We start from the raw sequence: 288358 nt of genomic DNA on the forward strand, positions 1-288358 counted from the left end.
TATTTGTGTATGATTCTGTGATTTTGGATGTTTTGTCTCATTGAACAATTTACCTCACTGCCTGATTAGTGGTTGGCTCCATTACGTGAATGTGTTAAGACTTAAGCAGGAGTACTTGGGGTTTATGAAAATATAGAACTATTCTGGAAAAAAAAATCTGCAGTACTACAGAAACAATGATTTAGGATCTGCACTAAAACCTTCAGCTGCCAAGCAGGCTCCTGTGGTCGTAAAAATTCTCCATTATACAGATGTTTCCCACGCCAGAGCAAAAACACTGTTGCAAGATGTCACCAATATAAAACATGTCTGTCAAAATTTTGTATCTCAGCTTGTCCCATGTGGGGGGAAAAAAATTTGCTTCCTGTGAAATGGGCTTTAGAAAGACCATGACAACACGGTCTGTGTTATAGCACTTACACTATAGCTTCCTACAGTGATCCAGGCAAGCCTTGAAATATTTCTTCTTCAGCCAGACCTTTTGACATGGAGCGAAAGAAAAGAGGTGTCTTCCTGGCTGTGCATCTGACCTCTGGAAAAATGAGTTTTAGTGTTGTGCTAAGGTGCTTGTCCATTCTGATTGTCCTGGCTTCTTTGGATCATCTCCCTGTATCTTCCTAAGCTGGCAATATTTTTATCTTGAGGTATTGGATTCTATCTTTTAAGAAGATTGAAGGGAATTAAGTCTCCAGGCTCAACTCTCTTCTCTTCCAAGCAACTGACAAATTTTAGTATGTTCTGTGTGGCAGTTACTGGAAATAGCTGAAGTCTTCAGAGGATGAACCGGGATCCATAAAAATGTCCTTCCTACTTAAGATGACAATTTATAATTTAGTGGCAGCTCCCAAATTAATGATGGCAGATTTACACAAGGTGTCATCCAACTCTGCCTTGCTTTATAACAGAGTAGCTTCCCTGAATTGGTACTGGACATCTGAACAATGGAAAAAAAGTGGAAATAATGCAGAAAATCTAGCAACATCAAAGAAAACCTCACCACACTCCTAGTACACATTTTCTTAATTAACTAGGATATTTAAAAGTAATTAAAGTGAGTATGGTTTAGGAAATGAAAGATGATGCTTATTTGGGAGTTTTGCGGTTTTTTTCCTCTGTGAAAGCTAGGAGCAGAAGAAATTAATACAGAAAGAAATTCAGTTGGTATTGAAATTTACAGGTGAAATAGTAGGTCTTGATGATGAGAAGTAGCCGTAAGGAGGGTGGGTAGGTAAGAAGAAATGGAGGGGAAACAGTCTACAGTATAGCAAGGAAGAAGGCCTTTTAGGAGGAGAGAAAATGACAAATATCTAAGACAGAAAACTTTCTCCTTAAATAAAAAATTCATGAGCCCTGTGTATCTGTATAATAAACAAATATAAGTGAAGACTATTTCAATACATGTTTTTATTTTCTGGTATAAAATGCCCTTGCTTCAGTTCATACTGTTTTTTATTGCCAGGTGCAGTACAGAAATCTCATGTAACAGTAGATGTGATAACTCTCAGTGACTTGCTAGGCTTTTGATCTCCTTCCCAACTCTGTGGAGCAGATCAGAGGGCCCCCTCACAGAAGGGGATCCACCTTCAGTCCATGGAATTAGACATGAGCATTAAGTAACCGCTCTGGTGACTTTTACATCTGGATACTGTATGGGAGGTAATCACTCAATAACAAAGATACAGGCTGCCAAACATAGCCAAGGCACTAAATGTGAGACCTCTTAAATCATGAATTTGTGGTGTGCTGTTTCAAATGTGCCTTGGGCTGCTGGTTCCCTGCCTACCAATGAGCCTGAGCAATAGTAAGTTTGGCTTTGGATCTCAATCTGAACGTCTCTCCAGCTACGTAGTGCATGGGGAATTTCATATCAATAAAATCACTGTGTTACTTCATTCCCTAGTCATCATGGGGTACCTGAAAGGTGATTTTTGTCCCATTTTTTTTTTTTAAACCCAGATTGCTTAAGAAATTTTAAACACTTCACATTGCAGAACAATTTTTCTTTGCTTACTTGGTGTGATTACACAAAGCTCTGCAGGAAGATGTGCTGTAACTACAATGTCGTTAAATAACATTTTCTGTTGGTGGGTTTATTCTCTCCTTCATGAGAATATTTAATTGTCATTGATGCTAATGGGAATTGTGTGTCTTTGGAGGGCATGCAGATTAATACTGAGATGATCTCCTGGCCAAGGCAAACCAGTGAAACAAAAACATAATAACGAAAAATTCTATAAATAAGTATCTTCCTCAGAGTAAGTCCTGTAAAAACTCATTTCCTCATATATCCAGCTCTTTCTTGTAGTTCAGATCATACAATGAAGGGAAGTTAAATTACCCAATAGGGAATGTGTCTTACAGATAAGTTCTTGCAAGACGGCAGAGCATACACCAGTTAGAAAAGTAGCAAGTACAAAGTCAGTTGAATGGCATGCAGTTATCTTCCAATTTATAAAGCGCATTTTTCAACCCCCATAGCATTTTATGGAATTGCAAGTTATATTAAGGAATCCCACTCCACCCACTGCTGACCTTCCTCTGGCTGAAAATAACCTCTGAAAAGAATCAGGATGATTCTAGCTACCAGCTCATAAAGCTAGTTGACCTTCTGTGATGAAAACAGATTTATGTATTAACATGTCACATTCCTATTCAGAAAGAAATAGGAGTACTATAAAACTAGTTCATGTTTGCTTAGAGTTAGATGCATCAGGACAAACGGCTTTGTAAACCCGAAGTGGCAGATACGGGTTTATTTGGATATTTTAAATGTTTTTCTCCCCACTCAACAGCTGCAGCTAACTGAAATGCAAATATCAATCTGGTTTCCCTAGGATGTCTTTAACTCTTCATGAATGGAAGTATAAGTCACATGTAGAACTCATTTCTGTAATTCTATAAATCAATTTCTAACTGGAGTTTGGATATTTACATGCATGAAAAAGTGGTCTTCCTCTAATAAACTGCATATAGAAAATGCCATTTTTACAAACGGATGAGCTCAGAAATTTATTTAGTGCTTCCAGGTTTCCAGTGGTCTGGGAGGGAAGAGTCTGATTCCAGAAGCTAGAAGGGAAAATACAAACCTTAATGAATTTAATAGAAGCGGTAAATTTTTGGAGAACTCGGCTATATTTTTACTAAATAAGGCTCAGGCAGGAAACTCAACTGAGCCTGGAAAGATTTCTGGTTTAGGCAAATATCATTCAGGTTCACTGGCAGGTTTCAGCCTCAATTTCCACATGGTTTCCTTTCCCACCCAGGGAATACAAAGGAAATACAAGAGGTGGCCAAGAAAGGACAGGGATCTGTGAATGACAGGAAAAAACTGGCTACATAGATTTTTTTTTTTTTTCGGTAATGTCTTCATTTAGATGTATAAAGGCATTTGGGATCCAAAGCAGCAGACAGGCAAATGTCTGTGAGGGCTTTTAAAAGTGCCTAACTGTCTGACTCAATTGATAACAAATAATGATGATAGAAAGCTGATTGCATTTTAGTTTCAAAGGGCCTACAAATATATTTTTTTAAAAAACACACTTAAAGTCCTAAAATATTTTGAAAATTTTACCTAATATATCTCCCTTATCTGAAAGCATCAAGCAGATCTGGAAAGAAGCCAAAACTGGTATTAAGATGTCTGTAATGTCATTTCTAATTTGCTTAATGATAAAAGCTCTAGTGAGGCGTAATTTGCTATTCTGTAAGGTTTGTACTAAGAATCCCTGACTTTGATATGATTTAACCTCATTCTGACATAGATCTGTAAGACAAATGAATATTTTATAATAAAAAGTAGAAGCATCATGATATTTTAGGGGGAAAAAAAAATCAGTAGCTTGTAATTCTGAGCGCATGGTTTGAGCCATCTTCCAGGCAATTTGCATCAGCTGAAATCAGGTCCTTTTAAGATTCCTCAAACAGACCAGAGGAAAAAACCTGGTGTGATAATTAGAGAAAGAGCTTACATGGGACTGTCCAAATCCCCACACCTCTCATTGAGTGCAGGCAGGTAATGCTTTTGAAAGGCAGGCCCATAAAGGCATGTTATGCCACATAACAAACCTATAGGTGTCAGACTTGCCTGAATTAATGTTCCCTGCCCAGGAGGTGGGGGAGAAGGGAGGCAGAGGATGAGGTCAATGGCACTCCCAGCACTGGTGCAGCTGGAGTGGTAGATCCTATGGCATCAGGGCAGTTGTGTCGAGGATGGTGGAAAGCCTCGAGGAGTTGCTGAGGCAGGAGAGGGTGAGTCAGTGCACAACTTGAAATACATGGCAGAGGTTATTGAAGAGCAGATTTTGGCTCCCTTTGGAAGGGGGATTTAAGGAAAGAAGAAAAGCACTCTCTATAATACATCATCAGAAGTGTTTATTCTGTGCAGTGAGAAGAACCAATAATAAGGTGTGTGCACATCAATTTTTTTAAAACAATTCCAGCAAATACAGACTTTGACCTCCCTCACCACCCTCCCAACAAAAATACTTTGAGTGATCAAAATTTATTTTGATTCCTTTTTCTTCAACACCAAGTATTTGTTCAACTGGATTTGCTGTTGTCATGTAGGAGGGGAAAGAATGAAAAAAAAAAAAAAAAAAAAAAAAAGAGCTTGGGCAAGACTGTGAAGTTTTTCCTCAGCTCTATAAAGAAGATGTCTTGTTCTGAAATACTACAGAAATGACAATAAGTCTTATAAAAGTTATCCAGTCACTGGAGCACTGAACACTTCAGAATCTGTGTCACTTGCAAATCCTTATTTATTTTTGGTAGCTTTTCTAGATAGGATAGTAGTGAAGGAATCGTATCCATAGACAGGTCCACACCTTTGCAGTCACACTAAAAGGATGAACTGGAAAGAAAAAAGAGAAAAGAAAGACAATGTAAGAAATGTTGTCTGACAGGGAAATTCCTATCCCAAGAACATACGCTTATATAAAAATAGTCTCTGAAGCAACAATTCCTGGCAGATATATGCAGAGATGTATGAACTAATATAGTGATGGACAGACTAACTGTTAAAGCTAAGTTTCATGATCTGATATTGATGAGGATACATACAGTGAGGTGTTCATATGAGATTTCAGCTCTTTAAGAAAGAGAGTATCTACTGGTAAGAGGGAGATGGCACTGCAGTCCGAGAGATAAAAGGGCAAAGTTAAATTGCATGTGCAAAGAGAGCTTCTCCTGACACTAGAGGCGAAATTAATCTTACTTAACTACAATAAAATTAGACAGTCTCTGCTGATTTATGTACCTACGTTGTACCTGTTTTACACAGCCGTCACATGCTCACACAGCTATTACAAACATCAATTTTAAACCTATTATAAGCATAATTTGCTACTGATGGAAACTAAATTACTAGTTTGGACTTGATGTCTAACTTTAAGGTGGTCCATTTTAAGGGAAATATGCACCCTGCACCCAGATTATTCTCGGCCAGTCATTCTGGAGATGAACGATGTTCCCCCATCTCACGGGCTCTGCCCATTGCATGCTTTTCAGATGCACTATGCTGGCTCAAAATTTAACATGAATGGGAAGGGAAAGGATGAGGGGGAAGGAAGAGGAGGAAACGTTCAGCTTCTGCTTTTCTATTCAGGACATGTCCCCACTGCCTTATTATCACATCAGAGAGTCTGGACCCATGAGCACTTTCATTACACAACATTTTCTTCCCCCAAGAATTTATAATTCCACCATCTTAATTTGTTTTGGGGACACTCAGCAGTCTGATTCCCTATCAAAGAGAAAATTTGTTTTATTAGAAAACATCTATGAGCAGTTAATCTGGCAACTTTATTTTAGACCTTGAGACGTCAATGCATAATTTAGAAGGTTTTGGATTCCATTCTGATTGCTTCTCGCTCAAAGACAACCTCAGTTATACAAACTTAGTTTTCTGAGGGCTGAAGTCCTGCCTTAATCATCAAATGTGCTGCCATAGATGCCTATGTCTGGCCCATAGGGTTTTCTGTTTTTTCTAGCCAGTGAGGTGGGAGGTTGGAGCAGAGACCAGAAGCGGTGCAGCTCCATGGGATGCTGGAGATGGGGGACAGCTTGTAGCTCCAACCATGGCAGAATACTGACAGAGAGGTGGGGGGAAGAAATCACCACTCGGTAACAGAAATCAAACTAGTGATGGATTTCCAGCAGTGATACAGCTATGTGATGCTTGAACCACACAGATTATGCCTTGTGAAACTGGCTCTTGGAGGCCAAATGGGTCTGTTGGAATTAATAGGAAGACTCCCACTGGTCTCCATGGGCAGTAGGTCAGGTCTTCAGTGTGGCAAGGCACCTTCAAACCGCTGCAGAAATCCATAGTTCCAGGGGAATGGGAGCAAACTGCAGCTGCAGCCCTCCAGTATGTAAAACTCCTATTGATTTATAGCCTGCACCATATGGAGGTATTGTGGAGATGTATCCTGTAGCTTATGAATAGCGAAGAAGGGCCAGCATTATCTTTCCCAGCTACAGCCCCCTTGCCATGAATAAATGTTTCATTTTTATTGCATTTGTTTTGCTGGTCTTTAAGAATCCAAACAATTACATGGTCAGCAATATGAAAGGCATAAAGGAAATCGAGATCATTTACAGCTAGTTCACAAAGGCTCCTCTATAATACGGTGGTCCAGAGAAATTCTGTGTTGATGGGTCGTATTACAAGTGGAAGGAATGAAACTTTGAAATACTGTTATTTCATCTTTATATGACACATAATGAAATCAATTCAAATGTCAGTTTTCAATGGAACATGAGATCTCTTGGAAATGTGATGCCCATTCAAACTTGAAAAATAACAAGAAGGTATAAAAATATTCAGTGTGTTTTAAGGACACGATGATATTACACAGCTGAGAGTTGGAAAGACTTAACTCTTTTTTTCTTCTAAATGAAAAATTAAGAACAAGAAATAATTTTCCAGATTTTATGGTATTTGTCTCATTTCCTTGAAAAACTTCTGAAACCAAACTAATGTTTATTTAGCTTTTAATCAAGAACTTATGAAATCATCTTTTAATTAATGATGAGCCAATTCTAATGCATCTTAAGAGATAAAATTTTATCAGATATTTGACTTAGGTATTATTCTCTGACCAAGACTCGTTTATCAAAAACTCTCATCAGACTAGTCATCTTTGGCATTATCAGTGCTAAAAATTAAAAGAGTGTGAATTTGCAACAAAGTACATAACTGACTTCCTGCCCGCTCCCCCTCCAAAAAATCCCACATAAAATTCTTTTTATTTGTCATTTAGTTTGCCCTAGCACATTTTGAAGAGTCCTCCTGGTTGAAATATAAGAACTAGAAAAATTACTTCAGCAAAACAAAACAAAATCAAAACCTTCCCTCAGACCCTTGCAGCTCCCTCTCATCTTCAACAATCTGAGCTGTAAGATAAAATACCATCTCCTTTTCAGCTCACCTAATTTTAGATCTATACAGCTGAGCTCTTCCTCTGAATGTGTTGTCTATTGTCCTTTTACAATCAATAGAGAGGAAGAGGCAAGATTAATCTCACTCATTTAAGAAGTCTGCTTTGTGAGGAGATGAATAGTGTCCTAGAAGCGCTATTTCCCTTCATTGCTATAAAATAAAGTAGATGTCTCACTTATGGGAGATGAATCCCATTTCAATATTTAAAAGCAAGCCTGAGACTGCGCAATACTTGTCTTTTGGGCTTTCCTGTATGTTCATGTACACCCTTGTGTGAATAGGCTGGTGCAGCACTGGTAGGGTTGGGCATGTCATAATACTGCAGCAGCCAGCAGTGTCTGGGCAGGGGGTACCTGCCCTTGTCCTATTCCCACCTTTGCTGTGGGTCATCTTGAAGAAGGAGCAAGGGCTAACGTGAAGAGTAGGAGCACAAGGGGCCATGCAGGGACTTGGTGCTGGTTGTACCTAGGCCTCTCCTCTGTGTAACCCTGTGGGTTGTGTGTGCTGGACCAAGGAGGGCAGTGCTGGATCCTAGCATGGATGACGGACCTGGACCAGAGCACTGCTGGGACTGAGAAAAGGGCTGGAACGGTGTGGAGAGAGGAAGCAGCCAGGCACGTTCAGATTGGTAGTGGTGGAGAAAAGTGATAGAGGCCTGGTGAGGGGAAACACTGTGCAGGGAGGTGGGTCCAGAGGATGCTCACTGGCAAGTGCCACCGTTGCTGAGCTGGGAGTAGGATGGGTGGCACCAGGATAGCTCTGGGAAGCACTGGGCTTGTCAATCCAAAATAAGCTGCTGTCATGGTCCTGGTGGACAATGTCATGATTTAGGAGTTTCTAAGATAGATATCTACATGTATCAACTAGTTTGAAGCCTAAAATAATTTAAGAGCTCTTGAATACCACAGTCTACGATGTGCACTGATTTGTGCTCCCTGAGGCTAGTCTGTGCTCCCTGAGCTCCACTCTCACTAGTCTGAATTCATGGTGCAACCCCATCATCCAGTTCTGTCTCCTGAGCTAGGAGGTAATGATCAAACTCATGGGGAGGGGAAAGCACAAAGCCTCTGCAGCACCTGACATGGCTTGTGCCTAGGAAGTAACATGAGGAAGTTTGAAAGCTAAAATCTACTCCATTTTATGCTGCATAAAGAACATGTAGAAAATCTTTGCCGGTTATAATTTTCTTGAGAAAGTGTTACAAGGCTAAAATGCTTAAATGGTATTTGTGCCCTCAGCTTAAATTTCCCAGCGAGTTTCTGCCCAGTCTTGTCAACCTTGCCTACACAGACCTGAGAAGAACGCATGGTTCATAATATCATATTTTTGGTAAACCACCCTTTCATTTACCTATGGGCACAAAAAGCAGATATTTAAAACTAAGTGTATGACTGATCTAGATATACAGTAGGTAGATATGCAGGCATAAAAAAAATATGCATCATATATGTAATATGTGATATATAGTGGATATGCTTGTCCTTTCAACTCCATTAATGTCTATAAAAAGAGTTTATTCTTCAACAGATTGTAGGGTTTTTTTAAAAACCTTAACAAATACCTTTGGTCATTAAAGTTTTTTTCTGTAATAGCTTGCAGACAGAGACCCTAAATGACTAATTCAATCTCTTACTTTGAAGGCTTCAGAGCAAAAACATTGTTTTCCAGATAGAAAGAAAATCATGGATACTAGGTTATTGTCAGTATGCTTCTTGCATGGCCTGCTTAGATTTTAAAAGGTTTTGATAGTATTTTAAGGAGTCCTATGGCATTAAGACAAAATATTTGATATGATTTCACATCTCAGAGTTCTGTCCCAGCTGGTGTAGGAACCCAAGAGATGCAATGAAAAACCTTATCAGGGTAGCAGTGTAGCCATGTCCAAAAGACAGGCAATGGATTTCACTGAGATCTGGAAGGAGGAGGGCCACCTCGCTGCTTGCACCTCAACAGCCCACACAACTCCAGTAAATCAGGATATATCTTGTTGTGAAGGGAAAAAAAAACCACCAACAACAGAAGAAAGAACACAGGCTGTCATCAGTTATTACAAGAATCCCAGGGAAGCAGGTTAGGTGAGAATTTAGTTCACCTCTTTCTATGGAGAAAACAGTGATGGTGCATTAACACTACATATATCTTAACCATTAGGGATCTGACTGCAAAGTGCTGAATATTCCCCTATAAAATGTTAGGAAAACTTGCAGAGTTGGGGGAAAAAACAGCAAAAACAAACTTGGAAAAACCCCGGTGGATGACCAACCTCACAGTCCAGCGAGAGATGTTCCCATCCTTGGCTCGTGTCCTGACAGACTGCAACTTGCCATGTACACTGAAGTCAATCCGTCTTACACACAGTTTCTGGTACTTCCTGGTGAACAGAGGAACTAGGCTATGCACAAATCCTGGTCTGGATAAAAAGTAATGCCGTGTAGCTCTGTTTTATTTCCTGGAAGCTGACAAAAGGGGTCGATGCTAATAACTGTCAGCACGTGCATATAAACAGTTATCGGGATTGTTTTGGGGTTTTTTTATTCTTTTGTGGTTTTGGTTGGTTGTTTTTTTTTTTTTCAACAGAAAGAGTGTTATTCATGAGGTCCTCTACTGACGATCACAAGTGAGTCGGAGAAGCAAGGGGTTTGAAGGTGAAGGAAATTGTTCTTATTTGGGTCCCCCGCCCTTGCGTGCTACCTGACCTTCTGCAGCTCCTGTCTCAGCCAGGAGGGCAGGGGCTGTCCCAGCCTGTGCAGCAGCTTGGACAACTCCACGTTGTGGTCTCTGTAGTAGCTTGACAGAAACGCTCGAGACTGAGAAGGGGGAAGAAAACCACAACAACAGTCAAAAAAGTAAACCCATGTGATGGCAGATTTCAGCAGATGCTCCCGCCTGGGAGCTAAGCACTGCTCCCAGAGAGGGGCTCTCAAGAGGGGGCAATTAATCTCCTGTCATTCAAAGCTCATTAAAAGTTTCTGATTTTTAAAAATATCAACCCAGTGAAAATTAAAAAAAAAAAAAAAAAATCAGTGTGTTTATTTTACAAATCAAACACAGGGTCAATATGAAAAAATATTACCTTAAATCTCTACTTTACAAATCAAACACAGAGTCATTATTAAAAAATATGACCTTAAATCTCTGGAAAGTCCTTACCTCTTGGTCCATTGGTGGGTATTTTCGACCTTTGCTTTTTCCTAGGCACTTTGTTTTCCCTCCTTCCAATAACTGGCACCAAAAGCCTTTCTGAGGGTCAAACCTATAGAGGATTATATTTTTTGAAAAATCTCACTGCAGAAGAATCTCTCAGCGACTAAGACATCAGTGTTAGCCAACAATTACTGCTGCATACGTTTCTCTAGATGACTGAAATACTGAGAACAGAGTGGGAAACAACTTTCCTCTCTTGTGAAAGCTCTGGGAATTTATTTTTTCCACAAACTTGCCTTGGGAGTGGCCCAAGGCAAGAAATTTTTCACGTTGTGCTTTATCTACACTAGCTAATTTTTATTCTACTTGTCCAGCATGTAAGGTCCAAGTTTTAAACACTGATCTATAGGATGCCAGTCAAGGTCCTGAGCCTCAGCCTCAAGAATCTTACACAGCCCCATCCAGACTGTGACTCATATTTTATTGTCTCATATTGGTTTTGGTCAGAGATTTTGTTCATGTCATACTGCTCCATGTATCCCTGTGGGATGCTAAAGTTTTGATCAATTCACACTAGAACAAGGAACATTTTGTGGAAAAAATTACTGATCAACTCTTTTCCTGGAATTAGATGTGCTATATTCTCAAGGACATTATCAGCTGTGCTCAAGGAATGCTCTCCATGTGACCAGTTGGAGCTCTTGCTGTTGTAGGTCAGCACTGTCAAGGTGAGAGGGGATAAAAAGGGCAAGTGGATCTACCTGCTGACTTCAACAGGCATAGACTCAATCCCTAAGTCCATTTATACAGACTTATTGCTTGACTATGAAACGATGAGAAATATAATATTGAAATGTTTTATGTTGATTTTTGAGTGAAATAAGTAGCATTCAGCTCTACTGAAAGAACTACTGGTTGGTTGTTGATAATTTAACTGTATCTGAGAAGCTGGTTGTTCCATATCATTAGATCTAAATACCATTTTCATTCCAAAGATGGCATTATAGCATAAACACTGTCTTAGCATTCTTATCTGAAATATGCAATTTGATTTTGATGTCTAAAATTTGAAGATATAGGAATTTTAAATTAAGGCTTTAAAACATGTACTCACTAAGGAATGAACAACATGCAGCGTTAAGTTTTGAATTTATTGCTATGGGACTTGCAGCATGCATAAAACATTGAAAAGGTTCACATTTCTGCTATTCAGCAGATGTTTGAAAAGGATGAAGTATAATTGGCTGGAACACAGAGTTAATTAGTTACAGACTACCTTTTTGCCCTGGGTCTATCTATATGACACAGGTGCACCTGCAATTTGCTTCTGTACATAAGTGAACTAATTTCTGGAGAAGGGTGAAGCTTCTTTGCATTTTTTTTTCCTTGCCCAGTCTTTTATTGCAGGTCTGACCCTTGTTTCCTGAATTGCCTCAGTAGCTGTACCAATTAAAAATAAATAAATCATTGATTAAATGGATATATCGATGATAGATTAATTCCTACTTTGGCCTTTTCCATCTGCTCATTGCATGGTGAAGTACTTCAGCTGGCTTGCACTAATTTCCCAAGAGAAGCAGCAATATAGTGTGCTGGGTAAAAAGAAACCCGAAAACAATATTTCTGCCTCAAAAGGAGCATATTGAACATTATTAAGAGAATGTGCAAATTTGGGTAGGGGAAAAGAGGGTAAGACAGCTCAGGCTGAATTCAACTCGTTGCGTTCAGGTATTACGAAACTCTCAGGACTCCTGAAAACGTAACTGGGCACAATGGAAGTAGCTATTTAAAAATAGTGATAGCCGTAAGGCTAAAGTTACAAGGGAGCTTTTTAAAGCACTCGGAAGAAACCTTTCCTCCAGGATGGGTTATCTTTTCTTCCTTTGCAGAGTAGGCCTGTGGGAGATGCAGGGTTGAACCTGGACACCTGTACACCCACCCCACCTCTCATGAAGTCTGTACCCTCTGCTAGACGTGGGGAGGGTGCCTGCAAGGGCAGGGCTAAACAATGCCACCACGAGGATCTTTCTCTTGCTCTCTGACAAAATGTAGCAGCACTCCAAGAGAAAACATTTACTTAAGCATGCTCCCCTAACCCTGTCTTTTCCTTTCCCTCCTGCTGTTCACATGAGGGAAAATGGGGGAAATCTGCCCTGGGAGGCTGGATGTGGAGCTGCCTCTCTAAGCAGAGCATGGTGTGATGAGCCGGGCTGGAGGTAGCGGCGTTTTAGCTGCCCTTTGCCAAAGCCAAGCTCCATCCTGGCTCTCTCCTTTGCTGTCTGCTGAAAAAAACAAAGGAAGAAATGAACCACTGGCCCACTCTACCCCAGACCTGAGTCATCTGAGGATGTTGGGCATGAAATGCATCTTCCTAGCAGTCAGTAGAGCTTCGGTAGGGCTATCCTGTGATTAAAAGGAAAAGTCTTCTATAACTTTAGTCCCTTGTGTCCTAGGTTTCTGTTCATTAAGTTCAGATACTTAAAAAATTTTAGCCTCTCAGTCACTCCTTGTGAAAACTAGTGGGTGGAGGAGAGGTGGGAGATATCTTTCCAGTGCCGTAGTGGGAATTCATGAAGACCACTGACTAGTTTCCCTCTCCTAGCACTTTGTGTGGGAATCCCAATGTCTTTCTATTGATGGCACTATGTGTAAAAGCTTTGCAACATTAGTTAATTTTCCCCTTTTGTTTTCACTACTCTAATAAAAAGTGCAGATCATAGAATCATAGAATCACAGAATAGTTTGGAGGAGAAGGGACCGTTAGAGGTCATCTAGTCCAACCCTGCTGCAATGAGCAGGGACATCTGCAACTGCTCAGAGCCCCATCCAACCTGGCCTTGAATGTTTCCAGGGAGGGGCATCTACCACTTCTCTGGGCAGCCTGGGCCAGTGCTTCACCACCCTCATGGTAAAAAAATTCTTCCTTATATCTAGTTTGAATCCAGGTTCTCTTTAGTAGTGTGTGCAAGAAGTGACAACCTAGTTGCCTGTCTCAGCTGTGGCTCTGTACTAACCTGGCATGATGTACACTTCTCTCCAGATGCCCGAGCCCTGCCTCTGTCCCCCCTCTGCTCTCTTTCCATGGCTCTGATTAGTACCGTCCTGCCTGGGTTGATTTTACTCTCCTATAAGACATTCATGTAATTACTCAGGGTGATGAACCTGTTGCTCACTAGTGTTTGCAGGACTGAGTCCTTAGGCTGCTTTGTGACAACTTTAAAAATGTGTGCTATACAGTTATTAAGCAGTAATGACTAGGATCAATCCTATGCAATCTTTTTTACTTTGACAGTCCTACCATAAAGCAACTACATTGTTTAATGCATTTTTCTCTTCCATCCTAAATTTGTACAGAAGTGTGTACTTATACAGAACATTTGCATTCTTGATGCCTCTAAACAGTGATTGCATAATTTTATAGATCTGTTTACAATCCATTTTTCCTGTCCAAACAAATATGAGAGGCCAAATTTTTTCCTGGTGTATGACTCCACTGACTTTAATTTAGTTACAGAAAGGAAGATATATGTATGTGGGTGTGTATTTTTAAAAACCTAGCAGAAGGCACTGCAGATGTGCGGCAGAAGTTGTTCAAACATCAGTAGTTCAGCTGTGTATTCAAACTCCTCCTCTATTTCATCTGCTTTGGAAACCAATGACTTAAAAAATGACATTCTGAAATCCAAAATTTTTCATCTAGAAAAAGATGTTGGCAGAGCAGCATTCTTAAGATCCAAGGAGCAGCAAGCACTCAACTTTCACTTTATGCCTATTATATAAATAACCATAACCCTCCCAGAGGAGTAAACATAAAATAATAATCATAAGCAGAGAGGAGGCAGCATGGTGTAGATGGAAAGTCTGTGGTCTCATTTTCCCACAGATTTCCTGGTACCAGCCTGCAGGGAAGGTGAGATATGGGCTTTTCTACTTCCCACCCCATGTGCGGGCTTGTGCTCTCTGCTTGCATGTTTTCTTGGAAGAACCTCCGCTGCAGTGCCAGGCTTCTCGGCCCACGGATGTCCCAAGGCTTGCCCAGCCCAGAGCTTCTGGCTGTAATGAGATGGTGCTCCTCATACGGAGAGGCTCAGTGCAAAAGCTTCTTACAATTTTCTGCCGGACTAAGAGAAATTCAGCCCACTCCCGCCCCTGTAGATACTCTGCCTTCCTGCAGGGAATTGAGAAATGTCAAAGGGAGAGTGCCACACAGGCCAGTAATCCCCTTTTGTGGGGAAAGCTTCACCCTCTGGGTAGTGATGATGAGAAATGTGATCTGGGCTCACCACAGCTGCCTTTGCTAGATCCGAAACAAAGGCTGTGGGAAGTCAGTTCAAGGGCTTTCCCTAAGTTCACGGGACCTTGATTTGGGCTCCTGCAGAGCACCTGCAGTTTTGGTACTGAAACCCCAGGCTGCTCAGTCTGAGGATTTTGTGCTTCATATGCAAATATGAGTTTCTCCCCATGCTCCAGGTGCTGTGCTTGAGCCCAGCACTTCCAGGTTAGGAATCTGCTATTAGTAGCTGATGATTTTACCAAACTTTAAGTGTACAGACCAACTTTTTCTGTGCCATGTGTCTGGCTACTACCAGGTAAAAGGTCGGCAGAATTGTCTCAACCATATTTGAAAATGAGATTAGAGAATGATATATTTGGTCCACGTTAAAAGCAATCAAAGAAACCCTGTGACCAGATGAATCTTATCATACTGAGTGCAGTATCTAACCCAATCTCTGTCATTAGACTCCTATATGAAAGTGATAAAAACATTTAAGCCAAACTTTTCACACCTGACACTAGTGGTCTTCAGCTTCTGGAGACTGTCATAAGGTTCAACAGTCTGATGTGCAAATGTGTGCTGAGCTCTTACATGCACAACTCACATCAACTGAATATACATTTTAAACAGTGCAGCAATGAAAGAAAAACTAGGTACTCCAAGAAAACAATTCCTGGGCATCTCTGATTGAACACTCAAACTTAGCAGACATTTTTTACACGAATCCGGGCCTTTGTTCTGCATCTCATACAAAATACTGAGCAGTCATTTGTTTTGTATGTTGAGCAAAGTAGTCTGCATGCAGAAATGTATGCAATCATGCAATTAAATTCTGCAATGTATTATATGTATGCAAGTTATCATTATCGTTGTATTGTGCTTTTTGTTTGTTTGCTTGTAATTAATGATCAAGTGATCTTGGTAAGAGGGGATGTACACTGTGATCCCATAGGGCACATAAAAACGGAGAAGACTCACGTTAGAGCTTCGGAGTAATTATAATGAGGAGAGACTCCAAGAAACTTCTGCACTTCATCCATCACAGTAGCTGGGTCACTTCTTAGCTGCTGTCCATCAATAATAAGCAACTGTAGGGGTAAATATGCTAGCTATTTAGAAACAGGACTAAGATTAACGAAAGAATTATATTATTTCCCTTCTGTGACAACATGGATTTAAGTTAGCATGTGACTTTGTACAGTGCTAATAACAATCATATGGATGAATTTATTTTTAGATTTACATTTATTATGTTGAATTTGTATAGGTGAGCACCTTGTAACTTTGCGTGTGCACATTGTTCAAATGCAAGAGTTAAATCTTACAAGCCAAACCCGAGCATCAGAACATTCTGAGAAAAAGAAAAGGAAGGAAAATAAAAATACTATTGAGGTTTACAATGTGTCCATAGAAAATCTCGTATGGAATAAGAAAAATAACAAAAAGATCATATATATCTTAGAATTAAATGTTCAGAAACTAAACAATTACATGTTCAAAAGTGATATTGTGGCAATTTATTTGAAACTTACCACCAGCCTATCAACCGCATAGGCTTGCAAAATTGTCAGCAAAGGGTTTTTTTTGTTTTGTTTTTAATTAAAGATTGATGTGATGTAAAGGTACATTGACCTCCACAAGCAAATGTTAAGACAATGTATCAAAAGTCTACTGGAGTACCAAGCATATTACTAATAACTATTCTGGGCAGACGTGCTTTATATTTATTGTGAAGGCTTATTATGAATTATTAAGTTTTTGAGTGCACAGGCTGAGTGAATGCACATTACTGAGTGCCCATTAGTAAGCACTGTGAGTGCACTCTCTGTGTGCACCTTATTAAGAATGAGTGCATTTTGTTGTGTATCTTGTAAAATTAATCACTGTAACTATGAAACATGAGTGGTTACCGGTTTTACAAGAAATATGTCAATGTGCCCCTGAATGTTTAATAAGAGGGCTGCACTCACTTTCTGCTATGGCAGGAGGAGAGAAATCTCGCTGAGAGGGGGCAGCAGCCCTGGGTGAGGGCAGAGAAGGAGCACAGGTAAAGGGGCACGAAATGTTTGGCACCCTTTGCACGCTCCAAATTTGCCAGGATGGCCCCTTCTCCTTTGGAGAAATAAGTTGGGACGTGGTAGCCAATGAAGAGATGTGCCCTGTTTGCTCCTAGGGCAGTACTGCCTGGGGATGGCCCTTGCTGCAAGCTCAGCTGCTTTGTGCAGTATCCCTTCCCCATTTATGAAAGAGTAGAAAGGCCAGAGATGAAATCAGAAAGTAAATGACTAACTGAGACTTTCTCCTTTCTCCTGGAAATGGGTTTGACCTGCTTCTCCTCTTTGTAGTACAGCTAAGACTGTATAAAAAAGAAAAGTGAGGATTGCAAAAAGACAGAGCTTCTACTTCTTTTTGTTTTTTCAGGTCCCTGACTAAATAGACAACACTCAGTTCTACCTCCTTTCAGCAAAATTCTGTCCCATATAGAACAATCTCTGGAGATACTTGTTCATTATACTTGCTCATTAAATACACTTTTACAACTTTTTCTTGCACTAGGTAGACATATGAACTGAGCTATGGACCACTGTGAAGAGTGCCCATGCATATATTTTGTAGTACTAAAAAGTTTACTTGAGGTTTATGTCTGTAAACAATTTTTGGGAATATTCTTTAGATCTATGTGTTTACATATATTTTTCATGGGAAAGATTATAAAAGACAATTCAATAAAACATCTGAAGGAAGATGGGGCAAAAGAAGGAATTTCTGCTCTAGCGCTGAGAAAGACTAATTCCATATCAGGATCAAACAAATGTGAAATTTTCTATGAAAGGAAGTGAGTGGGAAGTGGAATGAAATTACTTTTTAGAAAAAGCCCTGGCATTTTCTAAATTAATTTGTCATACCTTCCCACAATGTCTCATGCTGCAGCTGCTTGTTTCTTGGGACCCAGAAGCTGAGTATGGACACAGTTCATAACATTTTCCTGTTGCATCTTTTCCATCAGAAGACAGAAAAATCAACATGCTTCTGCCAGATATCCTGCTCTTTTCAAATCTGCATTTCCTAACAGCTCAGAGTTGCAGTGGGAAATATACCATCACCTCTAATGATGAAGCCATACTCATTTTGAGACTTTCCAAGTTGATGAGCTTAGTGAAACAACAGACTGGAAATTACCTGTGAAGCAGGGTAATGAGATAACCATCTTTCAATATGGACAGCGTACCATCCAGGTGTCAGGCATCTCTTCTGGAGAGTCCTTATCTCCAAGGGCGCCCAATGGCTGGACGTAATGACTTCATAAAAGTTGAATTTCAGGGCAGCGGGGTCCTCATGGGATCGCTGATGCTACCGGGAGATATTTAGACACATATCACAAGGATGTTGAAGATTAAGCTGTAAGCCTCCTGAGGGCTGCCAGGAGGGCTGTGCTGGCACAGCCAGATCGGCTGTAGCCCACAGGAGTCCCTCGGCTCCCCACCAGTGCCACTTCTGCCAGGGAGGAGCAGGGCAGGTGGCAAGGAAGCAGGATGGGGGCACCATTCAGTCAAGGGCCCTCCTGGGACAGCCAAATTCTGCCAAAGTAGGCACAATTTTTTTTTACTGCTTTGCATCTCACATTGGCAGTTGTAAAGGTGCAAATGAGATATCAAAAATGGTGTAAACTGCAGTCCTGGACCATGTTTTATTCCTTGCAGAACTCATAATAACAGTACCAGAAATGCTGTATTTTATGCTTATTGCAACATTATTAATTTGTGTCTGTTTTAACACTGCTTTTAGTATTTCCTTTATCTGTAGGACTACACCATATTTTTACATGTATGCTTAAACATCTCTTTAAAAATAGGTGTTTTTAAATAGTGCAGACATTATGGAAAGGTGTGGGCTCAGTAAAAGGCAAGAAAGAGCATTCTAGTTTCCTCAGAAAAACAGCAGGCTTTCTTTTGTTTCCAAGGAGAGAAAAAAAAAAAAAAAACCAGCTCTCCAGACACAGCTTTTTTTAACTCCTTGGAAACTTTAAAAGATGCTGCATACATTTGTACACCACTGCATATTGCTCAGCTTACATGTTGAAGGATGGGATGAGGTACCAGATTCTCAGCATCAAGAGCTCTGATTTTCTAGCTAGGCCATGCTCATTTTCCCCCGTGTATCTCTCTGGGCGAGGAGCACTGTTTTTCCTCTATGCAGTGTCAGCTGTAATTGAGATTAAACTGTTTGTTTACAGCTGGTGGCAGCTCTGTGCTGAGAAGTTTCATCATTTATGACACTGGTGTCACAGATGCCAACTGCAAAACCTGGCATTCAGCATCCTTCCACTTCTACATGGTGAAAATGCTTTGCAATAAATCCCATTTTTGCTCAAGGACACAAATTCCCACTGATGCTGGCCATCATCCCCTGCCATTGATTTCATTGGCTGTTTCTCAAAGGCAAGGTTCATACCTGGTACCAGGAATACGCCCGATCGGATGGGTCAATAAGGATGGTGATGATCTTGGCCTTGGGGATGAGGGAAGCAGCTCGTTTAGGGGCTTCCTCAGAATGGAAATAGTTGGCACTTTTCTCAAAGAGGAGGTCAGTGGTGATGTTGGAAGGAGTGGGGAAGAAATCCATGTACCTATGAGGTGAAGAAACTTGTTAGAATTAACAGTATCACAAAAGGGTCATACCTCTGTGCTTCCCATTTCATGGTAGGTGAAAAGGTGAAGTTTCAGACATAATTCTCAAGAAGCAAAATTGAATTTCTCAGCTCACTCCAGAACTGGAAAAGGGGAAACACATCTTGGCTCTTACATGGTACTGGTAATAGCTAAAGCCTCCATGAAGTCAGGTAATTAGGTTTTTCCTTTGATGGGTGGTATTTTTGCTAATAAGTTCAATGTCAAAAGGATATCTTTCACCACTTTGGAGTGACTTCAGTTTTAGCTGCAGAAAAAAAATGGGAAAACCTTCAAAATGTCAACTATTTAATTTTAATATTGTTGAAATATTTCATTTTGGAACTGACAAATCTTTTCTTTTAGATGTTTTCACAATGTAAGATTTGAATTTTGGTTTTGAATGGTCTTTTCCGCTTAAAACTGATTGGAAGTAAAAGTAAGTAAAACAGAAGGTTCAGCTGAAAGGGTGAAGAATTCAAATGAAGCAAATGATGAAATTGCTTTGGAGGCATTTTTTGGTCCCTTTAGTTTTGCTGAGCACGCCAGGAACTTCCAGTTTTGGTGGGACTAACTTTTTCTTGTGTTCTTTCTATGGAAAGGAAGTATGCGGGGCCTCACCCTGCACACAGGACCCTACTGACATTTGAACCTGCAGGCCAATTTTAGTGAAACATAGCAGAAATCATCTCTGAGAGGGCAGCCTCTTCCTCTACATGTTGTGCAAAGGGCTGCAGAGGAGAAACCCACCCCCATCACTGCTCCTTCTTCTCTGAGAGTATTACACCACATACTCTACAATAGCCACGCGTGACCTTGTTCTTTATGCAGTATGGAAAAACAAATGCCAATCATTTCTTTCCATTTATTTTTCATGACACCTTGAACTGAGAAGATCACCTCATAGTTGTGGGGACAACCTGCTTTTATCAGGCAGCCTTGTTTGCTCCGCACTCTCTCCATGCTGTACACAAGCAAAGAAAACCGCTAAAGATTAATGTGTTTCTGTGTAGTGTAATGTTTGTCTTATATTTCAGTTTTCACACAAGGATGAGAACTGCTGTTCCCTGTGGAAATTAAAGCCTTACAAAAATGCTTTTCTTAAGCAAAAATAGTAAAAGCAGTATTTAAAATTGTGATAGGAACACCAGCTGAAATGCTCTACAGTGTGTTTTTTTTCTCATGAAGAGACAAATTGAATCCTACTTCTTGAAAAGCTGCTTTTGAAGAAAAAGAGTATAATTCAGTATGGATGCAGTTATGAAAAGACAGAGATGCTATTCAGCATGAAGACAGACATCATAAATGAGCCGGCTATTACATTCATTTGTGAAAAAAATAAGAAAATTGTTACTGTAATATCTAAACAAAATTAAGGACTTGATTAAATGTCCCATCATTACAAATTAGTTTCTCTTTCTGTCTGATAATGCCAAGCATAACAAATTTATCCAGTAATTATATCAATGTCATACATGCTTCTGTAATTGTTCCATTGTGATTTACCATGTATTAGTAATGAACACTACTTTTTTGTTATTCTTCTTACCAGTCAATTCCCTTGTGATAGTTGTTTCCGTTGAAGAACTGAACTTCTTCAAAAGTTTTTGGACTTGGGAGATTACTGATAATGGAAGGATGCATCAGAAGAAATAAATAAAGCGCTGTTGTTCCTACAACAGCGAAAAGAGATGCCATTAGGAAACAGAAAAAAACCCCTTTGACTTCATTCAAGAAAGTACTTTAAATCAATGCACGCTGAGATATACAGGAAAATTAGATTACCTTTTATAAGAAAGTTGCCTATTGATGAAAGGCCTGTGTAAGCACAGGGGGCTTTCAGAGGGAGGGGGGAATACGTGCAGACTTCTCTGTTCATCAGAATTTTTCTCATTTCCAAACTCTGAAATCTGCTCTCTGATGCAAGCACGATATTATTGTCAATGACATTGCTTGCTTGACTCTGTTTTCAAACTATTGATGTTGCACAGAACTTTTCAAAAGCACTAATCGTGGAATTATACTTCTCTTGCTTCCAGAACTGCACTTTTGTCCTCTGTGTATTTTTCCTGGGGGTCTGTTATTGAGGAATAAATCATCTATTTCAATAAGTAACCTGTTTGTGGTAAGTATGCTTTAAAATACCAGTAACAGTATTTTCTTGTTATTTGTTTGGCAAAAACAACTGGAAATGATATACAGTGGTAAACTAAATTTTGGAAAATATATCTTTAAACTTGCTATTCAGTGATTTCATGCTATGCAAGCTATCATTGGATTATGAATCAAGACCTGCTGTCTCTGTCACTGTTGCAGAAATTCTATATGATCTTGGATTACTCATTTATTTCCCTGCCTCAGCATCCACTTTCTGTAATATGTCCACAACAGTAATAGCTATCTTGAGAGTGGGAATATATGGCTTCATTCAAATAATGCCCTGAGATCCTCAGAGGCCTGTAAGGTGGTAAATACATTTATTGTCAATTAGGGTCTCAAATGATGTTGAAATAATTTGTCAAAGAAAATAATAACAATCTTAACACAGGGCAGCTTGACAGCATGTGGGTTTTTTTTATGGTGAATGAATGTGATTTTACTATACAAACAGTTGTCCTCTTCTGTTGACAGGGAAGGAGTTACTATCTGAATCCCATAGGGATTGGGAATGCACCATCCCTATAGCAGGGAGTTGGGTTCTGTTTACAGGACACAAATACACAGATACAAAACCAGGAGGCTAGCTTCTGTTACAAATTCATTACTTCTTACCTGTTTTCTGGGGTCCTATGACAAGAAATTTGGGTAGGTGGTCACAAGTTTTGCCTCTGGACCAAATATCCCTGTGTCGTTTATCATCACATGGATTCTGAAGAAGAAAAGGTTGTTGTGTACATTGTGCTGGGGGTATCCTAAATGTTTGCATGCATGTGAGTCTTTTCAGGATCTAATGCCAGAGCCTTACACTAAGTAGTAAAATCCTACATTTCCTCATAAGAGTTTACACTTGACAGATATTTAGCACTCTGGTATGGATCCTTGGAAGAATTTGGGTACACAGGAACCAAACTCCTGGGTGTCCTTCAGGATGAATCCTTTCAGGGGTTCCAGTTAAGTCAGTAACGCTACACAGCTGTGCAAATCCTGGAAGGATTGGTGTCAAAATCCACACCCTGTGAGACTACTGTATTTCCTTCTCTCTGTTAGTCAGGCTCATTTAATAAACTCAGAGTCCATAAGCACATAGTTAGGCATGTATTTGGTCCCTTTGACTAAAATTCAATATTTATATAATAGTTTTGCATGGGGATTAAGTTCAGTCATTAGAAAAAAAAAAGAAAAGAAAAAGAAGAAAAAAAAGATTAAAACATTGATTTAATCAAGTTTCATATGAGGTTAAAATGGAAATCTCTGTTTGAATATCTTCAAGGCATTACTTTCTTAGGTGACAAAATGGTTTCAGATGCATAAGACTTAAGGCCAATTTTAATTTACATAAGAGCCCAAAAGGAAGGACAAAATAGAAATGTGGGATATTATTCATCTCCTTATCTTTCTACTACCTATGAATGCACAATAAAAACATGTGATCAGAAGACCCTGCAGAAAAGGTTAGGACTGAGGGTTCTTTAAAGCAGTTGTCATATAGATACTGCTTTTGCATAATATTGGCTGGTAATAGAAGATACAGTTTGCTAGTGAATAAAGTTAACAAAATATAATGGAGAAAATCATTAACTGGTGTGAATCACTGCAGCTCCACTAAACTCATTGAAATATTATAGATTTATACTTCTTCTGCATCTGGGCCAAAAATAATAGGGAAATTTTCTGCTCCTTTTTGCCCGTGTAAGCCCAAAATAACTGCACAGATCTCCATGGTGTCACTCTGGATTTATGCCTGCATAGCCAAAAGCACAGCGTGGCACATCATATTCTGAATAAGAGAAGAGCCAGATATCTGTAACAATGATTAGGAAATTACAGTGTAGAGATTACAGGCAGCACTGTTGTGCATTTGAAACAGAGATAGAAAATAGTCAGCCTGTGAAAAAACCCTTTTCCATTCTTAAAATAGCTGCCCGTTCTGTGTTTGCTGCAGTGACCCCTCCTGTCCTCCCTTTTCCTTGATGTTTCATTGAAGGGGGTTCAGATGGTGGGAAATCCTCCTTGTAACTTCAGTGATCCAACATTAGTGATTCCCCATTAAGGGGTGCAATGAATCTGCATCATTTATTTTGAGAGAGCTCTCGCTACCAGCTGGCTGTGGGCATCTTACTGATAGTGCAACACGATTAGTTAACACAACGTGATGCATCAGCAAAACTACAGGCAGGAGGGACAGGAAGGGAAGCTTTCTCTTGCATAAATAGCAATTAGGTGCTTTTACCATGCCTGATTTGGAGTGAGTGGAAGCTAATCCATTTCTAATCAAAAGTGGTGGTGTCTCAAGAAAATTTAAATAATCTAAGAAGGCATGCAGGAAGAAATAACATATCTGAATATGAAGTGGGATTTTTTTTTTTTTTTTAAACAGGAAAAGATTCTTATTTCAACAAGTGGATTGTAATTGGAGGAGGAAGAAGATGTGACATTACCTGCCAAAGAGGGTCCATCTGCTCCGGGAAGAGTTCAAAGTACTTCTGAGCCAGCTGAACTGGGGGCAGTGTCTGCAGTTTCAGGTTAGTCGAGCTCTTAACAAAGTTGGCCAGGTTCGCAAAGGTGTATAAGCCCAGGCGGTCGTTCCCATAATTAGACAAATGGGTCATGAAGATGCTGATCTGGGAGGCAAGAGAAACCTTTCAGTTGCCAGACATCAGGAGATAGCATCAGGAGATGGCTGGAAGGACAGGCACAGGGGCTCCCAGGAGCTTTGCCAAACCCTTTCTTCCTCACCCAAAACCAAAAGAAGATGATTAAAATGTTAAACTAGTTGCACTTCCTAGCCCCTCTGTGAGGGTCAAATCTCCAAACTTGTCACGTATGCGCCATTTCTTTAAAATCCCCCTTCTTATCTGAAGGGATGTATCACTCACAGGCTCCCCATGCACTGGCATTCAAGAGATGCTTTCAGAGATTTTTTTTAATCTTCTGGTTTGACTTTTTTTTACAAACAACATAAAATTTGTTTCTTGCATGACTCCTGTTTACTTCATTGTTCTTCATCCCTGGGCAGGTGTCTGGGAGGCACTGACAGACGTGACCCTTGATTAGGAGTCCCCAGCACCCTGACACCTCTGTGGGAGATAGCTTTCCGCTCCTTGGACATGTAGGCAAAGCTTAATTTCAGGGCTGCTATTTATGGAATTAACACAAAAATCTGGCTAATACGCTGTCTCCTCCAAATGCAGGGTTGGCTAGTTTGTTTAAAGTGGCATGGCTGTTAAGTAGGTGAATAAATTCTGAAATACAAAAATTTCAAGCGTTGGTGAATGATGATATCTCAGCTAAATATCACTGACATTGTTTCCTCCTTAAAGCCGATATAAATTCTGCCTTTTTATCAGCCTTACTATGGTTCTCCTTTACATGGCCACTGCTTTGTAGATCTCGTAATTTCTTTCAGAGAGATAAAGAGAATTTGTAAGCATAATGTGAAGAATATATTTCCCAGTATTTTCTTTACATGAGGTGATTAAACTCAGTTTCATGGCTGCAAAGGCCTGGTTTATCTGTAGATTATCAATATTTAGTATTATGAAGATTCTGTCAAACTGAGTACTGGTACTTGACTGTTTTAGTACATTGTCCTAAGATAGGATGCACAATGACCGTGGAATTTAATTATACTATTATCAAGAAATAACATACTAATGGTAACTGAACAGTGTATATTTTTCTTCTTTTTCAGCACCATCTCTGAAGTTGACAATCAATAATATCCAGCAGATCCCAAAAAATACAAATTAACTGACACGACCATAGCAATTAAACAGAACAGCATGTCAGGCAGTGCACTTCTTAATAATGATATCATGCTTCAAGGAGGCCTTGACGTAAAGTAAAAAATTAGAAGTATAAAGTTGGTTAGTTACAGTGAACTCCAGAATATGGTGGTGTGAAGTTTAGCAGTTTGCTGTCCTGCCTTAACGCAGGAAACTTCTGGAAAAGGAAAATAAAGCATCGGCTTTGTGAAGACCATGGACAATAATCCATTCACCTTCAGGTTGGACCAGGTTCAGAAAAAGAACATAGGCTCAGCACTCTATCTTCTAGCCTTTTTGTGCCTGGTTTCAGTTAGGCAGGTGGTTTGTAAAGCCTCAGGAGGGTTTGGTGCTTGAAGACTGGCATGAGCAATAGCCAGTCTGCTCAGCTACTTGTGTGCCTGCATTACCCTGCTTGGGCACGGGTCTGCAGGCAGGGGTGGGGGTATAAGCAATGCATATTTTGGGGTCTGAAGCACCTGACTCTGAAGAGATTAGTCATTAGCAGTGAGGACACCTGATTCACAGGTAAATTGCTTGCTTTGCAGATACCTATATCCAGGTGAGTCTCTTTTTGGATGATTAGGAATGGGAACTGACAGAACAGCTCAGGTCTGGGTGTGAGTTCATAAAGTCATGTGCAGACAGGAGAGAGGAGACAGCATGTGCACCTTCCTCCTGAGAGTTATAGCAAGAAGCCTGTGTCTCCAGCACCTTGGGAGTGTGCTCAGGTCAGTAAGCTTTTTCTGCCCTGCCCCATGTGTCTCGAGGGAAGCTGGATGTAGTTTGAGTGATGCCTTGCACAACCCAGGGATAATGTTTAGGCTGCAGTCCTTTGAATCCTGAAGTATACATTGGAGATGTCAAGGTTTATGCTGTCCTTGCCAGGGGTAGGCTGTGGCTAGGAAACTAGGGGGGCTGTCCTGGCACTCTAGTCCCTGAGTTAGACCCCTGGAAACAAGTGTTTCATCTGGGTGGCAACCAGGCTTCCCAGCAGTTAAACTGATGGGAAGTGCTGAGTCTCAAAACTCAGGACCTTCAAAACTAAAATAGGTGCAAAATTCTCAGGTGTGTCTCAAGAAGGTTGTTATCACTGAGCCATGTGGCTTGATCCTGCTGACTGTGAAAAGCTTTCCAAAACAAACTGCTGCTACCACCTGAAGATGAAGTTTGTCCTTCAGTATGTTGCTGCTTTGCAGTCCCAGGCTTGAGGTCTAGCAGAAGAAGGTGCTGCTGACAAAAATACTGTGTCTGTAGCATACCATACTGTCCTGACTTTCAAAATAACCTCAGAATAAAAAGCCACAAGCTTTCCCTTTTCACTATCTTGCTCTGCCAACATGGTTCTTCTTTAAGCCTCAGCCCACAATGTTTAAAAACATATCCATTAGCTTATTAAATTATTGATAAGGCTTTTAGTGCTTCTATAAGGTGAAGATGGATGTAACTTAGGAGAAAGTGTCCCTTATGGCCCATGTGCAGTGTTTTTGCACTGTGCCCACTTTATTCCACAAAAGGTAATTTATTCTTCACTTTTATTCTGGTCTGAGCAGCAAAGATTGGAAACTGTACAAGAACTTTTTCGGTTGTCTTGACTTTGCAGACTTCAGTGCCTATACGTTTTATGACTGAAAGTGTATGAAATAACTGGAGTGAACACTAAAATTGCCCTGAACTTTGTGCATGTCTGTAGTAGTACCCCAGAAACTTATAAGCAAGGTAATGAATCTTCTTCCCTGGGTTTCCAGTCTACTGACCTTCTTCCTCCTGCCCCTCCCCACCCCCCAATCCAACCAAACACATAACACAAACATATCCTTTCTACTTTAGAGTTCAAATTCTCAAAATATGACAAGTATTTCCTGCAAACTATTTTGAAATGATGAAAAGGAAAACACTTACAGGTAATGTTGATAGAGAATATCATCTTGTCTCTAAAGTGTTTTTTGATAAGTGCTAGAGGGTCTGTCAATGACATTTAATAATATTGCAGTGGTTTAATATTATTGCAGCAAATAAAGTATGCAAGTAAATCTACTTGCTTTTTTTGCTTTTTTTTTATACTTGAATTTGAATGAGATTTTTTTAATGTAAAATGATACTTATAGGAGATGGATATTAGCTTATTTTGAGAGTTTAATTAGGCTGTAGTCCAATCCAAAAGATCCAATTGATCACACTTTATGGAGTCAAAAGATCTTGGACATCTCTCTTGACTTCTTTTGTTCCATTGATCTTTTCTGAAGGGAAAGAGCCCCAAATATGATGCATTACACATGGGATAAAACCATATCTAATTATTTGTTGTCTACCTCCAAATCAGTTGAGACAAAGGGAGGTGGGTATTAACTGTTCATATGTACATCATGGATGGACACACAAGTTTGTTTCCATGCTATTGCATCAATACACAGAAAATGCAATAGTCTAGAAATGTGCTGAGCTAGCATAATGCTGCTGTGTGACTTGAGGCTGGTCCTGGGATACACAATTCTGTCTCACCGCTTTGCTGTGCTGTTTTCGTGGACCCAAAAATGCTTCAGAACCAGCTTTTAGGGCAGGAGTGAGGAAACTAGTGAAAATCAAGGACCATGGCCTCCTGCAGTGCTCTGAGCAAAATTGGTGAATAAAAGAGAAAGATAATAGTTTTCATACTCTGTATAACAAAAAATAAGCTGCAGCACACAGACTGATGCTAACCAGCAGGCAGCACTTCATCAAGGTAGGGAAAATGCTTTTAGGAGGGAGGCAGGATGCCACTCTGCGCAATGGTGCGATACAAAGGCAATAAATTGTTTCAAATTCCTGAAGCTGGGGAAAGGCTTCTGGCTACATTGCATCACTCTTAAGGTTAAACTAGCATAAGTGATGTGTGTTACACAAATGTGTAGGAGACACTGAGTAAAACCCATTGCTGTCACTATACAATCTGTAGCCAACACGCTATGGGAAATGAGGTTGGTTGTGTGTTACTTTGGCGCTGGTCATGTTCTGCCATTGGTGCCAGAACAGACACTTCACAGGACAGCAGTGTTCAAATGATGCTGTAGGTTGTACTGATGCAGTATCTTATTAGCTTTGGCAATTTATCTCTTCTTCTGTCCCTATTGCTGTGATCGCTCATATTTTGAAAAGCGCAAAGGGGAAAGAATGCTGAAGGAGTAGGTAGGAAAGCTTTCTTTTTGCTTTCTTCTCTCTTTCTGCCATCCACCCTCTGATCCAGATCTCAGTCACTGTCTCCCTCTCACACCCCGTAATGTTTTTTGCAAAACCTCTTTCCCTTTTCTGCAGCCAGGTTCCTTTTGTTACAGAAACACTGGTTTTAATTATTTTTTTACCCCTCATTTTATTGTAAGAAATATCTACAGATTTTATCTATGACTTTCAAAGGCTTGCACAAAAAGAGAATTCAGAGATCTACATTTTTCTGGTGACAAAACTGAGGCACAGAGGAATGGTGTGATTTGTAAAGAATTAATCTCCCCAGCCTGCTGCTGGGCTGGTCTACTCTCTCTAGGGTGACCTATGCAGTGCTTCCAGGAGCATCTTATTTGTATCTATAATAAATGGGAATGAATGGAGAGCTGTGGCCCACAGACTGTGGAAATTATGATTTTACTATTGTAATGGGCTTTTTCCTCCTGGTTTCTGTTGCCTGCTCTGTATTAACATTTCAGAGATGTCCACAATGGTCTGAAATTTCTCTTTTCAAAAGAAAGTGTGTGGGGAAAACAGTGGTCCTAAATTTCTCATACCACCTGTGCAGTTAATATGCCATTCTGATTGATAAATCCTATTATGTCCATTAGGCTGGATGGGAAGGGAGAAAGAATCCAACAGAAGCTATATCCTGCATCCGACTATTTACCAACTCACAGAATCACAGAATCGTCTAGGTTGGAAAAGACCTTGAAGATCATCCAGTCCAACCATCAACCAACATTGACAGTTCCCAACTACACCATATCCCTCAGCGCTAAGTCAACCCTACTCTTAAACACCTCCAAGGATGGGGACTCCACCACCTCCCTGGGCAGCCCATTCCAATGCCTAACAACCCGTTCTGGAAAGAAATGCTTCCTAATATCTAGTCTAAACCTTCCCTGGCGTAACTGGAGGCCATTACCTCTTGTCCTATCGCTTATTACTTGGTTAAAGAGACTCATCCCCAGTTCTCTGCAACCTCCTTTCAGGTAGTTGTAGAGGGCGATGAGGTCTCCCCTCAGCCTCCTCTTCTCCAGACTAAACAACCCCAGTTCCCTCAGCCGCTCCTCGTACGACATGTGCTCCAGACCCTTCACCAGCTTTGTTGCCATTCTCTGGACACGCTCGAGTAATTCAATGTCCTTTTTGTAGTGAGGGGCCCAAAACTGAACACAGGAATTGAGGTGCGGCCTCACCAGTGCCGAGTACAGGGGTAAGATCACTTCCCTGTCCCTGCTGGCCACGCTATTTGTGATACAAGCCAGGATACCATTGGCCTTCTTGGCCACCTGGGCACACTGCTGGCTCATGTTCAGCTGGCTGTCAATCAACACCCCCAGGTCCCTCTCTGACTGGCAGCTCTCCAGCCACTCCTCCCCAAGCCTGTAGCACTGCTGGGGGTTGTTGTGGCCCAAGTGCAGCACCCGGCATTTGGCCTTATTGAAACTCCTACAGTTGGCCTTAGCCCATCGCTCCAGCCTGTCCAGGTCTCTCTGCAGAGCCTCCCTACCCTCGAGCAGATCAACACTCCCACCCAACTTGGTGTCATCTGCAAACTTACTGAGGGTGCACTCGATCCCCTCATCTAGATCATCAATAAAGACATTAAACAGGAGTGGCCCCAAAACCGAGCCCTGGAGGACACCACTCATGACCGGCCACCAACTGGATTTAACTCCGTTCACCACCACTCTTTGGGCCCGGCCATCCAGCCAGTTTTTTACCCAGCAAAGCGTGTGCCCATCCAAGCCGTGAGCAGCCAGTTTTGCCAGGAGAATGCTGTGGGAAACGGTGTCAAAGGCCTTATTAAAGTCAACTCCTCTGCTCCTAAACCATAATATTTAGTTAGTGACTTATTAACAAACCTGAACTGATCACACCTATGATATGAGATTGTTTGCAAACTAATAACAGCATCACCACACCGTTTTACTATGATTCTTGTTTCCAGGGCTTTTTAAAATCAGTTATATCCAGAAATTATAGATATACAGCATATTCTCTGTATGTAATGTTTGTATATATGTGCTTGTGTTGTATACATAAAATGAAATCTAGATTAGCTAGTAGATAAAAATAAAAGGGCTTGTTTCAAAATTATTGGAATATGAACCATACTAGATCTGCCTGAAGTCCCCAAAACTGCATTCTGTACTCAGAGTTAGTGCACTTTCTCAAGATGCACAGCACTATGTACCTATTAATGCAGAATATAGAGGTTTATTTTCTCCTGTAAGTGCCAAACTCAGTACAGTTTTAACTAAAGCACTCATTTTCGGATGAAGGTTAGCTACCTGTCTGTGGAGAGCACTAGGATGCTAGTCTACTCTAAGACTTGAAATCTTATTTGTCTTTTTTTGGGAGGATCATCCCAGAGAACTGCAAACCGCTGTAGATTCTGCAGTGTGGACACAGATTTAAAGAGAAGTTTGCAAAAAGTGTTGAATTCTAGTGGGATTATCAGACTGGCTGGGTGACTCACATTGTGCTAGCAGTGGCCAGGTAGCTATGAAGATCCCATTAGCCAGTTAGCTATGCTTTCAGAAGCTTAAATTCCTCACTATATGTAATCACCAGGAATGCAAATATCCTGAAGGTCAAAGGGTAAAGTGACTTCCAAAACCAGGACATATTTGCTTTTAAAATTCTATCCTTTGTGTGCGTGCATTTGTTTACTGCAGGATTTAGTTTATGCTATACATGCAGCTTTGAGTGCAGGACTGTTTGATGCTTTACTTCAAATATATGCTTTTGGATGACTGAGAGTAAGTCCCACCCTCAGCTGGTGCGAATCCCTCCAGCCTGAGCAAAATCTGCAGTTGTGTTGATTTGTACAGAAGCTGATATTAAATAAGGCTGCTTTCTCTGTGTTCCCCAGGAGCCCATGCTTCATAGCCACCAATGCCACTGCCTTCTATCCCAGTGAATTAAAACAATTCTGAAATCAGCAAAAAGCTTCTGTTTTTTTCTTGAGAATAGCATATGCCTACATGTTAGAACAGAAATTCCTGGAAAATGGACTGTTAGTGCTCCAGCTTCCAGTTGAAGTGTAACCCATCCAATCTCACTGGTGTACCTGGCCAGTGTCAAGGAGGGCTATCCAATACTGGGAATCAAATATTGGCTGATACCTTTGTGTTGATATTTGAAACTATGCTTATCCATCGATCTAGCACTTGCAATGAAAAAATGAATTACAAAACTTATGTATAAATGTGCTCCACCTCGTCCTCTCAGCCATTCCATAATTAAATAGGATCAATATTCCCTTTTAGGTCCTTTCCTCCTGCTCATCATTTGTCCTGGCCCCATTGCTGGAAAGCCCAGGAACAGAGATAGGTCTTGTGTGTGAATCCTGCTCCTCTAAGAGGAACTTGTTGTTCACTGTTTTAACAACTTGTTTCCCAGCTTCTGCAGCTCTTAAATAAAATTTGCAAGAAGGGAGGAATTAATGCATGCAAAATAAACCAGGGGTATAGCTCAACCTTGTGCAAAACAAAGACGTGTTGGGAAATATATAGTGCAGGCATCCTGCTGTAGAAATGTGGTAGCATATTTACTGCTCTTCTCTGCTCCTCTCTTGCATGAATGTTTCCCAGAAAAAATGAATTTTGCTATTCCATTTTTTTCCATTGTGTTCAGAAAATGCTGTACAGTTGCTCCAAGAGCAAACTCTCATAATTGGATCTAGATGGCAGCATGTTGTATTTCTGAATGTGTAAATGGGATGTCATGGCTGAGAAATGTAAAACTGTCAAGTGTCCATTTACTAATACCAAGTAGCTCTATGCTAGGCTGACCACAGAAATACCTCTTTCAGTTTCAAGTGTTTAATATATTTCACATCCTGACAGCCTCCTATTATGGATTACAGACTTTTCTTGTACCTTATGAGCCAGAGCCCCATTCACTGATAATGAATCCCAGAACACTCGGGCCCTTAATGCAGCTGTTTGTGCAGCAGCACGAAAAGGAAGCTGGGAGTGAGATTTGTGTTGACAAAGCACTAATTTTAATAATGACAAATTGTTTCTCTAGAATTCAGCACTATTCGTATTCATGATCCTTCTGCTACTGAAGCAAAATCATTTATAGGCCTGAAAAAAGCTTTTTTTATTTTTACGCTATTTCCACTCTGCACATCTCTTTATATTTTAGCATTCTTGACAGGATAATCAAATGTTTTCCAAACATGATATCTTTAAAGCAAGCAACAAAGGCAGTGTTTGGAAAGACACATTTTTTTCTTTGATTGAAGGGGAAACAAAAACATTGAATGGCGTTTTATTTCCCATGCTTATATTCATTACAGTGTCTGTATTCCACCCAAAGTGCTCCCAGAGATGGGAGGGGACGCTGCTGTTGATCAGTGGTGGTACATGGCCTTGGGACACCTATACAAATGCTGTGATGTATCTATGTTGTTTTAACATTTCCTATTCAAAGAGCAACCGTTTCTCATTTACCCAGGAACGCTTTTGACTTTTCCATTATTTAGTTGGTATGATTAAATGAATTCTTTATTATTGACAGAAAAATCCTGTATGTTGTTCCCTTCCCTATGAGAATAAAGTTGTTACTTTTGGTTTTTATTTTTATTTTCTAGTATCTACCTGTCTCACTTCTAAAATAAAGGCTAAATCATAACCACATTCCAACAAACAACTGTTTCCTATGTTATATATATATCTTTGATACTCCTGATGCATGGGGTCCTAGAAGAAGAAAACTAGTTAGAAGGTTCCACTCCATTAGTTATATATTTTATTTTTTTTTAAAGCCTGCAATTAAAAAAAGTGGGTTGTTTTTACTGTTAGGGCATGCTTTCAGAGCCTGCAGAAAAATAACTGTTGCTGTTGATGATTTTATGAAATCAATGCATAGCTGCATTAGGGTGGAAAAACTAAATGGATTTTTTAATGTCTGTTCATTTGTCACACTTGTATAAATGATCAACAGTACATCTAATTGTGGCCAAAGTTTAATGAATTCTGCACAAATGTGGTGCTACCAGTTACATCTGTGGGCCCCATGAAGTTTTTGCAGAAGTCTAGAGCAATTCAATCCTTCTGTTATAAGCAAATATTTGAATTTTTAAGTGAAATTCATGATATAGGAATTTGTTTTGGTGCCATCTCTGTTTTCGCATTGAAAAGACTTCCTTAGACTATAAACTTCATCTAAAAAAAATAATTATTTGGTTCAGACTCAAGAATAAACCCAATTTCAAATTACACAAATGAACCAGATGAAAATGGATTTGGGTACTGTTGTCTTTTCAGATTTGTACACCAACCATTTCTGACAGAATAATAAAGTATCATCAAAGAAATAGCTCTGAGAAGTCTCAGATGGTTTTGGTCTTCAGTTTTCAAAGATGATCAAAGAAGTTTGTATAAGGAGATAGCTATCAATGACCCATTTCCTTGACAGTATATGTTGCATGCTCTTTGTTAACTTCTGTCAAGTAATTACAAAATACTGGTTGAGGCTGTCAACCTCTTTAGTCGTAATCCTCTGTAGATATAAATCAGTTCAGCTTCAGTTATTTTGTGCCAATGAATAATTTGAGTATTCCTTGGCATTGGTTTATGATACCAAATTACATCCCACTCTGGCTGCATCTACAGAAAATTGTGAAGCTTTTTCTAATACTGCACTGAAATAATGATAGCTTTCCCTTACTGTTCTTAATATTGCAAATATTGTTCTGACAGTACTGCCATTGCAGCAAGGAGGGCTGGCTTGAGCTGACAGGTGAATGACCACCACGAGTCAGTGTTAGTCCAAGGTCCTCTGCAGTGCCTTTGAGTGGTGCACCATAGGCAGTGCCTATGTAGTGCTGTCTTACAAGCCTTGTATTTATCACAGCATGTAAAAATGCAAAAATAATTCTAAATAATACCCTGTACCTCTCCTGTATACATGGGTAAAGTAAAATTTTTGCATTTGGGTCTGTGGGAGTGAAATAACAGCACTGATCATTTGGGCCCCTCACTACAAGAAGGACATTGAATTACTCAAGTGTGTCCAAAGAAAAGCAATGAAGCTGGTGAAGGGTCTAGAGCACAAGTCCTGTGAGAAGCAGCTGAGGGAACTGGGGTTGTTTAGTCTGGAGAAAAGCAGGCTGAGGGGAGACCTCATTGCCCTCTACAGCTACCTGAAAGGAGGTTGTATTGAGGTGAGTATCAGTCTCTTCTCCCAAGTGACAAGTGATAGGACAAGAGGAAATGGCCTCAAGTTGCACCAAGGGAGGTTTAGACTGGATATTAGGAAAAATTTCTTCACTGGAAGGGTTGTCATATACTGGAACAGGGTGCCCAGGGAAGTGACTGAGTCACCATCCCTGGAAGTATTTAAGACATGTAGACGTGGCGCTTAGGGACATGGTTTAGTGGTCAACTTGACAGTGTTAGGTTTATGGTTGGACTTGGTGATCTTAAAGGTCTTTTTCAACCTAAATGATTCTATGGAAATATGTTACTCTAAAATATAGTTTCTAAGATCCAAGAAGGAACAGATACACCACCTGGAAGAGAGGGGGGACACTGGGAACTTACAAGAAATATTATGGCTGTCTCCTCTTTAGGACCAGTATGTTCAGTGCAGCAGACTGATTCTTGGCACTGCATCTTTTTGCAGGTGAACACTGGATGTAAACCTCTCCATGGGGATCACAGAGGGATGGTGCTAGTTAGTGTTGCTGAGCAGCCACGAGGAGCGGGAGAAAAAGCCACAGGTCACCTCTGTTCTTCATGCAGGGGAGCAGACTCCCATGGGCTTGGGATGGAGGTCAGCCCCACATTTGAGGGTTGAATGTTGCAGCTTAAGAAAGAAACTGCCATCAGCTTATATACCTTGATTTATCTTCAGCAGCCCCAGCCGAGAGTTGTTTGGGCAGGAGGTGGGGACAGCCCTACCTAGCCCTGTGGAGACAGGGGGGTGGACAGTTCCTTGCCCCCGGCTATTGCCCACTCGTCTGCATGAAGTTGTCTCTGCAAAGGTAGGTAGCTGACTGCATCTGTGGAGTTCCTGCTTTTATTTCTTAGCTGGTGTTGCCCAGGTGAGAGGGACTGTGCACAGCCAGATATGTCACAAACTCTTCTCTGCAACATGAAGCAGGGCTATAGAAGACCAGGGACATCCAGGCAAGGGTTGTGAGTGACATTAAAACCCACTGGTTAAATAAAGTGCTGGACTGGATGTGGATGAAAATATTTTGCTCAGCATTGAACATACACATCCATATGGGGAGAAGACAGACGATATCTGAGTGTTCAGGCTGGAGCCATGACCATCAACCAGCCTGCAGGCTTTGCTGCTTCCATCCTCACCAAGTTTTCCCACTGCTTGATCTTATTTCTAGGGCAGGGTCAGCTTTGCTCCCTTATTTGTGCATGCTTATTCCTAAATGTCTGATATCTAATTAAATAATGACATGTTTTAGTAGCATGTAGATATCACAGATAATCCAGGAGGGATCACTTTTTAGTGTAGACAAAATATCTGTACAGAAAAACTAATTACTTTTCCAGAATTTCCAGATTATCTTATGGGGCCTCTTACTTGTGTGAGTGGGAAATAGAAAATTTCTTCCTGTTTGACTTTTGTTTTAATGGAAGTAAACAGCGCTCTCATTACTCTGAAGAAATCTAAATACAATGCTTATTTTTTAAGCAACATTAAAGCTCAGTTATGTAGACTGCAGAGGATATGATGAGATAAAATTAAGAGAGGGTTTGCGCTACGCATGTAGTACCTGCATGGCTGTGATTCCTGGATGAGAGGAGACTCTGCCACTCAGGAATCTGTGCAAACAGCTAGACAGTATTCAACCAGGGCAGCCAGCAGTGGCCAGGCTGCCAAACGGCTAATAACAGTGGTCATGAATATTTATGAATGCTGTATTTGAGCCAAGCTGTGTGCTTGACTTGAGTCTCTGTGTACACACTGTGGGTCACCTGGGAATGCTCTGTCAAATTTCTTTTACCTGCAACGACCTGGGGTTAAATTTTGTCATCTCACAGCTTGGCGATGTCCCCTGGCTACTCTGGCAGATTCTAGGGAAGACAATCTTTCTAGGCAGGATGAAACTAGTCCTGAAGTAAACACGGGCTTTAAGGTTGGCAGACTGACCACCTTAAGAAATGAAGCATTTGCTTTAGCACTGCAGGTGTCTAACATATTGCTTGGGGGCCTGCCGGTGTTAATGCCCATAGAGGAAGCACCATATTTCACAGATCGTAGTTCAGTACAACAGGCAAAGATGGAAGCTGACCTATTCCCTTCAACAGGACTTCAGTAAGTTCAATAGTAGCCTGATCTAGTGACAGTGCTTTTTTTTTTTTTTTTTTTGAAACTGGATCATCAGTCATTTTTCTCTCTATTTACCCTTCTAATCAATGAGTTTAAAAAATAATCCTCTGAGCCACCTGAACTTTGGGAGAAATGTGGCTAATGGCAAATAATGGTTAAAATGAGTATTAGTTTGGATAAGCATCCATAAATGACTGTTTCTCTGACATTTCTCTTTATAGATGTGCTTAAAGAAGATCTGGTTCTAACTGTGTTTTGAATGACGGAATGAATTATGTCTATTATCATTAACGTGGCACTTCATAGTCTCCAGGTAGAGGAAAGTAAACTCTCTCAGAGCAATACTGACATTCCCTACGGAAATTACTGCCCAGGACCTTGCACAGCACAGAGTTGTAGAACAACCGTAAATCATTCCGTTTAAAATGAGCCCTCTTATAAACACTGAATAAGAGTTTTCACCAGGATGCTTTCTTGCAAACTGCAAAGAAAGAAATGCCAAGCAAGTTGATATAGATTGGAGATGCAGGAAATTCATCATTCGTTTTTATAACTGTTCTACTGTCATGTTGCTATTTTAGCAGTTTTATGAAGAGCTGACTGCTCTGTGTTATAGGGTATTCATAAATGATGATTAATTAATCCATTTTGGTGGCCTACTCTGAACAAACAAACCTTAGAGTTAATTTAATTCTCCACTCTTGGTTTCAGAGGAAAAAAAATACACCATTTTCAGTTCACTAGAGGATATAATATTCTCAAATCAGCCACTTTCCAATTAATTTTGAATGGCGAACACAGCAAGGAAATTTTGTTCTTGTCCATTTACTTCCATTAAGGATTCATTTTCAATAATCAGAGAATTCTGAGTCAGCTCATTTTTACCTTAAAGGCTTGCTCCTGACACTTTAATAAATTATCGTATGGTGTGTGCTTGAAGGTAACAGATTCTTTTTCTCTTTACCCAATAACCCTCTTGTTGACACACAGCCATTTATTACTATTTCTGCCATCACCTAACTTGCTGGGAAGTAATTCTGATAAAGTACCACAACGCATGGTATGGAGTATCAGCTTTCATAAAGAAGGAAAATGTCATGAAAGAAAGAAAGGAGATGTGTTATCCTTGAAATACTTTCTTCATGCTCTGAGATTCAAGCTAATTATTTTCTAAATATGCTGCTGAAGGCTTGAGTTTCCATGGGATAATATTTTCATATACCAGCTCTTTGCAGCTGGGGTAGCCATGTGGGATGAAGGAAAAAATAATGATTTACAAAGGGGAAAAAAAGATTCAAAAGTCTGAACAAGGTTGGAGTGGATTTAATCATATACCTGGAGTTGGAAGATAAAAGTGGATTCAACTTTTATGTTGGTGTTATAATAATTCTATCATGTTATCAGTGCTTACAGGACTTCTAGTTGCAAAAGGAAATATCTTTAGGGGAAGGGCCGATCGTGCTGTAGATACAGGCACTTTTGTAGTGTGCTATCTTTCAAAACAAATGTACGCTGGTTGTATTGAACCTTAATACGTGCTGTGGCAGGAAGAAAACAGAAGTGTTTACGATGTTGAACGTGTATGGGATGTAAGTATTTTTCTGAATAAAGAAGAGATACTACCCTCTTCCTCAGGCAAAAGCTAATGACTACATCATGTGGTTTTACTGCCTGCCCAGGCAGGTCTGGCTGGGGTGCCTCTGGGATGGCAACCCCATGGTCCTCTCTACAGGGACGAGCAGCTGGCCCCTCTCTTGTGCTTCACTGTAACATTCACTTAATGCAGTGAAATGGTTCTTAACATTGTCCTGGCAGGTTAATGGGCCCCTGTACTTAGAAGAATAGGCCCAAGTCTCTCTATTTTTCATTTGATTTGGTATGTTTGTGACCATTAAGACAGATTTTGATGTAGCTAGTTAATAACAAATCTCCTTTTAACAAACATATCCCTCTTGTCATGTTGGAGAGGGACACGCTTGTCCCTATGGACAGTAGCCTGCTAATTATGGGTCAAGTATTGACATTTTTGTAGTTGGGAGGTTGCTTGCTTTCTTCTTCCTGTTCTTGAAATATGCAGAGATGCTCTATTCACAGGGCCCTTAGTAGAACTGCATTATGAATTACTTCTGAATTGCAGCGTATTTCCTACAATGCCCAAGGTTACTTTTATTCTTTGTACAGATATGCTCAGAGAAACAAAGCAAATAAAAAGAAAAACATTATTAACACTCCAGATGTTTCATAATAACACTTCCAAATCTCTTGTGGAAGGTATAAATTAACCCCTCTCTGCAATTACTTTTAATATTCTGAAACAATAACGTGTGATTCTCATCTGTTTTTATGATGAGTGAGAGCAGGAAACAAGAACAAAATGTTCGAAGTATGGCACATGCGAGACATGCAGAATCTAGATCTAAGAGATTGGAAATTAACAATAACCCTTTAGTTATGGTGAAAGTTTAAAAATGTAAATGCCTTTTAGTGGCCTTCAAAATTAAAAGCGTCCCATGACACTTAAAAAGAATTTGCCTATCTCTGCAACATGGGATCACACCTTGTTCAAAGTTAGAATAATAATGCTCCTTATTATGAACTGTCTGTAGCTTCTCCTGAGTTGAGTTCAAAGTTACCTTTCAATCATGAGTCTGATTTCTCTCTTGACAACCAAATTCCTGCAAAAGAAGCTAATCTTCCTGAAATTCATATGCCACATTTCATGTCAAGTTAAAGCTTCTTAGGGATGTTTGATTGAAGCAGGAAGAGGAGTTTAAAAAAGTGTTTAACTTTTCCCTTTTTCTGCTACTTTTTTTTTTTTTTTTTTTAACTTTAAAAATGGCTTGATCTGTCACTTGCAAATATGTCTTATTTTGTTGGCTCTGCAGACAAAAAATACTTTGGACAGGGTATGCATGTGTCTCTAGATACTATGTGGTGATTCAGGTATAAATCTAGGGTAAAGATATATATATATATATATAAAAATGCAGGAATAGCCTATGCAAGTTCTTTATGGTGGAACTATGAAAAGGAGACAGTGAGAGACTGAATTAAAACACCCTGCAAGAAGAAGGGGAAAGGAAGAGTTAGCACAGCCAAGTTCATGTGTCTATCAAGGAGGAAAAGGAAGGAAAAATAGGAAAAGAGACTCATCTTGTGCATTAAGATACTGGCTATAAGTAACAATCTGATCCTTGGTAGAGATCTTCAATTTAACCACGTCTCTAGGAATAGCTGACCTTCTTGGTTCAGGCTGCAAAATATCTTAATTCACTGTGTTCAGCTGTGACCAGGACAGAGATGGGAATGTCTTGAGATAGTGGGGGGTCTAATATTAGGTTTCATTTTCTGCAAGCTTTTCCACTGTTTGAATGTGGCCAAAGATTGGGTCATACTTCGTAAGAAATTTTGCCCTTGCGTACACAACAAGGTCTATAACTACTCCGGTTTCAGCATTCAGCTGTATCTCAGAAGGGGCTTGGTGGCTGCAGACGTGAAATGGGGCTAGAGCAGAGCAGAAAATAGGAAGCGCTCTGCAGGAAAGGGGGTGGCAGTATTAAGGGTTATCCATTAGCTTTTCAAGGTGAACAGATAATGAGAAAACCATACACCAGACTGGTAAGTAAATCCAATTAACTGGCTACTCAACTGAAGTGGGTCTTGCTGGTTCTTCTCAAAGCCTGGTGCACTTATTTTTGCTTTAGTGTTCTACTGAGGTGTCTTTTGTGCTGTCACTTGCTGGCTTAATAAAAAGCTTTCTGGTTTAAAGAGATTTTTTTTTTTGTAGGAGAAATGACTCTCTCGCTCTTGTTTGTAGGGGCGATAATATTTAGGGCTGTATTTATTAGCTTATCTTGGCTGTTAAACGTTTATGACTGTTCTTTATCGTCTGTGAAGCAGGGGAGTAAAGGAGACGAACTAGAAAACAGATACTGGAAGACCTTGCAGATGCTGAAGATGTGATATATAGAACAATTTGTAAAGGCATGCTTTAAATATGTCAGAGCATTTCTCAGGAGACTGAATGAAGGGCAACGGTCAGAGAACATGGACTGAACCCACTTAGTTTTGAGCCTGACATTTGGATGTGGAAAATCCTCCTTAAATTTGAACTCCCATGGAGTTCGCTAACTTTTCTTATGAGAAACCTGCTTTTTGCTGCTGAAAGTATTTTAGTTTGGGAACTGTACGATATGAATGTTCTTTTTAATTATAAATTTTCATGGTTTATGTTTTGAAGCAAAGCAAGGGATTTCCTCAGTTCATCCCATTTGCTCACTCCACTTCATGCTCCATGTTTGTTCATGAGAGCAGATGATGTGACCATGATTGTGCCTTAGAAAATATGTTGCTCTGATTGGCACATCACAGATTTCATACCAAAGCTCTGTTTCAAAAGAAAGAAGGTACCTTAACGCAGCTTGATTTTAATGCCAGTTAACTTGTCTTTCTCTACCAAGTATGTCAAAGACAGAAGTGCATGTAAAGTTGGTTAACGTTTGATGGGAAAGTATTTAAAAAATAAAACAAAAGGACAAAGAAAAGGGATATGGTGCTGCATTGGTGAAGTGAACAAAGAGGAAGGGGGATTTTACAAATATATTCTGGGACTGGATAAACTTATTCTGAAGGGCAGTTAAGCTGAGTAAATAATGAGAAGTGGAATTAAAAAAATGCTGAAAATAACTGAAAAGTCGAACTCCTTGAAATGCCTTAAATTTTTTTATAGTTGTGTAACCCAATGAAGCAAACATTTAAAAAAAAAAAAAATCTTTCTAAGCATGTTAAAGCATGACAAAAGTTGTAAAGAATTGACAAGGTTTAGGAAGAAAGAAAAGGAAATAATGATATTTGAAAGAGTTTTAAAAGTAAATACATTTTAAAAATTCTTAAGTTGACTTTGTTTTTTCTGTCGAAGCAGTGGAATGCTGTACACCTACAGAAAACCTGAATATTTTTCATGAGGGATTGGGTTGCTACAATGCTGGTCAGAGCCAGAGAATTTCCTATCACATTTATGTGGTTGGGTAAGGTTATACTCAGAATAAGGACATGGTATTCTTCTTGTCTGATGTTCTTTGGCATTAAATGTCTGGCTTTGAAGATATGTCTTGAGTAGTAAGGTACTTTCTTGTTTTAAGATCTAACTACAATTAATACAGACAGACGTGCTGTTGCAGCACAGTGGTAAGTCTTGTGAAAAGTTTTACTTTATTATCAATTAGATTTGTCACAAAATCAGTTTTGTAAACCTTTTTTACATTTTTGATCAGTTGAAGTTTTAGATGTCTTTTTCTTTTTTTCTCTTCCTTTATTTCTACTGATTGTGGTGGTTTTGCTGCTTTATTTTCACCACTGGCATGGAAGTTCTGATGCTACAACTTTTTGGAGTTCTGTCGTAATTAGGATTTAGTGAATAACTGATTTTTGATGTTGTTTGTCAAACCACAAAGTAAATAACCTTGATGATGATAATATAACACTGATTAAAGATCTAGCTTTGGTCTGGCAAGGGAGAAAAAAATATTTCAGTTGAATGTTTCATTGCTTTTATTGTATCAAATAGTAAAGAAAAACTCCAAGAGCACAGTAATGTCTCATTTTCTATCCCAAACTGTATGTGTATTTCTTATTTTTAAATACATCTGATGCTCCTTGTTATTGTTCTAACCCTCCAAATGAATGAAACCCTTCAGAGAGGAGCTAGATGGATAGCTTTTGGAGTCGCACTATTTAGGTTTATTTCAAATGCAGTCTGATCGCTGAGACTTTTTCCTCTAACTTTAATGAGCTTTGCTTTGAAGTGTTTATGCAAAGAATAAGTACCCCAAACTCTAGACTGGAGCAGCCTTCTGCATTAGCTGGATCCTGGAAAGGTCTGGCTCGGATTCTTGTAACACTCATTAAAACTCAAAGGAAAGTTGGTTTGATTTCTGTCTGTCTTGGTGGAATTTATCCCTCCTCTGCATACTACTAAATCATCTCTGCCAGACATGACTCATCTTTAGGATTCATAAATTAGAAAGTGAAAATATCTCTCTGAGCCACAGAGTATTCAGTAGAAGCCATTTAAAAAAAAAAAAAATCCATTGGAAGATCCCCTTGACAATCTCTCTGCAAACTCTTTATCCTAATGCAATGTCACTTGAGCATTTTCTAATTTAACCATCTACGTGGTATTGTTTCATGAAAGTGAAACATTTTAGTATATGAGCTTAGTATTTATTTGTAATACATTTGCTGAAATTGCTAACTCCAAACTGAGTAATGGGTATGGTTTCTGTAAACCCCTTGCTTTTCAAGGCTGAGGAGGGGAAAAAAGAGAATTTGCCAGTAGCCTTCATTGGTGGCATTTTTTAAAGTTAGGAAAGGCTAGCAGATATTCAGTCCTTGTCTTTTTCAAGGTTTAGTAGCAGGTACCTTACCTCATGAAAAAACTTAATTATCTCCCACCTGCTCCCTGCTGAGGCCACTTTGTGAACTTCTCACATGTGAAGTATGTGGAATATATGCTCACAGATGAAATAGCATTGCAGTCAGTGTACTGCAATGTCAATGTTACTGCTCGCTGTTATCATTAAGAGTTGCAGTGTGACCCTAAATTAGTTATAAATAAATTCTTATTTGCTACATTAATCCTATTTAGTAAATTTGCTTCCCCACTTTTAATTATTCTTGAAATGTGCTTCAGTAATCAAACTAATTGAAAAAATGTTTAATCAAAACTTGATTATTTAAGTTGTGTTCCTACTTGTGCTTGTTTAAGGGCATGGGATAAAAGATTATAAATGGATGTCATAACAGCCTAAGGAGACACAAACTTCTGTGTGCTATCTTTTACAACCCATCTTCACTGCTGAAATGCCATTAAAAACACAACTACAAATCAAGTCATTGCTTTGTGCCTGGAAACCCTGGTCTACATCACCCAGGCAAGACATTTTCTTCAACAAAGCAGGATCGTAGTGCAGATGCCATGTCCATGCAATGAAAAAATCATGATCTATTACTTGTTTTTTAACTCTGCTGAGGGCTGTTTCAGTTAGATGTGATAGACCTGTTCAATGTATCGATGTCAATGCAGAGAGAGCATTGGGTTGGTGGTTATAGGGTTGAAAAGCAGGCAGTAGTCCTCCTGGAAGTTGGCATTGATATTGACTTTGGTTCTGTTATGCTTGGGCTGCTATTCACGCTAAAGTTTATTCATCCACTTGTGCATCTGCGTCTCTTCAGAACAGCTTGTGTCACCACTTGCAGACTTTCAGGTTTCTGTTTCTTTGCCCCTGACGTCTTAAGCTAGAAGGCCAGAAATAGCTGACTTTTAGTTTGTTTTTAGACAGCTAAATAGCTGTAATTCACAGCAAAAGGTGGTGGTGTGCTGTGATTATTTCTAAAATTTGAAACAGTCTGAAAAACACTGTCTTAAAGTGTGTGTGTGGGAAACCTATAATAATTCTATTTACCTGAGAGTAAAGCATGGCTTTTCACTTCTGGAAGACTTGCCTCAAAATAACTGTGGATATGAACTGAACTATTCTCAGCTGTACTCCTGTCTTCCCTAACTAGTGAATATATATGGTATGTAAAGGGGCAAGTGTTGGACTAGTAAGATGAAGCAAGGAAGCTGGTGAATTGAGCAAGGAAGCTGGTGCTGGATGGTGAAGGGAAAGAGGGGCCAAACTGTGCAGCACCTCTTTGCGCTTTTTTAGTTAATGTTGTTAGTCTACTTTTTAATAAGCAATAGATGCACCTACATGTCTCTTCAACAAGGCAAACTGAAAGTGAGAGAATTTTTTTGGCTTTAGTGCTCCAACAGCTTTGGTCATTTCCATACGGTGGTAGGAGATGCCTTACAGCAGCGATGCTTTGTCTGTAGGTGGAGGTATGAGATGTGAAGTGTGCTGTCCCTCTGTATCCACTCAGGGAGTAAGCTCATGCCTACATTGCTCCCACCACATAGCATTTCTGCACATATGGCTCAAAAATATAACAATTATTTTATACATCTGCTTTTTAAGTGTCTGAAATAATGCAAGAACTATGTTGTTGCTTTAGAGGGATGTTTTTATGCATGACACCAAATGTGTGTTGCACACTCAAGGACATGGAGCAAAAGAGTGGGAAGATGTGAGAGGATTGAAAGCCTGCTGGGAATGGTGTTGGGGGTCTGCAGAGAGCCAAAGCCAAAGCATCTCTCTCCGGACTGGCTTTTGGGAACAGTCCCTAAAGTAAACCATCCTCAAAACTCATGTCCAGAGTATTGATTTGGAGGAAACTAGTAGCTGCCTCCAAAAGAGAAGCCAGGAGCAAACAGATATTTGTGCAATGTGTGGGAGACTAGCCCTTACTGCAGCTGCTTTGGGAAGATGTCATTGAACTGCACAGCTCACTTTATTTTTGGTTTAAAAGTTATATTAGCAATTATTTATAGGTTAGTTTGTTTTTATAGGGAAAGCACCTAGATTTTTCAAGCATCTAAAGTCAGAAAATGTTGTTATATATCACATCTAACTTGGAATTGTTGCCCAACTCTTGTTAGGCTCATCTACAGAAACATACCAATGTAAAAACTGAGAAAGGGAACAAAAGAACCCCACAGAAATGAGACAGACAGGTAATGACCACAAACAAACTTGCTCAGAAACCCTCATCTAACTCCTAGCTTACTTGATGATCAAGAAGGGACGTCATAAAATGATAACAAAATTATCATCTGCTGTAGCTTTAGAAATGGCTCTGCAAAACCAGCTATTCCTTTGTTGTTGTTGTTGTTGTTGTTGCCCCTGTGGTTTTTGAACCAGGTAAGGGTAGTGAATGACACTGTGCACCACAGCTAACTAGCTGCATAAGGAGATTTCTAACCCAATCTTGGACTCTGGAATATGATCTTTTATGGTAATAACACACATAATTAGTATGTAACTTCAGTTGTCATGGTAGCCTGGCAGTGTTGTGGGAGCACACATGCATTCGTTCTCTCTCTGCAAGCAGAAATAGTTTTAGACCATCTTCACCCTCCAGAAGAGTGCATTACCCATGTGGAGGGGTTCCCCTTTCCCCTGTATGCACATAACTCACACTAATGCTGGTGGTAATTGCACACACCTGCTTGAGACCTGAGCCTGCTAAGCAGGAGACTTGTGCAACTCCGTGACAATAGAATTAATCAGAGCTACTCTCTTTCTGTGAATCTCTTCCACACCAGGAAAGAGTCTGGCTGGTGTTTTTAAAGAGTAAATGAAAAATATTTTTAAGCAACATCAATAATGCAAAAATAAACAATGGTACAGGCAATCCCTTTCCTGCAAAACTTGAAGTAGGATAACTGCAACAATGTGTAAAGCAGCCTACGTGCTAGGTAGGTGGGGGCACAGTGCATTCTAGTTAAGATTTTATTTTATGGATATGGTTTCTATCCATGGACTACATTAGGTATCTCATTCAATATGATTCAACAACAAAATTTTAAATTATGGTTTTGGAAAAGCCGTTACATTCTCAGTTGTTCTTTTCCATAATCCATTTGGAGAGCACAAGCTGGTTTCTGCTCATGGTAAACCCCTGAACTGTGCTCTTGGTAAAACCCTGAACTGCACAGGTTGATATCCAAATACTAAGGAAGCTTATTAATGAGCGGAGGTGTGTGAAAATCTTCTAGGATATAAGATGGGAAGTCTCTTGTTGCTATTCCAGTATGCACTGCTGCCAGATTGGAGAACATATCACAATCAAAACCTGTTTTTTATTCAACTGAATTTGTGATTGGCCAGTGGAATAGGCACTCCATTGATCCTTTTCAGAAGACACAATACATTTTAGGTGTTAATCTGTAAACTTTTTCAAATCAACCACCAAAACACTACACCTTCTCTTACACTGAATAAAAGAAAGGTCTTACCATTTGTTCATTTGTGTGCTGTCCAAACTTGGTATTTAAAAAAAAAAAGAAAAAGGTTATATGAATACAGGTGATTTTGTTTCCTACTCACATCAGTTTCCTTCTGAGATAATCTAGGATTTTGCTTTTACTGTTGTCAGTCAGTGCATATTTCATAGGGTAGTGTACCAACCTGACTTGAATGATGGTGGGTTTTGTGGTATATCTTACTTCAGCTCACACATGATTAAATTATATTTCTTCCTGTCTGAATAAGCACTTGTATTGGAACAGATTCATACTTAAGTCAGAGTTAGGGAAGTGCATGTCAATATTTCACTTGTGTCACAGCTCAGTAAAATATCAGTTTTGATGAGGTAAAAATAGAAAATCATAAAAGTGGGAGGGGGAAATCAAACATTAACAGTATAGAAAAGCTGTTCTTTTCAAATATCACACAATAATGTATAGGATTATTTGATTTCATTCAGATTTCAATAGTAGCCTTTAAAATAATTTCCAGACTAACTGAAGAGCTACCCTTCCCCATAACCTCAGCCTGAAAGAACATTTGGATGCAATAGTTTAAAAGATCCAAAGTCTAATAAGCAACTGTGAGCTTGTGCCTTCCTGCTTATTTGCAGTCAGTAAGCAAGAAAAACCTGAAAATAGGGAAAAGGTGAGTTGCAGAGGAGGAAGTCGGGGTGGCCTGACTGTGAGCAGGTGGCCTGCTCACAGGCTCAGACTTGGTGATTGACTGAGGAATTGGGACACTGCCTAAAGCTGAGGAAATCTTCAGATAAGTGAACGATGCACATGTATTGATCAAAGCATGATAAAGCTAAGGATAAATTCCAGCAGCATCTCAAGACAGTGATGAGCCAAGTTACACTTAAGGAAACTATGGGAAGAAAAGCCAGGCTGAGGGAACTGCAGGTAATGGAGAGACAGGAAAAGAACAGGGATATTTTTTATTCTCAAATTAGCTGTAACTTGTATGGTACAGAAAAATTCCTAATAGAAATGTCCCATTTCTTTAAGCCCACTGAATCTTCGACTCAGATGCCAACTTAGCTTCCCAGCCAAAATTTTCACCTAATTGTATAATACTGCAATCTATATTTAGGTCTCTAAATAAAAGTGACCTGGATTTGAGAGTTAGCTCCCCCTGAAGTTTCTTTAACTCTGCAGAGAAGTCAATGAGTACTGCAATTTAAAACCACTGAAAATTAGGCCACCTGGCAAGACACGAGACATTTATCTTGTGAGTGGCATAACTTGTTTGGGTGGAACAGAAAGAAGGGAGGACAATGGCAAAAAAATAATTGGTATATGATTTGTTTTGCTCTTGTCCTTCCTCCTTCCACCTCTAGGCTGCTGTCTTAAATGGCACCAGACTGTTCACAGGCAAGAGAACTGTGACTTCAAAACATAGCATTTGCAGTCAGGTAGCTTTCCTCCTTGATCCTTGGCCATCCCAATCACATCTATGCACCCACCTACGTCGTGTTGTCATGTGTTTGACTATGTGTATTAGCACAACGCAGTTCAGATTGCTTTGTTAGTTGAGAGACTAAATTGCATGAGACCTCTACAAAGCATCCTTAAAGTCTGTGGCATTTTTCATTAAACCATACATATGTGTGTGTTTATACATATGTAGGTTGTTTATATGCACACACATACATATATGTATAGTTTATGATTCATGTAATGTTGACAGAGAAAAGAAATGCAGCACTGAGCAAAGCAAAAATGTTCATTAGAAGGATATGTCCTGCTTGGGGTATTAGCTGCACAAAGCCTACTTTTAAGAGCCAGTGGGGGGGGAATAATATCAGGCCTAAGCCCTTTGGTTTCCATCGAGCTATATCAGGAGTGCCTGAGGAGCTGATCTTATGGAAAAAAAAGAAAAGTGGAATAAGATCACACAGTTTTCTCTACCCTCAGTGGTTTTTTTCAGTCTCAGTTAGACAAGTCAGTGTGCTTTTCTCTCACAGGGACCTGGCTTCAGGTTGGGAAACAGTCTGGAGCTGAAATTAATGCATTTTCCAGTAATTTGTTGCATATAGTTATAGTTAGAAATTAGCAGAAGACATTTTGCTCCTTTCCTCTTAAACTGCTTGTTACCTCTGAGCAAGTGGTCTTGATTTTTATTTCCCAAACAAGATCAAAGGAAACTGATGTCCTTCCCTTCCTCCCTCTCTCCTCCCCGTTAGTCAGTGTGTCCAAAAAATAGCAAAAGAAGGTACCTACGGGATTCAGGAGAATGGTGAGAAAGAGTTCACCTCCTCGGATACTTTTGTCCAGCTCCTGAGGACCCCCAGGATATTCCTTGTAAAAAATAGTATGAGTGAAAAGGCCACAGGTCTGTCGAGGGAGCACCTGAGAACAAAATAACAGTGCCATTGTGACATTAACTTCTTTCTGCAAACCTACCCTGGCACAGCCACCCGAATCCCTCCAGCAACTGAAAGAAACAAAACTGCAATCCTTTCTGCCTCTGCACTCTGGCGTGTTTATTTATGGGCTCCTTTGTGCCTTCTGTACTCTCATGGTAAACAAGTGCGGTCCTGCAGATGTGGAGATTTCCAGATGCCAGCTCTGGAAAGCTGACACATATGCGCTGAGCTTTCATGCAGACCATTTTATTCATCTCATACACTCATAATAAGTGTTTGTTTCCTGGCACTTGGAAGAGGAAGAAAACAAAAAGCCAAACCTCTCTTCCCTTAGCAAGGTTAGTTTATTAGCAGATAAATAGTGCTTCCTGGCTGCCTTTGCTATCTCAGGCAATTAATCTTACTGTTCTTGAGACACTGAACTGAATTTGTATTCAAGGCTATGGACCACAAAAGACCTGTTGCTTCATACTTTCCTCAGTCCTGAAAATCATGCTGAGCCCCTCGTTCCTGTTTGTGAAACATGTATGGGACTGGTGGGATGCTCGCATGAGACCAGCCTGAGGTCAGCTCCTCGTCCTCTTATAAATTAAGAGGTTGCATATCAGAAACAGGCCAGCTAGCAGGCTTGGGAAAACAAACTCATCTTGGAGAACTAGATAGTTTAGTTACGTTATTAGCTAGGTACTATCAAAAGGCTCTGGTAAAATAAACACAAGTGTCAGGGTTTATAGGTATTGCCTAATCCATGCAGAGACATAATTCACCTGGGAAAGGCCTTTGTTTCCCTCCAGTCAGTGTTTTTGCTTCTCTACTCAGTTAAAACAACAAATAAAACCTACATTCAGCAGAGAATTTTAATATACCTGTAAATGCACTGCTGAATTTGAGTTTATTCCAATAGTAATTGGACTCTGTGCAGTAACTTCTTGGTTTTAAGATGTTCCTTTTGTCTTGTTTAGGGGATCACAATTTTGACTTTATGTGCATAGGCAATATTCAAGTCAGCTGGGTCTTTAAAGCAATACAGGATCTGCCCTTGAAATATTTCTAACTTCACTTATGCATATTTAGTTTTTGTGTTTTACCTACCTATAGGATTGCAGCTGGCTGGTAAGACAGGCCAAATAATTTTATACATTTTCCTGCCCTTCATGTAGTGGAAGTGTGTATGTGAGGAACCTTCTCCCTCCTTGCACAAATGCATGGTCTGGAAGAGTCGGGCACGTGTCCAGTCCTTGGCTCTGGGAGTTTCAGAAGCAAAGCTCGGAATGAAACCTTGGCCTCAGAGAAGTGTCATACTTGCTGGAGGAGATTACTTACACCTGCTCACCTTCCCAGGTGGCAGATTTCTAATCCTTTCATGCATAAAGATGTACCAGAGCTTGAAACATAGGTCTTAGGCAGTTTAATGAATTTCAAAGTACGCATGCATAACTTGGTTGATAGTTGATGGGACTACAAGTACATTTAGTTTCTGAGGATTACATTTCAGTTGTCTGAGTTTGTGTGACTTTTTTTTTTTTTTTTTTTAAACTGGCTGCATAACAAATGCACTATTTTGGCATCCTTACAAATCCTCGATCACAGAGAATTTTAATGATTTCTGTAAAACTTGAAGCATTTGGTAAAAATAGCATACTTTTGAATCACTTAAAGTACTATTGCTATGAAGCATGGAAATGCAGTGTACCATGATGCCATTGTGGATGAAGCCCCGTCTGTACCGTGCGGGCTTCAGGTGTGGATATTCTTCTGTGCTGGTCACTCGGATGTGCCAGACCTTCTTCCAGGCCTCATACAGCTGGATGTGAACCGGGTAGACCCCAGAGTGGTGCGGAGCCACTGCGTACCCCATGCCAGTCGGTATGCCATGCTCCTGCAACACAGCAGAGGGAGGAATATATTTAGGAACAGAAAAAGATCATGTAATTATTCAAAGCTTATTTTTCCTGCAGACAGCAGCTTTGGAGAAGCTGTTGTCCTTGGACAGTCTTGTATCTATTTGTATGTAGCACAAGCTAAAAATGGGGAGAGATGAGGGGAACTGGAATTACAGTCTGATAACTGCAGAGTGATAAATAATCCTTTTGGATTATGCTGTGTTACAGTTACATGGAATAGATTTGCCTGCCAGTTTGTTACATACTGAGTGTATTTTAATATGCATCCTACCTGTTTGGTTCTTTTTAAAGGTAAGCAGATGCTACTTATTTACGAAGCTATAAAACAGCATTAAAGCAGTAAACAGATGGAAAAAAATTGTTTCAGCAACATATGTGGGATTTTTGTTTCCTATTTCTGGAATAAGAGCAAGATTCCTTCCTGATTTAAAAAATAAAAAAATAAATATCCCCCATAGCTTCTGAATCTGCTTATATTTTCCATGGTATTAAGGTAGTAGCAAAAAAAGCTGGACTTTGACAGACAGCTTTTTCGTTTCATAAATATTTATTCAGCTCCGTCTCTATGAGGAAATACATGCATTTTTGTGAATATAATCTATAGGTTATCTTGAAAATGTCTTCCAATAGCACAATGAGGTAGTTAATGTGCAGCCAGAAGGAATTAAGGAAGAAGCTTAACTGCAAGCGTGCTGGGCACGTTCCTTTCACTCCTTGATGCTCTCCTGTCTTTGTTCTGCTCCCCATCCCTCCCGCTCCCGACTTAGCGTGGGCTGTCTGAAAACCCCATCTGATGATGAGGCCTGATAACCACATCTATAGACTAGGATATATTTAAAAGAGAGAAAATTATTGGACGTGTAAGCTATACATGTGAAAATGAGGTAATTAGTTTCATTGGTCTGAGTGACTATTCAGACATGCATCCAGCATTTATCATCAGCTACTGGCAGAAAGAAAGGCTGTGCTCTGCCTCCTCTCCTGGCGAGGCTCGTTTCTATCAGGTCCAGAAAAAGCCCTTTTCAACTCCTCTGCAGCATCTCCAGGTTTCAGGGTGTCCTACCACTGTGGCTCTCACCGGATCCCTTCCCACGCTCTGGGTGTTTACTGAATTCATTTTACTCCTGGTACTACAGGATACATTAGCTGTTTTCTGGTGATATAAAATTGATGTTCAGAGGGAAATGACTAAAATGTGAGATGATGATTTTTTATGGTTTTTTGTGCTTCCTCTTCCCTACATTATCTGAGAACTGTTGATTACTTTAATTCCAGGAATAGCAGGTTCTGCTGGGCATCTTCAAGTACTTTGCTAAGAAACGTTTTTGGTTCATTGACAGAAATTAAGTTAAATCTGTAGGGAACACTTGTTCGTACATCACATAATGTGACCACTTAAAATTATCCATTCCTTATTAGTAAAGATATTAGGTTACTGGCTGATCTTGAAAAAAAGAAAGCCAAACTCACTATTTCATGATTTACTGAGAGCAAAATGTAATTTCTGCTTATTAATGTTGTTACCTACCTGAAAAGCATGAGTCAGTTTAAAGGTGAAATGAAAAATAGCTCTATAATGAGAAGTGTTAAATCACACTTTTCTCTATTTTTTTGCCATGAACACGTATAAAGGAAAAAGCTATATCTAAAAGTTTCTGAAAAATCTGGCCATTTATTACTCTGTTAACTTAAATGTACTGTATCAACTTGAATCTACAAACCTTCACCAAACCTGTGTTAGGGAGTATAGATACACATAAATGTAAGGCAAATGTGTCCTGAGCTAGATAATGAACACTGCTCTGAATGGTATGTCCAAAAGTAAGTATCTGGATGAATACATATAAAATCCTATTTATCTACTTACTATTTGCTGCTGGCATTACCATAGCAACCAAATGGTGAAATGGTAATATGCCATTCACAAATAAGGCAGTTTTTCGTAAGTTCTCGGTATAAAAAGCTAATTAGACTCTGAATAAAACCTGCACACTACGTAGTTCATCACACAAATACATCAGTCACTCAGATACCCAATGACTTTAAGAAGAAACAACTAACAAATAATCAGATTTTCTTTGATCAGTTTCATGTTCAGTTTACTTGGGTAAATTAAATATTGTACGTCCTCTTTTAGTGATTTTTGTTACTCTGCTTCCTTTTTTCCTCTCATTTTGTTATCAAATTTTGTTTGGGATTGAGAACTAATGTGTTAAAGGAGGAGTATATATTTGAATGCAAGCTATTGGGCAAAATGGGAGATGCCTGTAGTGACTATATTTTCTTACATATTCTAAGGAACAATATCTTACAAGATTTTATTAGGTTATTTTTACATTCAAGACTTGCATTGATTTTTTAATTTCAAAATTTGTTCAAAAATTTTGTGCATGTTTTTGTCTGGTTTTCAAAATTTTGGCCCTTTCTGGCACTGCGAACAGCAGCATTACATTCCTTTGCACGCTTAAGCTGGGACCCCAGAGCCATTATTTTGGACAGGTTAAATTTGTATTCCTATTTTACTTGTGCATTGGGAGATTTTCAATTCTAATTCAAATGACAGCATAAGCTCAAGCTGCAGTGGTGGGTGAGTCCAATATTAAGGGAGAACCACTTTTAGAACCTGTGAGGTGGGGGGAAGATGATTAAAACAGTTGTTGCATTTTTGGCAGAAAATTCCCTGAATTGTTGCTACATCCCATACATTGGTTTGCATCATGGAGCGGTCTGGGACCACGCGACCTGCCCAGTTATAAGGGCTTAGCCAGACTAGCGGATGCTCTCCAGGAGCACACCTTGTGTCCTTCTGGCACCAGTGAACATGTGGTATTCAGATCAGACTACCACCAGCTCAAAATAACCCTTCCTCTGATGCCTGCATGTGGCCAGTGCATCTGGCCAGCAGCAGCCACTTCATATGGCAGAGCCCAGAGAGTTACTGTCTCATGCTCATGCTGATACACCCAAGCCAGAGCAATGGGAATTGGAAACTCATAGTTCTGCCAATGCAGCCTGTCTCATCTTTGCACCCTCCAAAGTTACCTTGCCCAGAGCCCACACGTAGGACAGATACTTTTACCAGTGATCTGAAAGTCTGAAGCAATCTGCCAAGGCTGTTTATCTCTCTCAATTATCAGCTTCGTTCAAGCAAGTGCCAATTTCCTTGAAACTCCTAACCTCTTTTGACCTTCCCATTTGTACAGAAATGAGCTGTGTTTGCCACGAGTCAGCATGTTCTGGGTGTACTTATTCTGCATTTGCAAAAAAACCTATATATTGAAAAAAAACCTGCTATAGGAAGGGCAGGTAATGCCAGTAAGCACTCTCTCCAGAAGGAGGTATATTCTCAACAAGTAAGTTTGCATTCCTATAGCAGATTTTCTATGAGCAGATGTTGAAAATTTCAATAAAAAACATTGTATGGAAGATTGACTATTTATATTAGCAGGATATTGTCTGGCAGAAAAAAAAACCAGTTTTTGATTTTTTGATTGCAGCAAATATTACATGTCCTTGTTAAAATGCAGTAAGAAATAAAATGAAACAAAACCTGAAACTGTTATAACACAACTGTCATTCTGGTTCTTAAAAATCACTGGTGATTTGTTTTACAGAAACATCTAGTATTGGCTATTGTCAGAGAAAGAATAAAAAGGCAACCTTTTATTTTAATTTGTTAAATCTTATGTCTATGAAAAGGTCTTTTCACACAGTCAGTTGAACTGCAGGATTCCCTTTGGTGTAAAGACTTTTCTTAGATAAAAAGTTAACAATACAACTTCAGATAATTTTAATAAACCTTTTAACTTTGTCCAACTGTAGGTGACAGAGTAAATGCAGTACTTTTTAAGATGTTACCTTTCAAAGTTAAAAGATTTATATAAGCTTTGCATATTTTTAGTACTGGGATGTATTTCTAATATTGCTGAACATGTGTGAGATTTCCTATAAAAAATTATGTATTACTATGTCAGTTTAAAATACTTAGTAAACTTTCTCCTATTTGGTAAATGAATTTGCTACTTTCTTGCTTCTCAGCACTCACAAAAATGTTATGCTGTATTTTACCCTTTACAGACATGTGAATTTTGTTCTCAAGGGTTACATTTATTCCATAAAAATTAGCAAGAGATATTTCAGCCTTCAATTACTTTTAGTTCAATTCTAAACTTTAAAAATCTGTTTAAAAGCTCTCTAGCTAGACAAGATGGCTCAGCAAATGAGAGGTGATGGTTGTTGAGACATAGAGGCTCTGTGTGTTGGTATTTGCTTTCACCGTCATTTTTTCATGTCCATGGTGTGCTTCCTTGCACAGGTGCTTCCTTGCACCCCTTGTACAAGAGGGCTTAATGAAGCAGGTTTTCTGGTGTTGGTGTCAGATCCAGGATTGGCAGGGACAGGGGAAAAGCCAGCTTTCAACCAGACTTACATAGCAGCCTCCCAGATATCACCACGACTCCTGTCCTAGGCATGCTTCACACTGTAGCAGACTACTAAGAGGCAGAGAAGATGTTGGGATTTAAGATCTTAGGTTTCTGAGGATGTGAAACAAAGAAAGGCAGTCCAACACTGAGGAAGATGTACATGACTAGGAAACGTGTAGACTCTGCATATGTGTGGTACCAAATAAAGCTGAGAAAGTAGAGGCAGTCTTAGAGATGTGCTGTCAAAGCATGCTCCTGATATGGACAAAAGCCCTGATGAAGATAGACCGTTTCAGAAGGACCTTAAGGTCAGGCAGATTAAATCATCCTGTCTGCACAGGACAATGTTATCCTATATATGCAGACCATTTACAGAACATTTTTAGAGGCAATCTCTAGTGGGCATCTCTCCTACCCCACATTAACTACAGATATTAGTAATGGGACGTATTAAACTCTTTTCACAACATGCAGATACTTTGCCTTTGATATGTGGTCACTGGTCTTCACATTCTTGGTATTTAATCGGTATATTAAAAGCCCATGATTTCTTTGTGGTTTGGGCAGCTCAAAAGTTTTAGGCAGAGGAAGTGCTAATGTGCATCTGTAGTTGGATTATAAACAGGAGACTGAAGCCAAGGAGTGTTACTAGACAGCCTCTGAATAGATTTACTTGTTTTGTATATGTGTATCTCTGAATTGATTTGTTTGTTTTGTATACGTCTCTCACTTCTTCATATCAGATCACAGCTACCTTTTTACAGTCGATGATTGTTTCTGCCCTATCTCTACCGTGCTTTTGGCACATGTGCTCGCAAATGAGCACTGAAGATAATCACTGAGCAAACAAATTGTGGGACAAAATAAAGAGCTACAGGCTTTGGATTAAATATATCCTACTTGTTTTTATCAGATAAGGATGTACAAAATGGGGGAGGAAGGATGTCTTGTGATTAAAGGATGGCAATGAAAACTTGGTTTATTTTATTTTTGGAATATGTACTTTCAGAGATTTCTGCTTGTGCAATTTGTTTACCTCTTTGTGTATCAATTACATTGCCTATAAACAAGAAGAATAATACTTGAGATACTATCAGTTTGCAAAATTTAATCTAGGTCTTAATAAATTAGTGTCTTTAAAGGATTTGGGGATGTTCTGATAAAAAACCCCCACAAAATATGATTAAGTGAAACCCAGCTGATAATCAAAATAAATGCCATTTGCCATTTCCTTAGCCAGGCTCTGAAGCATATCATCCGTATTTATGTAAACAAGATGACACTGGGATAGCAAAGTTCTGGGTAATCTGCAACTTACTTTACCAATGTTAATATCTCTGGCTTTTGTTCTTCTGATGCTGAGGATACTGTGAGTGCTTGAGAAGAGATTTAGCAACGAGGGCTGTGGGGATGGGGCTATGGATGGGGGCAGCTGTGGGGCCCATCACTCAGACATGCATGGGCAAGGATTTTGCCAGGCAAGACTTCCCACATTGACTGCTGGATCCAGAGCAGTGGGGCAATAACATTTATGAAAGACATGAGAAAGTCTCTTCCTCTCACCAACTAGTCATGAAACAGTAGAAATTATAAATATTTAAGTGACACATAAAATATAATAATTTGGAGGACTTGTTAAAGGAAGTCTCCTGATTCACAAGCAATTCATGTGCGAGGGAATCCTTTGAAGACTGTTGATTCTACTAAGGCCTGGATACAGGGGTATATGTCTGCACTGAACTCAAGGCAATTAGATACCTAATTAGCAATAGTTGTATGTGTACAAAACCATATAGATATCCAATGTCTACATGTATTTTGTGATACAGCTGTTTGAGGCAGGCTGCAGTTGTAAGCCCCCATTTTATAGAGCATCATTATGAGGTATGGATATATCTGTGTAAAACTGAACAAGGTCTTTTATCTAGTTGCCAGCTGTAATACCTGTATTTCTCGCCTGTGTTCAGCAGACTGTATGTATACTTGAGCTCCTGCAAACCAAAGATTATGCATACAGTGTAAATACAAGAGCCAATAAAAATTATGTTTATGTACTTTTCTAGCTCCATGTGATAATATCCATGAAATACTGTTTCAGTTGCACTGCCTTGTGTTTATTAAGCTTGACCTTAATCCACAGTACTCAAGAGAAGAACATTCCTTTCATGAAACCTTTACCCCCAGTGAACAGCATCAATCCCAAGCCTGATACTCTCTTGCATGGAGAAACTGATGACTGTGATGGGATTTGAGTGCAGGTTTCTGGACAGTGTGATCTGTTTTAGCTTTCTTCTAAATGAAAACTAACAGGTCTTAATGAACAGAATTTTTGTTGTGGTATTTGGGGTCTTAGAGCAACCTTGACTGTTCTTCTCAGGTATAACGATGTGCTCTCCCATCCTGAAGACCCTGTTACCTTCTTACCCATATTTGAAAAAATGAATGAAGAAATACCACATTAGGTGAAGAATAAATGTGATCATACTTCCAAGTAATTATTGAGGCTTTTCTTGCAGAAACTGACACAAAGTGTCATTTCTACTTGCAGCTTAAAATGGGAAACGCAAGAGAAAATGTCATCAGCATCAAGCTGTGTTCCCCTGAGTATAATACTAAAGTTATCATATATACTTATATATATAAATAAAACATGTATAACATCAAGCAGATTTTCTATGTATTGTTCTAGACATCTAAATTTGGATCTACACTGTGAAGTCAAGGAGTAATGAAAAACGATTTGCTTTAACTTTAGAGGACTTATAGAAGTGCAGCTGTGGAACAGGGAGTTCCTTTCTGAAATAAGACATGATGTTGAGGATGGGAAAGCAGGGGAAGATACAAAACTGCTCTGAAGTCATGGCTGGGACCTCTCTGATAGCTATCAGGAAGGCTGTGTCATATCAGGAAGATAAATTTCTCCCACAGAGAGAATTTCACAGGAAGCCTTTTGAAAAGAAATGTTCTCATAAGTAAATTGTACAGCTCATATAGATTCAAGGTTAAGAGGTTGGTACAACCCCTGTCCAAATGTTAGCAGGAAATAAAACTGTAATAACAGCAGCCTTTCACTGACATCAGCTCCTTATTTATAGGCACCCTAAGGAGTCTCTACCCTTCAGTGATGATAGGGACATGGGCTTTATCTTTCTGTAGTTGAAGTTACAAACAGATTGTATTACAAGCCCTGTTTTCAGGCTATGCTATAGATTTTACTCCTAAAGGTGGCTTGACCTAGAGGACTTCATGTTTACTGAAAATGCTAGGAGAATTTCCCAATAGGTTTAAAGATGAACAGACCATGTATTTTTGAGATACAGATTATTTAAAAAATTACTCTTGTATTTAAAATCTCAACTATAATTGGGTCTCTGGGCCAGGCTACACAGAAGGCATGAAACGCTGTGCCAGGAATGAAGGCTGACAGTAAAGCAAAACTGTAGAAAGGAAAAGAAATCACCCAAAATACCTCTGTACTAACACCCTGCCAGCGGGAGATGGGAAGGGGGGAAGTCTGGCAAGAAGAGTAAACAGTTAAGCCATTTTTAATGAATATTTTTTAAAGGTTGTTAGGAAAATATTTTTGTAAACAAGGGAATAAATTGCTTCCAATGGCTTGTTTGGGCATCTGCCTCTGCTGGTTTCCTGATGTGCCTTGGCTGATGTGAGGGATGGGAGGAAGGGGCAGCTGCTGGCTGGCCTTTCTGAGCAGCGAAGGGCTGTGATTTGTGTTCCCAGAGCAGCAGAGAAAGCCCCACTGTGTCACTCTGCTCTTTTGAGTGGCTCTGGTTGCTTGGCATTTCTACACTTTGTCAAAGAACACACAGTGTCTTTTCCAAAGCAAGCATTTATAGATTTCAGGTTTTCTTTGTCATGCTCAATAAGCAAGTAGAATTACCCTGAAAGGACTCTAAATGGTTTCCACCTAACCTGAGTACAAGTACTCTGAGCTCTGGGCAATGCTAGGGGGATAGCTCTTGGAAGTTAACAACACAAATGAACAAAAATGAAACATCATTATCTATAAATATTAGCAACAGGTTAGCTATGTAAAAAACATATTTTCAAGCAGGTCATCTAAAAAAAGCACAGTGAAATCCAGCAGCTTCACTTATTTGCTTCATTAGCTGCAAGATTTCTCACAAATCATACACAACATTTAGGGTTCACAGCACCTTTCTCCCTCCCTTACTGAGGATGTTTGCACCAGGCTTCAGGAAGCTGATAACCTGTGTATAAACCCCTTCCTAAAGCTTAAAAAGACAGCTGATATCTGCTGACATTTCTCTGCTTCTGGTCCCTGCGGTCTCACAAGTTTGCTTGGGTGAAGGGCTGCTACCTCTCCAAGGAAGCCCATGTCAGTGAAAAAGGCTAAGGCAAAATTCAGCCCAAGCTTGAGTCACAGAAAGGTTTTTTTGGGGGCTTGGTTTCCAATCTTGCTACCTTATTTGCATACAAATGTGAATATATATACGTATAATATAGATAAACATGAAACCAGCTTGGAAAGCTTAGCTATAATATGCAAAGGGATCATACTGAAGTTTTTGGTAACTTTTACTCACTATTGCAAATTCTTTGTTGAGGATCATCTGCTCCACCAGTGATGACTCATTGTGGAAGAGATGAGGCTGCATGTGACTCCACATATGGGGAAACCACCAAAACTCATCCACAGATCTCAACAGCAGGTCATCACCTTCATCTTCCTCTTCAGTCCCTGTAAAAGAAAGAAAGAAAAAAAGAAGGGTAATAGAAAAGCAACAGCAGAAAGTGCCCATAATTGTTTTCTAGACACAGAAGAGGCTGCCATAAAACCTAATGTCTTTGGACTGGATATCTCACTGTGCTGCAGACAGGCTCTATCATGTCACAAAATGACTGAGGTCAATTACCATGGACGGTAGCTATCCCTTTCTATTCCTAGCATGGTGTTAACTGACAGTAATACTAACAAGAATTAGTTTTCAAGGGCTGATTTCTGTGCTATGTAATGCACTAGGAGTATTTAGAAGTTCAGGCTCCCCATGGCAGTGGAGACTGGATTGACTTGTACCCACCTGGTTGGTCCTGCCAGACACTACACAATTGTAGCTGGCCACAGTGGCATCACAGAGAGCTGTGTGCCAGAGTCTTGCCACAGATATCCCCTGACTCATATCTATTTCATTATTAGCCTTGGTAAACTGAAATCTGATAATTTCTGGTAAAATGTGAAACAAGTTTGCAATAGGTTCAAAATATAATTAGGTGGAAAATATAAAGCTGTAATGGCAGGGGTATTCTAAATGTTGTTTCCAGTGATTTGGTATTCAATTTTTGCCAGATTTAATCTTGAAGTAAAACCAATAAAAACTCCTGTGTTAGTGAAGAGTATCTGCTGCAGGCAGAAGCAAGCATGTGTGGTTATAACAAAGGAAACCTTCCATTTGAGAAATTATACAATGCTGCTTCCACTATGTGCAGACATATGTCTGCAGTGCTCTTCCGAATTGGAAAGGCAAAGTTACATTTTAGTAACTTCACCCTCAAATTACTCAATAATATTCAGTTTATTAGCAGTGTTCCTCCTTGTTCCTTTAGCATTTAAGTGCTTTTATTTAACTTCAGTGAAAGAAATAATTGTCAAAATCAATCTGCTGATGCAAACATAGATATCTTCTTACAAGCCTTTCTATGTTTTGCAAAACTCATTGGAAGAAAATGCTCCATGGATGTCACTGTTTACTTTTGTGGCATGAGGCAGGAACATACAGAGATGGCTGTTTAGTGCATGCACTTCAGCTCTTTATTTTTATTTTTCACTTCTGCAGTGTTTTTTGAAGAACGCTACTACACAAGGAGAACATTACTTTGAAACTTTCTCCTCATGTCACTGAATCACTTCACTCCCCTCTTTGCAGTGCTCTGCAAGTTCTAAGAAAGTTGCTCCCGCTGATGGGAGTGCTGCTGGAGAAAGAAAACAACCTTGTTTCCTAGGTAATTCCTTATTGAAAAGAAAGGACTGATGGTTGCTCCTTCTGTGAATGTCTGCTCCTTTGTGCAAAACTTCTGTATACTGCATCTGTTGAATGACCGTTCTCTTGTTTTTTGGGGTATGTGGTTCACTTGCAGTCACCCAGGCACATGGAAGGGAAATGTGACTGGAGGAAGAAACTTAACATAGGCTTACAAAATAGGACAGAAGAGAAAGGGGTAGAAGTTTGTGAAGCCATTGAAGATCTCTTTGGTAACCCAAAGGTAGAAAACTGAAGGTAGAGATGAAGTGGAAAAAAGTGGATATTTGACATATATAAAGAACGACAATAATTCAACATAAGATTTAGGTAAAAGTATAATTTAGAGCCTTATTAACATTTGAAATAGAGTATGGTTCTTGAAATAATGTTATTATTACAAACTATATTTTAAAATCCTATGATTTTTTTATCCAGTTTAGTACTACTTTTTCCTACTAATTTCTTTGTAAATTTAGATACAGCTAATTTTTTACCATAACAAAAATCAAACAAGATAAAGCATAACACTTTCCACTTTAAACAAAACCAACCCCACCTTGTAATGGCAGAGCTGAAACAGGAAGGTTGGAAGTTTAACATTTGGTGGTGGTGGTGCTTATGAGGATAATTTTCTTTACAAACTTTTAAAAAGAGTGTTATTTGATTTTATTATTCTTAAGTAGTGTTATTTCCAAAAAATCTTATGCAATGATTTAATGGAGCACTTGATGAGTGTTTATATTGTTTAAACATTTTTGTCCAAGTCTTATTCAGAGTACTGGAGGCAAAACAAGGGATTTTGAGGTTTTCATTTATTGTACAATCAACATTCTTTATGTAACTTTCTATCTTCATTTTAATGTGAAATCTGAAAAATGCACTAGACCTACAATCAAGGAGGTGAACATATATATCTGCTCTGAGATGCAATATGCACTTTACACAGGTGGGTAATCAAAGTTTGTTTGTGCATAATAAATAATCTCATAGTTTAAAACTACAATGATAATTTAGGGGTCTCTCTTGAGCTTAAAATTTAAACAAAGTTTGAAGTGGCCATCAATAATCTCATAAATCTTAAATGCAAATCCTGAGAACATCTTAATTTCTATTGCCACAACATGAACAAGTAGAAAGTGTTTGCTAAAACTGCATAACTAATATGGATCTACTCAGGTTTTTGCTAACAATCTGTCTACAGTACATAGTTTACCAGTGCCACAGAAGGGAATGGTGGTGGCGGTGATGGTGAGATGATGAGCAGTGAGGCCGTGTTGTACTATTGTACTTGTGTGCAGGCATACCAACTAGAATTGGCATTTGTAGTACAGATGTCGGCAACATCTTTTGATGAAAATTTATAACCATTTAATCTGCCAACACATTCCCACGCTCATCTCCCTCCTGTAGTTTTAAAATGATCCAAGTTTTGTAAAGGAGAGCAAAATCACACATTAGGGAAGTCAACAAGGCACAGCACAGTGCGCTAAAAACCCATGTTGAATATCTGATACTAAAAGCCTGTCGTGGTAAACAAGCCATATTTACAGTAATTAAAGAATGTATTTCCATGTTTTATTTATAGTGAGTCAATAAAGTGTATATTGCATGGAGAATATCTGAAACCCTTCCACTAAGCTGATATGACAGAACGTCACCACCAACCTGTAAATGAAATGTTCACTTAAAAACTCAGATACATCACTGAGTACAGGCAGCAGCAAGTCCCTTAATGGAGGCAATGATATCCTTCAACTCATTAAGTAGTTCTGTGCTATTTTTGTAAGCCTTTAGACCCTTAGAAGAACAGGCACACATGGACATTCTCCTATTTTTCTCTCTCTACAGCAGTAGCAAATCTGAAATTGCTCAGCATTATATCAGCTGGGCAAGAAAACTTGTGACAGCAATGGAGGTCGTTACGATGAACGAAGAAGAAATGTATTGGCACGTCAGGGGTTTGATTTTGTAGAAAGGCTGCATGTTTTATGCCAGCCACTGTTCAGTACGTCATAGTATTTATAATAAATTATCTCTTTCTCCACCTCCTCCCCTCCTTGAATTCCGTTTCTCTGCAGTGGACACTGTAATGACTGTACCAGCTTTACTCTGTAGATGGCCACAACCAAGCAGCATCCTACCTTAGAGCAGCTCAGAGCCTTGGGCGAGTTTTCTTTATTTTGCTGTATTACGTGTGTGTCCAATTAATCTCCAGAAGGAATAACGACACAGGCAGGTCAAGATGAAGTGAGGAGAATACTGAAGTTCTGTCTCCAAAGTTGCTCTCTAATCACAGGTCTGCCACTGGCTTGTTATATGACTCCAGGCAAGTAATTCCATCTCTCTCTACCTCTCATTTTTCTCAAGCTTTCCAGCCTGTATCTTTAGTCTGTAAGGTTTCCTGGGCAGCAGTTGCTTAGCATTATGTGCTAGCGTAAAGGGAAAATAGCCTGGACTTTGAAAGTGACAGTGATACAAATACATAATTTGGGTTTCCTTCTCTCTACTCATCCCTCAAATGCTTCCTCATGTCCCCTTCTCCCAGGGACCTCTGTACTCTCCTAACGAGTGGTGAAACAGAGACATAAGAGCTGGGTAAGCTCATCTGTTTGGTGTTCAAATACTGTCAATGAAAAGGGGAGTAGTGCTACACCTACACTTGAAGGGGTGACCTGACTTACTCCACAGCTACCTCATGGCCCGTGACAGCTGGGACTGCATCTTTCCTAGCTTTTAAACTTACCCTCTTGCTGCTGCAATGCCTCCTCCTATGCTCCAGATAAGCTTCTCAGCTTTCCCTGGCATCACTCAGTGATTGTCACCAGGTGTGGCCGAATAGGTTGACAGCTGAGGATTTTGGAGCTGGTCTTCAAAGGTGGGAACGTTATGGAGTTTGGAAAGGAGAAGGACAGGAGTTGTCTGCTTTGAAGTGGGTTGCTGAATATGTCTTTTTTTGCCTTAGCAATACTAGGGAGCAGCATGGCTCAGTGGCAGCAGAGGGAAGCCTGAGTGGAGGTGCAACAAAGTGTTAAGGAGAAGACAAAGGAGGAGGGAGGAAAAAAAAAAGAGGGGGGGGAGGCATTGTTCTGTGGAGAAATGGAGCTGAAGAGAGAAAAGAGTCATGAGGAGGAGATGTAAAAGTCCCTAATCTTCCACAGAAACACGGTGCAAGTGTGCAACTTGTTACCGCATAGAGTGTGAAAGGAGCAGGGTTTCAATACAAATTTCTTTTCATCTTGTTTTCCTTTTATTATCCCTCCTGATTTGCAGACCACTGAGATAGATAGTCGTAAGAAAATCTCGTGCATCCCATTCAATCAATTCTGTCTCTTCAGTGGTTACAAGACATGATTTTTCCAATCTTTTATATTTCATCATACCTATCATGCTGGAAAAACCTTAGTATGCCTTTTGTGGAATTATAGAGATATTAGCAGCTGCTTTGCCTCCTTTATAACCCTAAGATTCACTACCACAGATCTTTCAGAAAAGCACCAAGGGCATCTACGTGTTCCTGAGAAGCTCATCAATGGTGTACCTTTGCCTCTTTGGACACTGAATTAGACACTGGATCCTAAAACGGTGGAGCATGTATTTCCCACTGTTTCACTGAGTCCACGTGTTATTTTAAAAGGGCATGTTTAAAGCTAGCTTTAAAATCCTGTCACCTATTTAACTGCAGCTACCTGAGAGCATGAAGTTCCTTCTTACCTGTGTGGTAAAATTTTCCTGAAAATCCAAGGTTGAAGGTAAAATTTGCAACCTGAGTGCGCAGTAAATTTTGAGTCTCTAGTAAAGCCTGAAATAAATAAGAAATTAACATGCATTTAGAAAAATGAATATTAATTTTTGGAATGCCTCATTTTAAATGTTGTGTCCAACTGAGGAGATACAAAAAAAAAAAAAAAAAGATCCTGTTAAATGTTTCACATTTTATTTTGGGCTCATTCTTTTTTGTAGGACTATTACAGTGAGCTTAATTTGTTCCATCAGAGTTTGATGGTCTAGCAATGCTAGTGATAAGTGACTAAGTACCAAAGTAGGTTATGGTTCTGTAACTTGGACCAAGATACTATACATTGTTTGTGGTGATCTATGGCAGGACTTGAATCCAGCCATTCAGAGGCAGCAATATACTAAATCACTACGACACCCATGCTTTGGGTTATTAACGAAGCTTGATAAAATGTGTTTAAAACCCAACATAATATTAGGAACACTACTTGCCATCCAGATGTGGAGGTGTTGGGATTTACTTACCTGCAGAAACGTTTTTGATTGTGTCTGAATATCAAATTCAAGCTTAAGTGTGAGTGAGCTAAACTCCAGTTTTGACCTATGGTGGAAGTAGTGTCCATGTCAGAAATTAAATCCCTGTTTATTTTCATTCTCTCCTCCAAGCAAAAGATAAGACCAATCTAAATGAAATAGAGGAAAAGAGTATTGCTTATAGAAGAAATAAGTGTAGTCTTGGTCACCTATCAATTATTTCTTGTACATATTTCCAGCCACTAGAGAAAGAGAAAAGATGGTTCAGACTATGTGAGCTATCTACATTTACTGTTAGTTGTCAGCTCTGCACTGCTTCTAAAGATAGTCCTTGCTGCACAGATATCTGTCCGCTTTCAATCACCAGCCCACATAATTTGGACGTGCTACATATGTGAGATGGATAGTGCATTTATCTCCCTATTGGTCTTGCCAATGTTGAATGGGTTATAAGCTCTATTTTCATCAATTTTCCGTGTCTCCATTATGTGGCTCTTGAGAACTTTTCCCATTATCTATTAATAACATTTCTATTGATTGAATGTTCATATTCTTGCACAGTTCAAAGACAAAATGAATGCAGTAGTTTACACACAGTCCGAGTCCAGCTAATGTTTCCTTTCATTTGAAAAAATTACATTTTGTATGGTCATTAGTAATTTCACTTAACATTACAGGAAAATAGTTTTACCTTTTTGCTCAACCCACTGGTCTAATTTAAATGACAACAACAAACTCTACTTGTGACCATAAACCAAAAGTATTGTCAGTCCACTGTAGATGAAACTGGGGTTTAAGCAGCTGAGATGGAGATTGATGGCCCGTGCAATCCTAGTCCAGAGCAAAGCTGAACTAAGCAGGACAGGTTTCTGTGGTCTCATGATTTATCATATTTCCTTTGCACTGCAATCGGTTGGGAGGTGCTGTCAGCTTCTGTCAGCATTTGCTGTAGGACATCAACTTCTTAAAGTTACTGACTCCCTCCTAATTATGCAGATATTTGGGCACCATGCATGTTGGAGAACAAGCCTCTTCTAAAGCATCATTTGCTAACAGCCGCCTTCTAAAGAGGCATCATTTGGGTGCCAAGCAGCTTGGGAGTGTAATACAAAAGATTGTCAGACAGTGTGCATCTGCCTTCATTTTTAAATAGAAACATTTATTGGGTGTTAAGGAAGATGTAAAACAAAGATAGTGGTTATCAGCTACAACAGTCACCAAGCAAATTCCTTTCCTTGCTAAAGGAAATAAAGTAATGACAGTAAATCTTGTGCTTTAGCATTAAATATTAAGACAGCAGTAAGGTTTCCAGCCTATCTTGCCAGACATTTAATAAGTTGATTATTCCAATCCTGGGACAATTTCACATGTGGGACTATATTTACATAATATATAATAACTTAAATGTTCACAAAAGTATAAAACATTAGAGATCAACACCACTGTTAGCTAAGACATTGAGGCAAATCCTCAGTTGGTAAGATCTGGCACTAAAATGAAACCATTAAAATTACAAGCATAGAATCTGAGGCATTATATTTTAGAACATAATTTTCCGAGCTATCTAGAGCATTTTATATATGTTGAGAAAGACTGATGGGCTGAGCAAAATCAATTCAATTTTCCTTTGAGGAAAGAACATCTTGAGAAATTTTCATCACTTGAATATAGTATAAGAAGGTACATGAAACAAACATCATTATATCACTTCGTTTTTTCTCTCTGATTTCCCTCACACTCACATCTCAGTAAGATGACAGAACTGTGGGATAGGCAGAAGCCTTCCAGCCCAGTAAGGTCTCATTAAAAACAGAGTGAGGATTAAGATGTAAATCCTGTAACCTGCAGTGTGTCAAGCATTTTTCTCTGTCTAAAGGGCAAATCTGTCACTCAAACTGGATTTGGCTTGGTCTTAAAGATTTTTTTTATTGCAATTTCCATATATGCATATTAATTTATGGAATATGCAGTTAAACTTCATTTTCATGATCTCACCTAATTTTAATACTAAGAAGATACTGTCAGCTAAGTCAGTCCAAACTTATTTTGTCACTACTTGCCCATTTGTAGAGCAGAGGTTAATGTCTTCCACACGCTTAATATAAAAAAACCAATCTCTGTTTAGGTGATTTAGGGTCTGCCTTCCTTATTTTTAAAACATATATATTCAAACAAAATTGCTAATGACTCATACTGCCTTCACTGGTAATTTTGCACAGTAAATAGTGAGAACTTTTATCTCCTCTAGGCAGAGACTTTAATGGCATGCAGCATAGAAAAGTGCCATGTCAGGAGAAGAGCAGACAACTTTCTTGCATCCCCCTTCTCTCACTTTCCCAGGTGGGTGTATACCTGCTTGTTTGCCTGTTTATGAGGCAAGCTGCAACCACTGCTGCTCCATCAGTCCTCCAGCTCCTGGGTGGTGCAGGATAGAAGAGCTACCCATCCCTGGCAACCAGTGTCAGAAATGTTTCTGGGACTTGTGCAGCCTTCACGTGAGGCAGAAGGTATTTATTTGATCCTGAAGGGTTTTGCAGGGTGGAGAAGGGCTACTGAATTTTAACAGCTGGAAATCCTGCCCAACACCAGGTGCAAACACAGCTCTTCACACTCTGCCAGGTGGTGCTGTGCTGTCCCCAGCTCCCCTTGGCAGCCCTCTTTCCCTGGGGGCTCCCCCATTCCTGTCCTATCCCCATTGAGTGCTGGCCTCAGGACTTTGCTGTCTTCACTGAGGCAGAAATGGTAGGTGCTGCCCCCAGCTTCAGCAGAAGGGAAATTCATGTGGAGGAATGTGGATTTTAAAAACAGAAAAGCATGACAAATCTTGTTTTGAGGAGAAGATTTTTGTTTTGGATCTTTCATCTGACTACAATATTTGAGTTCTATCTGCTAGTGTGTGTCTTTTCCTCACAGTCAGTGGGATTACTTTTTTTTCTCTAAGTACTGGGGCTTAAAAGAGCTGTAAGTGAGGGAAAGCTACTTGCATGTGGAAAAACAGTTAGCATTCCCCATTGAACTCATGAGGGTGTGTTAAAGCAACAGCTGGAACTCACTGTTGTTTTAGTTTTGGACAGTTAAATCATGCTAAATAATTGTCCTTCTCCAAGGAAAGAACCATGGAGCACACCTGCACATGGACAAACAAGCATGTCTTGGTGTCGGGCTAAGTAAAATGAAGGTTTTTTTAAGGTAGCCCAGGCTGTTCTTTCAAATACAAAACCTTAATTGCCTGGAATCTCTCAAAACTCATAGGTTTCAGTGTATTAATTGATTCTTTGCTTTGTCAATGTGGCTTCTCTCTGTGACATCCACAAGATATGGTTTCTTCTTTATATTGCATTTACATTCAGCAGTCTTTTTACATTAATCCATATAATTACCTTTTGTAGATTTGAAGTTGCTGTGTCTTTATTCTTTATAATTGGTGCATCTATTAAGAAGTGGTGATATTTTCCCACTATGTCCTTGTTAATTATAACTCTATCCTTCATTTACATAATAAACTTTTTTTGGCAATTTCTGCAGTAACATTTCATGCCTAATAGGAAGCAATTTGCTTTCCTTTATTAAGTACATTAAAACTTCATGCCCCAGACATCATTGACTGTAAACATTTGATTCTGCTTAAATTTAATGCACCAAGGCATTTTGCTCTGCCATATTAGGTTTATTTATGTGCTATGTTCTGGATTGTTAGCTGCTAATGAGACTTCGGCTCTTATTGCTCTAAGGCCTGAACACTAACCTCATTTTAATGAGTTCATTATTTGCTGCCTTCTGAATGGAAGACAACAAATTTTCCTTTTAATTAAAGGTCAAAACACCTCTGGCTAAGGAAAGTGTAGAGGTTATCAAATCCTTAGAGAAGGTAAAAGAATGACTTTTTCTGATTTTGATGCCAAGCATGGGCAGGCCAGGCTGAGGTAGAAGGTGTTCCTCTGGGGACCAAAACTCCAAATCTAAGCTAAGTGATAACAACGCTAAAACGTGGTACTAGTCTTCCCAAGACATTGTAAAAAAAAAAAAAACAACCAACCAACCAAACCCTGAAAGTCAGCCAAAGTAATTAAAGAGGCTTTACTCCTAACCCAAAGGTCTAGGTGGATCAATACTACTGCTAAAGCATGAGCCCTTCTTTGCATGTGCAATGATTCATAGGGTACAGAGGACAGATTAATTGAACCAACAAAAACAAATCTCATATTTCTTATAGGGGAAAGTGAGGCAAATGTGATCAATATTGGGGGCTGTTTGTAGTGAGACAGAGGTATATGTCTCAACTGTGTGTTTGTGTATGTGCAAATGCACATAAAGGGGATTGGTGATTCCTTTCTTTGAAAATTCAGAGTGGAAATTTTAGTCAAACCAAAAAAGGATTAATTACAGGAATTAATACATAGATCCTTGTCCTTTGTCTAGCATTTTATACCTTGTCACCATCTTAAAGGCAGGCTAACAAACATTGGTTCATGTGCCTCTCATTTGAGAAGCTGCTCACATGGCAGACAATAGTGGTAGAGACAGGAAGGATATTTGGGAAAGAAGGGACCAGTGCCTGTGAGAACAGTTGGTGAAAACTTGAAATCTGTTTTTGGAGGCAAATCCTAACAGTTTGTGAAAAATAGACATTGTTGAGCATGAAAAATGAAATTGTCAAAATGTCCTTGTAACAGCTCTAAACTTTATTTCTGCAAAACTGAACTAAATTCCTGACTCCTGCAGGTGTTTCAGGGACCTTCCCAGAAGTCACTGAACATGTCTGAGAGCATCAGGAGAAGGCTAGGAGAGACCCAAGACTTGCAGGACTCAACACTACCCCAGTGTGGAGCAGGAATCCCAATGTTTTCTCTGGGCTCCTGGTCATACATGTGGCTTTCCAGAGGCAGTATTGTGAATGTGAATTCTGGAACCAACAAAAGTTCAAGACCTTGGAGGCTGCTGTTTCTGTGGCATGGATCTCTGTGATCATGGTGCCCAGGGTCCCCTGCCTTTGTGGGACTCCACTAGGTAGAGCTGCCCAAGGAAACCTGATCCCAATTTACTACCTAGCCTGTCCATGTGGAGGGCAGATGAGAAAGGATATGGTTCTTCATGCAGTTTGGAAGGAGATCAAGGGAAGGAGGGGAAGTTAGATATTTCTGATTTTCAGTGTATCTATAATTTTCTGTCATCATGAATTATTCTATTTCCACAGATTCATTCTAGGAAGCGCTTCTGGTGTGGAAGGATGTGCCAGCATCTGGCATCCCAGGGTTACATAGCCAAGGTTACGCTGCCCCTTCACCATCTGAGGGATATGACTGAGAATCTTGTCAAAAATGGGCTAACTTGCCATTACTCAAAGTCATCATTCATTTGGGAATAGATCCTAGTGCTGGGTAGTGATTTCACTGCTACAGTTTGTTTGTTTGTTTGTTTGTTTGTTTCTTTCTTTCTTTCTTTCTTTTTCTTTCTTTCTTTCTTTCTTTCTTTCTCTTCTCTCTCTCTTTCTCTCTTTCTTTCTTTCTCTCTCTTCTCTCTCTTTCTCTCTGTGCTTAAAAAAATATAGATATATGCACTATATGCACATTACTATTTATTTATATGTACTGTAGCTATAAAACACATGCAAATATATAAATGTAGATATTTTTTCCAGTAAATCTTTTTATACATGATGTTTATATACAGTGCTTAGTAAACAGGATTTTTGCCTGGGACAGGTTGTGCAGACAGCCTGGAGAATCTTCTGTCTTTTGGGATATGATCTGGTCTAACTCTGAAGTTGTCTGCTTTGAGCAGGGGCTTAGACTATATCACCTCCAGAAATCCCTTCCAACCAAAATTATTTTAAGATTTGATGAAAATTTTCCCTGTATTTTCCACTTCAAGACACTTTTCTCAGGCTTCTATGCTACATGCTTGTTATTAATACCAAGAAGCCTTTTAATGCATTTATTCATTTTTGTTTCTAACATCTGTCCTTAATGTTTTTGCAGTTATATAGCCCTGAGGTTCATTCCCAAGCTGTTCTGTGCAGCAATTTGCTGGTGGTCTGTGGAAAGTTGGAGTTTTGCTCTTGATTTCCTGCTGAAAATTTGCAGAGAAAAAAAGCAAAGAATACTTTCAGCAATGTTTCTTTCCACTGTAAGCAGCTGCTGCCAGGGTGTGATTTTTGATTGCCTCTTCCTGCTCTTGCTCCCTCCCTGAAATCTATGCTAGGAAAAAATCTGACAATGCCTGATGTGGTCTTGACAATCTTCAAAGCCAATGCAATCTTCATAGGACTACCATGAAATAGTAATAATCACAGTAACCATCATGAGGATGGTGTGAAATAGCTAGTCACTGTTTTTCTGATAGGAAAACTGAATTAAATGAGAAAAAAAAAAAAGCGGTGACAGGGTCACTGCAAAAGCAGGACTCCAGGTTCCTTAGTTTCAGCACAAATTTCTTTCATAAGTGGGTCAATCAAACCAGCTGTATCTGCACTTCTTAAAACACAAACCAGTGAGGAATTTATAAACCCAATGAAGCTGAGTCATTGATTTCTGTGTGGTGAGGATTTCAGCCCACTTCACATGCTTATAATGGAATTTTAATAGAAAACTCTTTAATACTGTAATGTAGGAATTATAAAGAATTCACATTATTGACTTACTGGCTAGATTTTGAAAGGAGTTTAGGGGTTAAAGTTAGACAAATCCTTAATGGGATTTTGAGATCATTCGTACTATTTACCCTATGCCAAAACTGACTTGAATATCAGTTAACCAGGCCTGGGATCAATGGGCAACTGTCAGCCTTCACAGATTTACATTCCCTCTTAAGATACTTTTCACCTAGGACATTATACAAATGGTATAATTCCCAGTGTAGTCCACTGGCCGTACCCAGTAAGGCGAGCAGGGCTTTGGCCATTGCCCTGCCTTCCTGAGATATGGGATTTCACTTCTTTTTGTATTTATTTCTGTGAAGTACTATGCTAATCTATAGTGCCATATAAATAATTAATAGGAAGGTCTCTGATGGTGCTGAACACAGCCAGCTCTGTCTGAAGATCTATTTTTTATTACACAGCTATTACTTGAGTCTGTTCAGCATATCCCTTGAGTAGCTTAGTGTGAGGTCTGAGAGGATATGTGGGTTTATTTGAAGCAAGAAAAAAGTCATGTTTTGAGCTTATATGCAATATGTTTATTGCAAACAGAAGAATTATTCTTCCTTTATGAGTGGAATACCCAATTTATCAGATCTACTTCTGCTGCTATTTTGTAACTCCATCCTAAAGTCGGAAAACTGTGAGGGATCTAATTACATTTAATTCAGCACAGAGGAATGCATCTTCCAGTAAAAGTACAGCTAGTTTTAGCTGAATGAGATGAACAGGATGATACTGCACCAAAGTTACTAGCTACTAATGACTAACTGGCTAATAACATTATTGAGAACTCAGAAGGTGGCGTTTGGGTAAATATTATAGGAGAGATGATGCTACAACAGTGACAGAGATACCACAGCAGTAAGGGAGCACCCTGGCCAGCTGCACATGTGTGAGTGCAGGCAAGTAAATAGCCATGGCAATTGTTCAGTCTCTCTCTTGGAAAAGGAATTCATAGCCAAACATCTTGTACTTGTTAGAAAATCTAGCAGCAAAAAGCTCAAATTAAGTGCAAGGGGACAGTCTAACAAGGCAAAAAGTATAAATTAAAAATAAAAAGCATTAATAGAAAGCAGAGTTTATTTTAACCAGGGCCACATAGATGAGTAAATGCAATTGCTTCCAATTCTCCAGCAGTATCTGGCTGGGGAAGATCAAAGGCATTAGGCATGGCGGTGAACAGCCACGGGACCTGCTGCTGATACCATGGGAGCAGTGTATGGCTGTGGTGGTCACCTGCTAACAGTGATTGCTGTTCTGTGTCAGCGTTATCCACTGAAAAGATTTACAGCCTATTTGGGAAATCACTGAGGCTCTTTAATATAAATCACTACTTATTCTGAAGGATTTTTTAGGAATACTAACCAAATCTGCTGACAAATCCTGGAAGGGGAAAAACCAGCACATGCCCAAACAGCAGGGACAGGAGCCGGTGGCACTTTCAGCAGGGCAGTGAAGGGGCTTAGAGCTTATTTCTTATCAATTCTGATTTTTCAAAAGCTTAAGCATTTTCAGCAAAAGAAATCTCTTGAAGAAAGGCTATTCAGCCTTGGGAATCAGGAGAAGGTAATCTGCCAGCTGTAGGTGAAGGATTTTTGGTCCAGTTTTTAAAACAAACAAGAAGATCAGGAATGCATAGTCTAATTTAAATAGCTCTCCCATCTTCTCCCAGGCCACCTGCCCACTCAACTGTGGTAAGTATTTTGCTCTCTGAATGAGATCACAAGCCAGGTACAGGGTCCTTGCAAGGGCATGGACCCTTCTTCCTTGTTTGTAATGTGACAGCAACATCAACATTAACAACGTTGCAACTGTTTACCATTTGAGCCAGAATTTCATAGCTGTAGTAATAGCTCAGCTTTCTGGGAAGGAACGGAAGAATCTATGTGACGTCTATCAACCTTTCCTCCTGTTGTTGTTGCAGACCGCGGTGGAAAATATGCTCAAATGTGAAATTTCACCACTATCTTTCTCTTTTAATCTGTTCAGCTGCAATGGTTTGGTTGCCACCAAGCGATTCAGTAAGGGCAGCCCTTCATTAAGAGTTGCTTGTCTGAAAAACAGGTCAAGTCTGCAACTTATTCTGCTGGATCCTTCTCCTTTTGGACATAAGGGTCTATTTGCCTTGTGCCTGGATCGACCTCTGGACTGAGCTCCCATACTTTCCCACCTTAGACTTTGAGTTCATGGCAGATCTCAGCGGCAGGATGCTGCCCCGTTGCTAAGCTGGTTTCTCCTGCCTGTAGCCTGCACCCAATGCAGGCTTAGAATGAGATTTTGGAGGAGGAACTGGTCCCCAGTGTGGAGGCAGCCAACCCCACTGCATGGTGTGCAGTGACAGCCTTTCCCCTGCCCAGATTAATGTCCCAACCCTTCATGGAAATGAAGGCTGTTTCTTTTTGCAGTCTGATAATTTTGCTGCCTGGGGAGGACTGAGTACAGCCTTACACTGTTTTCTGCTGTTTTCTACCCATTTCAGAGGCTGTGTGGTCTATAAAGAGCAAAAAGCCCCAGCTCCCATGCTCCCTACAGCTGCAGTTCTCCTTGGCCAGTACAAGGAAAGAAGAGATGCTTCTTACATCTTGTCCTGTATCCACATCTACAGGAGGCAGGTGGGGTTTGTCTGTCTGTCATTCAGTTGGAGTGCTAGCATGAAAGAGGCCAGAAAGGCAGAGGCAGAACCATCATCTAGCTCTGATCAATCACAAAAAAAACCCCTTAAAATAAGTATTGAATGGGAAAACCATCCCAAGGCTTTAAAGGGACAACATCAAGATTTAAAATAGTATGTTATTAAAACTATCATGTTCAGCGATAATGATCCTGTTGCAGCAAACTGTATTGGTGTCAGTCATTGTGTTGCATGTCACTAATAGTAAAACACAGATATTAATATTTCCAGTTCCTCTCAAGTAATGTTTGCGCTGTGCCAAAAAAAGATCAGAGTCTCCCCTTCTTTGGTGTAATACAAATGCATAGTGAAGGATGAGTAATAACTGCATTTTATTTTAGTTGTATATGCTATCTTTCTTGTTTCTTGGTTGTTCAGAATTGCTTCTTTAAGAAAACAAAACCCCAACAAAAAAAACCCCAACCTGTTATAGGTGGGCACTCAGTTGTTATAAATTATTTAAAGGCTGGACTAATGGAGGTTACCTTATTTATCTTCTTTAATCTATGGATTTGGATGTACTAAGGTTTAATCAGAGTGGTTTTCTGCTCCTTTACTGCCCTTGAAAATCATTTACTTGGGTAACCTTGTCATAAAAATAAAAATTCCTTAAAATTCTCATCATGGACATTTATCTCAAAATTCTCAACTCCTACCAGCAACCTCAAATTTCTACTTTAAATTTACTGCTTAAAAACTAACTGATGTATATGCTTTGTGGTGGAATTAAGATTTTTTTTTTTTTAAACACACATTCAATCATAAAGGAGAGATTGCAACAGAAGTGATATATTCAAAATTCAGGTCTGTCCTTCAGTTGTCAGAATGGGCGTGTTTGCGTGATGATGGATATAACTAGTGGCTTTAAGAGGATACTTCCATATGTTTAAATGAAGAGCTTTTAAACCTTGTGGACTGGGAGGGGGAACAAGGAAACCACAGCAGTTGCTAATTCTCTGTTCCTGTTCCTGCTGTCAGTGGTAAAAAATGGGAATGTCCAAAATATCCAAATGCAGAAGGACAGAGCAGAAACATGTCTCTTCTCGGCAGTTTTTTATCTGTGAGCAGATATTTTTAAACTCATATGCTCAGTGTGCAGACTTTACCAATTTCGTTGTCTTTCTTATCATTAACTGCTATTTTTCCTTAAAACCCCTTCTAAAGTATGGAATGGGAATCTCAAATCATTCACTCAAATTGTTTATATATACCTTTCACATCACCTCTAGCACCTATGCACCAGCTGTGTCTGTGGTCTGTTATTTTTTTCCCCTTTGTAAGTCTGCCCATTTCCAACCCTCTCTGTAAAAATCAGAAATCAGTGAGTCTAAGTTGATGGGATACTGAGGAGTACCATAGAATCATAGAATTTTTTAGGTTGGAAAAGACCCTTAAGATCATCAAGTCCAGCCATTCACCCAACACCGCCAAGTCCACCACTAAACCATGTCCCCAAGTGCCCTAAGTGCCACGTCTACATGTCTTTTAAATACCTTCAGGGATGGTGACTCAACCACTTCCCTGGGCAGTGCAGAGCAGATGCTGGGGCAGGCCCAGCACTTCTGCCAGCAGCTACAAAAACCCAAGCCCCTGTGGACCCCATAAACACTGATGGTTGTGCTGAGGTGCTCCCACAAACTTTGGAGATGGGTGAGAGCAAGAAGACAGGCAGGCAGCAGTTGTTGTCCTTTTCCAGTCTAGCCTTGCCCATCTATTTCACTGTTCTGTACGAGGGGGAGAGGAAGGTAGATCCTGAATGTGTAGAAAAAGTCACACTTGGTTGCACTGTAAGTGAGAGCATACCTTGCAGCAAATTTATAAAACCATTTTCTGGTATTCTTTCTGGGCAAAGTAAATGCCTTAAGATTGAGAAAGGGCTGTCTTTTAAATTATTGTGGAATATTTCTTGACCAAGTTACAAGTAAAATGTCTGTATCACACAGTCTCCTTTGTGTTTACTTCCAATGATCTAGGAATGCTTCTATTTTACAGAAAAACCAAATTCTAGTTCATCAATCTGTTAGATTTATAGGTCCTCTTTTATCCTCAATGCGTTACAATTAGAAATCTAACTGCAGTCTGTTAAAAGTGTAACTGTACTAGAACTGGAGTCCCTAAAATTGAGTAACTCACAAAAATCTGTGTCAAAATTACAATTTTCTTTGTTCTAGAACAAAAAGATGCCTCACTAGAAAACTCCTATCACCTAGCTTTCCCTGGTAGTGTTGTGGAGAGTTCCATGTTTTCATCAGTTATTCTGAAAACTGGAGTTTGCAAAATCTTGACAGGCAAAGATGTGCTTTAAAAATTGCTAGGATTAAGTGTTGCTTTTTAATATTTTAGAGATGTTTGATACTTCTCTAGCAGAGCTTAACTTTTTTGACCCTTATTCCTTCTTTGTGATGCTGTCTTGCATTATCTAGGGAGCTCACTTCAGTGTTTTGATCATGTTTGTTAATTGGAATTGGAAATTTCTGTAAAATGAAAAGGGACTTGAAAGGCAAATGTTCTTGCTTTACACCATGCTCATCTCTTTTTACCAGAGATCAAACTGCTTCTGTCACCCCACGTCCTTCAAGTTTAGAGTAGAGGGAGATAAGGCCTGTTTTGTCCTCAAGGAATACTTCAAAATCCCTCCATCCCAGAAAATCCTCCTGCTTATCACTGCTTTATTATCTTTCCCAGTACCTGAAGACAGCATAGTAAGTTGTCCAGAGAAGGAAGCTGGAAGATCCAAAGCAAATGGCAACGCCCATGGTAAGTTTCTATTCAATGCTCTTGAATAGAAACATCAAAGGCCAGTATGTTCTTCAATAAAATCAAGCCAGATCACCAAATGAGGCTGACAAATTTGAAATTGACCATTTCAGAAGTTTCAGTAGGTTACTTTTTCATAAAACTAAGTAATTTTAGGTAAAGTTGAGAACAAATCTCTCTAAGAGCCAGAGGAAATGCTACAGGTCATAGATGTATAATTAAAAAGTATCACCCTACCTTTCCAAAAAGGGGGAAAATTATACTCAGAGCAAAACTGAAGTACTGTCCTTCTTCAGATCACTCTAGATTAGAGACTTGAAAAAAACTCAAACCTGTACCCTTGAGAAATTCAAGTGGTATAATGTAATTGTTGAAAATATGAAGAAGTCTTTCAGCCCTTCCAGTGACTTCCTAGGAAGGAAACTTTTGATAACAGGGAGTCCTTCTACCTGGCACCACAACGCAAGGCAGATCCAGGGGCAGCAGATAAGTCCAGGCTTCTGCTGGTTGTGACAGATGAAGCTGGATGCCCAGATTGTTGTATGAGTTTCTGCACCCTGTGTTATTTAGGATGTCACACCAAATTAACCCAATGGTCCCTTCTGGCCTTCCCAGCTTAACCTTGTGTAGGTGCTCGTGGCAAGCCAACCCGTCCCAAGCCCCCTGTGTGGGGAATAGGGCTGACTGGCTCCCTGGGCTCTGGAAAAGACCCTGAGCAAGGAGAGTAGCTGCTTCCTCACCCCATCAGTGGAAGGTCTGGCAGGGAATTTCAGCCACCAGAGAGAAAAAGAGCTTTCGGGTAAATTTCCTACCGTCTGATGGAGCTCATCCCTTTCTAGATACTGCTAAATCATTCTTGACAGGAATGACTTATCCCCAGGGCTTCTAAAACTGCTTCTAACAAACAACCTTTTTTGGTATTGGAATGCAATGAATTTCCCCAAGCATTGTGCACCTACAGAGTATTTTGTGTTAGAAAGGTATGCTTGTGCTCTCTTTAAGCTCCCTATCCCTGATTTTCTAAATTACACAGGATGAATTCCGTGCTATGGCGTAAATACACAAAGTGAACTATTTGGAAGGGAGAGTAAACATTTCTAGCAAACATTTTTTAATCGGAGATTGTTTACTGATGTCTTTTATGACATGTTTTCTTGCCTGCTTGGGAGAGAATGGGAACATAATTACAAAGTTCCTTATTTTTTTCCTCAAATTATCAGTTGCATGAGAACACATTCCCATAGTATATAGAGCCTTCCACATGGAATAGTTTTTGATGAAAGATTCAGCCCACACTCTAGAAAGAGGGTATGTCTTCCAAATGTAATAATGTCTGATGACAATAACAATACCACAGTGAAAATCAGTGTTTCTAATGATCCTTTTGTAAGTCTCACAATACTTGAAATTTTTGTTCTTTCTCTGTACTCACAGATATGAAAATACCAGCTGTCAATCTTTATAGTAAATAAGTTTCTAGCACTGAGGAACAGTGAAGAAATCTAAGCTGACCAGCACATTAAATGCTTGCATAGTATTATCCCAGAAAACAAAAGACGCACAGGAAAGCTGGGGAGTTTTTGGGTTTTTGTTTAAAAAGTTTTCCTGTTTCAAAGCCTTCACATGCACTTTGGTGGCAGGCAGAAAGCGACATTACTGAGCCAGTTAACTTTTAATCCAGTTGCTTTTGATCTTAGTCATTATAGGTGGTATTTTTCTCTCTAAATATTCTCATTGAAAACTGTGTAGCTACTTGCAGTGTAAAACATGAATCCATGTAACTTAGGATCATTAAACTCAGAAAAATATATTCAGCAAAGTATCAACCTTTTAATTATAGGTGTTACACTAAATTTCCACTCATTTCTGAAGTGAGAGGTTCTATTACTCTCCTAGCTGTGGGGGAGTGCCATAATTTTATTTTATATGGAATAGCTGTTTAAAAATCATAACTACTGGGTTGTTCTGATAGGTTTTGCTTGGCTAATGCTCCGCTACCCAAATGGGATTGTTTGACCAGGTGTACATTCAACTCCTGAAGAGTTTGCAACTGTAAGATGAGAAACAGCTAAAATATAGTTGGTATTTTTCCATTGTGGAAAATCCTCCTGATTCCTCAAGCTCTTCTACAGGCTCTGCATTCTCCCTTCTTTGCCCCCTCTCTCCTCTGCTGGGTTTAGCATACCTCAAGCCTTTGCTGTCTGAAGCTATAGCACCATCAAGCAGCCACTGAAATTACTAAATTCAGAATATTTCTATATGATGAATATCAGCTGGGTTTGGTCAGTTTAATGGCTGAAGAATATTAGAAGACCGATTTTAACTGTCCTACAGTGAGCTTTTCCAGCCAGTACATCTACTGGCATATACCTGTGTCTATATATGTTACGATGAACTGTATCTTTTCATGTTTACAAGCTCATCCTCTTACACTGGCATAGCACAGAATATTGCCCAGTATAGCAACAGGAGAAAGCGAGGACAAGTGCTTATGAAATTACATGATTCAGCCAAAATTTTTCCCCCAACACATTTAGTCAGTTAAACAGTTTCATGTGATTTTGCTCTAGCCTGGAGAGTACTCAAAGGGTATTCAACCAGCACCACGCTGTCCTGTTGTACCCTTGTGTCAATGGATGGACTTGCATTGCCTTCAGAGAATGCCCAGTGCAATATACAGGGGCCTGTTGGCCGTGCCCCCAATGTAAACCATAACAATGGCAAAAGAGTATAAACTCGCTTTTCTAAAGACAGTTTCTTTTCCCCTATGGCTTAGTCCACTGTAGTATCGGCTGTTAACACACGAGAGAAGAGAGGGGAGTTTCCTTCATGAAATCTTGGAATGAGAGACAAAGAGTAAATTGAGTGTAGGTAATTCTGCATCCAAATCTCAGCTGAGATCCTAATCATTGGAAATTTCTCCTTTCGGCATCATCCTAAACTCCTGAAATCAATGTGTGTATCATAAACTCAAAATGTTTCCTTATATTAAGCACACAAATGACAAGGTGTCACTAGTCCGAGGCTTTGCCTCTTGTAGCTGAGCTTTGAAATGTACTTGCTGCTGAGAGTAAATCCCCTCTGGTCTTTAACACAGAGCTGCTCTGTAACACCCACCTTGCAATATTTACAGCAGTGATGGGTAGCTTTTATTTCCTGATAATGTACTGGCAGCATGTTCCCAGTTACAACTGAAATAATAGTGAAAGCATATGGGAAACCTTATTCCCTTTCCTAATAACAAATACAGTGGAATTACACTTTATAATACCACAGACATATTTGTTTATGATGCACATAAATCTTGGGATATGTTACTAGGAAGACACATGCAGAGCTTTTTTATTAAAGAACTCACATTCTGCAGCTGAACCTGTTTTTTTTAAAAAGAAATACGTTGTTATTATTAACCATGCAGAGCGTAGCCTCAGCAGTTCACACTTATGCCTGGAGCTCCATTAAAGATTTCCTAAATTAATAAGATTATAGAGTATTTAGTCTCTATTAATTATGGATACATATAGATTAATGCTTATTTTTCCATGTATATTCAATTAATTTCCAAACATTTGTGCTAATTTGTTGAAAAATCTGTAGTAAATATTATTACAGAGGAGGTCTTCAGTCTTTATAGCCCTTAGGGATTAAGTATTACTAGAAAATGGAGAAAGCATAGCCGTGATCCAGGGTTAGCTTTGATCCTCATCCCTTGAACCTCTCTCCCATGTCCTTCTGCTGTTCAACACACTGGTTTTCCCTGGTCCAACCTGCTGCTCATGGCATCTTACAGCCCCTGTTCCATCTAGGATTCCTGCTTTTCTTTTCTCCTCGCACATTCGCAGCAATAAACTAGGCAGAGGTAGCGTGTCTGGCCTGTCTTCTTTGCTTATAGCTATTTTATCTGTGCCTATAAGAGAGAGGGTGGGGGGAGCACCCAGGCACCCAAGAGGTGGCCAGCTGTGGCCTCCCTCCTCTCTGAAGTCCAGAGATCACAGTCAGAGCTGCTCTTGCAGAGTATTTTTGAGGCCAAACCCCCTTGATATTAAAATCAATATCAAAACTTCTATTAACTAAAGTGATCCTGATCTACACTGTTAATGAACAGGCTAATGTACAGACCTACAGACTTCTGGGGAGTTTAAAAACCTGGGGAATGGAAAATTATACTGAGATTTATGCTGTTAAAACAATTGGACCTCAACCAAAAAAGCACTTGTGCTTTCAAGAATCACTGACAGTTTTAAGAGCCAATATTTTGTGAGTTTTGGGGAAGGCAAGCAAATATGGTATGCTGTCAAAAATGTGAATTCAAACATTCTTTATACAGCCTTTACTTGAAGGTCTAATGTTTTGGGGTGAAAAACACAAGTCCTTGAAGACCATGACTTTAACTCAATCTGATTCAGTTGAGGCAGTTCAAATATAATAGTGAGACAACTTTTAGCAATCGCTTAAGTGTTGATATTTTGGATTTAATATGTAATGTAAAAGTTACATTAATAATTCTGGCTTTTACATAAAATGAAGAGGCAGTAAAAACTTGAAATCCCTATTTCCTGGGATATTCTCATATTAAAAAAGTCTCTCTGCAGAGTGTGAATTATTTGCATTTTTTAATTTATGGAAGGTCAGCCATTCCAATGTTACCTTTAATTATGATCTTTTGGAATTTTTTTTTAATGTTCTTCAAAGTGCCCACTTTTCCTTCAGCCTGCCAGAGTAGACGAGCTGGCAGAATATAATATTGTTTAAATCACATTCCAGTAGAACATTCTGCATTTAGTAAATCAACATTTTTCCACGGGAAACTGTTTCACTGGAGCAGTCCAAGTTGATTGAGTAACAAGAAGATGAACTTAATTTTCCCCTGCCTTAACCCTTTGCCATTTTGGAAGGATTTTTCACCCATTTAGTCCAAGGATAAATAGCTAAAGAAGTTGGAAGGAAGGAAAACTAAAATCCTAATCTATAAATCTTTGAATAGTCAAAAAGTAAGAGGTAAGAGTTTTAATATATTTAATTTGTGATTTTTTTAAAAATAAATGCAAAAATGCCAATTAAATGACTACATCAATTAAAAAAATTAAACTCTCTCAGATAACTAATTCAGCCTTCTCCAATCAGAAGTATTAAAAATAGCGTGGGTGTTGTGCTAGAGAAGCTGAGTGTATATCACACCATAGATCCCACTTCTGTTTGGGTGTTGTCTGGATGAAAACGTGAACAGCAGATTAAAAGAGTGCTGGTAATATGAAGAAAGAACGAAAACATAGAAAAAGAGTAAGGTTTACAGATATTTAGAGAAACTCCCATGGCTTGCTAAATGGTATTTATAATTTGTGCTACTGAAGGAGAAAAAAAATAATTATCTGTGTCTTTATTTCTTCAAGAAAGCATTTTATCAGAGATTAATACTGAGGTGCTCTTTTGCTAATAGAATATGTTTGGGGATGGGGAGGCATTATTTTGTTTCAGGTGAAAGTTAAAACAGCTGATCACTGGTTCTGCTTTTCTAAAATGAGCCAGAGGTGGGATAAGGGCTTTACTGCTCAAATTTAATGGCCTCAGAAAGGATCAGGCTATTCTAACCTTCACTAGCTTGTTGTAAATCTTACTGCTAATTAAACAAAAAAGGATTTATTTTTTTTTTTTAAGGAATCCAGGATTTATCAGACCCTGTCTCACAAAAAACAAATTAAGAAAAAAAATGAAAGTTTTGCTCAACTTCAGGAATTTCAACTTGTTGAAACTACTTTTCTTCCCAAACTGTATCCATGTATACTTTAACCTATCTGCAGAAACCATTTGTGAGATCTATGGACTTGGACGACAGACCTGGGTAAGGCAAACTCTGGACTCTCAACAGGCAAATTTGCTCTTAATGAAGCTCCCATATTTGAAGGACACCATGTTGCCCTATGTTGCACCATGTTGCCTTTCTGTGCCAACCTTAACTGGAAATACAAGAGCTTTTTATTGTATGTTATAATAATCAATGCTAAATGCTGGAGTTTTAAATCAGAAAACTTTAATACATGCAATGTGTTGCAATAAATCAAATCCTAATGAACAAAAACACTGTTCAGAAAGCTTTGGAGTGTTTTTACTAATACACTGATTTGCAGGAAATTATCAATAACTTATCCTTTAATTTTCTTGTTCATTCTGAAAATGAAATTCTATTAAGGTTAAAAAAGAAGTTTTGTTCTCATCCTGGCATTTCTTGAAAGAAATTCTTAACTTTTATAAAATATTCTGTATAAAATATTGGAACCATTATAATTATAATTTATCAAATTTAATACTTCCATTACAAACTTAGAAATTTTGTCCACATGAAATGACATTTAAATCACTAAACAGTCTTATATTATTATAATTGCCCATGAGACTGAAAAATTCTTCTGTAGTTTTTTTAAATGAATTAGTATCATTCAAATATAATTTTTATGTAAGTATTGTAGAACTAGAGAGGTTTTTTACAATGTCATATTCAATAGTAAAAACAAGAATGTAAAAGAAATATTATTTTAATAAATGAAAATACTCTTATACTATAAGGTGCTATGCAGATGAATCTGATAAACAGTTAGAAATCTTGATTTTAGGACCACTGCATATTCTGGCACAGATAGAGACTAATTGTAAGAAGTATTACTTTATTAGCACAATGTTTCCAGAATAAAAGGTTGCCATCAAAATAAAAATTTAAGGTGTGACTTCCTCTCTGTGGGTGACGATACTCTATCGGCAGTAGTCCTCTAATTACTTTTGCTTCTTATCTCTAAGAAAATCTCTGTAGAAACATTGCCTTGTGCATTTGGCCCACAAAGAACAAAGTTTTATTGCCCTCATGTCCTGTATTTATGTAGTAATTATTTGCTGCCAGCAGAAAAATAGGTACAGTTGGGTACAAAGCTATGCTACATCCATGTACATCACTTGGAAATGGTGCCACTGTGCATTCAGAACAGGCACTGTGAAAGGGATGTGTAGATAGCAGTGCTAATAAAGGTATGGATAAGACATTAAAGGCCATGAAATGCAAATGAAGGTAAACGAAAACTGATGTTGACAACCCACTACCAAACTGAGAATAGGCTGGCAATGAAGAAGCATGGGGATTTACTGGAGAATCTTGTTGCTGCTGGCATGTGTGCATCAGTAAATAAATGGGAGCTCTCCCAATCTGGCAAATGAGTAATCTGTACCAGCAGCAAAAACACACTAAAGAAGTGAGAGTGTCTCTGTGAGGGGTTTCAAAGTAGCAGGGTAGCAGTGATCTCTGCAAACGGAGTTAGGGTGGGCTGTATAACAAAGTGGAGGGTTGCATTTGAGACTTGTTGACATCTAATCCCTAGCAGGTTCTTCCAGGCATGCATGCAACACACAACAAAAAAAGTGATCTCATAAAATTCCTAAGTAAGGGGGGTCTTGGAGTCTATGGAAGGGGAAGATTTTTCAGGATCATCCCAGCACTACGATGTCCACATTTTCACTGTTTAGTAAGTCATGTGAGCATGGGTGAAGTTTCATGCATTCTGCAAACTTCTAGCCCCAGATAACATCAGCACTGTAGTGTGTCTTAGTACAGATATTCCAAATCAACCCTAGTATGGAAACAACTGAGGTAATTGAAAGCTTTATACTTATGGCTGTGAGCACTGCCCTGCTGTCTGAGCACAGAGAACAGGCTGCCTCTACTCCTGGGACAGTGGCAGTGTCATGCACCTGTAGTATAGGCCATGGTAATAGAGAAAAAGGCAATCTCCCGCCTACTTCTGGTTCAGCCTGCTAGATATCTTAGCAATGACAAAAACCCCAAAAAACTAGAAACAGCTGAAACTATAAAGTGTACTGGAACCTGACAATGCAGATGGACGGATCAGCATTCAGTACTGCTGGTCCCATGCTAACCTGGTGTGCACAGATTCATCTTATTCAGGAGACTGGCATCTAGAGAGTCAACCATCTGCAGTTTCTTACCATCAACCTTTGAAAGCCCTAACGATGTTGCATTGCCACAGGGTCTGGTATAAAGCAAGAGACTGATAGATACTGTTTGGTGCCCAAGACTCACAAATGTGTACCTGTTCACAGAACCTGGCATTACGGCTATGATAGGTGTACCTAGCAGACCTTTCTGAGAGATCCATTAAACGCTAGCAAATCATGAAGGGCTTACCCATCACTTGCTGTTGGTGTTCATGGTTTTAAGCTGGAGAGCCTTGATTTGTCTCCACAAAGAGTTGGAGAGTTGCCATGTCAATGGTCATAGGTCAAAAACTGACCATCAGGTCTAACCAGACAGCATCTAATGGAAAACCACAAGGCATCGTCCAGTGTTTTATTACAGCTTGTGCTTTCACAGCAAACCCTGAATGCTTTGTACGATTTTATCTTCTTTTGCTTGGCCAGTCACCAGAATATTATCTAGTGACATAAACATAAAAGACAGGATGATTGTCTCATTAAATTTGATTCTTTGTGGGTGTGCTTATGATCATTGCAAAAATACCCAAGAAACTCTGATGCACAGACATCCCCTTCAGCAGTGAAATAACTATATCAAACTGTCACAATTTGAAATGTTCAATGAAATCATTCATTTTTTTGTTTATTTATTAAAGTAGCTGCACACAGACCACATGAAAATTCCTAAATAAAATAATTTCTTCTGACGTGAGTTTCTCCAGATGAATTGATGTGTTTGTATGCAAAGCACTATTCTCCGACAAACTCTGCTGAAAGCGATATATGACTCATTCTAACTATTCCAAGATATGCATGACTCATGTTGAATGATGGAGTCAGAAGGTCATTTGTTCTTATATCTCTGTGAAAGTATCTGGACTCTGTATATGTCCAGAGGAAAAGGAAACCCTTATGAAAATTGTCCAGCCCTTTGGGGAAAGCCTACATCTTCCTGTAGATAAATGCACAGCTCACTAGGCACAATGGTCGCATCCTAGATTTTAACCAAAGATATTTTTTTCTGAAATGAAGCAGGAGGTTTAGCTTGAAGGTTATCCTATTATCTGGTTTTGTAATCTGCTTATGATTTACCAGTTTTGAAGTTCCACATGCTGGCATGTGATATTTACCTCCAGGAATGATAATTAATAGATAGTATCCATCTACTGTAAAGTAATTTTGCACTTTAGAGGGACACCAAGCTCAGTATCTGAGCTGCAGCTCTTGTTAGACTCTTATTCTGCCCTCTGTGTAAACTGGAATTTGGTAACTTTTACCTAAAAGCCATCACAGTATTCTGCCTGTATGGAAAGAAGACAGGTGGATACGTAAAATGTTAGAAATAAAAGTATTAATTGAAGGAGTCTGTGGACACATTCATAGAAGAGACAAAGAAGATCATAAGTTTTAATTTGTGTAAGTGTATGCGTATACAGGTACATTTTAATATACATAGATAGATATATCTAAGAATTTGAAACCAGGCGTAGACAAAGATTTGTTTTCATACTACATTATGATACAGAGGTGGGCAGAAAATGCCTAGTTAATTATTGATAAATTTTTAATTTTCAAAGTTCTTTTCTCTTTGAGATTTTCTCTGTTATTTCATCTGTTTGTCCATCCTTCCATCTATTTACCCTTTTTCTGAGCATTGCCATTTTCAAATCATTTGAATAATGCCAATGATACCAAATTGAGCTTTTTCACCAAGTGTTGTCTCTTCTGCTCACATTTGGATGACAAAGACATATTTAAAGTTATTCAAGTAACACTGCTACTAAAGTAACTGCATTATACATGGGACTCATGGTAATGTGTTTATTGCTACATCAAATGTTTTTAAGGCAATAATTATGACTGCTCTTTAAGTCTACATTGACTAGCCTTTCTATAAAGCTATTTGAGCATTTCATAGAGTGTTATTTTGCTATACAGGAAGCAATTGTTATTGCTCCTTTTTAACTAATATGCATTGTTTCAAAACTCAGGTTAATGCAGGCTTCTTGAGAGGTTGATATAAAGCAGCCATGTTTTTTGGCTCCTATGGATTCCCTAAATGTTATGAAAATGATTTAAATTAAAATAAATGAAGCTAAATTAAATAGACTACCACATATATCCTGGAAATATACTCCAGTATGATACAACCTATGACTTTAGAATAATTTTGGAGAAGGGAATCAAGAAATCAGTACAAATCCAGGAAATTAATGGAAGCATAGACAAAGGAATGTGTCACAAGACAGTGATGCTGAGCACAGGCTGTGAGCACTAGATACTTCTGAATTCAACCAATAACTAAAAAACACTGCCTTTTTTATATTTTAAAAGGTATTGTGATGTTTTTTAAAATTTCAGAATTGCTATTCTTTTCAAAAACTAAGTTCTATTGAGTACTTACAGCTAGTTAAAATGCTGGAAGAATGAAGGATGATTCTTCTGGTTTTTTAATTCATTTGCTTACTTTGTGAAAGATTATTTTTTTTTTCCTTGGGAAAAAAAAAAAAATATATTTGTGATAATTCCGTGGTGCTTGTACGAACAGTATCAAATTGCACTGCTCGGAGCCTTGTAACCTTGCAGACATAAAACCAGTGTGCCCTTTGAGACAGGAGAACACTGAGTGAGTTTTCAAACATTTGGGAAAACCTTGCTTAGACCACGTGATAGAGGCACCCTTATAATGTATGGGGCACATGGAAGGAATATAATAGTCTAAACTAATGAAATGAAAGAGTTAGAAAATTAGAGCCACCAGAATCTGTTTTCTGGCAAGGCTGTATAAAACACTGTCAAGACCTACCATATCTTCAGTGGGAAACCTGGCAGATGAGAGAACCCCAAGTCTATTATAATTCAGGCAGGGTACTCAGATAGACAGTCAATCTGCCAGGCTGCCAAGAAGAAAAATAAATGTTTTGCTGATGGCAGAGGAATTGTGGTTTTTTAACCACATCAGTACTGAAATTCTGAATGAAAGAGCAGGCTTTATTGAAACAAAAGTATGAAACTTTTTGTGTGATGTATCTTGACAAGGCACTTGAGCTGTATTCAACACTCAAATTGTTGCAGAAAGAATTGGGTGATTCAAGAGACCTGAACAAGTAAAATATTGAATGAACTGTCATCTCTGCTGAAGCAGAATGCAATAGACACTCCCATTTTTAAAAAGATTGTCTGATTATTAAATTTTTCTTATAACACCTTCTCAGCTGCTTTTAAAATTAATTTTTAAAGTCTTTAAGACCATTGAAAAGTGGAAACTCCAGAATTTCACTTCATTGTGTTCTTCACTGCCACTCTCAAGTACTTTAAAAGGCGACATAAGAGCAACACAGCCTATAATGACTAATGCTTGGCTGTCTCCTCTAGCTTCCTATGCTCACACATCTTCTGGTTTTAGTTTCTCCCTGTATTGTCCATTGGTGTGGTTACTTTACTGGCAGGAGTTTATTACTATAAAAAGGCTACAGGGATGACTATTGTATCTCACATTATCACCAAGGAAGCAAATACTGTTTGCAGCTTCTGATGAAGGAAGAAGCTGCAGATGAATGAACAATAAAAAAATATTTGTTTCTAGTGCCTATTTATAGCACCAGAAGTTTCAAATTTTGCTCTAGCACTGGGGATTTCGGGTATTGATATTGGATGCATTTGGAAGTAACTGGATGCAGATTGAGATACCTGGCTACTGTAACTTCCCCACAGTTGGGTGCGAGTGTAGGACAGGTACAAGAGAGTAGAGCATCCAGAGAAAGTCTTCAGAAACCTGAGTTAAAAATCCAAGTACCCATTATAATCTTCCCTGATTCTTAATTCTGGTCTTGACCACTGCTGGCAAATTTCTACAGAAAGCTGGGCATATTCCATTACCCTAGATGCCAAATTCTGCAAAGGGATGCAGAAATGCATTCTTGTCTGTTGTTAAATAGAGCTTCCTCATCCACATGCCTGGGTTGGGTCTGTACCACCAACCCCAGAGAGAATGAGAGGCAAGGTACCCCAACAGAACTGAATTAGGAACGAGCATTGGTCTACAAGAGTTTATTAAATTCCTTCTTTAGACTTTGCATAGACAGGAAGAAGGATTTGCAAACAGCAGCACAGAGAGTGTTACCCACCCCATGCCCACCTGCAGCTTTGTGCTGACTATCATTCAGCCATGGCTGGTGATGTAGCCCAGACATTTCTCATTATCCCACCTGAAAGCAATTGTCCTCGCAGAAAGATCAGAAAAAGCATATACTGGAGAGATTCAGTTATTGTGCTCAGACTCCTGCTGAGCCAGTTCCCTTTAATTTGGAATTATCAGAAAAGATGCAAGTCCAGCATGAATTTTTGTCTTTAAAATACTAAAATGAGCAAGAAATCACAGCCTTTAAGTGTTCATGGCATTTTAATGATGGTGAAGGTCAAAGACAAAGTGCAGACTTGTGGAAGTGACGAGGTGTCAGAGACTAATGTAATTCTTATTTCCACTGAAGTAAGTGGACTGAAGTTTAGAGTGGAAGAAGGGGGGAGAATGCAGATGGGTTATTTGGTGCTGCAAGGAGAAGGAGAGACTGCAGTCAACAGCAACACAAAGAACATTCCCAAACATTGCTCGATCATTTTATAGTACCTCAGAAAGCACAAACATACTCCTGCCCTTATGGCAGCAATGAGAGGGAATGCAGAAAAGGGAAGTGTAGCTTTTAGAGAAAGGGGCTTTGTGATATGATGATGCTGGGATGAGCAATTTCTCTTTGATTAAGGGCTCCAGCTGGGAGAGTGGGGGAAGAGAGGGAAGCAGGTGGCTCCTGAGAGAGTCCACCTGGAACAAGACTATAGAAGGGAAGCTGTGCTACAGTTGCAAGCCCTAGAGTCAGAAGGAGTGTAGAAAGTGAAAGGCTAATGCTTTTTGTTATGTTTTATTTTTTTATTTATTAAAGAATAAGAGCTTTAGCTTGTATTGTCATCTTGCAGGTTTTTTTGAGTTAACAATAACAAGTGTGTTTGTGAAAGTTGTTGAAAAAGTCCTGGTTGCTGCATTGAGCTCTTCCCAAGTGAGTAAATGTTGTACTAGTGCATACTATAGCAACAAAAAAAAAAAAAAAAAAGACTTTAGTAAGTTCTTACTACCTGTTTGGGTAATGCAGGTCTGTTTGTGTTCAGTTAAAAGGAAACTTTAAAGATAAAATTTCTATATTCTTTCTGTATGGCAATCCCAGACGTGACATAATCAGCCATTTCTAGGTTTGTTTTGCTAAACCACTGATGCTGGTGATCCTGGATTTGTTGTGTGGCTGGGAACCAATATAATTTGCAAGTACACAAATTCAATAATTCTGCAAATTAACTGATGAATTCTTCAGTCTTTTTTGTTTTCTAAAATCAAGTAGTGAGATAATATGTTGGCAGGAGGGAAAGGGAGAAATTCATTTGCAGAGGCTTGCTAGGCTCAAGATAGATCTCTGCAAAGCTTGGGAAAATAGCTCTCTGTGGCTCTGCTGAGTTCCTGTTTAATTACTTAGCCAGATATGACCTTGCACAAGTTCTATAATATAAGGGACCAGGAGATCTTTTGTGGTAAACAAAGCCCATAATAACTCTGTTCTCTAATCTCTGTTTCTCTAGCTGATGCCACCCTTTATAAAACTATATATATTCTTGAAGCACCTAATTGAGAAATGGCTTTGTAAGGGGATAAAAACATTTGAGTTGCAGGAAGTAATTACACAGGAACAGTATTACTTGTCTTTTTATTGTTACATAAAAATACTGTTATCAGAAGATTTATTTCTAGTTGTATGTCCTTTGAGTTGGCAGTTATTGCATGTTTGGTCACCAGAAGGAAATGCCTAAGAGGTTGAACAGAGTAATGTTATTTAGTTGTATTTTTTGTACAGTTTAGGAAGTGTGTAATGGTTCATTTGCAGTTTCTTGCATGCACCTGGGAATCTGCTGTGTATGAAAGCATTCCCAAGGGACATGGGTGTGCATGGCACCTTAGGAGAGCCTAACAGAAAGTCTGTATAACTCTGCAAAGTGAACCTACGCTGTTTGCAGTAACAAATGCTAAGAACTAAAGGAATTGGAGAAGTAGTGATGTGGCATAATGCAGTGGATTGTACTGTGTTGAGAAATTGTTTCATTACAAACACTGCTTTATATGGTTCTCTTGTTTTTGAAAACGCTGTATAAATATTTTCTATTATATTAGAGATGCTTATGTTTTAAACTTGCACTGAGGGGACAGGATGAAATGAGTTTTGAAGTGCATGACATTTTAGATGTGGACTGTGGGGTTTTTTTTGTTGTTGGGGTGTTTTGTGGGGTTTTTGGTGCTAAGTATACCTGTAATATGCAGTTCAGGGAAGAAAGGAGATGATTCCAATTCTGCCACATTCTTAAACAACATACGGAGCCTGTGCTAATCCCTATAGCTATCAGAGCCATTTACAGGACAAGCACAACCTGCCCCTAAATCTCATGGTGCTTCCGTATGTCAGAAACAGCCTCTCACCCGCCATGAAAGCACAACCCTCTCTGAGTAGCTGGCTGCAGCCGCTGCTTCAAAATGCATGGCAATATTTTGACATCGCTTAAATATCAGCCTCGTAAATATTGCCTCCCTTTGCTACTTTTGCTTTTCAAGCAAAGAATTTGCTCTGCCTTAAGGGGTAAAGGCAGGCCCGCTTGTTCTTAATTGCCTCCTTCCCCAAGTGACTTGGGAGATTGTTCTCTAACTGACTGTAATTATCCTTTACTGTAAACTAACCAAAGTACACTCTGATTTGGGTGTTACGTTCATTAGCAAGCATCCAGTTTTGAATGTTAATGTATTCTGGGAATATCCGGTCTATAAGAATGGACTGATCTGTGTAGCAAGTGTTTGTGAAATACCCTGAGGAACAAATCTGTATTGGGTAACTGATTTGAAATGAAACCCATGATGTTAAGGACAGAATATCAATGGATGGTCAAGATGCAGAGTGGTTTTACGTGCAAATGTCTAAAAGGGAGATAAAACTTTTATTGTCCCCAGAAGGGTGCTTGATGGGAATGTTGGTTCTGAGCATGTGCCTGCAAAAGATTTCTCTCCACGGTTGGTGTTTGTCGCATGATTTCTTGTTTGAGGTGAAGAGGGGATTTATCCCATGAGTGGCACTATTGGTGGTTTTGTGATGGAAGCGGGCTGTTAAATTAGCACTGGAGAAATGTGGGAAGAATGAAAGCTTCCTGTCATACCTTGACCCAAACATAATCCATAAAAAGAAGACTAACCACATGTTCCTTTAAAAAAATAATTTTTAAAAATGTCTGAATTCCTAGCAGATGCTTTCTCTTGTTATATTCAAGACATTCAGCAGTGTGAACTGCTCGGTTTTCAGATGGGTAAATGTGCACAGCATATAAAAGTAATGCTGAATGCTTTTAACAGCTACAGTTCTGCCATCCAGCTCCTACTCAAGCCCCCGGATCTGGAGTTTTCTGCTGTCTCCTATAATGAGCTATGAAGCATGGTTGCTCTGCCAAACCCAGGTGTAAAGGTTTGCCTAGTAATGTTGATTGCTGGATAAAACGGAGGTGACTTGGGTTTTTTCTGTCTAGTGAGAATATTTATGATTTGAATTTCCAAGTGACTCTGGACACTCTTCTTATAGTAATAGAGGCTCTTCATCCAATGTAGAATAATAGACTTGCTTAGTGGAGCCAACCACATCAGAAAAAGACGCACTTAAAAATGTGCAGGCGGTAAGCTATTGCTGAAAAACTTGTTCCACAATTGCCTTTTCAGTTAATTTCCTCTTGTATACAAACTCCTTCTCAGAGCATTTTACCATATATTTCCGGAGAGAGAGCACTTGATCACTGAGCTTGTGCACAATGCTCAGATCTCAAGACACCAGGCACTTGGAGTGCCTGATGCTAGAAATCAGCCCTGATGAGCATTTATACGCCTGGTTTGGCTAACAGAATTACCCAAACTGTTCTGATGTGCAAAATTGTTTTAATTGTATATGAGACTACTGCTTTTGCTGGGTATTTCAATACCTCTCCTAATGATCTGGATGAGGAGGCAGATGAATATAGAAGTTGTAGAAATGGAAATAAGAATTAAGAAACAAAATAGAAATTCATGTTTAAAAACAAAAGGATTGCTTATTTGTCATGAAAGCACTGGGATATTTACAGGAAAAAAAGCTCTAGAATAAAGGCTTGAGAATATGATGTTGTATGCTTAGTAACTTCAATTAATCTCTGAATATGATGATTCCCACATGTGGAAAATTGCAAGGAAATAACTGTCATGCTATTGAGTTCTGTGTATTTTTTCCAAGTTGCATGCATCTTTGAAAATTACTCTGAACAAATCTAATGGTGTCCCTGGATACTACAGACTACAAAAATAAGAATAAAAGAGACCCCAAATAATAGTCTGTGGGCTTTTCACCATATCAGATGGTTATGTCATTTGCTAAAGTGTAGGCTATGCTTCCATCCTGTCCCTGGTAACTTTAAATGCCTGCCTGATAATGAAAACTACCCTGCCAACTCTTGTAAGTAAAAATGGGACTTTTTAAATATAGTGATAGTTACATGAGATTTAAAAAGGCAACCATCTTCTATTGTTCTGTCTACTTTTCAGAAACAGTGAAAGAAAGATACAGAAAATTCCTATAAATTGTCTTATATATTTATAAGACATACATATATACATGTGTATGTCTGTATACCCATAGGGAAAAAAAACTTAATGCAGTGTAAAACATGTGTTGTTATTGAAAAATTAGATATCTTAGCAGCGAACTTGCTCCAGAAACAGAAATCCTTTTATCTAAAGAAAGATCTCTGTAATGTGAGGTATAAAAAGTCTCCTTTGTTACCTGGGTGCTCTGGGTGAAGCCCTTGAGCAGAACCTATATAAGCAAGAGGCAGCCAGTACAGTCGCTATATGCATTACTGTATGAGGCCATCTATATGTATCAACATACCTGAATGCATCTCTGTGTATGTATGTGGGTAAACAGACTTTTAAAGTAATTTCAGGATACAGCTTCTGTATCTGTTAGCTACACTTGTGTACTTTCAGCCTTTACTAGGAAATGGAGCTTGCCAGCTTTTACAAGCTTTGTCTCTTTTTAATACATTTTGATACATCCGCACATACATGTATTTGGGATGGTATCCCCCAATCCTTGCCTTACCTTCACATCTTTGATGTTCATCCTCGTTCCTTCCTTCCCAACAAAGATGTCATCTATGTCAACCAGAATGTACCTATCCAAAGACAGTGTGAGCTTTTTCCCCGACAGGAAAGAGATAGCATCAATAAAGATCAGTTTGTGCAACCAGAAGGTCAGGTTGTTTCCAAAAAGGACTCTTTGAATCCCATCATGAAGCCCTAAGTCTTGGATGACAGTTGCATACAGAGCAGCCTTTGGCAATGCCACGGGGGGTGGTCTGGAGGTCTGCAGTTCGGTTAAAAGCACAGGTTGATAGGTGGAATGGTTAAACTGGAAAACTGACCAGTCTTCACCAGGCAGTGGACCTTTCTCAACCCTTGGTGCTTTTGTAATGCGCAGCAGGGGAGACTGAGGGTTTACTACACAGTCTTTGAGGGCTACATTATTGTAAAGATGTAATGGTAAACCTTTCAGTTTTGTACTTGGGGAACTGTTCTCGTTGGCTTTATGAAAACCAATTATGCTAACACTGTATTCCACACAGTATTTTTCCAGAAGCTCTCTATTCCATGAGTCCATGGATACATACTTTAAAATATTCTCATATATAACAACCGTGTATTTTCCTCTTCCATTGTCTGTGAGAGGGGGAATATCCCCCTTAGCTGGCGCGATGACCATGTGGTACTGAAATCTGCTGGACTCAAGGATGGCTATGATGTCTTGCCCCAGCTGGGAGTACTGGCTTTCCACAAACAGGAGGACAGTGGGATCAGTTTTAGATGGATCAATGGGCTTAGCCGTTTTCAGCTCCACAGACCTGTATGGTAGAATCTTCAGGTCTTCACACTCCGCTTCTCCGGTGGTTTCCACGAGGGCCATTTCCTGCTTGTACCCAGTGTAGAGGTAATAGGCAGAAATGATGATACTCGCCAAGCAGAAGGTTGCCAGGAGAATGACCAGTGTTCTGAAACTTCTGCGGAGCTTCACGATTAGATTCATCTTTCGCAGGACTTCCAAATTCTGTTGGACTTGCTGCTTTTTGGTTCCCTCTTCCTAGAGTGCCATAGGAATGAGGAGATGCAGAGGTGCCGATTCCCCTCCCAAGATGTTCATGTGACCATTGCAGTGCATTTATGAAGCTGTTAGGGAGGTTATAAAGTTGTTGGAGTGGGAAGTCAAAGGATCTGGAAAGCTAAATTGAAAGAGGTTTTCTCAGAATGCAGCAGCTGCCAATAATCAATGAAGAGGACTCTTAACATTATCTGCAACAAGAAGTAAAAGAAGAGTAAATAAACTAAAATCCATAAAGCAATTAAAAACACATGTTAATAAAGACAGTGATTGATACTGGTAATCTGAGTTAAGAGGGAAGTTTATGAACAGTTCAAGGAGCACTCAGTGTCACTTGCTTTCTTGATGTATTAAGATAAGCTGCATTAAACAGCTCTCCCATATTCTTAGAGTATAAAAATAAAATCTAAACATAAATTTTTGAGGACATGTATCTCTTATGGACATTTATTATCTAAAATGGTTCACTGCTATTACAGATGAGAACGACTGAAGACTGTAGGACAAAATTAGGACAAAGTAAAAGTTTGTTAAATATTCAGCCATGGTCCCTGTTACCCCTTTCAAAATACTTATGTAGCTTCAGGTTGACAAATTCTGTGTTGGACTGGGAAACTAATGGAACCAAAGTGAAAGACATGAGAGAACTTTTAGGAAAGACTTTTCTTTCCAGTTTCCATTCTGTACTTGAAGTCATCAGTACTTTACAGTCTGTTTAAGGACTGTCTGGAATGATGAAGATTGTGCGTGGATTTTCCAAGTGAATGAGTAGGCTACTAAAACTGCAGGGTACAGATGTGCATACCTCTACCACCATCAGGCATGAAAGGGAGGTGGTATGTAACATGGAAAGTACCACGAAGGAGTTGTTCGGTGAGTGTTGGGTGGGCATGTAGGCGTGTGCCCTGGGCCATGACACCTCCCGCTAAAGGACTTGGCCTTCAGTCTGTCCCTGCTGTGCTGTATGGCTGAAGTACAAGGTCCTTAAACCTGACTGCCAGGCCAGCTCTGAAGTACTTGTGCAATTCCTGGTAGTTCTACCTAAATTAATGAAAAATTACCATTGGTAACAATAAACCATGTAACTCAGAGGCAGTTAAAACTAACTAAATAAATAGCCCATGCTGCTCTATGGATTTAAATAAGAATTGACATATTTGTGAACTATTTATATAGTTAACCTATTGGAATAATGAGACTGTAAGCAACGGATAATTTTTGAGCTGCAAGGAAGAAACACTCATTTCAGGCAGATACTTGTCAGTTGATGTGTCCTCCTCCATTAACTCAGATTACACTTTTCAGTTTCATTCCAAAAACTATTTCTTCATCTTAAGCTTTATAACTAAAACTGGAAAATGCTTGTAAGAAAGGTACTGAAGAAATTTGTCTAGCAGTATATTTTATAACTCTGGTATGAAGTTCTAAGGAACCTTTTGATTGTCTCAGTTCAAGAGCTTAAAAATGAAAGTTAAAAGTTTTAATTTTGCTTTAAATGGCTCATATACCACTCTAATATTAGAGTACTTGACTGCTTTTGGGAGCTTACCAAGAAATGAAGAGAATGTTGAAGTAATGGTGAATTAATAGTCTACTTGCTCATGAGAGGCTTGTTGCTGCTCTCACAGTTTAGAGAGAGGGAGTTGTTGCTGAGACCATTTGTGACTTTGTCAGGTTCAGGTTTTTTATCTGCTTTACCCTTCTCAGCTAGAAGCTTGCTAGGAGATTCGTACCCCTGTATTGTGGGTTACTCCATCAGCGACCCTACTGCATGTCACGCAGCAATTGGCCAAAAGGGGAGCAAGGTGGGTAGTTTATCCACGGACAGAAGTGAACAGAAATGAGAAAAATGTTTTGTATTTAGTATTGTCTTATGTATGAGAGAAGAAATACAAAAGAAATCACAGCTATCACTTGGGAATTAAAATAATCCTGATAATTGTAAGAGTATTTACCCCCCTTTTGGTGCTTCCCTTGTTCTGCAGTTCTGTTTGCTTGCCAGGATCTTGCTTCTTATTACACCTCCAATTAAGATTTTATCAAAAGATAAAACTGGATCAAGTGAAGCATCCTCTGGGAGGCTGTATTCCAGTTTTGGTGACGTTGATGAGTTGCTCAGCCTGACTCTGAGGGTTGATCGGATGAGGAGAATTGCTCTCCGTGGGAACAGCAGTCTCGCTGGGTGCATAGTCTGCCCACAAAACAGCTAATTGCAACAAGCCTTAGTTTTGTTAGCATGAGACAGACGGGTACCTTGAAAACTATAATTTAAAACCCCTCTTGGACTCTGCATCATCTGCTTGCTTTCAGCACTAGAGGGCACTATCTTCTTGCTTTTTAGCAGACAGTACCTGCTCTCACCTCGACTCAGAGCAGACAACCCTGCCTGCAGGCAGGCTCTTTCCAGAAGGGTCTTGGAAATCCTCAGGGCAGGTAAAAGATCTTAATTAAGACTCTTCTGTTCAAAAATAAATACAAAACACGACTTCTGCTCTAAAAAATCTGCCACTAAATCACACTGAATACTTATCAAATGTCTCAGCCTACACCTAGAGCACAAGGGAATAGCATGCAAGGAGACCTAAAATTACACATTTTTTCCTCACTGCCTGTCCTGCTGGATCTCCCAAGTACTGGTACTGCAATAAGCCAGATCTTTGCTGCTACTATTGCTTGTATTACTACAAATATGAGAAGCCCCTGACTTTATACTAGCCAAAACAAAAATATGGTCTTCATCCCAAATTATTTGATCCACATGACATCGGTAAAATCTCTTCAAGTTAAAATATTAGCAATCAGATTTAATATAAACTAGTACATCTGTTGTATGCAGATGTTATAACAAGTAAAAGTATTCACACTTGTCTAGATGTCTAAATATTAGAATTAATAAGGAATTTAAACTTGCATATGGAAACCTGGCATTGGAGCAGATCTTTCTAGTTTGCGCGTTGTGTCTGAAGTTCTCTATTGAACTGATGATACTGTTCAGTAAAAAAAATAGTGTGAAGTAATTAAAGTTTATGAAAATAAATCAGCTATATTAGCCATTAGTGGGACATTTTCCAAGGCATAATTGGAAGTTAAGTGCCATTTGTGCCTTTGAAACTTCCCTCTTAAAGTTCAACAGCTTTTTATTTGCTCAGAAATTCAAACATCTTTGGAGTATTTCTCTGCTATATTAATTTGAAAAACATGAAAATAGGCCATATTTCATAATTAGCATTACTAATGCAGTTTCATTTTAGAAACTGGTGTTTGAGGTCCTGTGTTCCTATGGTCACTAGTCAGCATTCATTGATTCTTCGGGAGTAAAGCCCAAAACTGGGTACATTGGATCAGATTACATTCATCCATAGTTGGTTCTTCAGTAGCTCTTCAATCGTGCATTCAGCTGACTTCCTAGACATGAGGCCTTTTCCCAGAAAGTGCAGAACTCTGCAATATAACTCTGTTGTGATGCCATAGCTGTCTGCAGGAACTGTAATTTTTCTTTAATTCAGGCAGGCAAAGAAAAACAGAGCTTTAAAAATTGTTGCCTCCCTGCTAAACAATACTTCCTGCTTCCCCATAAAAATGCATTTGATTGATGATTAAAGCATACTGATTTTGAAGATGATTGATTGGGAGATTAGGACTCAACTATTTAAAACCGATAGCACAATACTGAAAAGAAACAGCCTCTTATTAAGACCGTGTGTTAACATTGCATCAGGAATTAAAGCTGATTCTCTCATGGTCCAGTTACTATATGTAGACCTTCTCACAGGGCTTAGTGATTTAACAAGCATCTTGACCAAATTAGGCGCAACTAATCAGCGGGGGGAATACAGACATTGCAGAAGGTAGTTACATATTGCAAAGGTAGCTGTTAATTGCTAATGAGGGATAGCAGAAATAATTAAGTTATTGCCTGGGTAAATAGAGAAAACCCCATTAAGAGTGAGAGTTGCTGCCTTCCATCATCCATGAGGAGGAATAAGTGGTAAGTGAGCAGCCTGTCCTTGCCTTGGAGGAGGCCTGTGGCAAGTGTTTGACCCAAGGGCTAGGTGAACCCTTCCTCACAGGTCTGCTTTAAGCTCTACTCCTTTCCTTGCCTCGCCTTGTAGGTAGGTGAAGCACCTCTGATCTAGCTCAGTCTGTGGAAAGCAGAGATAGTGATGTTAAGCAAACAGTTGTGTTTATCCACCTTATGGATGGACCTAACAGATGTCCCACCCGCAGCAGGTTAAGAGTGTGTCACTGGTCACAGCGTTGAGTAGAGGAGCAGGACACTGGTTGTATCACTGCAATATGATCATTTCTAGTCTCCTGTCTGTACCAGAGTGCAAGACTGTATGGAATGATCTACAGGTAATTCATCTGGAGGCAGGCCAGAGGTTTCCTCTCATCTTATTCCAGCATAAATGAGAAGTCAGAATGGCTTTATTTTCTATATGTAAAAGTTCCCTTTAGGCTAAAAAATTAATGTAAACTCTTTCCTCTTTTTCCTTCTTTTCTAAGCTTGTAGGACTTCTGTCATTTATTAGCAGTCCAATGATCCATGATGCCTACTTTCTACTCCTTCCATATGACTGCTCATTCAATACAGAAACAAGAAAACTGATTTAAGTGAAAAATTACTCCTGTTGACCATTAGCAAAAGTTCAGGGTTTCTATTCACTGCAGAGGAAAAAACAGCTTTTTTTTTTTTTCCCCAGAAGTTTCCAAGAGACTTTTTTACTAAACTCATGAAACTTGTGTGCTTCTTGAAAGTAACTTTCTTCTTTTTCAAGCTTAAAGTTGCAGTGTGTTTTGTGTTTATAAATGTTGCCTTGCTCATGACAGGTGTTGATGCCAGCTGCTCATAGCTTACCATAAGGTTTTAGAAAATCCCTTTACCTAGGATAAGGACAGCTTCTGAGCTGGTAAAAGCTGTTGCAGGTCTTCTAACTTCGTTCTAACTCTCATATTTTGAGTGGAGAAGCTGCTCATCCCTTTTACATCTTTTGTTTGTTTCCAGTGCATAATCATCTGTAAGTTAAAACACCAATCTTTCAGTATTTTCAGCAATTTGATCAGTCTGTAGTGCACATCTAATCTTGTGTGATTCCAGAAAGCTAAATGATGCCAGAAGTCGAAGTTGATAATCAATGAATATAAAGCAAAGTATTTGAAATGCCTCAACTTGTGTGCTCAATGAAAGCTGGCATGATCTTATGAATGAAACAATACTTGGAAGCTAGCGATTTGACCCTTTAGACTTCTAGCTTTCTTTGGCTTTAAACTTTTCCAGATGATTTCAGAACTTGGAGCTTTGAAGAAAAAAGGCCTCCTAGTGGAAAGGTGGCTAAAGGCATAATTGGAGATAGGTTTTACACATAAACATATTCTCACACGTGTATGCATATGCACACACCCCCACCTCTTACTATGTATATAAGATAGTTGGGGACCATGGTTTAAAGGTACTTAGGAAATCTAAACTCTTCACTCTTGATAAACTGATAACATCTGAATGCTGCAGACAATTAATGCAAGGCTAATGGTTTGTCTCACTCCAGGACCACCAAAGTTGATCTGTTTTTATCATGGGTACTATTGTCAAGTGTGATTTGAAGCATACTAACGGGGTGGTTTTCCTTATTTTCAGTGTTTTACGCATCTTTTGACTAAAGGGATTGTGATTAGAGAAAACCTTGTAATAATTATTATGTATTCCATTAATACTTCCAAAGGTGTGCAGATAGCCACCACTGACTGCCACAAACCCCACTTTCTTGAACACATATGATAGATCTACTGTCATAACAGCATGTAAGCAGACATTTTGTTCTCATTAATTCATGTGATCTCAAGTTGCTGACTCACCAAGTGGTTTTTTTCCTTATTGATGCTTTTACACAGGTAACTATAACCTCTCCTAATGAGACCCCCCACAAAGATATTCTATGTGAATCAGTGGGATGCTTTTACAAATGTGAACTAATGAGACTATAAGGAAGGTATTGTTCTTTCTTACAAATCCTCCCTCACAGAATTGTTGCTGCCTTTGATTCTCCAGCCCATATGTAACATTGCACGTTGCTTAACTTCCAGCAGAAATTTATTCCAAGACTTAACCAGACCACACTTCTGGTGAATGCTGCCTGATGTTCAGCCCCAACACTTTTGATCCATTAACTTCTAACAATCCCACAGTCATTTTAACCACCCAGAAATACACACAAATATCCCATCCATTATGTTTCGGTGACATTTCCTCCAATTGTCACAATTTATCAGTCTCTAACACGTCAGAGGTTTTGAATATAAGTAGTAGTACTTCCTCAGAAATCACTGACTGCTGATTTTTCTCAAGTGTTAGGTGTGGCAACTCCTAGAAATCAGTAATAATTTAAGTATAGTCTCAGGAGGACCATGCATGATGAGAGAACCCATATATATATATATATTTCTTGTTTCTTGGCAGGGTGGTTCTAGTCACCATTGCAACGGGTAGGTGTTAATTACCACATACGCCTTCTGCGCAGCTCCATATGTGGCAAAAATGTTGTGTAGTGATATCAAAATACATCACTTTTCAATATATATGTAATATTTTGATGTCATCAGGCAAAACATGGTAACTTTGTGGCGAGACTTAAAATTTGAAAAAAGAAAAATCTTCTCAATACTATTTCCAATAAATGTGTCCATCTTGCCTGAGTGATGGTAACAGGATCTATGGCTTTTCACCAGTAAGTCACCAATAATTCAAAAAAGCTAAACTGCATTATTTCGGAGTACAGGCCTGACTTTTCCAAGGTCATGTGGCAGACCCACGGCTGAGGTGGAAGCAGTAGCCACTTGCTCTTGCCCTTCAACAGATAGGTATTTTTACAACTTTCATGACATCTGTAGAAAAGTAACTGAACTACCAAGGGTGAAAAGAATATTTTTGAGAGGTGATCTGAATGTTGGAAGCTTACATGATGACAGAGCCAAAATATCATGGCAGAAATATCATGTGGCTAAAACCAGCAGAGTTTCCTATGGTACAAATTTGTGTGAACTACAGGATCGAGTCCTTGGAGTTGATGCTTGGCTTTCCCAGTGGGATTAATGGAGAGTGGAGGTGTAATGAACATCCTAGGATTGCCCCAGTTTTTTTCAGTAAAACCAGTGAATAAAAGCAGGCTTCACATGTTTTCCTGAGGCAGCCTGCAAAACATTCCCTCTGACCTGATGCAACAAATCTCTGATCTTGCTTGGTTAATGGCTCTTCATCACTTTTCAATTGATAGTTTAATGCTTCAATGGAAGCCAATATGAATTCATTTAACTTTTCAAATAAAACTTTTGGGAGATGCTATATCAGATGTTTTATTACAGTCCATCTATTCTGTTACTGTTTTCTGCTTTTATAAGGCTGTCAATTAGCTATCCAGTTTCGATAGAATGATTTGTGTTGTGAATTCAGTTGAGATTCAACATTTGTGCAATATAATGGGTGCCTAACTAGAATGGCTTAAAGTCAATCAATGCAATAGTCAAACTCTGTATACCCTGTTTGGTCGTATAAAAAAAGCTAAGACAAAAAAAAAATCTTTTTATAGTTCTATTGGTATCTACATAACTGCATATTTTCTGTCTCTATTTTGAAAATTTACCAAGGATTACAGGTTTTCTGGATAGCTATTGAAACTTCACTTTTTGGAGGTTTCTTACACAGAACGGTTTAAAAGCTCCTTTTATAATGAAGAGGCCCTTTGCCTACAAGACATAGTCACAGGCTCTGGTATAGCTTATTAGAAGCTAAACTCTTTGAACTTTATACTTTTTTTAGTAGTCAACAGTTTCCTGTGCTTTCTGTTTTCTTATTGCTTTTATGGGACCTAAAAATGTTTGCCACCATACAAGGTAATGTATCGACCTTTATATCAATGACAATATATTTCACAAGATAACATGTTTCGTGGTGTCTGTATCTTGTCATAGGGACTAGTTGTGAGAAAGTCTGATGTGGTCACATCTGTGCTAGGAATTAAAAGAAGGCCACTAACTTATTTCAGAGAGACTACTGCTGTCACATAGTAATGATCTATTACTACTGCAAAGGAAGTCTATTTAAACCCAGACAACAAAGACTTTGGGCCTAAATCCTTAAAGCAGCATGTTTACCACATGAAATTTAAACAGAGGTTTATTCTGAGTTTACTCAAGCCAGGTTCCAGACAGCCAGAGACTGTTTTCAAGCTCTGCGTACATTAAGTCTCATTATACTACCTTCCCTATATTCTTTAAGTAAATTCTACTGGAGTCCCCTCTCCCCATCTTCATTCTTGTTGGCCGAAGGGTTTTGTTGTTATTGTGAGGATTTGGTAGAAAAATGGGTAGAATACATCGTGAGTGAGTGTGGTCCCAGCAACCTCTGATCAGAGCAGGTGTGTGGACTAGAGCATCACCTAAGCCATCAGCACTGGCGACAACCTGGCAGGTCTTGGCCAGCAAATAGTGGTAATGGCTTTCAAGCAAAGTAGGGCAAGCAAAGTCAATGAAGACAGGGTGACTCTCCACATGTCTCTTCTTTTTTTGTTGGGTACGTGTGCTTCTTGGACTTCCAAACAGCAGTGTTCTGAAGGGGAAAATTCAAACAGTCACTTCTCCCTTGCTTATAAAATACTTGCATTTATCCCAGCTTTATTACATGACAGTTTGGGGGCAGGAAGTTAAGTTTATCATATTTCTCCTGTCTTTTTCATATATATTTAAATTGCTTAAGATAGAGTCTTAGTCCTAGACCAGGTTCCAGGCAGTTCTTCAGAAAATTCTGGGTCTTATTACCAGTTCTTTAAAACTGGGCAGATTAGTATTTTGTGGGAACCAGTTACAGCTGCACATATTACCATTGTCAGTAAAATTAATCTAGACATAGAAACTTCATTATGTACTAAAAATACTACAATACTCAACAGATTATATCTTACTTGAATGTATTTAAGTATTTCAGACACTGCCAAGCAGACCAGATAGTCCGAGGAAATTTTATGGAAGATGTATTAATACAAATTCAACTTCTTTTTTTTTTTCTTGCAATTATTGGATGGGTATTGTTTGCCTATCTAGACGAAAAATGCCTAGGGGTGAGAAGATAAGGCAGGGAGTTGAAACTTTGAGTTCTGTCTCTTGCTGTCATCAACACTCATGTATTGTTCTCTGGAGACCACTGATTTTTTTTTTTCAGTACTTCAGTTTTTCCTCTCTGTGTTGTGGGAACAACAGAGACCCTTTTCTACCTTTACAGGGGCATTAGCTGTAAAACATTCTAAGAGGGTTCATGTTTGGTTCAAATGTATATAGCATAGATATTGCAAATGGTGCATTTAAGAAAGCCAGTGCAAAATTCATACTTTCATGTGCAGTCAAATGTATTTGCAGTGCTTGATTCTTTTTTTCTTATTCTTCATACACTGGTTACATTTTTTTGTGTTTGTCTGCTACTGTTTTATGGGGTTTCTCTGAGAGAAGCCACTTTGTCAGTCAAGTGAAAGATCTCTTCTGAGATTTCTGGTGTGTCATCTGTGACCTATAGATACTGTTTTTCATTTGGTTCAAAATATAAACAAATGTTTCCTTTCAAAAGATCTATTATTTGTTTTGTTTAGATAAAGTTCAATTTAGAAATGCCATGAGTAGGATAAGGGTCCTACTTGAGAATTCAAGGGATTTTTTTTTGTTGAGTCATGCTAAGCTCAGAGACTGGAACTAGAACTAATACCATTAGAGCTATGTGATAGAATAGCAAGGCTTTGATTAACCTGTTGTTTTAATGAAAAAATCTCTGCTTATTGAACTATTGAGGCATTAATTGATTTTTTGAAAGGAGAGTGTGGAATAAAAAAATATCCAACTGGTTGTCAAAATCTTTCTGAACATACTGCCCCTGCACCAGGCTGGAATTATTTTTCTTTACATTCCTATTCTCTCCTGTGGACTGGGCGCACAACTATACTCCGTTTTCCAATATGCATCTCTCAGTTTTGTCTTGGAAGAGGAAATCCAGCCTGGCTTTCTGGTTTATGGAGGGGCTTACAAGCCAAAAAATCATGTCTCATTAGTTGACACAATGATACACTGTAATTGATAAAGTTCTGTTTTAGACAATATATACATAGATATTTAATTTTCTGCCTGAATGTAAATATTCTTCATGTAGGAGAAAGACTTTTCAGAGGTACTTCAGTTAAAAAATCTGAATATGCAAAATGACTTCCACTAATTCATGATGGCATGTTGAGCTTACTTCAAAGCTGATGAAGCTAATTTTAAGGGAGTCTGAGTGTGTCAAGTGTTTTGAGGCATGCACTGCTTGCTTTGCTTGTCATGCAGACAGTACATATCACAGAGATCTCCTGATCTTTAACTGTGATTTTTCAGTTACAAATGACAGTAACGTGCACTCCTACAGGTAATTTAGAAATAGTAAATTATAAGGAAACAAAACTCAGTTGAAGTTGTGTTAGAAGATGAATTTATCATAGAATCCTAGAACGGTTTGGGTTGGAAGGGACCATAAAGATCATCTGGTTCCAACCCCCCTGCCATGGGCAGGGACACCTTCCACTAGACCAGGTTGCTCAAAGCCCAGTCCAACCTGACCTGGAACACTTCCAAGGGGGGTGGCAGCCACAACTTCTCTGAGCAACCTGTGCCAGTGTCTCACCACCTTCACAGTAAAGAATTTATTCCTTATTGCTAATCTAAATCTACCATCTTTCAGTTTAAAACGGTTACCCCTTGTCCCATCCCTACACTCTCTGATAAAATGTCCCTCCCCAGCTTTCCTGCAGGCCCCCTTTAAGTACTGGAAGGCCACTATAAGATGCCCCTGGAGCCTTCTCTTCTTCAGGCTGAACAACCCCAACTCTCTCAGCCTGTCCTCATAAGCGAGGTGCTCCAGCCCCCTGATCATCTTCGTGGCCTCCTCTGGATCCGCTCGAGCATGTCCATGTCTTCCTTACGTTGGGGACCCCAGAGCTGGACACACCACTGCACATGGGGTTGCACGAGAGCTGAGTAGGGGTGGAGAATCCCCTCCCTCGACCTGCTGGCCACACTTCTCTTGATGCAGCCCAGGATACAGTTGGCTTTCAGGGCTGCGAGTGCACATTGCTGGGTCGTGTTGAGCTTGTCATCAAGCAACACCCCCAAGTCCTTCTCTGCAGGGCTGCTCTCAATCTACTCATTGCCCAGTCCATATTTGTTCCAGAATTGCTGCTTTTCTGTTACTAATGAGATAGACCTTAAGAAGGTGGGATGGTTGCTCTATCAATTCAAAACAAACCTGGACCCTCAGCTGCTAACAGTAGTTACTAATTTGTACAGTGCCCTGTGCTGGAAGGGACTGCACACTATGTGTGTCTGCATGGTTCCACCCTTAACAGTGCAATTGTATGGGGGTAGAACAGTGAAACCATTTAAAATGGCACAACAAATACAGTCTACAGACTAGCAATGAATAAAAATGCCCTAGTCTATTATATCAGCTATTTAGGTAGAGTGCAGGTAGTCTGGCAAAAGTATCAAGGCAGATGGCCCTGCTTTTCTTTAAACTAAAAAAAAAAAAGCTATGAGAGCTTTAAAATCAAGAGTGACCAGTAAGTGTAATTTCTGTATCTTACCGAGAAGCCTAGATGCTACTGCATTTTCCTCTCTTTTCCAAAAATTTCTCTGTGAATCATTGACCACCTGCCCTCCCCCCTGGTGGTTTAGGGGGTGATAAATATCCTGGTGAGACAGAATAAATTCCAGAGCCTCAGGGTATTCTTTGAACTCGAGCTCTGGCCTTCTCCTTGCAAAATACGGTCCCATGCAAAAGGAAAGGATGTTGGATAAAACATCCCCTGAAACTAGAACACAGAGGTGGGTGCATATTTCATGACAGACTGTTTTAACTTTCCAAACAGTCGCCTCTTTTATGGCCAGCAGCTAGTATTAATTATTTATCAGAACACTTATTTATACACTAAAAGCTAAATGCAATCCTTTCAGTGGAAGCCTGGCAGAGTGTGGGTTGAAATAAGTAGCTGTGGATAGTCCTTCAGGAGGATAAGTTTTGCGCACAGCTCTGCTCAGGGAAGAGCCCGTTCACATTACTCTGTCTGCTGTGTGTCTCTGATAATGATATACATGTATGGGAGATTAAGACTTAGCCATTAGTAAAACTACAGCTGTAGATGCATCAGCCCAGAGCATTAGCTATGTGTGCATTTTTCAGTGCTCTTGTGGTCTGTGACAGGACAGCAGATGCTCCTCTCATCCCGTGGCTGCACAAGGACTAACTCTGAAGTTTCAAGATTGTTCTAGCCAGAATTCTGCAACAGCAGCCTTGGGTGCCAAAGCATGCACCCTGTAACTGTAGCTATACTGTGGTCTGGGACAAACGCATCAGCAGATATACGTGCACAGATTTTAAATTGCCATCTGCATTATACTGTCTGTTTTGGGGATGTGCTATAGAATACCTTGTCTTAGCATGTAGCCTCTATGTGACATGAAGCAGGGAAAACAAAGACTTCCCTAGGTTGTGAAAAGCAACCCAGAGATTCAGCAGGTTTTTTCCTCGGCCAAGCTAAGTAAGCCAAGTACAATTCTTATTTCATCAGCTTCCAAGGAAGAAGAGAGAACCCCTTTCTTTTTGCTGCTTTTCTCCTGAAAGAAGCCCACCTTGCCCTGGCTTCTACTTTTGTATTTGTTCTGGCTCTGCAAAACCCATACTTGCAGCAGAGGAGTGAGGATTAATTTGCTCCACTTGCCTGCACTTGGGAAAAGCAGTTGTGACCCTTCCTGTAGCCAGAGGGAAGGAAAAAAGGTTTAAATACTTCTCTGCTCTTTTCAGAATTGAGTCTAAATCATCTCATCACAATACATGACTTCTGGTACCAATGTGTTTTCTTCATCAAATACTGACATGGTTTCTACACTGTTGTGCTGTTGCCATGTGATTCTGGTGGCATTACTGTTTAGATAAAATATCATTAGTTTTCTATAGCAACTGTTAATTTCAGAAGAATCTCTGATTTCATTGTAATTATTACTGACACTAGATGTAATAAACGTTTTGGATTGACGTGCATGGTTTTCATTTTCTTCCAGCACATGATTTTTTTCATAGCTCAAACAATTTTTCTAATTTAAATGTTGATACAGATGGAAAATAAATTCTGTATTTGTATCTAGTGCTCTTTTGGGTGGCTTACACTTCATGAGGGGCATTGCTTTAACATCTCAATAGGAGAAGTAGACTTGTTGCTGTGATATGGGCATTCTTCAGCCTTTCTCAAAATGTGAGACAGGACACTTTAACTTAGTGCTCCACGCAATTTCCAGCACAGAGACCCTCCTTCTCCCATAGTCTAGTCCCTCAACCTGCTCTAATGGTCCTCAACTCCATCTCAGGCCTGAGAATAAGGGATCTGCTACACTGCACTCCTTAATCTTTGTAAATGGTTTCAAACCTAGGCTCCACTCACCTTGGAAAGTGTGGAGAGCCCTTGGATCATCTTAAGCTCAATGCCCTTTTCCTGAAATGATGCCACAGGCTGGGGAAATTGCAGCTTTCTGCACAATTCCGAGTTATCTTTTCCTTCAGCCACCTAGGCCTCAGCTTGAAATGCTTTGCTGCTCTTAGCCCAGGGTTTGCTTTGTTCAGAAAAGCCCATTTTGCAGGTATGGAAAGCAGTTTCCTCAATGCACCTAAGACTCTGAAGCGTTATGAAAGCTTTGCAAAGCAAACACTTGATGGAAGCAAACAGTGTATACACACAGCTGAAGCTCAGCCAGCCCTATGGTCACAGAGGCAGTCAAATCAAAATTGTCTGTGAGTTAAACCAGATTTGGAACAGAAATTATCTTTTTTTTTTTTTTTTGGTAAGAGATCATGATACTCTTTCCCTTATTGCTTGTAGAAAAATAAAATGAGAAACAAATCTTTTTCTGGTAACATTATGGTTAAATATAATTTTTTATTCATCTAACTGAAAACTCAGTCACAACTACTAGTAACTCATCAGCATTTTCTTTGATCAGTGTTGCCCTGGGTTTGCAATATGGGGTCCTGTTTTCCTTAAAGTATCTCTTTATACCTCCAAGATAATTCCTGTACTGTAAACCTTAAAAAAAAAAAAATATATCTTTAGTATTAGCATATTTTTCTCTCACTCCTCCTGAATGATAGTTGAACTCTAGAGAAGCTCATGATTCCTTGCATGCTGCCACATCAGCTGAGTTTGATCAGTGCCATTACAAAGAGCAATATAACAGATATCACAACCTCTAAACATCCATAAAGTTTTAATAGGACTTCCAGAACTTAATAATATGAGTTAACAGGGTGTTCAGACTGAAATGTGTGTAAGTCATCAGTCACTCAAGCATCCTGCTCTGTGCTTAAACCTAACCCTTTGGATTTGATTTACTCCAATAAAATGAAAGTTAGAGGAGCATTTTTCCAGCCTCACAGAAAAGTGGTGTCAACAAGACATTAAGATACTCCTGCTTTGATTTCTGAGGCTTTCAGACGTTAAGCATTTATTATGAATCAAAAAAATGGTCATGTTCTGAGGAAATGGCACAAAAACCAATACACAAACTTCTGCACAGAGCAATGCCATTAGGAACATCTAATCTAATTGAGCAGATCTTATTATTTGAATTGATAAGGTTCAGAAGAAAACTGGAAGCCAAGGATTTCCTTAGTTAAATGCGACTTGGCATTTCCTCCCTCCCTTTAGAGCAGCATTTCAGAAAGCAAGTCAGACAGTGCAGCTTGTCTGATGGTAAAATGTGCATGATGAAAGTACACAGACATGATGGGGCAAGACAGGGAAGCACCTGGCAGCATTGCAAACTATTCAAACTTTATGAACAAGGAGATTCTCCTATTATTCCACAAGTTGAACATCTTAGAGCAGGAGGATCATAATTAAAAACTACTGAAGAAACATGGTGAAAATGACTTATTTTTATCTTTTGTTCTGATAACATTGAGAGGTAGAAAATACAGAATAACCTGCTACATGGGGTAGGCTGGATTCTGCAGCATTTATTCACAGGAAAGGAAGGTCCAATCAACGTGATTAAGAGCTGCAGAAGTTAGTGAAAAATGCTATGGTAAATTTCCTGGGGAAAAGGAAACTTTAATGAGTGTGTGTTTTGTATGTGTGTGTGGTTACATTAGTGTAGTGCTTGTAGGAAGAGACTTATTCACCTCTAAACATTTTTGCTTTGAGTGTTTATTCCCAGCAGCAGTGACTTGGAGCCAGGGTGTTAGCTGTAAGATAAAAACACTGAGCTGCTGCTGTGCTCTGACTCTGTAGTGATCTGAAGAGCAAACGCTGATTTCTTCAGCTTGCTTCTTACTACCTGAAATGATCTTTGTTTCCACACTATGAATGATCATGCTGTTTTAAAAAAAAATGTTGCTGACGGATGTTGTTTGGATATCAAACTGCTGGAAAAGATCAGATCTGCAGATCTTGGCTTCCTCACAGGGCAATTACTCTTACTTTAAATAGTGCATGTTTACTATACGTCCATGGAAAGCTTTCACGTTGTCATTTTAATACACTAGTTTTGCTTAACTTTATTAGATGGTAGCAAATCAAAGCGAAGTACATAGAATAGACTAAAGAAGAATTGCAACCTTTATTCTCCTTTTTTTTCTTACGTAACTTTCCATGCTCTAACTTCTGCAATCTTTCATATATTTAGTCAGACAACTGGTTCCCCTTGGAGGGTGTGGATCCATTTACATTGAGGGCACCTGCATGCAAACATGGCAAAGACTATCTCAAACTTTCAAATAATTCTTTGAATGCCAGGCTCTAGGCAGCTTTCTGAAGTACTTACTGTACATAATTAGGTTCTAGCCAAACCATTTTACACACCGTGTGGATATTTATACCTGCTCAGGAACTGTTTTCTTGTTTCTGAGTACAGGCACTGTCTATATAGTCGTACAAATATATACCCAGAAGTATAGGTTAACACAGCAATATGTGCAGAAGCTGAACAATAGCTTACCTAGAGAAGAATTTCTCTTCCTAGTGTGCAGGAAAGAGACATCTGCTATTCAAATCTCTTCACATGGCTCCAGGTAAACTAGGGAGAGTTTTCAATTGACAGCAGTTGTCTGAGCAGCATCCCGGGAAGGTTCCTCTTGCTCCAGCCCCAGTAACTGAACTCTACCGGCACAGTCACATCTCATTTATACACAGACTGTCCTTTTCAAAACAAGCAGCCAGCTGGAATGAATCAAACCTCTGTTCAGCACACTGTTAAAAATGCAGCTTCCTTCTTGGACATGGGGATTACACCGGGGAGCAGCCAGGCTACAGCAAAAAGGCTGCGAGAACTATTTAATCACCCGAATACCAGCTGCTCCCGTTACTACTGCCGGTGCTGCTGCTGTGCCTCCTGTTTGCTGTAGTCAGCCTCCCTCTCCCTCATATCTACAAGAGTATTGAGGCGGCTTTGCAGGGTGGTGATTGGCAGAGGCGGCCAATTCCTCCAGCTAATCAACCCCCAGACTTTCAAGGACTCGAAGCTGCTCTGATGTCATTCCAACCGAGGGGGGATGCTTCACGCGAGGACGTGGCGATAGAGGCTAATTCGGAGATGAGCTGCATTCCTCTCCCACTGCTGTGATTGATTAGATGCTCCAGGAGGATTTGCATAATCTGTCATTGTGCAGTTGGACCACCTCCCCTCCTGCCCGCCCGCCCAAAATGCGGGAGGAAAATGCCACTTTCAGCTTCTGATTTTACACCTGGAGCCCGTAACTGAAAGCCTGGGAAAAAGGAAAAGTTGAAAGAGTCGTTTTCCAGCAGGAAAATGCTTAAGCCCCAGCTCTCCTCACCATACTCAAATGCTAAAGGAGTCTCAAGAAAATCCCAATACTGGAAGACTTTTTGGTTCCTACTCTTGTTAGGTCACTGATAAGATCACCTGGTACAACAAAAGGTGTTTTTTTTTAATGTATGACTAAAATTAAGCAGAGACTGCCCAGCAATTTGGTTACAAATGATCTCCCTGACACCACCTCTGGGTGGATAGCACCAAACATGCGGTGCTCAGAGGTGCAAAGCATTTTTCTACTGTATGCAACACATTCTACCTATTTGTTGCATAATTTCTTATTAAAATCCTTTATCTCATCCAGCTAGAGATGAAACCTACCTCCATAGCCAAGAAACATGTTTGCTATGCATCTTTAAATTATATTACAGAGGAAAAAGTAAACACTTTCTATATTAAAAAAAAATTAGATTTTATACCAATCTAATTTTCAATTTTTGCCAGCTTGACACCTTTCACTCCAAAACTGTTCTTTGTACGATACACCTTGGAATTGAAATTCAGCCAATTCTGTGCAGCAAATGTGAGGAGAAAATAGTTTTGTTCAAGGAGACTGGAACAAACCCATTCTGAGATGATGAATGACGCTGTAAACTCAGATTTGAATCATAGGAGGGTCAGCTCAACCTTTCGTGTTTCCAAAATAGTGTAAATAAATGGTGTTCCATGCAGTTTACCATTTCCATCCTTCAGCTGGGACCTTCTACATGAAGAGCTATTTGCTCTCTGTGAATATCCAAGTTTCAAAGATGGTAGATATTCCTAACTGGGGACTAATTTATTCCTTCTGGCTAAATTAGAAACTGAGGGAAAATTAAAATTCAGAGTAAGTCTTTGTCCTTTCCAGCAATTTCTAATTACAAAGCACTCACTGGGGGTCTTTTAAAAATGCCTTACACCTATGGCTGGCTCTGGATTTGGGTTTTGTTTTCCAAAGACTATTGTGAAGGTTGGGTGTGGGGTGCCCACTCTAACTGGGTGGTGAGTGGGTGCCTCCTTGCATCCTGTGTGAACATCAGAACTTAAGTCAGGCTGTAAACTAAAACCTCCAAATCAAGTGAGAGAGTCTCTTCCCAACATAAGGAAGACTTCTATGCAATTGATCGAAAACCACAAAAAATGCGAGAGCTTCCTATTAGTAATCTGGTGGTGTAAAAAGAAAAGGCCCCGTAGTTTTGTTCCTCTTTCTATTCATATACTTGAGTCCTAGCTGTACTTCAAGTACTGGAGACATCCCTGTGAATGAAATGGTTTGGCTGCAGGGTGTGGGTGTGCTGCAGGATGGCTCTTGGCTGCCTCCAGATGTGGTGGGAGCAGCGGTCTGCCCCTTTGAAGCTGCTGCTGCAGATGTTCCTGGGGCGGGCCAGCAGCCAAGTGGTTACACATACTGTTGAGAGTGTATGTTAATTCAAATGCTAAAGGCACTCTTTGAACTTAAATCCTTGGTTTATGAGCGTGCCATGCTAGATGAATTCAACATGAAAAAGCATGGCTGTTGATTCATGCTGCCTCAATATCTGTTTGCTTTGTTAGCGATTCATTTTAAGTAGAGGATCAGGCGACTTACTATGCCAGGGTCTGCCCGTATTAGAAATGCGTGGAAATCAGTTGGCAGAATTGCTCCAACTCTCTTTATGTAACAAAAAGAGCACACCAACCCTTGGGAAAAAGACAGTACATTTCTCTCTCATTTGGGTAGTAGCAAGAACTGAACTCTTCTTGCCTGGACACAAATGCACTTGAGTTATCATGATTGGAAGGGCATTCTAGGTATTATTCTCATGCTCTGCTTTAGGGAAAAACATACAAGAAAGAAAACAGGACAAACAAATGAAGTATGGATTAAGAGAAACAGTAAAAGAAAGGAAAATCTAATAATAAAACACCATATTAATGAAGTACCACATTTATGCTGAAATCCTTGCCACAGGATGTGTGTTTTTCTGGATCTTACCTGCAGCAGATTTTGCATTAGCTGGTGGAAATTCTATATTAGTTAATACTTGGGTGATTTATTTCCCCCCTGTATAGGTAGGCAATTGCAACTGCCTAGCTGTCCTATCTCAGGAGTTCAAAAGTTATAGATGAAACCTACCAGCACTTTGCCCAAAACTAGTATTACCTTTCTGGAATGTGACTTTTTTGTTTTATAACTGTGAGTTTGTGCACTGTGTAAGTTAACACGGCTTTGAATCAGATTTTTTTTTTTTTTTAAAGGGGCACCTGCATTTACATTAAAGGCAACTGCTGAAAATTCAGCATCCTTCTATCTAGATGCTTAAATCCAGAATCTAATGCTCATAGTTATCTATTCTAAGTACTATACTATCACTACAATGTCTGCATATGTATTTTTAATATATTTATCTTCACAGCACATTGAGGTAGAAAACCACAATTCCTGCAGTTCTGTGCTTAGAAACATGATACAGAGCAAGCAAAACCAGAGCATACCAAAATTAGTATGTAAAAGATATGGTATCTTCCTGGTTCACTCTTCTAGACAATGAAAACTTTCACTGAAATATTTGGATTGATGTTCTGTTGTTGTTATGTCGAGCTTTCTTTTCTCTGACTGCCCTCAGTTTTCTCACCTGTTATTACAGTGCTCTAATGACACTTTAATAGGTATTCCCTACCTCTCCTCTTGAAACCTACGTTGCAGCATGAAGGCCATGCTTCAAAATTAAGTTGACTACAATACATATAACACTCTCTTTCAGCTAAAGACACCTTTAAGGTCTTTATTGAAAGAAAGGTGGCTTTTGACACTTCAGTTTATAATGTTTAAAAGAACAAATAATGACTATTGCTGAAAATACCACCTTTTCCTTGAGCTGGGAAGACTTCTTATGAACTTCCCTGTAATTAAACAACAGTGTGTTTTTTATTAAACACACAGAACAGTTCCTCAGCTGGTGTAAACTGTCAAATTCAGAGGAACTATGACAACTTGTAAGAGTTATAGATTAGTCTCTAATTCTCTAGCAGCTCCTCGGGATATGCAGAACTTAATTACACCCATATCAAAAAAAGTGCAAGAAACATATAGGCATAGCAGAATGTACTTTTGTTTTTGAGTATTCAAACATTTATTTCATTAAGAAAAGTCTGGGGGTTTTTTGATGTATCAATAAGTTGTTAGTTTTTTTAATCTGAGTATTTTGGCTCTGACTCAAAATGTGTTAGTTTATATACTAAGAAATGTAGGGATGAAATATAGATACACTTGGAGCCGAGTTTCATGCATCACAACTCAGTTAAGGCATTCATGTCTTCTACTGAAAATGCCTGCCTTGTCAAAGGTTACTCCTATTTCCCAGACGACAGTGGAGAATACGCTGCGTCCACTTAAGCGTGAAGCACTGATTTGAAACAACAGCAAAAATGATGCAAAGATCCTACAAGCAAAACAAAAAAAATTTGCAAAAGATATGAATTAGATTCCCTGAGCTCTGACTGTCTTCAGCTACAGTTTCTATTCAGCTTCTATCATCCTCCCCTGTTTATACTTGGACACATTTGTGCAAATGATAAAGGCAAATCAGTGCATACCAGTTCTGTAATGACCTTTATCTTGAACTTTTATTCCTTTGTGAAATACCTTTGATATCCTAGTGTGTTTTTGTTCCTGTAAAGCTTCAGATTTATTAGTTTCAGAGAGTCTGTTGATATAAACTAATGTTGAAATAACTGTTAAACCAACATACATTCATTAACATCCAGCATTAGAGCTGCTCCACATCTCTCTAATTACATTACTATTTTATGTCTTAAGTGCTTACTCAACTATAAAAATGTAAAGTTTGGTCTTTTAAGTACTGTTATCAAGATACTCTCGAAGCAAAAAAAGAGTTTCTTCTGCTTAATCCAGAGTCTGATCTGTGTCACCTCTTCCTGAGTTATCAGCTCACTCTGACACGGAGATAAGGGTTCATGTTGTGTGAGAGAGAAGCACATCTTCGTGTTATCCATAAAGCCTTTTGGGCTCTTTCCCACCATTTTCCTTGCAGAATCCTTCCTGGGTTCAGCTTTGGCCCGAAGTCAGGAGAAAGCTCCTGGGAAGTAAATGGGGGTAGGACTGGAGCTTAGAAAGAGAAGAGCTTTTTCCCAGGCCACACTTTAATGCAGCAGAAGGGACTGAAGCATCAGAGGAGGTTTATGTTGTGTTTAGTCCCCTTGTGATTTGTGATTGCACCTGTAATGCCTTTGCAATGTATGGGAGCTGTTTCTCATTTGGCCTGTTTTCATGAACGCTGTTCTTGGACCTCCCTGCTGATAAGCAAGTCAATCTATATTTGTAAATCCTCACAGAAACTAGACTAAAAGCAGGTCAAATTCATCCAACTGCCTTGCTCAGTAAAGCTTGTTGCTATCTTCACTGCATTGCAAACTGTTGCAAACATGGACGTTTGCTGATCTAGAAAGTCTGGTAGTGCTCACATTTCCTTTCCCCTTTCGGTGGAAGTATGAAGAATCGTTTCCTGTGTTTCTTTCTCCTGTGCGGCTCGCGAAGGTTATCCTTCATCAGAGATCATCATATATTTTTTCTCATCCCCAGTACTGCAGACAGCAGAAATACTGTCATCCCACTATGCATCAGATATGGTGGTGTTCTCTGGCGCCTGCTCACAACCCCAGTTCAGGCTGGGGAAGTGACTTAATTTAATAGGTAACACATTTTGTACAGCAGTGACTTACAGAAGCTTGAGGAACTCCTTACAAGAAGGCTGTGTACTACTCTTCTCTGACATAAACTTCAGCAGAACTGTGTACCAGCTCCTGATGATCTCTGGACAACCCACCATGATTTGTGCTGATTTATGATTTCCATAAAAAGGAAATAATTCCCCTTGACTTGAAGAGTATGTGCTGCAATGAGGAACAGGCAAAAAATGCCCAATTCCACTTTGCTTCCAGTGAGGGAAGAAGCCAGCCCAAGAGATTAGGCAACACTGCTGGTGTGGAGGGACTGGGCCCTGCTGCTTCACTCTTCTGCTGAGGTCCTCTAAGCCTTTCTGCTTTCTCCCAGTCCAAACTTAGTGAGGCTATTTTTGGAAAAAATAGAACTAAGGGAGGAAACCAAAATGTGTTCAAAGGAAAGGCCTGTAAGTTGGCGGTTGGGGAGTAATATATATGCTTCTTTCCTCTGCCCTTGCATTTTAAGGAGCAATTATCTAACAAAGTATGGTATTATTTTGGGAAAGAAAGAGGTAATTAATTCTTTCTGCTCTATCACAACACTTGGCACCATGAGAACAATTATCTCTGTATAGTATCAACATTCGGTTGTCACGTGCCAGCCGCATATTTGAGCCTTGGTGGCTTTCTAAGTAAAGAGAGTGTAATGGGGTTGTATCACTGCAGTATGTTGTTTTTCTGATGGATAAATCAGCAAGTCAGTACTTCAGATAAATTCCTTGAGGATTCAATGGTTAACAGCTCATGTGAAAGAATAAACAGTATAAAAAGTGAAGTGTAGTAGGGCTGGTAATATGCCTAGAGGAAGGTGGAATTCTAATAAAGAGGAAGCCAACCCAACTGTTGCAAAGCCATTATCACAAAGAACATCATGCATAAAACTAAGTGATAGCATCCAGATCTTAAAACTAAGCATTTCTTCCTTGATTATTAAAAATTAAGAAGCTTGAATTCTTGGTTTAAAGAATTAAGTGATTTTATTTTAAAACTATTTTTTCAAGTTATTCAAACTGTGGAACCATTCATAAAGTGGCTTAATTAGACCATAGCTCCAATGGGAGTCCCCTTTAACATGCCTACAGAGGCTCTTTAAATACTCTAATCCACTTCTGAATAAAAGGTGAAACCAGGAATGATATTTTCAAAGGAGAAACTACAAAGAGCATTTATCTTTCTCTTTTTACTTTTCTGTCCTTGCGATCTAGATATCAAGCTTCCATTACATTCGAAGGATGACTTTTTTCTAGGTTAGCTATCACAAGCATAGCTTTTTATATACCCTAATTCAAAACTTAAAAAAACCCCTCAAAGTGAAAAATCCATTACTAAACCACTTTCAAACTGGTATTCTAGTATTACTGTAACAAATGGATTGTGTTCTACAGTGTTTCATTTCACCTCTTAGCAAATTTCTTTTATTTTAGATAATCTCATTATTATTTGTTTTCTGCTTATCTAGTCCTATAGGAGGAGGCCTCATGCTTATGAGCTACTTCTGCTAATGCTCCAGCTAGCATGGGAAATACTGATGTTGAATGAAGCTTTTGTAAATCTGTTCTCTTCTGTGCCCTTCTCCTTTGCAAATTGCCACTGCTCTGAAGCAGGTCCGTACTTGGAGGGACTTAGTCTTCTCTCTTTTAAGAAAATTTATTTCCTCCTGTTGGTTATTGGATGCATGAATGTTCTGCACTTGAAAGATCTCCAGAACGTGTTGTACAGCCTTTTGTTTTAATGAATTGTGTTTGTCTTTAGGGTATGAACATGTTTGTTTCCCTAAGGTGAGTACCTCTGTTAATTTCAGTGGGATTAATTGTGTAAGTAAAATAAGTACTCTGGGTCCAATGTTTTTATGTTGCAATAAAGGCTAGCTGTTCATTATGGGAACACTTTCAGTATCATAACTTTCAAAACTGTGCTGGGATTTTGGCATCCTCTCCAGTCTGGCAGAAGCTCTAGCTTATGCTGGTAAGCATTTGGAGTGCTCTCTTCATTTCTCTCATGGGCCACAGCATGCTACGCTGAACTGCACCACTTTACAAAAGCCACCCCAAACCATGAAACATGACACATCCCATTAAAATGGGAAGATGTAAGTATTCTCTCCTAGGTCTATTTTTAGACTGATGCAACTATGCTGTGTCTCAACATTTTAAAAAAAAAACCAAAACACAAACCTGGGTTCAACAAAAGGGAGGCTAACATACTTCAAGAAATTGTAGTCTGACAAAGGAAATCAAGATCATGATTTTATATTTACATTTCACTGACTTTCTTTAGGAATGTGAAACCTCTCTGCAATGTCTGTAAGGAGAACAGAGTTAATAAGCTAAAGAAATGCTTTTAATGCCTAACTGCTATTTATTCATTTTTCTTGAGGTACGAATTACTTACAGACTTTCAGCACTGCTTTCAAAAAATCAGAAGGGCAGCAGAAGGAATAGGTTTTTTTGGAAGACACAGTACAGTTCTGTGTGAACAATGCACAGTGATCATCATTTTTCAAACAATCATCTTTGCATTCAGATTCCTTTTAAAAATATATTTTTCTCATAGGAAGAAAATAAAGGTGGCTTAATTGAAATGATCAAAGAAAAACATGATGGATTAATCAAGAGTGAGAGCACTCCAAGTGAATAAGCTCTTCATAATTGACTTAACCATTATACTACTTTATCATGCTCATTCCTTCTCATGCCACTCATACTCACCGGGTTACATTTGAAAGTATCCGTTTCTATAATGACGTTTTGAAGTTGCCTCTTTGTTCTCTGAAGACTTCTGGGCACTTTAGAAATAATATTTAAAATGTTGTTTGCCTATTTATACCACTGATGTGACTACTGGGTTGTGTGAATTTTGGTTTAAGTGTTTGATTGTTAAGTTTTCTTTTAAAAGTAAGAAAGGCATACACACTTTGAGCAGTGACTCCGTGAACTGAAATTATCATATAAAAGCTAAACAGCAGTAATAGATATATTTGTTACAATATGAAATGTAGGCTCAAAAGAAATAGATTAAATGATGAGAGGGTGATAGGTTGATTTTCCTGATGGCATAAAGCTTTTCTGTTAAAAAGAACACTGTTTTAAGAAAGTAGATATACTAAAAAAAATAAGAGAAAAGAACAGCAGCATGCGTATTTCAAATCTGTTATATCTTGTGCTCCCATAGAGGGCAATATTGTATAAAAAATAGGCTTAAACCATGTATTAGGGATCTGCTAATTCATCTGTGTTAATATACTTTAAGGAAAATTGCTATTACAATAAATTTGATGCTGCATTTCCCTTCAGTCAGGCTATGACTAATACACACAATAATGCACACCAAACTACATAACAGAACCTCGTTAAAGGTGAAAGAAATTAATTTTGTAATTACCTAATTGTAGGTTGTAATGGAAAAACTGTCGCATTTTGGCTCACAATTTTCTGTTCAGTAACTGAGTCACAGTGAGTGCTCTCTTTTATTAAAGTTGGTTGAACAAACCCATAAGAAAAAGGACAGAGGTTTGTCCTATCAGTCCTGGGAATAGGATTTGTGGAGATGTGTCTTGGGTACAGTGAAATCATCTGCATTTCTGTGTTTTATCTGGTATTTTTTTTCCTATGGAATGCATGGGTGAACTTATCATAATGTTTTAATTAATTTTGTGCTTCTCTGATTTTGATGCATTTTCAGCACAAGGCCCTGGACTTCAAACTTTCTCAGCTTCCTGGGCAGTTGAAGCATGGAAAGGTCCATGCCCCTTTAAAATAACCTCATATATTACATTTCTCTCTTATCCTTATTTGCCTGCTTCACAAACACTACTGTGGAGTTGTGTCTCAATAAGTTGTTCACATTGCATACGCTGGACATAAGTGAGGGTGTGTGTGTCTAAGTTCATGTATAGTGATTGGAGAGAGGTGAATTACCCTTTCTGGGGAGTAAGAACCTCATAGTTAAAGTGACCCTCCTGTTTCAAGTAATATTGTTTCAGGCAATGACAATAAAATTCATATGAAGAAAAATCCTTTACAAATGCCCTTAAAGGATTCAGTCAGATTGGAGATGACTCTGGTTAAGTCTTAAGAAGTGATAAATTCACAGATTTTGACTGAAATCAGATTGGTTGATGTATTGATGAAGGCATCCTGAATTAAACAGTAATAATTATTGCTTTGAATAGTATACTGTTTACCTTCAAACCTCCATTAAAAATTAAGTTTGTTTAATGAGAAATATTTGCTTAAGACTTAGGGGATCTAGTCTTTCAATTCACTGCACTTGACAGACTTTAGGCAGAAAATGAGATGTTGTCTTTGAAATGTTCATAGGTCACTTAGGGCCAGGATTCTGTATTTTTATTAATGTTAGCATGTAGCTCCTTCTAAGAGTAAAACCCCTGACTGAGTCTAACTCCTGACGTGAGTATACCTCACCTCAAGGTCCTTTCATCATCTGGATAGAAAGGCCTATTGGAGTTTGCTGGGTTGCTTCGCCATCTCTGCTCACGAGTTGGCTTGCAGTTGAGCTCACAGCATGTGTGTGTCTATGGGGGGGAAGGTGGTCCCTTGAGTCTTGACTTGGTATGATGCAGCTGAGCTGCAAGGTAGGAAATGTATCCTGTGGTCCTAGTGCGGATGTGACCACAAAGAGCCTTTCCAGAAAAAAGATACTTCTTAGATGTAAACACAGGTATCAGAATTTGGGACTACTGTAAATTGTCTTAGCTAAATGTGAAAAAATATGTGTGTTCTCCCCCACATTGTCTCACCTAAGTTGTGTAAGTACAGTGATGGTTACATTCTTTTTTTTAATCTATGTTCCAGTAGGGATTCTAATGACAAACCCTGCTGTAAATGGTATATATAGTTCAGTCAGTGAGGCTTAGGTCCCTGGCACTACTTGTGTTACTGTTTACCAACATAACTGGTCCTGGGAGGCTTACAGTGGTTTCTCCTTGCTGTCATCTTGGAAATCTTCAAGGACTAAGAAAGAAAAGCAACCAATAGGAAAAGAATCAAAAGTAGTTCTGCCCATTGCATATGTTTCACTGCCCCTATAGGGATGTGAAGTCTCTTCCATCTGCCAAAGAACTGCAGCAAAACAAAGGAGAACAGAAAGTGTATTTGGGGCATCTATGGTATGATCTTACTGGATGCTACAGCTCATTGAAGGTAGACTGAATACAGAACACTGGGGATGGTGTGGCCTTCAGGTAGGACACTCCACATGCTGTCAGGCTACAGATGTGCTGTCAGGGGCAAGAGCAGTCTACTGATAAATACAGAGAGAGCAGCAAGTCCAATGTAACTTTCACCAGAAAAGGGACAAAATCTCATAACTAGTTCAAGGAAAAGTTATAATGGGGACTCTATTCAATAAATACTAATGGTGTTTAGTGTCAGTAGTGCTAACACACTGAATAAAACAGATTCTAAGATGTCTACTAATTATAAAGAGTATTTCTTCTCTTTTTTTTTTCTTAGTCTTATTTCTTTTTTCTTATTCTTTCTTTATTTTCATATAACAGCTCTAAAATCCAAGAGGACCTGTTCTTCTATGATGAGAAATGCCAAGATTAATCCTATTCCAAATAGTGGGCTTGGAGACACCCCAGAGATACAATCAGGAGTGAAAAAAAAAATCTTTGTCCAGAATTTGAATCTGGGTTATCAAATATTTTGGCATATAAATGCATTTACATATTATTTTTTTACTCTGAATTAAATTTTCCATACAGATCTTGTATCTGCAGCCTGGTCTCCAGCTGGGGGTCCAGATGCAGCTCTAGGGGCTCTCCCCTTACTGCCATGGAAGTGTGCGCTGGCAACCTCCCCTCTGGAGCCATATGCCTCATTTTTATGTCCTACACCACTTTGGGAATCTGGAAAGAGTGAGAAAGAGCAGGTTGTGGCTGTCTGTACTAGTCAGGCTCCAAAAACAGGTAGATTCAGTGAAAGAGAAGAATTATAGGAAACCTGCAGTTAATATAAGGTTCTATGCTCTGTAAATGACAATTTTCAGCTCTTAACTAATTCAATATTTGTAGATTGTGTTTTTCTGCACTTTTGTGGAGTTCCTGTCTCATTAATTTTCATGTTCAGTGATAATTTAAAAGTGAGTTAATGACACTTTGTTGCATTTGTGTCCATCAATCTATATTATCCTTATTTAATACAGTATAGCGGCAGAGTATTTCTGTACAATCACATATTGGAATTGAATATCCGTATGTTCTCAATAGACATATTAATACTAGTTAAATAATTTCAATGTTTTCAACTTTTTATAAATACAATAAAGAAAAGAAGTATTTCCAAACACCCCTTCATATTGGGAAATATATTCATACATACATTAGATCAAAAATAACAATTAAAAAATTAACTCCAATAAATTTATTTGAGGATTTCTAGAATGACATGTTTTTATAGTCACAAACACTACTTAAAGGGAGGATGAGAAAGAAAGAAGCTTAATATTTGCTTTGCAAGTATAATTTCTGTTCTATTTAGGGCTAATTTCAGGCCTGACATTTCAAATGTAGTGCCACTAATGGAATTGCATCTGACTGCACTGGATTCAAACATGGTGTTGATATACACATTGCCATTGAGCAACAAAAGGTAGCTCTAGCATTTAGTCATGGGAAAGAGAAAGAATGAAGAGCTTCCTGATGTACAAAAACCTCTCAATTTCCTTTTACCTTATTTCTTTACTCCTCATTTGCTAAATAAGACAAGAATCAAAGAGGATCTGCTGGGTTTTTTTGTCTCAGATTCTACTTTAATGGACTCTAGTCAACCCTTCCCTTCCTACTTTAGGCTGGCCTATAGTCATTTTCTGATACTCTTTCCCTTCTCCCTCTTCCAAGTGTTATCTGGAAAATGTAATGGTCTACGAGAAAATCTCAAAGACTATATAAATATATGAAACTGTTCTCTTTTTTGACACAAAGCAGATTTTAGTAAATTCCAGCTAATCGAAGCATACACTTTTCCAAGATAAATTTAATTTGAAAAATAACGAAATAACTATTCTAATAGGAATCTCCAGCTTTAACTATAGAACAACTACTGGCTCTATCTAATACACTTGTGAAAAAACATGAACATTTCACATTTTTTAACAACATATTATTCAATAATCAATAATTCTCCAACACTGTTCTTTTTATTGTTGTTATTTTACTGCTAGTAAGTCATCAGTAATGACATTCTATGGAACATATGGAAAATGAAGATGTGTCAATAGCATGTATAGAAAAATTATGTAAGTCATAAATAAGAGCACTAATTATGGCAGTGGATCTATCTTCTGCTAGATATGAATGAGGTGTGAAGTAAGGATATTAGTATTTTCTTCAGAGCTCTGCTCTGCATAACTGTAGCAAATTTGCATAACCTCTGGGCTTTGGATAATCCCACTGTAACATGGACACAAGAATTTTAGGTCCATTATAAAGCTCGATAATTTTAAAGGCTTTGCACAGCTTGGTATGAAGTATTATAGCACTACTTCTACAACAACTAAAATGCTGCCAACAGAATTATAGCTAGAAGAGGAAAACTTAGAGTTTGGTTAGTAATGGAAAACTACATAGTATAGTCATGCAAAAGATTCACTGAAGTTTTGGGTTTGTTTTTTTTAAGTCATAGCAGATTTCTGCTTCACAATGACAGGGTAAAAATCTCGTTAAGAACTTCTTGTTTTGACTGGCTTTTCATGGAAAATCAGGGCTGAAAAAATTGAAGAGAAAGTGTAATATTTGTATTTATGGTATAAGAATAGGGAATTATTTTCATTCTGCACAAGTCTGGAGGCATTTCAGAAGCTCTCTGTCCTGCCTTGTGACCCTGCCAGAAGAATAAAACCACCTGTCTCCCCACCCTTGTGTTGCAGCTCTGGCCCTGCTGGCACAGGGAACATCACGATGAGATCGTCCTGGGGGGGCCCTGAGCACCTTCTTTCCAGCTGGGACCCTGCAGGTGGTAAGGAAATTGTGTGGGGTCAAGTGCTGCAAGCTGTCAGCTCTTCAACCTCTCATCCAAAACGCTGGTGGTTGGAAGCCCTCCAGGTCATAGACAACAGAAGCCATCATGTTAACAACGAGGAGGTCTGTTCAGTCATTTCCTGCCTTTTTATCCGAATCTTTGCTTTTCATAGGCACTGAAATATGTCTGAGGGAGATCCAGCTTCCATGAACATATCTCTCCTGCCTCAAAATTTCCCATGTTAACAAGGAGCACAGAGACAGCCGAAAGTCACGTAGTTTGAACACAGATATATCAGAATACTTTAAATGTACTGGAAACAAGTCAATACAATTGCAAAATCTGCAATGGCATATTTGGAACTATTTTATTCTAGTATATGTTTAGAGGCCGCCTAGTGTATGTTTGGGAGGCTGACAGCTTAGAAGGGAGAATGAATAAAAATGTAGATAAACCTGACCAAAAGATCGCTTGTCATTAACTGCAGTGTAGGAATAGTGAGATTCCAGTTTGGTAGAAATCATTTCATTTCAGGATAAACCATAGTTTGAGGGTGTACCTGGTGTAGCATGCTTTCTACAATTCAAAGATCTTTGTGTCTGTTGCAATTAAAATATCAGCAGGAAAAAATACCCTTATTAAGAATATAATAGAGAATGCGAAAGGATTCAAGATTAACTAAACAAATTTTAAAAAGAAACAGTTTAAAAGTCTTCATCAATTGTTCTCCACTGTTTTTTTTTGTTATGTGGCTACACAGGTGTGCAGAGGAGATGTTACTAGCAGGAGATACTAAGACACCAAGGACATGTAAAACAAAGATGTAAATCTGAGATGAGTCACAGCCTTAAATTCAGTTTAGGTAAATGGGCAAAAGTCAGCAACATGCCAAAACACTGAAGTCTTAATCCCTCAGCTGTCCAGACAGAGTTCGCATTATTGTGCAGACAGGGCACGTAGCCTTAAAACAGATTTAAAAAATCACAGTAGTTATTGCTTGGATTTATTTGATGCGATCACTAACAGTTTCCTGAGTCAGCAGCCAAAAGTAGGTTTATTCTTGTGCCCATTGTGGGAACAAATACCATTTCATAACAAAACCCACTTCCATTTGAAGGAAATGCTAATTTAATTTAAAAACTAAATTAATTCCTCACCATTCAAAATTCTGCTTGCTGTTTGTTAATGTCCAGACAATATTCACAGAAAACAGGTTTACTTAATTGTAATTCAGGACTGCCACACAGTTTTCTGTACTGAAAGAATGAAGCAAACAAAGTCAGCTGAAATAGAAACAGGTGTTTCAAACCCAGCGAGAAGATATGAACATGAAAGCCTTGCTATTAGAAAGCAAAAAGCTCATTTTCTCAGTGTTTAAACTTACTTTTTTTGTGGTTGCTATGCTACCATCTCTGCACCTACTTTATGGTGCTTTGAACCATAGCAAAAAAAGATTTCTTTGAAAAAACAGGCCTGAACTAAACTGAAAACCAATGTGAGACCATCCTGTAAAGTTTTTATAGTGAGTAAAAATTGTTATTCAGCAATATCTAAATCAATCAGTCTGAGGAATCAACTAGTCATTTCCTCCCAGCCCACTGGACCATTTTTGTTTTTCCAACACTTTTTCTGTATGATATCTTCTACTAAGCTTATACCACCAGTGTTAACATTATTTGTTTCAGGGTATAAGCAACTTGCAGCTACTGATAACAGTAATAGCTGTTATACCCTTTAATATACATGAAAACAGATCAAAATCTCAGTGTGAAAAATACTTGCATAATAGGAAGAAATAGCCTGCATTCAGATGATATTTCACAAGAGCATGAGGCATGTACTCTGGTATTCAGAAATGAGAAAGTCAATACTAGGCAAATGGTCTAAAGATATTCAAAAGCTTTAATAAGCATATTGGTGAGATAAATATGGGAAAGAAAGATCACCCTTTGGAAAACCAGGAAATGCAGTCAGTTACAGGCATAAAATTGTCATTATAGATTCCTTTCAATGACACATTTCCAATAACCCTTTTAGGAAAAATAAAGGTAACATTAAAACAGAAAAAAGGAGAGTCACATAGTAAAGGATGAATTCCATGAAAGGGGAAATGGTGGTAAAAGGCTTGAGCACTGGAATTGAAGAAGATTTAGAGGGAGAACACTTGCACATCTCTGGTCCTGGTTCAGCCTGGTAAGGAAGCACGGTATCTCTCCTCGGTCATGACAGCACTTTGCTGGCTCATGTTGACCTGCTCTCCTAGAGCCCTGGGACTTAACTGTGGGCTCAGGCTCTAATGCAGACAAGCAAGGAAATCCTATTGTTTAAGGTTTGCGCAGCTAAATGCAGAAAACATGAAGCATTATTATGCAATGCCTAATGGCAAAGAGGTGAACAGAATCACCTCATATGTCTTATTTCATCTCCAGATTGATTGTTTCTGTGAAGTGAAAAGAAATAAAATTGCATACTGATAGATCCATCTCGCTGCTCTCAAAACACCTTAAAAGAATCATTCCTTGTGGAGGAATATTAGTCATGCTGAAAATCTTTTCTTTTTCTTTCCTCTTTTACACACCTTTGTGCATACACACATGCTTGCATTCAGGATTGTTAATTCCTCTTTATGCCTTTGAAAGTCTTCTCCCATGTGGTTCCTCAGTTTATCAAGTAGATTTGCTATTTATCATATAGCTGACACTTCCATGCCTCCATATTAAAGCAATAAGGAAGGGATGCACTTGTCTATAAATATCTAACTATAGTGACAATAAAGATGGTGAGGAATTATTGAGTACTTAAAAGATGTAATGGACTGAAACTAGAGAAAAGAAAATTCCTTTTATGCATTAGGAGAAAAAGGCATTCTTAAGGGAAGGTCAGTCTTACAATGGAATAACTTATCTAGAGGAAGTTCACCATCACTGCAGAGGTGATGATGTGAATATTAGGTACGGTATGTGAGAAAATAAAAAGGTGTAGAAAAATAAAGCTGTAGTAAATATTTTGTAGAAAACATTAATGTACTGATGAGCAGCCAGAGGGGAGAGCCCAGTATTTCTTTGCCATGCTTTTACTATTTAAGATTCTGCTCTTGTGACACTAGCAGTTGTTAATAGCAATGGGAAGGGAGGCAGAACAAGATGATCTAGGAGGTCCCTTTCAGCTTTAACATCTACAGGATTCATTCGGCTCCCTCTTGGCACAGGAGTGAACTCAGCCTACTCTGATTTATATATCCAAAGTTTTTATTTTAGTACTCTTGCATGAAGGGAAAAATATTACAGCCTGACAGGAACTTTAAAAAGTTACTTGCCATGTGAAGAAGTGCATTCTTGCTGTTGTCACCGGGTATTGCTTATTTTCTGCCCACTGGCCACAAGTGCATTAAACACTCGGTAATGGTAACACCAGTAATAAATAATTATCATAAGCTGCAATATATGCTGTGCAAAGACTTTTAGCCATCATAAAGATTACTTTCTGTACTGTCAGATTTCTGTACTGTGGAATTACAAGGATTTATTTTACTGAAAAGAAAAAGCTGTCTGCTGATAAGATCACATATCAAAAATATGCAAAAATGTTCCCTTTACATTTGGCTAAGGCAGAGACTGCATTCTTCTTCTGCATCCTAATTTGGTGACCCAAAAAGTATAGCAGTGCTAATGTAGAGAGTACCTCACCAACCTGCTTTCCTTGCTTTCAATCACACCGGGCCATCATCTACTTCTTCCACTCATAAAGTGCAAGGAGAAGGGGAGTAATTTTTATATAGGACCAGAGTGTGCTTTAAACTAAGACCGGTGTGCAACCCTGGGAATTTGCTCATCTCTGGAAAACTGTAAAAGTCAGGCAGGAATGAAACCTTCACTCTCTCTTTTAGTCCTAATATGCTGAAGAAGTGAGTGGGAGGTGGAAGAAAGGCAGTGTGTCCCCTCTGCCTTTTCTTGAACAGATTTGTGGAGCACACACACTTCCCAAGGGTGAATCCCTTACCAAGATATTAACAGAAGCTATTTTTCTGAGGGGTGAGAAGTATCTGTTCTAACTCAGATTTCATCAGTATAAATGGAATAAATGGAATGGACAATTTTCCTGCTCTTCTGTTTTTAAGATTGCCATATCTGGGAAACGTAGAGGTTTGGTTACTAAGGGAGGCATATCATCAGGTGTTCTAAGTGATCATAGTTTCGCTGACTATACTTTATGAAAAAGAAGGATATGTTTCAGGGATTTTGATCTCCGTGTGCTTTCTAGACTCTCCCCTAGGATGTTAAACAGAAATTACTTGCCCAGTGCAGATAGACGCATCCAAGATGTTCAATTTCCAGTAACTGCAAGGCAGCAGGTGTGGATAAATGTTATTTCCTGTTTATTTCTTGATTTCAGTCTTTATTTTTCCCAGAAGAACTTTCTTTTGTGCTTGGTTTTCCTCAGTGATATACAACATTTTGTAAGCTTTATTTGCAGAAAAAAGTCCAGATTCTGTTTCATTTTGTAGCATCAATATACTTCTCTCTCCTTTCAAAATTTTGGTAGTTAAGAATGCATACAATACAGAATTTGTGAGGTCCTTGCATAGTGACCTTTATACCTTATCTCTTCATCCACCCCTCTGTAGTCCTTAGACACTACTGTCTTGTTACTTTATTACACGTTCCATTCAAGTTTATGCAGGTTTCTCAGATTTCTTCCCAAGCACCCCATAGCAAAGCCCAGACAAATACTCCCCAGTCTTAATTTTTTTTAATATTTTCTTTTTCCCCTGTTTTTGATCCTAGGTTGTAGGGCTGCTGTATTTCAGGTGACCCGATTGTTTTATGAACTCTCAGTCCTCATATTCCAACTTCCCCTCTTCTGAAGCCCTTAATATCGATGCATTCAGACAGGTGATCTCATGACACCCTCTGTATATAATTTTACCTAGAGGTTTCTCTGGAAACAAAACTACTATTTGTTTGCTGCTCTTAAGACACCTTCCTGCCTAGAGCAATGTATAGGTAATTAATTAGCAGCAATATGTTGCCAGAGGGAGGGATGCTGCTGTGCTTGCCTGAGGAGGCTATGTACAAGTAAATTCCTGCTTCCTGGAAGCCAGGCTCCTCTTGTTTGGAGACACCAGTGTTTAAGATTTAAGAAATTTTAAGAACTGGTCAGGAGAAACTGTGAAATAGTGGCATACAAATGAGGGATGAATAAAGCAGGTGCTGGGTCTGCACTGCAACAGGATGTGTAAGCAGAGACATTGTTGAGCCTTTTCAGTGAGATACGCATTTAAAGGCATAGCAGATTCAGTAAATTGCTTTCGTAATCTGTAATTTTACAAGGTTTTAAAAGTCTCATTTTCTGAACTAGTAAAATTTCAACTGGAATATCAACACTTCCATTTCACTGCTTTTCCTATGATTTTGTTTTGAGACCATAAGCTTTTCTCTCCCCATTGACTATTGTTAGGTACTTCACAAGAACTATCAACACAGTATCTCTGTGACAAAACAACCATGCCACCGGCTAAAACATTACTACAGCCAGCTGCACTATATGTGATGCTACCACACCACATTAAGTGGCAGCTGCCACTCCAAGCCCGTTTCTGAGCAGGGCCTGAGGAATGTTGTTCTCCCTCCATAGCACAACAGCTGCCAGCGTAGCTGCACAGACAGCAAATTCCTCCCCACTCCGAACTACCGTCATGCTCTATAGCTGATTGAGACTTCTGTATTTGTGTCAGAGAAGGGTCTGGACTTAGACACAGGCTGGATCCAAGTTTGGCAGCTACTTCCTCTCTTAAATCCTAGATCAGAGAGAACAAAAACCAAAGGGAGATGAGAATGCAAAGATATGCTCTTGCCAGTTGTTCCCACTGTCATCCTTTTCCCAGAAATGAAGAGTGGCCTGGGAAAACTGTGTTGTTCTCTTCTTTGCAGAGAGACTGAGTGCCGCTGAGACCTTGTTGCTCTTCCCCTCGTCCTCTGCTGACGGGTTGCTCTTCCCTGGGCTGAAAAGTCTGGCTCAGATGCCAGCACGTACGACAGCTGAAGGCAGCCTACTCGTTCAGACTATGTGCAGGTCAGAAAACTTGCCAAAATGTCCGCATCAACATTATGAGGGAGTTGAAGGGAGCAGATATGACAGCTTATATGTACGTGTTCCTTAACTATAGTCACTGTAAGTAGGTGGAAATTGCCTACATTTTAAGAACACTTTCTTGTTTTCATTGACATGCCAGTGAATTTCTGGCAGATTTATTAAACATGATAATTTTGAAAAAAAAAAAAAAAGCCCTTCAAGGGAACTCACACATCAAATGCAGCTTAATGTAGTGTTTAAAAATCCATTTGGCCTTTATCATTCTTTTTGTTCCGTGCCACAGTGTGTGTCCTGAAAGCAACGGCCAAATTAATTGAGCAGCATTCCTGGTAAATGTAACTAATGCCTGATTTAGTGATGTTATACATTGTCATCCTCTTTAATTTTATATCACACTCCTCTAGTCTGAAATCCAGCACCTTGTTTGCGAGTTTGTATTTGATTCTGAAATGAGCTTATGGTTCTTTAAGATTTTTCTTTCATCACTTCTTAAAAGTCTTCCTCTGTCAGCCTGTCTTTAACAGTAACATGTATGAATGACAAGGTTTTGATTTTTCATTCCTAGGCCCTACTTTATTTTTTTCCACTTTGCATGATAAGATCCCAGGCCTGGCCCGGCCCGGCCCATAGAGTTATAAAAATCCTTCTGAATCTCAGGGGTTTGTTCCTATTTTTCTTTGTAGTATCTTTCACTCAATTGCACCAAAATTATCGAACGAAGTCAAAATCTTGTCTTCATTACAATGATCTCAGCAAGCCACAGCAAACAAAGAATGAAAAATCTCCAGGACTGTGGAGGCATCCTGCACAAACTGAAGTCCAAGCATCTATCCTTTTATAAATACTGTGAGGGTGTGAAGTGCTAATGATACATTGGACACAGAAAACAGACACCAGCAGGGGAATTTTTTACCTGCATTATTCCAACAGAGCTTTTGAAAATAATTATGCCTTTTTTATACTACTTCAATAGATACTCACGCCTACTTTATTACAACTGTGCAATTCCAAGTATGAAATCACTAATTAAAATGTATTCACAGCAAGGTTATTTATTGAAATGAAATAGTTGGGGTGGACACAAAACACTCTTGAGACTAAATTAGCCTTTCACCTATCAATAAAGCACAATGGAGAGAGAGGAAAAAAATAACAAAGAGAAAGGAACTGATTCCAAATTATTCTACTTTACTTGCATGTTTGAAGAGTTATGGGTGAGACAATTGTGGTTTATTGCCATACAGCAAAACTATTTAATAATATTTCACCTTTTCACCAGGTACCCAGAGTCATGTTCATACTGGAAGTCTCAAAATGGAGGGAAAGGTAGAAGGAAAAAGGTAGAAACAGTGTTCAAAAACATTAAGCTGAGAAGCTGCTGCTGTCCCAGATGTGAGCAGGAGCAGTTGCACTGAAAGCTGCCAGAGGACACATCAGTTGTGTATGTTCCTTGTCTGAGTAAAGCCTGCACTCACAAGTGGGAAACAGGATAAACAGGAAAGTGGAGGGAGTACAGTTACAAGTGAATCTCCTTTCAGAGATTAATCTGTCCTTGGAGCTGTTGGATGTGATTTCCTGTGGTAGCCCTGGTGAATATGACCCTTGGACTTTTACTTTTATTGTAGAAACCTGTCATCAAAATTGATGGAGGGTATTTTATGTCCCTCACCCTCCATCACTGAGTTCTTTATCTTCTTTATCTCTTCGTCTTGTGGGATTATGAGCTAGCCAACGAGCATTAGTCAAAACAGAGCATTTAAACAAACAATTGCAGAACAGTTAGAGCAATTAAATTTGGAATTGTGAACGCAAACGTCAGGACTCTGGTTTTCTAAGACCTTGTATACAATCAGGAAGCAACCTGTATTGAGAGGGCCAAATGTTCGATCAAAATGTTCTTCGTGTTGAATATTGGTTGCTCATGAATAATCTGAAGCCAAGGAATGAAACATTTCATCCACAAATAAGACTGAATACCAAATATCTAACTTCATATTGAGCTCCTTGGTATCTCCTGCAAAGAGCCTGGAAATATTACAGAGCCATGCTGTGTTTGCTCAGTTGTGTACTTCACCGCTCTACTTGGTACAGTTTACACATGGAGTAAATCAAGGTTGGTTGTTTTGCTAATTTCTGTGTTCCACAGGCTCTCCAGAGCCAGGCTTAGCATAAAAAAAAAAGTTTGCTGCCAATATAGCTGCAAAAAGTATGTACTTGTAAAGATTGGAAAAACTTTATCTTTGGCATTCCTCATTAGAAACTAAATAAAGTGTAGCTACCTCAAGTTTTAAGACACTTGTTGTTTTGGCTCCTGAACTTAAAGCATTTTCAAAGTAGCTGGTTTCCAGGAAATGGACACTCAGCACTTTTGAAAGGCCTCTACAACATCTCACAAATTGGGCATCAAAACTTCTGGGACTCAGAATTGTCACTTCCTGCAGACAATCTCAGTTCTTGTAAAATGAATGTGAACTTATCAGTACGGTGTGGAAAATGCTGAGTGTCAGTAAGGAGGGTTGTATTTTCATTATAAGGGTCTCTTCTGTTTGGTTTGGCATTCCTTGGGAAGCTAATTACTGGACTGTTTAGCTAGAATAGTATGCAGTAAGGTCTATTACTCTGCTCAATCTACAGATGTCATTGCCCTAAAGGGAATTTATTCATCATTTTTTCTAGGAGAAAATGGGGCTAAAGTAAAACTACTTCTGTGTAGGAGGACCTCTAGCTTTAATTCCAGCTAAGGATACAGCTCCAATTCAACCAATTTTGTTGTTTAAGCTGCAGCAGTATTTTAAAGCAACCTTAGACATGGACAACTAGGTGGAAGGGTTTTCTGATAGCTCACACCTGTAGCATTTAGATAAACTGCTAATCCAAACCTTTAGTGTTTTTTCAGGGCACATTTTAATACCTTTTACAGCGTGCTGTCCTTTGCATGCGTGTTTTCTGGTGGCAGTGCCTTCCATAATTACTCTTATATATAGGTCCTTAAAAATGGATAAAAATTACCCTGGTCATATTCATAATCTCTCATACATAATCCACTAAGTATTGACCTTTCATTTCATCTTGTTATAGTTAATAAATTCGTGATTGTCACTATGAAATTGTTTTGGAGACTTCAAAAGCATTTCACATAAGAATGTTTTTACAGTGCCTGTTGTTTGACTTTGTTGAGTATGAACAGGGAGCCACTGTTTCTACATTATATAAGATTCTTTGCTTTTAGGTATTTTCCCAGGCACTTAAATTTTAACAAAATGCTGGTTTCCACCTCTAAATCTCATGTGAAACAAAGACTGAGCTGAAATCCCCTGGATTACATGGGTGTCTAAAATATGGTATGTCATATTTTTGAACAGACTAAGAAAAGAAATCAAATAGGATCAAATGGGATTGTTCTTTATTTCCTGAGAAGTGGATACCATATACTTTCATCACATTTCTATATTTCCATTAATCAAATATTAATAACCACATGATCCAGCAGTCTCATCCCATGTTAGCAAATCAACATACCTGAATAGAAATATCTGTGTACATGAATAAAACTTCAGAGTAAGTGTTCTCAAAGATAATGAAAAGACTACTTTCTTTCATTGGAATTACTTAAAAATAGCTGTGTTGTTTACAATGATTAAGATGTATTGGAAATCTACAGTAATTTGTTTCACACTAGACATTTTGATTCTTGACCTTACAGCAGGAAAATTATAGTCAGTCTCCTGGATCTGTTCAGCCTCCTCAGTGCAACCAGGCTTCTGCCCAGCCACACTGTGCTTTTATAAAACGTCACCTAAAATGACAGCTAAAAAGCTGCTCCTGGAGGATTTGTATCTACACTTAGGACTGCACATGTCCATTTAGTGGGTAAACAGGCATTTCCAGGGATACTTTAATACCCTATTATTCTGCAAAAACAGATACAACAGCACTTTTATGGGAGAAGCTCAGAGGGGTTGCTTAATTTTTTTCCTAGATGCTTACATAAAATTTTCTAAACTTCAAGAAATATAGATATAATGTTCAATCATGTGACAGCAATACTGGTGCAATGCTTACAGAAAAGGCTATAGGTATACATCTGAGAATGTAATTTTCAGTTTACCTTCATTTGCTGGCACATAGCAAGCTCTCTTTTTTTTCTCTCCCTTTCCTTTTCTCCCTCCTGTTTTTGTTTCTTTTTTTATGGGTATTAATTTGTTCTCTGGTGCTTGAACACTTTCTCTGTGTCCACCCATCCACTATTCTTGCTGTGAATATGTTCTTAATTAATGTTCTAAAATACGGGTTTATAATTATGACATAGTAGGCGGAGAGGACTGAGGAAAAACAGTACTAAAAGGGCATAATTATATTCAAAGAAAACAAAAGATTGCCTTCCATTAGGTTTTAACATTGATTTCTGCATTAGCTCATTCACAGTGATTTTGAGTTTAAAGTTAAATTATGTTGTCCATTATAGGTAGGGAGCTTCAGACCTCAGCTCAGCCAAACAAGTCTACTTAAATGTTTAAAGTTAAGCACGTGCGTAATTTTGCCTTGCAACTAGAATTTTAACAGGGTTTTAGAGTTTCACAAGAACAGAATTTACACCTTACTTTCAATCCTGTCATGGCTTTGCCTGGCCTGAATCAAAGAGTTTTGACAGTGTCATGTCTTATAAAAAACTAGAAAGAATACACAAACAAACCATATGAAGCAATATTTTCCTTTTGGAGTTGATTTGGGAGTCTTTATATAATTGTGGTTAATGATTGTGGTTATATCAGATAAATGAGCTAACTTTGCCTAAGGTGAAGAACAAATGGCATCTGCAATGAAACAGAAATCCTGAATACAGAACAATTAAAAATTGGTAATGGCTTATTATGAAATGCAAAAAATACACCTCAGACTTCTGTATTCACGTATATGGTATATATTTGCTTCCTAAAGCCCAGAAAGCAGGGTCTGAACATAACTAGTTACCTAGAAAAAGAGGAAATCTGATCCCCCGGTGTTCTTTAATAAAGGGCCCAAAGCCAAAGCAAAAATTATGCCTAAAATCTGGAGCTGACAAAACTCAAATGCAAATATACTTTTAAGACTCCAAGTAATTTTATTTTTTTACTCACTTGCAGAATGATAAAGTAACTTCCCTGTTGCTTAATGTCTCTAAATCGGATTATTTTTGCAAAGGTGCACTTTACTGAATCTATTGATCTCAGTGTCAAATTAATGTGTTCTACAGGAGTTAATACAATTTTGTCGTAATGGTTCCTGTTGCTTGTAGATCCATAAACACAATTGTACTCTAAAGAAAGATATACAGTATTTTTCAAAGTGATTAGATGACATTGTTTCAGTGTCACTCTGTTTCAGAAGAAACTATGACTATTTGCCAGAAGAAAACAAAGTACCCTACCCAAAATGCTGTTTGAGTTAGTTTTGTGATGTTTGTGTTCTAGTTGTAATAATGAAAGATAAGAAAAATAAAAGCAGTCAGACCTTCTGAGTAAAATTAGAAACAAGAATCATTCTGAAACGTATGAATAACTTAAAAATATAAAAATCTGCATTTCTGGAAGCGTGGTCACTGACTTCACTCTAATCTAGAAGGGGAAGAATGTGGCACCCAGATAGACAGAGTTCCTCTTCAGTTTCCTCACCACCAAGAACAGGGCAGTACTGAAAATTTATTGATGAGGAATTTTCTTGTAAAGTTTCTGTCTAGATTTACGTAGAAATGAAGACCACATATTTTCTGAAGCAGATCTATATTTTTGAATACTTTTCTGCACAGACCACAGGACTATGTCTAAACTGTTCTTTCTGGTTTGTAGAACTGACAGTATCCAGGATCACTCACAGAGGTCTGAGAGGCAGAGATCAAACAGGGACCAGTGTCTCTTCCATGAGGTCCTCCGCCCATAAAGCCAGTTTATTTTTACCTAGAATGAGGCAATAAGTCAGAACAGAGACTGTATGGACATCAGGAAATTTAACCCTCAGCTGGAATTCTAGTCCTAAACTCTTCAGTCAATACATAGGAAAATCCCAGAAGACCCTGCTGAAATTCATGTATCCATTTCTAAATTTCACAGGACACAGTGCAGAAGGGTGCCGTACCACTACGGCATTCTAAACTTGTAAAACAAGGGAAAATAAATGAAGCTTAAAGTAATACCCAAAAGCACAGAATGTACCAAAATCTGATTTGGATTATGGGAATCTGCTCTAACAGTACAAAAAACCAGAAAGATAGAAGCAAAAGAGGAAAGTGTCTGTGGTTTACTGTCTGTTCTGCCTAAATATAAACTTCAGTTAATTTTTAATTTGATATTTGGAACACAAATATTCTGAGCATTTCACTAAGTAAACCTTACAGGAATCCAGGTGGTAGCTGGATTTCAATCTGGATGTGATGAAAGATATAAATTTAGATGTCCAGAGTAGGCTGGAATGTGATTTCTCCCATAAAGAAACATATTTAATGTGGGTGCTGACAGAAACATTAATACAATTGATGCTGCCAACTTACCACCCAACAAAAGCAGAAAAAACACAGGGAACAAACCTGCTGCTTTGATTCATTTGAGAGAATGAATCTTATTATTACCCAGATACTAAGTCTAAGAAGAAAAAAATAACAGGTGTGTTTTATTTTGATTTTATCTGTCTGGGTCTAAAGCTGTTGTTTGAACAATATAACCTTTCACACAGTATGTTTGAGAAAGGAATGTATGGTTATTTAGTCTCTTGCTTAGAAACATGCACAATGTAGAAAGTTTCCTTATGTCTAGATGAAAGTGTTGAGTTACATTCACTTTAGAAGCACAGATGAACCCTGGTTTAAAATTCATAAACAAGGCATAATAACAGAGTTATGCTGAGCTGGAAAGAATTATTATCTAGCATTTTTCATAAAGATTAGTCTATACCATGTTCTCATCTAATAGGTTTGGTAATTTATAGATCTACAGCATTTAAGGTTGCTGACTCAACCCTTCCCTTGTTTCTTGGTTCAAATACTTTACTTGCCCTCAGAATTATAAGTTCTGCCAAGTTTACATAGAAATGACTTGCTATAATGCTTAATTAGAAAACTTAATCTAATTTTCTTAATCTAATTTTCAAATGTAACCCAGGGACTTTATCAGGCTGGAGAATCTACCTGTCAGGTAGATTCTTTCAGAGGTTTAAAGCTGGTCTAGTTTATCTGTGGAAATAACATAGTTTTCCTAAGTGAGCTCAAAAGCAGCTGAAATACCTTCTAAATTGTATTGAGTGGTCTTTTGATTCCTGTACCAATCGGAAGTGTAATCTTATTGCCTAGACTACTGCCACACCAATTTGACTTTCAGAAGCTGACTTTTGCTTACCCCAGGGCACATATTTTGGCTTGAAATTTAACACAACAGCACTTCAGTTTGAAAATCTTTCTTTCTGGAGAATTTTTGCTTGGTTAGCTATTTATTTTCTTATTTATTTAAATCAGAATCACGCTTGATTTGTGTAATTAACATGTTTCAGGAAAAAGGGTGTATACGCCAACTAATTTTGTAAAACCCTAAAAGTTATGGGCAAGCTTTATAAAACCTCAGACTACACACTGCTTATTCACTACTTAGTTGGATGTCCTTTGGAATGGCATCTACACATCAGGATGCTTGTACATTTGCTGAATTAATTGTTCAAAATGTAAAGTTTTTTCTAGGCATCAGTACATTTTTCTCCGAGCTATTTCTGTGTCAGGGCCTGGAGCACTTCTCCCTGTGCTGGTGGGTTGGCTGCAGGGTTTGTGGCCAGCTTGGTGCTCTGGGTGGTCAGTCCCACAGGTGTGCACATGGGGAGAGACTCCCCAAAAGTGGCATGGATGAGAGGAGGTGTCATAGCAGGCTGGTAGCCTCTGTTACCTTGATAACCAGCCACCCCCACATCGTTGCCAGGAAGAAGTCATTGACTGGACAATGCGGGCTATTTAAACTCAAAACCTTGGTCCTTATAACTTTTGAACTTTTTAGAGCAGCACTATCTTTGTTCATGAAGAGATGGGGCGACACAATACAATTCACTGGTGATTTTCTTTTCAGTTATAGAAATGAGTCACAATCACAAAAATTAGATCACGGCATCAACTTTAGAAGTTGAATGCAGCTACAGGTGAGAAATAATATATCAAATTCTGTAGTACACAGATTCTTTATGAGAGCAAATTTAAAGACAAAACAAAGGCAAAGGAAGATCTAGTGCAAATCTGTGGACTTTAACTTCTCAGAAGGATTCAGAACTCATCTCCCTAGCCGTGTACATGATGACAGTATTGTGTGGATGTAATGGAAGGTAGATCTGATTTAAAGTGACTAAAATTGCATTGTTTAGAGAAGGTCAGATTTTTTTCCCCTCATAATTTTATATTTCAATTGTTGACCAAGAAAACAGAACTTGTTGCAAAAACCTAAATGCTTTTAGGTCCTAAAGAGTATTAAAACAACTCCACCTCCCCCCAAATCTTTAACTAATTGTAAATAGCATGCAAAGAATTTTAAGCATATCTGATCTTTCCTAACATTTTAAAGACACATTTAATGTTCAACTGCAAGAACACAAACACAGAAATTAGAGTGTAGGTTTACATTGCATTAGGTACTGCCTGTGTGAACACGCTTGCTCAGTGGTAAATGTGAAGTTGTGTATATCATTTTGGAGAACCTTATTGCTTGTGAGATCAAAACAAAGGAGGGTCTGATCCAAGAATTCTTATATAAAAAAAAAATTATAAAATAAATACAAAAATTTTGTTAAAAACAGAACTTAAATCACCATATTTCCAACTGCTGTAATTTCTTAATGGGAATTCATGAGAAACAGATCAAGAATAGTTTCTGCCTCTCAATGTATACTATGTAAAACTTACAGCCTTTCTTCCTTGGAGCCAAATAAGGGGAAGATCTGATACAATATTTAGAAGGATGGCTTTGCAGGAGACTCTGAAGTGACCTCTGTATTGCAGTGGAGTCATACCTACACACTAACAAAAAGCTGCCACCACCACAGATGAACTTCACGCTCTTGTCTGCAGAAATTATGTCCTTAATACTAAAAGGAAACACAAAGAGGGGAGAGCTGATTTAAAGGAACAGATCAAGGGCAGGAAAATAAGAGTCTTCATAAGAGTCTTATGAAGAACACTCTTCAACTTTTTTGTTTTTCTTATCTAGATAGGTTGGCTCCAGATATGGACAACTGGAAACAAACATCCTGTTGTTCAGGAAAATGTAGAATTGATATTGTTATAATTGGCAAGAATTATAGGTTTTCTTACCTAGAACTATTACATCTTTGGGATCTGACTTGAAGGAAAAAGCTTCGAGATGCTCCAGATGAAAGTTGTCTTTAGCGCTGCATAAAGTAAAAGAAAGAGAAATAGTCTGATTACTGGAAGCAACATTCTTCATATGGACAATTTGCTGCCTCAGCCCCTCAGGAAGATCAGAGAATCACAGAATAGTTTGGGTTGGAATGGACCATTAAAGGTCATCTAGTCCAACCCCCCTGCAGTGAGCGGGGACATCTTCTACTAGATCTGATACCTCAGAGTCCTGTCTAACCTAGCCTTGAATGTTTCCAGGAATGGGGCATCTACCACCTCTCTGGGCAACCTGTGCTAGCATTTCACCACTCTCATTGTGAAAAATTTCTTCACTGGATCTAGTCTGAATCTTTTAGTTTAAAACCATTACCCCTTGTCCTATCGCTACAGGCCCTCCTAAAAAGTCTGTCCCTATCTTTCTTATAAGCCCCCTCTAAGTATTGAAAGGCTGCAAATAGGTGGTTTTAAGCCAAAAGTAAAGAGGCCAGATGTAATTCAAGTCAGCTTTTGATTCAGAAAATCATGTACTTTACTGTGAGTATATGGAAAGTTTCGTGTCTTCAACAGTATGAAGGTGAAGGAGACAGTTTGGCAGGTCACTAACTTTCTCTTAGTTTGGACATTCTGGACTATTCATGAAACCCTCTGACATCAGATAAATTGCATCCTTCCACAGCAATGTAGAATAAAACTGTTCTTGCTGCTGAAGCCTACTGGTCAAGCTGAAGTTAAGCAAAGTGCATGGGGTGTATTAATTTGATGCACTGACGGGAGTATATCCTTGCAAAACTCAGGCACTACAGTTGCAAGAAAGCTGCTACTGTCCTCATATATGCTACTAATTGTCTACAAACTGTTGGAGAAAAATAATATTCTGAGTACATGGACAAGGCATGACATTTGGAAGTGTATCAGAAAATATTTTTTCCCTTTGATAATCATGGAAATAGTTCTGTGTCTAGAGCTAGAGTCCTTTAAAGGGATGCACAAAGTTGGAATCAGGAATTAATGTGTCCTTTTTGGCATCCCAGGCCTCCTCTGAATGTTGGTATGCAGGGAGGTTTCATTTCCTACTTCTGTTTTGGGCAATTTTCTTTCTGTGTAGACTCCCCAGGAAGGGCTGTGACAGAAGCTAACCTTTGAGGAAATTAATGAAGAAAAAAGATCAATGTTTCTCCCTTCTTTGTCCTAGTAAGTGCCCCAATCAGGCAAAAAGTGACCTCAAGGAATTCGGAAAGAAATTGTGTCTTAGCAAGATGATATTTATGCATGAATAGTTCCCAGTCCTGCATTGTGTTCTGTCCTTTTGCTGTGGACAGAAGCATATGCAGTCATGACTTATCATTCTCCTTCTCCTGACTGTTGTTCTGGAGACAGGCAAGTACTATCAGGTCCCTGGTCAGGAAGAGTAGCTGTGTTTCTCAAGGTCTTCCGCAGTGCACAAAGGCCATGAGCAATTCATTCCTAAGACTGGGAAGCAAAATGTGTAAATTTTGAGGCTTTTTTTTTTTTTTTTTTAGCTCCTTCTGACTACTTTTTATATCATGTTATTCAGTAATAATTAAATAGAGGTCCTGCTGTTGACTTCTGTATACAGTATAGATTCAGAGTCTAAAGCTGATGTGGATAATTACATTTTGGTAGGAAATGGCCATTATCTGATGCTCTAGAGAATAGAAATCTTTGTACACACTTTTTCACTACTGAGGATTACGTATATCAGGTTTCCTGGGAAAAGATGCTAGAGATGAGGTTGCCCAGATTCTACTAAATTTTAAAGTAGTCTTTGGTTGTTAGAAATGTGTTAGGCAGCCTCTCAGTCAGATAGGACAAGGGGAGAGCAGGTCTATTTGTTTTAATAATCAATAGATCCAAAACTGACTTACATAAAATTTGTAGCTATTGTAGGGAACTTCGGTCTGTGCTTTGGCTGACATATGGCTCTTTTTATCATTCCTATCAGAAAAAGAACTTTGGGGATGTTGATTTTCTGCAGACTGTTATTTATTTTCAGGAACATCTCACATGTCCCTGAATGATTAGCTGTGAGAAGTGTGTGGATATAGGACAAGTTTGAACAAAGTACAGTATTTGTTATCTTTGGCATCAAAGTAGGGGGGTTCTTTGCTGGATAAATTTGTGAGGTTATGCAATGCTCAAAATAAACTCTTCCTACAGGATTAAATATAACTTTTAATTGTTATGTAGCTGATATAATATCCTAATCAACATCTTATCTTGGGTTTATAGAAATGTTATTATAAACACACAGCTTTAACCTTCATTGATTTCAAGGACTCTGTCATTATCCCATTTTCCAGGGTGAGATGATTTCTAATTACTGAGCATTCTGGTGCTTAATTTCATGTGATAAGCCTGAAACTAATAGATAAATGGTCTCACTTCATTCTGAGGACAAAACCATTTGTAGAAAATAGAAAAGGTGGAGAAAAGACATTTGAAAGAAAAATCTACAGGCAGTACCTAGAAACATACATTTCACATAGCAAGATATTATTTAAACAAGGCTTGTCTCCAATTTACTATGAGGCCACCAAGAAGTTTCTTCTGTGTGATTTTTTTTTAGCGCTGTGCTAAAAAAGCTCCACCAAAGGAGGTGGTCATTTCATCTTCTTAGCCAAACTTCTAAACACAAGGAACGCTGCACTAATAGGGGGTTCATTATTCATTGGGGTGTTTCTTTGTACCCCTGACTATATTTGCTTTGAAGAAGTCAAGTGGGTTATAATTTCAAAATGTCTTTTCTTTCTCTGTAATAGTACTGTACCTGTTAATGTAAGCTACTCACATAGTCCCACATTTCACATAGCAAAATATCATTTAAACAAGGCTTGCCTCCATTTTACTATTAGGTCACCAAGAATTTTCTTCTGTGTGATTTTTTTTTTTTTTAGCACTGTTCTTTTTTGCAACTGATGTCAAACTTCTCTACTACCCTTTTTATTGCAATATTTTGCTAGGGTGTTTTAAGTACATGCTAAGTGGCTTACCTACCCTGAAAAGACTAGGCAGGGGTAAAGGTACCTAAAGATACCTATTACTGGGCTGTCAGTGGTGAGGTGGGTGAGACCTTTGAAGTAAGCCTTTGTCTTACTGAAAACACATCCAAACTCTCATTTTTTTCTATAACTAAGAAGATCTTTTGAAGATTTATTTTTTGCAAGGTGCATTTTGCAGCACATACATAGCCAAAAATGGACTCTGTCAAAACAGGGTTTGTGTAACTCAAGTCTATCTAATTCTCATCCACTATTGCCATTACAAAGGCAGCCATGTACTTAGTTTGTGCAATACTTGTTACTCCCAAATACAGATTTTCATCAGTAAAAATGAAGCCAGATGAACAACAATCAAGGCTTTTTGTGGCAGTTAAAAAACTCCCCCTTTTTCTTTACCCTCTGCCCATGAGCAGCTATGTTTGAAACAGCTGGTCAGCCTCAGCTTAAAGAGTCTTGGGGACTATTTATGTCATTGCTTTTCATTTTGACCATTCAGCAATAGGACTAAATTGCAAAGTTGGGAATGCCAAATTAAAAGTAAATTCCTGTTCTGACGTGATATCTCTGCAGATGTCAGCTCTTACCCGATTCACTCCTTAAGTTCCTTGTAATCAAGAGAGTGTCATTGATGCCTGTCCCACCTCAACACCTACTGTATGACATTGAAGAATCTATTGTGCCATGGCTCAATGGGGGTCAAAAGGACAGAGACACACATAAGAAAAGATGAAACCAATAATTTTGACCTAGATATTATACACTCTGGTGTACATTAAGTTAACATAAATATAATAGTCTTACAGGAAAATCCTCTGACAAGGCATCAGACTGAAAAATCTCTGCCTAGAAGTATCTCCTTACACAGCACTCTGGTTTTGTGAGTCAGGTTTTACTATGTATTTATCTGGTGACTCTCTTAACGGCATCTTTATGAGGATGGTTCCATACTATGTTGCAATGGAATTCCGTAGGTACCTTAGAATTAGTGGAACATCAGCAAGGAGTCTCTTCTAGTATGTATAAAAGAAACTCTAATTGAAGACACAGCAGTTTAGTGTTTAGGAACTCCTGGATCAACATTTTACCAGCTGATAAAAATATACCAGCTGGAAAAAGTCCATAGGTTTGGTAGGTGTACATATACCCTTGAACTATCCAGATTAATCGAAAACACTTTGAATTCCTTTAGTAAGGACAATAATGCACCCTTTCTGAAAAGACAAATCCTCTGATACAAATACTTTAATCCTTTCCCTTGTGTTGTTGCATCATAGGAAGAGGGAACAGAAACTGAAGGCACAGTTCTTAAATACCACAAAGACATCTGATTATTTTTCTTCCCAGCTATCAAGTATTTCCTGGATTTTCTATTAGTGGTGTAGGGCATGGACTTTGTGATTGAGATCAGATGTTTTGCTTCAGAAAGGGGCTTGCATTTTTCTGACAGCTAGCAGGGTTACTGTTGTAGCTTGAGGGGCTGAGAGACAGATTCATTCCTGTGTCTATCCCATGATATTTCAGGTATCCATACAGGGTCCTGCACTTCATTACAGAAAAAAACCCACCGTGGAACTCAAAATGTTGTGAGTCCTAAATGCTCAAAAATAACTTGTCTAGCAAATTATATAAAGCCAACAGTGTGTTGATAATAGTCTCCCACTGATGTCTAACCTGTGCCAAGAAAGAACAGGAATGCTAGCAATTGGTAGTTATGTGAGCTGGTCCTTTAGCTCAGATGTTGATGGCTGAAAGTCAAATAGGTGATTCCCACTGAGCCTCATACAAGTATGCATACAGCCAGCACCTGCTCACTGTACTAGACTTAGACACATTTTTACGTGCTGTACTGTTTGCATATATGCAATTAATGTTACAGAAATGTAGACCCCTCTCAGCAGCAGGCAAGACCCTTTCCTACACTGGGGCCATGCTCAGTACAGGAGTGTGTGGGGTGTACGTGCATCAGCAGAATCTCGAGCATGACTTGGATTTGCTATTAATCATTCATCTTTGCATTGAATCTTAAAAAGGACTTAGACTCTACATGCCTTGTGTTTGGGTAGTGGGCCCTTGCATTAACATTCAGAGCTTATGTAGGTTGTCTAGGCTTTCTAGACAGTGCAAGGTTACAGCAAAGATATGCCCATGCTATGTATCTCAGAGAGATGTGAGCATGAGCCGAGTACTACAGTAACATGGTATTTGTCCAACTGCCTAAAGGAATTCAACACAGCCAACATACTAAAGAAGTCCCCTGAAATAAGACTGACCAGTGCACAGCTACTGAGAGCTATCCAAAGTCCAGGAGATGATAAGTTCTGTCATGTAGAAGCTACTCCTCAAAGTGCCCCCTTCCATTGATGAACCTGGAGGTCATCTCCAGAGGGCTGAGATTATTTCACTCATTTCTTTGTAAAGCATAGCTGCCAAAGGGCGAGGACACATTAGGGAACTATCCCTCCCCTACTCACCTCTCTAGGGTATCTCAATAAATAAATCACTCAGACACAGAAAACATAGAATCATTTTAATTTTCTGCTTTAGGTTTTTAAAACTTTTGTTGTTCCCCACACTTTAAACACAAGGGGCTAGGGTCAGTGTGGAAAAAAATTACCAAATAACCACTCCCACCCCCTGAGTTTTACTTCAAAATTACTAGTCAAATAAATGGACCAGAGGGACACTACAGGCAAAGTAGTTTTTAGTGGTTCTGGTAGAATTATCGATGGATTACACAGTAGTTGGATGAGAGCTCTTCTTATTGACTCTGTGTTGTAATAAGGAGCCATAGATTCAGTAGCACATCTATCCTTTTAAATAAAAACCCGCATTACTTCTGAAAATATGTTATTCTCTGTCTCCATATGTATAGGAAGCAAGTTCTCTATCTGCATTTCAGGTGTGATTGAAGTGATTCCTCTGTATACTTTTAACATGCACATATCAGCATGCACAACTATGTGCAGACAGTGACGTGTTTCAGGACGTTTTGAAAGAAGAGGCATGTTACTAATGTATTGCTAGTAAAGAATTTGTCACCTAATGTCATTTGTACAATGCTCATATTTAAGCCATGCCTTTAGTTTTCTGTTGTGATTAAACTAGGTGGCTATATAACTACAAAATGGCACAGTGTTAATGCTCAGCACTATTTGTTATCAAAACATGCATATGCATGTGTAGCTCTAAGTGCTGAAGTACTGCATTTAATTCTTGTAATGTGCAACCCAGAGTTTGATCAGAGCTAAAATCTCGAATGCGGACTCTGATTTTGATTAGTGGCACTTACACACTGAGGCAGAGACATTTCATATTACACGATCTACATTTTAACTCCATTTGGCATAAAGGTAGAATCTTTTTTCCTTGCATAAAAAAACTGTAAATCAGATAAGAATTGATTATATTTGCTGGTTTAATGAAGTAAGATAGTGGATTTCTGACTAATGCATTGGAAAGTATTTATATAATAGAGAGTCCTGCCATCATAAATCACTTTGTGGTGAATGCAACAATTTTTTATTGGAGGTCACCAGAGTTAGCAGCAAAATCAATTCAAATCAAATTACACAGCTGCTGTACACATCAGAAGATTGCAAAGGAATTAATACACTTACATATTTGCTCACCACGCATGCCTAAATTAAATATTAACTGTTTGCATGAAAATGAAGATGTCTTGTATTACAGCCAGTTAATATGCTTTTATGTTAGGCAGTCCAGGTACCTGTTCAATAGAGACTGGCTGGAGTTTACATTTAAAAAAGCAAACTGTGTCCTCTTGGCTAAAGAATATATTGATAGTGTTTTCCACTATAGGGACCAGGATCCAGTTTTGAAACTGTGATGAATTGCTCTCACAGTTAAATTACTTCTTTTGGCAAGAAAATTTCAGTTCTGAACTTTTAAACATTTTTTTGTGTTGTCTAGATTAATACCCATGGAGCAAAATTGCTGCAGTGGGTGTTGTTGAAGCCATTTCTGCTTCCTCTATAGCTCAAGTTCAGAGTCTGCTATCTCGTAATTATGTTTAACGAGCAAATTCTAAAACACAAGAATATTTTCCTCCTTTTGTTTTGACAGAACCTGGCACAACGATACATTGCTCAGAGATGTAGAATGATGGGTCTTAAACCTTTTTTTCAATAAAAACAGTAGCAGTTCTCTGAAACTGAAAACTGCTATGTAGTTATGAGGCAAAACTAAAAAAAAACCCTGTTTGTTCTGATATCCTTTTTTCTTTTGGGAAAAATAAATGGACATTTACTATTGAATCCGTCCAAGGAAAAGGATCATCATGTATATTTGTCTTTTCTTCCCTCCTTTATCTTTTAGGTGGTGGTAATTGATGTAGATTCTCAAAGAAGTAGGTTTCTTGGAAGATTTTAGTGCTTCTTGTTTGAAATAACTTGAAGTTTCTTGTGCCCACCTGGACTCAGTACTCCAGAAGAGATGATCCCGATAGAAAAGCGGAAGACCTGGGGGACTGATTTATATCTTCCAGGATCTTATGGTTAGTTCATACACCAAAGTATTGGTGAATGACAAAGGACATAGGACACAGAATGGGAAACCACTGAGCAAAACATCAATAAAAAAGGTAAAAGCATAATCTCTTCAGCAGCAGAAATACCGCTTAGTGTGATACTCTAATGGAGAAGACTTCCTCAAATATTTATGAGCATCTGTTATGCAGAGGATGCCCCTAGGTTCCTAGATGTGCAAGAGGAAGTCAATTTATGCTGCATGTCCTATTTACTACCATGACACAGTTTATTGGTGTTAAGGGTGAAAACTCCATCTCGGCTGTGCTGAGTTCAACAATGAATGTGGCTGCATTATCTGTATTGACAAACATGGGAACAAGATTAAAACCCTGACCATTCCCATGCTGTTTTTCATAAACTTGTTGGAAACATACGTAAAGGGGTATTGTTACAAAGGCTACATACTGAAAGCAACCTAATATGTGATGCATTATTTGACTGAGAGAAACCTTATCAAGCTGCTTCATATTAAACCTTCAGTGTCTTCAGGAACATGCAAGTGGTTTGTGGCTTTGCAGTCCCACAGATTATAGTTTGGCATGCTTCTGCTGCCACTGCTGAAGAGAATTCAGTGGCTTCCAGTACGTATATTGTCAGTACTTAATTGCTGGTTTGTATATCAGTAATATTGTAGACCTTCTAAACTATATACTTAGTTAACAAAAAGGTCTCTGAACAGGTATCATTCTGAAGTGCTCTGTTCAAAGTATAAGCTGTAAACTAAATGACAGGAATAATTATAAGGTCAAATAGATTAATAGTCAGTCAGTTCCTGGCCATAGAACTACAGGATGTATTTAACAAGTTGGTGAGCTAAATTTAAGAGCACAAAATCCAGTCAAATGGACTAAATTTAAGTCTTTTCCCAGGTTCTGCAATTATATAAATGTAATTAAACAAGAGAATAGTCACTTGGGGAAGTAATAAGGCAAAAACACAGTCCACTTTTTTCCTACTCTTATGAGTTAAGCTTCAAGTCATGTACAAGGGACATTGGAAACAAAATCCACCCTTTATTTACACCTGTGTAGCTCCATTTGGCCCTAAGCCTGAAATGCCATGAACAAAACAGAACCACTTTTCATTGGGCTGCAGCCCCTTGAGCACAGTAATACAATAAAATGGGAAGAAGCAACATAAAATTAGATGAAGAAAATCTTAAACCTATTCCTGAGACCTATAGACTTGCATGAATTAAAATCACTTTCATCTGTGCTAGATCCTTCCTTATATTTCATATCACAGGAGATACATACTGCCATCTACTAATACCATAAATAATTTGAGTCAAAATAAAACAGGTTAATTTTCACATTTCTGAGGTACCTAGTAATAATGTAAATTAACTCTTCCGTTTAGAAGCTAAAAATTTATTATATATATGTTATATGTATATATGTTATATGTTATATATGTTATTAATTATAACTTTATTTTATATATTTTTATATATAAATTGTAAATTATTTATATATTATAATTGTATGTTATAAATTGTATAATGAGGCACCTAAATAAGGTTTCAGCACCAATGTATGACATATGTCGATTTGTTTCACCTTAAGCAATTACAATGGGTGTACCTTTTCCTCCAATTATTGTTAACCCCTAAGCTTCTGTTTTGCTTGCATACTGTGATGTTCCAAAGGCTGAGAGAAAACTGTACTTAGAAATGTGCTGTTAAAAATACTATAACACAGGAATAAGCAAGAGGCCTACCGGGAGCTGACTAATGGAGTGTTTTCTTGCATATATGAATAGCCAATGTGGTGCAGGCTGAAATCTAACTATTGTACATCATACCAATAAAAAGCTAGTTCTTAATGCTAGAATTAACTTGACTTATGTGAAACATTCATAACTTGCAATCTTCTTTTTCGTGTTTTGCTGGAAAAGCCATGCCTGATGTTTTCTGCTGTAACACATCAAATTTAATGTAACTGAACTTGATTCTGCAAAGTGGGTAGGCAGTATTTCCTGTGTTAAATTTACCTCTAACAGAGAGGTTACTCAGACTCAACCAATATAACTCATCATATGATGTATTATTCACTGTAGTGGATTTGTTTGTAATCCCATCAGCTTTATCTCCAAAGAAATGGGATGGTCCTTTTGCGGAAAACTAATCTTAAAGATGTTCATAAAAACTATGCTAGTAATTGCCGTGAAAAGCATTGATTGAAAGTTTGGTAAATCTTTGCTTCAGAACTGGGTTTAATTTTTCTCACCTTCACATAACACAGTTCTCTTGGGTTTATTTTGGCCTATTTAATCCTGTTTAGTCTTTCTATTACCGATTTTCAAGATGGAATTTATGGAAACAGGTAATAACTTTGCTTCTCCTCAATGTGCAAAGCACTGCAAAACACAAAGTACAAAACATGCCAAGATTTTCAGGGGGCAAAACACTATTAAATCTCGCAATCTTTCTCTATTAAAGCTATGAGACTTTTTGCTGCAGGAAGACTTTTTGGTTTTCTCAGTGTGGATTATCAATCCTTTTTGCAATCAAGCACCACTTACCACACTTTAATTAGAGATGATTGTTAGTTCCAGGTTATATGGGTAAGGTTACAGGTGGTAAGATACAAAATACTGTTATTACTAATGACATTATGATATAATGATCTAGGAAATATGATTTTAAATATATAGTTGTGGTTTAATAAAGCTGAAGCAGTTTGAAAGCTGATACTGCCTATGATATAGAATTAAGATCTCAAAGACTCAGACAGTGCCAGTGTGCCCACCACACCAGAAAATTCACAAAGACAGAATGCTTGGAAAAAAATTTGAATTCCAGATAGGGTAAATTCATAAATACCCTAGATACAAGGGAAGTTACAGAAAAAAACAGCCACTGTCATCAATAAAGGGAAACTGCGGGCTGGCATGGGGCACCTTTCTGGCAAATTTGTTCCCTCAGCTGGAGCTGCCAGGCCCCAAGAGCCGAGTCATTCTGGGGTTTTGTCAAAATGGATCCTGCTCTCAAGTTCTGCTCAGTTCAGGATCTTTGCACAAGTCCATAATGATGCTTGTGGTGTTTGTTGACTGATCAAAGTCAGGTACCCAAGTATGTACCATACTCTGACAAATTCAAGACTGAAGGTTGGTATGATCAACAAAGGCAATATAGAAATGCCTGGTTTTCAGAGGCTGGGTATTGGCATGGAATTATGACAAAGTTTTAGGAGTGATAGAAAACTTGCTTACAAAAAAATTTAGTGTGACCTGGAAAATTATGCTTCTAGAATAAAACATTCCAGACATGGGTATCAGTGGAAAAGTTAGATAAAAAAATCTGTCCTATTGGAGGAGAAAGTGTACTACTTCATATATAATCATAAAATGAGCAAATCTGAACTTTTCATAAAGGAACTAGGGAATGGTGAAAGTCACTTCAGTCTTCTGAGGACAACAGTAAATGTAAATTCTAATTCCACTTTTCCGAATAAGCAGTGTATTAAGAGTTGGGTGTAGATAGCCAAGATTTTGCAGAATAAAAGCAGGTAATGGCAAACAAGTACAGGTCATCAGGATTTTGATTCAGATACCAGAAAACAAGAGATCAGATAAACAATTCCCCCAAGGTAGTCAGTGTCCCTATTATTGCTATTGGTTTTGGTTTATAATTTTTATCCTTTCAAAAATAAGTCTCGTTAATTTTTGATCTATCCCCATGTTGCTTCTTTTAGTATGTCATTGTCCTTTTTAGTTTTGTAACATTTAAGTAAGTGGGCCACACTGCTGTAGATTTAGAAGTAATCACTGAAGCTTTGTCTTTTCAGGCTCAAAATGTTTTGCCTATCTTTACAGCTGTAGCATGATTCATTGCCAAGGTGAGCAGCTCCGGTGCCAGTGCAACCAGGATGGGGGGAGTTGCTAATTGTAGTAGGTTGAGGAGTATCAGGGAGTGGGAGAGAGAGAGAAGTCACTGGAGCCACACCCCACCTTCCCTGGGACAGGCCCAACAGGCAGACAGGACACATGGTATGGAGGGTTCCTTATGCTCTCCCCACCCAACAGAATGCCACAACTTAAGGGACAGAGGGAAATGGCGACAAGATCCTGCCTGGCACAGCAGGCATGTCTTCTCTGTGACTCCCCCGCCTTCCCAGGTGCCCCTACATAGTAGCTACAAAGCTCTGCAAGTGGGACTGAACAACAGCAAGGACAATGGTTCATCTAGCCTGGAGGTGTCTCTAAGGTTAAGTCGGCCTATGCCCTGTATCAAAGCCACTTGCATAAAGAAAAAAAGACAAGTTATTGTCATAGGAGACTCCCTTCTGTTTTGATCTCCCAAGTCAGTTCCTTTTCATGCTGATGGATAGTCAATGACAGCATCAGTGTGACACCATCGAGTGCAGTCTTAGTTAGTATTACAGAAGTTATACGTGTTCACAGAGAGAATATTATCCCCTTGTGACACAAAGATTTAGATGCAAGTCCTTGAATAGTGTAAGAGGCACAATGACTAGGCCATTCCTGTTAATATTTTATTAGACTATTCTGCTGGTGCAACTTACATGTTTTGTGGTAAAGTCATGTACCCTGATCTGTATAGACAGGCGGAGAGCTGGGCTGTCCACTTGCTGGACAAACCCCATCAAAGATGGTTTCTGTTGTATGCAGACCAGCTGAATGGACTTGGTGCTGGTAACTCTCACAAGCGCTGCTACTCCCTGCAAAACAGTCCTGAAGGACAGGCATGCTGCAGCATTTATTGACATGAAACACATTGTAAAGATCCTACACATTTGCAGAAGACTTTGCACATCAACTGTTCCAGATGAAGTCATTTTGGAAGTAGAGAGCCTTAAGGTATCGTTTGAAATGCAAATAATGCAGCTCTCATCACATGGTGGTTTTGTTCTCCCCTCTCTATAACAAGGAGGACCAGCAGTCTGGACAAAGTCTGCTGAGGAGCCTGACTATTAACTGCCCCAGCTGTGCAAGATCAAGCAATTAGGAGTGGCTCTTACAAAAGGGCTGGGGTGCAGAGGGAGTAGCTTTCTTAGAGGGAACATGTGGGAGTTGGTTAGAGGAGAGACAAGGATGAACAGGATCTTTCGTGATGATACAAGGAAATGATCACCTGCTTTGCAACTTACTTACTTATAGCAACTTATAATGATTTCTGAATATTGCTTAATAATCCTGCTTGCCCTGACTGTTCTGTGGAAACATACCAAGGGCTACTGTGTTCATTAAAACAAAGCAGTTTTCTGTGGAAACTTACCAAGAACTACTATGTTTGGCAAAAATGAGAGACATGTTCTTGGAAAGCAGATGTGTTCTAACAAGTTTAGTCTTTGTGTGAATAGATAGCCATATAGGGCCAGTAGAAACTAATATACTGGTGCTTTTAGATAAGATAGAGGTGATAAACCAGCTGGAACCACTCTTGTTGTTCAAGAAATTGACTAAGAGAATCTGCGCATGCTCCGAGGAAAAGTACAAGGTGAGAAAGACTGTGAGCCTTCCTCCAAAAGACCCCCGAAGACGACCACCGGGAGGCAATGTGCAGGCGCAAAGATTACATAAACTGCTGACACCAGCCTTTTGAACTAACCCAGCCTTACTTATGCATATGTATATTTGTATTATGTAATCCAATGAATATGTATATACACACTCTATAAGTTTCTGGTTAAATGTGCTGTGGGTGTGCAAGCTTTGTGGAGAAATTCCCTTGCACCCTGGCGCCGGAGTAAACATACCTGCTTTATAACTCTCTGAGTTGTAGAGTCTGTTTCAGTAAATCAGTGATGCTGAAGGTATGTGTGTTTTATTGGCCTGGTAGGTGAGGTTTTTTGATGCTCATGGAAAGAGGTGTTATGGGTTGCTATGGGGTTGCAAGGGTTGCTCTCTGTTGTGGGTACTGGAGGCTCTCCAGTGAGCTGTGCTGGGTACAGCCCTGCGGTACCACAGTGCAGGGGCTTTCAGAGCTACTAGGTAGCCTGGGCTGTGGGGACAGCAAGTCAGAGTCTCTTGGGGATGTCTGTGTTGGTATGATCTCACCTCTATGTTGTGGTGTCAGTTTCCCTGTGGACCAAAGCAGGATTTTTGGTTTACACTGAAGCTGTGGGCTCCTTCTTTCTCGGTCTAACATATCTCTTAGTAGCACATAGCTATGTCAGAAATATAGTTGTCCATGTATGAGGTATCAAATCTATTGAGAAGATTACATTAATTTGCATGTTTATATATCTATATATATATCTTCTAGTAATGGGGCAGCCTGACATCTTTTTTTCCAAAATACCTGTGGTCCCTGAAGTACATACTCAGTATATGTGCTAAATACATTTGAAGGAAGTGACTGAAGGAACTTTCCCTTTCCCTTTCCCTTTCCCTTTCCCTTTCCCTTTCCCTTTCCCTTTCCCTTTCCCTTTCCCTTTCCCTTTCCCTTTCCCTTTCCCTTTCCCTTTCCCTTTCCCTTTCCCTTTCCCTTTCCCTTTCCCTTTCCCTTTCCCTTTCCCTTTCCCTTTCCCTTTCCCTTTCCCTTTCCCTTTCCCTTTCCCTTTCCCTTTCCCTCTGCAGTGCTACCTGATATACAACAATATTATGTATCTGCCTAAGTTGGGTTTGGCATCTTCAACTTTAATACTGGAATGCTTGGACCGCTGTGAAGGCAAGAGATGAAATGCTTACGACTGCCAGCCAGGTCTTCCAGATGAACCCGACATAAAAGCAGTGCCATACATCTCCAGACTGACCTTCCCTGCTGTAGGGGCACAGGGCTCTGGGCTACTTCAAGAATTACTTTATCCTGGATTCTTTATTAGTGTCATCCCAGTTCCCATCATGTAAACTTGCAGTTATACTGTCATATTTTCTTAGACTTTGATACCTAGACAAAATATTGTTCTTGAGAAAATATAAGGCTTATGATGTTAAATAACTATTGATCTCTTAGATACATTGCTTTTAAGCCCTTCTCACTATTTTAGATAACTCCGAAGCAGCTTTGTGCTGTCCTGATTACTTTGCAGCTGACTTCTAAATTACTCTTTATAAAATGCATGTTTGTTTTACCAGCATAAAACCATAAAATTGCATCTATCTCAACTGTGTAACATCATATCTACTTTTTTTCTGTCCCTTCCTTGTAGGTACATATCTATCTTTAATTAAGGGCAATATTTGTAAGTTATTTGTGCGAGGTTCTATGTTTCCTGCAAACTGGCACACAAATGTCTGCTTAGGAATACTTTTTTTTTTAACGTTGCCTCAAGCCAGTGTGATAAGAATTAGGTCAAATGCCATAACTACAAACAGTGAGGAAAAAAGGAAATGAAAACTAGCCTCTGTAAGCATGGACAAAATGAGATTTTGGTATCGGTAATGAGGAAGACATAATATTTTGTATGACGGTTGTGAAAATATTTTTCTTTCCAAAAAAGCTGATGTTACAATATTTAAAGTACAATGCAACTATAGCAGGCTGAGTCACTGAAGTGTGTATGGTGAGGGGGGAGGAATTAATGCAAAATTTTACATCAGGCTTTTAGTACAAGAAACTTCCTTTTATGTCAATAAACCACTATCTTGGAGCCTTGAAGTGTTTGGGCTCTGGGTTTTGTAATGCTGTTTCACATCCCATAAAGGCTTACTACCTTCTTTATAAATACATGTCAGGGAATTTTCAAGTCAGGCTTGTAAATCAGTTCAAAAGATGTTGGGGAGGACCCTTTAAGATTTGGGCTGCTCAGGCTCACAGCCTCTCAAATTTAACAGGTCTCATTGAAAGCAGCTGGCTTTCCCCATGGTCAGATCCTATTACAAACTCATCTTTGTGTTCAGTCTCAGATCTATGCACAATTGGGATGAGGCCTTGGGTTTGATACAGCAAAAATAATCTTTATCTAAAGAAAACATATTTCTCCCTTTTGGATACAATTCTCAGAGCCAGAATATAAACTACTGACTGAACTGAACCAATTATGGGTGGTGATAAAATGTTCCAAATCCCTGTCTGGGAAAGCTCCTAGAAGAAACTTTTCTGTCTCCTGACCCCTCCCTTCTTTCTCCTGGTCAGAGGAGATGGCTCAAGTAGACTGCAGCAGGCTGTTTTTCTCTGGAAAGGATATACTCTACTGATAGAAACTGACAGCTCTTTGACCACATTGCCTAAATAATACCTGTAACAGAGAAAGGCATCTTGTATAACTTTGAGTGTTTCCTGTCTTAAAGTTGAACCTAAAGATTGTCCTTAATTGCCCCAGTTGAACCGAAAATGACTGTTGTTTCTATTGTGCATGGAGGTATACTTCATTGTCAGCTTGAGAATTTGGCTAGAAACTCATGCATTGGTGATTGTCAGTGTCTTAATATAAAAAATAAATGCACACAGTGCCATACAGAATGTCTATCATGAATGCTCTCCTGTTACATGCAGTCTAAAAGCTATAGTAACTGAAAATTTAATGTCCATTACAGTCTAGAAGACTCACTTTCAATTAAACTAGATATAGCACTTAATGAAAAGTTTAAAGAAGAACAGTTTTCTTCATGACTTTTCTGCAAATGTGTATGGACTATTTTGCAGCCCTATTAGTGGGAACTGGTAGAGGCTTATGTTTCTTCCAAAATCATCTTTTCCAAGCATGTTTGATTCACACTTTTTTCTTTCAGTTGTTTCAGCTTCAGGAAGAAAATGCTGATCAATGATGGGATCATTTGCTCTGTCTGCAACCTCAGCTGTTCTAAAATATTTGTGCTACGAGTTCCTCATTTACATTAAAGCTTGCCCAATACAGGTTTTTTTGTATTTTTCAAATACCACAAGAGGAAGTAATTATTAAAGAAGGGGAAACACATTTTTAAATGTCTAAGATGTCTGAAAAATGGAGTATGTTACACGCTGTGAAAGGGTGCAGTGTGTTGTCTGATACTCCTAGGCTGGAGTCAGTACCTTTGCTTAAATGATCTAATAATAAAGATGCTAGTTCTGTAAATATTGCACTTCAAATTGAAAGAGGGAGGCTATACAATGAGCTTCTAGAAGAGGCAGTACTGAGCCTAGTATACCATGTAGAGAGTCAGAAGTATTTTTTGGTCTCTGGCATGCATCCTTCTCAGTTCTGGCCAGCTTCAGAGTCCCTAGCTGCAGCTCAGAGAGGCAGGTAAAGCAAGCAAGGTTTCAAGTACACCATGTAGTTTATTCTTGTGTGCAAGAATAGGGTGCAGGAAGGTGCAGCTCTACCACCTTTCAGTCTTTTATTCACTTCAAAGCTGTCCTCAGTGAACTGTCCCATAAGGGAAACCCTTCCAGAAAGGAATCATGGGCTTCTCTTTCAAGGCCATGTATCTGATGCAGAAGAGCTGGCAGGACTTAAGGGCTTGCTACTCTGATGAAACTGATTATGTACCTGTGCCAGTGTTTGCAATAAACAAGGATAACCTAGAGATCATTCTAAAAAAGTGTTCCTGATTTAATTTGGATTGTAATGTACAAAATGGGTCCCTCCAGCTTATTGTGTCTACAGAAAGGCTGGAGTAACACTAGAGTAAATGCATATTAAAAAATCTAAAGTATGTATAGTATAGTCACTGGATCTTGAACACTATCTCTTTTTTTACCCTACAGAACTGCTTCTAGCTAATGTAGCTATAGTCAGAATCCTCAGCAAGAATAGATTTGGTTGTCTTTTCCTTGATGACAGGATAGTAGCTAACTCCTGTGCTGCTTGGTCTCAGGTGAGGTCACCTGCCAGCCCCTGCATGGAAGTTTTTATCAAATGAAGACAGGAGCTTGCTTTAATTTTAAGGGGGACCTGGTATCTTGTTTGTTATCAGTTAGATAAGAGATAACATAGTTTCCAATAAGGTTGGCTGCATTAAATTATGAATGAAAGCTGTTCTGGGCACAAATGCATAGCCATAGGAAGAGTCCTTAAAGATAACTGTAAGCCTGTAATATATGCATGGGATTTTAAAAATCAGCAAAGATGGAAAAAAACCATCGGTTTGAGCCTTCTTTCTGAACACTTTTCTCTCCTGTTGTGTTTTGTCAGACATCTGACAAATATATGCCACAAATGAGAAATTTAGCACTTAATTTTTTGGTTGAATATTAAATGCCAGTTGTTTTTTCCCTTATGCCAATGTCTTAATGAAATTCTGCAGTCACTGTCCTCTCAGTTGGTCTGAGAAATCTTCATGAAAATCAGAAATCTTTCTGATAATTAATGCAGGAGTGGACTACAGAAGAGCCTTTTTTTACAAGGAAAGTGTCTGCTTTAGAGGATAGGTGTGGAAGCATTCAAAAACCACTGCAGTGAGGGAACTTCTACATGGGCTGAACATAAATCCAACCCAGAAAACTGGGTTGCTGGCTGTTTGATTTCTGACCTAGATTTCAACTTCTTTAACTTTAGTTTCCCTTAATTTCAGAGATATTTTCCATATATTGTTCCAAACACCAAATTAATTCCTGATTCTTTTTTTATAATTATTTTTTTTAGGTAGCTCTGGTTAGTTAGGTTTTATCTTCCTACTCTTGCTGTATTCCCAAACTTCAGCACAAACTCAAAAAAAAAAAAATCCACAGTAAGGAATAAGCATGTGAAATTTCTAAAGAAACTGAAACCACACTATTCTAATTTTCAAGTTTATTCTCAGTTACTTATCTGGACTGAATATTTTCTCTAAGTTACAAGTTAAAACAAGAGCTGTCTACCTACCTGGCAAGGAGTGGAAAGCATCTTGTACTTTGTTTTACCCTGAGCAATGTTCTACCTTGTAAAACTTCGGTCAAATGTAGCAAAAGATCTTTTGGTTTCAAAGTGATCCTATGATTTGTCTTGAGTTCCAATGCTTTTTAAAATACTGTTTCCTCTGATTTTTCCAAAAATGGCAAGAAACACATTGAGGCTGTATACTGAGTCACCATAGTCCTAGTCAAGAATTAACAGGTGTTGCTTTTCCTGTACTTGGATACAGTGTGGGAGGGTGAAATGAGTGGAGGTGTGAGGAACGTAAAGGGAGAAAGAAACAAGAGAAAAGGGCAGCGGTGAACTGTAAACATCCATTAGTTTGCAGCATTTCTCAGACTGCATTCCACACATTGAATTTTTTCAGGACACAAGAAGTCAGTTAAACAGATGTTGAACTGTAGGTGAAGTGGATTGTTCACCTCTTTAAAACATTGACATTCATATCTACCTGGGAAATATCAACTAGTTATGTTACCTGTGCAACTTAAATGCAACTCTGCCTAATGATGCTGATCATAAACAACTTTTTCCTATAAGACCCTTCCTCTTTTTCCTGGGAGAATCAATTGCAAATAATGTTGATTAACCTTGGGATGTCATATGTCCAGTGCACATTAATTTTTTAAAAAATTATAGTGCTTTGGGACATCAGTGGAAGTAGGCTTAAAGCTTCTAATCAAGCAAATAAAAAAGAAAATCTTTTCCAAATTTAGTGAATGCTTGTAGACATGAAAACTAGTTTAATCTGTATCCAGATGACCTTTACCATACACCATCATAGTCCCTTGTGCATGTGTCTGGAAATCTGATAACAGCTGAATAAAAATAGCTATATTTCAGTATGGATGAAACAAAATCTTCTAGGGTGGGGGAGAAAAGGAAAGAAGGTGAAGAGAAAAATATAATCTTTCTTGAAAATGACAGGCTGCTCTAGCTGGAACTTCCAGCTGAAATACTGGCCCGAGGTGCTTGTCGAGCATGGACTATTACACTCCAATCAGTTTAGCTTTTGCAAAACTATCATCAACAACAAACACTGAGAAGTGTCAGTCAGTATTAGGCACAGATAGTAGTAAGTGCTCCAGCTAAAACATTTGCACTTGGTAAATGAAACATTTCTCTTGGAGGAAAACAGTACCCTACAAGGGGAGGGGGAAGAGGTGGAAATAGGCAAACTACTTAGCAGCCCCAAAGTCTGGGGTGATCAAATAAATGCATTGGGTTGTTTTTTATTTTTAATTGCCTATTTTGCTACCTTGCCTGTAAGGTTTGTTCTGGTTTTGTTATTGATGTCCACAGTTACATTTCAGCATAGCATTTAGTATGAGATTAAATGAGGAACATAGGATTACCTTATCCCTTGTGCAAGACTGAGAAACTACTACTGATTCAGTGTATAGAGTCTGGTGGTTGACATGTATTCAAATTTACATGTATATCATGTATTTGAAGAACAGAAAAGCTGTGTTCTGTCTTTGCAGTGAAAAAGTGAAATTCTTTAAACATATAGCTAAAGACACCATCATGGGCATCTGTTAGAAGCACCCGAACCATTTTCTATTGCTTGGAAATTACCCTATATCTGCTTCATAAATGCTTGCTCACCAGACTTTAAGCATCTGAGCTTGAATTCAGACTTGCTTATCTCATTCTAAACTTTCTAACTCGTTCTTCTTTGAAGGACCTTCCCAAAATAAAAAAAAAAAAAACAAAAAAACAACAGATTGCTATAGAAACATGTTTTTCCTGATGATAGAATAAAGGTAAAGGGGCGGGTTGGAATCCTGGAATATTTTTTCATGCTAATGCTCCAAAAGGTGAGTTTTGCGCATTGAAGACTATCAGAATTTTTTTCAATAATCTGAACAGCATTTTAATGTTTATTTGCACTTGGCTTAGCAGGAAAAAAAAAAAAAAAAGCGCATTGTATCAGCTTTGACCATGTTCTAACCTACAGAATTTTTAATAAAATAGTATTCAGGGCAAACAAAATTCTGTACAATTGTACAAAAGCTTCCATACCTAAGAAATGTGCAGGAGTCTCCCATGATTTCAGAGCTTCTATTGTAGCATTTGGAAAATGTGAAGACAGTCTGGTTCCGTGGATAGAACAAATCGGGAAATGTGAGAAAGGAGAACCTAGAAAATTTGGAACAAGTAAGCCAAAACTGGAGTGGCAGAAGCAAACACCCACCTCACTCCCAACCCCCCTAAAAATACCCAAACCCACAAGCAAACAAAAAAGCCTCTAAGCCCATCCCGTCCCCCAAACTCAAATGCTTGAACAGAATTAGAGAGCAGTGTACAAGCAGATCGTTTGTAGAGATGGTAGGTCAAAGGACTGAAGAATGAACAAGAACAAAAAAGAAAATGTTTTAAACTTGAAGAAGCATTTTTTTCAGAAACCCGTTTGACTCGCTGAGCATGTTTCTCCACCACTGCAGAACCAGCAAGCATCTTCAGGCAGAACACTTACTCTTATGGCAAATACACATGCAGCGCTCTCTGATATAGGGAAAATGGAGTATATAGAGTACTAAGATGTTTAACACAACAATTTCCATGGATTTATATAGCATTTAGTCTTTTATAAGCCAACACACTGACAAAACTATTTCTAACAACAGTGCTTAATATACATTGCTAACTCTTGGTGATATGATTGCAAGGGTCCAATCCTGCTTATTCTGGGGAAAAAAGTGTTTTACTTGGAGGGAATAGGATTACATTTTAACAGAAGAAAGAATAGCTGTTATGTACCAAGGGAATCTGCAGTGCAGCACAAATATGAAAGAAAATAGTTCATAGAACATCAAATTCTAAGTAAAGTTATTCTTCAAATTTTATTTGCTCTTAAATCAGTTTTCAGTAGAATGATTTTCACTTCTATCTGCTCTTAATGTACTGTTAACTTGTTCCAAATCTTTCAAGTTATAAAAAGCTTTTGCCTTGAAAGTTCTTTGCAAAGAAAATTTTCATCCTGACTTAAGGCCTAATGTTATCAGGTGAGGAACAGCCTCCAATTTTTTAAAGGTAAGACTATGCCTGCTATGGCTTACAGTAGCCTTCAAGCTAAAACCTGTAGTGCTTGATATCTTGCTGCTATTAACGCTGAATAAAACCTGAAGTCCAAAATGGACCCATAAATATATTTGAAAGTATCAAAGTGTTGGTATTGGTAACAAAGGCAGAGAACTAGAGTCAATGTTTTTTGACTGGATGATGCTGTAACAGTAGTACCTGTCTGCAGTAGAACTAAGAGGTAACCAAAGGATGAATTAGAAGTTCAATGGGTTATGTGGGTAGGACTTTATTCCGTAGTAGTTTAAGGGATCTCATTTTTTAATTGTAGAGAAGCTTTGCTCATAGCTGAACAGAAACCAAAAGCAACAGGAAGTCTTTACCTGCAGTGCTGCCCAGCCACTTCCTTCTCTCTGACATGCATGCTCTTCCTTCCTCTCGTCTTCTGTAAGCTCTTTCTAACAGTTATTCTTCTGTTGTCCCCTACAGCCTCCTGTCAGGAATACTTTTCTTCTACTGACACCTGTCCCCTGTATTTCCATGCTTTTATTCTTATCTATTCATTTATCTCTTCCACTGAGATGATCAAGGAAGCAGAGCAAGAGTTGCTGTTACATGCAACTTCCCTGTGCACTAGGTGAGCTGCCCTGTCTGCAGGGGCTGGAAAAGGGTTACATGGTGTTCCATCAGTAGATCTGCCATGGCAAGTGTAGAAGAGGCAGAGCATGAGGAAGGCTTATGGAGGTAGAGTTCAAGTGAAGAAAAAAATAGTTTAGTGTTGTACACTACAGGAAAGGATCTTCCCTGACAACTTCAGTCACTGCTCAGTTGTGCAAGCAGCAGCTTCAGTATGATAGAGATGGGCTTCTATGATTCTATAGGAAAAACGTTGAGAAACTATTTTGGAGTCAGCAGGATCTTTCTATGGCCAGCCCAGAAAATGGTTCAGCAGCCAGAATAACACTGGTTGCAATGTAATTTGGTTCCAGAGCACAAGTAACCTTGGAGGTTTATGACAAAGCTAAAGGAGCTGCTGTAATAAAAGGGACCTTCAAGGTCAGTGTTTTTTCCTTTGTTTCTTTCAGAAGAAAAAAGTGTGAACAATTCCTTTCCTCAAGTTATACTAGTGGAAAATGTTGCTGTTTTAAAAAAAAAGTTCATCAGACTTGTTTATGCAGATATCAATGGATATTTTGCTATAGAATTATTTTCCTTAGTAATGAGGGAAAGTTATTTAGGCATTATCAGTAAATAGTGCATTTTAGGAAACTTGATGCTTCTTTTGACATTTTAATCTCTTTCTATATCCTAGAAAGCAAATAGCATCATGATTTTTCTCAAAGTATTAGTGAAATTTATTTTAAACCCCCACAACCAAGCCAGGCAAGTCCTTTAGTGATGGCTCAACTGTTACAGAGCTCTGAAGTAATGTTAATTTTTTTCTGTCAGAATGCTTTTAATCTTATACTAGGATTATCTGAGTTTCTATGCCTCATGTAAGATTAAATTTTTAACTGTCAAAAAGTTTTTGACAGAAATGAGTTGCACTTTTTGTAATCAGAGTCTATATGCAACTGGTTCATGAGGTAAAGATATCTCACTAACACCTGGATGGTGCATATCACTTCATTTTTAACTGAAGATTTTGAAGTTGTTGACTGCTTGAGACAGTCTCTGAAGGCATGAAAATATTGAGTAACTTTGGTCTGTTTTCTTCATTTCAGTGACTGTTTGTTCTATAAAATTGCTATGTGTGACTTAAAATATGAAAAAGAGGAAATTTAACAGCTTTTGCAGTTAGTCAAATGATAGAAAAGTAGCAGTTCCAATGAAAATGTTAAATATTTTCTATGTTATCATAGACTGGAAAGACTGATTGTTTTTTGCTGCCCTGTGTAATAACAATAGGCATCTGTATGCTGCTGCTTCTCAGATTCAGACCCTGTACAGTCTCTCTGCTAGCTGTATTTCATTAACTTTTATAAACCTCTTGCCTTCAATAACAGCAAATGAAACTCTGGCACAATGTCTCCCTCTAGGCCACAGATAACTCCAACTTCCAATTATTCAGTGTTGGAGTTGAATAAAAGACAAATTATTCTGTCATGTGTCAGTAGCTACAATACATCAACCAGTAATACAAGGTACTTACTGTGAAAGAAGCAGGGATATTTTCAATTACTGCCACCTACTTAATTATCCATGGTGCAGGGGTGTGTGAAGCTGTGCAGCTCTTTGTGCTCTACAAAGCACCACTTCCTGTTTGGCTCCAAACCCTGGGTTTCCTGTGCTCGGGGACATGGGACCAGAAACAAAACTTGAGGTTTCAGTGGGTTTTTTTACATTAGTTTAAAAAGTACAAAATGTGATAAACTTAGCTCGGTAAAAAAGGTTATACCGAAGGGTGTAAAAAAAAAAAAAAAAAGAAAAAAAAGGTATACCTTCTGTATATCATGCATTTGTGTACAGTGGAGCTGAAGCTGAGTGGAGGAGTACAGCAACCACATGCACACTAGAACTTTTGCTTTCTTATGAGCAGACTTTATATGATCTTGCTCAAAGCAAAACAACATGTGACCCTTCCAGGCAGCTTGATATAGTAGCTCACTGATATTCTCCAGCCTTCATTTATTCTCATCCTAATGGTCTAATGTATAGGTCTTGCATGTAGAGCATCTGTAATGGTTGAGAAGTGATTCTGGTGACCGTGCTGAAGAGTCACTCTCCTGATTAACCCTGCTTTAAGGATTGACAGAAATAGTGTTCTGGTAGTGTCCTTGCCAGACAGATATACCTTCTTTTACCCTCTTGAACTATTGCAGCTTTTGTTCCCTAGAAAATGTTGTGGGGTGGGGTGGGTTTTTTGTGGTTTGTTTTTTTTGTTTGTTTTTAACTTTTTAAGACTACAACACCTCACTACTACTTCAGTTTGGCAAATAATTTGATGATGAAAGGCAACCTACTAAAAAGTCATCTGTAAGTTACAGAAAGCAAGCAGTGGTTTTATGTACTCTTTTTTTTTAAAAAAAAAAAAAAAAAGCTGTAGAAAATATTGAGTTACTGCCTTGCAGAATTCTGCACAATAAGAATTTAAATTCAGGTTTCTAAAATGGGTTTTTATCTTCCTGTAGGCTTAGATAAGAATCCTGACTCAAAGTATTTTTTATAGACATAGGATATTTTCAGGTTGGTACCCCAAAGACTTGTAGAAGACCACCACTGCTAATGCACATATATCAAAGAAATAGGTCAAAAATCATGCTCTTGTTAGTTCATATTTTTTTTCCTATTTGCTCTTACACCTTTGTCTTTCAGAATTAAAAATAAGATGTTCCTTCAGTAAGGCAGGACTCACTTTTAGGAGGAGGCTGAACCTGAGTGACAGAGACCAGCCATCATGTGCACTAGGTCTGTCCCTGCCAGGGGAAGGTAGTGTCACAGATACCTCACTGGTGGAAATAATTACCCAAGAAACCACCCTGTTTGGACTTTTGACTGTTTATGAAGCAGTGGCTAAACAAATTTCATAGACTAGATTCAACCCCTTCCTGGGAATGTCTTCTACAGAGCTCCTCTTAATTTAGAAAATTACTTCCCTTATGGGCAATAAAAGAATTCTGGCAAACTTTTTTGCTGCAGCTTCTGCTCCCCTCATCTTTCTATGTCACTTTCAGTGAACAAATATCTGGTTTTGCTTTTGCAATTAAATTCCTGAAAAATATTAAGTTAGGAGCAGTTTAATTTGTCCAAATACTTCAAAATACTTATGACCTCAATCAGTACAAGTTTTCCCTCTATTTAATAACTAGGCAGTGAAAAGAAAGGTGTTCTTCCTTTTTCAAGTCTTTGAGTACATGTCCATGAATGACTGTCATCTTGAGATCTGACTTCAAATAGAAGGTCTCTTATTGATGAGCTTTTTACATAGCAGACAACGTTTTGGAAAAAGCAATGTAAATCACGTTTTCTTTTTCAGACTACAAAGCATTGTTTCTCCTCTGCCAAAAAAACCCCAAAAGTCTGGCACTGTAGGCACTTTGACATGTAGGTATTGTGTGACCTTAGTGTGAGTGTATCAGTATATAAGGGTTCAGTCAAACTTCTTGAGTAAATGAGAGGTTGGTTTTCTTGAGACTGCCTCTCTTGTTCTGGGAGGTCTTCACTTATTCAGATTTTGGGACTGAAAACACCTTGGTTGATAGGTGTTGCCATCACACATGTGTGTGGAGTTGTACTGATTTTGGCTGGGATAGAGTTAATTTTCTTCACAGTAACCTGTATGGTGCTGTGTTTTGGATTTGTGACCAGAAACGTGTTGATAACACAGCAGTCCTTTAACTATTGCTGAACAGTGCTTACAAGCATCGAGGTGGACAAGAGGCTGGGAGAGGACAGAGCCAGGAGAGCTGACCCAAGGTGTCCCAAGGGATATGGCATACAATATCACATCAGCAGTAAGACTGGGGCAGTAAAACTGGGATTGGGGTGGGGAGTTTGACAGGGTTTGCTGTTGTTTGGGGACTGGCTGGGCAGCAGTTAGTTGGTGGTGAGTGATTGCTTTTTACATCACTTGCTTTTCTTTAGTTTTGTCCTCTTTTTCTCTTATCAGGCTGTTTTTATCTCAACCTAAGAGTTTTCTCACTTAGGCCCTCCTAATTTTCTCTCCCCTCCTGCTGTGTAGGGGAAGTGAGGGAGCAGCTGTGTAGCATTTAGCTGCCTACTATGGTTAACCCACACAGGGTCATGGCCAGTTCAGAAAAATTGCATGGATACTGCAAGCTAGAAATTACCTGATTTAATGTTGTCAGTCCTTAATTTCTAGTTTGCAGAATTATACAAATGACTTCTGTGATTTATTGTGCAGCTGGTTAGCAGGAAAGGACAAATATATTTCATTTTTGCTAAGTAATGTATGCATACATGCATACAACAAGCTACTTTGTCAATGTCACATTAATTATCCAATAATATTGAACTTAATTCTTGCTGTAAACTTAGATGTGTATTTCCTTGCATGGTAGTAAATTATGTACTAAACTATACCTGTTACTGCAAAAATATTTCTGGTAAAGCTTATTCCTGCCAATTAGCTTAAAAATGAATAACAAGAGATTTCCCCTGTCCTCTATTTATTACTTCAGGTATTATAAATGTTCTTCAGTTTGTATAGACAGACTTTGCTATTTAATAAGTGTCATCATATGGTGGTTATGTTGCAGAAAAGCAGTCAAATTAGTAGATTCGAATTTTCTTTTCCTGGCCTGGATTTCAGTCAAGAACTGTAATCATCGTTTCCAGTTTTCCTGGTCTTATCCTCTGTAAAGATAAATATTTCAATTCTTTATAATCTTTCATCAGGATTCTCTGCAGATGACCTTACAATAACTGTTTTAATTTTGAAAACATTTTTGCTCAAATGAATCCTTCCGATTATATTTCTTAAGAAACCCCAGACAACAACAAAAAACCCCAAATCCTGTATTCTATGTATTTAAGAAGTCAGACAAAGCATCATGACTTGCTATTCCTCTGTTGGAAGGAATGGTGAATATTATCTTCATCTAGTTTTGGTCTTTGTTTTATGTTTGACAAATAGAAGAAATAGAACAAAAAGAGACCAGCTATAAGAAATGTTGGGTGGGTTTGGGGGTTTTTTTTGCTCTTGTAAACTAGCAAGCATAGTTACTGGCTGACTATCAAAAACATTTAGATCTTCAAAATATTATAGTACAAAGTAAGATGGACAAACCATTGCATTTGATGAACAGGAGCATGGAAAGGAAAATCAGGTTAGAGAAACATAAAAAAAGAAAAGAACAATACTTTGTTTCCTGGCAGCTTCCTAACAATATACCACAATCCAGAAATGGTTCCCTATAAATTCATTCCATATGACAGTGATGTGAAATCTTACAGCTTGTATTGTAAGCTATCCTTTTTGTTCAGACAACAGAAAGCTCTGCTCTTGACAGCACCAAAAAGAAACCCAGAAGGTGATAGGAGTCACTTCTAATGGGAAATTTTGGATTTGATGCTGGTGTTAGTGATGAATAACCCAAAACTATCATTAAAGATGCTGGGACAGTTTCTCTGCTGCACTGGGTTTCTACTTTATTCAGTAGATATAGAGGGACCATCAGGGCATAATTTTTAGTTCTCAGTCTGTCTAGCTACACAATTGTTTAAAACATAATTTCAATATAATAATAATTTCCTAGCATTGGCAGGTAACTTAAGATAGCTAGGACCAGTGGGCAGTGCCTTCTATGCCTGTGGCATTAGATGCAATATCTTGGGAGTCAGGGAAGCCACAATTCATGTTTTTTTTCAGGAGGGAAGACCTTCACTAAGCACAGACTGCTTTCTCTTCCTATTTTTAGCTGCTTGGTTTAGTGAGATCCTTGCCCTATTTATTCAGACCTTGTTGTTTGCTCTCTTACTGAGAGATCGTACTGATAATACAGGAAACAAACACATGCCTATTGCTTTCAAATGTTTGTTACCTGAGTATCTGAACAAATCTGCACACTTCTCAAGAAATTAATTTGTGTTATATACACAAGTATACATCTTACTTGTGTTATATACACAAGTAAGATGTAAGTAAACTCAGGAGCCCTGTTCAGAGCTAAAGTCAGTGTAATTCTGCTATTATTAAAAACAAACAAACAAAACAATGAAAAAGACTGCACCCAAAAATTAGGCAAAGATGCTTTTAAAGTACTTTGTGTTCACTGCAGATTACCTATTTTTGAAAATATTTTCTTGTGACCTTTAGACTTCAGCTCTCTGTACAGAAAAACATGTTGAGAGTAACTGGCTACACACACTTATTCTCCTTTACAAAGGAAAACTCACTTCTCAGAATAATCCCTTTTTTCAGAAAGTTCTTGAGCAGTGATGCCAAGATGTCCTGTCTCCAGCTACTCTTTCCTAAGTAAGCCCACATAATAGGTATGTTGTGTCCTGACAGAAGTCCTGTTCACAAAGATCATGGAAAATGGTTAATCAGGTTGAGGCAAGACTTTCTATGCTTTCTATGGATTTCTCTGTGGTGTGAAGGTTATGACATACTATGCCCCATGGACCAGTTCTGTGGGAGCTGGCTACATCTTATGTACATCTTCCCTTCACCTGGGCAAATCCACACAACTGAAGAATTCAGATTATTTGATCCTATGTGTGGGTTAGCATCATGTGCTTCTTCATAATGGCACTTGCACAGAGTAAGGCAGGATCTGATTAATAAGAAGACAGATTTTTTTTAAGAATAGCTGAGATCCTTCATGTCCCACAGTTAGAGTACAAGGAAATCATCACAGCAGATATGGCAGGACATGCTTCATTCATCTCTTAAGGTTTATTATCTGAATAAGCTTACAGAAACATGTCAATGAATGCCTTAAGACTATGACAGCTCATTAATCATATAGTCCCACATTAAAAATAGACATAAAATGCATTCATTCCTTCTCAAACAGTTACATTTGTTGGGATTTTTTCTTAGCTAATGTTGAATGATAGCTAACTTTCCATAAATAACACTCACTTTGCTTCATTTTTTTCTAAATAATCATTAAAGTTTTAGCAGAATAATATCTTAAATAACAATATGTGTAAATATATATTAATGAGTTTGAAATTCTAAGTCCAATTCCATGCTGAAATATTTATTCCCTTAAAATGGAGCTAATGAAAGGTTATTTTCCTGCAGTTTTATTGCATGATATCACTTTTACAACTGAAGAAAAGTCATATAGAATAAAAGATACATAGTTTAGAAGATGAGAGATGGAGAATGAGGAGTATATACTAGGTCAATGTTTCTCCTTTTGAATCATCTTTAAAAAAAAAAATCTTTCAATCTTCTCCTTTGATGCCAGTTTACTTGTAGTATCTCACCCAGGAGGTTTATGAAATGTAGTAATGGGGGCTTGTGCCCTTAAAGCACTGTGCATTTATTTCCCCTTTTCAATCTATAAGAATTATAACCAAACAAAAGTTAGTATCCTTCCTTGAAAATGCAGCCTTTTAAGATCATAAATCGGTAGACTGCACTAGTAGCCAACAGATAAGTTTAAAAGCCCAATATGTAGAGGAAAGAATATGCTGTGAACCGGTAAGTCGTCAGAAATGAACAAGTTTGCTTAAATGCTTGAGGGATTTTGGTTTATCAGTGGAGGCAAAGCTTGGTGTTACTTCTATGTAGATTTTATTTTTTAGCTAAATGTTAAAAAGTTGAAGAAAAGAAAAATTAAATCTGTGTAGATGATGTATAGAATGAATATAGACAAAAGTAAAATTATTACTAAATGCAAAAGTGTTTTATAAGCATTGGCTTGAAGACATTAGACAATCATTAGAAGGTCTATCAAATACAAATTCTCTGCCCAGGTCTTAACTGTAATTTCTACTCTGTGCAGACCTCACCCCAATGAAGTCTGTAATCCTTTTGCCTGTGGCTTAAATAAAATGCAGGATTCTTTCTTTTGGCTTTTTACTGTCTTTATGGGATTTCTTTCAGTAGCATATTCTACCTTTGATGGGGCTCTGAGGTGAGAAATTTAAAGTGAAACCCTGTTTTCATGCAAATGAATAGTAAATGTCCAAGACTGCCACGAATTTAACATTTATCAGAACCAGTCTGGAACTGGGGAACAGAACAGTGATTTAGGCACAGGTTTGGTTTGAAGCATGTAGATGATTCTGTTGGCACCTCACTCTATGAAAATGCTGGAGTCATCAGCGACATTGAAGCCTGAAGTCTAGCTTAGCAATCAACTTGGCATTGCTTGCAAAGAAAGATATCATTCAATGTGAAGAAGCAAACTATATATTAACCACTAAAAATGAGGAAGAGTACATGCACTTTCATCATAGTGAAATAAGGACTAATAAAATACTGGCAAAATGCTGCAACTCAGTTATAATGAAATTGATACAAACTTTCCCATTTATATTTTTTCTTATGAACCTAGAGAAACATTTCCCTTCATTTGCTGCTTTTGATGATTTATCAGTTCTGTTTTTGAATACAGGTGTTCTGATAATATTTACCAAACTCTGAAATAGGTGATACTGGCTCCTGCCTGATAAGAGAAGCTGTTTGTTGGTCTGCAGTACAAATATGTATGAGTTTAGTGACAGAAAAACAAAGGAAAATGTGAATGCATTGATGTTTCCCTTTGGCTTTTTCTCCCATATTCTTTGAAAATAATATCTTTCAGTGCCAGAACTGTGGAGGGGTCAAAAGGACTGAGGGAGTATCAACAATGAGAGTAAAAAATAAAGAAATAAAAATGAACTGAAGTGATTGAAAGACTAATCGGATTATTTTTTTTTAAATCATCCAACCTTGATGCTCTAAGATGAAAAGCTCGACAGAAAAAATAGAAGCAAGAGTAATGGATAGACCATAGCACCAGAAATTAGCCAATGCATTTATTTCTAGTGGAATGTGTGTGTAAATCTAGGTCAGGTATCCCTGCCTAGATTGTGGTCTCTCGCGTCCACCACCGATTCCTGCTGAGAATGAACAAGAGTTGTGCTCTATCCCTCTGAATAACTGTCATGGGCCCTTTGGATATCTCAAATTTACAGGCCAATGTACTATGTAAATTAAAGTTCATTTTATTTTATGAGCTTATTAAAAAATATAACAAACAAGGGTTCAGTTCCCTTTGCACATACTGTAGTCTATCACATCAGTTCACTTACTGACCATTCAAGTCATGAGGTTTCATAACTTATAACTGGTAACTTTTAACTTGTGCACCTATGAGCAAAAGTAGTTATCCAGCCAATGATGAGAGTGTTCATCCTTTCTCTTCTCTCACTATGCGGGCGTTCCCTGTATCACACCAGGAAGCCTTGGCAGTCCAGCTGCTGTTAGATCTGCTTCAAAAGCTTTTTGGGTAAACTGATGTTTCTATACTTTCCAGCAAGGAAATTTGGTCTATACTGTTTCCATGAGCTAGCCGATTCTGACAAAACTGCTAGACACTCAGTATGCAAAGATGGTGGCTGCAGGAGGCAGAAATCTGCAAGTGATAATGGCTATATAATGGCCTTTGAGCTCTTGCTGGCCACCTGTCCTGCCTTGCTTTGGTCTTGCTTTGACCTAGTGGTGCTGCTCCATTAGGTTAGCATACATCAGGCTTTAGCATGAGCTGTGGTAGCCAAAATTTGAGCAAGAGGTGAGTGAACAGTCACAACATCCAGGGAGGTTAATTTAGGCACTTTGATACTAAGTCATGTCTTGGGATAACTCTAGGGACTGCAGCTAGGTTGCCTGGGCTGGGAGTACTTTTGGGAGACCACCCCAGTCTCAACATGTGCAGAGGAAACCTGAGCACCTGGAGCCTGCAGAGGAGCCTGGACTCATTGCTGTACCAAATTTTTTGGAAGTGAAAGTAGTTTAAAGGGCTTGTCTTTTCTCTCTCCAGCACCCTCCAAATGCCAGTCACTAATCTTATGCAAATCTTGCATGTGTATAGCAATGGCTCCATACAGTATTGTTGCTGTGATGTTACTCATTTCTTTATGCAGCAGGACATAATCAATTCAGACATACAAAAATGACTATGTATTAATGCCACTAGGAACAAATTTAGATACTTCATGGAACTTCTGTTAAATCAGTATAAACTGGAGATGTATTCTCATCATACTGCCTTTATCAAATTCCTTTGTAATAACCTCCAGATTTTTAGATTCAGGTACTGTTGAACTTGATCCAATTTTACTACATAATTTTTACTGTTTCACAATAGAAGGCTGGTGATTTGACAGGAACTTCCTCTCCATTCTGAAATAGTGTCCTAATTTTTTATGATTGTATACTGTAAAATGCTGTATATTCCTCAGAAGTGACTGTAGATAGCATTTTTCAATCTGAATCAAAAGTCCTGGAGACTACAAGTAAGGAATGTGTATGTGTTATAAGGTAGTTATAAACTCTGGCCTATTGTAAGGCGCTAACTCTGTGTTGCTACTTTCAAGCTTAGGTGAAAGTTTTCTGCACTTTGATGTGATTAATACTTAATTTTCATAGACTCTGAATTCATAGTAATTTCATTTTTTAAATAGGCATCATGCAAGTTGAAGGAGCCTGATTTATTTCTTTTATTATTTTTTTCCTTGTGTAAAATGCAAAGAATTCTGAAAAGCAGAGATAATCACTGTACATTTGTATGTTAATGTTGCCAGGTAATCATCTTGAAAGACTGAATATGATTAACACCTTGAATCATAAACTAGAGAAAATGTACAGCACTTGACAGGGAGTGAAACATCTAATACAATGTGAAAACATCTGGCCAGGAAATTGTTTTCCAAACACTGAAAATTATAAGCAATTATCAAGTATTTTACCTGACTATACTCATAACTCTGTTTTAGTGACACTTTAACTGATATTATACTTCATTTCTCAGCAGCCTGATTTTTGGATAATCACCCTGGCTCTATGATTTACACTCTTTCATCTTCCTGCTTATTGTGCATAGCAAATATTTCTGTGGTGTATTTTAAGGGGGCAATCAAGGCTGGAGATGAAATAAGGCACTCTTGTGACAATTGAAGGGAAGAGCTTAATTTGGCAATTCTCATCAGTGAGGGATCTGACAGGAAATCCACGTGGCTCTAAATCAGCTTCAGCTAAACTTCTAGGGAAGTGAGCCTGCATATGCCAATTTTCTTAGCATAACCTAGGTGTTATTTTCAAGACCTTTTCTTGAGGTGGATGTATGTACACGCAACTTTGGAATTAGGCAAATTGCCAGAATATGGTGGCAGATGTATTGGCTCATAATAACTTAGGATGACACTTATCTATGACGTAGATACCCATCTGTAAACTCTTTATGAAAAGAAAGGGCAATTCCATCCTTTGCATACCCATTTACACTCAAATACGCATTTTTTTCTATTACATATTTTCCCAGAACAGAAGGTAGAGTAATAGGGACAGAATCAAAGGATGCTAGGTTTCTTTTGACTTCAAGAGCATTTGTAGCTCATAAATCTGGATGCTGTTTCTGACTTCAGAATATGGTTGTGAACCATTCATGATTTTTATTGTGCTAATAACCCTTTTCCTGTAGCTAGCCTTGTCCATTAAGTAGAAACTGCCTTTTAATCTCTGAAATGGAGCTTCCTATCTCAAATCATTCTAGGACATGCTGTCAAACTGGCATCCCTTGTGGTCATTTCCTCATCTCTTAGATGAAAGTTGTAGTAAGAAAAAATGGCACTCAGTCCCTCAGTGAGAAAGTTCAGAGTAGGTCAGATCCTGACATTCTTATGGAGCTCTAGCAAAAAAGAAAAAAAAGTAAATCAGGTTGGTTTGTTAAGGAAAATAATGTGACTTTTCATCTCAGGTGGTGGTAGCACTTCACTGTCATATGGTCTATAAGCTATGCAAGGTCAAACTGTTGCATTCCATAACATAGCTACTCCCAGTACTACATTAAGCAATGTTTTGTGTGTGAGCCTCTTAATGTAACATGATGGGCCATTTGATACTGAAGACAACATATGAATGCAAAGTGTTATTTGCTTTCGTTTTAACTTCGTTGTATGTTCCCAATCTAGTATTTTTCATCATGCCAGAAAACCGTATAGGTTCTATTTTTAAATCGTTTTTTCCTACACCGATTTTTTATTTAATATTTGCAGGTTGAGAAAATGTTCTTGGTTTTTCCTCAATGATAATTTTCTTATTTTAAGAACTGGAAAAATAAAAGGGGAATTTTCAAGCAATTAAGTGTTTTCAGTGTGAAGTATCAAAATATTTCAAGGAAAGGCTAAGATAATGAAATGAACTTTGGAAAATACTATTTTTCACTGCAATTGAATAATTCATACCAATGCATACATTAGAATTAAAGATAAATGGAACAAGGGAATTTGAAGTGAGAAAAAGGACTTAAAATGGGATAGTAAAAACAATCTGAGTTCTGCATCTTGAATTTTTTTTTTTTTTTTTTTTTTTTTTTTTAGCAATTAGTTGCAATCAGCATATTCTGCAACTATTCTGGTACTAACATAACAGCATTTTCTGTAGATGACTTGCTGGAAATTTTGTTAACAATGCTATGAAAAACTTGAAATACAAAATTTCCTGCTGGAATTCTGTTGTATTTTTTGATAGCTGCTTCTAGACCTTATTTGCCTTACATGATCCACATTTGCTCTAAGGCTTGCTTCTTTTAAACTGTTTCAGAAGGAGTTCAAAGATCTCCAAGTCATATGTGAATGCATTTTAACCCCCTCATATGTCTCTTTAGGTGACAATTATTTGGGGAGAGAAAGCACAAAGTGAGATTCATAATGGAGGTGGACTTTAAGAGTATTGGAACTATACAGAAGGGTTTACGTAATGGTCCTGTATAAGTTGTTTCAGTCTGGAGGTTTTCCCATCAGTGCTGGCATATCTGAGAGGTGACCTGCTCTCCAGCATGCTGGCCCTGCAATTGTTCTCAGGAAAAGCTTTTATTTCACTGTAGGAGCTGAAGTTCTCTCTAGGCTTGGAGTCAGCAAGTGTTTTAGTGCTGGACAGTGGCCAACATGCTCAGTTTCTGGGAGAGATGCGTTTTGTCATGTAGTGTAAATTCCATGCTGTTGAAGTTCTGATACAGGTATAAAAGTTGAAAACAAACTAGGAAGAGTTTGAGTGGAATGTTTTAGACCATGCACCAAAACAAATGAGTCCTGAATCTGGAGGGAGAAAAATGCTTGTTTATTTAGCAATTTCAGTTTAAGAAATTACTATGATATGTTTTGGGGTTTTTTTTCCCCTCACATTCGTGAACTGTTAAATTTATAAAGGAAGCTTTAGCCAAGCTAATTCATTAACAATTCTGCATCCAAAGAAAAAAGTGCTAATTTAATTAAAATTTTGCAAATGAGAAGGCTAGTTTTAAATTCAAGCAGTGAAAGAACATTGAACGCTCTAAGGACCTGGCCTGCCTTATACTTATAAGTGGCATTTTCAGTCAAATTTGAAGAGGGTCAAGGTAAGTGCAGGAAACTGGAAAGGTATATGTGCTTCTGAATATTCAAAACAAGCAAAAAACAGGAGTAATATAGAAGGCTGATTAGTATTTGAAATGAAGTGAAATATTTTCAAGATGTATTTAAGAGTATGCATCATTGTGCCTTACTGAGTTACAAATCTAGTATCTTTAGCTAAGTCTATGCCTAACTCTGCACACAAAAATTCACCTATAATTTTTCTACCTATAAGAGCTTAAAATCACTGTTTCATATTACATGCTCAAAATGTTTTTAGGTATTCCATTTATCTCATATGCTCCATTTAATCTGAAAATTACATGAGTCAAAGATGACTGCTTTAATTTCTTTAAATCCACAGACATACTTCCACAGAATCACAGAATTACAGAATCATCAAGTTTGGAAAAGACCTTGAAGATCATCCAGTCCAACCATTGACCTAACACTGACAGTTCCCAACTACATCATATCCCTAAGCACTTTGTCAACCCTACTCTTAAACACCTCCAGGGATGGGGACTCCACCACCTCCCTGGGCAGCCCATTCCAACACCTAACAACCCATTCTGTAAAGAAATACTTCCTAATATCCAGTCTAAACCTTCCCTGGTGCAACTTGAGGCCATTCCCTCTTGTCCTATCACTTGTTAGTTGGTTAAAGAGACTCATCCCCAGCTCTCTGCAACCTCCTTTCAGGTAGTTGTAGAGGATCATGGGGTCTCCCCTCAGCCTCCTCTTCTCCAGACTAAACAACCCCAGTTCCCTCAGCTGCTCCTCGTACGACATGTGCTCCAGACCCTTCACCAGCTTCGTTGCCCTTCTCTGGACACACTCGAGTATTTCAATGTCCTTTTTGTAGTGAGGGGCCCAAAACTGAACACAGGAATCGAGGTGCGGCCTCACCAGTGCTGAGTACAGGGGTAAGATCACTTCCCTGTCCCTGCTGGCCACGCTATTTGTGTTACAAGCCAGGATACCATTGGCCTTCTTGGCCACCTGGGCACACTGCTGTCTCATGTTCAGCTGGCTGTCAATCAACACCTGCAGGTCCCTCTCTGACTGGCAGCTCTCCAGCCACTCCTCCCCAAGCCTGTAGCGCTGCTGGGGGTTGTTGTGGCCCAAGTGCAGCACCCAGAATTTGGCCTTATTGAAACTCCTACAGTTGTCCTTAGCCCATCGCTCCAGCCTGTCCAGGTCTCTCTGCAGAGCCTCTCTACCCTCAAGCAGATCAACACTCCCACCCAACTTGGTGTCATCTGCAAACTTACTGAGGGTGCACTCGATCCCCTCATCTAGATCATCAATAAAGATGTTAAACAGGAGTGGCCCCAAAACCGAGCCCTGGGGGACACCACTCGTGACCGGCCACCAACTGGATTTAACTCCATTCACCACAACTCTTTGGGCCCAGCCATCCAGCCAGTTTTTTACCCAGCAAAGCGTGTGCCCATCTAAGCCATGAGCAGCCAGTTTTGCCAGGAGAATGCTGTGGGAAATGGTGTCAAAGGCCTAAGTCAAGGTAGACAACATCCACAACCTTTCCCTCATCCAATAAGCAGGTCAAATATACTTTAGGTATATCTGATGTATGAAAAAGGTTGCAAGCAAAGCAGTCCACTGGACGTCTGGAGAGCCGACTTTGGTTTTGTCTACCACTGACTAGGTGGCTCTGGAGAAGCCACATCACTCTTCTACATCCTTGGTTTGTCTTTCAGGAGGAAAAAGATAATATCACTGACCTTTATAAAGCATTTGAGATCTAATTATTTATAGATTAGGTAACATTACAGGAGAGGTAATATAAGTACTAGCTGATTAACAATTATTTAAGAGAATACTGCTAGCAGAATAAGTGGGAAAGGTGTTAATAACAGCGTCATATTTAACAAGAGGACCCATAAATACATGGGCTTCAGCTCTTAAATATTAACAGAATTTTTCTGGATTCTTCAGTTTCTCACTAAAGCTATGACAGGCATTATTACTCTATTATTACTCCCTATGATTATTATAGAGTAGAGAGGTTAAAAAACCCCCAGTAAGGACTGCAACTAGACCAGCAGGGAGGTGGAGGGGATGGGGGAAATCCTGGCCCTTTGGGAACCAGTTCTCTTTTGTTGACCAGGGCGTTGAGTTCAAGCATATTCATTGCAGAATTTATGCACTAAGAGAAAACTATGTACTTTTTTTTTTCCTCAGCTCAAAGAATCAGTTTGCATAGGGTAGGGCTAAATTTGTCAATCATCTCAAGAAATGGTGGCCCATATTCTCCACTGTGTTATACTGAGTGAATCTGAGAGTAATGTATTAGAGAATCAACATTTAACTCAGAAGAATGGTGTGTTATTTGTGCCAAGGTTTGGGGTCCTTGATTTCCAAGCTAAGTTTCAACAATGACATTTATAAGATCAAATATAGTGTGTATGTAAAAACTGGCTTATTTTTTGATTGTGAAGAGAGCATTTTTTCCTCTCAACTATTTATAGACGAAATCACCTCTTAGCCAGCGATCAGTCAAAATCATGTAGCAGTTTGAAGAGGAGGTTGAAGGCAAAAGATGGCTTTGGCCACTGAAAAAAATATATTTAATTTACAATAGAGTTAAATACCATTACATTTATTATTACATTTAATGATCTAATAATCATGGCAAGATAAAGTCTGTTTTATTGGGTTTTCATTGAATGACTTTGTAAAAAGTATCTTTAAAGGCTTTTCATTGTAATTTGATTCAACTGAATGTCTTGTACTCACATTGTACCTTCTCAAATTCTTTTAATAGGGAGATTTCAGGAGTTTTGACATATTTATAGTACTGAACACTCTGAAAAGATCAGTAGGTTATATGATTTCTCTTTTTTAATAAGTTACGGTAAGCAGCATCCGTATTTTTGTACAGCACAGCCCTACTGCTCTTTTAAACAGTGTGCTGACAAAACAATTTCAATATAATGAAATGGCTCACTGCGACTTCTCTGGAGAAAATAAAACCAAATTTGATGGCCTGGTTGTTACTGACAAGACATTTTATCACAAATACTGTTAAAGTTCCACTTTTCTCATTAGACGAGGTTAGAAACAGCAAAATATCTAATATTTGAGTTGTCTTGCTTGTTCTTAGTGTGAACTTTGTGTTGCATAGTGAATATTGATGTAAATAACAGAAATCTACAGAACTCCAGAGCATTGGTTTTAATGATAGTCTTTGACCATAAAATTAGTACTAGTTTAGCCTTTCTAGTCAGTTGCCTGCAAGGTTGGTTATATGCTGTAAAAACCTTTCTACATAAGAACATAATGGAAAGCAAAATATTTGATCGGTATGGGGTATATCCAGCCAACCAAAGTATCTCTTTAAGTTAGTAGTATAGCTGATTATGAAATTATGAAAAACAAAAATGCAGCAAAATAGAATCATTCTGGTTATTACCTTGTACTATTGAAAGTCCAACTCAGTTATCCACGGTTCGATGATTCAGCGTTGATAAAGTCTGGTAGAGGAACCAACTTAGTCTCTGTGGACTTGCTTATGTTGAGTGTTTGTGTAGAAAATACACTTAGGAAATCATGTCTGTGTGTTCAGCTAAAACACTTACCTTATGGAAACATGAATTTAGGTGTTTATTTATCTAAGTAAATTACTTTGACTTTAAAAATTCCAATAACTCTGCTTGAAATTTCCTAAAAATCAGTACCTCGAACATGTGAGTTTAAAGAATTGGATTTAAAAAAACAAACCAACAAAAAAAGCATCACTCTGCCCTGCTCCCCACCCCAAGCTAATCCCCAAACTAAACAAACATTGTAAGAATTATGCTTGATTGTTCCTTCAGCTATAGAGTTTGAGTACTTGTCTGCTTGATCCTTTTGCAGAGATCAGTCTTCTGTAATCCTGTTGTCATTCAGTGACAAAACTGGAGGAAAACAAAAGGGTAAAAGGATGCTTTCATCTCTTGTGGGAACAAAATCTGCTAAGAAAGAATTCATGGGTGTTCTTAAGGACAAAATAGACCTAAATGTTGTGATTTAGTTTGCTTTTTTTTAAAAAAACTTTAACCCTGTGTTGTGATTTGGTTTGCTTTTTTTTAAACTTTGACCCTGGTAAATACTAGAAGGGAATTTTATTCATGTGGCTTATGGTAGTTTCTGCATGTGTGGTATGCTGTGCCTTGTTATGATGAGAGTGTGTGGTTTTCTAGTGCTTCTGTAGAGCAATGACATAACTGAGATACTTGTCTTTTATATATTTGGAAATAGACTCAAACAGAACATTCAATTGGCTTCATGCTTTGCCTAACATATTAATGGGTCTTCAAAGTTAAAACCCAAACAAGTTCAGGCTTACAGGTAAGGTTTGTGCAATGGTTTCAGACTACAGGAAATGAAATAAGAAAACAGACATCACCCTAATCAACGCTGTGGTTATCAGGAATGTTTGAGCTCTTGAAAATACATCCTTGAGAATCTTTAGTAACTTGCTGAGTGAAGAGTATTTGTTCTGTTTTGACATCCATATGAAAACACAGTTTCTGAGGTCAACTGACAGCTTTAAAAACTCATGCAAAATGTAGTCTTTCAGATGAAACGGTGTACTGCAGTCTGCAGAATGCTTGGCATCTACTGAATTTGAACAATAAGAAAAAAGATCTGGTGCCATTGTGCACTGTAGCTCTGGGGAGCGTATTTGATGCAGGGGGCCTAGAAATAAGGTATCTGTGCCCTTGCTTGCTTATTTCTGTCATAGCCAGAGGGGTATATGAGGGAGAGAGCCTTCTGGGAAGGAAATACAGAAATTCAGTTTCTCCAAATAAGATGGTTTGTAGGTAGGTGTAGCTGCCCATGAAAGGAGCTGTAATTACAGCTCTGGGAAACCCTTAAAGAATTGCTATGAATGTGTTCACATAATTTCCTTCATGCCAACACCCCTTAGATGTAGCTGTCTTTCAGAATTGTTTTCTTTCTGAACTAACATCTCGATTTATTTATCCCACTATCCATCTCTTTGCCATTAGATCAAGCTCAGAATGACTAAAACTGGTTACTCTGTGTCTGGTCTTTTCTCCAAGGGAAATTGACACTTGCTCCCTTCTCTCATGAACTGACTGTGATTCAAGCACATATAACTTCAGTTATCAGGTTTTCTTATGTTGTTTTAACTTAGTCTTTTCAGGTGCCTCTAACCATTACAGATTCTTTCTCCAAAGCATCTTTAAGACGTGTGCTCTGCACTATTGCTCCCTGAACAGGCTTTCAAAGCTTAATGTCCCAATTTTTGTAACAAATTCATAGATGATTTGAAAATACTGCCAAAAGATTGTATACTGCTGGTGGCTTTGACTGTTTTTAACTGCTCTTTGTATTCCTCTGCAGGCCCCCAATTTTCTTTCACAACAAACATTTTAACCTCACCTTCAGAGGACCTTGCTTCCCTTTCCACTTTTCACTTTGTCTTTTACCCATAGGTTGAATTCTGTCTAAGTCTGTTCTCTTCAAATAGATTCTTCTGTATACTTTTTTTCCCATCTTGACCACACATTAGATGTGACAAAATTTCTAGAAACATCTGTAGGCCTCATTCTTTTGAACATCTTATTTAAGCTCTACAAATCCCAACAGTGACTCTTCTGCGTACATGTCAACTGTCTATCATGATGATCTGTGTGCTCCTTTATTTTCCAGTGCTGCTTGAGTTGGTCCCTATTGATCAGCTCTATCTGGTTTTACTTTTCAATAATGGCTTTTCTGCAATGAGTTTATAACATATGGTTTGCTTGTAAAGTGCTGCTGCAGTGAAATTCTCCACAATGCTTTTTGATGTGTTGAAAGGGTTTGAGATTAGGGGGTTTCTGTTCAACTCCTGTCAGTTAGCCTTTTATTTTAAATGCTGGCTGCTCAAAGTGAAAAATTTACTAGTAGACCATAATCATTGCCTGTAAGTGTTGCTCTAAAATTTATTCTGTACCTTTTGTTCAGGACAACACAGGGGCAATTCACAAAAAAATTTTCTGTCCAAAAAGGGGTTAAGCTAACAGTTCATGATGGTTCATTCTCCATTAGCATTTGTTCAGAATGGCTTAAGTAGTTTGAGAACAGAATTTCATCTGGATAGTTAAACTGCACTTAAAATGCTTGGCTGATGTTTCAATATTTAATTTACATAGAACGCATAGAATGTTGGATTTGTTTGTACTTCATCCTGATTTTACATCATAATAATTTAGACAAGGATGTGATGCTTCCTTGACATTTCTATCACTGATTTAAATAAAAATTGTTGGTACATGGCATTAGATGAATTGAACACACTCTACACACTCTAAGGGGTAGAACTACTGTGTTGCACAGATATTTTTCTGTCTTGGTAAAATATAGATGGAAAAAAATTTCCTGACGATTTAAATGTTCAAAACCTAATTTTGTGCTCTGCTATGTTTGTGTACATTTTAGCAAAACGTCTTACTGGATTGCTAAAAATTAAATGTATAATCCACAGAAGTTGATAGGCGCTGATTCTCTTGCAGTGCTTTGAGACTGGGCCTAGATTATATTGCTTCAATTTCATCTCTTGTTTTTGCTGCTTATTTTTCTGCTTTTATTTTTTAAGTGCTCTTCCATCATTAGATTTTTGTGTCCTTTAACAAATGTTATAGGCTCTAAACAACAAGGGCGTTCTTTCAGATTTTTATCCCAAGTCTTCAATTCTAGCCTTAATTAATTTATCTATTGTGGACTGTATTTCAATGCATTAAGCGATCCCTGTACACAAAGTCAGTCAAACATTTTAAGTTCTTCTGGGATAAAAATGATGGATGATATATATTGCAGTTGGACTAGATGATTGTTGTAGGTTCCTTTCAACTGAAATTTCTATTCTATGTTATTGCCAAGTCTTGCAGACAGCGATGTTCAGACCATTGTGCACTATTAAATATACAGAGGTACTTGAAAGTTGTATGAAGCAAACTTGAAAGAGAAATGATCATATGACTCTTTATTGAATGAATCCTTTCAAGAATAAATACCCTCCTGGCAAAGTCCACAAAAAGCAGAAATAAAACATATGTCCAGCATATGAATCTGTTTGACGTAACTGTTCCCACTTGGGCAGGAATCTAGATGACTTGGATGTTTCAGTAGCACAATGACAACGTTGGACCACAGCACCTCTCCTTAATCCAGGAAGCAGGTGCTCACTGTTCTGTCTGCTGGAGTCCCAGAGCTCTGGTTACCCACTGGGTGTTGTGGTTTTCTTTTCACTGGAAATCAGGGTGTGTGAGGAGATGAATACCCACATCTCAACAGGAAAACGGTCCTGGCTTTGCAGCTTTGGACATAGGTGCTGTTGCCTGTATTGTGTGGCATGCATGGGAGAGGTAAAAAAAATAAGTTTGCGTAGTACTTTAAAGAAGCAAGATGCTTTGGAAACATTCTACCAGTCTTGCAAGCACTTTGGATTATCAAACGGTTTACATTTTGTCAGTGCCATTAATATATTTTTTATGAATAATCACCTATTTGGATGCATGTGTTACTTTCCCTGCAACATAAATTGTAATAACCCCTAACCTGATCAATTTTTTTTTTTTCAAATCCATTTTCAACAGTAGGCTTTTAAATTTCTCCTGATATTCTATGGTAGTGAGGATAAATTTAACTGTTTCCAATACTCTGAGAAAAGACAAGCCAAAAAAGAGGTATCATCATCTTACAAAATGTATCAAGAATGTTAATTCAAGTAACTTGTTTTTCTACAACAGAAAAGTTGAAGACAAACTACAACTAGAGCTTTCCAAAATGTTTTAATCACCCTTATAGTATGCTAGTGGTGTATAAGAAATGTTACTTTTTAATTTAAAATAAATCCAACTTCTGCCTAATGTGTGTGGTGGGCAATTTGCAATTATGATCTTCATGATGAGATTCCTCCATGAAATGGGAGGTATATTATAATTTAAATAGAGTTGTAGATCTGGTTGATTTTAATTTGTGACCCAGGGGTCAGTAGTTATTTGGTGTAATAACCCTGCAGTAATGTGACTCTTCAAGGCACATTTGTATAATGAGAAATCATAACTAGTTATAGGAAGCATGATGATTTTTTTTGCCTTTCCAATTCAAATATACTGCTCTATCAGTCTCCATTTTATACGGTTAAAATTCCAGCAACATGTTTTTTTTGCTATAAAAAGCTCTGAAGCTGTTAGCAGCATCTGATTTACAGAAGTTTACACACTTCTATTGTTTTCAGCATGCAGCCATAGTCCATTGTTTACTCTTTCCTGAAAATTCAGCCTCTTTTGTCAGTGGTATTGCTAGTAGTTGTGATTTTGGTGCGCTTCAGCTTTTTGCCACTGTTCCCAATTCTTGTGACTTGGGTGACTAGTTGATGACAGTTTTATTAACTGAAATGAAATTGCAACATATATGTAAATAGTTTTAACTACCAGGAGACAGTCCAAACCTGTAAGAGATAAAGAACTAGTTGGTCTTTTCACCTACACATTTCAGTGTGTCTTGTGCTAAGGCATTATAGCTAATTTAATTTTTTCCTGTTGAATACTCATGCATCTGTCAGGGATAAGAGGAATGACAGCACTACCTTCAGGTGCTCACATGTATCTGAGGAAATGCTCTGGTCTTCATTTCAGCAATAATAACACTCTAGCAAGACTTTATTCTTTGTTTCTCTTTGGTTTTACTTGTGCTGGTTCCCCAGTACTGTTTCTGTACACAGCTGGAGCTTTCTGCAGGATCAGAAGTTGGGTTCAAGCTGAAGGGAGACATATCCTGCAGCAGACTCAGCCCAGGGTCTTGTTAGAGCCCATCATAGAATGGTTTGGGTTGGAAGGGACTTTAAAGGTTACCTAGTTCCAGACTCCCTGCCATGGGCAGGGACACCTTCCACTAGACCAAGTTGCTCAAAGCCCTGTCCAGCCTGGCCTTGAACACTTCCAGGGAGGGGGCAGCCACAGCTGCTCTGGGCAACCTGTGCCACTGTCTCACCACCCTCACATTTAAAGAATTTCTTCCTTGTATCTTATCTAAGTCTACCCTCTTTCAAGTCCCAACTCCCACACTTTTTCCCCAAAGGAAACCTGAAAGTGAGAACTGTGCCTTGTTTCAGGCTACATGTGAAGCTAGGCCACCGAAGAGTGTCTGCTCTTTCTGCTCAGGTGTCAAGCTGCACCCTGCTATCTGCACCCAGGTTTCTCTGAGAGGGGAACAGTATCCAGGCAGTCTCTCGCTGCTCGATATAAGCTTGCTTGCACTACAGGCTGCTTGGTAATGTCAAAGCTACTGTTAGAGCAGTGCTGAGTCTAAATGGTAAGCTGGTATGAGCATGGTGCGTTAGCATGTTCTCATTGTAATATTGACTGGAGTTACTCAGCTTTCAATGAGCTTGAAATGAGGCCAGGTCTTGCTCATGCCTGTCCATATACACCTGTGAACACAGACCGAGCTTGAGATGTAGCCAGAGATCAAGTGCTCCCAGTGTGGCTGGAAGTTTGCAATAGATCTTGCTGTTCTTGTTGGAAATGGATATCGATTACCTTTGGAAATAGGCATGGGATGAGTAACAGAATGTCGCATATGTTCCAATTAAGAAACACATCAGGGATTGTTAATCACTGTCCCAGCCAGCTTTTCAGAAATGCTGTTGACAAACAAGGTGTTGTAACAGTCCACGCAGAAAGTGTTGAGGGAAAAAATAACAGCAACAGTTTCTATGAAAGAAAGGAGAAAGTACTCTTTCTTTACCACCTGATACCCTTATTGCCACAGGCAATCCAGTGAGATCTCGGTCAGATGAGTTTATAACAGGGCTTTCAAACCTCTGTACTTCACCCATGCGTGCTGCATGCCACTTTGATGGAAGTGGCCACAGGACTATTTTAAAGTAATTTCTGTGCAGTATCTATTGCTTTATTCATAACATTTTTGAGAGACAAAATCTAACAGTGTTCTCAGGCTTTGGACTGAATCTAGTATGTACACATTGCCTTTCAGAGTGTGAATTTCTTCAAACCTTGATAAAGAATGCCCTGATGTTGCTATCCTTTAGCTTGATAAAATAAGTAGTACCTGTTGAAAAATTAATGAGCTGACTTCATTAGCATTAATAGTGGAGACAGAAGTGATTATCAAATGAAAGTTTTGAATTAGAAGATGCTTCACAGATGACATGAAGCTCACAACTTAAGAATGATAAGTTCAAAGTAGGCAAAGGATGCATTTAGTCAAGCCTACTACAATGAAGAGGTATTCATGGAGTGAATGAAGAATGAATTTAATGAAGAAGCGTTCATGGAGTTGGCTTTTATAGTAGTGTTACTTCTCATTTTACCTTAATTTATCAATAGTTATTATCAACAAGCTTTCTTAAGGAGTTTACAGACCAAATTCTTAATTTCTGCCTTCAGTTGCACTCAGCAGAGGTAGAAATAAAAATAACTCCCACTTGTGTATAAGAAAATATTTTACTGCTGCAGAAACAAAGCAACTTTACTGAGAAGATTATTTAAAACAGAAAATGAAACCCAGAGGTGACATTTGGTATTCAAGTCAGGTTTATCTTCTCTGAAAAGAAGTAATCTCAATACTCTCTCCTTGTGATTGACTTACTTTTGAATCCCATGGATTTTTTTAACTCTGTAGGAAAGGTGTATTGGCTACATGCCACTCATCAAAAATGTATTTATTATTTATATTAATGTATCGGGACTCATTGAAAAAAATGCTATACAAACACCAAAAAAATGGTGATTCTCCTTGCAAGCTTTATAATGCAAGGCCAATTGGCTGTTGTATGTTAAGTTTGCAGATAGAATGAGATAATGCTCTAATGAGTTCTAAAATTAATTTCTGTTTGCACAACTTTCAGCTCAAGTCAGCAGCCACTCTCAAATCTAAATTCACATTGGAAATTCAGTTCATATGCCATTTGCATCTCAAACATTTACTTGGGGTCTTGCATGGGATTTTTATTCAGAAACTACCCTGGTGGAAATAAGTAGTTCAAACACACCTCTTCATGTCCTGCTTCTTGGTGAATTATGTAAGATCTGAATGCTGGAATCACAGTGCCTTCTCCTGACAGGGTTTTTACTTGTTAAATTCTTAGTTACACTAATGACAGCATTTTGTACAGAACATAAATGGACGTGACACTGGTGAAACATGACTTTTCCAAAGAATATCTATCACACATTTTTGTTGCTGTTCAAAAATCCAGGCTACAGTCCTTTTATCTTGAGTTTTGTCATAAGTTAACAAGAAGCCTCTGCAAACAAATCAAACATGAAATAACTTAGATATACTAAAGCAGGTAGAATATGATTCTGATCTCAGCAGATTAAAGGAGATCAATGGAGCAAATTCAGAAATAATGGCTGATCATCAGTCATATCAAGTAAACTAAAACAAAACTAGCATAAAGCCCAGTATAAGTTATAGTCAGTTAATAAACAACTCCTTAAACCACCAAAGATGCATGAATCATTTTAATGTGGGATATAAATCTAATTAAATTTTCTTCTTGCTGAATGACACTATACACTATAGTTTCAGATTAGGAATGAGGGTTGGTTGTGTGTCGGCTACTCCAGCCCACACTGGTCACACTGGGTTTGTGGGTCCCTGCAAGGGATGCACCGTGTCTCCCGCGTCCTCCACTAAATTGTCTCAGGCAACTGGGCTGTGGTGGAAGGCAAGAGCCTTTGGTGTTGCCCACTGCAGTGGGGGTGATGAGCAGTGTGGGCTCTCATGTGGGGACTGGGAGCATTTCCCGGTCCCCAGGGATAACTTGCCTCACCTGTAACAGCCACAGTCTGGCACAGAAATGTGTATGCACGAAGACAGCAATGGGTGAAGGGAGAGGAAGGCGCTGGGGCAGAGACTGGGAGGAGGATAGGAGCTATGGGGAGGACCGCTCCTGTCTGATGCAGTAGAAATGGTCCTGCACCCTGTTATGCAAGTCTGTTTTCTCTGTCAGCTGCTGACTAAAAATCAACTTATACATGTAAAACATTCTCCATTTGCCAACTTAATTTGACAAAAACCATGTCCTATTTCCTGTGCTGAAGTTTGCTGGCTGTGTGTAGCAGCCCCTCCTATTCTCTGCCTGCTCTCTCTTCCAAGTTCATTAAATATTTAGCATCACTCCCTGCTGAGTAGCTCCAGGGGCCATCTCTGATGTTCTCCCATACTTTGACAAAAAACCCTTTTTTTTTTTTTTTTTCCCCACAGTCTTGTAAGGAACTAAAATGTACTGTTTGACCCTTTTTTGACTCCAAATGACAAAGTAGCTGTCTGCTGGAGTAGTCCTACAGTGACTTCTACAGGCAATTGGGGTTAGTGTTGAATAGGAGAAAAAAAATGAGATTAAAGTTGTCGTTTTTCTTTCCTCATTTTTTTTTCAAATATCTCTTATCCCTTTGCTCTCTGAATACTCTCACTTTTTCCTCCTTTACAGTGCTTTATCTTGATTAGCTTTTCTTTTCAATTATATTAATATTTTAAAATTATACTGCAAGGAGTTTTTCTTCTGTCACTGTTCTTTCCCTGGTACTTTTAGTCTTTCATTCTGATTTCTGATAACTGGCTACTGAAAGTGATTTTATTTCTCCACTGAAAATCTAAAGCATGCTCCTTGAAACATTTCTCTTTACAATATGAATCTGAGACAATATGCTAGAACTAAGATTAGTGAGGGGAGGACACAGAAGGTAGTTTGGAGACACAGAATATCGAACTAATAAGAATATTGTCATAAATGTTGCAGAGGAATTACCATATTGTAATCAATAAAAAGACAAATAAATAGTGAGTTAAGAAAATGTATTTCAGTTACATGTTTTCTTATTTCAATACAAGAAAAGAAATGTTTAATGTACAGCAGACTATTTTTCTATCACAATACCAAAAAAATTTTAACAAGTAACTGTAACTGAAATTTAAACACTTTACCTGTTCCATATAATAATTTTAGCTGAACATATTTCAAGGGCCCAAATTTTATCAGGCCAACACTTGTGTGATGTTGCATCATGTTGTTGCAACACTTGCATCATGTTGCACTGACGGTGCAATTCTTACCCCTCCTTGCTGGGCTGCTTGGTGCTAGGTGTGATTTCACCCACCTCCCCCGAGCTATACACCAATCTGTGGAGATAAGGACTGCTAAGGGCAGTGCCCCTTTAACTAGCCTGGCTCCTCCCCTCCCTTTAGCTGGGAAATGGTTATAACAGCCCATCATCTCCTAAGGACTTGGCACACCTGTGCCTGGGATGTGGTCAAATGGGAACAATAACGGGGTTGCACATTCATGAAGTTCTTGTGCTACTGCTGGAAGACATCAAGCTGTGCGTGCGCAAAAGGTATCTGACAAAAGTCAGTTATCTTGGACCCTATAAATTGTGACCTCAAGAGACCCTCTGAGCTTTCCTGGGTTGCAGCGAGCCTGTGACCACCATCTCCCCTGAGCTGGGATGCCTCTCAGGTATCAAAACCTTTAAGGTATTGTCTGCTGCCAGAGATGACAGAAGGCCAGGGTGAAGTCAACTGCTCGAGTCTCAATTATCGCCCGTTGAGGAATGCCAAGGCATTGTGAGCATTTACTCTAAACTTGAGAGGAGGGAAATTTTACTTTGAGCTAGCTTCTCTTTCACCCACTTGTTCTCTGCATACCGTTGTGTGTGGGTACATATTTCATTCTACTGCATCCAAATACTTTTGTTTCTCTGTGCGTGTTTGTACGTTTTGTGTTTGTGTATGCGCATGTACATATGTATAGACTTAAGATACCATAAAGTAAGTTAGTGTGAATCTTGTCATCTTAGAATCTGTAGATAAGTCGCTATTTTTATAACATTTTCTGAATTATTTCGTAATGATCAAGTGCTGTTAGTTATTAATAAATCTAGATTTCCTGTTAAATCATTACCATGTTAATACTTTCATCCATGGCACTGACCTCATATTTTATTTCCTTGCTTAAAACTAATGCACCCCAGAAAAAACTTGGGTTTTATTTGCCAAGAGTATATGGATTTTACGCTGCGTAATTTCTCCAAATTTTCAAGCTGCCTATGAAAATGTGTGCGTCAACGTACTTGTTTGCTTGCTAGTATCTTAAGGTGCTGTTTTGAGTGATGGCTAAGTACATGTCTCCATGCCTAGGCTGTCGCTTCTTTACCTTGTCTAGGTTAGCGGTATATTTAAATAGGAATGCCAGTTTTACTGCTCTCATTCATATGGCCCATGAGAACTGCTGCATCAAGTTTCTTTATTTCTGTAATCCGGAAAATAAGTTTTCTCTTGTTCAGCCTTAGTCCACAGCTTTTTTTTTTTTCTCTGAACAATGACTTTGTGCCTTGGGTTTAAATGCTAAGCATGACATGATATGAATTCCTACACAATACAATGCTGTTTTTCACTGGGAAGTTTCCTAAAGTCACGGTTCCCTGCCTCTTCTTCCCAAGGCCAAACACAACAGCAAAACGTTAACATCTCAACATTTAAAAAATATATAAGCAGCATACAGAATAACAATGCTCTAGTAATTTCTGAGGGTATACGGTGTGATGTGTGGGTGCTAAGTGACAAGGCTGTTCAGTACATAGCGGCTACTTCTGCACATTCTCCTGAGACTTCAGCGTCACCGTTGTCAGGCAGCAATAAGATGATTAGTGTAGTTTTGATCACGACAGGGCTGTAAATCAGTGCCCTCTCTGTTTCCATCGCTCCTCATTCTTTTGTTAGTTCTCCTGGGAGTTTTGAGGTGATGTCAGTTTGCTGTTCACAGTGTTTGACTGCTTGGGAGATGGTTTTGCAGAGCTGTGACTGTCATGGTGACAATCTTCACAAACAGTCCTGGTGTCATAAGGGCAAAGATGCACCCTGTTTTTTTTTTTTTTTTTTCTGAAGTAGTGGCGCTCCCTGGATTTCATGCCAAGTGTCTTATTTTGCTGTGAATGTTCTCTTTACATTTGCAAGCCTTCGGTGCTTGCTTCTCCAGTAGTTAGCACCTAAGTCTGGTTTACATGAGCCGCAAGGATTGTGTGCGAGTGCTGTTCCTTGTGCTGGCTTGGCTGAACTCAGGTCTTGCCTTCCCGTGCTGGGTGTCTCTTGTACTATGTGCAATTCTCAGTCCTGTTCATGAGTCTTAAAGCATTTTTTACTGACTTCATTTGGTAGAGAGTTAGTTACACTTCATGTCAAATTCTGGTGGGGTCTTTTAGTGACTGGTCAAGGTATTCAAGTGCAAACTCTTTTCCAATCACAAACATGATTTAGTGCTCTAAATGGTAAGATTCATATATCACAAACTCTAGTTCTTTATCTTCTTATATTCACAATGGAACCTTCACTTTCAGGTCATTCTTTTTAGATTAGTATGTCTTCATATTGCTTACTGTAGTTATTTTGTAACAGAGGTAATGAAAAATTAGCAAACATCTCACAAACACAAAAACTGTTTTCAAGGAAAAATCTGTACCTTTCTTGAAGCATCTGGCGTTCTATACAAAGAACAAAAAATGGTTTCTACACTGAAGTTACTACAGTGTACATAAAAAAGGAGGCACAAGGAATAAAATACCATTGATTAGCAGGTTAGGAAATGAGCTCTGCATGCCATCTAACTATTTTAGGGAGCTGGCAGGCAGCATCACAACAAAGAATAAATTTAAGGAGGAGTTCTAAGGAATGATGTAGTCCTGAAGAAAGCTGCCATGAAGTTTGATTACAGTGCTTGCAGTGCAGGGTACGGCAGGAGCACAGAACCAGGAGAGTGATTCACAGGAGCTATTGCTGCTGTAGGTCTCCCAGGTGTGCTCTCTCCAGCTGCTAAGTTTGTATGTAGAAAAGGGAAGACTTGATGGGTAGAAGTCACTGCAGCTGAAATTGCAGGTTTGAGATTCAAATAAATTTCAGAATAAGAATTATGCCATGTGAAGTTTGACAAGACTTCAGAAGAAACCTATTAATTTCCCCCAACCTCCCACAATGTACAGCTTTCAGCAAGATCAGATATTTGCCTGTGACTGAGGCTCCTAACAGAGACTCGACTGACCTCTTGGGTGATCCTTTCCAGTGTCAAACTCCTGAAATTTCTTTGTTGCAGGTATGCTTCCTTCAAATCTTCAACCTAGCTAAAACTGTTACGCAAGTGTGGTGGTGTGCTCCCTCCCCGCTCCTCAACCTGACCTGTACTTCCTGTAACCCTATTCAAGTGATAACCACCAGTGGTGATCATAATGGATGCGTCTGATTGTGATGGCTGCATCCTACTCAAAGTGGATTTGAGGGAAATGGATAATGATACAATAGGCAAGGGCTAATTAGAAAAACACACCCACCTAAACATGGTGCTGGTCAATGTCTGACTCAAGCCAAGTTTGGAAGACACTAACTTCTGTAGTTGGTATGTAAATATGACTAGGAGTCAGTTATCTTACTCCATAAATAGTGGACAGCTCATGGCCTGTTGAGCTCTGCTTCACAGCAGCAGGCACCAGGATCTCCCCTTGAGTAGGTTACTCCTTGAGGTTGAGAGATTCCTTGCTGCAACAGATTTTTAGTAAGTGATTAATAGCATGCTAAAACTTTGAAATCTTAGTTAAGTGATATAAAGTATTGATTGCACACATATAATCCTTTAGACATAAATCATTAACCAAGTCTGGGACTAGGATTGGATCCAGCCACACCTAGACTCCTCTCTGAGGAGATTAGAAAACAAGGGGGTCCATTCAGAACCTCATGACTCAATGGGAGCATCTCCCTGACAGTTTTGTCTAACCCCATTATCTGTGCAGTAAATACCAAGTGAATTTTGCCATCAAATCTTGTTAAAACACTATTGCATTTACTATCAAACTTTGTGAAATCACTGTTTTATATCAATAAACATATTGCTGCTTCTTTCTTATGAGTGAATTGCATCATTCCATCTGCAACACTAACTTCTTAGCGTTCTCACAGCATGGTTATGGCAATTTTTTTATATCCTTGAGAAATTAGAAATCTTTAAAGTGGAGAAAAAAACCCAACCAAAACAAACCTATCAACAAACCCTCAGAAAAGACAGGACTGCACTACACATCTGTTGTAAGCTATAACTGAGGCTTTCTGGTATACTCCAGTAGAGATCAGAGCTACTCTGCTAGGCTGGATTGGTGGATGGGAAGGATAAACCAGTACAGACCTATCCCATGTATTTTTGTGACCTAATGTTGTATATTATATACAATATATTGTATACTATATATTGTGTATATCACCTGTGGACCAGGAAGTGCAATTCAGCTGTAGTGAGTGTTGTTTATAGAGCAAATATATGAAGGGTTAATTTAAGTGACCTTAATGCTTAATATGTCCTCTGACTGATCTTTCATAGTTTCTTCCACAATATTTTGTTTGCACAGATCCTCCATAGCTTACTATATTAGCTGCTTCTTTTAGCTAGTTCTCCTTTTTCCTCTCTTTTTGTCTGCAATAGTTGGGGATGTACCTCCACGTACTTGAGGGCTTTAATTTCCAAGAGCTTTCACAGAATTATAGGTTATTTGAGCTGCAGGTTATACTCATAAAACTCCAGTATTTTCTCTAATATAAAAGCAAAATAATGTGCAAGTATACTACAGTGGAGGAGCTGCCTTTTCTTATTTTCTACCCACTTGAGGGTTAAGGAAGAAATCACTAGTTTTGTGCAAACTACTACTTATACAGAGAAGTCAGACTACGAAGGAGGACGGTCTTCTGACCAGAAACTTTAAATAAGGCAAAATCTGGATTTCATGTTTCAAATCAATGTGCCATTAAGGAAAATAGCCAGAATGAATAAACAATACAGTTTAACAAGTGGGAAAAGAATCCCCCATCTTTCACAACAGAAGGGTGAAAACAGTGACAGAAAGGTGACATGCAATAAATCTGTACAATTTTGACCTTGAAGTTTATAGCTGACTGAGAACTGTGTGTAACTGTATTACCTGATTTCCCTCTGGATCAAAACCAAAAAGATGTATAAATGGCTTGCAGAAGTTGTCAGAAAATAGAACCTTCAGAAAATGGGTACAATTATATAAAATCTTTTTCAGAGTTTTACACTGAAATAAATGAAAAAGTAATGTTGTTGAAAGACCTCAACTAATTATATAGGGTATGCTGGGCTACCACAGCACAGTACTGTGGAAGAACAGAGCATTTTCCTACAAAGCTGTGCTAGGGGGATTAAAAATTTTCACCAACATTTTAGTCAACTGTATTGAACCAGTACAAATAAATTGCTTCAAAAGATTGAAATATAAGTTCTTCAAAACGGCTATGCTCTACAGGGCTTGGAAATACTGCCTATTCTGATAAACTTCAGCTTTTCAAACATTTTCCCATTCTGCATTGGGGAAGAAAACCAAAACCAAACCTTATTAATCAAATAATCTTAAAAGAACCAAAACCATCGAAAGCCAGATGAGTGAAAATGAGTTTTTATAGCCTGTAGTGAAGAAAAGTAGAACAGGAGCTTAAACGTGGATTTCCTGTGCTCTTTCTCCATAAACCTGATGTTACAGGTCTAGTTTTGAAGTGGTTTAGAAACAATATTCTTACTGGTTGGGGTGTTGTTCCCAGGAAGCTGCTGAGGGTTTTCTTGTTGCAGATAATTTCATAGCCACTTGGGTAATTTAGTGCTCTCTTGCAACATCAGTATGAGGTCAGAGTCCCAGCCTCTACTGTGCAGGCAAAGAGCTCTGATACACCATGCTCCTGGTTTGAGGAAGCCTGAAGCTGAGTCAGAGCTTGAACTCGATATTAAAAAAAAAAAAAAAAAAAAAAAAATCTAAATCCAGTACCTCATTCAGTAACACTGTCCATCCTACTTTTCTGAGTGTTCATATTAGATAAGTGCAAGGCAGGCATAAAGACAAAATCTGAGTAGAAACTGCAGACTCTTTTGGGAACCAGATATAATGTACTACTGCCCCAAAGATAAATGTTCTGGAAAGTAAGAAGCCGATGAAAAAGTGCATTAAAATAAAATCAGTGCTAGCTAGTGCTTCCCGTTATCTCCTACAACACAAAAAAATAGCAAGAAACTTTCAGTTGAGACAAGGTAATGGGAAACAGGACAAGTTTTCCAATTTAATACTTATTTTTAGAAGGATTGAAAAAATATTCTGCAATCCACTGATTACTTTCAATTACTACTATTTCCTGGTCTGTTTTACAAACTGTAGCAGGCGGCCAGATACCTCTCATGTTGATCGCTGTTCAGAAATGTCTCTTCTGCCTTTAACATTGTTATTGCTGGTAAAGCTGACGTTTGGATCTTACACTTAAAATAAACAGCACAGCTCAAGAAACTGTGACATAATGAACACTTGTATTAATAGATGAACATCCAGCACAGAGACAGGGTGATGTTACTGGAAAATAAAGCTCTAGGAGACAATGGTTTGAGCCTGTAAGAACTCATGATCTGGGATTGTTCTCCAAAAGCCATTGGAAAAGAAGCTCAATTATGTATGACAATACTCATGTCCTTCATGCATATCTTCAGAACTTATGATTTTATTTTTTTTTAAATTCTTAAGATGCTTTGACTTTGTTTTAAGTCCTAGCTTTAGGAGCTGAAGACCAAGAGAATGACTGTAGCTTCCATTACAAAACCCATTTCAGTTCTCATGGCCACATGCAAGAAGTTTGCCATTGTGTGTGCCTCTTCAACAGATTTTTTTTAAAAAAACAACAAAAACCCAACCCCCCCCCAAACATGCATCCAGCTGGAAGTGAATAAATCCACACTGTTATTTTAGAACCTTGTGATTTTTAAGGTCTGTGCAGTGGTTTTAAATCCTTGTCAGTGTTATTCCTGTGTTCAATTACTGTACAGTTAAGTTCCTCCTTTACATTTAGGCCTTCATACAGTCAGAAAATAGAGGTCAGTCCCCCTAGGCTCCAGAGTGACTGTTGGTCAGGAAAATCTCTAGTCATAAAAGCTAACCTGAGTGTTAAGACACCTCCAATGGTAGCAAAATGTATGGCTTTTAAGAAATGGTTTCAATTTTGACAGCATACTTCAGATTTTATGCCAATGTCTCAAACCAGCCTTTTGATCTAGTTAAGCTAATAAAATTTGTGATGAAACTCACAGAAGAGAAAATACTGAGTAGGACTTGTATGAGTAAAATCTAAGTGATTAAATAAAGTATGATTTTTTTTCTTCTTTAGATGTTTCTATTCTCCATGTCATTTATGTCTGTCACTTAAAAAAATAACAATCTTTGTGAATCTTTCAGGCAGTGTTAAGCATCCTTTTAAAAATTAATAATTTACATAAGCTATCTTTCACTTTATTATTAGTTGTCTTTGGTACCTTTGGAGAGGATAAGTGAGCAGTTTAATTCCTGTTGTTGCTTTTTTCCTGCTCCTGAAAAAATATTTCATATCGGTATATGAACTTTTCCTCTGTATATTCTGGTAATTAACTTTGTTTTAAAAGCATCTATCTATTTATACCAACATTTAGTCAAAGAAGGGCTGAAGGAGAGAATTGTCCCAGCCCACAGCTGTGCTGGAGTTTCCTGGTCAGACACTTCATTCGGGCTGTAAGGACCTGAAGGAAGAAATGCCTCAAACATTCATCGACACAGAAAACCTCAAGGACAATCTGTGGCCTTTGGATTAGTCTATGGAAGGTCACCCAAGCAAGCAGATGTGTATTGAAGGATGCACCCCCCACTCCTTTGCAGTTGCGTTGTCAAACTCCTTAGACAATCCTCAAAGGGACAGACATGAACTAAGCAGAAACCAAATGTTTATCAGTGGCCTCATCGTGTAGCCATTTGTGACTCTATCTTGCAAGCCAAACACCATGCTTGCCTTGCCTAATGACTTGCTAATGATTGCCATTGAAGTGGTAACAAGAACTAATAAGAGGAGCTTATTTCTGGAATGACTGATAAGATCTCTGGGAACAGAGGAAAAACCAAAGCTGGGCAAAGCCCACCGACTCAACTGGAATCCCTGCTCCACCTTTTTCCTCATCTCTCATGGAAATAAATTTGTGGAATACCTGCCCCTCCTCGTCTAGTGTGCTAATCAGCTAATAAAATGAACTTAAACGGGCAACCGAAACTTTGCTGTGTGTACACCCACCACCCAGGATCACCGGACCTGAGACAACGCTGAATCCAGGGGTCATGATCCGGATTTCTTTGACTCTTCCTCTCCTTTCTTTTTCTTTCCTTTACTTTCTTTCCTTTCTTATAGATTTATATGAGACCACATTGCTTATTATCCTTTTCCAAGGTTAAATTGTTCTCTACTGCAAGTAAAGCATTTTAACCCATCGTTTGGTGTCGTTTCACCTTAATTTAACCCGAGGGGATCACAGAACTCTTGTGATTCTCTGGGCTTCCAGTCCGGGTCGTGACACGGGTGCACCAAGAACTCACCTCTATCTGCTTCCCAGGGAGCATCCTACCTGCTCATTTCGGCAGTGTTGAATGCTTACTCCCTTATCTGACACAGTCAATGTCAAATTGTTTCTGGCTAAAGCGTTGTTAAATGAGTGCAAAAGCAAGCCCAGCCTCCCTTTCATACTGTGTCTGCAGAGAGTGAGAGGCAAACTGAAATTTCCTCAAAGAGGAGAAATACAAATGTACACTTTATGAATGGATGGTTTTGCCTGTATACTGTTGTACTGGGTGTAGAGAAGAATGGAGGCTGATGGCAGAGAAAAAAAAAAACCCAAAACCTTCCACTTTGATTTGTAGTGGCTTAATAGGACATGTGTCTGGAGGCCAAGGACAGGCAGAAAAGGAGTAAGAAAGGAAGACAGTCCTGGGTTTAGAGCATGACTGCAGAAATGTAAGTCTTGGTAAGCCTTGGGAACTTACTGAAAAACATGTGCTGAAGAACTTCAGAAAGTAGCAGGAGAGAGACCAGCTTTGAAGGTCTAGTTTTTGAAATTGGGCACCTATGGTAAGAGCTAAATGGCAGTAAAATAGTTCTGCTTGTACCTCTCTTCATTCTAATTCTGGAGTGTTCACTGCGCTAACACAAATGCATTTGTATTCTTTAAATTTGAATGTCATGTTGCAAGTATCCATTCTCAGAACGTGCAAAACAGAAATGTAATAACTGAGCTCACAAGGCCAGTTTTTTTCATCTCAATTCTTTGTCCTCCTGTGTGAACGTTTGCACTTCCCTCCCAATAACAGGCACCTTGTTTTCCAGTGTCAGAGAAGCACTTTTCAATGAGTTCTTGGATCATCCATAAATAATGTCTGCCTAAAGACTGTTCAGAGCTTAGGGACTCCAAACCTCACAGAGGAGTTCTAAATCTGTGCCAATATTTGGTTGTGAAAGAAGTGCCAAAGGTTTGCTTTGATTAATTTGGAATAAAAAAAAGACTTGAGAGAGCTAAACAAATGCAACAACTAACCAGGATATTTCTTGAAGTAACATTGCATTTTATACTCTGTTACACAGTTATATTTCAATGCAAATCAATCTTAAAGTGAGTAAGAAATATGTATTTATATACCCCCAAAATCAACAGTACAAGCAGTATGCATTTCCCTGGGATTACCACATGTTTATATTAGAAATGTATATAAATACACATTTATATTTGAAAAAGTGTTGCCAACCTGCTCGGTATTGACACTTAAGCTTTTTTTAACCATTCTTTCTCTCATAAACAGAATCTCTAGGTTATGAAATACAAGCAGAATTTTTATATATGGAAAAATCTTCTCAGTTAAATTTCTGGATTAATTTATTTCTTACTGTGTTAGGAGTTATTTACTTGCATTTTCTGTAATTGAAGTTGTTAGCTAAATCTCTTGGTTTAATGTAACTGTGAGGTGTGGAGCCTTTTTAGACCAAGGCAGTGGTAGAATGGTCATGGTAATTCCTTTAGAGAACGATTGATAAGCAGACTCTTCAGCTCAGAGTAGGAAAGGGAGTCATTTGAAGGGGCTGCTTTAATAATATATATTTCAAATGTATATTGCATTGCATACCTGGAAAAGACATATGGTGGAAGAGTCTTTAGGAATCACTCTGGGATCAGGTACTTGGGAGATCTGCTTAATTCAGTGTTTGTTCCAACTGTCTCTGAATCGTGTAAAGTTAGTCTCAAATGTACAGTTTTCCAGTCAAACTCTGCCATAATAACAGTGAATAAATGACATTATATAACACAATTTAGAATATTTATAACCACTACCTGAGCTTGCTGACAACATTCAGTCCCTCAGACAACTCAGACTCCCTTGCATTATCAGTGGTTGCTTGGAGGTATTGCATCTCTCTCCGCTCGGAGACACATGCTCTGGGACTCGTCTGTTTTATCCAGCTGTAACTGTACACCGCTTGTCTGCGGGCTCTCCTTAGCATGCCTTCGAGCCTCCCACCTGGAAACAGGAGGAGCTGTTTTCTGCTCCTCCATATGCTTATACCTCACTGGAGTGTGAACAGTCCCCTCTGGGTACCACAGATATTTGTAATAAGTAACTCACCTTAGAGACCACGATATTGTCACTCTGGGGAATGGACAGTATCTTAAAGCAGACTGTACTTGTCTTCTGTTTTTTTTGTCTTTAACAAATTTCATACCTTCACCATCACTTTCAACTACTGTGAACATGTCTGCTCTGATTTTTCTGTTAAGTGCAGGATCAGCAGTTTTAAAAAGTTGTTCTTTGCTAGTGTTACTTTCTAATTTCAAAACTAAATACAAATCATATTTTTTCTATTATTTGCTTAGTATTTTGAGGCCTCATGACCATGCATTTAGACTGGTTACTCTCTCTGTTAATACAAGTATCTTTTCAGTTAAATGTAGCTAAGACCAGTATCACTTTCTTCTTGACTCATTTTAAAAAAAAGTTGTACCATAACCTGAAAGGTTTTTCTTTGTTACTTGTGTGGATTCTTTCTTGACAACCTGTTTTCCAGCAATCAATAGCAGATATCTATTGTCCTTCTTGAAAATGTGAGCTCTAAATGATATTGAAGTAGTTACATTTTTCTGTGATGCATTCAGTATCCTGATGCATTTTGGGTCTGAGAGCTGCATTGATTTCAGAGTTGAAATGTTATTGTGGCTATCTTCTGCTCAAGCTGACCCTCTATGAAATTCTGTTGTCACTCATATTTGAGATCAGTCAATATGTTTTAAAATTTTGAGGCGTTCTGTTGTGTATGGTTTTAAGCTCTGAATGTTACTCTGCAGCTGCTATGTTTCTCTAACAGATAATAAGCTTAGCATGGAGTCCACTTGTCTCTGGTGACTGTGTTGCCCATTACTTTGATCACGACTCAGTTTAAGCTGAAGTACTTTTTTTGTCCACAGATATGCACTGTGGTGCTCAGGATAATCTTGAAAGTGATATAATCTATAGCACTTTTCCCCTCTCTTCTGTCTTAAAACTTATACTATGCTTGTCTTGGCTTCTGTCAGTTGTAATGGTTCATCAAGAGATTAATTCTGTTGTTTAACTCATGGCTGATCTCTGTGTGCTTTTCTAAAGTTAATGTCCTGACTGCATGTTTTCAATTCCCAGCTATGGCCCTTAAGCTTTGCTTTGGGTCCAGTGCATCCTGCTGCCATGTCACTAGTGAGCTTCAGATCACCTTGTAATCGTCATCTGAAGCTTGTTTAAAATCAGATCCCAGATCTGATTCAGTTTCCATTCGGAGGTTATTCTTACCCCTTTCCCATACTTTTTTTTTATTCTCAGTCATATGTTCTCTTTCTGTGGTTTCTCTCTTCATTTTTCGGTCTTTTACGTCTTTAGATACTCTGTTTTTAGGTCACATGCAGGATTTCTCAGTTTTTACTTATATTAAAATTTAATAATTTAAAATGCATATGCAGCCTTGATGTGAATGGTAAAACACAACTTCTAGTCTATAATGGGCCATAAAATGAGGTCAGCTTTCTTACACTTTTTCATAAGGAGAAAGCTCCTCATCAAGCATTGGACCACAGGACACAAGATTTTGCTCTTCTGTCCATGATACATACTCTTTGAGCTCTGGGTGGACTCAGGAGGAAGAGACCCTCACGCTCCCAGGCTGTTTTGTAGCATTTATCAGTACTTCTAATGGTTGGACTGGATGATCTTCAAGGTCTTTTCCAACCTAGACGATTCTGTGATTCTGTGATTCCAGTAGCTAATTTTGGAGAAGCTATAGAGAAAAGGCACTATCTAGAGGAAGGTGGGCAGTGTATGAGTTGCTGGGATGAGTTACTTTACAGGAAACATGGACTAAAGAAGATCCTCTCTCTCCCATGCTTCTACCACTACTAGAGCTTTCAGGCTTTCTCTTCCACTTAATGCTTAGTATTTATTTCTGTTAACTCAGGGTAATACGAATAACTGAAGAATCTTTTCTCTTATTGCTCATATTCATTAGAGCAGAAATATGTTAACACAGAGAGGTACAGAAAGGTACACAAGTTATATCAATCGTGTCAAGAAATAGTTAATTCCAAAGATCCGAACCTTTGAATCCTGGGGAAAAAAGTTTTAAATGCAGGTAAAAGATTTCTCTCATTGCTTAAAGATAATAATAAAAGCTGTACCTTTTCATTGTTACACCTACATATTTTTATTTAATGTGTAATATGCCATATGCCTTTTTGAAAAACAGAAACCAAAATGTGTTAAATGGGAAATGTACCTCTAGCACATACAAGATGTAGAATTTTTAAATGTGATGATATGTATACTATCTGCAATGAGGAGATGGGAAGCAGTAGATACCTCCAGATTGTACATATGTCTTGGGCAAGGTGAAGATTAAGGCATGGAAAGAGTAGAGTAGGAAGAAAAATGGTACAAATTTAACACTGTTTTAAAAGAAGTCTGATCTGAATTTGCTCTAGAACGTAGTGTAGACGTTGAAGTAAGTGTGTTTAAGTCTCAGATAGGGACTTCAAAGTTGTTCTTGGTGAGAGAAGCTTAAGAAGATATTTTGGTTCATAAAAGAAAGGAAAAATTAGGCTCTTGATGCAGATTTTTCTAGGTACGTTCATCTGAAAAAGATACTGGTTCAGTGTATTTTGAAATATTAAGAAACAGCTGAAACAGCAAAATGGTTTACAGTGACATTTAATGGGGCCTGCAGTTTAAGAAGATGAGCTCTGAGTACTGGCAGCATTTTAATGCAACTCACCTCTCCTGCAACAGTGCAATGTCTTTCATGACAGTGAAGAAGTAAAGATTTAATTGTGTAATGTGTTCACAGGTTTTGATCTTGATGCTTCAGACTTGCTGGACAGGCTTTTATGAAAAGCAGTGCATGTGTAGCTAGAAATTCAGCTGAGCACCTTGTATTGCTTTTAGTCACTGAAAAGTCAAATGGTGACATGAACAGTGCTTGAAACTAATTTTAATCTGATTTTTGCATTATGTACCTTGAGCAGTAGCATCTGTATCTTTCAGCTTTTGGTCATGACACATGTGACCAAGTACAGACAGACATCAGCACAAGTCTACATAATCCTGTTTTCAGTGAGCTGGTTTGGGTGTCAGATGCCTGGGTGTAGAGAGGTTGTAGGTATTTTAGGTTTTGTTATGTCCTATTGATCTCTTGTTACTAAGGTCAAACACTTATTGAAGCTAGTAGGACCTTGGCTCAGATGAAAGCCCAACTTAATGGGCAAGACAAAAAAGAATAGAAGAGGAAAAAAACCCCCATAATACAGATATTTCTTAGGCTTTCACATTCTCCTTTGACCAGGAACACTTAACTATGTAACATTTATTTTATCTGTCTGTATTGGGTAATGAACAGCAATATACAGAAGTAATATTACTGTAACTTGAAAATGTGGATTTATCTCATTGCCCCTAAAAAGGTTCATAGAGTAGTCTTAATGTATTTCTGATGTCTTAGTCCTGTTTTGATCATAAAGCTGGGTTTTTCTGGGTTGTTTGGGTTTTTTTTAAGAACCACAAACACTGTTAACAGTAAAATTTCTGCCAGTTGAGTATATGGTGTTTTTAAGAGGACTGGTTGGTGGCCTAGTATAAATAAGTATTATTGTTTCTCATCTGAAAGGAAAAAGTTAGAAACATTAAAAGTGCTTGCATAGCTACAAAATTTGTTCACTTTAGTGTTGTCGTGTCCCCCCCCACCCCCACCCAAAAAAAAAAAAAAAAAAAAATTGTTTCCTGAAAGACTGGGATAATCTCTGGGGATATGCTTGTCTTCTTGTTCTACGAAATTACTCCTGTCAAGTTTATGGGAAATGCTGAGAAGCCTGTCATTCTACTGTGTTTGGTGCTGCAACATGATGTTATCTTCAGTATGCATCACCAACCTAGTTACCGATAATACAAAATGAAGATTACTTTTTCCATTGCAGTGAGCTTGACTTGACCAAGAAAAACAATGACATGATCCAAATTAATTTTTTTTCCTCACCGTTGATTTAATTGTAAATATGCAAACTCTACTAGGGTAGTGCTTTCTGCAGTCCCTAAAGAGCTCCCCTGAGAGCACAAGGCTCCAAGTACGGACAGATTTCTGCAGCTGAGCGGATCAGTAGATTCTCTTTTACCAAGTGAGAATAGGAATGTGTCCTAAGATAAATGGACCTTCTGCTTCCATGGAATTAAAGCTGAAGAAGTTACTTAAAACTTTCTTAAAATGCAATGACGGGGAAATTATGCCTCTAAAAAAGTACTTCTTTTTTTCATGATATATTATTCCTTGATTAAGAGAAGAAAGCCTGAGCAATGAGTCTTAAATTAGATATCTATTATGCTCCAGGCAAGGAGGCTTCCTAAGCAGAAGAAACTATTGATCCCACGTCTGACTTTATAGCACATGAATACAGAGTGCAATCCATTATAAAGTGAAAGCAAAACCATTAGCCCCCTCAAGCATTCAATTAGACTATTACTTTATTTACCTTAATTGATGCTGCTAATGCTATCATATTTAATTGTTTCATGTAGGTAGAAAACATGCTTGTTAGTGAGTCTCAGCTAATTCACAGAATGACATTTAAGCAATAGCAGTGGAGCTCTAGATGGGTTCCTGCTCAACATGTGACATATCACCTTAGGCTTTCACTGTGGTGGTCTAAAATGGTTTCTGTTTGTTTCAGATGAATTCAGTATATGGCAGTGTCATGTCCTGCTCAGAAGAGGGAGACAAGTGACTCAGATTTGTAAATCCCCAACGGAGTAGAAAACAGTGAGACAAGTCTCAAAGTCCAGACATTTATTAACTTCCCACGATGTACTAATTGGATACACGATAATTGGCTAGGTATATAACGAGTTGTGGCAAGCAATACAGTATGCCTTGCATTTCTTAATGGTAGTGAAGGAAAAGGGGAGAAAGGAAAGGAGGGAGATGGAGGGAAGAGAAGAATAGACATCACTGGTCTGGGTTCCTGCGTCGATCCCACCAGCGAGGATTCCAGGAGGCATCCGTCTTCTTCGCTTCACTTCACTCTCCAGGCCCCCCAACCCACCTTGCCCCGCCTTGATTTATACACACTTTGCTTGGGTCCGTCTCCTAGGTCAACGCACATACCTACATATCCCATGTATGGGGAGTGGTAAGGTGTTTCATGGGATGATGTAATTAGCATGATCTTGTTAGTCTTCGTTAGCATATTCAGGGCTGTTAACTTTAATATGCATTTTGTCAATAATGAAGCAACGATCGTTCACTGGACAGATGGCCCTTGAAATTTGACCAGGTGCACCAGAGCTGTCTCCACAGGGCTCCCCCCTCCAGCTGCATCCTGTGTTATTCAGGCAGCTTTATCAGCTTAGACCTCCACACTATCCACCCCATGACTATAGCTTCATTACTTGTGAGTGTTTGAGACATTCCTTAGCTCAGAGGGCCTCCACTCCCCCCGATAATCCTTTATCTCTTTCTCAGGCTGTTTTTCTCAGTCTTTGTCTCTCGCAGGCCTGTTTCTTTCAAGACCTATTTTTACAAGTCGTCTCTCACAGGCAGCTTACATACAGAGCACTGAAAGTTCACTTTCAAAGGGACAGTGCTTTATCAAATAGTATCACTTTAATTGTGGTAATTATTGAATAACTGCTAATGCTTTTTCCTCACGTCTCACAATCTCTTCTCAAATGATTTGATAATAAATTATTTTAGCTATGAATCAAGTGAATTTTTCTTCTCAGCAGATATATGCACATGTATATTTGTAATAATATATTAAGTATATATTTTTGTATATACGAATACATGCATGCATTTGTACATATGTAATATACATGTATCTATATATATTTGTATCATGGATAGGAGGAGATCTGTGCCTCAGATCCAGAAATACTACATTTGCAATAAAATATCTTCTTCCACCAATCTAACTAACCTTATACATCTTCAAAGATGTAGCTAACAAATTAAAACTGAGTCAAAGTAGGGTAACAAAAGCTTCCTGAAATTTGATTGACCTAAAAAGAAGTCAGTGAAGGCACATGACAAAAAATTATGCAATGTGACAGTAATTGCAAAGTCTTCTATCCATTCTATGTAAACATTTGGTTTGTCTCTACTAGCAGCCTGTTCTTCATCTCCATAAATATTTGCAGATTTTTTTTTCCTGAATCCATGTGTTCTGACACTGTGCTTAGGACTTTGCATTTTCCTTTCAACTGATAAAGTTTCCAGTCTTCACTGAAGAAATTAATTGTACAATAACTTCTAGGTTGCATAGGATGATGTACAATCATCTTTTTAGTATTTAAAACCTGTATTTTCTTAACGTTTTCTTGTACCTGGAATCTCCTTTAAAAACTTGTAAAGACTTTGTCAACTTCAAAGATAAATAGAAGTTCCAGTTCATCTTTCTTGAGTAGCTGTTTTGCGGAAGCTTTACAACACAGCTCAGGTCTGGGTTACTTAAGACTCTTACTCTTTCAGAAACATCTTACTGATATTAGAAATAGGTTTTTATTTTTTGGACAGGAAAGACTGACTGGCTCCCTGGGCTTTCTTCTAACAGTGGGCTGATAGTCTTCACAGTCAGGCTTGTACTGTGCTTTGATTGTGGGTATGCGGGCTCTGCCTTCTTTCCTTGCAATAATGAAAATCCCATGAAGAATCCCACCCAGCTGCTCCCTGGTTGTTGAGAACTGCAGCATCCCAGTGATCCCATATATCTCACTGCGTTGTGAATATGCTAAAGGATTGACATAAAAATCTGTTGCTGATCAACTTAATATACAAGGGTAAGCTTGAAATGGCTGAGGAATTGAGTACATAGGTAGTGAAAGACCCAGAATACTTTAAACAGTATTTTTCTAGTGCCAGGGTACCATGTGTCTCATGAACTTGTATGTTGTACCAACCTTCATTTTAGTCTCTGGGAAGCTGACATGATTAGATTACACTGTAAGTGAGAATGTTTTGATCCTTGTATCAGAACAGTAGCTAAAATTTAAAGTTTTACTTACCTTTTTACAACTTTTTAAGTAACTGGATAGCTGATGAGAGAAGACATTTCTTCTAGTTATAGGACGGAGTGTCTCTACAGTTTGGAGGAGAGTCATTATTTAAAATTAATTTGATAACATAATTGTATAGAATAACTTTACAGATGGTTTTCTTTTAAAAAACCCCAACAAACAATGTCATCCTACTATTTGATGATTGTTTGGAAAGTTAAAAACAAAGAATATGTAAAGGTCCTTGTTAAAATGATTCTGCTGATGTTTAGAGAACATCAGCTATTTTTCACAAGCGTTCTGTGTGAGAATGAAACAAAAACGTTTATATATTTTTGTGAAATGAAGTTGCCGAAATATCTATTCCTAGTCTGATAGGTCAAGGTTTCAATTTGAGTCTCTCTAGTCAGGAGTAACCAGGGAGTGTTCACCTTGGACCTTAGACATCTTCATGTTCAAAGTTATGTCAAAATTGATGCATCTCTGCAATGTTCTGCTTTTGAAACAAAACATTTCAACAAAGATTGATCTTGCACTGCTTGGAGCTGTTATATTTTTCTGTTAGTTTATCAAAATTGTATGCAAAGGACAAATAAAATTTAAAACTATTTACGATATGTTAATCATTTCATCATATGCTAACTACATATGAGTGATATGCAGTATCAGTTTTATTCATATTTGCAATAAGTAAAGGAGAAAATGAAGTAATAAATTTCCTTTTTCTTTATGGGGATAATTGTTTTAACATGTCGACTTCTTTTTTTTGTGTATGCTATTTATTTCTCCACTTAAACCAATAACATTTTTTATCGTACACAAACATATATATAACAATATATAACAATATGGTTGTGACATAAAAAGCAGTTATAGGAAAATATTACAATAATACATATGAAGTTATGTAACTTACATTTAAAAAACTGTCAAATCACCTTTCTTTCAGGTGTCCACATATTTTATCAAAAATTACTGTCAAGTTGTACTCCTGGAAACTTGTGAACATTCAACTGCATTTTACTGACTATAAGTTTTAAAGCAGGATTATATTACTGGACTGGAAAATAACTGAAGAACAAATTGAAAAATAAAACTCTCTCTATTTTCCAGCTCAATAAGATCTTTAACTGTTACATAAATTCTAAACTATACAGCATGTAATATTTGAAAAGCGCTTTTGACTTGAACACAAGATAAGTGTTTTTGTTCTTCTATTGCATCAGTTTTGAAAGTCTAAAGGACATTTCAAATAATCAAATGGCAGCACTAAACCATGAGAATGTAATTATCTTTCTACAGCTATTCTTAGCTTCACTTTGAAGTTTGATAATTGAATAAGTCTCTTACCAGTTTTAAGTCAGATTCACAGTCTACATCACTGTGTAATGGCGTTTATAATTTTTTTCTCTGAGTTATTTTGTTTAGCATCTGTTTTTTTTTCTTGCCTATATTCTTTCATACCAATATAAAATATAAAGCAATCCTCCAGTGATTGATTTAATTCCATTACACTGCTTATTTTCTTACATAGTTATAATTGCTAGGTGAACTAGCATCACAACAGCTTCTAATGACATAACATTTGAATAACAGAAATTTTGTGGTTGGATATCTGGCTTCTATTTCACCACTATAAAATTTTTGCAGAAGGAAAGTTCTAAGATCAAAGGACATAATAGTGATATAGTCTAGTTTAGATCTGAATAATTGTGTATTGATTTTATTGTTAATACTATTGTTGAGGTTTGAACTCAGCCGGCAGCCAGCTGTTCACCTCCCCCCTTCCCGGTGAAATATGGGAGGGACAAAAAGAATAGAATTCATAGGTTGAATAAAAAGAAAGAATTTACTAAATATAACAAGAGAACAACAGTAACAATAGTGAGTCCAAAAAGAAACGGGTAAAATGCAGCAGTGGTTTACCGAGCGTGGCAACCGCCCCCACAGCAACACGCGACCAGACTGGAACCCAAAAACGGCGCGCGCCCAAGAGAGCCCGCATACACATGTATCCCTGGGCATGACATCACATGGGATGAAATACTCCAGTGACTGATCAGGACCAGCTCTCTAGCTGTGCTTCCTCTCAACCCAGGGAAAGTTAACTCCATCCTGGTTGAAACCAGGACAACTGTATAAGCTTCAAAAGAAATTTACTAAGCTTTTAATTTTAATGAATTCTGCTAACAGGTTGCTCTTGTCATTTACTGCTGTTATTACAGTAAGGTAATTAACAATTTGTATAGCCCTCTCTAACAATGGTCCAAAAGTACATTTCCTCAACTGGTGGGCATATCTTCTAGATATATTAATCATCTGCTATCTGTAAATGATTGACTCATTTGTTTTTACAGCAATGTACTGGTTTTTCATCACAGCAGTCAAGATAGGAGAGCGAAGAGTAACTGCAAATAGTCCGCCATTTCGATTTGTAAAAAAAAAATTAAATTGACTAGGCTTATTTCCATGTTTTTGTGTTATTGACCCCAAACAGAGATGGTTGAAAACAGCATGGTTCACACGGCAAGTCAACCAACCTTTTATGTCATAAGCTTACCTAAGGGGCATCATTTGTTGTTTCAGGTGTCTGGGTGAAGCACTTGATGTTTTCTGCAGTGGAAGGTTTGCTCCTAAGTGTGCTATTTGTAACAGGATAATATTCTATTTATGAGATGTCTTGTAAGGTAGGAATATTGCTTGTATTTTACACAGTAGTTAAAATCATATTGGGGATATTGGACTTCTCAGATGATGAACAGGCATTCTGTAAAGTATATAGTGAATGACTTGACCTGTTGTGATAGTAAATGGTTAGCGTTTGACATGTGCCTGTCACAGCACTACAGACTTATGTTGTTCATGGTGTGGCCTGTGCCTAATTTAAGTGTATTAAAACATTTTTTAAATTGGAAATTGTGTTCATACCTGATGAATCCTCCACTGAAGTCAGAAGCAGCCTTGACAATGGACTTGCCAGCTCATGGGGCCCAGGTTGCACTCAGCAATAGTTTTACACCTTATAGGGTCATGTTCTGGTTGACAGGGGAACTGTACCTATCTCTAGCAATTTGGATCACTTTTCTCATGTGTATTTTCAAGTTAGCCAGTTTGGTTGAGCTCTTAGCTTTCAGTTACTGTTGCTCTGTTACAGTGAATGTGGTTATGCCAGTTGGTGTGTTAGCCGAGTATTGTCTCAAATATTTCTTGAAGTCTTCCCTTAATTTTCTTTATTATTGTATCTATACCTAGAAATCTGTTAGTTGCATAAAATGTTTCAGTTGTGTGGAAATAATTGATCTTTAATCTACAAATAGCCATCATAGATAAAATACCAAAAGCAGCAGAGTCCTGTAGAAGTCTTATCCCCATTGACTTTCCTGGAGATACAATATTTATTCCCTTTTTCAATTTGTTACCATGTGTGTATCTAAGGAGAAACTTCTTATTTCCAGGAGAAAAAGATTTATTCAGCCTGCCTACTGGCTTAAATCTCTTGTGTAAGGAGAAATTGTGCTTTGAGCTTTCAGTCATATCTTGAGCATTTTCTGATGCCTTCATCATTGTTTTGCAACTCTTGCCCTTGTTTTCAAAGTGAGGGTGAACTTAATTAGAACATTCTTCCTACCACACTGGCCTCTGAAGATGTGAAGGTAATATTGCAAGTAGTGCTCTGCACAGACTACATTCTAACAGAAACTATCAGTGATGGTAATTATGTGCTACCTAGTTTACACCAACATGAAGGGCATAATATCAAATGGAAAAACAATTGCAAGTGTGTAGAAGTATTGTGATTTTTTGTCAATGATCCCATTTTAAAATATGCTTCATCTTGCATATCTTGTGTGCGTAGTTGTTAATTTGTACATACATGGTTACAGATACCTCTTGCTTTAAAAAACTGCTACTTTTATCATCTTAGAATTTATTGACAATGGCTTTGCTTGTCTAAAATATTATCACAGACTGAATGATGACTGATGTAGTAAAAGTAAAGTTCATTGGGAATCTTTCAGCTGTATGAATCAGATGTTGTTTTCTAAGCTAATATTTAATTTAAAGTTTCCACATAATAATATTTAGAGAAAGATTTTCAGCATCCAAGGTCAAATTTCACAGGTAGTGATTGTTCCTTCTTGTTCAAATACCAACAATTTTTTCTGTTCACCCTGCCTACTTGTCCCATATGTACCTTTCCATCTTTCTTCAGTGATGTTGCTCCTGTCTGGAACACTTGTATAGCTTAACTGTCACCAATACATAGAATTTTTCTAATTCTCCTTTTCAAAATCACCTTTTTTTGACTCTCTTGAAAAACTAAACCATGATGATGGTCACCTGAGCAGTTCTATACATACCTTGTTTAAATCGTGTTAAAGCTGATCTGTGTAACATTTGGATGGAAGTGTTCTACAACCCTTTCCTTTCTCTCCCTTTCCCTGACACCTTTCCCAGCTGTTTTCATTAACTACATTACAGTTTAGATAAGTAATTGTTATTTCTGTCAGAAACAAATGTTTTATATCTGTACAGATCAGGCATAATAAAGTATATGCCACTCTTTCACATGTGAAGTGTAGCATGGATTTTATGAAAATTATGATAAATCTTTCTGTTCCCTTCCTTGGATTTCTGACAGATTAAGTGAGAACTTAGAAGTAACAAATGCTACCTACCTTTTACTCCATTAGTTAAACTGCACTCTACTTAACTGCCATTAGTGGAATGTCTTACACCAAAATGTAATGAACATCTTGCTAAATATTTTTTAAATTTCATGCTTTATGTATCCAGATTTGTAATGTGGTTATCACTTTGGCTTAACAATATTAAAACATCTGAGACAGCTTCATTTAAAAAAAAAATCTCAACTATGTTATCATTACCTAGGGGGGAATTGAGTGGTATTCTTTTAATTTATAGTTTTAGTTTAATACAAATATTGTTCAAATATTACGGTAATGGGGCCTATTAGAAAAGCTTTAATAGATTGTAAATTAGCTCATGTAGGATTAGATTGAGAGTATTTTTGGCACACATTCTCCTCACTGGAAAAATGCTGTCCTGAAGCTTTTTCTGAATCTGCAAACCAGGCAAATAATTGCTGAGCTGTGTAAGACAAGAAGAGGATCTTCATTCAAGAAAGGGATAGATTGGTTCACTCCTTTATCCAGGCTATGGAAATGCATTTCTCCATCTTCCAGTTGCAAGTGTTTGAAGCAATATATGTAACCTAATGAGAGACCCTAACACAAAGGCTGACAGTACCTTGTACAAACATTCCCAATAGTTCCTCTTGTTGATAATTCATTTTATACAAAATAAGCACTCTTTGGGAATCAGGTGCTTCCAAAGGATTGCATATGATCGTTATTGCTATGTTGTCCTTTCTCCCTTTTACTCAATTACAACATGTCTGTTCTGTTCCACTTTCCATAAAGACTCAACTGAGAAAGTTACATCAACATTATTCAGTAATGTTCCTCATTTTTTTTTTTTTTGTATTTTATACGTTTATTTCACTTGTAACTCAAAATTTAGGTTAAACTGTCCTTATTGGTCTTATTTGTCATGTTTTGTTTGTTTTGTCAGTGTATGTGGACTGTGTCTGTTGAAACACACATGTTTTGCTGTTGTTTCACAGTTTGCCTGTGTTCTACTGACCACATGTGGCCATGGAATACAGTCTGAGAAACAGTACTCAAATCTAAAGCCCTAGTTTCTGAAACATTTAGTAAGAGGTTTTTTAGCAATGTATTTTAGTGAAATGTGCGTTTAGTAGTGAGGAAGAAGTTTTATTAGTAAATACCATCTTTCCTTGTCACAGTATGAGATCTCCTTTAGTCATCTTTTCTAAAAGCACTCATTTTCTCTGTCCTCCTTAATGTAGAAATGTCCTGATGCAACATACAAGTATGACAGTTCTTGTCATCAACTGCATGCCACGCAGTGGAATCCTACTTGGAAGCGAAGAATAATTCTCTTATTGGCATCATAATAAAGCATGAAATCTTCAAGGGCAGATTGAAGTCAGATACTTGATTAGTTTAGTCCAGAATATGACTGATTGCCCTGTTGAAAGAGGGGGTGGAAAAACAACTTCAGCCTTTTACAGATGTGTGGAAGACTTTGGCGTCTGGACACTTGTTACTTCATAATTTTTGACAGATTTCTAAATGACTGTTTGGGAGAGATATGTATATAGGTACGAAATAAAATAACAGATCACTGGCCTGTGGGGTTTTTTTTTGTTTATGTCTAGTTTATGTTATTTTCACATCCAAGGAATGAAAGAGGAAAATTCTTCCATGTTAATGTCTGTTAATATTGTTAGGCAGTAACAAAAGGTAATGGAAGGCTTGAGTTTGGGGTTACTGGGAGAGGGGAGGCCCACTTATGCACCATGCTGGAGAGGGCTCCTGCACCTGCCTGGGCTCACGGTTGATGTGGTCAGGCCTCTCTTCTTTCATAGTTGAACAGATATTGCTTAGACAAGTGAGTAATTTTTAATGATGGTGCAGCACTAACTGGAGAAAAGAAAGAAAGGAGAGCATGGCTATAAAACTCTTCCCTGTTTGTTGTAAGTAAAGAGTTGAATCTGCTATACCTGTCAGCAAAGCCATAAAAAAAAAAAAGATGGACTATCTTATTATAGATTATATAGCTCTCTGAGTTTCTATGCTTTCACTGACAGCCAAACACCAAATGAAGATTTTTTTTTCCTCTCTTCCAATGTACATGAGGTGTTTTATAGTCTTAACTTTCTTTTTTTTTCCCCCTTATGCTTTTATCTCTCTGTACTTGATGGCTGTTTCCCCCAAAGCTCTCCCTATTCCCCTTCTGCTTCCATGTAAATGAGTCACCAACATTTTCTGCTGATTATTCTAAGACTTTGACTTCTTTTTTTTTTTTTTTTTAAAAAAAAAAAAGCTGTCTTGAAGTAGATATATGTAGTCTGGTGAGGGGTTTGAGGCCATACTGTATATTTGTATAGCAACAGTTCTAGCTGCTACCACAGCATGCTCAGGTAATCATTGCAATAATTCTCTGATTTTTTGAGATATTGTTATGGGATCAGACTAGTAAATAAGAATGTGTGACACACCTGCAGTCAGTCACGGTGGTTCACACTTAAGTTTAAAACAGAGTTTCAGCAAAGTTTACTTTGTTCTCCATATCCACAGCTATGAATCCTATACTTGGGAACATCTAGAGCTGATTTATATGTGTTGGTACACATATCCTTTCACTGTTTCTTCAGTGCAAGCTTCTGATATTAATTAATTGAGCTTTTTAAAACACTTATTAAGTAGGTATAGAATTTATAATGGCATACCTGGGGAAAAAAACAAAACTGAGTGAAGTTGAAACCTTAGAAATACGAATGCTAAAGAGGACTCATGTAGGAGACTAATTTGAAATTTTATTCTCACTGTTTCCCCCCTTGTCATTATCTTATGCCTGGAAAATAATTTTTGCCTCTTTTGAGTTAGGAATAAGGAGCAAAAATGCAAAAAGTCATTGAAACATCAGTTTTTCTAAATAAAAACTTATTAAAAGTTGCTCTAATAAGACTTGGAATTATACAGCTGATCAAACTCTTCAGCAAAAGCAGTAATAAGCCTATGTGAGGGTTTGTTCAATTTTTAAAATATTAATTCACTCAATATGTTTGCTTAATATGAGAGCAAGTTTTCTTATTGTGATCCAACAGTTCTGTTTTTGTCTCGGGCTAGAAACTAAGGATAAGTAAAATGACTTAGTACATTTTTTTTTAAATTAAGCTCTTAGGAATGTAAATAAATCTTCAGTTTGTTTCACTTCTGGTATTGAATAAAGTTTTTATGTTTGTTAAATCATGGTATGTCACAATCAAAATTTTCAAAACAGTCTGGCAAAAAAATGGTGTGAGGAGCGCAATTCAGTCACTGGAAAGACAGATAAAATGAAAGCACAAACCAAAGAAAACTTCAGAAAAATCCTTACATTTTCTTTTAAACTCTTGCGCATAGAAGTAGAGAATTGCTTTCTGAATTCCAGATATATACTCCTTTGAAAGGTCTTTTCTTAAAACTGATTTCAGTTCTTCCTGAGATAAATGTCCAGGAGGGATAGAATTGTTCAAAATGCTCTGTATTAACGTAGTGATTCTCATAGAAGCACTTGGTAAAACTCTTACTGCTATTAAGGTGACCTGAGGTGAATTTATCGTTAGGTATTCCAAAAATCTGCATTCTATGTCTCACAGTGGTTTTGCCCTGGCAAATGGATAATTGGGGTCACTGTGCCCCACGTGCTCTTAACCATAATTTCACCTTCACTTCAAATGAGAGCCAGCAAAATGATCTGCAGTGCCATTCCTATCTGCCTATCGGGCACTGGTTGGACTTGTCATCCAAAACCCAGTCCTTAAATCAGGATTGCAGGTTTGTGTCCAGTATCCTGGCAGAAGAATCTCATTGAATTTGGCATGTTTCCATTACATCTTAAAAGCTAGTAGATAAATAGAAATCATTGGTTTTTTGCTGCCACTAATCATGGTGCCTCATCTCTGTAATCTTCCAATGGATGAACTCTTTTGTAATAAATATATCACTTTGAAAAGGTCACCTCACCTTAATGGGAACATTTTGCAGCTAACCAGCCAAAAGACAAAAGAAGTGAAGAGACTGACCCTGTCAACACTTTTGCATCCTGCTGCCTTCCCCAGATTTAATTGACAATTTCCACATGCACTTACAACTAGAGCTTGTGGGATGCTCATTTTCACATGGTTGAATGTAGTTACCTGCCTTCCACGTAGACCTTGTTGGTGACTAGGGGTAAGTCACTTTATCCAAGACAGACGATTTTTGATACTGCCAGGAGTATGGCATTTCATTGACAGTCATAACCCTTCCCTTGTTCTTGTCATATGCTATTCATTCTTCACCCTCTTACAACTGCATGCTGATTGTCCCATAGCATAAGTGTCAACAGAGGATCCTCAGCTGTGGTGTGATATTGGCAACTAGCCACTTAGAGACATGTGTCCTGGAACAGAGACAGGAATTGCCAGTAATTACACCCATTGACATCTGTACCACTGATTGTGATACACAGCAAAAAATGGAGCTTGAGAAATGCCACTCAAAATTCAGGGCCAGCTGTTGAGCTCAGCTGATGACCCTTTCTGAGGGTATTCTACTGGAATGGACAGGAGTGTTTGTCTTTTGATTTCAGATAGGAATTTTAAAGCTATCTAAATTAAAAATAACTATCTTAAAAATAAAAAAAAAACACTAAATAGTTGAATATTAGAAAGTGTGATTCTAAAGGCTATGTATGAAACTCTAGGACTGTCCTTTAGATGATGTATTGCATCACTTCTTATGTTCAGAGGATGTGTGTCTCAGCTAGTGTAGGGGATCTATTATCAGACAGGAGTAAGGTCCATGGGTATTCTCAAATCTAGTTACCTTCTTTATTTCCTTCAGTCCACAATTACAAAACATGATGTTAAATCTACTTCTTGTAAGTTTTTTCTTTATTTAGCTGTAATATTGTTTTATGTAATAAATCTGTTCTTAAAAAACAAACCCAAAAAACTCCATTGCAATTCATCTCTTTTGGAAGAGATCTTTAGAAACTGTATTCAGACCTTGATCACGTATATCTTTGATACCCATATATCTTTGATACCCCACATTTTCCACAAAAGATCATGTCGCTATTAATCTAGTCAAAAAATCAGCTCTGGAAGTATGTAACAGGGTAGAAGGAAGCAAATATAAAAACCTCTCAGTCATGACATATGGGAGAATCTTTTCACAAAATTTTGTTAGTAGTATCATAAAGGAGCTCTCTTCTAGCAACATGCCTTATGATAGATTTATTACTTCAAGATAATTTCTGAATATAAGCAAATATCATGGGTAATGTTCAGGACTACCTGTAAGTGGTTTAATACAACTAAATTTGAAATATACTGTAAATATTAATGTATTGGAATCTGGGGCTTGCGTGCCTGAAGTCTGAGATTCACTGAGTCACCTAAAGCAAAGTTCTTCAGACTTAGCCACCCAGATCTGGAGAGTTAATGCTTTTCAAAAAACGTACATGAGTACTTTTATCGCATGGGAACCTTTCTACATTTTTGATATTAATGTGTAATGAGCTCAAGGAACTTGAAGGTTTTGGACTAATTTTAAAAAAAGAAAAAGCTGTAGTACATAAATACAGGGCATTGAGAAATAGCAGCGAAACTGCTTTCAGCCTGCTGCGTGAGGTATCCGGATATAGATGACTTTCAGAAACATAGGGGAATATTATGCTTTGATTTATGTCAACAGATAGCATTACATTTATGGAAATTTTAATAGCAATCTCTTTCAGAAATGTACATTGAAAGTTTTTTCATTAGCATTCATATCTTACAGATTTTTATTTTATGTTTCCTGTTTTCCTCTGTTCACCACTCCAACTCTCTACTCTCTTTCAATACATCAGCAGCAGTCGGGCTGCAGAGGTTACAATTAATTTTATAAATTCTAGCATTTTTCTCCTCTATCAGTCCAACACAGAATGTGAATCTGTGACAGACTGACCAGCTGGTAAAGGTGATAAAATATCAGGTTACAATTTAACAAATAATATTAAAATATATATATCATGTTCTGACAGATAAGTTGAACCCATTCGTAAGTAGCGGTCCATCAACTTTCCAAGATGGAAAAAGATGATGTATCTATTCTTGAGCCTCTGTTTCAATGACATTTGTCACAGTTTAAAACAAATGCAGCTTGTGGTGTTTTGGGGTGAGACAATAAAGCACGCTGCAAGGTGTGGGCTAGAAAATATCTCCAGGTTTGTTCAAGGGGGTCATGGTTAAAAGAATAGTTTTAAAAATTTGATTCCTTGCCAGTTAGCTCCTGCGCAGGCAGTGTTATCACACCTTCATTGCCCAAAACATGCCATTGCGTGGCACTTTCCAAAACATTCCCCCAACACCCCGCTTCAAAGCAAGGAGTGTACTTCAAGTTTCAGATATTCCCAGTTGCAGCTTTTAACTATGATGCCAGGTCACTTCCTTTTGATTTTTCTTTGATAATGTTGCTGTCCCTGGCTGTAGCGCAGCCTTCCTGGAAAAACAGGTTTTTGCGTGTTGTTTTGAAACAAAGGGTTGACTGTTAGGAACTTGTGCCCAAATGATGAGACACTTTTAGTAGTTGAATGAACTGCTTGGGAAGGACACCAACTTTTTATTGCTGCCCTAATTAAAACTGTCTGAGCTCCATACCGGCAAATTCCACTCATATCCTTCTGTGTTGATCACTCTCACATCATATATAGTAACATACCTCTTCTTTTGGTGTACTTGTAGATGCCAATCAGTTTACAAGTTACAGATTCAGCTGCAAAGGAACAATGACCTCTTTTTCTACATTGCAAAATACAAAAATTAGTTTTGGGTAGGATCATTCAGCTCTAAAACCAGTGGCAAAGAAATTTAAGGGAAGAAAATATCATCCAGTTAAAACCTGTTGCATTTTTTTGGTGTGTTTTTCTTTTTTTTTAACATGTATGAACTGTTAAAATAATAATCCTGTTGAGTAATTATGCTTGCAGTTTGGGACAGAGTGACCAAAGATCAAGCATAATTTTTTCATTCACTTTGTTTTATTTTAACCTATTATGTCATATAAATTTAATTGGTTTTTTTGAGGTTCAAGAGACACATGTACTAATCCTCTGTTAAAAGAATGTTTTCACTTGGTCATCATGGCTTGTATAGTTTTCATTCATCATCTTATTATTCCTTCTCAGAAAATTGCTGGGGCTTTTTTTCCTCTGTTTTATTTTAGGTGTTTTTTTTGCCATTTACTTTGCAAATCTCAAAACATATCTGCCACAGTCTGCCCCAACTGAGTAATGGGCTTTTTCTGCTGTTCTTGGTGTTAGTGTCATAGCTCTATTCAAATTAAGAAATATATTGAATTGCATCCTTTAAGGGATGGACATAATGCTCCTCTGCTCTAATGTATCAAGTCAGTTTTGAGTGTATATTTATAATTAAAGATGTCTATATTTTGCTCTAACTCTCAGGCATTTTTTTCAGATAATTTAATACATTTTGCTTTAAAGTAATGAGTAACTTAATTCCTATGCATAAAGATCATCCTTTCAGACTGGTATGTAATCCATGTGGATGATGGAGTATTTGGCAATACAAGAAACTACTATCCAGCTGATCTGCCACATTATAATCAGCCTAATATGGGAGTATGTTAGCCTTTTTATTTTTTTCTTTCACTTTTCTTTCCAACACCACAGCAGGATTGTTGAGAACCAGCCTGGCAAAGTATATTTAGTGACAAACCAATGCATCAGTTGCATCTTATTTTCAGTCCATCTCTATCTAGGATTATGTGTTATTCAGAAGAGTTGTGTGTGCAAATTAGAATTATTTGGTCACTTTACTAATCAAATGCTAATTAAAAGACAAAAATATTATTAGTACTAGCAAACAGTTCTTGGGATAAAACAGCCTTTTTGTCGTGGAAAGGACCAGGACTATTAAGAATAACCTTAACTTTTTTTAAACTAAAAAATATGCATTAAGCATAAAAATAAACAAGTTTTGAATGCTAAGTAATGTTGACAGGTAGCTGCAATGCTCTCTCTGCACCTGTAGTTGTTAGAATTAGTACCTGTTCTGTATCAAACTGTAAACCTTTTTGTTTCACTTATCAAAATATCTGTCTCTCATCTATATTTCTGAAGTTCCTTGTACAATAACTACAACAGATACAGGTGCATATGTTCATCTTATGCACTGTGGTCAATCATTTAATTTGTCTTTTTCTGCCTTTTTTTATCATTCTGTTTGTAGTAGAATCAGCCTTCTGCTCCTGGAACTTGGGGTCATAGCAATTTCTTAATATTGTGTATTAGATTGTTCCAGCTCTGATTCTGAACTTGCAGTTTTATCTTCTCTCTTATCTTCACTTCCCTTTCTACTGAGTTCACTGTATCTGAACACTGAGCTCCTTGGGTGGTTTCACACTCTAATGTTCACCTTCACCTCACATGTTTTAGAAACCAGCTCTGGCAGGACTGCCTTGGTGGGGTGTCCTGAAAATCCATCATGGGCTTTATGGGAAGTACCTGCAATGTGCAAGACTGAAAACAGAAGTGCAAATCAAGTTTAGCACCAAAGAAATAAAAGCTCATGGGGTTATTTAAATAATTAAAACATGTATTCAGCATTAATGAGCATGCTATCTTGTCTGTGCTGTGCAGCAAGTGCATCTCTGCCACAGACTGAAGGGACTGAAATCTCCTTAGCCTTTCGCCTCTTGCTGAGAATACTGCTTAGTGCTTGTTGGTGTCGTGGCTTCTTTACAGCTTGGATTCTTGCCAGCTGGAAATTTCCTGAGACCACAAATCCATTTTGCTTAAGCCAGTGTACATCCATCAAATGCTAACAATATGTGCTATACGCTCTCATTTGTTTCATCCAGTTGCTGTTTGTGGAGACATTTGGATGGAGAAGGGCATGGGTCTGAAGAGGCTCTACCATTCTTTATAACAAACAACCTAAAAAAAAAAAAAAAGTATTGCATCTAATAACCTCTCCCTCAGGCAAAATTGTTGTCAGACAGTAGAGTTGAATTGTTATGAGTATTCATGCATATCAGAAGTCTTCAGTAAATGTCTAGTATGTGGTTTATTGAAACTGCTGTTAACTTAAGGGCAAGGCTCTATTTTTTATTCTTCAGGAGCTGCAAATTTCTGCTAGTGGGGAAGTAGTTATTGATATCCTCTTCTCACCCCTCTATTTATCAGGTCCCCATGACTAGAGTACTTTATGGACTTGATAATAAAAATACAGATTTCCCACTTACAAAAACAGAAAGGAGGGAGGAGAGGAAGCCAACATAAGGAGAATAGATCATCATTTTAAACATACCTTAAGAGGCAGATGAATATCAGATAGTATTTCCCAAAATCCCTATATGAAGCCATTGCTGATTTTCAGTAAACTTCAGATTTTTATGGAATTGAACTCTGATCTACAGATTGCATGTCTGCCAGACTCTTCATCATCCACACTTTTGCTTTCAGACCCTGAACTTTGTCCAGGAGAAGATATTCAGAGATGTTCAAGTACAGGGTTTCTATCAGAATTATTTCTACTTAAGAAGCAATACTATTTTTTTATATAGTTAATATGAAAAAAACTTGACTAAGTGTTGTGGTGGCAAAATTGCCTGTTTAACTTACTGTGCTGGGTATCAGAGACATAACAGATTCACAGGAATTCAGCGCTGTATCTGCTTTTAAATTGTTAACCTCCGAATGTTTCCTCTTACTGATGGCATGAATATACAGGTCTTGTTGCTGTGGGTTTTTATTTGTTTTGGGGTTTTTTAATTATTTATTTTATTTTTATTTAATGACTCATTTTCTGGACATCAGTGTGCAGCTTCATAGCTCTTATCGATCACTCTGCAAAACAATGTGCAGTGCAGTAATTCTGAACTCAAGTGCTGTCCTTGAAGTGCTACAGCCTACTCCTATCACTAATCAAATGTTCTAAATTCCCCCAAAGTAGCAGTGTCTGATGTACTGATCCACAGAGGATCTGTGCAGTCAGGAGAGAATTGTGTGTGGTGTCCTCCCCTTCCACTTAAAAGAATATGGCTAAAGAGGCTAAATCCTGCTCCCTTGCTCATGCAAAACCAGTTGTTGACTTCACTTGGTACCACTTTCGTAAACAATTAGGGTTTTGCATAAACATCTTTAGGACAGTTTGCAGATTTCTATCTGTGAACTGAAATCCCACCAACTAATCTGGAATTCTGATTACTGGAAATGCACAACACCCTTTGTTCAGTGGTGATCTGTGAAAACTTAGCTCTTCAGCTCAGTATGAAATTTTTCCTGGGAAAGCTTAAAAGAAGTTAAGGCAAATGCAAACTCTCTTAGCAGTTGTTGTATTTGGATTTAATTCGAAGTCTTATGTTTTACTGACTAGCCAGGGAAGATTACACCACAGGTCTTTTGCAAGATGAAACAAGATGAATAGATGAGAGGTCCTCAGAGTTCCATCACCTGCAATCGTCTGCCTTGGTGCAGTTATAAGTAAGTGTCTGCTGAAAGACAGCAGTGCAGATCTTGAGTGGGGATATTATTCAAGCAAACAACATTTCAATACCTCAAATTAAAACTTTGGGCCACAGAAAATTTTTCTACTTCATAATATGTTACTATGGGTAAAAATCTTTAGTTATAAGCTCTCCAAGGCAGAGGGAAGAATAAAAATAAGGAACGTTGCTTTTTAGACTTGCGTTATAACAGCCTTAGCTTGGCCTGAGTGCAGCTCACAGAACTGCTGGCTGTATCCATCATACGTGTTTTACAATATTAATAGTATCTCATACTTCTTGCTTCAACCACATCTTTTGGGTTATGGATTTTAAGTAAATTCCATATGCACAGTTTTGTACAGTAGTTCCTCCAGATGTAGTTGCAGAAATTTTTGTGGGGTTACACTGAATAATAGTAATAAAATTAATAAAATGAAAGAAATTCCCACTTTTTGATATGTTCTTCTCTAATAACTTCATCTGATATCTGAAACGAAGAAATTCACTCAACAGTCAGAATCCAATATAACTGTTAAGCAGGTATTCTTTATTAGCAGCACTGGTTTATTAGCAGCGCTGGGGTCGCCCTGGGGATTCTCCACCATAAGGGCTCCCATGAACTAGCAAGGGACATCAGTTTACATACACACAAATCATACATATTCATTAGATTTCCTGGAAAGGGGTGTCTTATGATAATGAGTTCCTGGAATTCATTTACATAGTCCGAGCATGCGTAGTAAAAATAGAGTGAGGGTCTTCGGTGGTCAAGGGAAGAAGTACGTGGTCTTCTTCATGGTGTCTGCTCTTTCCGGAGCATGGCTATGAGGTAAGGTAAAGTCCAGGTGTGTTCTTCCTAAATCGGCGAGATCATCCTCCCTAGGTTGTATCTCTTGAGTCCTTTTGTTCAAGTTCTCCCTTATCTTAGTTTGCCCAAGTGCCCATTGAAGGCTGTTATCAGTGACTTATATAGGGAGCGTTTTAATTTGTCTAGACAAAGAGGCCTGGGGAAAACAGTTGAGGAGTCCTTGGGAAACAAACACAAGCAAAACTTCCATGCATCACAGTTTAGCCTTAATCAGAAATTCACTGGTTTGAACCCTTTCAATCTGTAAATAATGCAAGAAGACAGAGCATTTTCTGCAGGAAAACCTGAATTTTTTTAAAGATCTTTCAATGTTACATTTCTGACAAGGTGCTAATGCAAATTTTCAGGAAGACAGTAGGACTTGTAAATACGGCTGACAAGTATTTTTTTCCAGTTTGTTCCCACCTTTGTCATTTTCTGTATGACACAGTTCTGTGTATTTCTGCAAGTTTTTACAAATGTGAATTAAGTTGCAGAAAATCCTGGCAAACAAAGTGATATCCATGTCCCTTGTTTTTGAAACAATTTAAAACCAAAACAAAACCTCACTTTTATACTGACTCTTTTAAAAATGAGAAAAGAGCAATTTTTCCCCAATACGAAAAATGTATTAAATTAGTTGAAAATATTTAACCTCAGACAGAGAACAATACAGAAAATTGTGGTGGAGTGAGAGATTCAGACAGTTTTAATCAAACGAATAAAGATGGTTTATAATGAGTCAATCTCAACAAAAACTGTCACTACATCTCACCTATAATAAGTTGCCATTTAGAGAGCTGTCAATATCAATCTAGTTTAATAACATCCTCCTACCAAGCAAGAAATGTTTATACTGAGTATGTTAGCATAGACCAGCTGAGTGGTGTTGCGATGTTAAGTGGAAATTAGTGTATTTTCATTAATAACTTAGATTTCTCTTCAGGTCAGTGTGTCTACCTGTCTCTGGTGTACTTTCATCACTTAAGAAAGGAGGATTTTGAAGTGAGAATTTAATTGTCATTTAAATGACTTAAATGATTTTGTTTCTCTTCCTGTACTATGTATTTGTACAAAGCTAGAGTCTTATACGCTGGTATGCCATGTATTGTTTCTGTAGCAGAAATTTTACTGGGACATGGCTATTTGTTATTAAATTGGTTCTCAAAAAAGGTTCCTTTTAAACTATATTCAATTTCTTTAATGTGATTTCTTTTATGTCTGGGTGAAATATATCCAAGGGGAAACATAATTGGTATCATTCAGTCCAAACAGAAACTGTTTTACACAGTAAACTTTCTAAGTGATATCTCAATATTTTGACTTACTACAAAATACATATATTAAGTAATAAACATGTGTACTATAGAAACATAAATTTTAGTTATGATTTTTCATTTTCCTTGTAAATGTAATTTGTACTCTTTATTTGGGGCTCAAATTATGTGCCTGAGCACTCTTGTAATTACTGTAGTTGACAAATCCCATTTAGGTAACTCTTCTCTTTCTCCTCCTCCTGTTTCAGAAGTTTATCTGCTGTTGCAGAAAAAGGAAAAATAAAATGTATTTCCTCTTCATAATCTTCTACCATAAAGATTATTTATTATGTAAGTGGTGAATGGAAAACTTAAGACTTTGTCAGGGTTGAAATTACACCCAGTGTACAAAAAAAAAATATGATTAGGCCTGTGTTATCAAGTGCTAGTAGGAAATAAAATTGAATTTTGGGTTTAATTTTCCAAGTGTGAATGGTACTCATTTTTATTACTGTTAGTAGTGAATCCCATATTTATTCCCAGATCTTGTGGATGTTTTCTCTCTTGAACATTTAATTTTTTTTATTAACAATTTTGTTTTCTAATAGCATAAATTCATCATTACTGTGAAGAAAAGATCTTTCAGGTGGCCCGAGTGAAAGTGATGCTGGGTAGATATGTATTTTTGCTGAGTGCCAGCCATATTTTTATCTTGGATATTCAGTTTTAAGAATAAACATATGGAAATAGAATTCAAGGGTAAAAAAATATCATATTAAAATGAACCAAATCAATGAGACTGATAAAGACGCAGGGTTTTTTTCAAAGAAAAGGTTATGGAAATGTTAATTAACACCAACCAAACATTGGTGAAAAAATAGAAATTATTTTTTTTTTTACTTTTAAGTAAGAAGGCAGGAATTTTTTTGCTATGAAACTTCAGCACTTTTAATGGAGTAGGTGCATTAATTAATCCAGTTAATAGTCCTTTTTAGACAGTCATTAAGGTTAAACTGTCACTTTATACAATTGCAAGCCTGCTGGTCTGAAGTGCAGGGCAGATGAACTCCAGTGGAAGAGATGCTAGCCAGAGTAGGAACTGTGAAGTCATCTGCTGCAGAATAGAGAGATTTACCCGGAAATGGTTGAGAGTACATAAAATGGCAGATGTGGGCAGTCACCTTAATGCAATGTGAAAATGAGTTCAAAATACCTTTAATGCAGACAGGGTTTTTGTTTGTTTTAAAGGGAAAAGGCTTATTCAGGTTACATGTCTTCTGTGTAGACCTGCATGTTGCTGAAAATTTTTTAACGCAAGTGTTTTAATAATAGCTGGGGTGCTTGAGGTGAAAGAGTATGGGAGGGGGTGTACCAAAAAGGAGAACTGGGCAGAATGAGATGTCTAAATTTGGACTGCAGATGCAGCCAGTGCATTGCCCTGTGTGACTAGCACAGATATTAAAAGTTACTGGATAACCCAAACAGCAGGAAGAATATGCAAGAAATTTTCTTAATAGAAGTAGCTAATAGCAAACCTAGTTAGTGTGAATAAGGAGAGACAAATACTGTAAGTAGCTAATGGTAAAATGAGTTAGTGAATACTACCAGCTGATCAGCAGTGACTGGGGACGCTGAAAGGACACAGAACTCCTGAACCTGGGGTGGCCTCAAGAAACGCAGATATAGAGTAATTCAGCAGCTGTCAGTCAAAATAAAGTGGGGTACATGCAAGAACATTTGCTTGTATGTTCCTGGAGAGGTGGCAAAGTGGCTCATCTCTTCAGGGAGGTTTCTGGTTTCACAAATTGAATTGTTACTATGTTTTCCTTTTCTCCCAGTTCCAGTGAAGTTTTGCTAAATCAAGACCATTTTATGATTCATTGGCTGTGAGCTGGGTCATTAGAAAATGTAATTTACTTTGTCAGGTTTCTAAGAATGGGCTCAAGGTGGTGGTCTTTAGATGTTTTAAATAGGATCTTCTAGAAAGTCAGAGCACGTAGTTACACAGTAAAGACAATCGTCCTGAAACATACACCCCTGCACAAAAGCAATGATGCAGAGTGATTTGCAATTTTACACCACCCCCTCCCCCAATATTTCACTGAAATTTTGACTTAAGGTGGCAGTTATTTGTTACTCTGCATACAGAAATCTGTCAAAAGGGAACTGATTGTCCCAACTTTTGTTAAATATTAGGCTTTCCTTGGAGTAATTGATGAAATAGTTTCATAAAATAATCTTAGTTTGCCAAATAATCATAAGTAATTTTTAGGTAAGAAGTAGGTAGACATTGATTCTCAGGCTCAATTGACTTTGCCCAAAAGGTTCTATTTATAAAAAAACAAATTATTAATCAAACAGTATGATTTGAAGGATAGGGCCATATGGTGTTTCTATAATCAGTTTTAACTGGGACTTTGGATATAGCTAAAGGACTTTCCACCAATTTATCACTACTAACAACAGCCATGCCCTTGTGTCATACCATTGACAAATGATTTTGTTTCAACAGTGGTATTGGCATTTTGGCAATCCTTCAAATATGCTTCAGTACTGCTCTCATTAGTTTAATGAGAAATACATTTACATTTTTTCCTCAAAAAGAGAACTAGCTGAGAGCATTGTTTATGTAACATTAGATTGCTCAAGTATTTTAAAAATATGAGCAGATGCAATAAGGTATTTGGTCAAGCTGAAAACACTGTATTGTTCAGTGTGTGTCCTAATGAATTTCAGGTGTTACAGCTAAATGTGCCTGTGGTACTAATAGTTTAAAAATGTGTACCTGCTGTATTTTAATATGGCTAGCAATTTTTTTTATTAAAAGTAAATATTTAAATTGTTCTCAAGCACCTTGAGTAATAATAAATGGAGAAGATACTTTTCAGACAAACAGCCCTTATTTTAAAGAACTTTTTGCAGCACATATAAAGTGAATAGATCCTTTTCCATAAAATGATGCGGCTGAACTTGTGGCTTTTGATAATTGGGGAACAAATCCAGTGCTTGTTATAGTTAAGTGAGTCTTCTACTGACATCAGTGGTGATTACCTAAGGCTGAAGATAATAGGAAAAAATTAACCAGAAATAAATAGGAAGTGTATCTCTCAGCTAGCTGTACCATTAAAAATCTGTGTTATAAGTAAGAATAAAGAAGAAAATAGAAGAAACAAGGTCTAAGGCTTTCCTTATGTATCAGTAACGTAATGAGCTTAACGAGTGTTAGGAATTAATACAACATCCTTTTAATCGAGTCTTTATATTGATTTTAGAATGTTTAGAGAAACACTGCAAGTTTAGGAATAAAGATCAGTAGTTACTCTTTCCAGGATTGAGACAGTAATTTCAGAAATCTAGAGCAAACTACTGTACTGAAAAACAAAGAAAATCTTGTAAGTAACCTAACAGATATATCGTATTTCAGAAACAACATACAGTGCATCATACATCACAAACTATTTCCAAGCAGTGATTCAAACTGATAAAGCAGACCAAAGAGATTTTGGTGAGAGTGAATTCAGCAGCCTGAAGCATAAGTGGTAAAGTAATAAAATACGTTTTTGTGCTGCAGTACTTTAAAGTAGACTGTAACGTAAACTGGACAATACTAGAACCACACCACTGGAAACACAAAAATATCATAGGTTTGTATTTATTTTTCAGATTTATATCTCATTAAATTTGTCAAACTTTCTACTTTTCACCAAGAACTATACAAATCTCTTGTTCTTTAATTTGTAAGTGTAGTCATTTAACAATGCAGTGTTTAAGAACTTAAAATTCTATCAAAATCGGTGGAACACTTAGATGTGATAATTTTGTGAATTAAATACAACTTCTGTGCCTGCCTCATCATGTTAGTATTAATAAAAAGATAAGATCCATCATTCCTCAGAGCTCTATAAATTTGAAGGGCTTTTCTCAGGCTTGAAATGATAAATGATACTGGAAAATTTTAACATCTTGGAAACTAGAACAAAATTTTGTCAGAAGTATCTCCTCAACCAGTGAAGTGGAGAGTGGGGATCAGAACAAATTGTCACAGTTTTACAAGTGAAGAAATGTATAGAAAACTGCTGAATCTTCAAGTGATGTTGGGAATTGGTAGAGTTACATAGGGTCACTTTTGACCAAATACGTTTTCCATTTAAGAAAATATTAGTAGAACTTATTATAGTACCAATATTGCTGTAAAGTGGTCAAACCAATCTACGAGAACGGTTAACAAAACATAAAGGTCAAAGTAATTTCTGTGGAAAAAAGGTGTCAGTATTTCTCTTTGTGAAATAGTTTACATCACAGCCTCAAGAGGCTGTTACATATTCTGCCCAAAACGGTCTCAAGGCGGGGAGCTGAGATGGCTGCTTTGATATAGATGCCCAACTGCTAACCTTCCCTGAAGAGCCATCAGGGATGTTTCTTACCTCTGTACCCTAATCCTCTGCTCTGAGGAGCTCTTCCCTAATTCTCTTCTGAGCAATTTGGAAAGGGAGAGAACAAGACTTTTCTTTGCTTTATTTTTACACTTCTCTTGGCCTTTGTCTCATGGTCATATATATCTTTCTGAGCATATGTCAAACTGCCAGAGGCTCCTAATAGCTGCTTCACTCAAAGAGATTCAGCTTGTGCTCTGCCAGCGTTCAGTGCTCTGCTAAGCAGGACCGACAGAAATGTGGGCATGCTGCTGACTGAGCAAATAATTCTCATTTAAGGCTTTCAGGTTTTGACACGGTAGAGGCTTTAATTCTAAACTTCTAATTCTCTGAATTTATTGTGAAGTTTTACACATTCAAATACCTTTTCGTAGCTAGAAAATTAAATTAAAGAAATGGAATTATTATTACAGTTCTGTACAGGAGTGCTAATAATATCAAATATATAATTCTTAGGGGGAAAATTCAAATATAGTAGGTGATTAGGGTGGTATTACTGGCTGGCAGTTGGAAAATTACTGTAAGCTGAACAGCTGGATATAAGGATATTGTGGTGAATTATAAAAACATTTGGCACATTGCTAGAGTTTCTCTCTATGGTACTGTTTTATCTCATTTCAAATATTGTAATTAAAATTGGACAAACTTTGAATTAATGTAGCTGAGACTTATCTTCCCAGTTGTACTCTAAAATTTTCCTCTGTCCTTATTTTGCTTAAGAGAGACTGAGAATAGAAAATTGTCATAAGGTCCTGGAATTTCATTTTTAGTTTACTACACTGCAAGCTGAGTTAGAAATCAGTGTTATTGCTTAGACCTTTCAGAAGCATGATGTTTATTGAACATAATGGGGCTGGGAAAAAGATTTTAATTCAGTAGTTTTGACTCTTTCAAAATGGATATGAAATATACTTATTGCAAAAGCCTAGGTGGAGAACTGTAAAGGAATAGCATATACTTTATACCTTTTCAGTAAAGGAAGGAAAACCATGTTTGTAATATGGTTTGATCAGTAATAGCAGCATGTTTTAAATCTTGGAAGAGGTGATGGCAACGGATGTAAATGAAGAAAGGTTACATTTGTATTTTACTAGTTAGTTATAATTTCTGAAATATGACAAATTTACAAGAGACTTTTAGATCAGTTAGGAAAGAAAAAAAAAAGAGAAGGAAATAAAAAAAGGACAACAGGTGGTATTCAAAAGGATCAGGAAACTCAGCTTTGCTGTGATTTATGTGCAGTTTTTCCACAGCGTGTTGGGATGATGCTGGGGCAACCTGGTTCCCCCTGGAAAACTCCTGCTGCCATGCTCAGACCCACTGTGTGGGTACAGCTGCTTTGCGAGGTTGAGACTGGAGAGAAGTTGATCCAGGAGGGATTCTGACAGAAATTGGCTGGAAAAAAATTAGCCGACTTAGAAACCTGTTTTGTAAAAGAAGAAACTACAAAACCAAATATAGTACAGGGTTTATAAGAAAGCTACTTGCTAAACCTTTTAAGAATGGTATGGAGCTGAGGTACTTTCTAATGATTATGTTTTAGTCTGTGCTCATACTGAGAAAATACACCTTGCATCAAAATTTAGATAATGTAGCATAACACAAACACCATTCCCCAAATGGCTAACACAATCTCTGCCTTCACAGTATTGAAATCTGTGGTTCCTGGACATGTGAGCACTGGCTTGTCATATGTTATGCCAGGCAGATATGGAGAATAAAAATACTTACAGTATCAAAACATTCTATTTGAAATGTGTAGAATATGATTGTTTTGGTAATCACCACCAAGTCTTTTCCATGTTGTGTATTCTCTACCTGGCACAGCTGTCATATTATAGTAATAATATAAATAGTATCTGTAAAGCGATATAATTTATACCTGACAACTTTTTCTGCCTAACTTTTTTTTTCTGCCTTTCTTTCACATAACCACATACAGGTAAGAGAAACCTTGCAAAAATGTCTACTGTTTTTCTGCTATAGAAAAGCTATGGCCTTTGATAAGATATGAGCATCTTATCTTTTTGCCAGTTTCTCATTTTCTTTGCTCGTGGTACCTATTCAATACAAAATATATCCATCCAACTTACCAGAGCTAGTTATTTTTCATTTTTAAGTCCTAAGTGGGCAACTAGAACCGTAAAAGTGTAAGAGAAATAAGGAGAACTTCCTGGAAACTGACTTGTTCAGTATATTATTGCTATGGAAGGCTTATATGGGAAAACTCAATTTGTCATTCTTTGAAGATGATAAAGAAATGCTATTCATATAATGAGTCTCCAAAGTAAGTGTCTGAAAATCAGAACCAGCATGCCATTTCTTCAAAAGCTTCTCTTCCTATTTTATTAGATTTTTTTCATCCTATGCAAGATCTGCAAAGTCAGTCATGAAGCCAGCTCTTTCTGCAGTGCCTTCCATAGAGCTAACTTTCTTTTTTTTTTTAAAGGCACTGCTTGAGTAACTGCTAGTGAAAGCATGGACCCTTGGTAGCAGTAAGCAAATGATTAATTCTGCTTCCCTGACAGTTTAAAGGGTAGATGATGATTTTAGCTTCTCTAACTGTACGATGATCAAATGGAGTTCCCAAACTGTCCAGTATTGACTGACAAAAAGTTGATTTCCCCAAGGCTGCTTTGACTAAATTTATAGCATACCTCTGACAGAGAAGACTTTATATTTAGATTTAATTTATGTTTGTGTTAGTTTCCCTTTTTCTGTTGCCTTGTGACTGACCAAAACAGTGATTATTTTTAACAGGGCCAGTGGAGGTTTTTCCCATCTGCTGGCTTTTCTTTTGTATCTATTGATCCTCTTGAGTAAGGACAAAGTCTTGAGTAAACTAAGGAGGGAGGTTACACTGCTAAGCGTACCATTTTGTTGATACTTCCTTAATACTGGATCTTAGTTTCAATAGTAAGATTATTCATTTATAGCCTTAAGAATGTGATTTCATCTGGAAAAATGAGCATCCTTCAGACCAGCTGAAGATAATTATAGGACCTCTACAAATTCATTAATGCATATGAATAGACTATTACTAATATAGTTATTTGAATTTTTTAACACTTAGAAGCACATCAATACACTAGACAGCAAAAGTGAGAACAAAAGGACTTCTTGCTCAGTTCTGCCTCAAAGAATTTTGTATCAAAGCTTCGTACTTATTCCAGGTTGTATCTTTATAGCCTAAAATAAAGTTTTCCCACAGAACAATGGTTTCTTCATTCCTGATGAATAATTTTGACTAGCAGAAGTTCTTCATGTCTTTCCTAGTTCTCATTTAAATTTTTAGCAAGGAATTGGTATTCTTTTATGCTGAAATTCAAACAGCAAAGCACATGATATTTTTCTCGAAGGTGTATTTTCAGAAGACATTGTTCTTGAGATCTGAGTGAATTATATATGAGCATTTTATTGTTATCTGTTTTTCACAGTTTTTCCTGTAGTACTTTCCTTTTTGTGTGTGTGTGTGAAATATCACTATCCTGGATAACTTAATTTGTAGTAAATAGCAGTAGAGTTAATGTTCATACATTCTTTAAAAAATGCATTTTTTTGGTTATAGAGTACCATTATACGTTTAACACATTTTCTTGTTAAACAGGAATTACTAAAATGTTGAGTTACAAAGTTATCACAACTGATATGTTTTATTTTGAACTACCTAAATTAATTGCAATTGGTAACTACTGGCAACCTCTGGAAAGGTATCAGATCTTTTTTTAAGTTGTCATATAAACTCATTATTTGCATCACTTCATAGCAGCTGTCTGGCTCTAAAAGATTGGGCTTTCACTGCAGTTATGGAAGGTCAGCAGTTATATATGGAGTTTGAACCAGAAGAAGTTCAGATCAACTTTTGCAATGCTAATTGGGAAGCTGTTCCAAAAAAATCTTCCACTTCATCCCTCACAATCATCTATTTTCACTTTTTCTCACATTCCCTCGTGCTATCCTTTTTCTCCCTCTAAATTTTTCTCCCTCTAAAGAATCCGCTGAGAGTCACCTCCCTTGATTTGTGAATACACATCTCAGTTGAGTTAAAAACATATACAGATAAATCATACATAATGTGACATTTATCAACATAGCACTGTTCATTATGCTTTTACAGACACCTTTCTTTCCTGTTTATTCAGGCTGGAAGCTGCTCAAGGAAGGAAATGGTACATATGTGCCTTTATTGTGCCAGACAAAGAACGATTAATGTTTAGTTTTGCCTCTAGTACTTTCAACAGCAGTCTAGCATGAATCTGGGTTAGAATTGGTATTATCCACTGTCCTGTACCACAGAGCCATTAGGTTATTGTGTCATAGAGGATGTTAGAAACTTGTTTTTTCTCACATCATTAGAAAGCATATGTTCAAAGTCATAAGAAGGAACTATAATCTTCAGTTTAAGGCATGAACAAATATGACAAACTCCCAGAAGAGATTTTATTGAATGCCGCAGTGTCTTCCTGATTTCTGCTTGTTGCTCCTTCCCCTCCTAGACTCTCAGGTATCAACTCTCCACCTAATCACGCAGTCTCGAAGGGACCACACGCTGCTACTGTCTTATCTTGCTGGAGACCTGGGCACTTGCTATGGTATTGCAGTGTCCTGATTTATAGATGCAGCATGTCTTTCAGTGTGATAAATTCTGCTATCAATTTACATTGTAATTGCTCATAAGTCAAACTATATTGTAATGCAAATGAAGGTGTTTATTTACTGCTTCCAAAATAGTCAACATTATTACAGATTTTTCTAGAAGACATGTGAAGAAAGGAAAGAACAACCTCATTTAATCAGCTTAGACAAAGATTAGACTGGAGAGGTTGTGTTATCACTTGTAACTTGCTGACATGTGTCTTCTGAGACGCTCTATTTTTTTGCATGCTGTATGCCAACGGTCGCACACACCAGAGACCATCTCTTTCATAGCTAATCTCCTTTTAGAAATCCTTCTGTAGGCAGAAGCGGACTTAATGTTTTTCTTCCAAACTTGTTTTTCTTATTCAGGAGACAGTCTTGTCAGTTGTCTTTCCTTAAACTCCCTTTTCCTCTTCCCTGGAGATGCAGATGTATCTTGATTAGATCAGATGCCATCTCCTGTCCTTGAAAAAACAATTACCTCCCCATAGTTGACTCAGCATGAATCTGAATCTTTCAGTACCAGAGTTTCCTCTGCTGAACTTTATAGTGTTTCAGTTTGTATGTTTGTAAACATGTCTGATATGTACCACTAAATGGGGTAATTACCTGTAGTTTATTAATATCTTGTAAGATCAAGCACAACAATAATAAAAAAACCCCTCTGAGTGGGTAGCATGGCTGACATGATTTGTTCCCATCTTCTTTATCCTAAAATACTGGCAATAGATATAATTAGGAAATTTGAACCTCTGTTCCATTATCTACCAGGTGTTTCCAATTAAATAATCATTTAGCCTTTCCATCCTTATGCTTAAATATCTTTAACACAGGAGGACTGTTGTGTTAATAATATACAACACTCAGAATCTATATTAGTTTTTAAAATCAAAATTAAGCTGAAAATATAGGTAATGCAGAACAACAAGCATTTGAAAAAATATCACTAAGGTTCTAATTGCATCATTCAGAATAAAGTTGCAACTATTTCACAACACATGATCGTGCATAAAGGCCCTTTTCTATAGAGAAGATCGTTACTGAGGTGCATGGAATTGATTCCTCCTTCAGCGGTTCTGTTGTGGGCAGAGTGCCTAGACTAAATGAGCTTTTAAGGCCTCTCACTTAAAGTGATGCATTTTGTCCTCTTTTTTTTTTGAAAAAAAGATGCTTTGATTGATTTGATTATATTTATCAGATTAACAGAAATTGATTAGTAGCCCTCCATTTCAGAGAACTGCCAGAAAATAGCTACATTAGTGGAGAGGAAGAATTCTTAGTTGTCTGTCAGATATAAATGACTTCGTAATCACAAAGAGAGAAAGGGAGGGGGGAGGAAGTCTGAGCTTGTTTTCATATTCATATTAGTTGCAATATATGCAGATAATAAACTTGCTGAACTACAAAACTACAAAAAATATTAGTGAAATTTACCTAAGGACAAATTGATCCGGCCACTGCACATACTCAGAAATATTTAAAAAACCCCTCATTTTACACTCTATGAATTAAAATAAAATAGTGACAGGTACAGGCAGAGGGTGGAAGGTTTGAACTGCACAGGCTCTCAAGACATATATCTGAGCTCTGTCATCTTTCTGAGTTTGGATAATAGCCTTTTCCTAATTACAGAAGGTGGGTAAAAGCAAGGGTAAAAGGCAAACTTACAAGTACAGGCTGTTCCAGTGTTTTGTGGACCAGTCTCTAAACCAAACTGTACAAAAAGAAAGGGGATAAAAGACTGTTTGGCATTTCACGTCATTCAATAACAATATGCTTGAGTTTACTTTAAATTGAATTGAATTATTCCTGTGTTTTTTTTCAGCTTGATCGTTAATGAAGAGCATTCTGCTTTTGTTCATTGCCATTCATATAAAACTCATTTGGAATGCTTTGTGTTTAATAAGCATTAATTTAATCTCATTGTATACTTATAAGGTGATAGCTATCATTCATAATTTCTCCTCGAAGACTATAAATGAAAGAGGCAGTGACCCCTTGGAAAGTGGTAATAAAACTGGTCATTTAGGCCACACATTCAGGTTTAAAACAGTTGATTTTACATTACTGCAGTGGTAGTGTTTTATAGTGAGTATGAGCCCATATGTAATGTTGTTGGTGATATAACTACATGAACACAGTGAAGATACCCAAATCATGTGTTTCCTGAAAGAAAATAATTAATATAACTGCCAATAGAAAGCAATTCATTTCACACATATAAATTACTATGCTTTAAAATTAAACATCTGAAAACAAGGAAGAAAATAGTTTAAAATATTTGCTATGCCATTTCCATAAACCAAAAGAAAATACTTAAAGTTGAAATAATATACATGACTGTTTTATAATTCCTCGGAACTGTCTGGATTAAGTACATTCTAGATGTAGCCTGACAGACCTGAAGTATAAGACGTTTCATTCAGGCTTGTCTCATCTCCCACTAGAATTATGAAGAACAGAATATTTATTTCCTGAGACTGAAAACTGTCCATATTCAGATATACAATTTAATGAAATACTGCAGGATTTCAGAAAGAATAATGCTCATAACATCTAGAGGATTCACCTATAATATCTTTTGAATACTTGGTTGTAAACTTGATACTAGTGACTTATAAGGTATTACTTTCAGTGTTAGGGTGTTTTGTTATGTTTTCCTTGCTATAGCTGCTATACATTAGGCTTCGGCATTTGAAAAGTTAGTGACAAGAAGCAATGGAATGATTTTTAATGTTACATCAGGAGCACTGAAAAGTGTGGGTTAAAAGAAGTACTGAGTCTTTTTAATATAATTGGGTGAAATAGAAGTTTTGCAGTCTGTGTTGCAAGAAACTTAATTTGTCTTAGCTCTATGAATGAAATGAGTATTAGGGCAGCTTGGAAAGAGACAGCAATCACCTGAAACAGGATCCTTGCTTCAGCTGACCATCCTCATTCATTCAGATGAGACTTCTAGGAAAAAAAAAATAAACACTTGATTTTAGAGTTCTTGAGAATACCAAGAGCTGGCAGGATGCCACTTTTTCCATGTGCATGAAAAAACAATGTAGGGCTGACTATAGTTGGCAGTCTTGGGAGTGTCCAGTGGGATGCCTAAGGGTGACTTGATCTCAGGTGAACCATCTGGAGATGAACAAGGGTCCCTCTCTCTGGGGAGCCAGAGGCACTTGACAGTAAAGCACAGGAAGTGTTTTCTTGGAGGGCCGCCAAATGCCATCTAGGGAACCACGTTACTCTGGATGCCTCACACTGAAGGATGTCTGGGATGACTCAACAGACCTGGCTGTCACAAATGAAGTAGAACAATTTAATTTGGCATTGTGATCTTTCACTTTAGGCAAACTTGTTTTGCAGCAGCTGATGCAGGGAAGGGACTGTTGCCCCTGAATACAGGCAGCCAATCTGTGGAGTCTACATGAGATCACAGGGGGCTGAGAAACCTCATGAATGCCAGATGTCCACCATCAGAGGAAACAGTTCGAAAGAAACAGTGTTGTCTAAAGGCAAAAGCAAGACTGTAGCTTGCCCAGAGCACCTTTCTGTTCATGATAAACTGGTTGGTTTCAAGGAGCTTGGTGCAGTTTGTGATGCTGGGGCCCTTATCCTAGTCATAAGATTAGTGAATAATGAGGGCATGAAAAATAGCAAGGTTGGTAAAATTCTGTGTATAGAATGTAATGGAAATAGGTATCCATTTTCAGATATCCTCCAGAGAGTACTGCAGCAGAAAGACCTGCAGGATGTAATTTTCCTGTCCTTGCTGGAAAAGGACATGGTAATAGGAAGAAGAAAATTGTGTGGTAGTCTGCAGAACAAGCTCTAGGACTTTTCACTGTTGAAACAGACTGTTCTCCCCATATTTCTTCAATAGACCTTTGGTGTCAAAATTCAAAGACAAAAGCATAAAAACCATTAAGTAATTACTCTGCATAACTGCCAATGTACTGTGCATTTGTTTTTAGATGGTTAATTGTACTTAGAATATAAAGTCACGTAGTAATAATCCGGTTGTACTATTATTCAGGAACTCTTTTTGGACTGAATTCCTTATGAAAACAATTTCTGATTTAGGTCATTGGGAAAAGCTTCCGTCTTTATCTCCTAAATAGATTGTTGAATTTATTAGGCATCTTCCACAGAATCAACTCTTTTGCTGCTGGACTTTGTAACACTCACTTTCACACCTCATTCCTTTCATGCACATTTTGATAACTCTGAACTATTAGATGTTTGTGATGTGTTAGCATTAGAGTCTTCTCCATTGGTTTAAAATACTAAATCACACCAAGCCTACCAAAACTGTTAAGGGGCAATTGAATTTGGCCCACTACTCCTAATTTGTTTGATTCTTATCTGGCTACCAAATTGATAAAGCATATATAAACTGCTGGATTTAGTAAAATATTAGCAAATGTGGCTAAAAATACCCCAGGAAAAAAGCCATAGGAAGGTAACCACCCACAGAGTCATTTATGAGTTGCTATAATCCTGTCTCACCAACTAAGAGTATAGTAGCATGTTTTACGGGTTTTTTGGGCTTTGAGTCAGTGTGAAGGAAAATCAGGTCAGAAGCAACTGTTCCTTGAAAAGACGGGGTAGAGCTGTTGGGCACAAGCATCCTGTCAAAGGTGAAGAATATCTCTGCACTGCAGTCTCTAGACAAAATTATATATACAGAGGATTTGTGAAGTCAGATGTGACTACTATCTATATAAGCCAAAGGACTTTCTTGAATTCATCCATCTGTATTAGACACCAGGATTCCTGAATGTTTATAACATCTCTTGTACTGTTTGCAATACCTTGACTGAAATATTGTTCTCTCTGTAAGAGCCCAAGTATGTCGTGTACTTTTTTTCTGCAAGCAACTTTAAGGAAACTAATTTGGCCCCTTCAAGATTTCCAATTAAAGTTTTGACTTGGTCTCAAGGAGAGTCTCTGAGCTGTCCTAAAGTTTACAAGAGTCCTGGCATCTATTCAACTGGCCTGGCACTTACTGCCTCCTTTATTCCTCGAATTCAGTACACATATAAGAAAACGACACTTTTTCTTTTTTTTTTTTTTTAAAGATAGTCATCATCAAACTACAAATGAATCCCTTTATTTTTTATCTAATCTTCTCTTTATTAGTGTTTGATTTCCAGTTATAGAGAACAAGGCAGAAAAAGATTGACCAGAAACTTTCAGAAAACATATAAAGCAATCTGTTGGGATATTAGAGCTCTTTCGCGTAGTGGCTTTAGTTTTTTAAACTTGCTTATTTCTATGCTACCAAAAGAAACTATGTGCTTAAACTCCAGATAAACCTATAAATGGATCATATTTTTTCTGTCATTCTGTAAAAATAGCTGACAATTCAGATAAATGGCAATGAAAGAGCATAGCAGTAGCACTTTGATTAAAAATAGTGATGCACTAAGAGTTTCTTGCATTTAATTTTTTTATTGCATTTTGAGATCAATAATGTGATTATTGATAATTATTGTCAAAATTAACATTTGACCCTAATTTTTATTGATCTCTTTTCTGAATATTGAAAGCTGGTATGTAAAAATAATTTGACTCAGGATAGACAGGGGAATTACGAAGTTCTTGCTCGATGCTTAACTCATTCCACTGAGTTATGTTTTGTCCTTTTATACTCATGAGTGGCCATTTATTGACACAAATGGATGCCTTTGTGTGTGTTTCTGAAAGCAGGATTTAGCTTTTTGTATGTGAAGATTATATAGCATTAGGGAATAAAAGCAGTTTTTTTTTTCTCTCTCATAGTGCGCAAATGGCTGCTTCCTCCTATAATGTGGCTGGGCTGCAGAAGGAGAAAAGCAATTGGAAGATTTCAGGGCAAGGTATGCTCCCTGTATGTCTATTAACTAGTCAAGTTAATGGGAGCACTGCTATATGGACACCGCATGGATCCTTAAGGAGGTGGGAGGACCTCTCTCTCAAGTACAAAACATTTCTGTTCCATTTATCTTCTTCTGAGGACACAATATCTGGGATTTTGCCTGCTCCTTGGTTCAGGTCAGAAGAACCTAACACATTCCATAATCGTCAAAGGTATGATGGGCTACTCATTGTTAAGCTTTATTTTAAACATTTTGAAAAGCAGATGAATATTTAGGTCTTTCATATGGTATAAAGGCAGAAAATTTGATGAAAATATTTATTCTGTGTAGTTGCAATCCTAAATGCATGTTTCGAAAGGAATGTTTTACAAAACTTAGAGAAGTCTGGAAAATATATCTCATTTCTAATTTTTTTTGTTGTGGCTTTTTTTGTTTGGTTGCTTTTTTTGAGGAAATGTGCTCTGAAGATCTGGAACGTGATCCATACCCACTCCAACTCAGGCCTTTACAATAGACTCTAAATCGTATTTAGAGTGGAATTACTGTCAATATAATTAATATTTTTTCCATACAACTAACATGGTTTTGAATTAATTTAGATGTAAATAGCAGGCCGAAGTCCAAGTTCTTGCCAATAAACTGCAGTCACATATCCCTAGAATGGTTACTGTATCAGTCAAAATGTCTGAGACAGTGCAGTTAACATCAGAAGAGGTGCTGTGTGAAGCAACCAAAATTAGCATAAAAAAATTGAAATGTATGAGACTGCAATTACCATAACATCATAACACAGAGACATTGCAATTGATATTGTAATGGCTTAGATGTCAATGGAATAAGTCAGTGAAACAACTTCAAATAAATGAATAAAGAATTTTAATGGCATCATATTGGTTGGCTCAAGAATTATAATATTTTAGTGGTACTGAATCTACAGTTAGCTATTACAAATGCTATAAAGTATGGATGTTGTGCAGAGCTGCTCTTTCTGTGTTTAGTGTTCTGGATGTCATCAGCCTTTTTTTTTTGAGAGAGAGTTTTAACAAAAGAAAACTCTTTTAAGGATAAGCATGTAATGTTTTCTTTTATTCAAGTTCTTTACTGTGAAATGTTTTGACTAACTAAAACTAAAAGTGTAAAAAAAAGATATTAAAATAATCTCATCCACCAATTTAGATCTCCCCAAAATTAATCAAGTCCAAGAAAGTCAAACATGTCCAGAAGAACAACCTAATGTCACCACCACCCCACCCACCTCTGGGTTTCACAATGAGAATGTCAGAAAGATGACTTTGGGAGACAGAGGGAAAATTCTTACACAGCACCAGGGTATTCAGTATTTTTCAATGGCTGCTAGCACAGTGGTTTCAGAAAGGGTTGTTTTTTCAAACTTGCCCAGGCTTGTTGTTGTGAGAGAAAAAAGATTAATAAGAAATGAAAGATAGAGATATTCAAAGGGTTGTATGTAAATGTATTCAAAAAGGAGGAGGAGTATGTACTTGTATTGCATCAAGGTGCTGCTATACTTTCCACCCCAAAGGAGTTATGTTTCACATGCTTAAATTAATAGAGTTCATCCTAGACTTCTAAAAAGCAAACTGAAGAAAATCTCAATCAGTGACATTAATTTTTAATGTAAGTTGTAACAAAGTAAAAACTTAGAAACTGCAGAAAGACGGGAGTAAGTAGGATGAAAACAGTTACTTATAGATTGGTTATCTCTGTTAAACAGAAGAGTAAAAAACCTCATGAAGAATTCAATTTAAAAAGACCTAAGGATAGTCAATGTAATTAATAACAGGAAATCTCTGAAATGGTTCTGTATTTGCTCAATAAAGTTACCTGCATGAAATAAGAAAAATAGATTTCATAAAGGTATCGGCAGTACCACCTGGCATTTTGCTAATAACATAGTACAAAACAATATAATTAAAACTTATGTTAAATGAATTGAGAATTAGCTGTTTGACAGACTTCATAAAGTCCACATTAATGGCAAAACAGAGTTCCAAAGGGAGAGATATTATCCCTAGTGCTGCTCAACATTTCCATCATTCATGTCAAAGTACACTGTATAATCTCTGATAATTTAGTCTATACCTGTGGAGCAAAAGATAGTGTCTTGAAAAAGCAAACTAGCTCTGGAAGAAATCTGAAACACCAACTCGGCATGACCACCAAAAGGTCAAAACTAGGGAGTGGTTGGAGAAAGGTGATAATTTTATCATTGCATTTAAGTACAGCATTGCTGATATCAATGTAGCAATGCTGTGTTTCTCCCTTTCAGGACACTACGTTTTAAAATGATTTTTCAAAAACTGAAGACAATTCAGAAAGAAACCATAGCGATGGAAAAAGGCCTCAGACTAAGCAGTTTAACTCAATTTCTTTAATTGCAAGATTAGTAAATGAAAGATGACTTCCTCAGTGTGTCAAAGAAAAATAATAGCAGGCAGTAAAGAGCTCTTTAGTTGTTATAACCTAAGAATCAATATTTAGAAGTTAAAGTATACCTGTTTCAGCTGGAGAAACACAACTTTTTAAGACTGCTCAACTTCTTAAATCTGAAATCATGGTGGAGGGAAAGAAAAACTACCTGAAAAAACAGAAGAGTTCTGTCTTTTCTGTCTAGGCAAGGCTTGGATTCCTTTCTGAAACATTAATTCTATTTAAATAGAAGTTATTGGATTTAATTAAATTTACTTGTGATATTTAAGATACTGTCATCTATAGGAGATCAGACCACAAATAATCCAAAGATGCTGTCCGCTCTGAAAGTCTCTGAAACTCTGAAAGTTCTGGTGGTTATTGCACCCTTTCAATCACACCTGCTGATTAATTTCAGGTGTATGTATGGACACTGCTTGGTCTATCTGAAAAAGTGAGAAAGTACTAGCAGTATCTTCAGTAGGTGCAAATTCCACCTTCCCCTGCTGTGATACTTGCCTCATTTTTTTCTCAAACCTCTGCTAAGGAGTTGGAATATACTGATTCTTTATTTTGCTTTGTCAGTTGCTGCACAATAATGTATAAGTGATTTAATTTGAAGCAAATACTCTTCTGTCTGAAAGTTGTCCACAGTATTTATTGCTTGCCTGGATCAAGGCATAAATTTTCTCCAAAAGAAAATAATTTGTATTTATTCCTTAGTAATTATGCCCCAGATTCTTATACATCTGCAGTTATGTAGCTGCCAGGGAAATCAACATGAGTTGAGTGCCTAAGTGATCCTGACAAATGTGCTAGTGAGGATCTTCTTCAAGACACATTAAAAGAAAGTGGAGCCTTTCTATTGATTCAGGCGGAAATTGAATTGGAGCCCTACAGTGAATGACTACCTTAAATGTAAGAAGAAGAAACCAGAATTTAAACACGTGAAATTTATATATGTATTTTCTTCTGTACTTGTGATTACCTGAAGCCTCTTTTTAGCACATATATAATTAGTGAAGTTTTTATAATATGGAGAACACTTGGTACAAACTAATCCAAATTCTGCCTTGTTACCCTTTCATTTCAATAGAAGTGAGGTAATGGGTGGGTAAAGGGTGAAATTTTGCCCACAATAATGTAATGCATTCCTATGGCAGCTTGTGAATTGGAAAGGGCAAATGTCCTTAGTGCTGTATCACAGAAGGAGACAGAGGGCAGTTCAGTGAAAATCAGGAGTATAGGACACATTCTGGTGTACCTTGGTGTAGCTATTCACTCTTCCTGGAATTCAGCTTGATTCAGACATTTCTAATAGCCATCCTTTTCCTTATCTGCCTCAGACCTTACCTAAATCAAAGCAAAACAAAGGGAATAGCCTGATGGCTGCTTAATTATGTTCATGCTGTTGCACTTTGATACAGTTCAGCACAGCACAGTGCTGGGTAATATAGAGCCGGACAACTGACCTTTCTTTCCAGAAAAGACTTCAGCAGGACAGAATCAGAAGTCTTCAACTTTCTGTGATAACTCCAGGCTTCTATCTAAATCTCAAGCCAAAAGTTTTGTTATAATAGAAATATCATACAAACTTTGAAAGCTTTGATTTTTTTTTTTTTTTAATCCTGATTTTTCAGCATAATATAAAGGATAAATAATATGTGTGGAAGGAAAAAAATTTACTTTTGAAAACTGAATAGAATTTTCTAAGGAAAATTAACATTTATTTGAATGACATTGAATGTGAGTGGATCAACATCATTATATTTTCAACCATTCTATTTTGGAACTCCTCACTCATTTGCAATTGCTTAGCAATTATAATGATTTACAGTTCTGAGCTTTCAGTGACAAGCCTGAAACTGTGCATGTAACATAACCATAAAATTATGACCCACTGATATTTTAATACTCTGATATCAAATGGATGGATTTTAAAAAACTTTTTCTATGCTAAAGGATATTCAGAGAAGACTGAGAGAAATCAGATGAAGATTAAATTTATTGCAATGAGAGCAGAGCGTTCATACTTCAGTAATGAACAAATGCACAAAAAACATTGGCTTAAGATTTTAATGACATCTTCAGCCAAGGAATTGTCTGTAAATAATTAAACCACTTTAAACTGCTCCTACTGAGTCTGCGGCAAAGTGTCTCTGAGTTTAATAAAGTGGGAATGAGCCTGATGTATCAACACCTTATCTAGTAACATGCTACACCTTTTTGACTTTTATGATATGGTACAGGGATCAAAGCCAAGTAGTCAATGCTGAATTAAGCCATGTCTATCTTCTATTTTTCTCAATACTGCTAAACTAGTTTTCACATGGAGCCACTTAAATTGTATTTTTCTTAGGTATGAAACAAGTATTGAGACAGACTGTAGGAAGTCACCTCAGCTTCTCCTGGTCCTGTTTTTCTTTAAGAGGCAAGGAACAAAAGCAAATGGATGGAAAGTGCTAAACAGGTGTTAGTTCAACCAATGAATTGAGTATGAAGCTATGACTTCACATACTAACCGTAAACCCCACTACTATGAGCATTGAAGCAGCTCTGAAGTCCTTGCTCTATTTCCCATGTCTGCTGTAGATCATTGGTTGGCAAATGGGGCAGAAGCAGCTTTTAATTAAACTCATATGTGATGCCTCTGCTTTAAATTAGTGCCAATGGGCTGGGCTCAAGGTGTTGTGTAAATTTCTTAAACACATCTACCTCTCTTCCTCAAGTTAAACTAAGGGCAGAGAAACATTAATATCAATAAATATTGTATGCACCTTTTGTACAAATGACAACTGATACTGAAGATAGAAATTCTCAACAAAGGCTTTTCTTCATGGTCTGACAAAGAATTTCTAATATCCAGGACATGAGTGTGTGCTAGTGATACTTCTGCTTAGAAAATTACTAAGTATATGAATATATTTTGCTCTTTCCTTCCTCCCTTATGACAATGATCAAACAGCAATTTCAGCTCTACAAATTTGTATTAAATTGCACATGAATTTAAGCTCAAATTTTAAACTCACTGCTACAAATTTATTTGCCAGCCTTTCAAAGTAAATTATTCTTGATTTGACCTTTTTTTCCTTTCTAATTTGTTACATGCTGAATGAAAGAATAAAGTTTTCATTTTCTGCAAATTGCAAGTGGAGTTAAGTGCAAGAGCAGAAATAATTTGTCCCACGTCTAATAGCTAGACTGTATTACTGTCTTCACAGTGCCTCTAGTTCTGTAGTCCTTCAAAGAACAAAGAAAATAACTCACCACAAACCATGGTATAATACCTTGACTAGAGAAATATTCCAAGGCTAGGAAAAAAAAAACCAGACTGTTGAGTATCATGTATATAAGATCATTTAATATTTTTAAATCATGCAAAATTTGAAATTGGAAACAGGAATTTTACAGTTTAAAAAAGGTTCTACCATTGTAATTTGAAAATACAGATTTAAATTACATTCTGAAATAACTAGCAGAAAGTAACCATACATTTTAATCTCTCTACTAACATTTGTGCTGTTGGTTGTAATAAGTCATGTAATGTTGAATAGTTTTTTCTTTAGGTAGCATACCAGATAACTGATGATCTGAAATTGAAATTGCCACTTCAATGCAGAATTTCTATTTTGAAAATATTTAAAGCTTTTTTTTAGTAAAAATTGTGATTATTTATATAAGGTTTTTTTCAGTATTTAGTTAATCTGGAAACAAGCTTTTTTCCTCCTTTCTCTAAAACTCCCCCTGTGTATTAAGTGATCTTTCCTATGTCATCTCCTTCCCTTCAAATACATCATCCCTGCAGCTTTGATTCTTCCCATATAGCTTCATCCTGAAAGAAAAAAGAGAACTAGAACAGTTTTAACAACTAACTTATACTCTTCATTTTTGCAGTAAGGTTCAGAGATCTTTTCCTATACCTGCTAGGCTCTTTGTATTGGTTGTGCTACTGCAGAGTGACAGCAGCATAGGTAAAAGGGCAGCTGAACATCCTACCCAGGAGAGTGGATCAAGGGTTCAGTTTACTCTATGACTACTTGAGAAAAGAAGTGAGTTGAGATTGCCAAGGAACAGTCAAAATATAAGGAAATAGATGAAATGTAAGAATCATACAGTGGATGTGTTTCATTTTTTTTCATATGACATGATATTTACACCAGGGGGGAAAAAAAAATCAAAGTCAACATGTTTTAAGTATTACCTGTGTTACGAGTTCTTTGGTATCATTGCTGGGGAAATTTTTAAACGGGGATAAAAATGTATTTTAAGTATCTTTATAGCAAATAATCTTGTCTGTAACTTTTTTCTCTTCCTCTGAAAGTTGAGCATAAAACTACTTTTTTTTTGTGTATTTCATAGAACAAAACTATGATTTTAAACTACAGAGTTTAAAATAGATGGTGTTTGGCATCTTGAGGCGAACACATCTGTGCTTTTGGTAGATTTGATGAGGTAATAAGCTTGTCTCAGGCTTTCAAAAGACTAAAGTTGCGGTAGTCTGAGCCCGTAAGCCCTCGCTTGTGTAACAAATGTCCAAAGTCCAGAGCTAAAGGAACTACTCCTGTAATGTGTACAGAAACAAGGATTTTTAGTGTTTTTTGGGGTTTTTTTTCAGTGGGTCTTCAGCAAGTATTTTTCAAAGAAACACTTATGTAACACAAATCAGTGTGTTACATGAGAACAACGCTGAACAAATAACACGCTTTCTGGTTAAGTCAAAGGAATGAGACTGTGTTGAGGAAAAAGTCTAAATGTTAATGCCATTATGCAAAAAGAATAAAACAAAATAAAACAAAAAAATCCATTAATTTTACTTAGGGTCAAAATGCTTCATACTGTTCAAAAATGATCTTTTAAACTTTTTTACCTATTTTTAAATAATTTTCCTTTTTAAGTTAGGACTGTTTTCAATGACAAAATGTTGGTTTGAAACAGGACTCAAGATTTTAACAATAAACTTCTTAAATGCAGCATTTTGTCACTTTCAGATGAAGCATCTCCCTTTAGAAAAATATCTAAATAAATTGCTTTTGACATTTCTAAAATGTTCTCCTCTCCACCATTTTCTCTAACATTAACAAAGCATATACCTAAAACACTGTGCCCTTTTCCTCTGAAGGCCTGTGACAACAGCTTCAGAAGTCAAAGTAGCATTATAGACAAAGGAAAAAAAAACATTTGGGAAATCAATCACAACACCAGAGAGTTTTATGCTCTTATTTCCTCCTTGAGGCTTATCCATCACTCAGTATGGTCCAGCATGGGTGTTCTCTTCAGGTCAGGGAAAGCCAGTTGTCCAAGCATCTCTCTCACTGTAGGCTTCAGTGGTTATGGGGACGAATTTCACTCTTCACTTGCTGTTTCACAAGGGCAGCATTTTAAAGGTATAGTAGAGGATTCTTTCTCAACCCAATTTTTCTTCTGTATGAATGTGTCATACCACAACAGCTGAGGTGGGGAAAAGAAGGGAAATTCTCCACATCAGAAACATCCATCTCCAAGAAGCCTTGTGTCATCACTGTTTTCATTGTTTGCTCCTTTGTGTATTGCTTTGTTTGATATTCATGCAGATCAGCATCAAAAAGTCTCCTTTTATATATTAAAAATAGGAACTGAAGTTTTAAGGAACCTCCTCATTCTTTATGTAATAGACTATATCCTTTCTGTATAAGTATCTCATTAGAGAATACATGCTGTAGAGATTCTAGCTGACAGTATAGACGGTTTTCAGCTGATTGCATTATACTAATTTCTAACAATGTGGCTGTATTTTGATTCTGCCTATCTAATCAGGGACGAAGGTTTTCAGTGAAAATAACAGCTAAGAAGACTTAGATCTATACATAGAAGTTACCAAAAGCTATGAAATAAAAGTGATTGAAAAATGTTGACAGGCATTTTCTTTTGGGAAATGCAAATGTTGTCAAAACTGGAACATTTCATGAAATTGTTTTCTCTTGGAAATATCCACTTCAAAATGAAAAAATGTTTAAAAACCCCTATATTAATCCTATTCAGCTGTTTTATTTCAGCGATTCAGAGGACTGATGGATTTTTTGCTTAGGAGTAGCTTCAGAGTTCACTTTTTTCCACATCTCTTGAAATGAGACCTGTTGGTTTATAGTAAATTTTGAATTCATTCTAGAATGAAAGACAGTTGATATATGATACATTTGTTCCAGATGATTAAAGCATTAACATATTGAAAGGGACTGACCTTAATTGTGAGCTCCACTGTTACAACCAAGGATGGAGACTGCTTTAAAGAGGCTGATCTTGCAAATGTCCCAGGTCAAAAATTACATGATTTAGGTTTGGTCATTGGATGTGGTTGGTCATCACTCCCACCATGCAGCTCCCTGATGTGTCCCCCAGGTTAAAATTCCCTTTGCTAAAACTGTGAATACGCACTATCCAGAAAAATAGTTTTGGCAACAGTACTGTCATTAACTCATATCTTGCAATTCTGCTGAAGCTGATGAAATCTTGGCAGCTATATTTCAGTGATGCGGTCAACAAACTTTACTGAAAGAGTAGTGCTTTAGCTGCAGTTAAAAGTGTGAGGAATGCAATAGTGATTCGTGCTGTGAAATAGAGTGACCTTTAGCGTAGGCATGCAGGAAACAAATGTGCTGCAAGCATTTTGCAATGTATATACGTTAAAAGGGAAGTGGCCGTGGTTTTGCTGTTAAATCGGTTGGAAGTTTTTTTTGTAACCGCAGACTATGTTATGAGGACTGTTATTGCACATGGGCAAAAGGAGAGTGGAAAATACCAGAAAGACCCCTGTATTGAATCCCCCGACCACACCAGAAGATTCGAGAAGATTCGAGAAGCTCTACTACGCCTGCACAGCCTGGAGGTGGAAACTTCTTGGAAGAAGTACGCCCATTTTATGAATATGTATTAAGCTAGACTATAAAAGAAGTTGTATTACCTTGCATAGTGTGCGTTGGTTGTGGAGCGGAGACTCCCCGGCGTACCCAGCGCTGTTTTGCTTGTTCTTATTCCAATAAAATTACAAAACTATATTCTGGTTTTGCTTCTAAATTTATAACAAAAGCTTGAGTGTTCTTATTATTTCCAGACTCTTTGCAAGACACTCCTTCTTAAATGCAGAAGTGTTTTTTGACTGCAGCAGCCATATTTTATGTTAACCCCAGGTGCTGTAGGGAATTTTTTTGTTCTAAGCATTGTATCAACACAGTATGAAAAATCTGAAGTCCGTGTAAAATATTTTCCATGTAATTCAACAGCAGTAAGACAGTATCAATACTGAGAGACAGTGATGCAAAGCACTTTCAATCTAAATAGACTGGGGTTGGAGAAGAAAAGGATTAACCAATTTGCACAGACTTGCATGGCACACTAGTGACAGAGCTAGGTTTTGTGACCTAGTTCTTTCAGTTTTCAAGACAGAGGCCCTCATTACTAGACCATAAAGCCTTCCACTACTAGTAAAATGGTCAGAAAAGATGAAACAGTGAATTTTGGTCAACTTTGATTGATGTTGCAGTTCTGCCCTATCATGCTTCACAATCATCTGTTGCAATGAGTAAATGAATCTGTAATTCTGCAGAACTCATAACTCCATCAGAAAGGATGCAGAAAATGCTGCTGCTGAAAGTGACGGCATGTTGCAGTGGCATAAGAGATTCTTCTGATAAGAACATACAAGAGTCAACTTTTTGTTGTCAGTTAAAACATACAGAGAGAATGAAAAAAAATGTAAAATGCACAATGAGTTCAATTATTTTGCACAAGGGCATATTGCATAATATTTCAACATGAAAAAACCTTTGGGAATCATTTTTATGCAACTTTTTAGTTCCATTTTGTGCCGTGTTAATTACAGTAAGTAAGAATAGACAAATGCAAACCCTTTCACAATTCATAATGTTATCATCATATGTATTATACCAGTGTTGATAAAATTTGTTATATTCTGAATATAGTTCTACTGCAGCTGCTGGAGTTTTTTGGGAATGTTGTGGGGTGAAGCTGGAGAGTGTGCTGTTGCAGTGTTCCTAGTCAAACAGGGCCAACTTTCAACAGCTGTTCATTTAAAAATGATTCACAGCCAAATTTCAGTTATGGCCTCTTTGTAGTTAGTTACTAGTATGTCATTAGAATACAACCTTTATGTGTAACTGAAAGACTGAAAGTCTGTTTTCACTTGTGACCTCTCTCCAGTTTAATACAAAATTTCACATACTATAGAGAATCTTATCGCTAAGATATCTAAATACCTATGTGAATGTAGTTTTTGGTTTTTATTCCTTGGTGTGACAGTTATTTATATTACAGTGATCGAAGAGAAAACTTGATTCCCTGACAGGAGAGGGCATTTTGACTGATGGATTTTGTGGCATAAGTCAATCAGTCAGTTAATTTTTTTTTCTTATGAAATTTCTACAAATTTCTTATGAAGAAGTGCACTATATGAAAAGGTGATATGGAATATCAATTTAAAATTGAATTAATTTTTAATTGAACCAAAATATGTAAATTCTAGCAAAGCAGAATTTTTTTTTCAGGCTTGTTTTGGGGTGGGTTTTGCTCTGCACGATTTTGAGCTAGAAGAAATTAAAAGTAGCAGTTATAATTATCTGGGAAACCAGAAGCATCTTTGAATTAAGATTTATATTTTCTTCCTAGGTTTGATATGTTTTAAATTTTTTTTTTCTGAACTAGCTTTTGATGGCAGTATCCTTTTTTTCTACTGTTGTAACTCAAATGTCATTTACTATAATTTTTGAATTACTACAAAACCCATTCGTTTTATGACAGGAAGGAAGAAAAATAATCCATAAATATTATCTGTCTTTTTCATGACAGTTGTGGACAGCATAAAAGTTTGGTGTAGATGATGACTGGAAACAGAATTATCACCCAGGTGGATGAATGCCAGATTTGCTAACTCTGGTATTTAGAAACAGTGAAAGCAACAAATTCCATTTAGTTAAGATTTATTACAGCACATACAGAAATAAATTTGAGGGAAATTCCAAGTGAAATTGGTTTAAATAAAAAATGTAGGTAACAAAAATACTGGTACAGGGTAGACTTTATTTAAGAGGAATATGTTACATGAACAGGAAGCCTAATAGCTGTGAAAGGTAGAAGAAGTTGAAAAGAAAATATAATGTTTGAGAAAAACAATTAAAATGGGGAAATAAATATCAGTTAGTATGAATTAGATTTATTGGTACTCAGAACACTGGTAAGGTTAAAAAGCCAAGGGAAAACCTCATCTTTGGTAATATTGTTTCTATCGCTGATTATAATTAATAGCAGCATAGTTAAGTATTACTGTGTGTAACTGTAGTAGCATATATTGTACAAATTCTCTGCTGCTGCTTGAAATGGAATTAGTGGTTCTACAATACCAAAGAATGTCATCTGTTTTTCTGTAATTATCTGTTTACTTTTTTTTCAGAAAATTTTATAAATTGGATTAATTTCTCAGAGACATTAATAGAACTCTCATATTTTCAGTTTAAGTAATAAGGTTCAGTGGTTATCTACGAAGTAATATTTAAAAAATAATGTGGTTTAGTCAAACATTTTTATCAGGTTTTGGGGAAAAAAAATGGACATGTATTCCTATTTACTGCCTTCTATCTGCTAAACTGCTGTCTAAACTTGAAATTACTAAACTGTATTTGCTGACATTGAACTAGTTAATATGAATTGTAAATGATGAACATATTTCAGGCCTGGATTCCCGTTCCTTCGCAAACTTGAGTTTATTCCTATTTTTTCTCTAAATACTTAGAAATGCTTGCTCAGAAATCTGCCATATAAAACATTTCCAAGAGCCTTTTACATTCTGGTTGAGCAAAAGCTCCTGATTTCCAGTCATCTAAATCAATTACATTTTTTCCTTAAATGATTTAGTTTTCATCAACCTTCTTAGACATAAACCATTATTTGTGAGACAGATCTAGGATAACCATAAATATCATTTTAGAAGATCAGATTTTGATTGGTGTTCATATAGAGTTTTTCATAGTCAGATTCACACAACCTTTTAGATACTATCTCAGTTTTAGATACCTACTCTTCATAACAGAAGTCACTGTATAGTGTTGGTGTTCTAGGCTCCTTTCCAGCAGGTGAAAAGACTGAATACCTCCAAGGAGAATTAAAAATAAAAATGAAAAAAAGGTGAACTGGGAGCTATGACATTAGGAAAAAAAAATGCTGATGGTAGTTTTGTGTGTCTCAAATGACACACTTTCTTGAAGTTTACGTAATTCACATGGCACTGTTGTGTCATTTCTTAGTACAAGTTCTGAATCATCCCGTGGTAAATCTCCAAGTCTTCTGCTTTAATAAAAAGAGGAGGGATCACACTTTGTTTCTATTTACTAAAATGTAAGAAAAAAAAAAAAAGAAAAATGGTTGTTGCCTTTATTATAGTAGGTTATTGGTTGGAATATGTTCTTGGGGTACATGCACAGAATCCTGTTAGAGGAACAAATTAAATCCAGGTCTTCTGCACTCTGGGAGAACAGTTAATAGCAGAGCCTACATAGAGGAATGACTGAGTTATCTCTCCACCTTCCCAGGCTTTGCTTGGACAGTTGCATTGAAGCAGTAGTCAAGACTCTTGCAGAACTTCACTGTTAAAAGCAGTTACCAAAATACCTTTAGAACCCTAAGCATCAGATGAATTTACTAGGATGTTTTTGAAGATAAGACTTCTACATATCTTTACATTAAAAACATATATTTTGTTATTTTATCATTATATGAACAATTAGCATTCCCAGAAGAATTTCTTCAACAGAGTTTGTAATGTTAGCTGGTTTTAGCTGTTGAAATACGTTTTGCAGATGTACTTCTACGCAAGATAATGATCCTTACTTATTGTAGAGTGCTAAAAGATTGATGAACACGCTAATCTCAAGCATCAAAATGTGGATTTGAAGTTGAGTCTTTTGCTGCCACCTTCTGGTATAAATTCTTTTGTAGGTACAGACTGTAGTAAAGGTTTCTACTAACAGATGCGTTAGGTGGCTGTGTCTTCAAGATCTCATGTATTCAGCAGCGCCATAGGTCAGAGTTGAAGGGACAGATAAGGTTGTGAATCATAGTAAATGGTTGCCAAAATTATACTTACGTTAAGCCAACAATCTTACCTCATAGAGGGGAAAGGGTTCTTTTTGGGCTGCAGCCAAAAACAAATGGACATGTAATAAAATTATGCTAGATATTATTACTGACTGTGATTTTCCAATGCCTTTATATATCTCTTACGTATCTTACATGTAAACATAGAACATAAAAGAAACTTTTTATTTCAGCAGTTTGTCTTGTTTGGTTCATAAGCACCATCACAATAATCCTGCCCTGTGCTTTTTTCAACCCGTTCAAACAGCCAGTTTGTTCTTCAGTGGTTTTGTTGGCTTTTTTTTTTGTGGGGTGTGTGTTTTGGTGCTTTTTTTTTTTTTGTTTAATTGTTCCAAGTACAAATAAGATGTTATGGACAAAATCTGGATCCCACTGAAGTTACTGTCAAATTGCCGTTAACTTGAGTGGGGTGGCAGTCGCTGCTTTTCCTGCAGTTTTTGCATAGGCAGAAATTATCTTGTAATTGATATACACTTTTTGCTGAGGCATCTAGATGCCACTTGTTTTTATTCTTGCTTTTTGATGAAACAACAAAATGGGAAGTTCATGGGCAACAGATATCCTATGAGATAATCCATGCCCTTGATATCAAGTGGCAAATAGATGAATTGGTTTGCCCAGGTGAGGCTGCAGGTGTTCCAAGCTCTTTGGTGGGAAAAAGCAGACATGGTAGAGAGCTTCATATCCAGTTCTTTCCCAGAGAACAGATGGTGTATCACCTTGCCTTGTTTACCCTCTCCATCACTTTCTGAATCACCATGTCACAGTTTCTGGATCTAGTTTAGCTGTACAGAGAATCTTATATTCCTTCCAAAAGGTACAACACACACTTTGAGGTAAGGAAGACAGCAGGATGGATCAGTGACTGATGTAACTTCAGAAACTGTCACTGAGACCTGCATTAATTTATACCAGCAGAAAATATTGCCTAGCATTAGGACAGACTTTGAATCAGGCTTTGATTTCCTGCTAGTATCAGGGCTAACTTTTTCAGAGGTAAGAAATGGGATGAAAATTTTCATCATTCTTGCTAGTGTAGGGTCAGAGGATCTCAGTGATCTCTGAAGGCATCAGTTCTTGCCAGTAGGGCTTTAAATATGAACTTAAACCAACATCTATGCAGCAAACTTTTTTTGGAACATGTAGTATAAATTTGAGATGTAAATCTGTCATCCTACCTTAGTATTTTATAGTCTACTAATTGCTAATTTGTCAGTGGTTGGCTTCAAGCTTAGAAATATAAATGTTTATATTTAAGTAGTTTAGTAACTGATTCTGAATTTTTCATTACAAAATGCAAAGAAATGTAACAATATTATCATGAAGCATAAATCCAATATTGGGTCAGGTATTTTTTGGGGGGTTTGGTTTATTTTTTTTGCTACTAAAAATACAGTAAGCATGCATTACTGCCTTCTCGTGGAAGCTGACATTGGCTGGGAGGAAAGGTTATCATTTTGGGCTTGGCAGGGCACAGGTTGCTGTGTTGTGGTTTCTGATCAATACTATGAGCTGATCAATCAGCAGCTGTGCAGAGCACAGCTAGAACAATCATGTGTCTGTTCGCAGAAGGCAGTGCAGACAGTCTTACAGGGTATATAAAATGAGTAAGTTAGTATCTTTTCCTTATCTATTAACCTCTTTGATGGGGAAAAGGATTGTGAAGAGATGAAAACTCTGCATTTTGAACTCTCCATATGGAAAGAATATGCAGTTGTCCTAGTATTATATAAATTTCACTACTTCAGAGCAGAAAAAGCAATTGTCTGTCTGTATGCTACCTTACACATTCAGCTTCCTCGAGGAGTTGGAGCACTCATGATTTTTCTGATCTGAAAAAACCCAACCTATTTAAAAGACACATCGTCACACAAAACTGCCTGACAAGCAAGCAGCATCTGTGCATTGTTCTACAGCAAATCACAATCACTAAAGAAATTTCTTAATTCTTTGAAGTAAAGGCCATACCAAAATACTTATAAATTAAGCTTCTGTAATTTTAAGTTTGAATACACTAGGGAAAACTTGTATTTCAAGCCAGCATTTGGTTTAATTCAGGGCTAACACTTGCTGGTCTGCTATTGATGTGATTAAATTAAGTGGTTTATAAAATATCTTAAGGCTGTCTAATTAAGCCAGTTCTGTGTTCAGAGAAAAGTATCTTTTTTTCCACAGCTGTGCCTCCCTTTTAATGTTAACTTTTGGATTGTCCCAGCAATGAGAGCGAGCTGCAGCATTCTGATGACTGCGCAGAAAGAGCTGTAGGTATGGCATGTAAATGTTAGCCTTCCCCAGCCTCTGCATGGGGTTGTGTGGTTGAATATTGTCATTTCTGACATAGAGGAGGTATGTCAAAGGCATGTTTTACTTGGCATTCTTGAGATGTTCAACAATGAAACATCTAACTTCATTAAAAAAAAAGTATGTTGCTGGCATGGAAGCAAATAGTTTTTATGCTCTTCCTCAGTATGTTGCAACAAGAAGGACAGAGGGAGATAATTCCAAATGTCTTTGGATCCTGCTTCCCAAAATTAAGCTTCTGATATTTTTCAGAGGAATGCATTTTCCTCACAAGTAGTCAGAAGGTCTCTATATATGCTTTTAAACTGTAGAACACTTTTAGTTTCATAGCTGCATGGTTTGGACTTCTTTGAAACCACGATGTCTCACTGAAGATGTAAATGTTCTGATGCCATGTCTCGTTTTTTCTTTGGCATTGTTCTTTGTCACCTGTTGTGTGACAAGTATGGAAAATAAGATTTATTTTGATTCTGCATCATGATTCCAGAATTAATCTTTAGATTTTTGACTGTATTTATATGACTCTAATGAAATAAGATATTTTCTAGCATTATCTTAATGATTAATGCTTATTGTTGAGAAAACAGATGCAACTTAATATTAAAAGTGCAGGTAGTTTCCAGACTGCAATTGTAATGAATAGTTTGACCATTAATATCTTCCAAATTGAATCATACTGTATATGAGGTCACTGGTATTTGCTGCAATTAATATCTGCCCATATGTGTCTGTCATATTTTAACCTACTTGTGTGCAAAGACGTAATTGATTTTGCAAAACAAGGTTTATTATACTTTAGTAACTATTATTAATTATTTGGGATATTTGCATTATAATAACATCCAGCCTTCTGTACTGAAAACTGGAAACAGTTATAAAAGGCATTATAAGCACAGGGAGAAAGTAGTACTACTCCTTGCTTTTCTTCAGTGGTGAAATTATTAAGACTATACCTTGCAACTATTTTTTCAAGTATGGTATGGACATTGGAGAGAAGTTTTGCCAGCTCTGTAGTTTTGAACCACACTTGAGCAGACACTCCTGTTAATACTCTTCCCAGGTGTCTTGCTAATGGACTTTAACTGACAGCAGTGAATTCTCCTGGTTGGATGTATGATTAACAGTACTGTGAGCGCTGTGCTGAAACTAATTGCAATGGTTTTCTTCTGTCCAGCCTTGTGGATGCCTGAATACTCCATCACTGTGTTTTTAGCTGTTCAGGAACCAAGCAGTTCAGACCCAGGTTTTTGCAGTTCCCTTCATGGTAGTGAATACTGTCGCTTCTTTCCTAAAATAATTTTGGTCATTCTTTTGAATACACCTTAAAAGCTTATTATGTGATGCAAGCAAATACAAACAAAACCATAGCAGATAAATAAATTCCATTGGTTCTTTTTATCTCAATTTTTATTATTTCTGCTAATTACAAAGTACTTCAGGCAGGAAATTCCGTGTATTTTAACCTAATGACATATTTCAGCGAAGTATGCATATTCTATTGAAAATATTCTCACTAAATGAAATGTGTTGATTAAAAAAAATATGTAATTTGTTACAGTTGATAGCATTTCAAACTTTCAAATTTAAGCAATTTTGGAATAATGACAATAATGGTATTAGCTTATAAAACTTCTGGCTTGTAGAATAGTTTAACGTATTTTTAGAAAGTGAAGACTCCAAATTAAATCTCACATTGAAAAATAGGTATAGGAAGTAGGAATAAATTAAAACTTTATGTTTTTTAATATTTTTGTGGTTATTTTATGAATATAGTCTTGCAGAGCTATGTCAGAGCTGTGCATCCCATGGGAACAATTCATGAATTCATGTCTCTAGGCCTGTTTTTTGTCCTCCTTTAAGATGAGAAGCAATGAGTAGCCTTAACCCCCACATAATTAGTTTTGTATTTTTAGACAGAAACAATTACACTATTTTTCATTAACATTTATATAAAACAATTGGGAAAATAAGCATCTGCTTTACTTAGAACAGCTCAAAGTTCTGTAAAGTTGTGAGTGAATACAAACATATAAAGGCCTTGTCAGGGTGATGCATTAATGTGTTCAGAAGAAAGAAAACGGCTAGAAATTTGCTTAAGTACTTCAATGTGCGTATTCAGAAAGGTGGTATTTACACAAGGAATCCCATTTTCCAAAACAAGCCCCACTGATTTCATGAATCTGTTTTCTGTGAATAAGGTTTGTCTGATCATCTCTTAAGAGAAACTTTCACCAATGGATAGCAGAAAAAAAAAAAAAGTCCAATTTAAATGAAGAAATTATATTTTGTAGACATTCTCTTTCTAATTTCCACTGTGTGCCTTTTCATTTTTACTCTATAGCTTTGAAAGGCAAGGCTCATGACTTCTTATCCTTCCTAAAATATCTCAGGGCAGCAGACTAGAATAAAATATATCTTCCTGTATATGTGTGCACTCAGTCTCAAAGACCAAAGTTGTATTTAGGGTCATGTAAATATTTATAAGGTCTGAATGGTAAGGAAGGGATTAATGTGAAGGGCTAATCCATTCAACAATTAAGGAACAGCTGGAAAGGAACATGCCTGGTTTAGAGCATGAAAATGCTAGTAGACATGAGGGAGCAAAGGACTGCCCAGAACATGATGATGATAAAGATCATCCAAGGCCTGGTGGAAATGAAGGTATCAATGACTTGGCAGGACCTATGAATTTCATCAGTCTGTGACTTTGATTTGTGGATGTACTCTTAAGAAGTGATGAGAGCTTGCATATATGGGTTATTCTTCAAATAGATGACCTATTCATGGTTAGGAAAATAGAGCTGAGGGTGCTTGAGAAGGCAAAATATGATTCTAATAGAAGCTCACACTGCAGTGGGAACCAGGGGCTCAATCTCTCCCTCAGCTGTAGGTCTCTCATAACCGTGGGTAAATCCCTTAATGGAATTTATGATGTACTGATCCAGCCATGAAGCAGATGTTTTAATTCCCCACTTCACAGAACGTTATAAAGATGGAAACATCTGATCAGTTAAGGATGGTATGGTGATAAAGGCTACATAAATTCTGGAGGTAAAGATGTGTCAGGTGGGACTCCAGCTTTGCTGAATCCAAGGTACTAGAACCTGAAGTTACAACAGGATTTCACTTGATGGTCATGAACTGCATATGTCTGTGGAATATTTGAAGAGGAAATTTTGAATGAATGGAAATTGGGAAATAAGCTATTTCGTGTTCTAAGATATCATTAGTCTTAAGGAAGGTATTAATTAAAAGTGCTGATTTCTCAAAATGAGGGCATGTGGTGCTTGATCACCTGACACAGTCAGTGCCTAAGGGATGAAGCTGTTCTAGGTTTTCTAAATCACCATTCACAAAATAAGAACCAGATCTGATAATGGAATGGAAAAATTCAATAATCTCAGTCCTGAAAGACAGATTCTCGAAGTACATGATATATTTGCTATTGCAACACAACATATGGCTATACCTGGCACCATTTCCTCAAAGACATCCTGTATGCTTGCAGTCTGCAAATTGTTTGCAAAAAGCTTTATTGATTAATCCCAAATATGTAATTAGATGGGAAAATAATAAATAAGTGATCTAAGTTCTAAGAGGTTAGTTTTTTATTTCTGTATACTGAACTTCATAAAGTCAAAGTAAGATTTTTCTAACAGGTGAGAAAGCAATCATGATAAGTACCTGGATGTCACAGCCAGGCAAATAACAAAATTAGTTATCTGTCAAATTTTACTTCAGAAATTATGATGCTTATTGGAAAAAGAATTAAGCAGATACAGATATTTTTTATATGTTGAAAGATATTTCTCAGACATAATTCACAGTTTTTTGAATCTCCCCAATGAATGGACTTTCCTTGATGTTTTCCCTTACTTAGGAAGAGGGATATAGGAGGAATGGGTTCCTATTTTAACAGTCACTGCTGGAATCTGATGATAGTAACCTAGACTTTCTCACATTATATGTGACAAGATATATCTGTGACAAGGTGAAAGGAGGGAAGTTCTGCCTACACTGGAAAATAGTTAAAAAAAAAGGTTAGAAAACTACTGGGCTTTTAGAACCAGCACAAGTCCAGAGGTAAGACCTTGACACAAATGCTCTTGTCTTTTCACAGGCACATCAAATTATTTTGCTGTCTTGAGATTCTGGTGGAACCGAAGACAGGATCCATGGTGAAACTTTACAAGGGAATGTTCTCAGGAAATCTGTCTTGGGAGGGAATGGAATTGAATAGATCCAAGAGATCAGCTGCAGACAATCTGTAGGTTTTTATTGTCTCATCATGAACATACAATGCACTAAGGTGATGCAGGATGAGGATAATTATGAAAAAGAGTATTTGGAAATCCTGATTTAGTCTCAAGTATTTTCTTGCAGTGGGGATTAGTTAGAAAATAAAATCATATTATTATTACATAGAAAATGACACGCTAACTCTTTAGTTAGCTTACTCATTACCAGCAAGGTATTTCCTCTTCCTGTTGATGACAAACGTGACTTTAAAAAAAAAAAAAAAAGTAAATTATGAGGCAAACTCTCTTCTAAAACTTTCCTTTCTTACTAATAATTTGTGTTCCTGGGGATGAGAAAGCCTTTTCCAGTACAAGATCAGACTCTGATAGGATTTGAAATGTTGCTAAAACAGTGCTTCCTGCAAGAAGAGAGCCTTTGGCCTCTGTGAGTAAGATTTTGGTTGCTGCAAGGCCCTCTGGAAGGGTCTGGCACTCAGTCCAGTTTCAATACCACCACAGAGTTTGGTTCCCACTTACCATAGTTCATACATTGCTGTAACTTAGATATAGATATTAATTCAAATACACGAGCATCTTGGGAGCCCATTAGAGGCTTTTGCTCCTCAGCTGTCAGAATGAGAAATTTCTTTTGCTGGGAATATAGCATTTTTCAGGTTGCATATATGTGGACAGTTAAATCACAGCAAAGACACTATAGTAAATATGCATCTGTGTAATACTGAAGATTGCAAGGATAAGCAGAAAAGGTTTTAATCATGTTACAAACCAAAGGAGTCAAGGTTTTTCTTTTTTTCACATGAGCTAAGTGATGCACAGACTGAATCTATGCTAGCGTGGGGTATTTAAAATGTTCCTTCAAAAACGATATTGAATGCCTAACAGTGTAAAGATTCTAGTAAATATTAATGGTAGCAAAATCAGGAGCATACAAAGAAGAAATATTTGAACTCCTTAATGTGGTGACAGGAATGTGCATTGCTGATCTGGCATTAACTCTTCTTTGAAGCTTAGGAAACCTGGGTTTTGACAGAGTTCTCAACAATTTAAAGCATAGTCTAAAATGTCTGTCTCAAGACAGGAGATAACAGTGTTTCTGCTCACATGCTGGCTGTCCTTTCTATGTGGAATATTGCATGATTTCATGTTCAGAGAACATTTCACCTTCAGAGATTGCAATATTTGCAATGATTTGATTGCATCAAAAGTGATTAGGGACCCACTTTACTGGGTAGGAGGGAAATATGTTTTGGGATTCATACCTGACCCTGGGTGTGACTAGGTCAAAACCAAAAGGAATTAGAACAATGTATTATAAAATGAAATAAGTATTTTGGTGTAAGAATGAAAGAAATAGTGAGACATGATCAGAAAAGGTTATAAAGCTATTCACTGTCAGCCCCAGCATCAGCTGAAATGGCAGAATAATGATGGATGGCATTTCCTTTAACCCAAATTTTGTTGAACCATAGATAGGTTTTGGTTAAATTGTAAGCAAGGGATCACAAACAAATAAGTTTAGTTTATACTTCTGCATGCTTGAAATGTCAAGGGAAAACCTGATTTCCAAAAGAATTAGACATGTGAGCCTCAGCTTTCAGTGGAGCCACTCAGGTTTCAGTGGAGGATGTGTATTCACAGCAGTTTTGGTCCTGAAGTTTCTAAAGCTGACCTCTGAACACCCAGAGATAGAACAAAATGTGGAGGAGATCTGCTCAGAACCACTCTGAATATGTTCTGCTTCAGCCTGTGAATACACACAGCCGGCAGCTGCAACACTTGCACAACTCTTTGGCATATTTTCAATTTAACTGAGCTAACATGCATATTAATGTTCATTCTTTTTCATCGTTGCCTTACAAATCCAATGGTTTCCTCTGTCTTAGAGGAAGTGTGCTTTGGGACGAACTGAGTAATTATTTTCTTACCAGACATTAAAAAAATAAAATAAATCCTTTTCTAGTCTTTTCTGTCCATTCTGTCACCTTTGGACATTTGGACACTTACATACTCAATTTCCTGTTTAATCAGGCAGTCTCACTTCCTTTAATCTTGCTTGTTCTTTAACTAAACGGACTTTTTCTCTCTGTGTCTGCCGCATCATGAGCAGACTGCTGAAGCACCCGTACTGTTTGTTACAAGTTTCTCTAAAAGTTGTGATAATTCAGTTATGTGCCAACATGCATGGTTTTATATACAAAAAACCATGTGTTCTTTACCATAGTCTTGTTATTTTTAAGGGCTTCTACCTACTATTTTTTGTAGTGGAATCTGACCATCTGTCTGATGCTATTGTGTGTAAGAAGTTCAGTAACATAGTGCTGAATTCTGGCCCTAAAGTGAATAGAAAGGAAAAGACAAGTCCTGAGCAAGGATGCGTGAAGTGTTTGTAAAGGGACTTTCAGTTGAAAAAGCAAATTATGTGCTTCAGAACAAGTTATTAGAAATGTGCAAATACGTTGGAAGTGTGACTATGGATAATATGGATATGTTTGAATAAAAATATTCTCTTTTGAATAATAACTTCCTTTATGGAAGACAGCAAGTAGGCGCAGCTGCCCTGATGGTGTTCTTGCACTGAAGTTCTTTTGGAGACGTAGAAAATTATGTATCTGCATGACATGATTAGAATTGTGTTCACAAAACATGACATCTGACCTTACAAAAAAGAAAATCAATGCAGAACAAGTCTTGATTAGATTTTTTTGCCAGCATGGCACTTTTAAAACTAAAATGGATGTGCAAGGTGAAGCACAGTGTGTAAGCTACAGTCTTATAATTTTGCTCTGAGAGGATGAACAAAGAAAGAATTTGCAATTCATTTTATCTTGCAAAGTCACATTTTTACCACAACTCATGTAAATAGATTGTATTTATTTTGTTATTGCTTGGAAGAGAGTTTTGTCAAGTTTAAATGTCTAGAAGAAAGGTTTAGATCCACATTTTTAAAAGTTCATGGATGAGGCAATAAATTCTTATTCTATTCCAAGGAAGAACATAGATCACCCTTTCCTGTTTACAAATATAGGTGCTCTGCCTTTTGGAAGCAGAATGTGAATGACTTGTTACTGAAAGACATTTAGTTTCCTTGTTTTCCTGTCTGAAACAAAAAGTAAATTATTTATTTGCAATTTTTTTTTTCAGTTTGTTTTAAAGAACATGGCTTGTTCCAAAAAGGATATAAAGTGATGCACATGCTAGAAATTCAGAACTTCTCAGAAAATTTGTCTTGGGTATCTCAAACCTGCTTTAATGCTCCTAAACACATTTAAGTGTTTAGTGGCTAGTTTCTGCTGAGATCCAAAACTAGATCGTGCTTATTTTACCAGAACCATGAGCTGTTCCTGTGGTGCATCCCCACCACCATCTGTCACAGAGAGCGCATAAGGTATTCTCAGTGAATCAGCGGAGAGACTGAAGAAATGATATTGTAATTGTAATGGCATTAATTGAAGAGTGAGGAAACATTGGAGCTGATCAGTTTAGCTAGCCACTGTCTGCAACCAGTATCATTTCCTACACGATGATGTATAATTTAATGTTTGATAAATGTGCAGCCTTTCTAAATTCAGAGGACAGTTATAATTAGTATAGCAATTATAGCCTGGTGCATTTAACTCTTGTAAACAGCTTTACGTGTCTATGCAGTTACATGAGAGTGAAAAAATAGGAAAGTAAAGTACAGGTATTTTGTGGAAGCAATGAAGTTTCACAAAATGTTCCTTTCAGCTTTTCAGGATGCTAGTAGTGAATGATGTAGCTTTAAGTTTTCCTCTAGAAATGAGCAAGCAAATGTGTAAAACCACCCATTCCCTGACTGTAATGGATATTTTGTAACCATGTACTGTAGAATAAGACTTATCGTTACAGGAGTACTAATCGTTGTCAATCAGTAATACTAATCAGTAATGACTTTCCATAAATCTCACCAAGAGCAATTGTACCTCTCTAGCTTGGGACCTGTTATAAAAAATTGCCTGGGCTATCTAATCTCTCTGCTAGACAGAGCTGAAAATGCTGGCTCAAATTAGTTTGTGATAGAAGCAGATATCTCCATTTTGACACGCCTGAGCTTGAAAAGATCTCCTTTAGCAGAAAATTGGGTAAAAGCTTAGTATGTCTTAATCCCAAATTTGAGATTTCATTTAAAAGTTTATAAGGACAATTTCTGAATTTATATTTAATTTTATCTAAAGCTGCAGGAACTCTAGCACCAGGGAGCTGAGCTTTACCCTTCTCCCTCCCTATTCTTCTGCTAAGAAGCATCTCAAACTTGACCCCCCCCAAAAAATAGAAAAAAAAAAGGCCAGACTGGGCACTTTCCTTTTATCTCCTGTGTTGGTTTTTGCTGAAAAACCCTGAATGGAAAGAAGTCCATCAAGTCATTTGCTGAGTATCAGTCTGTGCCACTGATTCTTCCAGCAGTATATGCTCATATGCTTTCTCCATACAATTTTTAAGTGATTGAAGTGACAAAGCTTTCACGTTTTCCTTTGGGAAACTCTTTTATGCAGTTTTTCCTGATACTGTGCTTAAATTTTTCTTTAACCTGTCTTCATGCCATTGCCATAGTGTCTAACCCTTGTTTCCCATGGCAATTTCTGTCTTGTTTTTCTCTTTATATGCTTCAAATCCTTCTGAACAGCATTACTATTCTCACTCTTTATTGTCTTTATTAATCCTATGTGCATTTCTCCAATGTGGCGTTTGTTTTTATTTCTTTGAATCCTTCCAAGCCAGCTGATATCTTTCCAGAACTGGGATGTTGAGAACAGTATGTGAAGTGGCTTTTCAACGACGCTCCTGGAATTATATTATCCCCAGCTACTATAAGATGACTATAGCTATGCATATAACATCCATTCCATATAAAATTTCTTTCTGCTTCTTGGCTTCTGTCTGTAGTGACCAAACTTTTGGAGGCTGCCTAATGTTGCATTGATACTTGATCTATCATTTGTAGATCTAGGAGTTTTCTTAGCTCTGAGCTGTTTCGAGGAGGTATTTGTTCCCTGTAAACGTGTCTTCTGGATTTTGATTTTATTGGGACATTTTGGTTTTTACTCATTTAGTTGATTTCTGTTTTCTAACTCCTTCTCTGTCATCCTCATAGCTACATCGAGGCCATCTCTGAATATCCATTTGTATTTTTAGTATAGGATCTTTAAAAAGGTGAGTGCTGAAGATATGTTTAATCAGATTTCTCTTAGTTGGGTCTTCCAGTATCTTCAGAACGACTATATATCTTTTGGTGAGGGTGGGATAAGGGAAGAAAATAGGCTAGAGGGCATATATTCTCAGCAGGCTCTATTTTTGTAACATTAGTTTTAAAACCTACACTTTCTAAAACTTCCAGGGATTGATAATTTGAAAGACTATGAATGTTCATCTAAGATGAAATGGTTCTGCTTTCACCTGTTTGTTTAAATTCATTCTCAGATGGCTTTTTTTTTGGTGTACAGAGAGCTTTGGTAACACCATCACTCTGAAGCAGCATCACAGAGTTCAGTAATTCCAAACCAGACTTTGATACAAGAATCAAACTTAACAGAGTTCAAATGCGCTTACCAAAGCTACATCTTAAAGAAAGAGCAAACCATTGTACACTACCCTCATTTAAATGTTTTGTAGTCATTAGCATTTCTATATTTAGAATGATTGAAACATCTACTGGATCTCAAATTGAAATATTTTATTTTACCTCTTTTTTAATGCTTTTTAAGCAACGTGTTGCAATTTGACTTCAGATTCAATTGTAGTAACCAACTTTAATCTAGTTTTGAGCACCCTTTTTTTCCAAGTTTGAGCTATCTGTTTAATTTTCTTTTCTCCATACAAAGGCATTATTAAAGTCTTTATTTTTCTTTTCTCCTCCAGACTTAATACTGATTTTTACTGAGCTTTGGGGAAAAATATATGATATGTTAAAATCTTAACAATGGAAAATTATGATTGTTTATATTTATTTTCTGTTCTGTATTCAGTAAGTATCCTTTCCCATGTTCTGGCTTCCTAACCTTTTTTCTGTGAGTGTTCTAAGAAAATTTTGGGGCCTCTTCAGTGTTAATATACAAAGACTTACCTACCTTTATAAAGTGCCTTCAAGCATTTGTCTTCCATTTTGTGTAATTCCAATTTATAATAAAATGTTTAATACCACTGCATTGTAACTAGAGCTGGTTGAGAGCTTTGTAACTGAGTTGATAAAAGGGGTTTTTTATGTGTTCGTTCCTATTGAAACTATTCATTGAAATCTGTTGATATGAATACTTTTCATGAAAGCCAGAAAAGCGGAGGAGCTACTTTCCCTGTACATGTGTACATACAGCTTGATTACCTGTAATTCACATTGTATGAGTCTTTAATGTCAGGTGACTTCTTAACACTAGATTATTTAAAAAGAGCATATTTACTATACAATGTCAATCCATTTCTGCCTGATTATTTTCAAAATATCAATGAAACTTCAAGAATATTTAAAATATAGAGTATATCGCCATCAAATGTTTGAACTTTAATAATATATCTTCATTGGCCTCCAAAGTTAACATTTTTTAACATTTTAAGATATTAAATTCAGTTTGGGAGAGAAATTGTGTAGAACTTAATCTGTATAATATCTAAAAGTCTACTACAGACAAATTGTAGCTTTCAAAAACTCTTACTTACCAAAAGAGTAAAGTTATGGATGTTTATTTGTCAGCCTTGAGTACAGGGAGATTATTGAGAGATACACGAGAAAATATATTATCTGTATATTCTGTAATAGGATGAACATTAAAAAATTAAATTGTTAGAAATTATATTTACACATTAAGGATTGCATTATTGCAATTTTTTATTTTGTGTTGGGATCATAAGGATGTGGATAGTACAAAGATACTTCCAGTAACTGGATATTATCTATTTTTATTTCAAATGGCACCAAAACAAAGATGTATTAAAATTCTTAAGATTCATGTCATTTTTAAATAATAGGTTAGAATTTGATAGTTGAATTACTTTATTTACAGAAAATAAGCAAACTCACTTTAAAGGAAGAAAATACATGATTTGTTAGAAGAAATGTTTTCTGAAAATATCCCTTACTCTAGAGAATGCTCCTCATGCATCTGTCACACTTCAGTCCAAGAAATGTGATCCCCTTATTTTTACCAGGCTCTCTTACAACACTGTGGAGTACCCACAATTCCAGCCTGCTCTGCAGGTATGGAGCTTTCCTTATCTCCTCACAGAATCACAGAATCATTCAGGTTGGAAAAGACCCTTGGGATCATCGAGTCCAACCATCAGCCCTACTCTACAAAGTTCTCCCCTACACCATATCCCCCAACATCTCATCTAAACGACCCTTAAACACATCCAGGGATGGTGACTCCACCACCTCCCTGAGCAGCCTATTCCACTGTCTGACCACTCTTTCTGTGAAAATTTTTTTCCTAATGTCCAGTCTGAACCTCCCCTGTTGCAGTTTAAAGCCATTCCCTCTTGTTCTGTCACTAATTACCTGTGAGAAGAGACCAGCACCAACCTCTCTACAATGTCCTTTCAGGTAGTTGTAGAGAGTGATGAGGTCTCCCCTCAGTCTTCTCTTCCTCAAACTAAACAGTCCCAGCAGCTTCAATCGCTCCTCACAGGATTTGTTCTCCAGGCCCTTCACCAGCTTCGTTGCCCTCCTCTGCACTCACTCCAGCACCTCGATATCTCTCTTGCATTGAGCTGCCCAAAACTGGACACAATACTCAAGGTGTGGTCTCACCAGTGCAGAGTACAGGGGGACTATCACCTCCCTACTTCTGCTGGTCACACTATTTCTAATACAAGACAGGATGACGTTGGCTTTCTTGGCCACCTGGGCACACTGCTGGCTCATGTTCAGCTGCTTGTCAATTAGAACCCCCAGATCCTTTTCTTCCAGACAGCTCTCCAGCCACACCTCCCCAAGCCTGTAGCGATGCATGGGGTTGTTGTGGCCCAAGTGCAGGACCTGGCACTTGGCGTTGTTGAAGCCCATCCCGTTAACGTTGGCCCACTGATCCAATCTATCCAAGGCTCTCTGTAGAGACTCCCTATTCTCATGCAGATTGACACTCCTGCTTAACTTGGTGTCATCTGCAAACTTACTGATGATACACTCTGTGTCCTTATCAAGATCATCAATAAAGATGTTGAACAGAAATGGTCCCAACACCAAGCCCTGAGGAACACCACTTGTGATTGGCTGCCAGCTGGATTTAGCTCCGTTGACCACCACTCTCTGGGACCGTCCATCCAGCCAGTGCTTGACCCAGCAGACTGTACGCTTATCCAGGCCATGGGCAGCCCTCTGAACAGTAAGAAACACTTATTTTTTACTGTGAGGGTGGCCAAGCACTGGCACAGGTTGCCCAGGGAGGTGGTGGAGTCTCTGTCTTTGGAGGTGTTAAAAAAATTGTCTGGACATGATCCTGGGCAATAGGCTTTTAGTGGCCTTGCTTGAGTAGCATGATTGGACAGGATGACCTCCAGAGGTCCCTTCCAACTTCACCCATTCTGTAATTTTTCTTGAGAACAGTTTTATTTTGTACTGCTTTAACTAGATGAGCAAGGAAAAGTTAGAAGTGACTTCATTGGCCTGTGGTTTAGGTATCCAATAGAACTTTTCTGTATGTCTGTCTGTCAGGCATCATCATCTATGTGTCTGATCACTTATTCTCTTGTTGGTCTGTGATTTCACCACTGCTGCTTTGCCTTGAGGCCCACAGTTAAGCAGTCAGGGTAATTTATATCACCACAGACTTCTGGTAAGACCAACATGTCATCTCTGTAATAGCTAACTGCATTTTGTAGATTTAGTTAGAATAGTTTAGTTAGTTAGAATAAACTCTTTTATACCAGCTAGCTGTTCCACCCAGCTAATTAAAGCAGTTGATATAGGAAACAGGAAATAAGACATTGTTCCTTGCCTGTTCCTCCTTCAATTTTCTACCAAAATAAGCTTCAGCTAATGTCACCTATATAATATGGCACATCTATTACTATTTCTCTTTCTAAATCGAGGCTATTTACTAGGCTTAAATGTCAGTGGTTTCTAGTCTCAGAAGAATAATGTTTCCCTATAAACTAAGGTAATGGACATTTTCTCTTTGCTGACATTATGATAGCAATATTGATTCATGTCACACCGAGAAAGAAACCCTAAATGTAGGCAATTAACAATGGATTTCAGGGCCCTGCTCTGTGAGCAGTGTTAAAAGTATAAATGAACAGTTGCAAAAAGTAAACGTAATCTAATATACCTAGTGGATTAGTGCCTCAGGCCTACGGTGAATTTTCAGAGCAATACAATCATGGGGTTTATGACACTATACTTCATAGCAAGATTAGAAATAGACTATTTGTTGCTGTCCAGAAATTGAGAAAGGTTGGCAAGATCAGTGTGGAGTTAACTTCATATATTTAGGAACCCAACCTATAGAAAACTTGGTATTTTTGACAGAAGAATACTGAAGACCTAAATTTGATTTATATGTAGTTTGTTTATTGAGAAGTTACAATTACTGAGAAAGTATTGTTAACACATGTAGTGATACAATAGTAGTGTTGCTCTAGGCTTTGTTTTCTGAACCTGTAATGGGGGAAATTTGTAGATAGAGGTATAATCTTTTATTAGGTAAACTGGCAAGGCTGGAGACAAGCTTTGGGGTTTGGGGCCTTTCATCTGGTTTAACAGTAAGCAAGTAAACAATAGAAACTAAAGTAGACAGTGCATTTAAAATTCATTATGCAAAACAGACCCCCTGAAAGAAAATACTTTATGGATTCTGTGGATCTAAGTTAACAAAGAGCTATGAGTTCAGCAAAAGGGAGAATGGGCTATGATGCAGTCATTTGAATAGATATGCAAGCATGTGGTTATCAAGGTCTAGCAATCGTGAAAAAATGCGTATTTTGTTGCTGATAAAATGTGAAAATGACTGATGGCTAGCCATCATATATAACTTAACAATACCTTTTAAAGCTATACAATATTTTCTTTTTATAGGTTTCTCCCTCCTGGCAGGTAAAAGGGAATTATTTAAATTTGTTTCATTTGTGTCTCCTAGTAGCTTCCTTATCTGTCCTATGGACTTGCTTTTGAATTCTGTTAAATCTCTTAAACTCTGAAATCTTTTAGCTCTGATGAAATCTGGTTTGCTGGCTGTTTAAGGCAATGGTTTTAGCTACTGTCCTCTCATAAATCCTGACTTTAAATACTATCTGCTCTTCTGCTCCTGAGAGAAATGACTGTCCTACAGCTAACATCAAAGAGCTGATACTGAGAGAATGACAGTCAATACTAAAGTGTCTACAAAGCTGAGAAGCACAGAACACCTTCTTTATACCCGGAGGAGATGACCCCTCCAAAAAATAATAGGGGAGGAGAGAAGTGTTTGAGGCACCAGAGTTGAAGGCATCCCACCATCCTGTGTCAGGTGGGACATGCTGCTAAACAGAGCTGACCTGCCAGACCTGATGCTAGCAGTCCTTACCAGCTTACTTTACCCAGGTGCTTCACAGGCTGACTACTCAACAGTTTGTTGCCAAGAAACATGCTGCTCACATTGGGTAGAGCAGCAGTAGGGAAGTGTTCTCTAAATTGCAAACAGGACATCTGTAAAGTTTCCTTCCCTCTTATAGTTTTTGCATTTTGTTTCCCCCACCTCCTGCTATGATATGGTTTAAAAGTGGAAAATGCTGTTTAGGCAGGAAGGACTACACTCTTCTGTCTCCTCAAAGAACTGAAAATATTGCCAACTGTGCGCAAGTACACTTTGTTATCCCAAATGAAGATGGAGGTGTGTCCTATTGCATGGTTAAGATTCATGTAGAAAAAAAACAGAGAGCTCATAGATGTTGTAGAGCAATAAAGGAAAATCAGACATTAAGCCCTGTTAGCTTTATTACAGAAAAGAAAAATAACATTTTGGGACTAAATACCATCTATGTAGGATTTGTAGTTATAATTCAGTTATTATTTCCTGTTCATTGTTTCTCTGCTCAGCTTTAGTGCATGCTCCTTTAGCACAAGTGTGTGTATGATATGTGTGTGTAATTAAGGAGGGTGGCCTCTTCAGATGTTCTAAAACTTTATCTAAGAGTTGGTTAAACTTAGACCCATTTAGCTGGCAGTTAAAATTGAAACAGTCTGGATGTCCTGAATTTGTGTACATTTGACACTTCAGCTGAGATTTCGAAGGTTTTCCAGGCAGTGTAAGGGAGAACTTAAGATATATAGAGGAGAGAGGATAATTGCATGCACACACATAAAAGGTACAATATTGAGCTGTCTTCTTTTTGCAAACTGCTTTGCAAACTCGTAATGGTTTATTGAGCACAATGAATGAACAGACCTTGGTGAAAACAATAGGCATAGGTTTTCCTACAAAATATTCTCATAAAATGCCTAAGAAATCAGTGAGTAGTATGCACAATGCTCTGATGAATGCGGATGCTTTTACTACTTAAAAGCTTGAAGTTGATAATTAAACACAAGGCAAATATGGTCTAATATTTCAAGACAGTGACTGGATTATCTTCATGCGCTGTGTGGTTGCTGCAGTTCAATCAGAATGTATTCATGCTTTTTGCAAGAAAAATACTCTTCTCCCCCTTTCTGAGAAGGCATGAAGGAGCAATAGTATCTGGAAAAACTAAGAAGCTGGGGATATGTAGAGATTGGTGCGTACTATAAAGTGGAGCATCCTCAAATCTGCAATTAATGTTATAACTTAGTAGTACAGGAAAAAGCTTCGGTTTAAATATGAAAATAACCATATATATTATGACAGTTCATATACCATAGTGCTCATAACAAACATTTTTCTTGATAGCTGTGAAACATTATCCCTGTGGAAAAATAGAATATTCAGTTCAGTAGGAAATATGCCTTAATAAAACTAAAACATAAATGTGTCTTATTACACACTTTACCAGCTACGTAATTTTCACTCTAATTCTGAAGCCATGAGATTACTAGATAAAACAGTTTGTTAAAGCATCTTGACTAATGTGCAAGTACAGCAATATAAAAAAGCAGAAATCCTGTCTGTTCTTAATAGCTAATATGAATATTGAAGTGTTCAAATTGCATATACAGGGGTTAAGTTAATGTAAATTGACTTAGTGGTGTTCTTTTAAGGGTTCAGACATAAATAATTGATTTTTACTTAAGAATAAGCATCCTTTAAAATAAAAAAAACAATAGAGAGTTCCAGTTGTGAAAGACTTTAATAGCAAAGACAACCCAAAATGATCTGTTTGTGTGTTTATTCTCACTATTCTCATGTTAAGAGCTGTGGATTTTAGCAGGGAGGGGAATTTTACCAAATAAATTAAAAAAGACATTAACAAGGTTTATAAATATGAAGCTCCAGAGAAAAATATTACAATAGTGATTTGCAAAAACAGGCAGAAGTTGTTGAGGTTAAAACATATTTTTTTAAGCTTCTGTCAATGCTCTTTGTAAAATAAGTGAAAGAGATGGGTAGCTGGTGGTTAAGGCTCTTGCCAGGATGCCCTGTTTTGATTCAGCAGGAACGAGAACCTGAAATACTCACACATCTCAAATGGTTACTTAAATCATCAGACTGTTTGGTCTTTGATGCTATCTCTTCCTTTCACTGTGTCCTTCCCACAGAAATGGCTCCCTCAATATATAAAGAAAGGGTTTTCCTATTTTTTTGATGTTTCATTGAGACTGGCATATTCTTGTGGAGATGCTCTACTTTCAGTGGAGCAGGACTTTGTTCATTGGTTTGTTAGTTCAGACAAATTGTGCATATATTGCCAGATAATGGGGTATTCTCCAAATCTGAAGCAGTGCATTTTACAATTTCCCTTTTATTTTGAATGTTCAGAAAGACTCAGAGAAGTTCAACAGGGGAGGGAATTCAGTTGCTGGCTTTGTGCACTGCTGAACTTTTCAGCATTTGCACATCAGTCAGTAGGGACTTCGAGTCCTTCCATGTACATCAAGTTTATAAGCTTAAGATGCTCAGGCAGTTCTTTCTCCCAGGAACTAATGAAGGATGTGAGTAGTAGAAGCATTTCTTTTGGTTGTTGCTGCATTTGCTTAGATCTTAATTTCACTTCTGGAGGCATCCTCAGCAATGTCAAGTAAACAGAAGTAAGCCACTGCTGACTGCCCATTGTGTTTTAACCGGAATAACTAAATTAGTTCCCTCTTTAAATTATTAATTTTTAATGCATTACATTTACTACACTTTAATACATTAAAAATTTGTTAGTCCACCTAAGGGGATGGATTTTCTGGGAATAGAGACCAGTTACATAGTAGCTGTCGCATATGGGAGTAGTACTAACTGTGCAAAATATCCAACATAAGTTTTGTTTCAATATCTCCAGTCCAAACCATCACTCCCAGCATTACTATAAGGTAGACCAGAGTTGGTTTAAGAAAACTGGTAAAGGCAGCTACTGTTCAACATGATGTGCTTCCAAATGATATAACCTAGTTTCTTCTATGCCTCACCTTCTGCTGCTGCCCCCGTGGATGCTCCCCCAGCAGTGAGGGCTGCTGTTGAGCTCGAGACCAACAGCTACCGTGGGGGAAGCTGACCCCATCTCCTGCTCTTCCTTTACACTCAGGAGAGGAAGAGGAGAAGGGAAGGGAAATGGCTTCTTCATTGGGTGTTAAGAAAAATGGGAATTTCCAGATTGAGAAATGAGTGTGAATTGGGGCTAGGGTGCACCATGTGTGTGGAGGAGGACACAAAAATGGAGGTGTCTTTGTAGTAGCCTGAAACGTTGCTGTGGCCTTGGTACGTCCATTTAAAAAACTTTATTCTTGATATCAGGTGTAATAGATGCTTATCTGCTCATAGGCAGAGCTGGATTATGACCCTGGTCCAATCCAAATAAACATGTGAACATTAATGAAAAAATACTAAAACTTCTAAAAATACTGTGTATTGCAAAGCTATATTGGATGAGAGCCTGGCACATTAATATTTCTAGTATTACACAAGATTCATGTTCAAGATTTGTTAATGAGCAAAATTAATTTATCTCTTACATTCCCAGTCTTCTCCTCTCACCGAGAAACAAGGCGTACCCCAGACACATTCCCTTTGGACCTCTCAGCACACAGGCTGGGACTGTCTGAAGCCTCTTTCTGAACTCACTTGAATAAAAACTGCATACAAAAATTGTTGGATAAGAAAACATTTCTATGATCAACAAAATATCAAGAAACACTGAGATTGGAATATGAAAATCTTTATTGGTTCTCTTAGTGTACTATGGAAAGGACAGACCTGCTTTTTTAATATATTTTTAACAGTTTGTTCTAAGGCCTTTGTTTTTCCATAGAAAATATCCAAAGGTTTTATCCATCTGTTTCTGCTGTCAGTTCAAGAAATAAATAGTTGATACTATGGAAGAAATTTTTTTTTCTTTTTTTTAAAAGGCATTGACATTGTAGTCAAAATGACTTGGGTATAAATACCTTAAATATTTAGGTACAAAAGTTGATCATTTAATTGTAAAATCTTTCAGTATCAATAACAGTTTCTGGAAATGTGTCAAACAGAGCTTCACTCTTCTTTGTGACTTTTTTAATGGCTTAAAGATGTCACCTAACTTTTTTATAAAACAAATTATTTCAACTTGAATACACTGATTTGTACTATGTGTCTTACCAAACCCTTGCAATTCCAAGAATACTGATAATTTCTTTCCTCCTGTAATCAATACAAGTTCATCAAGTCCCAGAGGTGTGTTTGAGTGACAGAACTTCTCTTGGCTAAAGAAAAATTGCCTAGGAGACATAGAAAATAAAATGATACAAAGACTGAAAGGAAAATCTGTTGGAAGAATTCTTGCACATGAGGGATTTCAATCACGTTAGCGTGACCTGTGAAGTTCTGAGGCTCCACGTTTTGGAGGAGAATTAGTGAATTCCAGTCCCAGTGTTTAAACACGGTAAGATGTCCTGATTTCAAATAAGATGTTCCTGGTAGCTGGGAGGATGTAATTACTGGTATAACTATTAAAATCAGTTTCAGTACATCTGGCACTTACAAAAACAACAAAAAAAAAAACCCAAACCCCAACTCTGTTGCAGCAAACTACAATGGTAAGTGAAAAGATGGGAAAGAGGAGCTGAAGTAAAGGGGAGATGAAACAAGTGTAGTGCTCTAAATGCTGGGGTTTCTGGCTGAGCTGCCTTCTCCTGTGCTGTCCTGCTCCCAGCCTTCAGCTGCTTACCCAGCTGCCTCCCCTTCCTACGCAAATGATTCGTTTTGTCTGTAGCAGCTTTGGACTGCTTCACTTCATACCACAGTTTTTTTTAAGGTTTATAGACACCAGTTAATGATAATTTTAAACTGCCAGCTGTAGTCTTCTGTTGGATGAAAGTGGGAAGCAGCTACCTGGAGGTGAGGACTACATCTGATGTTTCTCAGGGCAGCTTAGAGGGCAGGGATAGAGATTTGTTACTTAAATTCTAGTCTTAAATTTTGGCAGATTTCTAAAGTATGTTCATCAATTAGATCAAAGTAACAGAGATAGTTTATGTGCTTGTTTTGTGATTGCAGAGGCATTTCTGTATGTGTTAGCTGAACACATTTGACTAATGAACATGGGCCAACTTTTACTTCCATTTTACCTAAAATCTAAATGCTGTTGGTATAGTATATCTTCAGGGCAAGGATTTTTAAACTATATCGTTTATAGAAAGTATTTTGTGATTTTTGTTACATGAAATAACTTCATTGTTGGACTCTTCTTTGGTCTCTGTTTTCCTAGTGAAACATGTCAGTGAATTTTCTCAGACTTCGAACTCCACCATTTTATTTTTAACGACAAATAAGTTCTGCTGGTTTTGACCTTTACCAGCAGTTCTTTGGTCTTTGTTTTTTACTTTTTATTTTAAAAGGGAAAGGGTGACATTGCACAATAAAGAAATTATACAAGATAGAGTTTTAAGTTCATTTTCAAAAGTGCTTGCATCTACCATTCTCTCAACAGCGTCTTACAAATGGGCTTTAACTGCAAGATAGGTTGTATTTTGTCTCTAGCCAATGCTGCTGTACTCCCTTGTCTATTCTCTTACATGTTGTGCAAGTCTGAATCCTTTTTTGGAATTTGAGTGTGTTTCTGTGGTACATCAGGGACAGGCCCAGATTTTTAAGGCAGTTGGGTGGAAAGCTGGATGAAGAAGCAATTAGAAGACATCCTGGTTTTAGGCTCTGACGTGTGTCTTTGGCAGTGAAAGATTAAAGTGTTTGCCCTGGAAGGATGCTGGGTTTGGCTTTCAGGTTCACATGGTTCTTTCATTAAAATATATCTCAGTGTCTGAATCTCATGCTGTATCCTTGACTTCTCTTGCTTTTTCTCCCCAACATGTTTTGTCAAAAAATAAACCCAGTCCTTTTGCTAATAATAAACCCCGCTAAGATTTGCAATTTAATTTCATATGCAATGCACACTCATTTGTCCTTTACAGGTTGGGAAAAGCTTCTCTCACCCACCTCCCCACACCTCCCCAAAATCTGGTTACAACCCACTTTATGCTCTATCCCTCTATGAATTACTTTTATTTTGTCACAGTGGATGTTTACAGCTTGTTAATAAGCTATTAATATTCTGCATCTAAGAATAAAGCAGAAATAAAAGTGGTGATATAATAACTAATTCCTTAAATTTGAAATAACTGAGAAAATAATTTTTTTTTTTTTTTTAATTGCTGAGAATGTGGACTGCATAAGCCAGAGTGCTTCCACAGTTTCAGGCTAGTTTTTTTCTGAGCAGGCACTTGGTAAGTGTGGTTCCTCCATTTTTATTTATTTTAGTCATTATGAGTAAATGCACACATAAGTACATATATGTAACTGTGACTGAGTTACAGTGATGCACTCAGTCTGTAAAAGCACAGTACATTTTAAATCTATATAAACTATGAATTTGGCAGGTGGATTGGATGACTTGAAATAATCCAGGAAATAAATTTGTACTCTGAGGTTGAGTGTTTTAAAGGTTATTTTCAATCTTTCCCCCTGCTTTCTCAGGAAACACATAATTTTATAAACACATGTTAATTTACTAGTGACAATCCAGATATGTGAATGGTGTCAATGTATGAGGGAATCATACAGGAAATGTTGTTTATAGGAGATCAGCATTGCACACCATTTAGCTCTCTGACTCAATTTAAAAACTCCCTGAAAGTAAAGCATACCTAGCCACTGCATCACTCTGATGAAAATTAAAATGTGAAAGGATTTGGACTGAGTCAGTTAACAAGTAGATAGATGGTAAATGAACCATGTAATTTACTTTGGTTCAAATGCATTACCTTAAAAAAGATACCCTCATCAGCTGCATAGGTTGTGTTGTTCCAGCAATGATAGGTAATGCTGTATTCAGAAACAGGGGATGTGGGAAAGGAGTAGGGCAGGAATATAATGATCTAAGACAGAAACCAGATCTTGCATGGCTTCAGATTCTTGATTAATGATTTCCCTGGTCTTCAGCTATTGTATTACCATGTCAGTGCTTCCCTAATCAGAAAATCAAAGTACAAAGTGATGAACATAGATGATGCCTTGAGCACTGCTATTGGTAACCTTGAAAGTATGATTTATACCCGAACCTATGAAGGTGTAGCCAATCAAAATCTGCAATGTCTGATGTGAAAGAAACAGGTCTATATAGTTGCTATACCAAAATAAATGACTTCTAATCCCAAAACCAGTATGATATTTGAAACAGTGACAAGAAGGAAACTTAAATTTTCTCCGAAATAAGTGACTGTGAAATTATTTATTTATTTATTTTTAATTAAAGCTGACCAATATTATGAACCTCCTAAAAATTTATTTTAAAAACCTTGGAAAAAGTGTTGCTCCCTCAGTGTTTCACATTACTTCTGCCTTTTTTCTTTTTATTTTTAAGAGAAGATACAGTTTGTTTCTTATCCTTGTACGGGGAGATTTCTTGTATGTTAGACACATGAAATTACATCTTGGGAAGCTAAGAAATAAATTAATGTAGATTGCAAAACTCATCAGTTATCTATTAAAAAACAAATAAACCCCCAGAATACCAAATTCAGGAAAACACTCTGATCTTAATAACAGGGTGAATTTTACAGGTGTGTGGGTAATACAGAGGGCAGTTTTCTTCAGAGTTTCATTTTCTGAGTAGGCTAGCCTTGTTTGCTTTCAGGGTCATGTAGACTATCTGAAAAGTTCTTTCTCAGGCTCCAGTAGTTTTAAAAGCATGGGCTGAAAATGACAGTATACCCACAAAACCATCTTCCTCTGGAAGTGGAAGTTACATTTGCTAAAGTAATTTTTCTGGCCTTTTTCCTTGCTTGAATTTTGCTGATGTGACAGTAAACTGATATGCCTTAAAGAGTGGAGACCTCTTTTGGCAAATACATGGAAGTTGTACCTGCAGCTTGTTTATTTGCACGACGTTGTTACCTCTCTGTATCTTGTATCTCATCTTCATCTGAGCAGCAGCACCTTGAACAGCAAAAACTTCTTTAAAGGCAGAAAGAGAGGGTGTTTTAAGTCCCACAGTTCATTTGTAGTGCTACAAATAAGAGCACCCCATATTTTCATGAAGAAATTAGTGAAGGTAGAGCCTTCAGCCCTTGATACAAAGCTAGAGAGGTGTATCAATATTCCTATAAATTGGACCTGAGATAGTACATTCCTAAACCAGTGGTGTACCTCTGATTACTCTTGGAAAGAGGTGAATTAAAAAAAAAGCCAACACAAAAACTTACATAAATTTGGTAACTTTCATAACTGTTACCAGAAGATTGCAGTAGTCTTCAGAATTTTGTCACTCATACAAGTAAGTAGACCTTACTTGTCTAAGTACTAAGACTAGAAAAACCAGTGAAAAGGTCCAAAATACAGTGTTAGAAGCTTCCTGCTAGTCTGGCTTCAAATATAATCTTCTTTTGCTGAATCTCATACTGAAGTGCTGAGAATGGAATTGGCTATTGAGAGAGCATTCACATTCTGAAAATTAATATAAACGTACATCCTGCTGTCAAATTGAGATCCTTTTCAAACACCTGGGGATTAATTGTCCAATCTACCACCTGGAATAAAATTGTGTTTTTAAATGGAAATATATGCATAAAAGAAATGTGACAGAGGATGTGGCTAATAGCATACTTCTGGCTTTTGCCCTCACCTCAAACATGAGTCTAACATCATCTTCTGCAATCAGCTCCATTGGAAGGACAGCTAATAATTAAAACATCTCTCACAAGAAAAATTCCATGTTAGTATGGTAGCCATTTATTTTTTTTAAAGATGGATGACTTTGAGTAACCTTTACAGAGCAAATGGTACCCCAAAATAAAATAATGTTAAATTAGAAATTCTCATTCTTGAAATTCTTTTTAAAAAGATATGAAACTTTTAAGTTGAAGGCTAAAAGAATAGTCCTAATTCATTATAGAATCTGTATGTGAAAAAGAAAATAACTGCATATCTTATGGATCAAGAATGTATAGCTAGGACTAGACTATAATGATCTATCTGGTCTTTTGTGGTTTTATTTTCCTTTGGTGTTTATCAAAACTGAAACCCTGTAAGTTTTTTCTCTCTTGGAGGGCATGTTTTTCTACCCCTTTCATCATGTCTCTTTGTTCACCACTGTTTTTTGTCCAGTATGAGTGTCCACAGCTGAGAAACACTGATCCTAGGCAGTTGCTTCTCTGAATTTGTTTTAGAAGATTTTGATGGAACCGCTGGCAAAACAGAATTAAAAAAAAATAAATCTTTGCTGATTCATTCTTCTTTTTAGAGGTGATCAGGTGCAAAAGACTTTCTGTAGTAATGATAAATGCAGAACCATGCAGAGAGGCCCACCAGCAGCACTCTACCCAGGATTAAGGACCTGCAATGGGGAGGGTGGGCTGTAGCAGAGGAGACAACTCATTCATCTATTACTCCTAAGGATAAAATGGTTTTGTGACACGAGACTCAAAGTCCTCAAACAAAGTGTGTAATATCAGATTGATAAAAGCACGGAAGAAAAGTATAATTATGACACACCCAACTGCCAAGCTGCAGATCATTTGTAACCAAATCTGTAAACATCTGAAGAACCACCTTTCTCAGGCCTATTTTTCCTGCTCAGTCTGTGGTTTTCACTGTGTCACATTATAAGGACCTGTCTTTCTCAGGAGATACACCTTTTGCATTATAACTGACAAATCCACTTTAGTAGGAAAAAATCTCATCTGTGTTTGGTTGTATCAAATAAATCAGCACAAATTTGTGCTAAGAAACTGCTTAATCTGACTGGAACATATGTATTTAAACTATTTTCAGAAGAGCATCGATAATTGTGAATTCTCTTTTGGTTCCGAGGAATAAACAGACTGTTTCTTTTTTTCATACACTTTGCTCTTCTGCAGTCTTTCAGACTCTCTCCTTTTCCTCCAGGTATAAAGATTAATATGTACCCATGTCTGGGGAGAGCTTAGGTTTTTCTGATTTCACTTAGTTTCTTGGCAACTTCCCTCTCTCTTCTTCCCTCTGTACAAAATCAAAATAAATAATGCTTTATGTTGGGAAAAGTTTTTGAGAAAAACTTATTGAGCCAAAGTGTAATAAGACTTGTCCTAAAAGGGGAAAAAATTGTGGGCCAGAGTCAGAAGTGTGATAGAAGAGATATGACATTTTTCATAGCTTCTGGCCTGTTGTTTTTGTTTTGTTTAATTAAAAGATTTATTGTAAGAGACCAAGTCTCAACCTCATTTAATTTTTTCATTATATTTGTAAAGATCTGCTTGGAACTGATAAAGCATTTCAGGTTGTATACTTGTTTTCTTTGTATGCCTCTATTAAAAAAAAAATCTACTTAATTCTTGTGTATTTAAAACTTCTTCAAATAGGATATAGATACTTATGTTTCACTAACAGAATATCATGCAAACTGAGTTGCAAGATTAGCATTACCTATGTATTATTAAGTTAACTGAGTGGACAATCTCTATGGACTCTTAATAAATAGGTATTGCAGTCACAGAAAACTAAAAACTAGTATCAGAAGATTAATTTGATATTTTTATAGCATTTTATTTTCTTAAGCTTAGAAAGTGTTGCACTGTGCTGTGAGCTGTTTAATTTCGCTCACGGCGGAAAAGTGTACCATTAGTTTTCTCATAAATACGTCAATATCTCCTCTGTAAGACTATTCTTCACTAAAGGACAGATTCCCTGACACACAGTGCAGGGAAAGTGTCTTTCTTGGTGGGAAAGAATACATAATAATAGAAAAGTTGCAGTCTGGTAACCCTAACCTCTGACCTGAAGATGAAAGATCAAGCTGAAGAAATGGATAATGTGGCATTAACACCACAAGAGGTAATGGCCGGCACATATACATACATACATATATATATATATAAAAAATATATAACTTTCTGAAAATTCAGGCTTTCACAAAACATGAGGGTATTACACTGGTTGCCAATAATTGCAAATCTGTCAGCATGCATCGGTTGGCGTTCTTTGCCCTTTTGGGGTTATGGTACAAAAAGTCAGTGCTGATGAGACATATTTATGCCAGGAAATACAAGAAATTAATTTTTCAGCATTGATCGGTGGAACGTATCCAGGTTTATTTCAGTAATGAAAAAGAAGTCCTAAACACTGCAGCATTAAAGCTTGCAGTTGACTTTCTGACAAAGTTACCTGCAGCAGTCCAAGCTGCTTTAACAATTCTATGTAAAATTATGTGAGTAGGTTTTAAAAGGTCAGCCACAAATTGTAATTTCACTAGATAAGACTAGTGGTCCAGGAGAGAAACTTTTTACTACACAAAGTTCTCCACAAGAATAGTGCTCTATTTCATCTCTGCAATAATAACCTGAATGATAGAAAAGGTATCCCAGGAATCAGAGGTTAGTTTTGCCTTGCTCTTTTGAATGGCATTTCTTCAGGTTCCTCAACAAACAGCCCACCAGTGCATGAGATCTGACACAGTCCTGGCAACTTGAAGCAGTCCTGAATTTTACTAAGTCTTTGTAAGCAGGCATGTTACCAACTATTATTTTTCTACTACTTTAGCTAAAAACAAATCAAAAGGAAGTGTGGTATTTTTGAAATGGTGAGGAGGCTTGATAAGGAAAATTTTTTTTTTTGACTGTACAAAGGATTAGATATTGGAGAAATATTTATTGGTAGAGGTTCTTATTAGAATCTGAATATAACACAAATATATTCTTTCTTCTCTCCCTCTCCTTTTCTGTGAATGAATACTATGCTGTTGTCTACCAGTAGTACTGATGTGTGCAAACAAAATACCATTTTCCCAAAAAGTATAAAAAACCCAGAACTTTTTTTTTGCCTTGTGACAGATGAGTCATGTCTCATCTTCCAATGTGCATCTCAAAACAAAGCAATTAAGAAACACTAAATATTAAATGACATTTTTCTCTATACTTGATATGATTTCAGGTACACACTTTCACTGTGAGATTTGCTAATTAATTTGGGGGTTCTTGGGTTTTGCATATCTCTTTAAAACCTAAAAATATCTTACAATTTGCTAGAGAGGAATAAGAGTTCCCATCACATCAGTATTATCAGTAGAGGTAAAGTAGTTGCAAGCTGTGGCATCGCAAAGCTTGTCCATTTTTAATCAGATCCCCCGGAGCGTTGAAAGTACTCTCTGAGTCTGGACTAATGAGGAACAAAAGTGAATATGTCATCTGAGCGTTCAGGTGAGGAGGAATAAAGTTTCTCATGACCCCAATAGCACTAGATTGTCACTTCCACAGAAGGAAAAATACAGTTGGTTCCTGAGTAGAATGGTGCATAAAAACCTAAGTGGCATTTAAAGAAATAAAACCAAAACCTCAACCTGTGCATCTCTTATTTCAAATTCAGTGATCGAATACAAAATGTTTCTTTATGAACGAACAGGCATCCAGAAAATGGAAGATTTGATGGGTATTTTATTTTCAGATCCTTTTTTATGATTATGTATCTTACAATTATACTGCTGACTGTTTGTATCTGTCAGCAAGATAGCAAACCAGCACAGGTGTCAGCAGCCTGTGCCATCTGCCGTATTAGATTGTGCACAGTGCTGTTTAGAACAATGCTATCGTCTTAATATTCCAGATACCTTAATGAGTTTCTCAGACTAATTAAATGTGCAACTTGCAGACATCATTGGATGCCAGATTGTGGTGGCTGGAAAAAAGCTTCTCATTGTTCAGAAGTAGCTTTATGATGGTAGAGGCATATTTCAGTTTTTAGCACTTAGGTACAAAAACAAGTTAATATTTGATTTTTAGATTAAACAAATTAATAAGGACTTAAAACTACAAAAAGACATGTAAAAGCAAACAAATACAGTAATGCTTTCCAGATGATGATAACAGATTAAGAAGAACCTGATGGCTGGAAGTGACAGCACAACAGAAATGATGCTGATGCCATGATGGTATGATCTCAACTCCTATGCTTTGGAGGAATGGCTGCTGCTCGGATGCAGATTCAAAAGTGATGGGGTGGAGAAAATAGATATCTAGCACCCATACTCTACTGCAGAGAAACAGCCACTTTCAAAGAAAAATACAGCTAAACAGGAAAATACATGCTTTAAAACCCATTGAAATATTTCACTTTTTTCAGTTGTCTTCAAACTTTTTCATGCTTTTGCAAATAATTTCTGAGTGACATTAACCAAAAACTTGCATCATTTTACTGCTGTTAAGTGTTGCATGTTATACTTACTCAAATACAGCTGGGAGAATCTCAGGGGAAAAATGAAAAGAGAAAGTAAAAGAGAAAACCAGATGAATATTTTTTGTCAATTTTTAAACCAATTCCTCTTGGCTGGGTTTATGCTTCAACTTGTTTTCCTTCTGCACTGTTCATCTCTGCAGCAGAGAAGGTGATGGATCCCTCATCACAATGAAGATGGAGGCAATGAAGAATAGTCTCAGAAGCAGTCTAAAATCAAAGTATCTGTTGTTAAACCCAGAAATACTGATTCCAGGTTTTTCGTTTCTTGAGGTAGCATAATTTAATTGAGTGTGTTAAATTGCAGGTTTAATATTTTTATTTAATTATAAACTTTATATTCTATGTGGAAGAGTACAGAGGAAGAAGATAGAGCAGTTTTTGTTTCCCTGTGTTTTTTTTTCCTCTGAGTAGTCCAGTAAGAGATCAGCAGTTATATTGTTATGTGGATTAAATTCTTAGGCCTGCCTATGTGGGGAATGGGCATTAACAGGACCTTTATGCATGTACAAGGTGAGGTTGTAGAAGCTAAGCTTTAAGTGCGCATATTGGTTCATACCACGACAGTGTATGAAAAATGCTGTTCAGCAAAATAGAATTTTGTGCATAAGTATCAGAATGAACCATGGCAAATAACTTGTTCTTGCCAGACTGGAGGCTTTGCTTAGACATTTTCCATTCATGACATTTCTGGGCCAGTGTTTTGGGTCACTTAATTGAAGAGAAAGCTCCAAACCTCCAATAGAATATGCATTTCTTCCACCAAGTCAGTTGAACCAAGTTTCCTCGAGCTGGTCTTGTATTTGTAATCATTTTGGGCAAGATAGAAGAAATTTTTTTAAAATTATTAATATGGTCCGAAGATAAATTAATTTCTCAGCAGAAAACAAGAAAAAAATATTTTGCAGGGTCTGCACCTCCAGCAGGAAGCTTTGTGTGAGTGGCGTGCAGGACTGCCGTGGTCTCTCTGCAGCGCTCTTGCAGGCCTTTAAGTTCACTTTGTACAGCAGATGAAAAATGCTAATTGTGTGAAAGGGTCTGTGATTCACTTTATAATTAGAGTTTATATCTTGTAATTTTGGCTGAGTGTTTTTACCTGATAGTCTTCAGATTGTGTGTTCTCAGGACATGGTGCATTAACAGCTAACCTAGTCAGAAAGCCTTTCTGGTCTATTGGGGAACTCTTAGCCTTCATTTAACTAAGGAGATCAACTATTATGACGCATAGAGAAGTTGAGTGCTGGAAAAATATAACTGTGATACATTAACCTCTTTCCTAAATTGCAAAATTCAATTAGGAGCAAAACCTTTGCTTGTCTTGAAGGAGGGAAAAGGGAAGGACAAGCTCCCTCTTGGTAGAAAAAAATGTTGGCTGTTAAATAAGGATTAGATCTAATCTAATCTAATCTAAATCTGCTCTTCATTGTCCTCTTGATGTTTCAAGTTAAGTTCTTCACTCACAGAAATCAAATATCTGCATCTCTCAGACTGAAAGGTGTGTACAAGACTCTGTGTCATACCCTGTGTACAGACTGAGATGCCACCATAGAGCAATTTTGTGTCAAATCTTTGTTTGCTAAGGGTAAATTAGTGAGGCAGAATTCAGCAGAAGCAACAGTACATGGAGATCAGTGTAAGGCTTGGAGGAGATAAGAAAAAATAGTTATGGGAATTATTTTCCTTTAATAATTTATGAAATATATTTTCCTAAACCTGACTTCATATACCTTCACAGTTTACCAGTTTATGCTTAGAAGCAAAACTAGCACTTGCTGAATGAAGTGAGTAACTATGAACTGGCAAGCTTTAATGTTTGCAAAGAATAAGAAAAATGGACAAGCTTGTAACTGTGATTGTCAAACCAGGCATTTGAGTTGAACATTTCTTAAGTTTTTGTTGATCTTTTGGCTTGTATTCCTCATTTTCCTTCATCAGTCATATAAAAATAAGGGGAAAGCGGAAGGGAAATAAGGTAAAAGTTGCTTTCTGGTTGCCTTTAAGACGTGTAATGAAGCCCAACTGTCACATTACTGACTGTAGAAAATCAGATGAAATCTGATCAGATTTTACACTCTGGGTCACAGGTACAGATAGAGTAGTTAAATATTTCCACAAGAAATGAGAATCCTGGCTGCAGGATTCAATGTGTTTGAAGGCAATTAATGAAGACAAATGTCGATACATAATGGATTTCAACTTAGTAGGACTTCTGTCCTCGATATTTTTAGATTTCATTCAGAAATTAATTTTGGTGTATGATTTGCATTTTACTTAAATATTTATTCTAGATTGTATACATCTGCTGTTTAGTTAGGTAGGCTAAATTCTTACAACAGTAATTGTAAAAATCAGTTTCCAACAACAGGAATTTTAGTTGAATATTAGTATAACATCTTGAGTAAGATGTTCAAGGCAAGGTTGGGAGAAGAATGGCACTGCTGGCATTTTCCACTCTGGCTTTTGCCCTTTGCTTTTCTATAGCTAAGCCTGAATTTACCTGAAAAATTTTTGCTTTCAGGTAAAGGAGTTATTTCCTTTGTTTGTTTCCTTTAGTCAGAAATGTCACTTATCTTTATTTATTTGCTGCTTCTTTTCCAAATGCAGATGACATTTCCACTGTACATAAGGAGCATATTAATGGCATGGTATTAATGTGTACCTCCTTTCACTAGCTGGCAATGACTTGGTCTAATAGCTTGCTATTGATAGAAATGAACTGTTGAGAAAGATCAATTAATTTGTGTCTTCTCTCAGCAGTGAATTTAACAGTTTTGCTTGCAAGAGGGGAGAGAAAGAGCAAAATATAAAAAATTTGCTTTTAAGATAAAGCAAGTATGAAGCATTAGTTTCACTTGAAGATCTTGGAGGGTATTAGCGGGTGGAAAAGTGACTATGAGCCAGTAATGTGCACTCACAGCCGGGAAAGCCAACTGTATCCTGGGCTGCATCAAGAGAAGTGTGGCCAGCAGGTTGAAGGAGGGAATTCTCCCCCTCTGCTCTCATGAGACCCCACCTGCAGTCCTGTGTCTAGCTCTGGGGTCTCCAACAGAAGGAGGGCATGGACCTGCTTGAGCAGGTCCAGAGGAGGCCACGAAGATGATCAGGGGTCTGGAGCACCTCCCTTATGAGGACAGGCTGAGAGAGTTGGGGTTGTTCAGCCTGGAGAAGAGAAGGCTCCAGGAAGACCTTACAGACGCCTTCTACTAATTAAACGGGGCCTTCAGGAAAGCTGGGGAGGGACTCTTTCTCAGGGAGTGTAGGGATAGGATGAGGGGTAAGGGTTTTAAACTGAAAGAGGGTAGATTTAGATTAGATATTAGGAAGAAAATCTTCACTGTGAGGATGGTGAGGCACTGAAACATGTTGCCCAGAGAGGCTGTGGCTGTCCCCTCTTTGGAAGTGTTCAAGGTCATGTTGGATGGGGCTTTGAGCAACCTGGTCTAGTGGAAGGTGTCCCTGCCTGCCCGTGGTGGGGGGGGGGTGTGTGTGTAACTAGATGATCTTTAAGGTTCTTTCCAACCCAAACCATTCTATGATCTTTGGTGAGAGAGGGGTGCAGAGGAAAGGTGTCTTCCTCCAAGCACTGAACACCTGGCAGCAACTTCATTTGAATGATTGCTGGTTCTGATTTTTTTCTCCTGTAAAAACACAGCTCTCCTCTTCACTCTAGCTGTTAAGAGTCAGAAAATTGAACTAAACCTTTGCCCTCAATCTACAGAACACATTTAAATTAATTTGTAAAGGGTCTTATTGTGCTTGTGAAGTGACATGCCTGTAATCTGCTGGTCATTGTCTGCTGCCTGATCCATGAATCAGTCAACTGTCTTGTGGGTCTGAAACAGAAAAGGGCATGTAACACCCAGCCCCCAGTGCAGTAATATTGGGAGGAACTTGTTCAGGTGGGAAGATCAGGAGCAAAATCCTTCTCACTGGTTTTCTTTCAATGAACAGGTCATACTTTTTAATTTAACTGCTCTACTGAAATAGAAAAAGGAGGTAAGTGAATTATTCCTGAAGCAGCTGGAGTCAATATAACATAATAGATGACCTCATTACAGAAAGAGTAATGTTGACCTTTAGGAAATTTCTTGAGTTTATGGAAATAAAACTTGATTTACTCTGACTGACAGAAATATATATTAAACATTAGCTGTTGATTTGTGTTGTTATGCAGAGTGTCCATCCTTGTAACCCCTGGAAGATCTTAAAACTTAACTGTCAAAACTGTTGCTGGGTAGGCAGGAACAAACCTCATAGCTCTTAAAAACAAATTTCTAATTCATTTAGAAACTTCCAAATATCTTGGCTTTTTTATGAGGAAGGTACAAACAATAAAAATGCCATTTATGGGAAAATTACTAGGGCATTTTTTTTCCTAAAAGCAAATGGTAGATACCAAGATCCAGTCTTCATATCAGGAAGGCAAACCAGCAAGAATTGAATTTGGGATTATAGAAGAGCTTTTGGCTGATCAGTTTTGTTTGTTTTTAATCAAGTGTCATTACATTACCATTATTAAAAAGAACCCTATGTACATATTGTGGAAAAGTACGGTAAAATGTCTAACCTGAAAACAAGCCGCAAGTAGTTTAACTGTTGTTTCTTGTACCTACAGAGAAAAAAACCATAGTCTTTATGTGTTTGATAAATGACAGTTAATAGTACAGCCTGCAGAATATATGGAAAAAAGTGTAGAATGAGGAGTATGTATCCATTGTTCGCTGTCCATTAAAATGTTAATTCATATTGTAGATTTTGCAAATGCTTTTTATGTATGAAAAGCATTGTCTTTTGATTGCAAGCACAATGGAGATTTTTCTTTTACTCAGGGGGAGACAGAGTTGATATTGAAAAGTAAAATGAATTACCTGTAGCTTACCAGGCAGAAAAAAAATTCAGAGAAATATAGAGAGGTCAATAGGCTTTTCAGAGTGGGACAGGGATCAGAAAAAGGAGACACTCAATTGAAAATTATCCAAAGGCATTTAAAAAATGAAAGAATACTGCATCACTGTTGAGTTCATTGTTGCACCTCTGCTTCAGTGTTATGGAGCTGTAAAGGATTGGTAAACCAGAATAAAAGTATACAAGCTGATCTGAATTGTATTTGTACAAGTTTGTGTAACCAAAGGATGTAGTGGCTCAGTAGTTTAAAACATTAATCTTCTTCAGCAGATAATAATGCATCTCAGTTACTCATATTTACTGAGTTACACATATGGGGGAATCTGATGGGTTTTAAGAACAGTTTTTACCCCAGACTACACTGTGTGTCCAAGGAAAAGTTGTTTCCACATCAAAGCATGTTGATGTGGTTTGGATTGTGCTTGGGATACTCTTGTTTGTACACCTGCATCCTGGCAG

At 37.8% G+C, this 288358-nt stretch overlaps 1 protein-coding gene across 1 annotated transcript; it reads right to left on the reverse strand.

Moving 5' to 3' along the window:
- Positions 1-4354: 4354 nt before the first annotated feature.
- On the reverse strand, positions 4355-112777 carry LOC141942937 (bifunctional heparan sulfate N-deacetylase/N-sulfotransferase 4). The gene is made up of 16 exons (XM_074867204.1): positions 112187-112777; positions 95087-96330; positions 65290-65377; positions 60145-60299; positions 50945-51130; positions 49106-49234; positions 24127-24309; positions 22301-22397; positions 21078-21201; positions 19314-19488; positions 18042-18212; positions 15840-15949; positions 10592-10694; positions 10138-10248; positions 9705-9851; positions 4355-4849 (listed from the first exon to the last, which is right to left on the reverse strand). The coding sequence occupies exons 2-15, from the start codon at positions 96065-96067 to the stop codon at positions 9834-9836; spliced, it is 2631 nt and encodes an 876-aa protein (XP_074723305.1). The 5' UTR covers positions 96068-96330; positions 112187-112777; the 3' UTR covers positions 4355-4849; positions 9705-9833.
- Between the last annotated feature and the right edge of the window lie 175581 nt (positions 112778-288358).

The sequence above is a fragment of the Strix uralensis genome, chromosome 4 (assembly GCF_047716275.1).
Source record: "Strix uralensis isolate ZFMK-TIS-50842 chromosome 4, bStrUra1, whole genome shotgun sequence".
Lineage (NCBI taxonomy): Eukaryota > Metazoa > Chordata > Aves > Strigiformes > Strigidae > Strix > Strix uralensis.

Coding starts and splice junctions, on each gene's coding strand:
- LOC141942937 (XM_074867204.1), bottom strand. CDS start 96,067: ATGAATCTAATCGTGAAGCTCCGCAGAAGTTTCAGAACACTGGTCATT. Junction 22,398..24,126: donor AGATGGACCCTCTTTGGCAG/GTAATGTCACAT, acceptor TTTCTTCTTCAG/AATCCATGTGATGATAAACG. Junction 15,950..18,041: donor CTCATTACCCTGCTTCACAG/GTAATTTCCAGT, acceptor TTACCCCTACAG/TTGCTTATTATTGATGGACA.